Raw genomic sequence first — 258,695 nt, 5'->3', positions numbered from 1 at the left:
TGTAAAATGGAATTCAGTACAATGTAAGAAAATGTAAAATAACACTCCAAAAGAGAATTTTTTTGTTTTAAACACGATTTCAGAACTATTTTAGAAAAATGAGAAATGACACTCCAAAAGAGAATTTTGCTATTGTAAACACGATTTCAGTACAATTTAAGAAATATGCGAAATGAATGTCCAAAAGGGAATTTTGTTGTTGTTAACTCGATTTAGGTACAATGTAAGAAAATGTAAAATGACAGTCCAAAAGAGAATTTTATTGTTTTAAACACGATTTCAGTACAATGTAAGAAAAATGCGAAATGACACCCCAAAAGAGAATTTTGTTGTTGTAAACACGATTTCAGTACGATGTACGAAAATTGCGAAATGACACTCCAAAAGAGAATTTTGTTGTTTTAAACACGATTTCAGCAAAATGTATAAATATTGCGAAATGACACTCCAAAAGAGAATTTTGTTGTTGTAAACACGATTTCAGTTACATGCAAGAAAATTTCGAAATGACACTCCAAAAGAGAATTTTGTTGTTGCAAACACGATTTCAGTAAAATGTATGAATAATGCGAAATGACACTCAGAAAGAGAATTTTGTTGTTTTAAACATGATTTCAGTTAAATGCAAGAAAATTGCAAAATGACACTCCAAAACATAATTTTGTTGTTGTGAACACGATTTCAGTAAAATGTAAGAAATATGCGAAATGACACACCAAAAGAGAATTTTGTTGTTGGAAACACGATTTCAGTACAATGTAAGAAAATGTAAAATGACACTCCAAAAGAGAATTTTGTTGTAGTAAACACGATTTCAGTACAATGTAAAAAAATGTAAAATGACACTCCAAAGGGGAATTTTGTTGTTGTTAACACGATTTAAGTGCAATGTAAGAAAATGTAAAATGACACTCCAAAAGAGAATTTTCTTGTGGTTAACACGATTTCAGTAAAATGTATGAATAATGCGAAATAACACTCCAAAAGAGAATTTTGTTGTTGTTAACACGATTTCAGTTAAATGCAAGAAGGTTGCAAAATGACACTCCAAAAGAGAATTTTGTTGTTGTAAACACGCTTTCAGTAAAATGTATGAATAATGCGAAATGACACACCAAAAGAGAATTTTGTTGTTGGAAACACGATTTCAGTACAATGTAAGAAAATGTAAAATGACACTCCAAAGGAGAATTTTGTTGTTGTTAACACGATTTCAGAGTAATGTAAGAAAATGTAAAATGACACTCCAAAAGAGAATTTTTTGTTGTAAACACGATTTCAGTACAATGTAAGAAAATGTAAAATGACACTCCAAAAGAGAATTTTTTTGTGGTTAATACGATTTCAGTACAATGTAAGAAAATGTAAAATGACACTCCAAAAGAGAATTTTTTTTTTGTAAACACGATTTCAGCACAATGTAAGAAAATGTAAAATGACAATCCAAAAGAGAATTTTGTTGTTGTAAACACGATTTCCGTACAATGTAAGAAAACTGCGAAATGACACTCCAAAAGAGAATCTTGTTGTTGTAAACATGAATTCAGTACAATGTAGGAAATGTAAAATGACTCTCCAAAAGAGAATTTTGTTGTTGTAAACACGATTTCAGTAAAATGTAATACAAAATGCGAAATGACACTCCAAAAGAGAATTTTGTCTTTGAAAACACGATTTAAGTACAATGTAAGAAAACTACGAAATGACACTCCAAAAGAGAATCTTGTTGTCGTAAACAGGATTTCAGTACAATGTAAGAAAAATGTAAAATGACACTCCAAAAGAGAACTTTGTAGTTGTAAACACGATTTCAGTACAATTTAAAAAAATGCGAAATGACACTCCAAATAGAATTTTATTGCTGTAAACAGGATTTCAGTACAATGACAGAAAATGTGAAATGACATTCCAAAAGAGATTTTTGTTGTTGTAAACACAATTTCAGTAAAATAAAAGAAAAATGCGAAATGATATTGCAAAAGAATATTTTGTTGTTGTAACACAAAATTTCAGTACAATGTAAGAAAATGTAAAATGTCACTCCAAATGAGAATTTTGTGTTTGTAAAATGGATTTCAGTACAATGTAAGAAAATGTAAAATAACACTCCAAAAGAGAATTTTGTTGTTGCAAACACGATTTCAGTAAAATGTATGAATAATGCGAAATGACACTCCAAAAGAGATTTTTTTTGTTGTAAACACGATTTCAGTACAATGTAGGAAAATGTAAAATGACATTCCAAAAGAGATTTTTGTTGTTGTGAACACGATTTCAGTAATGTATAAGAAAACTGTAAAATGACACTTCAAAAGAAAATCTTGGTGTTGTAAACACGATTAAGTATACAATGTAAGAAAAATGTAAAATGACACTCCAAAAGAGAACTTTGTAGTTGTAAACACGATTTCAGTACAATTTAAAAAAATGCGAAATGACACTCCAAATAGAATTTTATTGCTGTAAACAGGATTTCAGTACAATGACAGAAAATGTGAAATGACATTCCAAAAGAGATTTTTGTTGTTGTAAACACAATTTCAGTAAAATGAAAGAAAAATGCGAAATGATATTGCAAAAGAATATTTTGTTGTTGTAACACAAAATTTCAGAACAATGTAAGAAAATGTAAAATGTCACTCCAAATGAGAATTTTGTGTTTGTAAAATGGATTTCAGTACAATGTAAGAAAATGTAAAATAACACTCCAAAAGAGAATTTTGTTCTTTTAAACGACATTTCAGTACAATATAAGAAAATGTAAAATGACACTCCAAAAAGAGAATTTTGTTGTTGTAAACACGATTTCAGTACAATGTAATTAAAATGCGAAATGACACTCCAAAAGAGAATTTTGTTGTTGGTAACACGATTTCAGTACAATGTAGGAAAATGTAAAATGACATTCCAAAATAGATTTTTGTTGTTGTGAACAAGATTTCAGTAATGTGTAAGAAAAATGTAAAATGACACTCCAAAAGAAAATCTTGTTGTTGTAAACACTCTTTCAGTACAAAGGAAAAAAAATTCGAAATGACACTCCAAAAGAGAATATTGCTGTTGTAAACACGATTTCAGTACAACGTAGGAAAAATTCGAAGTGACACTCCAAAAGAAAAATTTGTCGTTGTAAATACGATTTCAGTACAATGTGAGAAAAATGTAAATTGACACTCCAAAAGTAATTTTGTTTTTGTAAACACGATTTCAGTACAATGTAAGAATATGTAAAATGACACGCCAAAAGAGAATTTTGTTGTTGTAAACATGATTTCAGTACAATTTAAGAAAAATACGAAATGACACTGCAAATAGATTTTTGTTGCTGTACACAGGATTTCAGTACAATGTAAGAAAATGTGAAATGACACTCAAAAAGAGAATTTTTTTGTTGCAAACAAGATTTCAGTACAATGTTAGAAAATGTAAAATGACACTCCAAAAGAGAATTTTGTTGTTGTGAAATGGAATTCAGTACAATGTAAGAAAATATAAAATAACACTCCAAAAGAGAATTTTTTTGTTTTAAACACGATTTCAGTACAATTTTAGAAAAATGAGAAATGACACTCCAAAAGAGAATTTTGCTATTGTAAACACGATTTCAGTACAATTTAAGAAATATGCGAAATGAATATCCAAAAGGGAATTTTGTTGTTGTTAACTCGATTTAGGTACAATGTAAGAAAATGTAAAATGACAGTCCAAAAGAGAATTTTGTTGTTTTAAACACGATTTCAGTACAATGTAAGAAAAATGCGAAATGACACTCCAAAAGAGAATTTTGTGGTTGTAAACACGATTTCCGCACAATGAAAGAGAAATGCGAAATGACACTCTAAAAGAGAATTTTGTTGTTGGAAACACGATTTCAGTACAATGTAGGAAAAATGCGAAATGACACTCCAAAAGAGAATTTTGTTGTTGGATACACCATTTCAGTACAATGTAGGAAAATGTTAAAGGACATTGCAAAAGAGATTTTCGTTGTTGTGAACACGATTTCAGTAATGTATAAGAAAAATGTAAAATGACACTACAAAAGAAAATCTTGTTGTTGTAAACACGATTTCAGTACGATGTAAGAAAAATGTAAAATACACTCCAAAAGAGAATTTTGTTGTTGTAAACACGATTTCAGTACAATGTAAGAAATATGTAAAATGACAATTCAAAAGAGAATCTTGTTGTTGTAAACACGTTTTCAGAACATTGTAAGGAAAATGCGAAATGACATTCCAAATGAGAATTTTGTTGTTGTAAACACGATTTCAGTACAACGTAGGAAAAATTCGAAATGACACTCCAAAAGAGAATTTTGTTTTTGTAAACACGATTTCAGTACAATGGAAAAAAAATTCGAAATGACACTCCAAAAGAGAATTCTGTATTGAAAACAAGATATCAGTACAAAGTAAGAAAAGAGAGAAATGACACTCCAAAACAGAATTTTGTTGTTGTAAACACGATTTAAGTACAATGTAAGAAAAATGCGAAATGACATTCCAAATGAGTATTTTGTTGTTGTAAACACGATTTGTGTACAACGTAGGAGAAATTCAAAATGACACTCCAAAAGAGAATTTTGTTGTTGTAAATACGATTTCAGTACAATGTTAGAAAAATGTAAATTGACACTCCACAAGAGAATTTTTTGTTGTAAACACGATTTCAGTAAAATGTAAGAAAATGTAAAATGACACTCCAAAAGGTAATTTTGTTTTTGCAAGCACGATTTCAGTGAAATGTAAGAATATGTAAAATGACACGCCAAAAGAAAATTTTGTTGTTGTAAACACGATTTCAGTACAATTTAAAAAAATGCGAAATGACACTCCAAATAGAATTTTGTTGCTGTAAACAGGATTTCAGTACAATGTAAGAAAATGTGAAATGACATTCCAAAAGAGATTTTTGTTGTTGTAAAATGGATTTCGGTACAATGTAAGAAAATGTAAAATAACACTCCAAAAGAGAATTTTGTTGTTGTAAACACGATTTCAGTAGAATTTAAGAAAAATGCGAAATGATACTTCAAAAGAGAATTTTGTTGTTGTAAACAGGATTTCAGTACAATGTAAGAAAATGTAAAATGACACTCCAAAAGAGAATTTTGTTGTTGTAAACACGATTTCAGTACAATTTTAGAAAAATGAGAAATGACACTCCAAAAGAGAATTTTGTTGTTGTTAACGCGATTTCAGTACAATTTAAGAAATATGCGAAATGATTGTCGAAAAGAGAATTTTGTTGTTGTTAACTCGATTTAGGTACAATGTAAGAAAATGTAAAATGACAATCCAAAAGAGAATTGTGTTGTTGTAAACACGATTTCAGTAAAATGTAAGAAAAATGCGAAACGACACTCCAAAAGTGAATTTTGATGTTGTAAACACGATTTCAGTACAATTTTAGAAAATTGAGAAATGACACTCCAAAAGAGAATTTTGTTTTTGTAAACACGATTTCAGTACAATGTAAGAAATGAGCGAACTGACACTCCAAAAGACAATATTGCTGTTGTAAATAAGATTTTAGAACAATGCTAGAAAAATGTAAAATGACACTCCAAAAGAGAATCTTGTTGTTGTAAACACGATTTCAGTACAATGTAAGAAAAATGCGAAATGACAATCCAAATGAGAATTCTGTTGTTGTAAACACGATTTCAGTAAAACGTAGGAAAAATTCGAAATGACACTCCAAAAGAGAAATTTGTTGTTGTAAATACGATTTCAGTACAATGTTAGAAAAATGTAAATTGACACTCCACAAGAGAATTTTTTGTTGTAAACACGATTTCATTACAATGTAAGAAAATGTAAAATGACACTCCAAAAGTAATTTTGTTTTTGTAAACACGATTTCAGTTAAATGCAAGAAAATTGCGAAATGACACCCCAAAAGAGTATCTTGTTGTTGTAAAAATGGAATTCAGTACAATGTAAGAAAATGTAAAATAACACTCAATAAGAGAATTTTTTTTTGTAAACACGATTTCAGTACAATTTTAGAAAAATGAGAAATGACACTCCAAAAGAGAATTTTGTTGTTGTAAACACGATTTCAGTACAATTTAGGAAAATGTAAAACTACACTCCAAAGGAGAATTTTGCTGTTGTAAACACGATTTCAGTACTATTTAAGAAATATGCGAAATGAATGTCCAAAAGAGAATTTCGTTGTTGCAAACACGATTACAGTACAATGTAAGAAAAATGCGAAATAACACTCCAAAAGAGAATTTTGTTGTTGTAAACACGATTTCAGTAAAATGTACGAAAAATGCGAAATGACACTCCAAATGAGAATTTTGTTGATGTAAACACGATTTCAGTACAATGGAAAAAAAATTCGAATTGACACTCCAAAAGAGAATTCTGAATTGTAAACAAGATATCAGTACAATGTAAGAAAAGAGCGAACTGACACTCCAAAAGAGAATTTTGCTGTTGTAAACCCGATTTTAGTACAATGCAAGAAAAATGTAAAATGACATTCCAAAAGAGAATTTTGTTGTTGTAAACACGATTTCAGTGCAATGTAAGAAAAATGCGAAATGACAATCCAAATGAGAATTTTATTATTGTAAACACGATTTCAGTACATTGTAGGAAAAACTCGAAATGACACTCCAAAAGAGAAATTTGTTATTGTAAATACGATTTCAGTAGAATGTTAGGAAAATGTAAAATGACACTCCAAAAGTAATTTTGTATTTATAAACACGATTTCAGTACCATGTAAGAATATGTAAAATGACATGCCAAAAGAGAATTTTGTTGTTGTTAACGGGATTTCAGTACAATTTAAGAAAAATGCGAGATGACACTCTAAAAGATAATGTTGTTGTTGTAAACACGATTTCAGTACAATGTAAGAAAAATGCGAAATGACACTCCAAAAGAGAATGTTGTTTTTGTAAACACGATTTCAGTACAACGTAAGAAAAATGTAAATCTACACCCTCAAAGAGAATTTTGTTGTTGTAAACACGATTTCAGTACAATGTAAGAAAAATTCGAAATGACACTCCAAAAGAGAATTTTGTTGTTGTAAACACGATTTCAGTACAACGTAGGAAAAATTCGAAATGACACTCCAAAAGAGAATTTTGTTGTTGTAAATACGATTTCAGTACAATGTTAGAAAAATGTAAAATGACACTCCAAAAGAGAATTTTGTTGTTGTAAACACGATTTAAGTACAATGTAAGTAATATGCGAAATGAATGTCCAAAAGAGAATTTTGTTGTTGTTAACTCGATTTAGGTACAATGTAAGAAAATGTAAAATGACAATCCAAAAGAGAATTTTGTTTTTGTAAACACAATTCAGTACAATTTAAGAAAAATGCAAAATGACACTCCAAAAGAGAATTTTGTTGTTGTAAACACGATTTAAGTACAATGTAAGAAAAATGCGAAATGACACTCCAAAAGTGAATTTTGTTGTTGTAAACACGATTTCAGTACAATGTAAGAAAAATGAGAAATGACACTCCAAAAGAGAATTTTTTTGTTGTAAACACGATTTCAGTACAATGTAAGAAAAATGCGAATTGACACCCCAATAGAGAATTTTGTTGTTGTAAACACGAAAATACAATGTAAGAATAATGTGAAATGACACTCCAAAAGTGAATTTTGTTGTTGTAAACACGATTTCAGTACAATGTAAGAAAAGTGCGTAAATGACACTCCAAAAGGTAATTTTGTTGTTGTAAACACGAATTCAGTACAATGTTAGAAAAATGCGAAGTGACACTCCCAAATAGAATTTTGTTGTTGTAAACACGATTTCAGTACAACGTAAAAGAAATGCGAAATGACACCCCAAATGTGAATTTTGTTGTTATAAAAACGATTTCAGTACAATGTAAGAAAAATGCGAATTGACACCCCAAAAGAGAATTAGTTTGATGTAAACACGATTTCAGTACAATGTAAGAAAAGTGCGTAAATGACCCTCCTAAAGACAATTTTGTTGTTGTGAACACGATTTTAGTACAATGTAAGAAAAATGGGAAATGACACCCCAAAAGAGAATTTTGTTGTTGTAAACACGATTTCTGTGCAATGCAAGAAAAATGCGAATTGACACCCCAATAGAGAATTTTTTTGTTGTAAACACGATTTTGTACAAGGTAAGAAAAATGCGAAATGACTCTCAAAAAGAGAATTTTATTGTTGTAAACACGATTTCAGTACAATGTAAGAAAAATGTGAAATGACACTCCAAAAGAGAATTAAGTTGTTGTAAACACGATTTCAGTACTATGTAATAAAATGTAAAATGACACTCCAAAAGAGTATTCAGTTGTTGTAAACAGGATTTCAGTGCAATGTAAGAAAATTTAAAATGACACTCAAAAAGAGAATTTTGTTGTTGTAAACACGATTTCAGTACAATTAAGAAAATGTAAAATGACATTCCAAAATAGAATTTAGTTGTTGTAAACACGATTTCAGTACAATGTAAGAAAATGTTAAATGACACTCCAAAAGAGAATTTTGTTGTTGTAAACACGATTTCAGTACAATGTAAGAAAAATATGAAATTACACTCCAAAAGAGAATTTTTTTTGTTGTAACCACGATTTCCGTACAATGTAAGAAAAATGCGTAAATAACACTCCAAAACACAATTTTTTTGTGTGTGATTTCAGTACAATGTACGAAAAATTCGAAATGACACTCCAAAAGAGAATTTTGTTGTTGTAAACAAGATTTCAGTACAATGTAAGAAAACTGCGAAATGACACTCCCAAATAGAATTTTGTTGTTGCAAACACGATTTCAGTAAAATGTAAGAAAAATGCGATATGACACTCTAAAAGAGAATTTTTTTGTTGTAGAAAGGATTTTAGTACAATGTAAAAAAATGTAAAATGACACTCCAAAAGAGAATTTTTTTGTTATAAACACGATTTCAGTACAATGTAAGAAAAAAGCGAAATGACACTCCAAATGAGAATTTTGTTGTTGTAAACACGATTTCAGTACAATGTAAGAAAAATGCGAATTGACACTCCAAAAGAGAATTTTTTAGTTGTAAACACGATTTCAGTACAAAGTAAGAAAAATTCGAAATGACACTCCAAAAGAGAATTTTTTTGTTGTAAACACGAGATCAGTACAATGTAAGAAAAATGCGAAATGACCCTCCAAAAGAGAATTTTTTTGATGTAAACACGATTTCAGTACAATGTAAGAAAAATGCGTAAATGACACTCCAAAAGACAATTTTTTTTGTTGTAAACACGATTTCATTACAATGTAAGGAAAATTCGAAATGGCACTCCAAAAGAGAATTTTGTTGTTGTGAACACGATTTCAGGACAATGTAAGAATTTGTTGTTAATTATCACACCAAAAATGTAGATAATTTAGTAGAGAGAATTAATAAGTCATGTCTAGAAATAGTTTTAGTGATCACACACAAACTTTAAATATAAATTCGAATCAGATAAATCAAGAAAACAACTGATTTTAATTTACTATGATGAAGACCTTGTTTCAAGAAAATTAAAAATATATATTTTTATTTGTATAATATTATACAAATAAAACATCATGTTACGATCATGGTCTCACCGACATAAAGAGAAATTTAACTTTAATTAACTTTGAATTTTATTAAATATTAATCACATTAATGCATTTTTATAGCTCACACATAAAATGTTAAATTTTGTCTGGAATGAGATAAATCAAAAAATGTCTTATTGGGCATTCACTCTATCGAAAATATAATTTCATGTGAGAGGAATTACAAAATCATGTCATGTACGACATTTTAATACTTACACGAATATTGGTGAAATTATTCCTTTAATTATCTGTAAAAATCTAGTTTTTTATTCACTGTATTAAAAACAAGATAACCAACGAAAGAAAGTGAAAAATTATGTCACGAACTTGATTCAATGCTCACACAAAAATTTGAAATGATATTTTGAAAGTGATTTATAATTTTAAAAATATTTGTTTTCCAGTCACTGTAACAATGAACGTTATAACATATTGATACAAGGTATAGAAGGAAAAACTAGTATTATGAAAGTCTTTTTAATTTTCTAAAAGAAATTGGAAATTTTTTTCTCGAATGTGATAAAACAATTCATTTTTATTGACGGCAATAAATCTTGAATTAGAGTGATGGAAGTTAAAATTATGTCTAGAACATCATTTTAATGCACACACAATGAATGGTAATTTTTTTTCATTTTTTCTATAGCTAGAATACAATTCAAGTGTCAAGATCGTGTTTTCAATGCTCACACACAAAATATGAAATTTTAACTTGAATGAGATAAATGAGGAAAAAATTGGTATTACATTGAGTATAATAAGAAATCAACTATAGGTGACTACAAATTGTATTACCATTGTAATACAATGATATTACCATTGTAATACAGTCGTATTAACATTGTAAAACAATCGTATTACCGTTGTAATACAATCGTATTACCATTGAAATAAAATCGTATTACCATTGAAATACAATCGTATTTCCCTTGTAATACAGTTGCAAACACAGGATTCATCAGGTGTTGAATGGGAAACTGTTAACTATGGATCTGGAGATAACATCTGATGAATCATGTGTTTGCAACTGTATTACAAGGGAAATGCGAACAAGGCATAAAAAAATCAAAGGAAAAGACAAATAATTTTTCCACTTAGGAGTATCCTCACTTAGGTATGCCTAACCTCAGGGTTATAGTATAATAGATTCGTTTAAAATAAATTTTTAGGGTAAAGGGGGAGTCTGCATTTCCCTGAAAAAAAAAACTTGAGGAAAAAGCATGAGGAAAATTGATTGAAAAATCAGAATAGTTGACCATAAACAGAAAACATAAATAATATAAGCCAAAAATAACTAATCCAACACAAATGCAATGAAAAAAAATATTGTTGACAAATAACAGTAACACTCGCAATCAATGGTAGCCCATGACTAGCCGGCATTTTTCCTGGAAAGGGAGTCTCAGGGAACATACAACCTACCTGAAGAATGATTGAGGCTTTCCCAGCGTATAGAATCATGAAATTCCCAAGTAACCTTCCAGGATACCACATGCCTTGAGTTTCACTGAATTTAGTGCACTCCCAGCTTATTGATTCCCTCTAGTGTTATCTAAGTAGTAAAATTAAACAGATTGAGGGTAACAGGTTGAGGAGGATTTGAAAAGAGAAAATTGAAGTTCATAATTGCATTATGATTTATTCATGGTCAAAACACTTTTAAAATAAACATACTCCATTCTTGTAGCACTCTGGTACATTCAATTGATATTTCCCAGACAAAAAATTTGAATCAATCAAACAATTTAGCTTAACTTCCCGGACAAACACTTAAAATAATCATCCTGGCCCAGTGCAAATCTATTCAGGCAGTCTCCGATGTTATTTAACATGTGTCAAACTTCAGGACAAAGTAAGTAATAAGCATTTTTTTAGTTTTGTCCAAAATAATTTTTGGCCCAAGATATATTCCACCGAACATGGACCCACGGGTGTTACCTTTCACATTAGATTTCGGACAAAATACTAAAATGCTCATATCTAAGGAAGAGTTTAAGATATTTTGCTAATTTCAGTTTTATTTGAAAGATAATAATTTTCTAACGATACCTTGGGACAAAAAAAGCAGTAACACACCAACATCTGAAGAAGATGCAACGAGAACACATTGCAGAAGAGTAGGGACGGATAGAAGCTGCACGTTAAGTGCTTCACTTTGATTTTGCTGAGACCTGGTCAGTGATTCTACCACAAGAAGTTCAAGGATATCACTGGAGTAATGACCAAGTTTAAATTTATACAGGATCCTGTCCCTGATCCTGACCCAGATAGCACAAAGTAAGTGAGTTAACCGTTTCTTATGGTTTTCTTACGGAAAAAATTGATAAGCAGCTTATCGTAAGCTAAGGGACTTATATAAGGCAAGGGTAAGACGTTAGGGGCGTTTAGGTAAGGAATGCCGTCAAATATCCTCAGGCAATGTAAGTCACTTCTGTTGGAGCGCCAAAGGCGGCTGAACAGCGTACTACACATGCTACGCGGCTCATCTTGACATGAATTTAAAGGCTATTGGGGAAATTTAGCGAGTTTTTAGAAGGGCTGAACAACTGATAACAGATTTTCCCGTAAATAGAAAAAAAATAATAACTGCAAGCAACCGGCTAGTGAAGATATAAAGCATAGTACAAGTACTCTATCCATGCGGCGGAAAGAAAAAAAAATAACGTCAGGATGGACCCGAACGTGCGACCCTCGGAACCGAAGTATAAATCGCTAAACACTACACCACGGCAGTTGTTGAGAGTAGGTGGCGTAGTTACTAATTAAATATCCAATTATGTAAAAAAAACTTGTTTGGCATGTGCATGAAAAACTGAATTTATTCAAGGTCCATACATTTTAACATTTATGAATTTTAAATTATGGTTTGATAACCCGACGACTACAATACGTTTTTTAGATGTTCCTTCCGGCATTTTTATATTATTCTACGTTGGTATTCTTGTGAAATTGTGTTTTTCTTACGACCTTCGTTAAGCTATCAGTTCATAAATGTGAATGATTTTCAAATTATGGCGGTATGATGTTATTTCTCCTCATAATATAGAAGCGCCAATAAAAAAAACATTGTTTTAATGCATAAAGGCCTTGATTAACACTCTGTAACGATGGGATAATAACAGCATCTACGGAAGTGCTGAAAGTTTGGCATCCATTTTGCCATTACTCCGGATGTTTGTCGCCCTGGCCGTAAGAAACCCATAACAAGCTTACTTGAGAAGCGACTTCCTTATTTCTTCCTTTCACCTTATCTCAATGACTTATAATGTGCTAGCTGGGGAGTGACATATTTTCAGAACAAGGCCACAAGTGTAGCAGTTATAAGTGATGACAGAGGACATGAATCAGCACATGCATTGTTGGCAATTAACAAAATTCTTCAACCACTGCAATCACAGGTAGAAAATATCATAATTATTTCTGATGGTGCCGCTAGTCACTTCAAAAACCTTACCAACTATTTGAACTGGCAATGTTTAGAGATTAGAATTTTTGAGAAAAGATGTTTTTATGAAAAATTTTCAACAAGAGAATGTGGACACAAATTTTCAATTTAAATTTAATCACAAAATTATTACCTTTAAAATAAAACAGAAATTAGTATATTATCTTGAACCATTCCTGAGCATTTTAGTATTTTGCCCAAAATCACAAGTGAAAAATAGCACCCGCAGGTCCATGTTGGGTGGAATGTATCTCGGCCCACAAATGTTTTTGGACAAAACAAAAAATACTTACTACTTACTTTGTCTTGAAGTTTGACGTATGTTAAATTCAATAACATACGAGGTATGAAGGTAAGATTTTTTATTAGGCTGCCTGAATGGATATGGACTACTCCTATTACATTCTAATTCAAAAAGTTAAAAACAAAGTATATGTACTTACAAAGTATATGTAACTTAAGTTTGCAGGCACTGTAACAAAGACGTGATTACTAGTGAGAAATTTAAATTTCATGTCATTAACAGGTTTTTAATGATATACATAAATTTTAAAGATTTAGCTTGTATATTACAAATCGAAAAAATAACTGGTTTTTCATTGACTCTAAGTGAAGCATTTATCATGTGAGAGAAATGAAATGATCTTGTACCTCATGTATGTCATTTTAATGCATATAAATGCTTTCACGAGGAATGGTTAAATTCTATAAATATGTCGAATAAGGAAAAAATTATTGATTTTCATGTACCTAACTAAAAACTTGAATAAAGATTAAATATTTAAAAATTATGTAATAATTTCATCTTACCTATATACAGCCGGATGTGTGCCTCACTCACTCACTCATGGATACAAACTCTAGACCACTTCTAGACATGTTGGAGAGCTGAAATTTGGCACACGGGCGGGAAGCCCGAAATGATCCGGAGGAAAAATCCGAAAACCGGAAGTTTCCGCCATGTGTCGTCGCTAGGACGACAAAATGGCCGAAATCGCCCTTTTTCCGGGGACCGTCTTTCGGTTTTTATTTTACTGCGCGCAAACCGTGCGTGCTACATGGATCGTTGTTGTACATTTAGAAAGCCAATGAATGTTTTCACGTACTTATGAATTGTTTTAAGTTGATTGTTAAGCTAAACGTCGCAAAAATGGCGTCCATAAAATGATTTTTCGGATACATTTTCATAATTTCCGCTGCCATCGACCTAATTTTGGGTGTTGCACAACGAAAATGATTATTATATATGCTTACATGATTCTCCATTTAACCTGGGCAACAATTTGTTTTGTCCCTATTGGTTGCCGAGAAAAAAATTAAAATATGCCAAAAATCACCAAAAAGTACAATTTCGAAAAGATTAACACAAGATTTCGTCCAGTTTTACACGACCGATTTCGTTAAGACTTAGTATTTACATAAAACTATGCATTTTGTTTCAGAAAATTTAAACTTTTTTACAATATTGCCATCGATAAATCAGCAAAAAATAAAGAATGGCGGACACTTCCCATTTTTTCCCGGGAGTTTGTTTACTATTTATCGTTATACAGGCGATACATTTCCGTCACATGGACCATTGTTGTATATTGTAAAAGCCAATAAATGTCGCCATCTACTTATGTAATTTTTGAAGTTATTTACAACGTATACGCTTTCAACATGGCGTCCAAAAATCTATTTCTCGGAAAATATTTAATATTTTCCACTGCCGTCGGCCTAATTTTATGAGTTGGACAACGAAAATGATTATTATATATTTTCATAATATCGTCTACGGAATGTAGGTAACAATTTTCTTTCGTTGTCCTTGGTTACTCAGAAAAAATTAAAATATTCCGAAAATAACCGAAAATTACGATTTCCAAAAGATTAACATAGGATTTTGTCAATTTATTCCTCACCGATTTCTTTCAAACCTTGTAGTTACATACAGCTATGCATTATCTTTCAGAAAACAGAAATATTTAATAAAAAGTTTAATCGATATAACCGCGAAAAAATGAAAATGGCGGGCATTACTAATTTTTTCCGGAGAGAGATTTACTTTTTATTGTTTAACTCTCGAAATATGGATGTCATAGGGGCAACGTCTCTAAGATATGATAGTAAATGGATGTGACCATATAACATCGTCATCTTTAAACCCCCTGAAAACCCCTAAAAAATTAAAATTTGCGTATAAGTAGCCTTTTCGGGTACTTTTCGTCACAATTCCGCCACATTTCCAAGCCTTACCACTCATCGCTACGGAATTGATGTGGACGATTGATAACCCCTGGATGTAAAAACCTATAAACCTCCGGAAAACCCTCAAAAACCCCCCAAAAAAATAAAATTTTGCAAAAAAGTCTACTTTTTGAGTACTTTTCGTGACTATTCCACCGCCCCCAACGACTCATCCCCTCGGAATATATGTCAATGGATAGTGACCGCCAGGAGTACACACATATAAACCCCCGGTATCCCCTGAAATCCCCCCAAATGTAAAATGAGCAACTAAGTCTCCTATTTGGGAACTTCTCGCAAACATTACGCCGCACTACCCGTCCCCACTGAGCTATAGATCCAGAATGTTTGGTGAAGGCGGGCCACCGTAAACCATTCGGGAAAAAATACCAGAAAACCCCCGATCACCTCCTAGAACCTCGCCGAAAAAAAATAAAATTTTTAAATTCGCCTTTCCGAGTGTTTTTCGTCACAATTTAGCCGGTGCCACTACTACTTAATAAACCCCCCGATAACCCCGTGAAACCTCCCAAAAAATTTCTAATAAATCGCCTCTCCGGGTAAAAGTATCGTCAAAATTCCGCCTCTATTTCGGACCCCTAGGACTTATCAGCACGGAATTTATGAAAACGATTTGTGACCACTGTTTTAACACAAGTATAAAACCCCCGGTATTCCGTTGAAACGCCCTGCAAAAAATGAAATACTTCCCATTAAGTCTTCTTTTATGCGTACTTGTCGCAACTATTACGCCGCATTGCACTACCCTTTACAATCATCGTTACATAATCACTGTGGAAGATTGGTGACCGCATGTATAACACATTCAAACCCCAAATCCCCTGGGCACCCCTCTCGGTGGAGAAGAGCATTAATGAGGACTAAGCTGAGTAGCCGCGGTAAGGCTCTTCATCCCCATGGTGGAGAAGACGTTCCGAGGAGTAACTGGCGTAGGCTAGGGGGAGCTTCAGTAACCCCCGGGGGGGTTACTGAAGCTCCCCCTAGCCGCTGTGGGCTCCATTCACCCCTTAAACGAATAACGGTGAAAAAGTTCCGAAGTGCCCTCGCCCCCTGGACGGCTATGCCGACCCCAGAAGAGGAACGGCGAAGCCGTTCCGAGTACTTAGCGGGGTAGCCCCGGGGGGGCACACTCCACCCCTGGGCGGCGAAGCCGCCTCTCAACGAGGAACGGCGAAGCCATTCCGAGGAATGAGTAGGGCGCTTCCCTACCCCCTGGCCGGCGAAGCCGGCCCCTAGCTGAGGTGAGATTATTCAAACTAAAATTCTTCGAACGATCACAAATGTAGACGGCGAAGCCGGAACCGGGGTTTTTAAGGGGCGGAGCCCCTTAACGAGCGCGCGGAGCGCAGCGAGTTTGTGATATACACACAAAAAATGTGAAATTTTATCTTGAATTTGATTACCCAAGAAAAAATGTTTAGCATGAATGTAAAAAAAGCGAGATTTCAGGTAATATGAGAAAGAAAGTAATATCACGAACGCTTAAAAAAATAGATGTCAATAATGCTTTTTAATTTTTCACTGTCACATTTTAAGTTATGCCTCGAATGAGATAAATCAAAATTTAAAGATGGTTTGAATTAAATACAAGGAAAAGCTGACTTCTGGTATGTCAAGAATCGAAATATAGATTTAAAGTGATGCAAAGCAAAAACATGTGATACACTTAAAAAAAATCTTGTCAAAAACGCCTTAGTAATGTTCACACGCAAAAATACGACTAATGTAACCTTTGACAGTAATGACTCATGACAAAAATTGGTTTTGCATTTGGAAAAACCAACACGTGAATTCTGATGACAATTTAATAATACATTATGTCAAAACCCGTTCTAAATGTTCACACTCAAAAACTTGAGATCACACTGTTTATTTGATTACTCATTCAAAAAAACTGTTTTTTTCAGTGCAATACTGCGGATTCATGTGATAGTATTAAATAATAAAGTCATAAGTGACCAAAGAAGGCCTCTGATCCCTCCACCTTCAAGAACCCTTCCAAAGTCAAGTCACATGGCTATTAACTTCTCTCGTCTAGAATCGCATTTTTGTTACATTGAATGCGAATAGGTCAATAAGCTCATTGACCTCACCAACTCCAAAGAGGTTATTAACCTCTCCAACTCCAAAAAGGTCATTGACCTCTCCAACTCCAAGCAGGTCGTTGACCTCTCAACTACAAGCAGGTAATTGAACTCTCCAACTACAAGATGGTCATTGACCCATCAAACTTCAGTAGGCCATTGACCTCACTGGAATTTGATATTGGCAGATAATATGACCTTCTTGGAGAATGAGAGGTCAAGTACCTCTTTAGGGTTAATAATTCAATACACTTCTTGGAGCGAGAGAGGTCAATGACCTTCTCAGAGTTGGTATGGTGAATAAACGTCTTGCAATTGCAGAGGTTTTTGGCTTAATGACCTTCTTGGAGTTGGAGAGTTCAATGACATACTTGCGGTAGGAGAGGTCATAACCTTCTTGGAGTTGAAATGACCTTCTTCGAGCTTGAGAGATCAATAACCACCTTAGAGGTTGATGGGTCAATAAAATTCTTAGAGTTGGAAAGGTTAGTAAATTTTTGGAGCATAAAGGTATATGTCCTTCTTTGAGAGGAGAGATCAATGACCTCCTTTTGACCGGCACAAGATATTTCGGCCTATTCCTTGTACAAATAATCCTAAGTATCGGGGTGGGTTATAGAATATTGAATAATTTCTACATTTTCATCTCAAGCTACTACTCTCGTCAGTAATTCCTTTACTTGTTTCTTGCTTTCAGCTTCATTACCTTTACACCGATACGACCACCCATAAGTATCATTATACATATAGAGAGGATAAAAGCAGAAATGGTTTCCACAAACCATTATGTATTCCCTTCGCTGCAGGTTTTGGAGATGGGCTTTCGAGATTATTTTCCGACGGTGTATTAGGGTGTCTCTTGACGTGCACCACTACTGCCGACTGTTCTAAGGTTGGAGGGGGTATGGAGATGAAGCGAGGGGTGATAGAAAGATTTAGTCAGTCTGCTTGTAAGAACTAGGAATATTCTGCAAAAATCTGAAAATGATATAAATTTTTGCCACAATAATAGTATTTTATCATTTGGTCCATAATAATATCAATTACAGTTGACCATTCATTAATATGTATTGCTAGGAATAGATCTGCAGCATCTCTATAATATTATTACGTATCCGATTACTGAAAGCAATGATGACATTTTCTTTCTAATTACACGAGGGAGAGACTAATTTCATCGTGCCTGGAAATCTCGAGTTACTTCTTATTTATGTAAGTGCCCTAATATATTGAAAAAAGGAATCACATGCTATGAAAAAATATTGTATTTACCCAAAACAAATTCAATGCAATCGAAATGATGACCATTTTATAATTATATATGTATATACATATTATATACAATTGTGACGTTACGTCGTAAAATCTGGTTGATTTTTCACGTAAGTCCAGACAAGGGAAATACTCCAACCGTCGGTCACAAGCTGGATCAGGGAAAGACTCCACAAACAAGAAAAACAGCTCACAAGAAAAAGGTACCAAAAAACAATTTACGAGTTATTATCGTTCGATATCTATTCAAAAGTAGAGTATTCAAAATCACAAGTATTACAGAAAACAATGATAGTAATTCATGATCCCAAAGGAAACATTACCAGCTAAATACCAGCAGAAAATTGCTCTAAATATGCCATGCCTCACAAGACATGTGACTCCCAGCAGGCCACGACCAGAAAGAGGGCTCTCCTATTCAGGAAAAGCCAGGATCTGAGGGGAGGGATTCTTCCAGGGAGTGGAGGGGTAGGCAGGCGAATTCAACTACGGCGCCACTCTGCATAGAACGGCCGCTCCACAAAATCAGCATTCCCTGGTTTTGAGACAACAGCACAGCACCCAGAATTTTCCCCTCAACTTCTGGGTTGGAGACATCAGAGGAATCAGAGGGATAGTTCATTGGAACACATGGAGGGGAGGGAGATACTGGGGTGAGGTGTTGGAGGGAGAGAGAGTTGTGATAGGACAATGGTAAAACTTCTCACTCCAAGTGCAATACTAAGGCCTTAGCACCGATTTCCCCTTGCTTGCCAAGGAGTAAGTATTCCTCCGCAGTAGTCCTATATAAGTCTTGGATTGCAGGTAGGCTGGGTTCGGTGCTGGGTTCGGTGCTGGCTTCGGTGCTGGCTTCCGGTGCTGGCTGTCGGATGCTGGCTTTCGGATGCTGCTTTCCGGAGGCAGCATTTTCCGGAGACAGGATTTTGCGAGACAGGGCATTTTGCTACAGGGCCTTTTGCGCGAAAATCCTTTGCGCGAAAATCCTTTGCGCGAAAAACCTTAGCGCGAAAAATCCTTAGCGGGAGAAGTTCTGCGGATAAGTTCGGAGAAAGTTCGAGGAATTTCTGGGGGGAGGGGTACCAGAAATTTTTGGGGGGGGGGGGGACACTAAAAAATGCCACACAATTACGTACAGTCATGTATGTTTTACCAATGTACGAAATATCTCTCTCATAAATTTTACAACAATATATTTAATCTATAATGCAATATATGATAATAATTATGCCTTCCTATGAAAGGGAAAAAAGCACTCGGGACAGAGTGGAGGAGAGTTCTGACAGCCAGTGCAGATGTATGTGGTTTCTTTCGTACGCCCCAGAGTGCTTACACCGCAATAGTGCAATTCTTGCACCGTCGATACTTCTTTCTGCCACCTTCCTCTTGGATGAGTTCAGGGACGTGAGATTGAGATATTGATGGTAAAAGTGGCTTGGGATAAGGAGTGTAGGATGGAAGGATAAAGGATCTAATGACAGAAAGATGGAATTTATAAAGGGAAATCTTTACGGTGGGTTCACGATAAATGAAAAAGCATGCATAGCTTTCGGGAAGGAATTATTATGGAATCAATGGGGGTGTGAAATGAATCTAAAAGGGTCGGATTTTTTCTGGACGGAGGAAATCATCAGGCTCTGAATCATTTGGGCTGGTGTTCGGTGAAAAATGAAGGGCTTGAAGAATGCAAAAGAATCAATCACAACTCATGTATTTCCGAAAGCAAGGCAGGTCAAACAATATATCAATGTTCCATTAGTCGGATATATAGTTTATAGGAATACCTACCTTATGAAATAAAAGGCCTATGAAGGTGAAGAAAAACTCTTCATAGGTCAATTGTTTCCAATTCCTAACCTTTCCTTTCGGAGATAATAAGAAAGTATGTCTGTATACGAAAGAGGGTGTCTGGGAAGAGGAGATGCAAAATACACTTGGGTCGTTGGAAGGGGGTGGAGTGGTGAGAGCTGGGTTTTCTATGGAAGTGATATTCTGAGGGGTCACTGAACTTTGGGTCCACCGCAAAGGATGTTAGGATGGAGAAGGACTGACGGTATTGTTAGAGAGTTCAGGTAAAGAATAGGACAAAGGGGATGGGCCAGTGATTGACATAAGAGGATCGGGCGTAGGAGGAGGCAACAGAGTACCTGACTGTGAGGGTTCATCCTCCTCCCCACCCTCCTCCTCACTAGTTTCTAACTCGGAGTCTTCAGAGAATTTCGGATCCCCCTATCTTCCAGGATCTCTCAAAATTCCTCCTCCGTGTATATTTGCCTAGAGAAGGCAGAGAGCTTGGAAGGAAATGTTTGTGTCCTTGAAGAGGTTTCCTCCCTTGACATCGATGGCTGCGGGTCCTGATGTGATGGCGAAGACTGCTGATCATCAACAGAGGCTGATGAATGGGGAATTTCACCTATTTAAAGCGGCATCAACTCCCGGCCAGCATGCAAAATTTTCCGTTTTACTCCTTGCTGCCGTACCATCTGCAATAAATGCATTTTATGTTTTTGTAAAAATTCCTATAGATAACAGGATCAAAATACACTCTCTTGGTGAAATAGGCCAAAGATAAAATGCCACAAACAGGTTTACTGATGTAAAACTATCTATATGAACTAAATATTTACAATATAGTGAGACTAAGAATTGAGAGCAGCCATAAGCCATTGATTTCACAGTTATAATAATAATAATAATAATAAAATGCCTTTATTCGGGCGAGGTTGAGACTGGAAAGTCCCCTCTTCCACCTAACCCCTCGATAACGTCAATGCCAGCATATTATAAAATATTAGACAAACGTTTACAGTACCAAGAATATACAATTTACACTGTTTGTGAAATGTCAAAAAATATAAACAACTATATGTGTAATTTTTGTGTAAAAAAGATTTAAGTTGGTGGGAAAAAACATGAGGATAAGGGTGTAATATCCTTCAGCAAAAAAACCCACTGCAGGAAAACGCCCACACAAGAAGGGGGGCGTGAAAAACCTGCGAAAACCTACTGAGTGAAAGCTAATGTCATGTTACATGCAAAATACAACATAGTTCATGAGATACATAGGATACAAAAATATTACACAAGCAATTAAGATATAAAATATAACATGTATATATATATATATATATATATGTACAAGCATTCAGTGATGCATATCACTTTGTCACAGGTGCTGCTCAGTGTCATGTATACCTACTTGTTGTGAGGTGAAAAGTGCTTTGTGTAGCCTCCTCTTAAAAGATGCCAATGATGATGAGTTCCTAATTGAAAGGTTAAGATTATTCCATTCCCTACATGCAGTAACGGTAAATGATTTGTTGTAAATGACAGTTCGGTAATGAGGTATAAAAAGATTGTGATTCCCTCTTGTGTTAGTCATATGGACAGTGTCAAGACTCCTGAATTCGCATGATAGGTAAGGAGGTGTTTTTGTGTTTAGAATTTGATATAGGAGAGAAAGAGTATGCAGCCGGCGTCGAGAGTCAAGTTTCAGCCATGACAGTTTATTAATATAATCGGTTATATGGTCCGATAATTGTAAGTTAAATATGAATCTAATGCATCTGTTCATGGAACGTTGAAGCTTAAGACTAAGTTCTTGAGAAAGGTCCTGGTAGGCAATGTCAGAATAGTCAAATAAAGGTAATATTAAATTAGATACTAATTGCGCTTTAAGAGATGTAGGGATGACATATTTAAATTTTAATAGGGGATAAAGTGATTGATTAACAGAGTTAGTGATTTTATTTACATGTGATGCCCAAGAGAGATTTTGATCAATAATTAATCCTAAGTTTCTGACTTCATCGCAAAAAGAAATTGGGGAATCGGCGATACGTAAATTTGGCAATTTATCCCTCTGCACTCTCGCTAAAATTCTTGGGTAACCAATTAGTATTGCTTGAGATTTATTAGGATTTATGCATAGGAAGTTATTATTGCACCATTCTTGGAGGTATGCTAAGTCATCATTGATAGACATCAAGCTATTGCTTAAATTATTGACTGTGGAATGCAAATAGATTTGTAGATCGTCTGCATAGAGGTGATACTTGCAATTTAGTCCTGATGAGCAATCATTGATATAAAGTGAGAATAAAAGTGGACCAAGGATGGAGCCTTGTGGGGCTCCTCTAGTAAGGTGGATCCAAGAGGATTCCAAATTATTAGAAATTACTTTCTGTTTCCGATCAGAGAGATAAGAAGTAATCCATTTAACAACAGAAGGAGAAAAACCCATGCAATGGATTTTAGCTGCAAGAATGTCTTTGTCTAACGAGTCAAAGGCTTTACAAAAGTCTAGCAGTACGAGTGCTGTGATCTCTTTCTTGTCCATGGAGCGTCGCATATCATCCGTTATTTTAACTAAAGCAGTGGTGGTACTATGTCCGTGCCGAAAGCCAGATTGATAATCATTGAGTATTTTATTTTGCTTAAGAAAGGTAGTGATTTGTTTGTGAACAAGTTTTTCTAGAGCCTTAGAAATGATTGAAAGAAAAGAAATTGGGTGAAAAGTTAATTGATCTTGAGTGTTTCCCTTTTTTGGTATGGGTTTAACTAGGGCAGATTTCCATTGAATGGGAAAATGATCTTGTGATAGTGACGAGTTGAAAATGTTGGTGAGGTATTGTAGAATTAATGGGAGTAATGATTTAATGAATTCAAGGGGAATACCATCTGAGCCTTGAGCTTTAGACTTGATGCACTTAAATGCAGAGTGTACTTGCATTTGAGTCACAGGTTTCCAAGTAAGCTTCTTAGTATGGTTATGTGTCCCGGCTGATTTGATGGAGTATGTTTGTATGACTCGCTCCTTGTCCTCATTTGGAATTTCATTTGGTGGCTGTGAAAATGTTTGATTTAATCTATCAAGGGATGCATTCGTTGGGCTGGGAATGTTCTTGCTTTTACCTATGCCGATTGAGTTAAGTTGCTTCCAGAGAATGGTTGGTGAATTTTTAGATTTAGTAGCAGTTTGAAAAAATTTAATTTTTGCATTCCTTACTAGCTGCTTTGTTTTATTTCTGAGACATTTGTACCTGTTGAATGCATTGATATCATTTGTTCTCTTAAAAATTCTAAAGGCTAAGTCTCGGGCTGACATTGATTGTTTAATTTCCGCATTCAACCAAGGTGCATTTGGTTTAGAGATACGTACCAATTTCTCCGGGGCAAATTTATCCAAAAAATACGTTAGAAGATTATTTAAAATTTCAACTTTGTCCTCAACCTTTTCAACGAATTCAATAGAGGACCATGGTAGTGTACATGCTTCACTAAGCAAATCATCGTTATTTATCTCTTTTAAGTTGCGATGAGGAATTATAGTCTGCTTTGCTTTCGGCATTTTAATAGAGTAAGCAAGAAATATTAGATCATGGGATGAGATACCAGGGACAGGAAACTGACCGTGAGTGAGAATTTTTTCTTTGTTTGCAGTTACTGCCAAATCAATCCAAGTTGAAGAAGTTTTTGTCGTATTAGTTGCATTTAATGGTAGTATTTTAAGATTGTAGCCATAGAACATTCCTTGGAGATAATTTTTATCACGGGAGTTTGCATTAAAATTAGAATTGAAGTCACCTGTCAGTATTATATGTTCGAATACGGTTGTGTAATTTGATAATACATTATCCAAATCTGATAAATGCCCAGTTTTTGTTGGTCTATAGACTGAACCAATAAGAATTTTAGTTGTATTAATTTTAACTTCAAAGAAAATATATTCTGGTCTTTTAGCATAAATAGGATCACTTTTGCAAATTACCTTGCATTTCAGATCATTTCTCACGAACACTCCTACGCCTCCGCCGCCTTTATTAACACGATCATTGCGATAAAGGCTATATCCTGGGATGTCAAAGGCATTAGTGGGCATTGAAGGTTTCAGCCAGGTTTCAGCAAGAGAAATAACATGTATGTCGTTATTTTTTAGTAGTAATCTGAGCTCGCTAAGGTGAGCAGGGAGACTTTGGATGTTAAGATGAATCATTTTGAAAGAATGCGGATAATGTTTAAGACTATCTGACAACAGTTGTCCTGAGTCACATAAAGTGGTCATAACGGATTTTGGAGGAGAGGCATTTGAGCCTTTTGTCATTAACGCTGGAGTAAATTCGGTTGCATCTGGATTTAGAATGCAGTTAATACCCTTAACAGTAGGGTTCGAGAGAAAGGAAAGAAGTTATAGAGAGGATACAGGGGAAAATGAATGGAAATTGGCTTACCTTAAGATAAAAGAAAAAATTTCTCCAGATCCTCCCAGGAAAGGTTGCTTGAAACGGCATTCACAAATGCGCTGCTAGATCCCTGCTGAGCAACTTAGAGGTGCAAAAGGTCATCACAGAACTGAACCGAGCTCTTACAGAGGGCCAGAACCCTCGGGATACCCATGACGTGATATCACGCCATCAGCACCAGGGGATACCGCACCATGACGTGATATCACGTCATGGCACACTTGAGGTGTTAACGACGACCATCACACACTACCATGCCCTAATAGGGACACAACCTACCCATGTGGGAATTGAACCCATGACCTCAGATTTGGCAGGCCAGGACTTTACCCCTCCACCACTGAGGCCAGCAATTGTGGTTATCTTGTCTTTGGTGGAGAAATATAATTGGATTAGGCTGTTCACCGTATTTTTATGTGAGTGACATTGACTTCTTCCTTCTGGATACTACGCTACAACGTTCACCCGACAAGAAGTTTTAATTTATTTCAAGAAAAGGAAACACAATGTGTATTCATTAGAGCATGCTCTTATGAGTTAAAATTTTGTATTTTATTAGAAAAACATACATAAATAAATAAAATAACTGTTGTTTCCACTTGACATAAGTCATTTTCAGCATAAAGGCACAAAGGACTGACATTGTCAAATGCACTTTCCATAAATATACAAATCCATGATCCAAAAGTATCTTATGGATCATCTTTGTGAACAAATTCACTCCTTATTAAAAAAAACAGCTGTCCCATTTCGCACTATATTAGATAAAAAGTTGAGATACCATTTCATGAACACTTTACGTATCATTTTGAGTTACCTATTATTATTTTTCCATTGACCAAATTGATGTTCCATATATATAGGTTAGGTACCCAAAGATTTCATCTTTGAATGAAATTCCAAGTAAACTTGAGCCACAATGCAGCAGTTTGTATAGAGTTTCACGGAGACAATTAACTAAGTCAATATTTCAAGCAATAAATGCTTTCATTTTTGAGTCATATTTGGATGAACATAATTTTTAAAAACACTCTGATGACAAGGAATCTGTTTGCATAAAATAATGAACAGTATATATAGAACTCTTAAGAAACTATCTTCCACTGATAATGATTCAAATAAAATGCAACATGTCACCCACAATATTGGTTTCCCTGCATCCTGAATTTGTGGATATGTGATGTGCAATGTACCACAACCCAAGCAGTATCATAAGTCACTTTGAAGGATAAAAGATATCTATTTCATATTACCTATGTCTTTTCTATGTCCCTTATTATTATATGAAAGTGTTATTCTATAAATACTTATCACTATGGATATTAAAATTAAATAGCTCTAAAAATGATTAAAAAAGTGATGTCAAATTGATCTCACCCCTAATTACTGACAAGTGATACCAATGAAAAACATATTACCGTATTTAAAATAACAGTTACTGGCCTCACTTTGGTCTGTTGATGTTTTTCATAGCAGTGTGCCAAAGCAGTTTTCAAAGATTGATGGCACAACAATTTCTTTTTTTAGACAATAAAGTGGTATCACCAGGTAAAAAATGATAGAACTGCTTTATATCACTTGATTCATTTTTTTAAATTATCATTTTCCAAGTAAGGTATCTATTCCACAATAATTAGTGATAAAAAATAGTTATAAAGTGATGTTAAAAAAATAACACTAAACTGCTTATCTCTGACAAAGGCCGTGTATCACATAGCAACATAAATATGCCATTCATGGAAGCCAGGGATTGATTGATTCATGTTCGAGCGATTTACACTCATGGTTTACTTAGCACCAGGAAAATGTTTCTCTGGGCCTTTGCACTAATCATATTTTCGATAAACAGGACCATATCAACATCAACATGCATAGACTCCTGGTATATGAAGAATCAAATTTCCTACCAACAACACGTATTCCTTTATAAGCCCTCACAAAGCTTATTTCTATAAAATTTTAGCGTTATTGCTTCTCAACAGTATTGCTTTTGATTGATTACATAACTAACTAGGAAAATAGTAACTAACAAAAGAAAGGTAAAGAAAATACATATAAAAATTAAGATGATGATAATGATGATGATTAAACTCCTGTCCATAAGGTAAATAACCTTCAAAAAACTCATTTTCGGGTTGGCCACCCTTATGACCCTGCGGAGTAATCCATTAGATAGACAGACATTGATACGGTGCTGCAACCAATAGAGTCACTCAAGTGATTCAACCTATTTTCAGCAGCTGAAGGCCCAGTGCAGCAGTAAAGAAATAATGGCAAGATTTTTAATAATGAAAGGGGTTTTATATCATATATTATAATGATATCCGTGGTGATGAATATGTTGGGGTTGGATATTTGCATAATTGTGATGAGGGGAGATTGAATAAGCTCGTGTGCTCAAGCGTCATCATTCACACCTTTCAGACTTTTTGATTTTATGCCCCCAGGTGTCACACATTTTGTATGGATGTGTAAATACTAAGAATGATGAGTGAACAAATACACTTGCAGCTTTGTTACCCTGATATGAACATGCATGAAATTATCAAAAACCCATCGTGGAATGATCACGAGTGAGTTACAGTGGGTATATTGGAGGCAAACAAATTGCTTCGTCTACTATACATATTTCATATTTTATGATGCATTAAAACATGTCTTCAATGCATGTTGCATGCACTTCATGAAATAGGGAATTGAGCTGATAGTTTCAAATACATATTGAATACACAGCTACGGTGAAGTCGCCAAGGGTAGATATCCTTGGAGGGAAAAATTTTTGAGGTCTTATCAAGGGCTATTACCATTAAACAATGTATTTTCAATGTGTTACACTGTATAAGGGCTGTTCAAAACTATGAGGACTGTCTGAATCGTGAAGGATAACAGAGAGTCACAGGGGCTCGAGGGACAAAAAAAGAGTACAAAGCAGTGCAGTACGCAGAGTAAAATATGAAAACTAAACAGAAAAGGGGGTGAGGTAGGGTCTCCGTCCCTAATGTACCTGGATAATCACGGTGTTGAGAGCACTTATGACTGTGAGAAGAACGATAGGCAGGTCTTAACCACTGCAGGGGTCTTGCATGTTCTTTCATTTTACAGTTCACATATTTGCAGCGTCCAAGGAAAAGAGAAGGTGCTGACAGACCCCAGGCTTGCCAAGGTTGTCTTGGGCCTTGGGGCACCCGGCATTGACCTCCCGATTTTTAAAAGTTGTTTTGTCAATGCAGGTTAAATTTCACGAAAGAAAGGGGACACTGGGAACAGGCCACCACTTGCCAAGCATGTTGATGACCAAGCTTCACTGATTGCCTAAGTCACGCTTCGCCACTGCGTTCTTAAAATGGTGACATGAGTCAGAGGGACATACTGACTGATTTTGAAGTTAGGTAAATAAGGAATAATGCTTGGTCTTTTTGAGACCAAGTCCTGTGACATAGAACACCATCTTGAGCAAATTCATTTTGTGTGAGGCACTTTATATGAGACCCAGTTTTTAACTTTCAAATAAAGCATGTTTTGTTTCACGACGTCAGTCGACATATTTTTTTTAACAGCCCTCCAATATTTCTGTGAGGTGTATCCCAAGGAGGACATAGGTTAGTATCTAAATCATATGTAAGATATCATGCAATCCCTTGTCAATACATATTGAATATTCTTTGCATTGCATGGGGATTGCATGGGATCTATAATGATTGTTTAAATGTCATGAAATGGTCTCCTGTAGCATAAAAATTCCTATTAATAATAATATGGGTTCTTATTAAAAAATTAAAAAATTCTTTAAAAATACATACACAGATGACAGTCTTTAAAAAGTATTCCTAAAAAATCACAGTCACTGATTAAAAAATCATGTCTTGCACAAAATAGCAAATTAAATATGTTCCCCCCGAGAATCGATGATGTCAAATTCACAGGCAGCGTTATCATACTCCACACAATTGAATTTACTTTCCAGATAAACATCCTTGATTGCCACTTTCTCTCGAAGATGAGCTGGCCCCCAATCTTCAGTCGGTCTCAACAGCTCCATCCCCCTCTATGTCAAAGATACAGATAAAACATCAATAAATATTGGAACAACAAAGTATTTTAACCCCTCAAGCGTGACTTTAAATGCCCGTGGACGTTCTCTCAGCGTGTGCGACACAGCGTTTGTGTCGTCCGATTGCCATGCCTCAAGCGTGTGCGACGCACCCTATGCGTCTGAATGTTTCATTAGGCATTCCTATCTCTTAAGCTTCCATATATGTACTTTTAGTGAGTATATATGTGAGACACATCTGCCTGCTATCGTTCTGTGCCCCTGTGTGGTCTGTGTTTGCGTTCTCGTATTTTTTAGAATATTTTTTTCTAGCTGATGTCAGGAAAGAAACGCTTCCTCCAGGGTCAGCGTCTGGTGGATGCTAATGAAAGATATCCTTCCACTCAAGCTCTGGTTATGTGCTTTCTTAGCGATTGTGTGTGACGTGTCGGGATGCTGAATGCTTTTGTCTCTGGTTCATTATCATCTGCTTCTCTGCCTCATCGTTTCCTTTCTCTTTCATCGAGGCAATGATAGTGAAGGCATGGTCCGTCCAGGCATTGTCACTCAACGCCTCACGGGGCCTCGAAGACCGGCCAGCATCCCCGCATCTTGGTATCTTATTTACGACGTTTGAGGCTAAGGGTTGGGGTGTTTTCATCCCTACGCTTGCTTTGGTGATTTTTTTATTTTTTTTTCGGCCTTGAATCCACTCCATATCTGTGCCCCTCTTTAGTTGACCATGTCTTCTAGCTCGCATGAGTTGTGCGATGAGCAAGTGCTTGACGCTTTGGAAAAAGAGAGCGCAGGATGCTCAGATACTACTTCGGAAATTTCAATTGGATACTCTCTGGATTCCAGTTCCGAAGAGAGCGATGGACCTTCTCATTTTTCTGTGAATCTTCAAGAAAATATTTGGCAAGAGATCGACAGTGCTGACCCTCCTCAACCTTTTGCGTGTGAATTAGTGGGAAAACAAATATTGCCTGTTTCGTGTATAGATGATCCCTTGGCATATTTTGAGTTATTTTTTGATGATGAAATAATTTCAATTATAGTGACTGAGACAAACCGCTACGCAGCACAGTTTCTTGCTCGTGAGAAAGAGAAAATTACGAAGCAAAAAAAATCACGCTTCCAAAAGTGGGTCCCCACAACTCTGGGGGAAATAAGGGTGTATTTAGGTTTACTGATGTTGATGGGAATAATTCAGAAACCAAGCCTCAGAATGTATTTTAGCAGAAAGCATTTATTAGAGACTCCATTTTTTCCCAATCTAATGAGTGAGCAAAGATTTTTATTGCTCACCAAATTTCTCCATTTTGTAGATAATACCGATGAGGAATTTGTAAAAAAGGATCCAAAACTGTATAAAATTTTACCTATTAGTGAATATTTGAAAAATAAGTTCCAAAAAGTGTATATACCCGGTAAGGAAATCAGTGTAGATGAGTAATTGTTGTTGTGGAAAGGTAGACTGTCGTGGAAACAGTATATTTCCATGAAAGCTTCCCGGTTTGGGATAAAATTGTTTGAACTTTGTGACTCCGCAGGGTATTTATGGAATTTTATTATTTACTGTGGCTCAGAGACAAAATTGGGCTGTGAAATCACAAAGGACACAGATCTTTTTTCAACTACAGTTGTTCTAAGTTTGTGTGAGAAACTATTAGACTCTGGTAGATGTGTTTATATGGACAATTTTTACAGTAGTCCCGATCTTTTCCATAGGTTAGTTCAGAGGACAACAGATGCTGTTGGAACCGTGAAAATCACGCGTAAAGGTATGCCAGTAAACCTCAAAAAGAAACTAAAGAAAGGAGAAGTTGTTAGTGCAAAGTGTGGGGAATTGGTTGCTTTGAAGTGGAAGGATAAACGCGATGTTGCATTGCTGACTACAAAGCATTCAGACCAAATGCAACCCGTAAGTCGAAAGGGCGGGCTAGAATGTGTAAACAAACCTATGTGTGTAACAGAATATAATAAATATATGGGCGGTGTAGATTTAAAAGATCAACTTTTAGAATCGTTCCTGCTGGAAAGAAAAAGGACAAAAGTGTGGTACAAGAAATTATTCAATCACTTAGTTAATACGGCTGTGTTAAACGCGTACATTTTATACCGTAAGGCTGGTAATAACAAAGATCACCTAGCATTCAGAATGAGCTTAGTGAACAAAATGATTGCTAAGTATCACGGACAAAATTTAGAACAGCGCAAAGGACGGCCCACTGATATCGAAACGGAATGTACGCGATTGACCGGGCAGCATTTTGTTCAACAAAACCCGAAAACTGAGACATTTAAGGTTGGAAGATGAAAGTGTGTTGTGTGCACAAAAAACGGAAAGAGAAAAGAGACAAGATATAGATGCAAAAACTGCCCAGGAACACCCTCACTCTGCTTAGAACCCTGTTTTGAGCAGTATCACACACAGGTCAACTATTAACCATCGGATAAGAGGAGCAGGAAAAAGTTAATGGAACTGAAAATTGTAAGTAACGTATTCATAATTATAAAATTTAAACAATTGTTTATATAATATATTTTTTTGGATTTTTTTTGCATAGTGATAAGATTCAAAAAAATATTTTACTTCAGGTCTGCACAAAATCTGAAGTGCCTCTAAATTAAAGCACCCTGGGTGGTTTAAATGCCTTCGATTAAAGCACCGTATAGGGACGGAATAGCGAGGATGCATATGCTGTGTCGCACACGCTTGAGGGGTTAATAAAATAGCATACACACTTTCTCGTCACTCACTACAAGAGGTGCTGGGCTTGGCGTACTTCAAGACACAGGCAAAGATTACATGGGACGATGTAAGTGTATAGACTGTGGTAACATCCATAATGAGTAGAGGTCCGTGAAAGTGGTTTTATTTTTTGCTAAAATTCGTTTTAAAACCATGTGATTTCGGTGTTATAGAAAATCTTGGCGGTGTTATTATAATGTTACATTTTTGCCGGTGTATAGGCATTTTATTATTTTATGGTACTTGTTTCATTAATACCTATACTTTTATTAAGCATTTTACTTAACATTTAACACAATTTCGATAGCACAAAATTTCTGATAAAACAACATGAAAGAAGTGGTTCAATTTATATTGGTTCAAGGTATATGAATGGTTCAAGTATGTAGTCTTAGCTAATACAATCAGCAAACGGCAAAATCCCCACTACCTTATATGTGTATACTTCGAGAGCCATTCCGGGATTTTTGCATTGTCAAGTTTCTCTACACTAAATAAAGCCTTTAAAAATGCTTCTGTAGTAGCAACAACAAGCTCCTCCTTTGCTTTCTTTGACTGAGTGACTGTGTGTTCAAATGATAGCTGTCGTTTTGTGGGTCCCCTTTCTTTCACACGTTTATGAGTATCGCTACTGATGTGCTTTAACAAAGTGTCACATCTTTTGAATTAAAATCTTTTATCACAAACTTTGCACAGTAATACTCTGTCTTTCACATAACATCCTTCTCAACTAAATTCACTTACCCTGGAGTGAAGAGTATCACTAGCTTTTGGCATTTTAAAATTCCTATCCTTCGTTCAATATTGAAAGCTGGAACTACGATAAAAAAAAACAGTCTAACCCCAAAACACAACCTATCACGGTGGTGTTTTCAAACTGAGTGCTGGGTAGCTGCAGTACTGTATGACTTACAAATTGTCTGAAATGTTTCATGTCGTGGGTTCCCTTTCGATACCCCTCACCCAGGTGTTGAGGGAAGATGGGACAGCAGCTAGATACAACAAAGTCGCTTAGTTTTGATTACAGCTGTTGCCTATCAGTCAGGAAAGGCAGAGAAAGAAGCGCACATAACAAAACATAATCGGATTCAAAGAAACTTGAAAAATTATTTCCCATTTATCGATCCTGAAGCATCTAGAATGAGACGCTTTCTCACCTGAAGAATTAAGTATTAGATTTGGCCAATGTCGAAATGATTTTTTTGCATTGTAGCTCAGTGGAGAGCTGAATATTCGACGATCCGTCTGCAAATAAGGAGAATCCCCTCTCCTCCTATCCTTTCTGTTCCTTCCTTCCCAAAACTGCTAGCGCTTCGTGCTTTCAAATAACCTTACGTGTCTATATGGATGTCTTAAAACGAATCGAACCGCGCAGTTAACGCACGGTGCCGTTGACGGACGCCATGGTCACCACGGCGTCCATTTCAATCCGGACCGGCGGTGCGCCGTGTACGGCGCGAAATACAGGCAGTGCTACATTGAGGCCACTTTCTGACGAAACGACTTTTCGCCGGCCGCCGCTCGCGTCACGACGCCGTGAAATTCAGGCCGCTTTCAGACGAGACGACTATGCCACGCTGTGGGCCGTGAACGGCGGCCCGGTCCCAGCCAGCGGCCGTGTTTAAGTCAACGAAATTGTTAGATTAGACCCATACTCAAGGTATTCCTGCAACAAGTTATCCAATAACGCAGTCTAATGCGCCGGGGTGAGTCGCCGGAATTACTGCTCGGCATTGACGCGTATCGGGCGTGTGAGCTTGTATTTCCGCTCCTCCGCGGCCGCGCTAAATTTCTTTCCGCGCATTTTTAATTCATAATATCTAATTCTTCAGGTAAGAAAGAGGCAGTGATAAATTGAACGGCAAATTCTGGCGGATAAATCACCACATATTACGCGGATGCGCGAGACTAAACGAGCCTATTGACCTTGGAATCGTAATGAGATAGAGCAAATGAACGTCGGCAGCGTTAAACAATGAAGGCTTATGTTTTAATAGATTACGACTCATTACATATGATTTTTTCGCTAATCCACCTTAAATAGCAAATAACGCGAAATTTCGTTTTAAATAACAGATTTCGCGTTATTTCGTGTTATTTCGCGTTATTTCGCGATATCGCGTCTCGCGAAATTCACGGACCTCTAATAATGAGACTTTGGTTTGGGAGTAAAGTGGCTCATGGTGATGAGAAAATTTAAGAAGGCAAAGTCAACTGAGATGAATATCTGCTTTGGTAAGTTAATTTTTGTTGCATAATTACAGAAATAGTTTTACCCTATGTTATTTCAGCACTAGGTATCTTTTGTTTTGATTCAACATAAATTTTGTTCCTTTTTGCATGTTATACATATATCATAAAGCTATTTACTTCTACAAATAACTTCATATTTTATTATTGTATAAATAAACATGCACATGAACATAAATATATTTCAGTTCCCATCCTAGGGTGATGAGCAATCTAAAACTCAAGCTCACAAACTCAATTGCAAGTACATGAGATGTAGTGAGGTGCATAATTTTGGAAGGAAAGTCGTCTTCCAAAATGACAGCCAATACGACTGAATTTACCTGGTTGAGAAACCAAGAGGAATTCATCAACACGTATTATTCACCAGGTAAAATTTAAATCATTTTAATCTTGAAAAATCTTGACGTAAACCATGCATTTGTACCTGATGATAGCGATGATTCGCTGAAACGCATCGTACTTGAATAAATACTGTGGACATTCACAAAGTTTTTTCACTTTCATTTATAACTGCAATACGTTCCACAACGTCTCGCCAGACACCGCTGAATACATCTGTAACGCCAATACGGCACACCAGGCAAAGTTATTTTTCAAGTTGTTCGTCAAGTTCCGGATAGCGGGATTGAATATTTATTTCAGCACCCAATGCCTATCCTTTGGAGTTGCACCCAGATATGTCAACATTAGATGTCGCTTGTAGTCACCTGCGGCTAAGCAAGCTGTGAAAGTAGCCAAGAAAGTATGGATCCAGCAGGAGTTGAAGATCTGGTACAGGAGACGAGACGCTTTATCTCATTACCTGTACGTCCTACACTCAGAATTGGCCACCAGTCTACATCCAGTGAAATTTTCTACGCTTGATGACAGCATCAGACAACATTCCAGCATCATCACCCAGAAGAAGACGGACACCATCAACCGCAAGCGGAGCCAGGACAGAAAGCCATCCATCCCGTTCACCGCACCAGTTGTGCCAATTCCTTACGTATCCCAACCGCCTCCCCACTCCATTCCCCCATCCTTTACCTCCCTCTCCCACTTCCACCAACTCATAACCATACCCCCTCCTTTCCGCATGTACAAATATAAGACTTCTTGACGTAAACCATGCATTTGCACCTGATGATGGCGATGAGTCGCTGAAACGCATTGAATAAATACTGTGGACATTCACAAAGTTTTTTCATTTTCACTTTCATTTATAGCCCATTGCTTTTCAAAGATACAGAATTGCCTGAAAGCTATTTTTCATTATTAAATAAAGTCTTTTTCTTGTGCTCTCTGAACAGGAATTAGCTTTCCAAACCTCGCTACTTACTTGAAAAGAATGCAAAGCGACAGATTATTTGTTTTTCACTGGAGTGTTTTTATCTGTGATTAAGGCTCTCCAGCTAGGTAATATTCAGCATTTTTAGCAGGAAGGGAATCGGACCAAGGTAGGATGGATAGGACTACCTTCTCCACTAATGCGGCAATGCCAAATTCAAGACCACAGCTCATAAGCTTACGATCATTATCCTCCAATATTACAAGTTTCTTTTATATGTAAATTTTCCGCCAGCTGAACGTATAGCAATAATTTGTCATAACATATTCCGTGAGGGTCATGGCATCAATTTCAGGTGTACTACTCGAACAAGTGGCAACGTTATCATCCATTTTTCTGATAACTGAAACATACGAGGTAAAACACTTGTACTTCATCATACCGATGTCGCATTTTTAATATCCCAAGTAACACGTGGCACAATTCCAATAGGAAAACATACCTTACAATGGCAGCACATACGCAAGTGACGATGAGCGGCTAAATCCTCCCTCAAAACAATGTTTACAGAATGCGTTCAGCGTATTTCCAGACTCCCGACGGCAGTTTAGGCACATATTATATCACGCATTGCTTCAGCAGAGCTCGAGTGTCTTTTCACAGTGGTCGACTCAGAGAAATTTTTCTCGATTTTAATGTCAATTTTTTTATTCCTTTTGATGATGAATGGAGAAACTTAAGGTATTTTTGCTAGCTAATGTATCCATTTTACCTGTTCAATATAGTTTTTAAAACAATTGACAACCCATGCAAGTTCCCCATTGCGAACCAGGTTTCACAATAATTGGAGCAGATAATCACTTGAATCGACTTTGCCTTCTTAAATTTCCTTATTACCATGAGCCACTTTACTCCCTGACCAAAGTCTTACTATGGATGTACACTCGCATCATCCCCTGTAATTTTTGCCAAAGTCTTGCAGGTCACCAAGCCCTGTGCCTCTGGTGGCTGGCTAGGACTTTTTTGGCACAACGTTTGCAGTTATCCTCTTTTAATTTTTAAGATCTCATGTGGATCAGCAATTTTTCAGCAGCCATAGGAGGATATAAACACAAGACTACATAATTAAAGAGAGTGTGAACCATCTGCATCGAGTATTTGCTTAAAAATATTGACTCTTAAATTTATTATTAGATGCTGAACAAATGCCATGGCATATTATAAATCAATTAAAGCACATTACATCAAAGTATAATAATGGAGGTATACATACTCACCACTCCGAGAGCTACTGACAAATCAGAGCATAGAGGACCTCAATATGTATGTCCTGAGAGTATAGACTAGTGTTACCAGGAGAAAAATGCAAAACTTACCTCTTGTCGCTTGTATATCCTGTAAAGAGCTAATACTGGCAGTGGTATGACAGAGACTGCTCCAAGCAGCCATCCAATTCCATTGACCCACTCAGGGAAGAAGTAGGTGCCGTAATATGCAGGTGTGAACTCGTAAAGACTGAAGATTAGGATACCCTGGAATATATGAGGAAGATTAAGTTTAACAGAAGCTAGACACTATTTTAATGAATCAACTGTGGACTAGCCAAGGTCATCAGATCTGATAATAGTTGTGAGTTTGTCGATCATAAGTTTGAAGTGGGGAGGATACGTTCAAATAGTCGAATCTTCTAACACCTCGAATAATGAGATTTTTACACAATTCAATATTTGATGACACAAAGTTATTAATTATTTGAATTTCAAATACACTGCACAGATCATCCGTGATTCTTAACATGTATAGCCGTTGACTATGGTTGGGTCTTACATAAAGGTTTGAACATTAGGTTGCTTTAATTCTTTGATACTATTTTGACGAAAAATTATCAATAAAATTAAACATTAAAATATGTATAATACTGATGACTCCCTGAGAACAGCATTAAGAAGAATGTATGAATATGTTTACTTTCAAGTGCACATTAGATTGGCTTTTCATTTTTTAACATGATGAAATTGATGTTTTACATATTCTAATTTTAAAATAAATTATCTTCTTTTATTTAATTCTTTCTTTAATTTAAGGTTTGCAATAAATGTGGCAAAACATTACTAATAAACAATAATAAAAAATTTCATTTTTTAAACATTTAAGAGTTTTTGGGTGTTCCGCATATGATCATGCTCCAGACCAGAAAAGAATTAAGTAAATGATGCTAAAGGAAAAAGAGTACCAAATAAGTGCATGTTAGAGCCGCACACGTGTAAGATACGCACCTATATTTTGAGCATCAAAAGCGAAAGAAAAAATATTTTGCAGCATTTTTTTAATCATATCGTGTGGTGTTGCAAATGTATGCATGGACTTTTGACAGATCAAAATTTCCTCTTTGAATACTAAAAATTCACATGGCATTTTTTCAGTTAAATTTACACCATGTGCATGGCGCTTGCAGATATGTAGGTATTCACTTGTAGTCTTAACTTAATGATGCTTACAAGGGACGGTCGAATCAGATATCTCGGATCCAAATATCTAAAGATAATGCCCTTCACTTAATACCCTGGATCCAAATTCATCGAAGAAATTGAATCTGAATTCGAAATTTTAAATCAATGCTTTCGTGAATGCAATGTCCCATAAGAGGGAGTAGAAAGAGTTCCAATCCTCTCTTTGCATATGCCGTTGCTCTACAATGCTTGTCGTACTCACAAACAATTTTGTTTAAAAGCTCTCACAGGAGTATTGCAATAGAATTGCAGCCGTGGAAAATTTTAAGGCAAAACACAACCTTCCCAAGAGATGGAACATCAATCGGGGGAATCTCAGTGCCATAGGATTATAACCACATCATAGATTTCACGGAACCACACTCGGCCCTCAATCATCCAATGCATCTGCCATTTTTTTTTCCTTTCCACAGACCATAAATCACTTGCCTCAAAGGAAAATACGTATCAAGTTACAGTGGGGATACCTAACTGTCAAAAGTCCAGGCATACATCTGCAACACCGCACGATAGGATTAAAAAAATGCTGCAAAATGTTTTTTCTTTCGCTTCGATGCTCAAAATAGAGGTGCGTCTCTTACACGTGAGCGGCTCTTACACACGCTTATTTGGTAGCTACTCTTTTTCCTTTGGCATCCCTATAGGAATTTCATCCCTACCTCATCTCACCAACTGACCTTTTTCAGTCTACCAGGTTCAATTCTCCCAGTTTCTGGAGGCCAAATGCTAGTCACCTACTGAGCTCAAAGATATCTCAATAGCTTTCAGCAATTGTATGACATGCAAGATGTTCAAAAAAGAATTAGACCAAACGCAATGCATATCTGACAGCATTTGAGTAAAAAACGTCCAGGAACAAAGCTTTGCATCAATCAAGCTGTACTTGATTGATGCAAAGCTTTATAGTTTTACAAGGCTTTATTTTTTTAAAAAGATCGCAGAGAAAGTAATGTGAACTCGTGCAAGGGTAATCCACAACACGGATAAACCGCAGGTGGATAATCGAGAGTTTGCTGTATTAGTATAAGATATGCAACTAAAACAAAACTATTTTTTCAAGAAAATAATCTCATAAACTAATAAAGTACCTTTATAACTTTCTTAAATGTTGGTTTCATTCACCTTTTCCATGCTAAAATGTCACAACTTGGCTTGTCCCCCCCTCCCAAAACCTGGCTTGCCCATCCCCCCCCAGTTATGATCCTGGGTACACCCTTGCTTGAGTACCAGACATGATATTGGAATTCAACTGTTTCCATACGCGCTTTGATTTTGAATTTTTCTCTTGGCTTGAGGTTCAATGCAAAGATCACAATGTGTGGGCCTACATATAAAAAGTTAAGTTATAACGAAGTAATCTTCTAGTCCACTCAACTTAATTATAAATTAACAGGCTCCACTGTATACTTGTACCTTGTTGTGATTTAATGCCTCAATATTGTTGCTACTCAATCCAAGCACAATAACACTGTCTCCCTTAAAATCAAATGTTGGTACGCTCTGTCAAAAACATTCCCCCCTCAGTAATTTTTTTTTATTTTTGGGCTATTTTGTCAGACCCAAGATTTACTTTGACAGAGTCATGCTTTTCCACAATTACCATTCACAAAAAAAAGCAGCAATGAACCTCTAATACACACACTTTTTAAAATTTGATACTTCATACTAAAATGCACAGGATCTGAAGGCTAAATCTGAGATAAAATTATGTAACACACTCACCAGAAGTAAGAGAGGAGACATGACAACCCAACAGCTCTTCCAGTACCATTTCACAGCCGTGGGTAGATTCATCCCCATTTCTGATATGTTATGCAAGAAGCAGTTTGGTCCTGTACAAGGAATAAATTAAGAATGATCATCAATGTATCTATCCCAGTCAGCACGATAATGGTAATACATTTTTAATAATAGCATTACAAAGATTTTACAAAATGCATTGTGTTGTATCACAATTGTAATACAGATGTAATACAGAGTCAAATGTCCTTTAAAACAATAGGGTGGTTTCCTATCATTTTTTTATTACCTAAATCGAAAGATTATTACTCATGGAGAATGCATTTCACACTTTTAGTTTCTTAAATGACGATATCTATTTTTCACGATTAAATGAAAAATGAAAATTTTCAAGCGCGCAAAAACGCGACGACTAAGTGTGAATGCTGGGAAAACCCCATGTGACGTCGTTCTGGTTCCTGCTGCCAAAAGTGAGGTGACCTTGGGGTGAGGGTATGCGCACCACTGCGATGCAGGCTGCTAGCAGGTAGCAGAGTACCCTGATAGCAAGAAGCGCTTGGCTTAAATAAGGATTTCTAATACCTTATCAAGGGAAGGAAACTTTCTGACCATAGGCAATTTTAAAAGGTGATTATTAAGACATATATCCCTGAACTCTGTGCCTCATGCATGCATTGGTAATCTCAGACGATGTAAAACTCCTGTCTACTCGTATAGAAACTAGGTCCCTGTGACGTCACGTGGAGTGGCATCGCATTGGCGCCAATCTGGCCTTTTTCAAATGAGGTTAAAATTGACCATTGCCATTCGTCTAAACTGGTATATCTATAACTAAATGATTTGTATATTGTGAATACACTAATGGTGGGTAACGAATCACAATCAATGCCTTTAGTTTTCTTTGATGAAGGAAACTACCCTATTGTATTATGATTGAAATACAAAGCTGAATTATGAATGCATAACAAATTTTATTTCTTTTGTATTACAACTGTATTACATTTGCAAATATAAGACTCATCAGGTGTTACCTCCAGAGCCATTACGTATTTACAGTAACCCATTAACACATTCAATGCGGGGCCGATTTTCATTAAAGTCGTCAGAATCCGCCAATAAAATAAGAAAGAAAAGTAGAGAAAGGTTTTCATGCCATAACTTTTGTTCAAACAGTGCTAATTACTATTGGCACACACGGATCGAAAGAGAGAAGGTCATAAGGTCATGCACACAATCATCGGAAGACTCGGAAGTGGATATTAGTCACGTACGTACGGAGGCGGAGAAAGTCTGACCGGCAGAGTGCGTCAGTTGACGTGCTCTGTACTGAATGCCTTAACACTCAGAGTGTGGGAATGTTTTTATACATTTTGTACGCTGACTGTGGTATTTACCCAAAATGTTTATTGCTCCCTGGACATCTTGCACTTGGGCACTTTTCCTCACCATAAGCAGCGCTAAGGGGATCACTTAACTCTACGTCTGACTAGCCCTCGTGGCAGGGGGTGCCTCCTACACATGTACCAATAAAATAGATTGATATTCACCCACTTTAAATCAACTCTTTTATGCATTTTGTTTCCTGCATCCAGTTCCCAGAGTGCTTAGAGAGGATAATGGAAGGAATAATTATTACTTTGTGCCATGAGGGAATGTAATGCAACCACTAATATGCAAGGGAGGGACTAGTGTGGGCAAGACGAGACGAAAGAAATAGTTTTGGCCATGAAGGTAATGAGGGCCTGCTAGAGCAAGGAAGAAGAGATGATCAAATGTACTTGCACATTTTTCCTGCAGTAACCTGTACTACACTCGTACATATGTTTTCTGTACTTGATTGGTTGAAAAATATGTTGCCTATCCACATTCATAGCTCCCAGAGATATTTCTAGACATCTGGAAATCCAAGGAACCACCCTATTGGTGGCTGCTTGATGAGGGACTGCATGATGACCCCACACTAGTTGCCTTTATGGGAGAGGAATGCTTAATTCCTATTTGTCAGCTGACAGAGTGGGTAGCAGGACAGCGATAATTTTTCAGATTTTGGATATGTCATGTTTTCCTTGTCTCAAAATTACCAAAATGAAGTTCACATTCACACACTAAATTTTTTATTTAAAAAAATATTGGGAGCCCATGCTTCAAGGGCCCTAACTAACCGAGGACCCAACACTGGGACCACAAGGAACATTCAGTCTGCATGGAGAGGGGAGGAGGTGGAGGCTAAGTGCATCTAGCAGCATACCCAGTGTGAAATGAGTTATCGTATCATTGTCGATTCAATGTCAAAGTAGTCTTCGATATAACGTCGATGGGAACACATCGATTGATGGTCCGAAAATGACGTGTTTGCAATATCGATGTCATCATCGTCATATCGAATACTTAACTGCAATTTCTTACATTGGGAATTTCGGTTTACATATTATTATGCAACAGAAAATGAGGTCTGATAACAATTACGGAAATAACAATCTTTTTGACTAATAATGATCATCTATTGCAGACACAACGACGGATTTCAATCGACCATGCAATGTGTAAACAAATGAAGGCTGAAATAATTAGGCGGTGCTAATTTTATGTTCACAAATTGTAATCTCAAGTCCAGCATATTTATCTTCCATTTTAGCAGACACCCTTAAGAAAAAATGAGAGATCATGTTGACATCCGTGGCGCGAGTGCAAATAAGGTATCAAAATGAATTACATGTAATAACAAGGCCAAGTTGATGCATAATTTCACACAACACGCAGGAAATACTAAGAACTGTGACACAAGTACAAGGTCCGGTGTATCTGAGGCAAATGTGTAAGCATGGAAGTCTGCACAACACAATGTGCTCACACAGCACCAACGACAACCAACGCATGTTTCAACTGGCTTTCCGACTCTTTCTTCTAAGCAACTGCCTTCAAGCTTGAATGCACTTCCTGTCAAGTTACTGAATGAAAATGAATCAACGATTGTTCTCTGGGATTAGAGCTAATGATTTATACATACATTAATAAAATAATCATGTATTTAATTTTAACTTTCTTATTCGTTTCTGATATGCTTTATAGTGTCTCACAGTTAATTTTAAGACTTCAACACTACACCACTATGCCCCCCCTCCACCAATCAACTTACCTACTTATCAGAATAACACGTTGATCGTCGATTGTCGATCGAACAAATAAAATCAGCATCGACCACATAACGATCTATTGACGTTAAATCGACGAAGATTCGAGGTAGATTCGATGATCCATTTCTCACTGGGATAAGCAATTGGCACCTAGGCAATATGTCAGAGCGTGGAGCAGTGTGATAAGGGGGTGGATCAGATTGCAGGGGACCATCTCTCATTAGCACTTTGAGATACATCAAAACAAACAAAATATTGGCCCTGGAGGCCTTCCTCCTCATCTTTTTTATTGGGATAGGTTTCTTTCAGCCCCATAAAATCCAATTTTGTGGACTGGTAAGAACTAAGGGCCTTTGGGTATGCAAAGTGCCATCTCCCAAACTCCCCAACTTTCACTCAGCTAGCGGTATCCACACTCAGCCACAGCTTTTCCATTACCCTGCGAGAATGCAGACTCTTTGACTATTTCTCCACCAAAAATGTGGAATTGGAAATGACTCAGTGGCAGCAAATCAACTTTGTCTGAGCAAGGCAGCTGTTTAGCAGGACTCTGCTTGAGGCACGGGTCCCATTTTTATTAGTAAGTAATCAAATTTTAGCACATGAATATAAACTTCAATTTGGCCATTTCGAGATAGGAAAACATGATTTTATGAAAAACAAATGCCTATGTAGTGATCAGGCAAGCCACCTGATGGAAGATAAAGAAAAGAGTAGGCAAGAGCATACATATTTTAAGAGACATACCGTAGACCCATCCAACAAGGACCGTCTCTGCAATTCCAATGATGAGGATAGACCATGCGGCAGAGTTCCAGTCGAGCAGAGTGAAGAGGTAAACGCCGCCCTCAAAGCACATGGGAATGCCCGCAACAAAGCAGCACGCACACGTTCCAATACCCACCCACGCTTTGTGCGCACGTAACGATGGCCACTTGTCCATTATTGCCGTCGTAATCGACTCCAAACCAGCAATCTTAAGTGAGAAACAAGCAGAGATGGGCAAAATACACATCAAATGTATTTTAGATACAAAATACAAATTACTTTTAAAATCTGTGTTTCAAATACAAAATACAAATTACATACTTCTAAAAATTGTATTTTCGATACTAAATACAAATGTAATTTCAAAATGCATTCTTAAAATACAAAATACCTACATACCTTCACAGAAGTTCTTATCTAATAAAAATTAAAATCAATTCAAATATGAACTATTTTTAGAATGAGAGGCTCAAACATTCTTACAACTTATTTATAAGTAACTGGCAATCAGACCATTATCCAGGGCAAAATCTCTTAAATAATATGGGGAATATATGGTAATAATTTGTTTATTTCACTTGTCTCACTTACTCCTTCAATTAATGCTCCTTTCCCTTCGAAAGCAATGTAAATGTTTCAAACATAGAGACTGCTAAATTACTTCTTTTGCAATTGTGAATAAATCCTGCAAAAGAAAATAACCTTTCCACAGGAGCACTGGATGTGAGGCCAGAGTTATAATGTACAAACAACTTTTTTACAGCCGGATATGCACTTAACGTTGACAGACATTTCGATTTGTCACCTAGACATTGCAATACTTCAATTTCATTCCTATTTAAAACATTGAATGAGGAATGCCCCGGGTCATCTGAAAAGGTTTATACAGAAGTAAATTAAGGGGCAATTTATTGTCCCATAGATGGCAGGCTAATACCAATTCGGTATCCCTGCCATATCGTCGCGCACTCTTACAAATTACACACAAAAAAATTATATGTATTTTGATTTTGAATGTATTTTAAAAATACAAATTACTCTTTAGATGCATTTTCATTACATAATACAAAATACTCTCAGAAAATGTATTTACGATACAAATTACAAACTACAAATGTATCGAAAATAAGTATTTCAAATACAAGTATTTTCGATACTGCCCATCTCTGGAAACAAGAAAACAAACTAACTAAAGTAACATTTCAAGGAGTTAAAACATTTTTGCATTTCCAAAAATATTACTGCCTGCAAACTGGATTGGGTGGTGCTGACCTAAAATCTCTCTAAAATATGATGTGCGCTATATCTGCAAAATTGTTGCTCCAACGTAAAAATGGAGTGAATTTGTGCTGTGGAGGCCTTTGACTTTTACTTGCATGTACTTTGATAAAATTTACTCACTTGTTGTTCTGAAAAAAATTGATAGTTATTATATATAGTTACCTCTCATATATTAATTAAACAATCAACCTGATTTTAAAAGGGTAGGGATTCTACTCCAAGGCATATTTTAAGGGTTTTAGAACAAAAATATATAACATGTTGTTGAAGTTATTAACGACTCTGGAGCAAGATACTCTCCTGTAATTTTCAATATTTTTAATAAGAAATGAAATAAACTGAAATAATGAAATCAAAAAGAAAGAGCCAACAGTAAAGATCCACAGGAACAAAATAAGAACGAGGTGCTGATGATTAGAATAAAATAGATTAGAAGAATAGAATAGAACAAAATAAGAATGAGGTGAGATTAGCTGATGACATCCAAGCCCAGGCAGGACCAGAGAAACAGAACCTTGAGTTATACAGTAAGGATCGACCAAAAATAGCAACAAAATCGGTAATATCATCATTGTGCTCAAAATTTAAGATCACAGCCAAAGTAATCTTCAATATTCCTATTGAGGTCCAGATTATAAGTGTCTTTAGTTTTTACCCAAACAATAACAGATTAATTATCTAGGATAATTTTCAATGTACATAATACAAAATAATTTAGCCCTTTCGCTGCTGTTCAATCTCCAAAAACCTCCTCCTCACATGCTTGGAAAAGGTTAAAATGCGTTTCGTGGGCCCACGGAGCAGGTACTTCAAAAATGGGCATGGCTACAAAGGGTCGCTAATCCGGGACCCTATCCTCGACGAGCTCACCCACTCAGGACCATCTCATCGACCCTAACAGCGGGGGTCGAAAAGTGACCGCTGTGACTACAATTTGAAAATCAACCAATCAATCCAATCATCAAAAAATGATTGTTTGATTGTTTGCATTGCACTCCTGCCAATCAAGCAATCAAGTATGTCTTTGAACCGTGTTTCTCCGGTGAGAAATAACGATTTTGTTAGCTTTGCTATAAACGTGGCTGCGGATCAACCTTTGCTAAAATGGCAAAGTTAACAAAATCGTTATTTTTCATCATGGAAACACGGCTTGATTGGCAGGAGTGCTATGGAAACAATCATTTTTTGGCAATCGGATTGATTGAATGATTGATTCTGGTAGGGTCGATGAGACGGTCCTGCGTGGGTGAGCTCGTGTAGGAAAGGGTCCCTTAGGGATTAGGGACCCTTCGAAGTGCTTTTGCAAAAGCGCATGGCAGGGAGGGAGAAAAAGAAATACAAACTCAGCAGTCTGCTGTGCTAACGTACGTTCACAGCAGTGAAAGGGTTAAAATAGGCTAAAATATTCCCCCAAAGCCAATCCCTTGAATTTACATTTTTTCAGATCAAGCTGACATTTTCAGAACAATATATCATATGATCACATACACGACTTGACGAACAGAAAAAATTGATAGTTATTGTATTTTGTGCCCCATATAGTGACCTCTAATATATTAAACAATCGATCTGATTTTTACAGCACAGAGATTCTACTCCCAAAGCATACTTTAAAATTTTGAGAATGGAAATCGGGATGAAAATTAGTAACACTTAAATGCTGAGATACCTTCAGCCTGATAGATTTAATGAAAAGATGGAGGAGTACCTGGCTGCCGAGTCCGAGGCAGAATAGCATGAAGAAGAACATGACCGCCCACAGCTGTGGTTGCGGCATGTGCAGCACAGCTTCTGGGTATGCCACAAATGCCAGTCCCGGACCAGACTGGACCACGTCGGGAACAGAAACGCCCATGTGGTGGGCAAGGAATCCGAGAATGGCAAAGATTGAAAATCCAGCAAGGATGGAGGTTAAACAGTTCACTATGGTCACGATGACAGCGTCCCTGGAGAAATTAAATATACATAGGTCATTTAAGAATTAGATTTTACGGATGGTTCATCTGTTCTGATTCAGGTTCATTTCTCCACACTGGTTTTTGATATCAGTTTTGATCACGTGCTTCATTACCCTTGGTTCATTTTTGAGAGTCATGAACAATTTTTTTTGACGTACAATGATACACAAGGTTATCTCAAAAGGTCTGGTTACATAGACAAAGCATCATTTTAATTCATTGCACAATATGTACTATGCTAACAAAGTTAACAAACTGGTTTTTGCTCAAACTATTCTAGTGTCTTTTTCTGGTTCCAATTCTGGTTAGTTGCTCAGAGCCAATATAACCAAGAACAAAGAACTGAACCCTCACCATATTTAAGGTTCCACATCATTGGTTAAGACTTTCCCCACATTTTTGTGGGTAATGTTTCCCATACATGGCTAAATTGAAAATATTTTTGCTGGTGCTCCTGTTAAGGTACCCAGACAAGAATATCTAATACAATTTTTTAAATTCTATGTTTCCTTATGTAATCAGGGTATGGTATTTGGAGGAGCTGATTAACAGCTTAGGTCTTCTGCAGCATGAGGAATGGAAGGGAGGAGAGAAACCATGCATTGCCCTCGAGAGATACCCTGCTCTTCATGAAAGGCCACCGTTTAACTTGAAAATCTTCACAACTGCCAGAATTTGAACCCAGGCCCATGAGGTGGGAGGCCACCACACCAACCCAATCCCTTGCAATCGTTTGGCTTTGTGATGCTTATAAAAGAACATTAGCACATATAATAAATACATAACTTAAATAAATAATAAATACATAATAATAATTTCACTGACCTGTGGCAGTTGTTGTTGAAGTTGCTGTACGAAGAGAGGGTCACGAGGGAGCCACAGCCGAGTCCGAGCGCATAGAACACTTGCGACGCAGCGTCTCCCCAAACAGCGGCCTTGGACAGAGTCTCCCACTGAGGGTTGATGTAGTAGAAGATGCCATCGGCCGCACCTTCGAGAGTCGCTCCTGGACAATTTAGGGAATTACATAATGCAATCAACAGTCAGAGCAAAGATGTCATTATTGATGTGAAGTCAACGTTTTTAAAGGCACTATTACTGTTAATGAAAGTCTTCACCGTGATTCTCACATAAACTTCACATCATCTTTGGCCACTGGGCCTCAACAGATATTCAGTGCTCACCCTCCCTCATGCACTGATGCCAGATCAAATGAGGATAACATGATTACATTGCAGTAACACATGACATGGACAGATGAGGAATAGACAGATACCCTCTCTCCATGATATGTACCTTAGTCGCGACTAACCTCGAATAAGCAACGCAAAGAGGACCACATATGGGTAGAGGGCCGTGAAGTACATCACTTTCCCTGCAGACGCAACGCCTTTGATGAGGCAAATGGCAGCAATCGCCCATGCCGCAAACAGACACACCAGCACACGCCACTGCATCCCACCCCAGTGTTCCCAGTCAGCACCAAAACCAGCGCCCAAAACAAAGCGGCTTCATTTAAAAAAAAGGAGGAAGAGAGAAAAGAAAGAACCACGATCAGTAGATCAGAAAATATCAAGTCTCAATCCAGTTACAGCAATATTTGCGTAAGTGCATCATCTAATTATCCACCATAATTTTGTTTTACTCCAAGAAAGAAAGAACCGATGAGAGTGTGCTTGTGCATGAATTTAAGGAGAGGGATACTAAAGAGTCAGATCTGGAGTGTTGTGCATTAAAAAAGCAGAAACATGGACAGGAGGAGAATGTGAAGACTGGATGTATATGAAATGTGGGTGTGGAGGAGAGTGGAGAAGGTGAATTGGAATGATAGGAGGAGGAACGACAAAGTGCTGGACTGGGAGTGAGAGGAGACAAAGCTTCTAGATGAGATACAGAGGAGATGGAAGGTTCCGATAGAGCCAGTTCCAGGCTGGGAGGGAATATAAAAAAATCCTGGAAGAGGGAAGAATGTTGGTAGGTTGGGGAGGAAGAGATTATGATTTATATGTAGATATAGAATGAAATGGAGTTGGCTTCATTGTGAATGGAAGAGGAAATGCAATATGGGAGAGCATATAGGCAGAGACATTTGCAAAATTCTTTCATCAAATCATTCAGACATTTGCATTAAAATTTTAATTAACTGGTAAAATACTTAAATAAATGGCAGCTTAAGGTTAAAAAAAACAAGCTTCTCATTACAAAGAAGTTTACACAAGACCTTGCAAAACAACATTCTCACAGTAAGTTGTCCAAAGTACCAACCAAGTACCTAAATTGTCACACCATCGTAAGACATGCATGAACTTGGGAACTCAGCGGTATTTTGAATGTGTTTATGCATTTAAGGCAAGATTTTAATTGTGTGCCTACATATTTCATCCCATGAAAATGAGTAACATCAATGTTAAGAAGAGCATGACAGATTTATTATCTCATTCACTTTCCAATAAATTGCAGATAGCATGACAACATCACTAAATATGCAAGATAGTAACTTGCCTTAGGAAAGTATTTGATGATTAGAACTCACTTACCATTGATAGATGGTTATTTTAGCATGGCTTAGCCTCAATTATAAACTTGTTAATGTTTTATTTATCACCTATATTCAGAGTTTTTTCTGTAAGTAATATTATGGGTTGATTTTGGAATATTTTGCAAGTCTCGCATTTCTCTGATTTACCTCAAATTTTAAGGGCATAGATCCTTAAATCTACATCCTTCACAAGGACAATTTATGCACAGATGAAGTCATATAATGTACACTTACACTGAAACCAGTGCCCGCGCTCCCAATTCATAAAAGTGACATCACAATGGCTCTGGCCAATAACCGTGCATTTTCTTCTTACAAAAAATCAAAAATTTCCTTCCATTTTTTTGTGTCTTATGGCTAAAGAGAGAGCTGTGAAATTCTAGACATAGGATTCTCCATTAATAAAATATAACTAGTTTCCAACTTGAGAAAAATCCCATACAACATACGCAACAGGGTACACAATCCACAGTCAGATCAACAGAAGAGAGGCAGAGGGCTGTAAGCTAATGAAAAATCCGATCTCTCTCCCCCCATTGGCCATCTGAGTGCGTGTGTTCAGAGGAAACCAGATTCAGGAGGTGGCAGACCAAGGCAGTTTGCCCAGCATTCATACTTTTAGCCGTTGATAAGCTCTCTGCCTTAACTGCCATAAACAACCCCTTTGAAAGACACATGGCCCTGGGTGAGCTTGCAACACGGTTTTCCCAAGAACGAATACTATTCTGCCTATGGACTACTTGGCGGTGACATGATTTGCTGCCTCAGGTCCCAAGCATTCCATCTTTGAGGCTGTCAGAGACCTTTAGAAATATTCATGAAATATAGTCGGGAAAATTTGGGTCATCCACCCTCTATTTCTTGCACCCTCTCAAAGAGGTGGACACAGAGAGCTTGTTTATGCAACCACATGCAAATCTCTAGTTAGGGGCTGTACAAAAATATTAAATTAGTCAAGGATCGCAGGAGAAAAAAAAATACTGTTAATAATATTTGAAATTGTAATTCATTTGGTGCAAGAGGCTGAATGATACAGGCTGATGTGTTACTGGCTGATGATAGAGTGGGGTGACTTTGTGACAAGGGGTCTATTTTTTGTATTTTTTATCTTGCACCGCAACTGCTCGTCTCATGAAAGAGATGCACAGTATTTCATTTGTCAGACATGCCGCGACATGTTTCGGCAGCCAGATGGAGCTTCTTAGCACATACAGTTCTTTCCAGTGGCCCAGCGAGGTGATTTTTAGGGGGTTTTCGGGGTTAAAACCCCCCCCAGAGCTCACAGAAATTTTTGAGTTAAATCTATTGTACTTAATTGGATTATATACTAATAGAAGAGAGTAAGGATTAGTAAAATATCCCTCAGTAGGCCGTAAAAATCACCATTTTGAACCATTTATCTTAAATTTTTCCGGGGGAAGGCCTCCACACCTCCCGCTTACCCTCAAGGGTATGCAATACCCCCACACCCCTAAGTATTAGTTGTGCCTGAAACCCCCCCCCCCCCCCAGCCTTAATTCCTAGCTGCGCACCTGGTTCTTTCTGATGCCATTGTCAAGCAATACTATTTGTTACTCTTTCGGAAAAGGAGGAAAACTTTATATTGTGAAAACGTTTCTATTAAAGACACATCTAAAATAGGTATGCAAATTGGTTTATGAATATGTTGGGCAAATTATTCAAGAATATGAATTAAATCAAGCCATTTTTGTTGAAAATACAAGACAAAAACTGGAATCATGCACTTTGTGTGGTGACTTTGTGACACGTAATCTTGTCAAAAAGTCACCACGCCATAATTTTAGGGAAAATTTTATCATGTTTCTTTTGCCTTTGCAACACTGAGAGGAAGATGAAGATGTATAAAAAGAAGTGGGGTGCGAGGGCCTAGAGAAATTACTGCAACCACTAGATGTCACCATATTTAGAGTTATAAAATTGATTTGGCATGCAATTTTGTCGGATTGGTGGCAATCAACATCCAGTAACCGATGTATGTCCGTTCCAAAAGACGAACTGCCTAGTCTGTTAAAGATTATTATGGACAAGCTGCAGGAAAACAGTGAAAATATCTCCTGTCAGGATGCAGGAAGACTGGAATTATTCTTCTTAAAAAAAATGAAATCTTTCCGAAGATTTTTGAAGGCCGTCTTGGAGTAGAGCCTGCCGTCAGGAGCAGGAGTGGTTGGTAAGATCTTCATAGAAGAGCTAAACAAAAATAGAGAAGAGGTTTTACAGGATACCGTGCCCCCAAGAGAGAAGAGAGAGAAGCGAGGGTCTTTTGAGGTGAAAAATATCAATTAGGAAACACCCTATTCATCGATGTCAAAAATTCTATAGCTTTGCCAAAGCATAAAACACTTGTAAATTAAGTAAAAACAGTTTTTTATTTCTCAAAATTGTGACATTATTCTTTTAGCGTACTATATAACCTAAAAAATATTTGTCACAAGTCACCCCACCTGGTTGAGTGACTTAGTGACGACTTTTTCCCTTTAGATAGTTGTTCATATTAAAGATACATATTTTTTGAGGATATTATCTTTAAAATGAAGGTTGAAACTATCATATGATATCATCCATTTCAGTTTATGTTAAAAATTGATCAGCGTATGAGCGAAAATGTGCAAAACTTGTCACAAAGTCACCCCATTCTATGGTATATGGATTGTTTGTGGGTATAAGTATTGGCATAAATATTTGAATAACTGAAAGCCTTGACAAAAAAAATTGTGAACCAGGTGTCACAGGTGAAGGGTAATATAATTCATACCTGTAATACTCTTCAGAGCTGAGAACTCTGCCCAAGAGACTGTGGAGGGAGACGGCTGCTGCGTTTGGAGCCGTTGAGTTGAAGCAGTGCGTTCTGTTGTTAGGGAGAGCAAAGAGTCCCTTGGATGAGCACAGAGAAACGACGGAATGGCAGCTCTGGTTCCAGAAGGTCATGAGCGGATGGCTCTCGACCAGCGTCACAGTATCGCTTGTGTTCCATCCTAGCACCAGGGCCTCGGAAATGGGGTCCGTGGTGTCGTATCCATACCACCCACTCCTTGTGTTCTCTCCATCAATGCACTTCAAATCTTCCAATTGGCTGAAGCAGTCTGAAATGGAGATCACGACATTGACATCACATGTGCTCGGTTTCCAATATCTTCGCGAGTGAGGAGACATGGCCTATAGGCCCATTTATGCAAAATATAATACCCAGTCCGTCAACAATGGATAAATTCCATCAGAATACCAATGAGTAGACCAGCTGTACATAATTTTACTGATACACTTGTCTGTCTCTGCGATGATACTTTTGGTAAATCAACCAATCTAGCCATCCTCAATATGGTATCGCTATCTAAGGAGGAAATATCTAACGTGGATCACACTTGAGTACAATGAGGATATGGGTAGCATGAAAGTCCGCTTAAACAAGGGGTGAAGAAAGATATCGAAGTAGAAAAGGATATGCAGTGAGGATCCAGCAACTAAATTCGTCAAAGCTGATTGGCTCTCACAGCAATGACCAATCACAGCACTTTCCCGCAGACTTGTGCAGAATTACAAGAAGCTGGTATTCAATGTTGTTGCTTGATAGGTATGATAGCTTCCACCAAGATGACCAGAGAAAGAGAAGGCACCTGCAGTTTAATCTGCTGAAGCTTCATTTTTGTTTTCCACTTCTCATCCTTTTCATCAGTTTTTAAAACTGTCCACAGCTAAAATGCGAAGTGATCCATTTGTTCTTAATAATACCCATATCCATAAACCTAATACATCGTTAAAACTTTTTCGGGCGCTTGTCATTATGATTGAAAGAATACTGTATATGTCTGAATATAGTCCCCCCTTTTTTTCCAAAAATGCCCATGAGAAAAGTTAAGGGGGGGGACTATATTCAAACCCAGTCTTTAAATTTTTTCCCGAAACTCAAGCCTCAAAATTAGGGGGGGGGGGACTATATTCGGAGGAATACGGTAATTTCAACAGGGACACCGGCATTAAAATTAGGCGTACTTGGCAACCCATAGTGAGAGAAAACAAGCAGCAACCCACTCCTCCAACCTCCCGCTCCCCTCCCCCCACCACCTGACACACATACCTATATATACTACATAAGATTTTAAATTCCCAACTCTTCATAATCCCTTGAAAAAGCGACCAGCATCGGTCGAGAAACGTTGGGGCCACTCAAGAATTGACGCGGCGACATAGCCCAAAAGTTTTTAAATCACCTAAAACATATTTACAATTATGAAAAATAGCACTGAAAACTTATGAATTTGATAGATTACATAATCAGTACCTACCTAATATGAATGCAGGTTAAATATCCCCAATAGTTTATTCCTTAGTGAAATTCGGATTGCTTTGACGGTCATATAGTGACGCAATAGGGAAATTGCATACTTTTTATAAACAGTATGCTGATATACTACAGTAAACACTTAGTACCGCAATATACTTTTTTCCGCTTAAAATTCAGTTTATACCCTAGAAAATGACTCCCAAAAGTCGCCCGAGTTTCGCGGGCTAAAAAATACCGCCCCCACTAATCTTTGGCTGTGACGTCATAGTTCAGTACGAGTCCAAGATCCAAGCCCAGTAACTGCAGGTTTGGAAGAGCCACGTTGCGTTTAAAGGAGAACGTGGGTGAAATAAGGAAAAATTACAAGTGGTGCATTGTTCCTCTGTGCATGCAATAACACCCCAGAAAAAATTTTCGTCTGCATTCCCACGGAGGAAATTAGAAGAAAAGCCTCGATGCATGCCGTCTGTCGGGATGAGCGTTACGGAAAAATAAGAGTATAATAAACGGAATGATAAACCCGTGTGCTATGTGAGCGAAGATAACTTTAATATAAATAATATTTCCATATTTCATTGACTGAATAACATGAAACTGAGATTTTTTGATAATTCGGCCGCCCTAGAATAAAAACTCAACTTCACAACAAAAATCGAGATAGGTGTTTCTCGATGGTTACGATGGACTCAAATTATTAAGGCACTTGTTCAATTTCAGTTACGGAAGGACATAGAAAATTCCATGATGTTTAAAATCAAGGGAGGAAATATGAAAATATAGAGCAACGTTGATCCTCATGCATTCGAGTGCCAGCCAAGAAGACAGCGTTTTCTTCTACTGTCGGCGTCAAAATGATGTGCCGCTGTACTTTGCAAATTTATATCCTGGCTTCACTACATGCTATAAAAATGAACTATACGTCATTTTAAAGGAAATTTTATCCTAAATTCTGATTTATTTTATTACAAAAAAATTGAAAAATGTAGACACGGTCAGTGCAATAAATGACTCCGCGCACCGAAAAATTAGCCGTTTTGTCAATTTCATGAACTTTGCAACTCAACCTAAGGAAAACTACAACGTCTACAGCATTCATCTTCCACATTAATTTACACTCATCAGTGCGAATTAATAAAATGGCTTTTGGGTATTTTTAGAACTTATATTTTGTTATAAATAAATGAAAATATTTAAACATTATCTTGTCCCATAGTTTACCCCGAAACATAAAGGAAGTTGTAGATGGAAAAAGAATGGAATCCAGAGGTGGTCACAAAAAATGAATCGCAGCATTCTTTGATTTTATTCTGCGCCGTTGCTTGCTTTTCAAAAAAAAGTTGAGTCACAAGGGGAATGTTCTGCGGCCTTTGATTTGGAAATTATGGAGATAAGAATGGACATGTGTGGATCAGCAATTTCCATTTAGTTGGTTGTCAGGATAAACCAAGGATCCATTTAAAGGTTGTCAGGCCATCGTATAAAGATAGGACTGATGTGCACCACAGGGGAAATGGTGTGTTTGAGGGAAAGTCAAACCCAAAGTTGCCCAAAGAATGTGCAGTTCTATGCAACATATGTTGCTATTTCCCCAGTTAAAACCAAATAGATATTGGATTGGGATGATATTTTCACCACGGGTTCCAGTGATAGTGAGAGTGCAGGTGATCACGGTCATCGTCGAAAGTCATCCCTCTAGGATTTCCGATACGGAATTTTTAAGTGACAACCGATCGCAATGACGATGAGCTCGCCTTTCGAGAAGGTTTCAGATATATCGTGAGAAAAGCTCCCAAAATGTATTAAAGACTCTGTTTGGAAAACATGCACATTTTAATGCTAATTTAGGAAGTATTTCATTTCAAAAGTAACTTATTAACACCTGAAGACGTTGTGTTTATTATATTGATCGAAGTGCGATTGACCGATTCTTTCTGCAGAATAGGAAGTGGCTTCGAGGTTTTTAGTCACAAGATGGTAGATTGTGTTGGAAGTTCGTCTATATTATTGCTAATAATTTGAAACGTTAATAGTCTGGCTTCCTCAGAGCTTCCTGTCGCCCTCCAGGCAAGTTATTTTTAAGTTGAAAGTATCATCGACAGCTTCGAGGTGGAAATAAGACTCTACCGGACTGCCAAAAGAATACACATTTCACATGAGTATACGCTTTCGCCAATATTATACGCAAGTCTCACTTTGTTATGAACTATAAAACATTACAGATGCACATCAGCTACCTTTCCATTTCTCGGCATCGACTTTCCGAGCCGACGAAGTCTACACCCTGGTAGAAAAAATTGTGTTCTTTTGGTGTTCTTTATATGTTCATTCAGTGTTCAAGTGTTCTTTTGATGTTCTTTTGGTGTTCTTTTATGTTCACCAATTTCTTGGTGTGTTCTTTTGATGTTCAATTTATGTTCTTTTTATGTTCATCTCAGTGAACACAAAATGAACATTTTTCTTTATGTTCATTTTGTGTTCCCTTTGAGTTCATTTTATGTTCACCATGGTGAACACAATATGAACATTTTTTTATGCGTTCATTTTATGTTCACTTTGTGTTCATTTTATGTTCACCATGGTGAACACAAATTGAACATTTTTTTATATGTTCATTTTATGTTCACTATGTTGAACACAAAATGAACATTTTTCTTTGTTGTTCTTTAAAATAAACCAGTATAAAAATTCTCATTCCTTGGAGGTGATTGTGGATAACTCCCAGTGAGAAATGGATCATCGAATCTACGTCGAATCTTCGTCGATTCGACGACTATAGATCGATATGTGGTCGACGTCGATTTTATTTGTTCAATCGACGATTTTTCGACGTGTTATTCTCATTGGTCAGCGGGGTCAGCGTGTTGATTGGCTGAGGGGAGGACTTAGTGATGTAGTTTTAATGTCTTAAAAATAACGGTGAAACGCTATTACAACATATGTGTCTTAAATAAGGAATATAAAATTAAATAATTATTTTATTTATCCATAAACATTAGTTTTGATCTCCGAGAACAATCTTTGATTCCTTTTAATTCTGTAACTTGACCGTTGAAGTTCGATTGCGTATAGCAGTTGGTTCCAGTTAGTTCAGTCTGGTTCAGTCAAGCTGGTAGTTCTTCGCAGTAAACTCGGAACAGAGACATTCGGCGCCGTATAGAAAATTTATTGTCGCATTTATTTTGCGCGACAAACTTTGCTAGCTCTAAATCCTATTATTGGTATTTAAAATCCTTCTGAAACTTAATGAGCTTCCGTCGCTTAGTAAAGACAAGCTTCGCTACGTCTTTCGTACTTCGGAATCGGTCTGCTTTTGGACCACTGTATGACAGGTAGGATTAGCTTCCCCTATTGAATGTGTTCAAGATTTCCATTTTCACACATTTGCCACATACGCCGGACCTTCTATTTGCGTCCAAGTTCTTACTTCTTTCCTGCGTGGTATGCGATATGCACAAGCTTGGCTTTGTGACTACGTTTACCTCATTTCGATACCTTTATACTCACGTCATAGATGTCAACACCTCACATTTTTTCTCTAGGATTTCTGATTATTATTGAAGATGAATACGAAGGACTTAAGATTACAAATCACCATTATAAATTTATTTCAGCCTTCATTTGTTTAGACTTTACGTGCTCGATTGAAATACGTCGTTGGCGCAGCAATAGATGCTCTTTATTAGCCGAAAAGATGTATATTTCCGTAATTATTAGTAGGAATCGCAGGTAAAAAGACGATATCTCGTCGACATAGAAAACTCGTCGATGGCGTCGACGTCGAAAATACGTCGATGGCGTCGACGTCGAAAACACGTCGATGGCTTCGACGTCGAAAACACGTCGATTTTCGGACCATATAGACATCGATCGATGTGTTACCATCGACGTTTTATCGATGAGTACTTCGACGTCGAATCGACGTAGATTCGATGATCCATTTCTCACTGGGACTGCAGTTCATGTGTCATGACAAGTAGCTTTACATAAAACAAGTAATACAGATGATTTTGGAGACTTTGTCTACCAAAAATGAGTTTGAATTTCGCCATCTTGAAATCCACAAAACTGTATTTTTTAGCAGTTTTCCATAATATTTCTAGAAATTTAAAATAACGAATTTCCGGGAAAAATATCCCAAAATGAAGGCATATCATCAAAAAATGGACATTGAACGATCCGAGAATGCAATCAAGGAACACCTGAAAACACTCTAAATATGTACTTTATTGCATACTAAACAGGGATAAGGCCTGAGCATTTGGATTCAAGTAATTAGTTCGTTTCTAATAAAAAAGCTGGAAATAAAATGATTTGAAATTATTCCAAACACTGACATCTGATTCCCAAATATGTGAAAGTTTTCATGGTAATGATGGGACTTCCGTGAAAGCTTTTTCTTTGTTGTTCAACAAAATGTTCTTTTTATGTTCATTTTGTGTTCTTTTGATGTTCAAAAAAGTGTTCATTTTGTGTTCAAATAATGTTCTTTTTATGTTCACAGACGAGTGTTCATTTTGTGTTCTTTTTATGTTCTTTCTGTCACAAAACACATAAAAAGAACATAAAGTGAACATTCGGTGAACATAGAAGGAACACAATTTGAACATTAAATGAACATAAAAAGAACACTGAATGAACACACTTTTTTCTACTAGGGCAGTTTCACTAAAATACCCTGTTATCATGATGGAATCAGTAACAGGAAGCTTGCTAGGATCAGCCTAAGAATAACCATATGCCTTCATCTTTACGCAATCTATCGCTTTCAATGGAGGAGAAATAGATCAAATAATAGCCCTGAAGTCACAATGAACAACTCCGATAAGTCTGCACTTCAATAAATGAATTATAACCACGCCGTCGCATGTATTCAAGTATGCAACCTATACTATGGCCGTGCCGCCGTGCCTCGTACTGAACTATGACGTCACTTTTCTACCAGCCAATCATCGGGCGTTTTCGCTTCTCACTTGCATTTGAAAATTCTCGTGAACTTTGATGCATTAAATATCGCAAACCACGTCATAAAATAATAAAAAAAGCTTTAACCGAGGTATGCAAACATATATTTTTATATAATTTTGGGGCTATTGATTATATCTGAAATATATGCAAGTTCCCTATTGTGGCAACTCTTTGTAAACCCATTTAAATGCGCGGTGGGTGACAACACAATCAGATGCGAATTGGAGGATCTTCTATTGCAATATTTGTGGCTTCTACTCTGACTATTCGAATTATGCTATTTACGATACATTGATGTGGCAACAGACCCACTTTTACTCACTACGCGTGTTCCATATCTCCCTAAGGTACGGCCACTTAACAACTGGCACTCACACTGAAACACTTAATTTAAGCATCCGGTGATTTTCACAGAGATTTAACTAGCAGTGTCAACTTGTCAGTTCCACAGCCATTTGAATCCGCTGCACTACTGGTTGTTGCCTTGTCACCTATCGTTTTGGCGCTGTTGCCTTTCATAGTGTTACGCCTGTTGCTGGTGGCTACAGTTTTGCAAAGGAGAAGCGCAGTGGGTGTTGATAATCTTCTGTTCTTACACAATAACAATGTCCGACTGGTACTTATAAGTATATGTATATATACACACCTTTATTATGACTTAGCACACCATAATGAACGGCTTGCTCTTAATACAACAGGGGAAAAATTGCGTGTCATACTCACATAAAAAAGACGCACGCTTTTACAAAAACAATGACTGCTCTCCTACCCTATTGGAAATTTCTTATAAGTCTTACATAAATTCTTATAAAATCCTATAAGAATTTTGTAAGACTTATAGCATTCTTAAGTCTTACAGAAATTCTTATAAGAACTCTGTATTTCTTATAGAATTCTACAAGAATGTTGCGTGGGTCGCATACCTTTCAGGTTTTTATCCGGCAGGCGTGTCACCATAACTTATGTTGGCAATTGATAATTATTTAAGGAATTCTACATAAGATAATTTTTGGAAACTATGTATAACTTTTTGTTAAGAAATGTTCTGCTAATTTTTTGGTGTTTTCAGCATGGTATTTGACACAAATGGTTCCAAGAAGCGGAGGCTTCTTTAATGCGACTTGTTAGTATATATATATCCCTGAGGGCACATGAAAAAGTTTAGACTTATAAGATCTGTCTGTTTCGAGTCTACAGATAACTGATGGAAGTTCGATATGGGCCATGAATAACCACGATATATACTACGATTGCATACGTTGTAGGATACGGTTCACATGGATCCCTAGCAATCTAACAACCAAACCTTGTTTGAGCAATCCCTAGCAACCTAAGTTGTTAGGTTTGCTTTAATATGTTAACCATTCACTATTCATTCATGTCTTTGTGATAGCAGTTTAATAAAATAAGTCGTGTGCTTCTAACCAAAATAAGCCCGTTGAATTTTAAACTTTTCATCATTGATTTAGATAGATATGTATATTTTTCAGATTGTGGCATATCTAATATAAGTGGACATTTTAATGAAAACAGTGTCTCAATTGACAAAGTGAATGATTTAGTCGTCTCTTAAGAGAATGAGAATGAATTTTGTATGAGTAAACCTAAACAACATATGCACAATTATTAATTTATGGAAAATACATCAACTATTATTCTCAATCAGTGCTTCAGTGATTACAATTATTTTCCCTAAATCTTGCACTTATTGTTAGCCATTTTCTACGTATCCTTATCTCCAAATGGCATCAAATTCCATTTTACTTTGTCTATTTCTTTCGTTATCTATCCAAATTTGCATGTAGAGGTCATTCTCTCTGATATCTTAAATAAACATTGCTCATATACATTTGATTTATCAAAATTTCCTTTTCCTTCCCATATAATTTCTTGAAGTATTCCAAGTCGAACTTGAATTTTATTTCATTTGCTTCATCAATTTTCCAGGTTAAATCATATTTCATGTTGCAATTCCTGTATCTTTCATTGCGTAGTGATTGCCAAAGTCTTATTCTATTATCAGTCCATCATTGTAGGCTATCGTTGGTTTCATTGATTTTAGTTTCTTTTAGCATGTGGGGACATTAACCCTATGCAGAACCCATGACCTGAAGGACCCCTATGGTATCTTGCCTTGTCTTGCCAGTCAGGTGAACTTTACAGAGCTTGATCGTCCTTGCTTGATGTACACTAATGATAGACATTTACATTTGGTTCATGGGAAATCATTAGGTTTGCTGTATACCAGATACAGGCGTCTACATTGTATTAAATTAGACGTATAATGCTAACTTTGTACTCTCAGTAGGGATGTAAACTAGGGCGGATCGCAAAAATCGATTTTTTTCAAATCCATCTGGCCCAATGAAAAAAAGTTGTGGGACCGATCAAAAATAAGGCCTGAAAATTTTGAAACCTCTGCGTGAACCCCTGACCCTCGCTCAAATGCAATTTAGGGGGGGGAAGGGTCAAAATTCGAAAAATATCATATTTAATGGTAATTCCCTATAGATTTTGCCGAGTTACTGCCCTTTAAGAACAAAAATTAGCGGAACAACTTGAGTTCGCAGAGACGTGAAACCGGATGGTAATGCTATTCTGATCCCCCATGCCTAGTCACTCATGTGAGTGCGTGGGAGTGATGCTGCCATCAGCACCTTCCGGGAAGCCGGAGGCCACGTGTGGAAAAGGCAGAGGGCAGTCGGCAAAAAGTACTCATGTGTAAAGGCCGCAGGCCAGGTGTGCGACGCACGGTGTGTGATTGATAATAAATACCTTCACGAAATGAGTTGATTCCATAATTCCTCTGGAGTGCCAACCCAATTAGAAACCACGCGCTTACAACTGGTGTCAGAGTGCGACGTTGGCCTCCAACAAAAAGAGGAATCAAGTCTATAGTGAAGGTAAGTGAGGATGACGGGCAGGGTCAGTATATTGGGCCAAGAAATGGATCTCCAACGCGCGTTAGACACGTTGACTGCGCAGTTAAAGGACCTGCAGGAGGAGAACGCTAGAATGAGGGCTCGAGAGGCCGAGAGACCTATGCATCTCCCCGCCCCGACCGCTGAGAACTACGCGGATAGACAACCGAATTTCGCCCTCTTAGCCTCGGTTGAGAATTTCTGCGGCGGACCAGCGGAGGATGTGGATGCCTTTCTCGAACGGTTCGATAGGGCTGCCTTGCTGAGTAAGTGGACGGAGGAGGAGAAACAGCATGCGATCAGGCTGCGACTTAAGGGGGCCGCGGATACGTATTGCCGAGCCAAGGCCGAAGGGAGAGAGGCATTGACGTATCCGGAGATTACCGGACTGCTGAAGGAGAGATACAGGTCGAGTAAAAGCCGGCGGTATTACCGGGAGTTGCTGTCCACTCTGCGGATGAAGGCGGGGGAGACCATACAGGAATTCGCGGATCGGGTTCGTGAAACGAATGTACGGACCTATTCTGTCGAAGGCACTGAGGAGAGGGTGGCTGCCATCCGGGAAGAGGCCGACCAGAGGGCATTGGATGCCTTCTTAAACGGTCTCTCTGGCGAGGTGGGCAGACAAACGCGACTGAGGATGCCAGCGACGTTTGATGACGCCATTGAGAACGCCACGCGCATCGTGGAGGTGGAACGGCGTGCGAAGAGGCCAGTTGGGGAGATGGAAGTCTTTGCATCGACGGCAAAGGCGTGTTTTTCGTGCGGGAAGGAGGGTCATTTCGCACGCTCATGTCCGAGCCGCCCCCGAGGGCCCTGCTTCGCCTGCGGCCGCCAGGGGCATTTTGCGAGGGACTGTAAGAGTACTCCGCGGCTGTCGAGCGACAGGAAGCCGGATTTAAACTAGGGTGGGGCCGAGTTAATCGCCGAACGCGGCCCCCCCAGGAGGTGGCGATCACACCTGTTTGCTCGCTCCGCGAGGCAAATGGACTGGTAGTACGAGTGGAGATGGACGGACGGGTGTGGCCCGTGTTAGTGGACACAGGAGCCCAAGTTTCCCTAATAACTAGACAGTGCAGTGGCAATTTGACCCCTACTTTCTCGCCCTTGAGGATACGAGGGATTTCGGGGGGGCACATGCGAAATTACGGTGAAGTGGTGGCCCCTTTGAGAGTTGGTGGCATGTCACTGATGCTGCGTGCGCAAGTGGTGGACTCGCTGGGCGACTATGCAGGACTGTGGGGGATGGACTTTTTAAGAGAAAACGGTGCAGTGATTGATCTCGCTCGGGGAGTGTTGGTATTGAATGGAAAAATAGTTCATTTGGCCGACGCGCGAGAGAGTGCGTCGACTAGGAGGGAGGCGGCGATGGGCGCGGTGGGTTGTTATCAGCGGGCCCCGTCCGACGGGATGGAAGGAAAAGTGGGCGTGGTTTCGCCCCAGCGCAAGGAGAGTGGGGGAAGGAGGAGACCGACCGACGGGCCGTCATCGCCCCCGGCTGATGGGGCCGCCCTAGCGGCGACGAGGAGCCCGCTCTCACCGGTAGTGGACCCGGTGCTGGCGGCGACCGACCGTGATCTTCCTTTCCGCCCCGACGCGGCGAAGAGAGGGGGCGAAAAGATACCACGAGGATACCCCACGAGGACGTGCCATCGCCATGGAGCAGTTGACGTACCGGTTCGACTCCTGCGCGCTGAAATCGTTCCGGGTAGGAGCGTACGACTCCTGCCTATTTTCTTGGACACCGACGTTTGGCGGCCGGGTCAGGAGTGCCTGGTGGAATCTGCCCTGGAGGAGGAGGAGTGCTGGGTGGCCAGGTGTGTGTGCTTGGTGAGCGATGAGGGAAGCGTCACCACACACGTAAGTAATTTTGGACCTGATACACTTACGCTAAACAAGGGGACATTAATCGCGAGAGTTAGCGAGGTGCACTCGGGTGAGGACATTCAAACGGGCCGCGAAGAGGGGACTACTGGATGGGAGGAAAAGTGCGTTGGGATAATGGAAGTGAAGGAATTCGGAAGGGACATTCGGGATAAGTTGGGGCACTTGAAAGGGGAGGAACGAGAGGTTCTAGCCCCAGTGATTGAGAAATTTCAGAATTTGTTTACGCAAACGGGCGGGCCCCCTGCCACTCATCTAGTGGAGCACGAAATTCCGACGGGTGATGCCCGCCCGATTTATAAAAAACCCTATAGGACCCCGCACCACCTGAAGCCCCTGATAGAGAATTTCGTGAAAGAGCAATTAGACGGGGGGGTCATCCGGCCTAGCAATAGCCCGTGGGCGTTTCCGGTGGTGGTGGTTCCGAAAAAGTCACTGGATGGCAAGCCAAACTATCGATTCTGCATAGACTTTAGGGCCCTTAATGCTATCACTAAAGCAGATGTTTACCCCCTTCCCAATATCACAGAGACTTTGGAATATTTAGGCGGATGTAAGTACTTCACGACCCTCGACCTCACTAGCGGATATCACCAGATTCCGATGGCCGCGGACTCGTGTGAGAAGGCCGCCTTTATCGTAAACAGCGGCCATTACGAATACGTCCGTATGCCATTTGGACTTAGAAACGCGCCCGCGACATTCCAACGGATGATGGACGGAGTGCTACGGGGGATGACGCCGTCGGAATGTTTAGTTTATCTAGACGACGTCATCGTGTTTAGCGATTCGATTGACACGCACGCCTCACGGCTAAGCAAGGTATTCGAGAAGTTGGAAGCGGCCGGCCTGTCGTTGAAATTGACTAAGTGCCACTTTGCCCTCCCACAAGTAAAGTACCTTGGCCATGTTATCAGCGCCAACGGGATCAGGCCCGACCCAGAAAAAGTTGCTGCGGTGCGCGATTACCCAACCCCGAGAACGGCAAAGGAAATTCAGTCATTTTTAGGACTTACGAACTATTACCGCCGGTTCGTGGATAACTACGCCGTCCTCGCCCGACCACTGACGGCGTTGCTGCGGAAAGGGACTACTTTTAATTGGACGCCTGAGTGTGACGAGGCTGTGGAGAGTTTAAAGGAATCGTTGACGAGTAGTCCGGTATTAATTTACCCCGACTTCAACCGACCTTTCATCATCTCTACGGACGCGAGTAATTTCGCAATAGGAGCCGTGTTATCACAGGTGATCGATGGGGAGGAACACCCCGTGGCATACGCGTCTCGGCAAATGAAAAACCCCGAAATAAACTATACTACAACAGAGAAGGAACTCCTCGCTGTCGTGTGGGCAGTGCGACAGTTTAAGTGTTACGTGTTTGGCCGTAAATTCTTGATCGTAACTGACCATGCTGCTCTTAAGTGGTTGTTTGGTCTCAAGGATCCAAGCAGCAGGCTAATGCGTTGGACACTTAAGTTAAGCGAGTACGACTACGAAGTAGCGCACAAGCCCGGGAAGGCGCATTTAAATGCCGACACGCTCAGCCGGAAGGTGAGGGGCGTGGTCGCTGAGGGAGCGATAGACTTCGCGGATGCGCAAGGGAGTGATGAGGAGTGCCGAGGGTGGAGGGAAGACAAAAATTTCGCGGTAATCGACAACGTGTTGTTTAGGAAAACGAAACGGGGGAATAGGACTGTGGTGCCGAGAAGCTGTAGGGAGGAAATACTTAAGCAATGCCATGATCATATAATGGCGGGACATTTAGGTAGGGAAGCAACGGTGACTCGACTAGTATCGCAATATTGGTGGCCAGGTATCGAAAGAGCCGGGAGGGAGCACGTCAAGCACTGCATTGCGTGCAATCGAAGAAGCCCGTATGGAGGCTCTAAGGCCCCCTTGCAGGAATTGCCTTATGCCTCGCGGCCGTTTGAGTTCTTAGCGCTAGATATTGTAGGCCCTTTGCCGCGAACAGATAAAGGAAACCGGTTCATATTGACAATTGTGGATCACTTTTCACGGTATGTAGTCATGACGGCCATGGCCGACCAAACTGCGGAGACGGTGGCTGCGGCGCTTGTTAGAAATTGGATTTTGCGATTCGGAGTCCCAAAGACGATCCTCACCGATCAGGGAACCAATTTTGAATCGGAGTTGTTCCGCGAGATGTGTAGATTGCTCGAAGTGAAGCGATTACGCACGTCATCGTATCACCCGGAGGCGAACGGGAGGGTTGAGCGAGTGCATCGCACGATCGCCCAAATACTGAGCCATTACGTGAATTACAATAACAACAATTGGGATTCTTTATTAAACTATGCAGTCTCTGTGTATAATATTAAAAAACACCGTAGTACAGAGTTCTCCCCCCACGAAGTGATATTCGGATTTCCGATGGCCTCCCCCTTTGAAGTCATGGCGGCGAACGATGTCCCGTCCAAGCACCCGGCTGTGGGAGAATTGTGTGCGAGACTAACAAAGTTGTGGGAAGTTTGCAAGGAAAACAATCGGAGGGCACAAAAGAGGCAAGCAGAGGGGGTAAAAACAAAGGGAAAACAACGCAGATACGAGGTGGGCGACTACGTATATTTACGCGACCCGTGTTTGAAGCCAGGGCAAGTGAAAAAGTTTCATTGCCCCTGGGAAGGGCCGTATCGAGTGATAAGAGTTTTGTCCGATTGCAATTTAGAGTTGGAGCTTCCATTTCGAAAAATTGTGGTGCATGTGAATCGTGTGAAACCTTATTCAGGTTCTATTCCACCCCCAGATCTAGGCAGGAGACGTGCTCGCCCCCGAGGAAGACCCCGGAAGAATCCACCCCTTCCTCCCCAAACCCCAATTCTACCCTCTTGCAGTGACATAGAGTTCGAGTCAGTGGAGCCGCGGGGATACGCCGACTTTCCAGAGGCCAGCCAGCTGGGAACGGATAGCGGGGAAGGGTTTGACTCCCCTCCCTCATCCCCTCCAGACGGCGAGGCGCCAGTGAAGGGGAAAGGAGTGGTTCCCCCCCCCCCTCCCAATCAAGAGGAGAGCTCCTCTCAGCGGAACGAAGCAGCCTCCCCTCCACCGCCTTCCCCTCTCCTCCCAAGGCGGTCCCCTTACCCCCTCCGCAGCCGACAGCGAACAGCTGAGAGAATCGCAGCCCCTCCCCTGTCCCCTGCTCCAGCACCCTCACACTCCTATTCGCTCCGATCACGAGGACCCTTGTCCACGGTTCTAGAGGAAGACGAACAAGAACAATGACCTTGGTATTCGCCATTTTAGTCGCCGCTGGGATAGCGGGACTTGAAATAGCTCAAGAATTGGTGCCATTAAAAAAAAAAAAACTGTTTGGTATTTGATCGTGGACAAGATGTGGGGTTAATAGAACACGATTGGATGGGGGTAATTAATTTTGATTTGAAGGAATGAATAATGAGTATAAATTAATAGGTCAATTGTTTGACAGAGCTAAGGGGAGGATACGTGATGGGGGGCGGGGACCCCTAGATAATGGGTATGCAATGTTAGAGTTAAGGTTGTAAAAATGAAGGGTATTGCTTAACAGTGATAATGTGTAATGTGTGAAGTGCATCAGTAGTGTGGGGCGGGGTCGTGGGCAGTGAATTGCCAAGAGGGTTTTTAAAATCCAGGGATTCCCGTGCAAAGATGACGAGTGCTTGGGAGGGTGGGAATTTGTGATTCTAAAAAAGTGTAGGCCACGGCCGAAGATTGAACTCTGGACCTATTCATCCACTTGAATTGATTCATATATTTCAAATTGTACGGTTTCCTGTTAAATGCGTTAAGTTTTTTTTTCTTTCTTTTTCTTTCTATCATCTATCATTGGGTAACTTTTCATCTTTCTTTGTTTTATTGTGATTTTAATGGTTTCCATGTATTCTAGTATTGAATTGTTGTGTTTTTAGGATATTCAACAATTCACTTTGGAGGGGGTATAGTTGTAAGCGGAACAACTTGAGTTCGCAGAGACGTGAAACCGGATGGTAATGCTATTCTGATCCCCCATGCCTAGTCACTCATGTGAGTGCGTGGGAGTGATGCTGCCATCAGCACCTTCCGGGAAGCCGGAGGCCACGTGTGGAAAAGGCAGAGGGCAGTCGGCAAAAAGTACTCATGTGTAAAGGCCGCAGGCCAGGTGTGCGACGCACGGTGTGTGATTGATAATAAATACCTTCACGAAATGAGTTGATTCCATAATTCCTCTGGAGTGCCAACCCAATTAGAAACCACGCGCTTACACATTGCTCATATACATTTGATTTATCAAAATTTCCTTTTCCTTCCCATATAATTTCTTGAAGTATTCCAAGTCGAACTTGAATTTTATTTCATTTGCTTCATCAATTTTCCAGGTTAAATCATATTTCATGTTGCAATTCCTGTATCTTTCATTGCGTAGTGATTGCCAAAGTCTTATTCTATTATCAGTCCATCATTGTAGGCTATCGTTGGTTTCATTGATTTTAGTTTCTTTTAGCATGTGGGGACATTAACCCTATGCAGAACCCATGACCTGAAGGACCCCTATGGTATCTTGCCTTGTCTTGCCAGTCAGGTGAACTTTACAGAGCTTGATCGTCCTTGCTTGATGTACACTAATGATAGACATTTACATTTGGTTCATGGGAAATCATTAGGTTTGCTGTATACCAGATACAGGCGTCTACATTGTATTAAATTAGACGTATAATGCTAGCTTTGTACTCTCAGTAGGGATGTAAACTAGGGCGGATCGCAAAAATCGATTTTTTTCAAATCCATCTGGCCCAATGAAAAAAAGTTGTGGGACCGATCAAAAATAAGGCCTGAAAATTTTGAAACCTCTGCGTGAACCCCTGACCCTCGCTCAAATGCAATTTAGGGGGGGGAAGGGTCAAAATTCGAAAAATATCATATTTAATGGTAATTCCCTATAGATTTTGCCGAGTTACTGCCCTTTAAGAACAAAAATTTCGTGCATTTTGACGTGCATCTGCCACCGTTTAGCCACAAAATGCCTAATTTGAGTCCGCGCCCGCGAAGAAAATATTCCAACGCCCACGCAGCGTCGCAAGAGCAGCAAGCCGATCCCGTCCCCTCCCCGCTCGCTTCTCCCCCTCCCACGCCTCGAATGCAGCAAAATTCATCCCGCGTGTGCTGCTAGGAGGGCGTTCATCTTAAATAATATAAATCGGAAGATGGTAAAAGGTAAAAAAGGATGCGTAGTGAGACGACTTCTCCCTTATTTGGCGCCTCGTCGGCGTTAAACAAATCGATGTTACCAACTTTTAGAGAAGTGATGAAATATTTTTAGATCCACGAACGCAGGAAAGTAGCCCACGGTCTATGAAGACGCCTCTCGAGTGGCTATGAAGGTGTGCAAACTATGGTGACACGCTTCTCTTCCATTATGAATGTGACTAAATGGATTTAGCGGTACCACAGGAAGTACTAAAACTTACGGAAAATCAGAATAGGCCAAAAGTAGGATTTTATTGAAGTATAAAACTCAAACAATTTTAAAGGAAAATTTTAAATTATGCGATATTTTTGCGTGTAATTGCAAGGAGTAGCATAAGGTTCCCCCTATGAAGAAGTATTTTGAGGGACAAGCTGACGGAAAGAAAGATGATGGTTGCTGGATTGAATCCTAAAGAAACTCGACAACTGAGGAAAAAAAGGGAATCATCGGAGAGCGTTGAGTCAACATCGTCAATTCTTGAACGGGAAAATAGTATCAAAAGTTTTCTTCATCAATTCATTCGAATAACATTAAACTGGCGAGAATTTAGCCGATTTGTATCTCTTCTTTCCTCATAAAATGAACATTAAGGACTATAAACTCAAATTGGAACTTCTTCGGGGAATATGCGTCTGGTAACTGTGATAGAGGTATATGCAAGAGCCAAGAAACAGCAATGATCATTCCCGCAACTTTAGCTGAAGCAAAAGTCATAACTTCGTAAGATACATCAAAGCTAGTGTACCAGAATTACTTACGTAGACAGAAAAAGATGCCAATTACTGTGAATAAGGAAAGAGAGTTGTCTTCAAAGGGCTCCATTTTATTGGAATCAAAGACTATACTCTTGTCTGATGAAAAAAGGCAAGAGGACTTATCAATACAAGTTAAGATGAGAATGTGTGGTGTTAGTTGAAGAAACAGGGTCCCACTTTTGGAGGTTTGCCTCCCCCGTCGGAGGATTATCAAAAGTTATAAAATCTGCGATTATCGATTCGTTTCCGAGTGAAAAGTAGATACACAAAATTAAAAAGGATTTGATTATGATGGTACCAAGCGAAAACCGCCCATAAAGTAGGCATCATCCCTTTGCTATAAGCATAATTCCAGTGTGGGTAAACTCCCCCCTGAATAACCACAGGCACTCCTGAAAAACTCCCCCTTTCATGAGCCCATCCCCATTCACACTTCCTCACACAACAGTTCCTTCGACCAATGTTTTTCCCTAACTTTCATTGAAGTTCTGCCAGAGAGGGCAACTATCATCGAGGTGAAAACGAGGTAGATGGCCCAAATCTGGGTTGAAAAGGCGTTTGAAACGCCCGGGCTAAACATTGCCCATTAAGAGTCAAAGTAAACCCTACCCTCCCTTCCCCCCTCTCCCCTTCCCCTTCTTCCACCCCCACTACTTCACCAAGGAGGGCCACTGGAGGATCTGCCTTCAGCAGTTCACTTTCAACACTGAGGATAGCGGGTCAACCCGCTGAAACGTTTGCAAGATTCTTTGTGAGTGTCCTTTTCTATGTGTTTCTATGTTTTTATTAGTGTTTATTTTGTTCGTTCTCCTCGATCGGCCACATTTTAAATTATATTACTGTATAAAAAACGCGATCGTAACATTTTTATGTAAAAATATTGTATATCATTGTCATCTTTGTATTTTACATTGTTCATGTTTTCTCTTTCATAGTCCTGAGGATGATTTTATATAAATCGAAACGTTGGCTATAACTTGGTTTACATTGACCTAAACTCCAAGAAATATTATAAAATGATTATGAAAAGTATTAAAATTAGTTTAAAATCCATTACTTAGTACCCAGTTTTTCAAAAAATTTCCCCCCTGGTTTTGGACCCTCCCCCCAAAACGAAATTCCTGGCTACGCCATCGCAGGAATTAATTGTGGCTTGCCACTGTTTGTCTCCCGTTTTGTGGGCAGGCTGTTTTTGCACGTTTTTTGCCCGCGACTTTACGCAATACGACGAGCTACAGCGCAGGGGCCAAGTCTAAAATGTGCGTACAGGGATTCTACGTCGAACGCAAACTACGCGATGCAGCTATTTTCGAAAGAATGCATCGAGTCTTGCGAGGACGAATGTACTCGTCTCACGAAGAGCAACTACGGGCGAGAATTTTATGTTAGCATTGAAATGCCACTGGACCAATTCGACTCCAGCCACGGACTGCCTTCCTGACGTTGCGATGTGGTGAACGTCCGTCGCCCAATCTTCCGTCGGCGGATAGCATTTTATTTTCTCATTCAATACGAGCGGAACACTTGGACTCCAATCCACGAGTTAACTTCCTGCCCCTCTCGACACTCGCAGGTGCAAGGCAGGGGGCCATCAAGTTCACCTTCAACGCAAACAGACTGACTCCATGAATCCCACAGTAATCCTATAAGTTATTCAACGGAACTTATACTTACTGGTGAGTGTGGGGGTGCGGCATACCCGCCCGGGTAAGCGGGAGGTGCGGGGCCCCTCCCCAAGAATATATTTAAGAAAAATGATTTTAAATGGTGAGTTTTACGGCTTTCTGAGGGATATTTTATTACTTTTTACATTACTCTAAGAGTATTATTAATTCAATTAAGTAAAATAGATTAAAATTTCTCTGAGCTCTGGGGGGGTTTTATCCCCCAAAAACCCCCCTCGCAGCGCCACTGCTCATACGGACAACCTGTACCACCACTTGGGCGTAATTGAATACCGGAAAAAATGAATGCAAATCTCAATGGCCTCCAAGTGCGGCCAGTTCAGGAACTACTTCAAGACGTCCAAAACTTTGTCCACTTAATGCTCTCATACAACGGTGAATTTTCAAACAACAACATTCCCCATTTGCACCGAGGAAATTCAGACGTGGCATGAGTTGCAGTGAGACAAAACATAATATACTAAACTAGCAGGAAGTTGTGAGAATTCTCCCTTAAATTTTTCGTACTACGCTTTCGCTCACGTATCACCTAAAATGGAGTGTACTCTTGTCGGGATATTAGTGGACGCAACTGACATTTTGGGGGTATAAACCTCATACTATCAAAATCGTTCCGGCGGTGTATTGGGTAAGCATCTTAATACTGTTTTGTGGCTTGTTTTTAAAATACCCAAGTCAAAGCTATTTTGTAAAACAAATACTCCTCGACCTGTATTTTTTCCAGCCCTGCTTTTAACGTATTCAAACTAGGGGCAATGCCAAGTGCATCGGCTACGTTCGTAGACACTCCGGCAAAGCGAACCCCCAGTCCATGAAAGAGATTGGCAAAGACTTGCGTCGAAAAACTTTGGGGAAGAATTCGTGACTGGGTTCTTTGCACGTCGTCTTTGTACGGTAATGCATTTGATTGAGTTTTAGTGGCATGAAAAGTAGGTTAAAAAATTCCTCTATATTTCAAAGATAGATATGCTTATTTTAAGTGGTGTTGTGGCAGTCATTATGAAATTCAAATCTACCGAAAGACAGAAAGTCAGAGCATGGGCGTAACCATGATCAGAACTAGGGGGACTGGGGGCAAGCCATGGTCGTTCAAGCTGTAATATTTTTGCTCATTGTCAGAAAAAGTTAAGGAACCAATACTTTTAGAATATTACGACAGTGGTTCATTAAGCTTTACAATTACCAGCTCCAAAAAAATAACGATTTAATTTTAGCTCCATTCCTTATACTAATATAATTTTTCTTTAATTTTCCGCTTTTAACTTAATTAATTTTCGCTTCTAGAGGGGGGCGGCTGCTGCCCCTCTATCTCCCCGCTGGATACGGCCATGTGTCAGAGGGTGGGAGTGTGGCCACTTCTGGGGATGGGTACATCGCGGGAAGTCGCCGAAGCCCCGAGGGAAGTGTTACATAACGGTACTCTATCACAATCTAAAAACAAAAGGCGAAAGCGATAAATAACTGTCTCTCAAGTACAGTGATGCATGATTAAAATACCTTGTCGGAGTAACTAACGTAATTATTTCTTAATATTTGCCGAACGTAGTAAATATCATTACCTTTCGTTCGAATTGCATTTTTGGTATGATAAGCAGAAACTGAGAACGAAATTGAAAATCAAAAAAGGGTCATTCTATAATACAAACATTCGGAATACTGAAAATGACAACACAGCAATCTAGTTACTGATTGAAAACTTAAAGATTCGCTAATGATCTGCCGAAGCACACAGGTTCGATGGAACCAACAAAACGAGAAACCAAAAACGCGATGAGAAAAACTGATTCACATTTGCAATGTGGATTAACATTATAGAACGTTAAACAGGCAAATAAAATTAAACTTATATTGGGGTTCCCAGGATATCAACAAGGCTTTATATTCGGTAACCGTTAATTATCGATCTTTAAAACTGTGACTACTCAAAAAATTGATGCTTCCATCTGCTGAAAATAAAGCTCAAAGTTAGAGATTTTATGCACCGAAAGAGTGTAAATAATTGGAAAATCGAAAATGAATCTTCCAAGAGTGATAGCAAACGTTTTCTAATGAGTCCTTAGTCAAAATTAGCGTCCAGCTTGCGATCAAAAAAATTGTTAATTCGAAAAATCAATAATTTGAACCTCAATGTGCTGAGAAAAAGGTTGCATGTGTGTGAGGTACACTACATCCGATGGCCAGTGTAGTTTCGTAAGTCTACGGAAACCATTTAATACGAAAATGAACGACCTTTACATATGATATTTTCAACCACGCCATTGCCGTTTCATAAGCGCTTCCATTAAAATACTAGTAAACAACGCATAATGTACGCGTGAAGAAAAGGTCATTGATGGTATTTACAAGACCACAAACATTTCGTTTCGCATGACGACAGTGTACCTGCCTTTCCGACCTATCCCCACTACCCCCCAAAACCCAGTGTGCCTACTGGAGCACTCCCCCGCAAGAGAGTGCAGAACAACGACCCAATTCTGCCCCAGCGTGTGAGAACCGGGGACTCGGTTAGCCAGGCCACGCCATTGTCTGTGTGGGACGGTGTTCTGAAGTCGAAGCCCTGACCTGCCTTAAGAGTGTAAAAGGCGTGCAATGGCCAGGGGTGTGTGCTTTTGGGGCCCTCAGCCAGGCCGAACCACTGGTCGGTGGCGACTGAGGGGGTCTTTGTGTACCAGCCGAAGTCTTCTCGACTTCCGATCTCCAGATCGGAAAGCCATTCTCTCCAGGCCTTAACAGCGAGTCTTGATTCCCCGGGCGAGGAAACTCCTTCGGAAAGTGGGTGCGAATGATTGGCTACCGTGGGTCGGACCTCTCAATCGTTCCAAATCCCTGTCCCTATCACGTCGTCTGCCGTTGATTCTGCCATCACGAGTCATTGTCCTGTCTGGAACGTGAGAAACCATCGGATTTTCCGGCTTTATATAGGTCACTAGGGGGTGCCGCTGTGATTTGATTGGTCCTCCCAAGAATCTCACGTGTATCGTTTTGCATCGTCCAATCACATAGCTGAAATTTCAAAAATCGATTGCCTGGTTTATCCCAACTGATCACTTCGAAAAATATTGATGTTCTAGAACGTTCTCAATAGTACCGGACGTGAATATTGTTTCCAAATGAATGCTGTTGTATTTTTGTGTTTCATCATTTTCATTAATTTAACCGTATTGAAGGAAATATATAAAACTCATTTGCATTATCCCAGTTATTAATTCCTCAAACATTACTCATTAGTCATTTTAAACCCTCATTTTAGGTTCTTCAAGTTGTGATAATTTTTATCGCATTGGCCGCCCACAATACCGATTATTTCTGCAAAATGGCTAATAAAAGAAGTAAAAATGGATCAACCGAGTAAGTAATGAGGAAGTTCTACTGTGTGCCTTACTAGAAGAAGAAGAACCTTCTTACAGCTGATATTTACGAACACAGAAGCAAGGAAACATTTCATCGGATTCTACATATGTGGTATGTTTCTCTATTGAAGCGAGGCTTGGACGTTGACAGCTGCAGAGAAGTCAAGAGTGGAAGTATTCTAAACGTGGTGCCTCCGGAGAATGATGAAGATATAATGGATCGACCTTTTAAGTAGCGACGGTGTGCTAAGAAGAGTGGGAGAAAAGAGAAGTCTTTTAAATCCTTAAGAAGAAGACGGGACGACATACTTGGCCACATTATGCGACATGATGACCTGATGAATACAATCGTAGAAGAGCAGGTGGAAAGGAAGAAGGGCAAGGGACGGCCCCGAATGAGATACACAGGACAGGTTATGAAAGAGAAGAAATATGTCACCGGGAATACTTCTCTCCTAGACTAATAATGCAAATTATGTAAATTTCCTTCATTCCTGCATAAACTCACATTGAACACAAGGAGAGGGATGCAAGCTGTCGTGATAGTCAGAACACTTAATTCCGTTATTGTCTCTCTTCCCCGACCAACAGTCTACAGACAGGAATGGATGCACGCTGAGTCCTTTAAAACTATTAATTACTTAACAATTATTAAATTCACTTTGCTACAACTTACATACAATATATGACATTAGAAATAAGCTTACTAATAGACTGCAAAACCCTACACAAGCTTATGAAATTAAATCGAAGGCTTTCTAGCAAACATGTTGAAATCTCGTCTTTATGTTTTGCACGAAAAATACGAAATTCTAAATAGATAAGCCAACATAAATTCCTCTCTTCTCCAACTAATACATTCGGTAAACAGTCTGCTGCCAAGAATTAATACACGCTGTATGCATTAAAAATCATGACAACTCCACAAAATACCATGAAATTCATTTAGAAACAATTTTCACGTTCCGTAGAATTGACAGCGTTAAAGAGCATGAAAATTTTTAGAAGCGTTCAGTTGGGAAAAACCAGGCAATCGATTTTTGTAATTGCAGCTCTGTGATTGGACGATGCAAGACAATATGTCAGAGACTGTTGAGAGGACCAATCAAATCACAGCGGCACCCCCTAGTGACCTATATAAAGCCGCGAAATCCGATGATTTCTCACGTTGCAGACAGGACACCGACGCGTCATGGCAGAATCAACGGCAGACGACGTAATAGGGACAGGGATTTGGAACGATTGAGAGGTCCGACCCACGGCAGCCAATCATTCGCACCCACTTTCCGAAGGAGTCTCCTCGCCCGGGGAATCAAGACTCGCTGTTCCGGCCTGGAGAGAATGGCTTTCCGATCTGGAGATCGGAAGTCGAGAAGACTTCGGCTGGTACACAAAGACCCCCTCAGTCGCCACCGACCAGTCGTTCGGCCTGGCTGAGGGCCCCGAACAGCACACACCCCTGACCATTGCACGCCTTTTGCACTCTCAAGGCAGGTCAGGGCTTCGACTTCAGAACACCGTCCCACACAGACAATGGCGTGGCCTGGCTAACCGAGTCCCCGGTTCTCACACGCTGGGGCAGAATTGGGTCGTTGTTCTGCACTCTCTTGCGGGGGAGTGCTCCAGTAGGCACACCGGGATTGGGGGGTAGTGGGGATAGGTCGGAAAGGCAGGTACACTAACGTCATGCGGAACGAAATACTTGTGGTGTCATAGAAAGAGTAGCTATCCATAGAATGTATAAGAAATAGTGATAAAGACATGGAAACTTTTTCACCTCGCGTGTTATTTTTTGTTTACGTCTTCTTTTCACACTATACAGTTTGTTCAGCCTAGATCACTAGTTATAGATATAATCTTTTCCTAGCTATCTCTAACAACTTTTTTAAAAACGTTTAGAATGAGAAGTACGTTGAGTCCTAAATCGCACGATATCAATGTTTACTAGTAGTCACAGAAGAAAATAATCTACTCCTGAAATATTCAACGTTTAAATTTGTTATTTGAACAACATTTTATTCTAGTAGGCGACAACAGGTCTAATTAAACAATTAATTTATTCGATGACCAGTTTGACTACGAATTCATCTGTATATCCTAATAATTGTTGACTATCTGCTATATTAGGTCACGGTACTTAAATAATCCTTTAGAATTACGCTACGCTACGATAAGATTTCTCCGCTTTCATTTGGTCTCAAGATCCCAGCTGTTTTGGCTACTTACTTAGAGTTTCTTGGCTATTGGTAGTTTCAGTCGTTTAAAATTCTCGTTATTATCATGGCATAGTTTCTACGGCTAGCCCAAGTGGGGGAGTAAAGCTTGCTGAAAGTCAGTTATGTGGACTTTGTGGTTTGCGTTTTCTGAAGGGGATTAATTCCAAAGGGTTTTCAAATGTTCGTTCTGCGTAAGCGAAAGATTTTTAAACCGGGGAAGTTATGATTTTAGAATGGAGAAAGAGTAGTTGTCTTCAAATCGCTACTGATATTTCTGTTTGAAACGAACCAAGGTGCCCCAATAGTTCTTCTCAGGATGACGTTTTCGACGGAATGAATTCGTTTTAAGTGCGTCGCTGCAGCGTGGAGCCAGGTCGGGGATGCATAAGACAGGAGTTCATCTAGAATTAATGAAGAGGTTTTTCACGAACTCTAGTGCACTGTTGTTGAAGCGAATGGGAGTTTAGATTTAGAGATACATTATCTACGCTTACACCTTTTAATACAATAGTTTGTGGATACCATCATCACTGATTCTAAACCAATTTTTAGCTACCTCATCTTACGGAATCGATAGTCTACCATGACATCTCTTTAGTTGGCTTCATTTATATTATTTATTATCTCTTAAGATTTGAATAGAAAATACCTTGCTGTTCTCTCTTTTAGACATGGCAGCCCCACCTGTAAGACAAGGTGCCCTCTCCCCCAACAACTCCGAGGGCAAAACAAAATTATGAGTTGATGATGATAATAATCACCACGCAGAATCGATTGCAAATATAATCAGGTTTCCTCCGATATACGCGCCACAGCTTCCCGAACTCTCGCATTGCCAAATAGTAATTTTAAGTAAAATTACAGTTAAATTCATACGCTGTGTGTGATAGAAAAACGCCAAAATGAAATGCATTTACCATCCCTTCAAATGGATCACAATGCTTGGAGTAATTCCTAAAGCCTGTTTTACACCGGGACTTCGAGTCTTATCCATTGACAGAATAGAATCGATATTCTGTTTCCGCCTAGTAACGTATGGAAAATGTTGTATTGTTTTAGTTTCCAGAAATAAAAAAATGTAATCCACGCGGTAATACGTTGCACACCCTTCAATACATTCGGCACTTCAGAATCAGTATTTTACAGCGCACAGGAGCATTCGTAAATCCTAATATCCTGCAATTCACTAGTAACTAGCTACAATGATAAAACCATCGATTTGTAAAGGTAAAAATATTAGATTGGATACATTCAATTTTACCATGGCAGCATCCCGTAAAGAATTGAGAAGCCCTCATTGTTATTCGTAAAATCAATGTAATTGTTTTCTTATCGAAAACTTCACATACCCAGGTAAAAATAAGTTTTCAAATGCGATGATGAACTTGTATTTTTACCTCTGATAAGCTGCTATTTCCCACTTTCCAAAGGGAATGAAGCCATTGTCTAAGATTCTGGACCGCCGAGTTGGTTATTCCTCTTCAGTAATTCTCACGGTAGAAAGCAACACGCCATCACACCATTCGCACATGTGCTTCCACACTTATGCACCATCAAACACACTCTCAACACTAATACACGCACTGACGCAGTGATATCAACATTGATATTATTTCCAACTGCGTATAGAACAATGCACTTCTTCACGGTGCGCAACGAACAATGCGCGCGCATTACCTGTACTAATTACTATGCTTGCTTGAAAGAACATTGGAAATGCGCTGTAAAACTTCACTTTTCCCGAAAAAAAGAAACCACTCCGAAGTATCGAGATTCAACACTCTCCTCGCCTTGTCACCGAGCAACTGAGCTAACACCGGTTCCTCAGGGCTGATACAAATAATTTATCCACCCTGACTTCTGATTAGCGTCACGCCGATGAGGAAAAAAACGATCTCTCCTGGTTAGAGTATTACGTGAGCATGGACCTTGGAATGAGGATATAACGCCATTTTCAAAGTATGCGATTTTTGAATGACAGCCTATTCATGCCTCTCAACGGTCTGGTGGTGAGGTTGGGGTAGAGTTTCGGGGAAGGAGGTTGCTGGATTCGTGAGATAATGAGGTGTGGAGGGTTTTCGTAGGTACAATTGGAATGAGGGAAGTGATTCACAATGACGTAGTCCGGCGATGGATGGGAGATATTAGTTAATGTGCACTTTGGAGTGGGAACAAGGCATTTTTTAATCCCCTAAAAGCAGATGCATTTCACATGTTCGGCGGGTTCGCTCCAACTATCCAAATTCCAACCGCAGAAGTTGCATTGGATTATTCAATTGTCCCTCTTCCCAATTTGAGGTACTTGATAACTTATCTCGAACCCATAGGTGGATTTAGGTTGGAGGGACCCCCAGCCCTTCCCCCAGGCACTTATAAAATAATATTCAACATTTTAATACGGTTATTATAACATTCGTGTTGCTTTGTGAATTACGGAGTCTAAATCATTTAATTCCATTTTAATAACTTTCATATTAAAATAAATAGTATGTTCCATGCAATCATTGTTATACGATTTTTTAAATCTCAAATATAAGAAGACCGTTTGCCTGTCAAGCCCTTGCCCCTTCCACCCCAGAAAAAGTTTCTGGAACTTGCCTTGCACGTGCCCCTGTTCCGACTCTACTGTATTGTATTCTATTCTCACTTATGACGACTGAGAATTAAGTTTTAAAAGTTAGCTGAGTCAACGATGCTGAAAAACGTGTAATTACTGGAAGTAATTCCTTTTCTAGTGTGTGCAACGCATAAACTGTGGAAGTTATAATGGTGGACATAAGGAATGTTTCGTTAGTTGGATAGAAATATTCGAAAAGAATAATTTCAACGAGATAGGGCGAATACCAGCGAGTGATGATCAAGCCGCATGGAAATTCAACCCTACAGTTATTTACATACGAGTTATCGAGTGCATCTAGCTTACATATTATCGTCTTGATTTCAAGCTATGGCAGATTAAAAAAAACCGTCAAATAAATGGGAAAACATTTTGCCATTAATCTTTGAATAGAATAATAAAGTCAAATATCTTTCATAGGAACAAGGAATGCGCTCGGATGTACTTCGAGAAATAATGCTAAGCTGCAAAATTAATTTGCAGAAAATATGAAATTGATCTTACTTTAAGTCTTTTAGTGTAGTTCCTGCAATGCCCTGCTGTCTGTACGCGGTTTTTGACGAAACGCGCAGCCTTCCTTTGTATTTTACTCAGTTCATAGATTGGGCCTTCGAGTACCGGATCCCATACGCTCGCTGCATATTCAAGGTGCGGTCGGACGAGTGTGAAATGGCACCTCTCTTTTACTAGCTCATCCGAAAATGTTCCCACAACCAGCTTGACGAATTCTAATTCGCACTGTAGAGGCATCATATACAGGCGAGGTTTAAATCACTTGTCGGAAGCATCTCTACTTTTTCTCTGCGCTTATGTAAAAACCATTGGCTGAAACCAAGCTCTCGCAGTGATTAACAATATGACTAACGATTAAATAAAAACTTTCAACGATCATCCAAATGGAAGACAAAGAAATCTTGAATAAGTTAGCGAAACAATTTTGTCAATAAATGAAATCACTAAAAGAAGATAAAGTAGGCAACTTTTAAGAAATAATTGAGGGTGGTCGTTTCTCGCTAAATTTTTTCTACCTTGACCAGCTTAACTTGAGGGCAATGAAAGGAATATATTGGACAAGTTATAAAAAATGCTTTGAGAATATTTATTCGATGTTTCCACTCCCTTGTTCAAAAAATTTGTTTTTGAGGTTTTGGCATCTTTTTTCGATTTCAACCCACTGTGCGTCGGAGTGTTTTTTTCGAGCTCCTTGGTGAGCTTTCTTCCTATCTTTAGGCATATTTTGACTCATTGCTTACTAAACACCTTTTCCCTGCCACAACTTCACCGCACTAGTTGTAGTAAAGTCCTGGGGAGGTTCGAGTTCAAAGTAATCATTCTCTTTTCATTTTTTAAAAGAGGAATTTTTAACACCAACATATTCTATGCAGATGACTCAAGAAAAAGTTAATATTGATTTTTATAACTCCTAAAGTTATTAAAATGATGACCCTATCAACGTCAACATATTTATTCTCAATCGAAATGGATGACCCAATGTCATCAAACTTTTTATTCACGCTCACACGTGATTTTGCTTTTATGATTTTTTTGGATTAGAATAAGTGCTTAATAAGTAAGACTATACAATATTTCAGTCAATTAATATTTAGTAGCGTCACTCGCTGTCTCCACAACTTTCCGAAGACGTTTAGAAATTGAACCATCTAATTTCTCATGTACATACATCAGACCGAAATTCATTCTACAAGTCGTGGACATACGCCTCTCGCTCCTCCAGTGTTGAATTTCATTCAATTGGTTGGCATTCCTTTGTCATGATTCCCTATAAGTTCCCTATGGGGGTCCTTCATGGGGTTTTTTACGGGTAAATCATCCAGCAGGGTTACTTCTGTCGTGCTAATGGTGAAATCAGAAGGTGAGGCTATAAGATTTCCAAATAGAAATCGTTCGGTACGATCACTCAAAACTCATTAAATTATTGAGGAAATGGATGATATCCATTCGACGATAAATGTTTAATTATTAAAAGTCGTCAAATAATTTAAGGTGAAAAAGTTCTTGTACCAATTCATTTCAACCTGTTCCTCGGAGCTAATTGTGGTTCCCACACTTCATGGAGGGAGACCGTTGGTGATTTTAATCACGTAACTTCCCACATTTTTTTCGTTACCAAGTACTAGAAGTTAGAATACAGTATTAATCGATTTAATTACAACCATTTTTCATACTCTACGGTATTAAAAAATATTTCAAATACGAATTTATCAGGTTAGGTATTGAGTATTTTCGAATCTGAGAGTAGGAATTTTACTCAAAGGAGATTTGGCAGTAATTATCCGCAAAGAGATTAGCCGTTAACACATTCATACAACCACTGAATGAATGTATTAACGGAGATAGAGTCGTTAATACTAAAAATTTACACTTAAAAATGCAATGTCACCTTTTCTTAAGTCATCAGTATCTATTGTCTTGATGTTTAGAATGACCCTTTAACAAAATAAAAATTGGTATGATTACAACGGATTCGTACCCTCCCAGAATTCCACCGCGACAACCGCGTATGGAATAAACGTTCTCAGCAACGGAGCCTCGTCTTCGTACGACAGAAACAGTGAGTCCAAATATGAATCTACCGAGAAGAAAAGCCTTCGCCACGCAGGCCCCCCAAGGCCCAACCTATAAGTGAACGTGAGTTTCCTCAGTGCATTCCTCCGCTAGGGCTTTTGACCCTGGATTTAGACTCCTATTTTGCTGTCATATGCGTGCGACCCCTTCGGCGGGCTAAAGTAAAAGGATGCAGATTGCATTGAGTGCCAACCCTCCAAGTTTTCACTGACCCGACCCCTTCAGTTAAGCGGGAATCGTGGGTGCCCACACATTATTGAAAACGATAGTGCAAATTCAGCTTAACTTATTATTAACGAAATGAAACGTTTGTTTCCTTCTGTATTTGTTGTTTTCGGTTGTACAATACGTTCTGATTCGGCTATTGCTGCCCAACGTGGTGTGTCCTTCGTAGGTCACTTTTTCAATGGGAATAACTAAGACTTCTATGGTAGGGATCTATACCTGATGGTTTTTGGGGGGAGAGAGGTTGTAGTAGAAGGGGGAGGAGTAGTTTTCATTGTATTCATTTGAATTGTCTCCTCCATTTCCAAGGAAAATACCTCCAAGTTCAGCAGAACTCAGTGAAAGCAGAGGATTGAGTCTTACATTTTAAGTTAAATCTATTTTACTTAACTGGATGAATATTGCTTAAGGAATAATGTGAGGATTAATAAAATATGCCACAGCAGGCCGTAAAACTCACCATTTTAAACCATTTATCTGAAAATATTTCTGGGGGAGGGCCCCCGCACCTTCCGCTTACCCTGGTGGGTATGCTTTACCCCCATGCCCCCCAGTATTAGTTCCCCTGAAACCCCCCCCCTCTAGCCTTAATTCCTAGCTGCGCCCCTGGATAGGAGTACTCAAGTGGGGCTGGACAACGCGGAAGGGGTGGTCAACACTCACTCTAAATTCCACTGCCCTGATGGCAATACAAGGTAAAAGTTAAATATCTGCAAATAAAGAGGTTTTTAAGAATTAAATAGTCGTGCGACATCGTCCGGACCTCTTGCGAGGTTTTGCGATGTTTCACGGATCGGAAAAATGTTCACATTGGGTATGCATCGCTCAATAACCCGTCACCAAGATTTGATCCATTAAACCTCTGTTCCGTAGCATGATACTTTACCCACGACACCACCGGAACGATTGTGCTCTAAAGCAGTGTCAATGGCCAAAACGTCCGTTGTGTTCACAAATATCCCGACGAAAGTGAACTCCATTTTAGGTGAGACGTAAGCGAAAATATTGTTCGAAAAATGTGAGGAAGAATTCGTAGTTGAGTAGTCAATCACGAGTTGTCTTTCTGCGACGCATGTAAATTTCTTTGTATAGTTTGTGTGTAGTTTGAAAACTCTTGGTTGCATGAAAATATTAACGGCCGTACTCATAGTTTCCTTTGTAAGCTACTAACACCTAAGTAGTGTTCTAAGTAGTAGCATACTAGCAAAATGGTATTCATAGATCGTTAGTAAGTGCTATTAAGCTTAGCATGCTACCATTTTAGTAGCCGGTTCTTAGTCGCCCTCCGGCCTTGTCGAAGGGAGCTACTAAATATGGCGGACCGTTGTGGATGATCGAACTCCGGTTTTATTTGTATACTGTTATAGATTTTTTAAGCATTTGTGTAAAATGGAATACAAGTATCCATTCTTCAAGTACGGCAGGCAACGTACGTAGTGTAATTGTTGACACGAATTGAAAGTTTTTTGTAGCTGCGAGGAAGCTACGACTTGTAGTGAATTGGTGCCTCTAGTGTAAGTGAACACAATTTGTGCATTCAGTGCGCCCCTAAGTGAATTGATTGCATGTAGCCCACACGGAAAATAGATATCTAAAGATATCTACATATTGTCTTCTTTCGTCTACGAATAGATATATATCTAAAAGATGCCTATTAGACATCTATTAGATATATTTCTCTCTGTTAGATGTCTATTAGATGGACAGGTGACGAGGGGCGGTTTTGGACGCATCTCCGAAAGTGTCTTTTAAAACGCGATTCATGAGCTATGGAAGCGATTTAACATTTGCTTAAGGGACCATTTTTTTGGTTCCTTACTCGAGCGATGGCGGACTTAAAAAATTATGCCACGCGTTGAACGATGCCAACTCCATCACGTCAGCAATCATCCGTTCCCCCTAGCTGCCGTACCCCCATTAGAATTAAGGTGATTAATACTAATAACCATAATTATTTTAATAACATAGGATTGTCCCTCTGACAAGGGGAGACCACGTACCTTATTCCGCCTTATTCAATGCCGTATTTTTTATGGCATTCGGAATGGCGAACACATCTCTGAACTGATAATGGTTCCATTGAATGGGCCTTAGTTTTGCTGTAAATCATTAATTGCCGAGCGGTATTTTTAACGAGTGTTATATAATTCCAAAATAGCGCTTGGTCTTGTAGTGAGTGCATCCGGCTCTCACAAGAGGGGTCTGGGTTCGATGCTACGTTAAAGCAGTATATTTTGTAGTTTTCATTTTCATCGTACGGCGACAAGTTTTTCACTAATGTTCATTGCATCAAGCATAGGCATGGGAAAATATTTTTATAGATATAGATAAGTAGATATCTAATAGACATCTACAGTAGATTTATATTAGACTTGCTGATGTTTTGACAATAATATATCCAATAGATATCTACGAAAGATGTCTATTACATAACTATTTACCTATCTATCTGTAGATATCTAATAGATATTTATTTTCTGTGTGGGAGACGATGAAGTAAAGAGTGAAGCGACAAGTGAAGTGATTTGTTACTGTATGAGCTTCGGAAAAATTATTTATTACTTCCATACTGGTTTAATCAACCGTATACATTTCCATCAAAGGTATCTAACTGTTAAGAAGGGGAAATGTTTCATTTATGAAGTAGTTGTTCTTTTGGAAGACAGCGAGCGCGTATAAATTTTCATTCATTATTTATTATCATCAATTAACAAGTTCTGTTAGATTTTATTATTTATTCTGGTCACTTTATCGAGAGGTATCACCAATGTTTACATTTCACGCATTTCGTTGCGCTTTTGTTTTGGTTACGGTACGAGTGATTGTGAGATTGGAAGTTTGTTGCAGTTTGTTGATGTTACAATAACTGGTTTAGAATTTTTTTCCAGCCTATTCACTTCATTGTCTACGTAATGTTAATGTGAAATAACATGAAGTGATTCCAAATCGCAAAATACGAGTGGGAAGTGAGATGTGAAGGATCCTTTCGAACTTCAAGAAGTGAAAATTCTTTAAGTGTGTGCAGAGTGGTTGGAAAACTGATTATCATGCTTTAGTAGTGTTACTTTATAGTGTCTTAAATTAACTATGAGCCAAGTTTTTCTTTGAATCAGTTGAATCGGAATGTAGTGGTTATCTATAATATATACAACCCGATGTGTGCCAGATACCTCACTCACTGACCACTGACTGATTCACATATACAAATTCCCGACCACTTCCGGACGTGCTGGGAAGACGAAAATTTTCATTTTGAAGTAAATTCCTTAATTTTGGACCCGATGGACAGCGATTCCGCGCATTCCACAGAGCGACGGTCGGCTTCTGTCAACCTCCATCCGGGAGGCCAACGATAATACTTGCGATAATCAGTATTCAGCCGATGCTCCCCACATCCTTTTCTACTGCAAGAGTAATTAGGGCGACCTTTGGCAAATGCTTGCAGCAATTTCGCAATCAGATAGGGTACGTACCGGCCCCAAAGAGTCCTTGCCCACTGAATTAGGGCACCATGAAGTAATTGAAACCATGGATCATGACCTCACCGAATCAAAAACGCCGAGACTCAATCGAAAAGACACACTAACGGGTAGTCAACGCGAATTTCATGCAGATCAGAAAGACGGTCAACTGATTCTGATATGGATGGATATGGAGCACGAGTTCTCACTAATTTATCGTTAGAGAAGAAAAAATAGGGTTATCTCTGTACATGACTCGATAGGTTATACGATTGTAGCTAGGTTGGATCAAAGATTTCTGAAACGATCGCGAGCAAATGGTTCTTTTGAATGTAGTTGTATCGGGAACCCTAAAAGATACATCGGGAGTACCTCAAGGGAGTGTTACGGGATCTAATTTGTTCCTTCTGTACATGAATAACTATAACGATATCTGTTACTGCTGTGTTTGTTTCAACATTAATTTAAAATCCTTGCATTAAGTGACAACACAAAACAAAATAATCATAACAGGGTGTCCATTTTAAGTGACATGAACACATTCATTCAAAGATATTTCCAGGAGATATCGCTGCAAAACTCATGAAACCTCCAAAGTTTGCTCCTTCAGCATCAGCACACTCCTGCTTGCGGGTTTTACCACCCTTCGCACTCTTCCTGGAAGTGAAAAACCGAGACATTCTTCAGATCACTCGTGAAAGCCGCTTTGAAGGCATCCAGGGTCTCGTGTTTGGCGTCCTATGAGCGCGCTTTCAACTTTAGGGAAGAGGAAAAACAATTGAATGGAGCAAGATCACAGCCGTAGGGGGGGAGGCTGGGGAATTTTTTTGCCAGGTACCCGGTAACCATGAACCCTGGATGCAGTCATAGCGGCATGCTCGGAAGTATGTTACGGATCTTGCTCCATTCAATTGTTTTTTCCACTTCCAGGGAGCGAACCAAGTGTGAAAAACTCGCCTGCAGAAGAATGCTTGAGGTCAAGGAGACTGATAGTGTTTTTTATTGATGCCTCCAATACATTTCTTTGGATGGATTCATTCCAATTGCTTGCAATACGCATTTCGTCACGTTAAGTGACGTTTTACTCACTCTCGGTGTTGAATTCGTGAGCACAAGAGCCCCAGGGCAGCTCCGCTTTGAAGGAATCGAAGGCGTAGAGAATGGTCCACGCGATGATTATGTGGTAGTATATGGTGACTAGGATGATCACAACCAAAGTGGCGAGCCCAAGACCTGAAAAGAACACGAAGAAAATAACACATGTAGCAATCAGTGCGAAATATAAGCACATCGTTTGTCGCGGGTTACCACGAGTTAGATTGAGGTCATTCCCGAGGCAAGTTATTTCGTAAGTGAGGAGTGAGGTTTTATTTCACTTATTTTCATGGAATGAGTGAATGGTAGACGATCAAAGTAAACTTGTAACTAAGAGGTTTTAATATAAGTACATTAAATACAAACAAGCCTTTAAATTTATAGCCCACTTTATTTACACTGAGACAATATTGACTATTTTCCTTATCAAGATCCGGGTTCGAATCCCGGTCAAGGCGAATGATTTTTTCTCTGTGGATTTTTCGCACAATTGTGCATTGCGGGTGACTCCCGTAAAAGTTGTCACCGTGGCTAGTCCCGGTATACTTAAATTCGTCAAAGAGAGAACACCTATATGTGTTCAAAGTTCGGACTTTACTCTCCGGCTGTGGCGCCGTGCGCACGATTTGGACTGCTCGTCGCATAACATGCTCAGCAGTCCATACCACCTTGTCCGGTATAGTCCACAAATTTCCACAGAGAAGAATGACGTCTCGGTAGCTTAACTGGCTAAAGCACTCGGCCGGAAATCGAGGGATCCGGGTTCGAATCCCGGTCAAGGCGAATGATTTTTTTCTCTGTGGATTTTTCGCACTATTTTCCTTATATTTCAACGGATTTTGGTAATTTTTAAAGATAAAATTTTCAAGAGATTGCTTCTTCTTTTTATGCAAAAATTTATTTTTTTCATAATTTCAAGCATTATTACAAAGAGAGCAACAAAATAGGAGGCATTTGAAACTACGCTGATATTATCATGGAGCTAAGTTTATTTCTTTCGCACTTTTCAAGACTTTAATCCGTTAATTTTTTTGCCAACTCTGAAATATAAATGCGTGGCAAAATCTATCCATCAAAATAAACGGCGCCATTCAAGACGCTGACTGCGGTGGACATGGTGTGGGTACCAGCATTGTCGTGGCGGGGCTGGTCACAATGTAATTGGGGCAAAGTCAACACTCTGAGCATACAATACAAGATCAAGGCCAGGAAAAAATTAATATGACGACCCTCGTCTTTATTCGAACCAAATAAAAGACAATCAACCACCCTGCCTTGGCCCAAAATCCCACTTTTAAATTTTGCATGTGAAAAGACTACATATTTAAAACAAACAAGGTGGTTCGCAGTCGCTTTACATTTGACGCTGGAGTGATACAAATTCATCACCGTAAATACTCACAGATTAATTACTGAATGCTATATTTGCGATTTTTTATCTAGCAATGTTATCAATACACAAAGAAAGAACATATTTTAAAATGCAGACATGCTTACGCACCTCTTTTTTGGCATGGAACATTTAGTTCCTTATAATCGTAAAATTATAACGTGAGGCATTGGGCAGATGCAGGCTGGTTTTCTGACTCCTTCAAATAAAAATGTGCGGTTTTTCATTATTTTTAAATTTATTGAAATATTTTCCTCTAATTAGTTCAATATATAACGTGGGTCTTCGATCAATGATTAATCTATTGCAATTTTTTCTGTATTATACTTTACAAAACTAAGACCTATAAGGGTACCAAAGTCTTCCACATTAAAAAAAAACTAGAACGAAGGAAGGCACACAAAGCCAACTTGTAAAAAGCATTTACAAAAATATAGCGTAAGGGTAACGACCCTGAAAAAATTTGAACCTGGAACCTACTTATCCGTTTTCGAACTGATACCTTTTGCGCCACAAGAACCATGATATAATATATAATAAAGAATCAAATCTTTGAAATTTATTCTGCATCATAGCGATAAACAAATATTAATTGTCAAAAAATGTGGCTCATTCTACCTCAGAAGGCGTAGAAATAGGGTAAGAATCAATTATCATCTGCTTGGGTATAATGTATGTATCACTGAGTGTGTGATCTGTACTGAAAATTTTAAGTCGTAATCGTGAAATGCGTTACGTTTGACTTGCAATAATTCAACTGGAAGGACAAATGAACATACAGTGAAGTAAGTTAGTTCGCTAAAAAGAGAGTAAAATTCGGGGGTACGGTTTCCTTGGAGACAGTGGCGCCGACTCAATGGGGCCTGAGGGGGTCCGAGCCCCTTCAAAAAATCGAATTGGGTGTGAGGAAAAAATGTGTCAGGCTTGTCGATTTTCCCCAGAGTGCCCAGATATTGAGATTCGAGTTATCAGGGTTCGAATTTTGATCATAGTACTATTGTAAAATGCTTAAGAACCTTAAAACTACCTACTTATAAAATTTCCTGGGGCAAGATCCCTAGTTTCGGCCCCCCCAATATGTTTTGTAAGTCGGCACCCCTGCTTGGAGATGGGGTCCATAACGCGAGTGGTTTCATGCGTTTGGGGACTCCCCCTCCTTCGGATATCTCCTCCACCAAATATATCCTCAAAGGGCGATGAAGCCAAGGGAAAGTAACCCCCACCCTTCTATTATTTTTCACAAGTTTACTTTGCAAGTGCTCCGTCGCTGTAGGCTTCGCTTTTTCTTACTTTTGTAAGTAGATGTAGTTGGTAGCCTCATAGGTCATTTTAGTAACATAGAACCATATACAAGTTGAATGAAAGATAAAGAGGGCTAAGCTGTATCAAGATACCCGTACCCCTTGTCATTCATCAGGCTTGTTGAAGACAAGGGTGAATCTCCCCTTCCCAACCTCGAATGTGCAAATATCACACGGCTGTATGTGGTCGTGTCATGGCTATTTGGGGCAGGGCCTGGATGAGTGGTGAATCAGTCAGGACAAGTTGCTTTACATGAGAGCCATCTAGAATGTATCACTATAATAATAATAACTACGAAATGGAATCGACGCCACCCAGCATCGCTTGGGGCAGCCCAATAAGTAGGTATGTCTAATGCCTCTCTCTAATGGCGGACTCAGTTATGCATCGAGACTCGTGGAGTTTGTTTATATTCAGTTTTGCAATTGAAAATGGACCTCCAGTCAGAAATAAACTCAAATAACAATGAAATAACTCCATGAATGCTTTTCAAGAGGTTCACTTTATTTCCGACATTCCCATTGTTGCCACGCTTCAAATGTTTGTAGTTTGGTTCTTAGAGACTCCGGAGAACATTTAAAATATTCTTGAATGACTGTTGATCTTCCTACACTCAATAAGGCTTAAAACGTACATCATATCTGTCCATTTCAGACTAGAGGGATTTTTAGGCATAATAATCGTGGGCACCTCCATTCCCTTATTGGAAACGTATGCGAAGACTCCACTTGATGACGGAAGAGTGTGAAGATTGATATCTAGAGGACTCTGATTATATAATATGAGAAATATAGAAGATAAATCCTGAAGATGTGAATATATCGCTTCTTCTAAAAGCGGCCAAATCCTTCGTAGCCCTCATTCGTGGTCCAGTGATGAAAGTCACAGCAAAATTCGCGGAGCGATCAACACCATCATCATCTCGTGATCGAGGTCGCGTGCACCGTTATCTCAGTGGAGCCGCGGCGGGGAAATAGAGAAGCATCGCTCTCCTCTTCTCTTCATTCAGTTGAGAATTTCGTTCCCTTTCAACGATCCGTTACTACATGCGATTTGGCTCATGTTTGTTAATTTGTTCCATGGCCTCCGAGATGTAAAGCACAGGCTGGAACCCTCCACTCCAACTTTTCTTTCTGGAAGCGCGGGATGGGCGCATCCAGATATTCTAATGGCAGAGTTTGATCCAGTTTTAACATTCATATCTACTCGTATTTCTCATTCTACGTATCAATTCAAATAAATTCAGAAAATAGGGAAAGAATAAAAATTATTAAAGATGGAATTTCAGAAAATTATTACTTACCAGAAAACAATAAACGTTTCGTCATTTCTTAAAGCATTCTTACGGGTAAGTTTGATGAAGACCAGCAATCACATGCATTTTCACGGCGTACTTTTCATGAGAAGAGAAGCCTTATGAAAACCTTAACAAGAAGACGGGACAACCTAATAGGCGACATCTTGAGACATGATGGCCTGATGAAGACAATCGTCGAAGGACAAGTGGAAGGCAAGAACGGAAAAGGAAGACCCCGAACAAAATATATGGAACAAGTAAAGAGAAATGTGAAAGAGAAGAAATACGTAGGAGTGAAAAGATTAGCTGATAGGAGAACTGAGTGGAGAGCTGCGTCAAACCAATCCTAGGATTGTTGACCAGTGATGACTTTAGAGGACACTTCTCTTTCAGTAAAAAAGGCAAAAAGAATAATTCTCAGCAGAGCATTGGGTGCCATGTTCTTTCGGGTGTCAAAAAGAAAACGCTCTTGGCGTAAAAGAGTCCTAAAAATTATTTATCGCAAAAATCCTTCCTTCGAGTGCCAACGCATTACACAAGAAATATGAAGCAGCAAGAATCAGTGAGTCGGTAAGGACATATTGTTTTGTATGGCAGCCAAATGAAGCCTCTAAAATGCCTCGTAATCAGTGGCGTAACTATGGGGGGGGGAATGAGGGGGATAGATCCCCCCCCCCCAAAGCCTCAGAGAAATAAAAAAATATTCAAAACCATTGTCTAGTTTTCACTTATAATAACTGCATCTGATTAAAGTTGATTTTTAGTGCCAAAATGAGGTAAAATGTATTGCCTGGCATGTCATTTTTAAAACATTTTCCCGAACCCTCCAAGGGGGAGGGGGAGTCGCCACCCCAGGTCATCTCAATCCCCCTCCCCTAAGCATATTCCTAGTAATTATTAGTTACGCCACTGCTAGTAATAACTATGCAATGAAGTCGTCGCATTAATGTTGTCTAAGGGGAAGAGATAACTAGACAAATCGTAAGTAAAAGACTGAACAATCGACGTGTTTCTTTGACAGACGCGCTAACGTATCGGTTGAAATCACATTAAACGCATCATGAGCCATCATTACCGATTACTAGATAACTGTGGTACTTATTTTATATAAATGTAAGGTAATAACCAAATATTAGCATCTTAAATAACGTTAAATTAGATAATGTTCATAGTATCCCCTTGCGGAAATTCACAAAAACTACCTATTTAAAACTACCTAACAGATGACAATCGAAATGCAGTCGTTCCAGCCTGTGCATCTCAGAGGGCACCTATGTCCATAGAGTTCCATTCTACCACTCTATTATCAATCTGAAATTCGCGGAATTTTCCAACTTTACCGTCGCATCAAGTCTTTCTTTATTTCCGACACATTGCATCTCAGTCGTCTAATATTTCGGTTTTTCCCTAACTTTTCACTAACTGTGACGACATTTCCGTTATCAAGAGCCTTCAACTGATAGCATACTACTGGAGGAGAGAGTTCTCCGTTGGATTATTCATCACAAACCAATAGAAAAGCAGGTTCAGGAGATTTCCAACTGGGCGTCGCTCCACACTCACGCGTTTGCGAAATCATTCTGCCGAACATTCGAAGAAACATTCCTCGCAGATTTCACCTTGAGTCGCCAAAAAACACATCGGATTGAGCACTAGGGAGGAATTTTGTCATTGTGAGAGGTTTGGGCTCTGCTTTGGGAAATTGGACGTGATGCGGGAGAGAATTTTTTATACCAATGAATCCGCGAGGGAATGGATCTAGTGAGGTCCTGTACATACATGGAAATGGGTCATCGGCCGCACCAACTCGTACAGAGCTATTCGTCTACATCTACATAAAACCCCGCAAGCCGCCTAAAAGGCGTGTGGCAGGGGGTGTTAGGACACCAGCCGTTTACAGCTAAAAAAAAAAAAAAAATTAAGTGCTCAAACGAAGTTGGGACTAGCGTTTATTAAAGTCCTTTATGGTTCGGGGGAAAAACGAATTCGCATATCTATCCGTTCGGCAAAACATCTCTCTTAATTTATCGCTTCTATCGGACCTGGAAACATAGTGTGGCTCTAATATTATGTTCACTGTATCGCTCTTAAAGATATCCATTCTCAATTGTTCAAGCAATCTAAGCCTAGCGCGCAGCCTCCGAGTCTCCAACGGCTCCCAGCCTAATTCGCTTAACATCTGGGTAACACTGTCTGTACGCCCGTAGCGGTTTTTGACGAAACGCGCAGCCTTCCTTTGAATTTTATTCAGTTCGCGGATTAAGTCTTTCTGCACTGGATCCCATATGCTCGCTGCATATTCAAGGTGCGGTCGGACGAGAGCGAAATAGCACCTTTCCTTTACTTTCTCATCCGAAAATCTACCCACAATACGCTTGACGAATACTAATTTCTTCAGGGCTGTGCCGCAAATATTCTTTATATGTGATCCCCACGTGAGGTTCGAGGTTATCGTAACTCCCAGGTATTTCACTTCGTCTGTTGCCTTTACATTAATGCCATCCACTGCATAAACATGGTTAGAGTTGGACGAATTCCGCAAGAAATGTACCGCCATGCATTTGCTCAGATTAAGTTTGAGTCCCCACTCTTGGCTCCACAAATGAACGTTGTTTAAGTCAGATGATAGAATTTCATAGTCAGAGTGATCACTAATTTCGCGATAGATGACAGCGTCGCACAGTGGTCCCAAATCGAAAAAAGCTGGCCAAAATTAATAACGTCGTAATTTTAGCTAAAACAGCAACAAAAGTGGATATCTCTCACTGATTTTGATCGTCTGAATCTGATTTTGGCATTATTTTTACGATGTCTCTTCATTTTATCATTATTTGAGCTGTTACTGTTTAAACAATTTTTAGAAAATCTCAATATAGATGTCATTGCGATTGGTGATAACTTGGTGTTCATGGAGAGATTAAATTAGTATAATTTTAAGGTAAAAGATGTATAAATTGTTGTTAAAACCCATTATAGAATTTACGACATGAAATTGGTGAGATTCGAACCCGCGACCATCAGCATAGTTGGTGAGATACCAAAATCGGAAAAAAGTGCTCACACTCACTCATTTTTTGCTTCCATATATTTGATAAGTCACATAAGATGAAATAAAATGACTGATATTAAGAACATTGAGGAAAATAATGTTCGAATTGCAATAAAATGGCTTTCGTATATCACAAAGAACAAATTTAAAAATAATCGTCTCCCGATGTCACACCATCGGACTCATTGTCGTTCTGCGAATCACTTAAAATTAGCAAATTTTCACCTCACCTGATAGGCTGACCTCGTTTTTTTGTAACTCCTGATGTAATTAAAATGTATGATTCAAATATTTGCAGGAGTCTTCGAAAGATATCTTCATAATTTAACATTCTTGGGTATTTTCTTGTACAATGCTCTCGGAATTTCCTCATGTCTATGTTCCTGGCCTCCAATGCTTCCTCCGTTAAAACTTCAATTGTAAGAAAGGATTCTTTGGAAATTGCTGTTCCATTTATCAGCACTTTATTTACCATGAGCAGAATATAATACCAAGCATAATCGATGCACAGCTCAGCTATTTCAATGCAATACTGGCTGAAGGCTTCGTTATTTATCTCATAGCCGCAGGACAGAGATTTTAATATCACTGAAAGTCTATGAATAAGTCTTTCATCGATACCCGTCGTGAAAATTACAAATCACATTAATAATTACATTTCATACACATAAAGCATTTATTCGTAGATTTTTCAAAATTATAGAAACGGGTCCAATATTTCTTACTTATTGATTATAATTTTATATTTACACGTAAGTTTATCTTGTCTGAAATGAAATCCTGAATCAAAACTTCACTTTTAAAAATATGATGATTGAGATTAATAAGTGATTATTTTTATACACTGCATATATTCACCGACTGTGCATACACGGTAATCATTTGCACTCACTAGATGCGAGAAGGAGATATTGATATGCTTCTGGAGGGAATGTCATTTCCTTCTGCAACCAGCTTTTGAACATCTCTTTGCAATGCTCATCTGTCCTCGAGCTTTGATTCCACTTTCTCAGGTATTTCGAGAAAACATTCTTCGCACAAAACGCGTCAGAATATTTTTTGCATGCTTGATTTCATTCAGTCGAAATCTTGTTTTCAAATATTCAACGACATATTCCTCCTTCTTCGCTTATTAATATTCTTTTCTCTCCGTATTTTTATTGTACACCGCAAGGTACGAAAAAATTTGCGGCACCCATAATTCAAATTTAACAGGAGTATTTACGGCTGAAACGATGAATGTGATTTCTATAATTTGTCTATTTTTAACCAAAAATAAACCGGAAATTATGATTTGACATTGAATAAAAGATATAAAGCTTATATAGACTTGCCTCTGAGTTTCCGGCGTATCCTGAAATTTGAATGCCAAATATTGGCAAACCAAGTGCTTTAATTATCTGGACAGGAGAAGTTTCTCGAGTTAGCCGTGTTAACACAGTTCGGAGCACAGCACTTGTTCACATAGAAAATCATTGAGTAAAACTGAGTGGGAAATGTTCACCACATCCATGCAATGGCTATGGTGAGGGAGGCCGTCATCCTCATTCCATTATTATTAAAAAATGCACGAGCAAGATTCACGCGCCATTGGTGGGTTTAGACGAATTTTTCCCTCCGAATTCAATCCTATCTACGTCTATGGGCTGTTGAAATGATTCTGTGAATAATTCTTGGCATTAGGGAGCATTTATTTCTCTTAGCGCCAATACCTTATTTCGGAATAACGCGCTGACAACGCTGTACAGCATGCAAGGGATCTCTTCTCTATAAAAATATGAGGAAAGTTTTGCAGAGAAAAGCATCTTGTGGTTACTGTAAGGTTCTCGTATGAGGACTTGAGTAGTCACTTTTGATCACTCATAATGTTTCTCATTAAGAGCATGAAAACCGGCCCTCATTGGTTTCATGAATATTTGAAGGTGAGAGCACAAACGAGAAGTGTGCATACGATAGGCGTGAAGCACTTGATTTATGTAATCGTACAGGATGTAGAATTATGCTAAGTATACACCATGCAAGTTTGACTACCGATACAGGAATATTTGAGCGATAATGCCACTGTCTCCCGCCGGCCGCCGGCCAGCCGCCCTCAGCGGAGCGGAGCACCGCTCGACTTAAAACCCTCTAGATGTCGGATATGCAAGTATAGGCAAGATTTTTTTTCTCCATCTTGTTGTACATACTCTTCCTAAGGATTAAGCATAGGATTCTTTGAGGGGGACGGAGGGGCACGGAACTATATTGACACATTTGACTAAAAATAGGCCCAAAAATAGCTAACATTATAAATAATTAAATATAGTTATAATAAATTCTGAAACGAACAAAAAATACTATAATATTGTGAAAAAATATGCAAACTTACCGTATTAAAATTGACAGATGAATCCCATTAAAATACAATAGTCATTTATTAAGTTCAATTACCCTAAAATCGACTATTTCTACGCCTCGGGCGTTTTAGGCTGAACATGCCCATGTTTGACGGGTTACACAGGTCAAGATAATAATCACACAGACCTATCAGGTACAAAATATTATAGGCCATATCCTGCAGAATCCGAATACATAATTCAAAACTTCCTCGTAAAAAGTCGAAAAAATGACTTTTGGCCAGCTTTTTTCGATTTGGGACCACTGTGCGTCGTCAGCAAATAAACGTATTTTACTGCTAATGCGGGAGCAGAGATCATTAATGTATATAATGAACAACAGGGGGCCGATTGCGCTTCCTTGAGGAACACCTGATGTAACGTTTACAACATCGGAGCTAATTCCGTCAAGAACAACTTTTTGTTTACGATCTCTGAGAAAGTCGCGTATCCAGTTTACAACTGTCTCGTTTAATCCGCATGACTGAAATTTGTATAAAAGTTTGTTGTGAGGTACAGTGTCGAAAGCTTTCTTAAAATCTAGAAATAGTGCGTCAACTTGTCTTTTCGATTCACCAGATTTTATAACGTCGTGAAGAAAGAGCGCGAGCTGCGTTTCGCATGATCTACCTTTTCGGAATCCGTGCTGACAGTCATGGAGGAAGTTACGTCTGTCCAAGAAAGTCATGATATTGCTAACGACGATATGCTCAAGTATCTTGCCTATAATCGATGTTAATGAAATCGGACGGTAGTTGCCTGGGTCATGTCTGTTTCCCTTTTTGAATATGGGTGTAACGCTTGCAATTTTCCAGTCTGGCGGTAACTTCCCTTCGGAGAGTGACTTCTTGAATATGATCTCTAAATAAGGTGCGATCTGTGGAGCTAACTCCCTGAGGACACGCGCGGGTATTCCCTCCGGAGCCGGAGATTTACTATTCTTAATCGATTGTAGTTGTTTAGTTATCCCATCACGTTGTATAGATATTTCTTCCATCGATTCCTCAGTATATGGGATGTCTAAATTGAACTGAGTATCGTCAGTAGTGTATACACTTTCGAAGTGGGAATTTAAAGTGTTAGCTTTGTCAATATTTTCGGTGACAAGTTTACCATCTTTATCAAATAAAGAATCTACGGTTGAATGTTTTCCCTGAAGCTCTCTCGCGTACGACCAAAAGGATTTCGGATTTTCTTCGAGTAATTCACCGAGTACTTTTTTCTTAAACTTTCGCATTGCCGTTCGCATTGATTTCTTGGTCATTGAGCGTTGTGCAGCGTAACTTTCTTTAGCTTCAAGTTCCTTCGATTTATTACGTGACGTGATGGATTTTCTGTACAAGTTGTAAAGTTTTCTCTGTTTCCTAAGTTCCCTTCTGACATCGTTATTGTACCAGCGAGGTTCTTTATTATCACATTTCAGTTTTTGCGGAATATGTTCGTTGATTTCTTGGCGCAGAATTTCTAGGAAGTGTTTCCATGTCGCATCTGTGCTTTCGTCCTTTGATTTAACTACGAATTTTTTGTAGTAGTCATTAAGCATCTCGCCAAATTTAGTGAAGTTGCATTTATCGAATAAGTAAATTTTGCGTTTAGGTTTTATGGCTGACACTACTAAAGTCTTCGTCAAAAGTCTTCAGCTCGTCCTCGGCCAGCAACATCCGATTTGATACCTACAAGGCCTCTACAGAACTTGGTTAAATACAGGGGCGCAGCTAGGAATTAAGTCTTTGGGGGGGGGGGGGTTTAGGTGCAACTAATGGTAGGGATCTGGGGGTATGGAATACCCACCAGGATGAGCGGGAGGTGCGAGATTAATAAATTGCGGAATTTTGAGATAAACGGTTCAAAATGGTGAGTTTCACGACTTCCTGAGGGATATTTTATTTATCCTTACACTATTCTATAAGTATTATCAATCCAATTAAGTAAAATGGATTAAATTTGAAAATTTCCCTGAGATCTGGGATGGAGGTGTTTATCCCCCAAAACCCCCCTCGCTGCGCCAATTGTTAAATATACATTAGTTTAAATCAGTGCTGTAGTTGGGCCGGTACGGCGCACCCCCTAAAATCCAAACTCGTTATATGCGCACCGGTTAAACTACCTTTTTAAATCTGTAAAAAAATAGCCTACTGTAAATTGTTCAATGGATTTCAGAAAGCAAAATCGGAAATGATTGTGTACTCGTTCAGAGTTATCTCGTGGAACTAATATAAGAGTTTGAGTTCGACATTTCAATCGCGGCCGGATGAATAATACATGTTCAGCTGTTGCCAAATTTTGGTGTGTACCGCCTAATTTTTTTTCCAACTACAGTACTGATTTAAATGATAAAATTGAATCAGGCACCTAATTCTTACAATCTTCATTTCGTTTCAAATCTCTTCAATTTGGCAACGTGCGTGGAAATGTCTTCACTCTCATTCCAATTGAGAGCAAAGAAATCAATCAAAGAAACCAGGCATAAAGCCACATTAGTTCTGTTTTACTAAATAACTTAAATAATGTCTCTTATAGTTTAAATGATATAACATGTATTGCCATAACTGTTTGCTGGATAAATCCTTTTAATGAGAATATTTCAGTCATTTGTGAACAAAATTGATGTCCATGACAACTCATACTATTGTACTTCTTTTCTTAATTTTAACGTGCATTTAAAGGCTCTCATTATACGTCCATGTGTAAACCACACAATGATAAAAAGTCAAGAAGGAAAATGGATCGACTGACCGTTTTTCAAATGGTATAAATCTCGAATCGAAGAAGGATCAAATTGCGTGTTAATTAGAGATTGAAGAGACCCAGGTTAGCCGCTCGGAGATACACCTCTCCGATCGCGGAACCAAGTCGAGAAGTCTTCCAGTTCCGTAGCGAAACCCTATACCCCCGCAGGTGTTTCTGGGTAGTCGCTGCTCCAATTCATTCATTAAGAAAAAATATCAGATTACAAAGTTTGGGTATAGTCACACATTTCACTTGTCTGAGTTTATGATTAAGGGGTGCCACAGACGGGAAGTAGGGAAGGAAGCGATATTGGAGGGGGAAGTTACGGTCGCACAGCACAAGTATTCTCTATTTTCCCTCACACCGACCGCGATATCCTAAGTAGTTCAGTGAATGATTTTTCTCGACGAACCTACGATATCTCCGACGCCGAGTCCATATCGTCGGAGAAAAATCTACTCATAAAAACACTGAGACGAAATGGCTACAGTGGACAACTGGTCCTGAAAAGGGCCGCTGAAGCGGAACATCGAAGAAAGAAGGAGAACACCAATGAGAAGGAAGATCAGACGAAAGCAAGGGCACACGCAGTAATTCCGTTTGTATCTGGCACCTCAGAGAAGATTGCTAGGATTCTACGACAGCACAACGTCGTAACAAGATTCACTTGTGTCACCAGGACTGGCGATGTGCTACCGGGTCCAAAAGACGTTTTGCCGCACGAAATTCAAGATGGGGTCTATAAGGTGCCATTTTCATGCGGCAAAGACTACATAGGAGAGACGTGTAGATCAATGAAAGTGCGCATCCAGGAACACAGAAGAGCCACAAGAAATAAGCAATTTCAGCTCTCCGCTATTGCGGAGCATGCATGGAGCGAACCCGGACACCAGATACTGTTTGACGAAGCAACAGTTGTTGCAAAAGAAAATAGATATTATCCCAGGCTAATAACGGAGGCTATCGAAATATTCAAGACACCGGAAAACATGAATAGAGAAGACGGCTACCCTCTCCACAGCTCGTGGAAGAGGGTCATACGAGAGAAAAGAAGAGTTATAGCATTACCTCTCTACATGTTAACGGCCTGTGCCTTAACACCCTCAGTCCCTCGCCTATCGCCTTGCGGGCTACATCTACATCTACATCTACGAGATACCGTGAAAGCCACCACCAGATTGCGTTATATTATTGAGTGTTATCAATGGGTTGGTATGTACATTTAAAAGAATGAACATAAGCATCTTTCTTACGGCTCAATAGCATTTTGGTTAATGTCCCACTGTAGATTTGTCGTAAATTTAACCCATGTTGTAGATTTATCGAACGTGTGTCGAGTGAGAAATCATCGGATGCGTCATCGGGGCACACGGAATGGCGAGGAAATCCTTGCATAACAAGATCGTCCTAATGTTAAAGTCGCCCTTCGTCAACACTTCTTAAAGTGGTGGTGTTGGTAGTGCTCCCGATAGGTATGAGATGGCGCAACGATCGCTTTCGCCACCACCTTCCTTCATTACGACCGGCTTACACAGCAGCGCAGGACGCACTTCCATTGTCACCCCAACACACGACACGTGCGCGGAGGTAATTGCGAGGACATAAGAGCGCACAACAGACAAAGAGAGACGACAACGAAGCAGCGAGGCAAATCGGCGAGTTAAGTCAGTAGAAGTTAGGATAGTTGTGAACAGGGAGAAATACCCCTCGGTTGGGGCTCGTGATGGGGGCCCCCTATTACAGGGGGAATCGAGGGTTCTCCCCAGGAAAAATTTTAGGAAATTTCATGCCCAGAAATGGATTTTGACGGTATTCTGGCTCTTAAAAACCAGATACAAAATACTATGAAAAGTGAGAATGTCGCAGCTTTTATGATTTAATAATGCATTATGGTTCTAATATCTATAATTTAGTGAGTTTGTTCCTTGAAACTGCGCTTACATCTAAAAAGTCACGAAAATAACGTTTTTGAATAACCCTCTCACAAAAGCGACAGGTTCCCTTTTATATTGTTAGTTTATTGATATTGTCTTTTTATACTACGCATGCATACAGTGTTAAGCAACTCACGAAATCTTAAAATTTTACAATTGCAAGAAAACTTAAGTTAAAGGAATCAGTCAGTGTTTCACTGATGATGCATGCTTCCACGAGGAGGGGTGGTTTCCACTTCTTCTCGCGTGTGGAAATTATTTTATGGAAATAAACCCATAAATAGTTGTATGCTCAAAGTTTGAGCAAAATTTGTAATAAAAAGTTGATTTTTTTAATCAATGCTTTTTATATTATCGCTGTTGAAAACTTGAATTTTTTTATGAAAAACACTTTCCTTCGATTTTTTCCAAGTAATTCAAACCTGCTAGTATTATTTATAAATTATTATTTAAACTACTGTATTATTTAAAAATAGTCATGAACAACATTTATGTCAATGAAAATGAGAAGAACAGATTTCGAGGACTAATCAAAGCGAGATATGGTCGCTTGAAGGGAAATTTCATTTGGTGAATTCTCGAATCAATACGTTCGACTTCAAATACAGAAAAAAAGGATTGATTCTACGGGTACAATGACTGTGAAGTGTATCCCCGCAATTTCACTATGAAAACTCGACGCATCAAATCCTTACGATGATAATTTGATGACGTCACGTGCTCGTGCTGCCAAGTATCGGCTTCGCAGAACTCATTGCCCTCAGTGAAAAGTTTCACATGGACGAGAACTTCCACAGGAACTCTAATTGCGTCACCACCTCATGAAAAGACTGGGACAATTTTCGTCTGCCCTTATTTTAAATTAATTGAAGAATGGTTGAATGGGAAATATTTTTATCGCTTATTCCCTTTTTTATTACTTTTATATAATAAGTTGTCAGAGCAGGGTCACAAAAGGATTTAAAAAAGATTCTGGTCAGTAAGAGTAGGATACTGGGTCGATACTGGAAGAGGTGAGTAAATACCAGCGATGGAAGAAGCAAGGCCGAAGTGCCCAGTCGAAGAGAGCGTTCCAACAACAAGGAAGATCTGATCTCGGCGGGACATTTAAACAAAGAAGTTGGGGAACAATTTATCACAGATTATACTTGGTGTATGCTCCTCTATTGAAGCGAGGAATTGAGGATGACAGCAGCGGAGGAACATAAGAACAGAGGTTCATGGGCGTGCCCAGCGGGGGTCAGAAGGGGGCAGCACTAGAAGCAACAGTAAAGTTAGATCAAAACGAAATTTTTGAGAAAAATGTCTTTAAATCCCATAAAATTGATAGTAGTATTAAAGGTGTAATAAAAATAAAAATATTTGTTCGAGCAAATAATTTGAAAAACCAACAAAGCGCGGTTATAATTTTCTTGAAATTTTGGTTTCATAACTTTTCTGTGTTACAACTTGAACGGCCTCGCCTTCCCCCCCCCTCTAGTTTTGATCCTTGTTACGCCCTTGCGGAGGCTTTCGAAATGTGTAGCTACCGAATAATGATGACGATCAAATGGATAGAGCGAATAAATAATGAGGAAGCAGATAGGTATCGCTAAGAGTAGGAGAGAATCCCCGTGAAAACCTTAATAAGATGAGTGAGCAACTATATCAACCATATCGGTGGCTAAGTTCTAACAACACCTATCTCAAAATTTGGCTGGTTTGCAGTGCTGTGGTTGGGAAAAAATGAGGCGGTACTCACCAAAATTTCCAACAGCTGTACATGCACTATTATACATTCGGCCGCGAAGGTATTTTAACGGGTGCGCTTAATATAACGAGTTTGGATTTTTGGGTGTACGACGTGCCGGCCCAACTACAGCACTGCTGGTTTAACACAGGTATCTTAAAGAAAGTGTTGATAGCATCAAAATTATCTTCTCTAAGAAACAACGGAGCGAGGATCCGATGGCCGAACTAACTGTAATTTGGCAAAAAACCTGAAAAAACATATTTGGGTTTTTGGACCAACAAGTTGAAATTTCGTGCCATTCAATATTTTAGCTTACAACTACTAAGAATGTTGACTTACCACTAGGACTAACTTTTGCTTAACATTGTAAATGCTTTTGTCATTGTAGTATGCTTCTCCACGGAAGTGAGGCATGGACAAAGACTGCAGCCAAGAAATCAAAGAGGCATTCGAAATGTGTGTCACAGTAGAATGGTGAGGATCAAATAAATGGACCAAGTTGGTAAATACTGAGGAGGTCCTAAGAAGATTAGGAGACAAGAGAAGCCTCATAAAAACTTTGACAAAAAAATGGAACAACCTTATTGGTCATATATTGAGGCATGATGGCCGTATTAAGACAATCTTCGAGGGCCAAATACATGGCAAGAACGGAAAATGGAAACCACAAATAAAATACATGGAACAAGTAAAGATGGATGTAAAAGTGAAGAAATAAGTAAATGTGAAAAGATAGCCGAAAATAGAATTGAGTGCATGGCTTCGTGAAGCCTTGGGATTTTGGGACTGTCACTGGCCAGTGATGATGATGACGATGGCGAGGTTATTGTCTTTTCTGTTCTTGCAAATTCGCTTTACACACGAAGTTAAAGTTGAACAAATCGCGATAATAATTCCTCCTTTTATTCATTTACTCCATTTAACCGATGAAATAGACGATCCTCGCTTCCACCCCAGTAGGGCGATTCTAATTTCGATGGGAAATAAAATATAATGGGAGCGATACAACGAAATTCATAATATTCCTGTCAATATAATCCATAGGATTCAAAACTACGGGATCCTCACGAGTGGAAATACTCTATTGCATATAATCTGAATAATGTGAATAAATGTAGGTATAAGTTTTTGATTACCTCTGCGTTGCGGACATAGTTGGAAAGTGATTGAAATACTGCTTGAAAGGAATTTCTTCGAGGAAAGGTTAGAGTGAAGCCATTAAATGGGGAGGAGGAGGAAGAGCGGGAAAAGGAAACGCGATTCCAAGTGATTCATCAAGGGCTGTCTTTCCTCGATCATAATGGGTCACCTCCGATTGCCTTTCACAAAAATATCGAACGAATCGAGCCGCCGAAAATGTTTTCCTGCTTAACGCTATCATCTTGGAATTTCCAGGGTAAGCTGAGTTAACCCTAAATACACCAATGGATGAAGTTCGCCATGAAAAAATATTTGACTTAGCCGGGATTCGAACCCGGATCTCCCGATTGCCGGTCAGGTGTGTTAGCGAGTTACACTACCAAGCCATTTTTTATGGCTTAGGCCCAGTTTCACCAACACGGATAATATTCTCTATTATCTCAGTTTTCAAAAACTCGGTTAAAATCATTATCTCAGAAATGTGAGGGCCGTGTTTCACCAACGACGTTTTATCCTAGTTTTCAAAAACCGAGATAATCAGAATAAATGATTTGGCTTGTACGTTTTTCATAACTCTGACGTGGGAAAAACAAATGACGGTAAGCAACCGTATGACATGGAATCAGCTATAATAAGCCGGTAAGTGTACAATCAAGTACAGAGTGATAAAATGAACAGCAACAGTATTAATATAGACAATGAGAGTTCGAAAAGCTCAAATATTAAGTTTTCGTGTAAGGGTTTATTAATTTGCCTTACGAAATACCACGCACGGGTAGTAAAAAATAAATAAAAAACAAATAGGGGAACCGCGTTTAGCAAGAGCAAGGAATGCGAGAATATTGCGGTAAAAAAACTTGTAAGCACCTTTGTTTAATGCATCGTTATTTAAAAATGAAAATTTTTAATTTACCGAGACTCCCACATTTAAACAAACACAGTTCTTGGTTATTTTATGCTACAATAATTAATTACGTCTCACATTGGTAAAATTGCGATTTCGAAGATAACGATGCTGTTACATAGGTATTAATTCAGGAAGAGGACAGAGAGAAAAGGTTTTTGTACATATATGTAAGAAAATTCAAAGAAAGGCTTATGGCATTTATGAATACGAACATATTTTGGCAAGAGTTGTCGGAAATATTGGCTCAAGGGGAGCATAGGCATGGGAAAGCTCAAGTTTAAGAGAAAGAAACGTGAAATTTCTTTGACAAGGGGAGATCACGTACCCCATTATGATGATAAAAATTTTTCCTCATGTCTATGCTTGCTACAATTAAAATTATTCATATACTTGTCGCCGTATGATCAAAACGAAGACGAAAAAAAAAGCTATTCAACAGTTGCCTTGGCGAAGGATCGAACCCTGGTCCCCTGGGTGAGAGTCGACGACGGTACCACTACACCAACTACCCATGATATGAGTCACTGCGCTATTTTAGCAGTATAAATCATTATTGAATAAGGCTTGTTAAAAGTACCGCATGAAAATTAATTAATTACAGCCAAACAAAGGCCCATTCGATAGGATCACCACCAGTTTATAGATGTGTTCGCCATTCCGAATGCTATAAAATATACGGCATTGGAAACCTCCACTTCCCCTTGTTAGTAAAATTCGTCTTCTTCAATGAGAGCGAGAACTGCCTTTGCAGTTTCATATGCCATTTTGGGATGAGTAAATAAATGCACTTCACCATATATATTAAAATAATCTGCACGCTCATTTATCCATAATGAACGTGGTCTCCGAATAGAATGTCGATATTCTTCATCGCTGTCATTCGTATTTTCCGAGAGCTGATGAAGCTGCATGCGCGCCATGCCATCTGCCCTCAGATTAACTCGGATAATAAGCTTTGAACTGCGGAATATCGTCAGTAAAAGTATAAACCGAGATAACAGCCCAAAACCGAGTTAATGCATCTGGTGAAACACGATTGTTGTAATATCTCGGTTTTTGAGAATATTATCCGAGTTAATTCAATTATCCTCGTTGGTGAAACTGGCCCTTAGTGGTGGAACTGGTTAACACGTCTGACCGGCAATCGGGAGATCCGGGCTCGAATCCCGGCTAAGTCAAATATTTTTTCATGGCGAACTTCATCCATTGGTGTATTTAACTTTGCACCCGAGCGCGTGCGTGACTGCGTACAAAGTCACTTGTTCCGGCCGTGCTCAGAGTTAATCTTGTTCAACACTTGCCTCTACCTGAGAAAATAGTGAAAGATAAACGGTAAAATTATCACATTTGCGATGAAGCTAAATGTTGGAAACGGTTTACTGTCTGCGAGACGAAACTTTCAAGTTCATAACCACAAGGGAATCTTAAGACAGTGTTAAGGGAGTAAAACGTCAGCTCAAAAAGACAATAGTGTCGAGTGGGAGGGGAGAGGGATGCAGCCGTCTCCTTGGTCTCCGGAGGATCTCGACAATTGAACGCGGGGTAATTGCGGTGGTAAACATCCCGGGCTCCTAGCACGCCGCCCCACCTTCCCCCTCCGCTTTGATTGTAGCGGACCGCCACCACGCATGCGCAGCGCAGGGATGCTCATTTGAATTTGGCGGTCGTGCCAACGACCAATCCACTCACGGCCGGCGACCTTCGACAACGGGCCAGAACCGCTATGAAAGAAAGATGCGTCACGGCCGTCATTGTTGCGTCAGACGGCCGTTGACATTGACACGCATAGAGAGGAAGCGAGACACGCGCCAAATCGAGCGAGAGCGCACGACGAAGCGATAAACAGAGACACGCGGGAGTGATTGAAAATATGCGAGAACGTTATAATTCCAAGTCCACTAGAAGCGTGCTGTCAAATACTGCTCATTTAAATGTGTTTTCGATAACCGCTGCTCGCGACGGCAGTGGGATCCCACGGGGGAAATGGTTTAAATAAGGGCGGCAAAAAAATTATAAAAACAAAAAATGCAAAAACAAAGTGAAACAGATGAAAAAAGAAAATATCAATGCAATAAAAAAAATTATATGTTAATATTTCATTTAGTAATGTGAACCGTTCATTGGAAAGTTTCCTTCGATATGTAGTCGATTAGTTTGTAATTTTCCGAACGAAACTGTTTACAGCACGTGCTTACTATATTGTAGCCTATTCTAAACTTCTCCATAATTGCACTGTATAGTCAAAATTGGTCACTTTAACCGCTGTCCACCACTTCGTGCTCTTACTGTTAGACGCATGAAAACACTTAAGAGGTACTATTAATACCCACCGTGTCAGCATTTAAGAACGGACGGTGACATGGCCATTGCGGATTCTGTCTGCCCAATAATAAAATAATCCATCCAATTCATATATTTTCGATGCAATAGCTCGTTATCGAAAATACTCAATTATAAATATCCATAATCAAAGGATCGCTCTCTCTTCATCGCCGCACTGCGGGCATTTATTGAAACAGATCAATTGGCGAGAGATGTGGCAGCATTAATGAAGCTTTTACAGTTCGGACTTTGGGGGGGGGAGGGGGGGAGAGGGGTGGATCATGAGAGGTTTGCTTCGTACCAAATCCTATTCATTTTCTTAAAGATTCTCCTGACATCACTCCTCCGAGAAACTTTCATTTCCCTATATAAAATCGTCTCAGGTTTAATTTTGTGGAATAATGCTATACATATCCATGATTAAAGGACAAATGGTAATATCCGAACTATTTTATTGATCACTTAACCGACCATGGTTTCGAATCTTGAAAATGACACCAAGTGTCGAAACCGTGGTCGGTTAAGTGATGAATAAAATAGTGTGGCTATTACCATTTGTGCTTTAATCGTGGATTTCATATCCCTCTCTCTCCTCAACAATCTCCCCTCTCCTCCAATAAACAACTCCCTGACAACCTCAACAATTAAATATGAAACGTTGAAGTCGCCCCTATACTTAATAATCTGCAGTCTATCCCCTTGAGATGTGACTGCAATGAAACTTATTAAGATGACGCGTCACTCTTCTCGTCACGTATTTCTCTTTTCAAACTTACGACATCAAATTGAAGTTAGCAGGATATAGTTTATAGTATTCCCAGTTTAACGGGGAAATAACTTTTAATAAGGTTACATTCAATAAGGATGCTTACATATTCGATAGTTACATATTTTATGCACCTTCATTAGGCATATAAGATGCGAACCTATTGCCTACCACCCGAGAATAACACCTTAGATATACCTAAAGCATGCTCAAACGCAAGTACTTCTTCGGCGGGCACTAGCAAACCGAAACGTATCCACGTGCGACCGAAGCGCACGCACAATGATGCGGCCGTCTACGAACTATACGACATAAGCACATCACTTATTGTTCGTGCAACGCCTGCGTGTTGCTGAAGGGACATGCACATAAAAATCTATGGATATGCATAGAGTTTTAAGTGTACTTTGCGAAATATTATGGATGAAAATGCTGATTTTTAAACAGCCCACATTTTTTTTAGTATGACATAATTAAGCGTTGGTTAGAGAATTGTGGCGTCAATGGGATCGTTGGGTGAATTTAATTGGCGGCGGAATGGAAGTTGAAATGTGTCGACGAAGAGTTTCAACTTTTATGCATTGCATTACGTCAAGTACATTAGCAATACATTAAAAATCGGATATACTAAAATAATTCCACAAATACTATAATTTTGAAGCCCTACTTTAAATTATCTGATGGTCGTGTAAATATAGAAAATTCTTAAAATTCAGCTAAAGCATCAAATCTCTTTGTCGAATATTTTTGAAGATGGCGCACACACCATGTTAAGATATGGGTCAAAGATAAAGCTATCAGTTTTCTACATTAGGCGTTTAAACATAAGTAGATAAACTTTTAAAGCCGTTTTTAAATTAAAACTGTACGTATTGCAGCATAAGGGAGCGAATTTAAGTAAATTTCTTGGCCGCCAGATTTGGGCGTATATGAGCGCAAGGGGACTGCATTCATTCCATCCCGTACATCGCTTGTTACTTCGCTCGTATTTTAATAGGTTTTCAAAAATATCCCCGGCGCGGTGATGACTGCAATGCGATCCACTTTTCCCCAATTTTTGCAATAAGACGTTTGTAATTGCGTTGAGCAGCACTGAAAAGTTTTCTGAATTTGATAGGTCACGTCAGCACGTGTAAAAATTTCGGCCAACAACCCAAATCCAACATTATTTCCCCGTGAAACTCATTGAGTCAATTTGTCCGTCAGCGAAGCGAGTGGCGACTTTTGTAACCCCATTGAAATGATCTGTGCGTGAGAACACATTTCGAGGTTGACTTGAGGAGCCTCTGGTGCAGTATGCGTGGATGAGTGCATCCTTTTCCCATGATTCAAAGCGCGGGAAGCGTCTTCGTTTGGGAATAAGTCAGAATAAGTGCAACAAGTATATCAAAGAGGGAAATTATTTTGTTCATCAGTAGTGTTGATATTTTTAGACTTGTTCGAGTGTTTGATTGTTTTCCTTTATAACCACGTTCATGACGTAAATCGTTCAAAAATGAAAAAAATTTAAAAGCGTACTTAGTGAAGAGAAGGATTTAAATATTTTTAACTACTAAAAAAGAGTATTTGCTAAGCTTTTGCAACAAAATGAGCTAACACCTGCAAAAGGAACGTGGAAAAATAGAATTTGACCCTTAGCCACGAATAAAAAGTACCTACCCCAGTTTTATCTGCTACTAAATCAAAAAGGTCGACTTTTTCACTTAGAGAATGAGAAAATGTTTCTTTCCGAAATCCAAAACTCAAAATCACTTCCGCCGACACAAAATTGCTCGAGAACCTTGACAATGAGGAATGTGAAGGGTTTTGCCCATAATTTGTTCATTAAGTTTCAAATTTATCTTGTTTTTCATCAGCTTAGTGTCCAGAAGATGGTTAAACCTGCGTTAGTACGTCCCAATCCATGGGGAGAAACTTAAATTAAAGTTGGACCATCCCTGCTTTCCTACGCCTATCTCATCTTAAGTTACGGCCCAAGCCGCCCAAACTCATTCTTTCATGAATAAGACTATTGACGAACACAACTTCCTAATGCACCTCACTCATCGAATTCCGTTCCTTTGAGGTGCCTTTGACAGCCTATAAAGGCACATAAGATCTGTAACCAATGTGCGTACATTATAACCAATTTCCTTGGTTTTTTTTGTATCAAATTAAACAGGAAATTATTACCAAACTCCGTACAGTATTAGTATCATAGATTTTGGCCAATGAATGACTTTGCCAAATTTTCGAAACTCCTCGGATATGAATTCTACTTTTAGTGTGGTAAATGGGTTGGCAGGGGTCAAAGTCAAAAGTTGCCCACTTTTCATGAGTTGGTTGAGTCATCCGAGTTCTGGTTCATTGACTCGTTCAGGAAGAACATCTCACCGCGGGAAGGAATCTATCGATCGAAAGGGTTTGATCAGCGATGAACCACGCGAGTTCGATTCGCTAGCCCTCTGAGTAGCTAGAAGCGGTTACGCGCTTACACCGAGTTCGTGACGTCAACAAATTATTAGCTAAAGCATCAAGGTGGCCGACTTTTCGGTTGCCGCGAATCACTCGAGAAATAGTCGACGGATTTAAAAAATCCAGAAATTCTCTCCACTTTTCCAACTAAATTGCAATTGAAAAAACAAATGTGAAAAGAACCCATTGCACACATTGGTCCTTTCTATCAATGCCTGCAGAGAAAAAAATGGAGCAAGCTAAAAATATAAATCCTGTTTTTGCCATCCCGTTGCGCTGATGGTAATCTCACGATTAGCATTTTGCCATTCTAACAAGTTAATTTTGGTCGCTAAGCAGTCAACAAGCAGTAATCATTATGTGCTGGCGTTATACTGCGTCGTTGCAGGAAATTTTAATAGCTGGGTAAATTGTTGCTGCACATACATGGAAAGTTTTAGTGCAATAAAGACACAACTACACAACTTCTGCTTTCAAAGAAAGAAGATACTATTTCTTTTACTCCTTAGAAGAAACCGACCATAACTATACAATGATGCAGAACATAAACATACAAGAATCTAACAAATAGAGAATAAAAAAGTGTGGAATTAATAAAAATTAACCTTAAATGTGGCACAGTGATAGCTAAGTACTTTACATAAGAGTAAATAATCTACAATCATTACATCTTGTCGAGCACTCCCCTGATAAATATTACCCCGTGGAAACCACCTTGGTTCAGGCAGGACAAGGACTCAGTATATTTACTTACTCTGCGGGAATGACACTTGAGTTATATCACATTTGGAGCACATTTCATTTATTTCCAACATGGTCTCCGGGCGGAATTCCCATTACATTTTTATAGCATAATGGCGAATTCTCATACTGCCCTATCTACGGGGTGTAAAATAACAATTCTATTGCCCATACCAAAACCACAGTACTTAACAATCGATGAAAAATCTGTTACTACGTGACACTGGAGTCAATAATAAAGAATCGTGGTTAAACAATAGGAAATGGCGAGAATTGGTGAGTTGCGTGAAAGAATTGTGTTGGCGTGCAGAAGGAAAGAAGGATTGAAGTTCTTGAGGAAGAGACAATCTGACAACTAGAAGTGTGAGTGTGATTAAGGAGGAGTGAGACGGTGTTTGCTTGTTTGCGTTGCATCTTCTTCGATTTATTAAGTGGTCAAAATAAATGGAGGAAATGTAAATGCACCATTAAGTTCGAGCCAAGAGAAAATGTGAAATATTTGTTTTTATATGATGTATGGCTGATTTTGAGTTGCGGTGGGCGAAGGAAATTTTCTTCATTTCGCATATCTTGCATTAAATTCCCTGTTTAGAAGTGAACGATTGTCTGTTTGATGTTTGGTCAAATTTTAATTTCACGGGGAGAAATTTCTTCATATTTTGCATGTCTTAATTAATGCTTGTGATGTTAAGAATTTTATAAGGGTTCTCAGCGGATGTTTAAAAAAGGAAAAATACCGTTCCCTTAATATTTCAAAACCTCATTTAAACATCGGCAGTAAAATAATTTTGGGGTCAAACTTGACGAAAATAATGTGCCAATAAGAGGTCTTGGTTACGTTTTCAAGAGGAAAACTTATAAAGGTTTTTGTGCAGCGTTTGAAAACCCCGTATTACTGCTTAAGTTGAAGGCCTCTGAAAAACCTTTACGAACCCTTTTTTATGTATCAATTTACATTCATGTATGCTTTTATAAATCCTATAAAACACCTTGTGTGTAGTCAACCCAGCGAGTCCCTTGGGAACCTCAAGAAAACCCCTGTGTGCAGATAGGTTTTTATTCAGATTCACAAAACATCTTCGATCTCTGAATAAAAGTTTACAAAGCCTCTTGAAATCCACTGATTTTCGCAATGAAATCCTGACGATAAGAGACGAGAGAGAGAGAGAGAGAGCGTTCAAATAAATATCGAGAGAGAAAATCGGAGCGAGAGAGAGAGAGAGAGGGTGGCGACAAAAGACGATCGGAATGCGATTTCGTGAGTGTGGAGTGCGCAAGGCCGCCTGTGTCACAGGGCGGGAGTTGGCACCGCGCACGTTTTCCTTCACGGAGAGGTCGCGTGCGGCAGACCGTGACCTCATTCCGACCACCACCTCAAAACGAATTGCTCTTCTGCCGTTCGGAAGAACGAATTCGGGGCCGACTGCCGATTGAAAGGGATTACTTATTGGAAACGCGATACCAATGGGAAGATCGCGTTAATATTTCAATAGACTCGCTCGCCAATGTGATAAAGTTTGAAAATTCAAGGGGTCCAAATATTTCTGCATCTAGATTCGTCGTATGTTGGGACGATTGTAGGAGGACAATAATTGTTTTTTCCGAATGTTTTATTTTCTGATTTTTGCGGGAGGCATTTGGCGATAAATATAAAATAGCATCTAAAATTACAACAATGTACCTTTGGAGGCCATGCCATGTTGTTACGGAGACGTAAATTGGCGCAATTTTCAAACTTCTGAAAGGGGTATTTTTATGGGATATTTGCTCCATTTTCATGATTTAGAGTGAGACAATCCAAAACCATTTTCATCGCAGTTTTCAGACTTAGTGGTTGATATAATGTACATTCACATGATAATAAACTAAAAATAACATATTTATAAAATTTTCGTCCCATTTAAAAATCATAATCAGAAAGAGCAAATTATTTACAAGGTTTATATACAAAATTGCCTCACCAGCCTCTTATATCCATTTTAAAGTTTTGGGATCCCTTGTGTCCCTTTTAATTACAAAAAACAGCTGAGCCTCAATAATTTCGACATGAATTAAATGAACCAATGCCCTCAATCGGCTCCGCTACGGCTGACTGGGTGCTCATCACGTAGAAGATAATCACGCGCTTTCCGTGACATTCGTCTGGATAAGCCAATTTTCATTGCATTTCGAGGCAGTGTTGCAGTGCGTGAAGAGAGAGTGCCCGCAGAAAGAGTAATAAGAGGAGGACTGTGAAATTCACATCTATTCACTTTTTAACCGCTTATAAGCATATACATGAGTTATACGTGTTGCAAGAGATGAAACTATAAAAAGGAAGCATCAACACCTCCACTTCTTGATTTACTTTGAACGTTGGGCACTAAAAACTCAATAGCATCTATTTAAAGTCAATCGCATTCGATAACTTTCGAAGACTAGTAATTAAGACTAGTCATAATTGTGATTTATATAAATCGATCGCCTTCTTGCATTACCAACGCACTCATTTTTGATCAATACGTAATTCCTCCGCTGGGCGTAATTAATTAGTCTGCGAGATTGCAAATATTTTTATGCCGTGATAAGACGTAGTAATTGAGTATAATTAGTATAATTTTTTTAATATACTAATATTTTATCCTTTCTATCTCCAGTTAGTCACCAAAAAAATTAATTTATGAGAAAAAACGAGAGTGTGTTGAACAGAAATAACATACCACATTGAAAAAAGTAATTCGTAACGTTTTCATGCGGAAAAAAGGAGATAGCTGCAAGGGGATAGGTACTCGTTCTTCCTCAGCTTTGGCCACTGCCTGCAGCTATTTAATTCAAGCTCTGGCGAAATTTATACCTTTCTAGTCTTGTGAGCTCATTCTTTTCCAAAAATTATTTATTCTGAAAAAATACAACATCAGGTGAATCTACAATAAAGGGCGCATTACTACTGACAACTGTTTAAACGACCCAGAAGTGGCTTCCATAAAATTTGAGAGAGCAATCAAAAAGGAGGCAGGGAAATGAAGACCGTAAACTGTTAGCTGTCTAGCTGGAATTTCCCTACTTAAAATAAGTGAATTTAAATTCAATGTATAAGCTTTGCATGCGGCTAAATCGTAGTATGATTAGCAAAATTCATGGAGAGCCATACCATAAAAACGTTGAGTTTGATAGCCATGATGATCTGCTACATATTATATTTTTCTCCATACCGGATCCTGAATGAATTTGGATGACTGTTTGAAAGCAGGCAAGTCAAAGAGGGGAGTGCGAAAATGAATGACTCCTCCCAAATGGTTCTTTGGCTCTAAGAACCGAGTGAATTTTGGGTCAGAAGGAATGAAACGTTTCATTTTCGCATTCAATTGGAAATAATGTCACTTCGTCGGTTTGATAAAATAAATCGTTATTGGGTGTTGAGTCTAGTCTCTCTTGAGTCTTGAGCGACCTCTAAATGTTGAAAAATCGACCTGATATTTCTAAAACATATTGATACTACTCCTCAAAGCGCATTTAAAGAGATTAAAAAAAAATCTAAGGAATTCTCTGAAGAGGATGGCAGACTTAGCTGTTTAAATATTGGGACCATGCAGCTAATAATACACGTGAAGGTATACCCGTGAAATCTTCCTGCAAAATCACACTCCGGGAATAAGTCGAGTTCCAAATTCTCGCTGGAGTTTGCAGGTGATGATGCCTTGTTTTGGGAGATTTCCTCGTTTCGGTGTTGTCGAATACGTGGTCTCCCCACCCCCTTCACACCGGCCCCGAGTTGTTATTTCAGGGGGGAGGGAGCAATTTGCGAGGAGCAGAGGGAGGGGTGAGCGAATGACTGACCTTGGAAGAGAGGCGCCATCATCTTGAAGGCCTCGCTGGGCCCCAGGCTGGAATATTGGCCCACCACCAGCTCCAGGAAGAAGAGGGGAAGGCCAGCCAGGAACAGCATGATGGTATGAGGGACAAGGAACGCCCCTGCAAAAGGACAAGTACTTAATCTCAGTCCATGCACGATTCCACTACTTTCACAATTACTTCAGATTTATGTACAGTCACTTTCAAAAGTTTTAGGACAAAGTTTGTGGCGCCACTTCTGCTTCTCAAGAAAATTTAGTTTCCCTTACTCCATTTGTTTTCCTTGCTCACGCACTGCAAATATTTCGCTTCCATGTGAAGATATATGAACAAAGAGGGAGAAGTTACTTGCTAAATTTATCGTTTTGTTTCGATCTTTGATGGATTTAATGATTAATTTCGTGTGCATACTCTATGTCCTTGCTCCGGTTTTCACTGCTGGTATGATATTATGTATCGCAAAAATCTCATCGTCAGAAGCCGTGGTGGCGTAGTGGAGTTAATGCGACGTCGTCATAGTAAGGGTTGTTGGATCGATTCCCCTGCTCGGAATTAAAATTTCCACTTTTTTTTCCTTGGTAACTCCTTTTGTATTTAATAATGGGTTTCAAATAATTTAAATTCGCTGTAATCGATAAATACTTTTTTTAATGGTAAATGGTAATATACAAGTTAAGAATTGGGCAAGGCAAGGGATTGCTAGTACTCATTTTGAAAATTAGGGATTTGCAAAAGGGGTAACCGTAACCCGACGGTAAGGGGCGCATTCAAACCCAGCGTTGGTATTAACTTAGTGATTTTAGATTGGCGATGAAGGGTCATACATAGCGGTTGATTATTGCATTAATTAGTTTAGAAAGTTGTTGATTATTATGATTTTCTGCAATGAGCACCATGCTTTTTCACCCGTCCCTTGAGACGGGTGATATGTGTGTCATTATATGACGTCCAACTTGACTTACATACAGCAAATAGCCTTTATAATCATCACATAATACTTCATTTGGGTTTTGCGTAGAATGTGTTTTCCAGTTTTCAATCAATGCAAAGATCCAACTAATTTGTCAGAACGGATTCATTCAAGTAATCGGCGAGCTGTTAATGGAAACCTGTTGATGTTATACCCTATTGCGAATGCACAATCTAGAATTTTATCCAATGAATTAAGAAGAAGGCCTAAACAGCCCTAATAAATAAAAAAAATATCTTAAGAGACCTCTACGCCATCATCAGCGCAAACCAAAGTACTTCCAATCTCCTCCCTTCCCGCCCTTCTATCACCCACAGAAAGGCGCCCAACGTGCGCAAATATTCCGATCCACCCGCCCCTCTCTCCCCCGAACTGCCCCCCTATCTTCTTCCTCCTCAACATGCAACCGCCCAAGATGCAAGTGCTGCTTCTTGTTTCGCTCCACCTCCCCACCAGTCATCAACAAATCTTCCTTTTCTCCTTTTTCCTTTAAATACTTCCTTTAATTCCATCTACCGACTCTCCTACAATTTCTGCCCTGCCTACTACATTAGAGAATGCACCACGGCAGTATCCATTCGAATGAACAACCATCGCCTCTCCACCAAGTCCCTCCCATTCGTTGAACCAGTACTCCAACACAAAATAGTTCCTTCGAGCAGTGCTTTTCCCTTTCCTAAAGCGAAATACTAGCACACCTGGGTGGAAACAGCGTTCAAACCGCCAGGGTGAACGTCGCTAGTTGCTAGCCACCAGCCAATTCCTCCCCAATTCCCCCTCACCTCCACCTACCCCTTCAACCTCCCCCCCCTAAACTCCACAGAAGACATCAGCAATCCTGTCTCACTCATTGAGAATGGTGGGTAACCCCATAGAAACGTCTGAAAAACATTTTGTGAGTGTCCCTTTTTTAGTGCTTCTATGTTATTTATTTAATTAATCTAAGTATATTTATATTCATAAAAAAGTCGTAAATCGTGTTTGTTACACTATTTATAACTCGAGAACGGCTACATATATTTGAACGATTTTCTAGATGAATGGAAGTTTTTGGATTCGTATCAACCTCGAATAGCAGAATTAACATTTCAAAATAATATCAGTTCATGGAAGAAATTAATATGGGTGCTAGGGGACATTTTTAGGAGTTGGCAACACTTCAACAGCTCAATTTCAAGTCGGTCATTCTACTTACTAAACGATCTGTTTTGTTGTTACCAATTTAATGACTGAGCCTCATAAAAATTGTTGACTATCGGTAAAGGCCGTGTTCATGTCGACGAATCGAGCGGATTTATTTCATATCCTCGGCATTTTTGCAATTTCGTTTCATCGAAAGATGAACTCCTCAACAAAGTGCTCTCGAACATGACTGATGAGCAAAATAATCACAAATTTTAGAGCGAGCAAGCAATTTTGGCGGCTCAGGACAAAGATGTGGATTACTTCTTCGAAACTTCGAAATTTGCAAATAATTGGTAATTTGCATTTACTCGAATATATTGACTGTGTTACTAAAATAGATGAAGTCACCAACTATCCATCTGCATTTTTAAACTTCTTAGATGTGACTACTGGCTTACCACCGCACAATATACAGCTGAAGGTTGACTCGGTGGTCATGAACCTTTGAAACCTAAAATATGCAATGGAACATGTTAGGTGATAAAAAACCGATAATCAATGTGATTCACGCGGTTATATTAAAAGGTAAATTCAAAGATGAGGATATTCTCATTCCAAGGATTCCCATGATCCCATCTGATATGCCCTATGAGTTCAAATAAATTCAAATTACGGCTTCGTGTTTCATTCGCGATGATGATTAGCTAATTACTATGTCAACCGTTGAGTGTTTGTAGTCTGAATTTAGGAAATCCATGTTTTTCTCATGAACAATTATATGTGTCATGTTCAGTGTTGGTAAACTATCCACTTCATTTGTTCGTGCGTGTAATAACAAAGCAAAAAATGTTGTATATCAGAAGGTGCTAGAGCAGAATAAACCCAAATATGTAGTGTACACTCGGGCTCGTTTACATACGGGGCACGTTTACGGAGTGCACTTTTACCAAACCGAGTTATAAATGGCTCACCACGATTTGGGCTTTATTAACTGCTTTATAAAACCACAATGTCTACATTTTGATAAGTTAAAACATAAAAATTAGAAAATTCACAGAAAGAAATTGGTCATGTGCGCCAAATATGGCAATCGATTGGACGCCGTCCTCAGGTGTGCGAGAATTTCGTTCGTTCTATGAGCTCCAGACTGGAGGCGGTTATAGAAAATAATGGCGGTATTACTCGCTTTTAATTAGATAAAACCAACGCTTACGCCTTCCGAAGAATAATTTGCAAGCTTTGCCATTTTTGTATCATGTTTTGATTTTTTAACTTTTATTGGTCGATAAAAGATGTTACGAAAATTTACAATTATTTTTTATACGTATGTACTGAAAAAAACACGGCAATCAAATTAACAATTTTAAAGTTATCCATAAGTTTTGGGTTCGCAAGTAATTATTTTTGATTATTTATTTAATTATTATTTTCACTTTAAGTCATTTTTATTTGATCATTCGGGGAGAGATGATTGATATACACAAATTTAACTTACCTGGGATTCATTTTATAATTTGTCATGGTAATAGAATTTACTTCATTCCTTTAGTTTTCATTTTTCAATATTTAAAAGTTTATCTGTTAAACGATTCTAAGCTAAGTTAGAAAAACTTGAAATTATTTAAGAGTTGTAGTGGGTTATTGAGCTCTACTACCCTCCAGCGCTATGTGCCTGCTACGGTAAGTGTATTTCATGAGTGGGTAATTTCACGGAGACAGATTTTCGTTTTGACAGTGCATAGGTAATTCTCTCCGAGGGCTTTTTTCAATCCGGTGGTGGTGGACATTTTTCTGTTGAATGTCGTTCCCATCCTGTGTGGTGTGTGGGTAACACTGCAAGTACAAAATATCTGTCCGTCGCATGTGACGTTCAGACCCTTGGCGCCTTTCGTTAAGAACAAGAGAAAGCCGATGCCAGTTTTCTCTACTCCCTATCTTTTTTAACGTGCTCTGAACGCGCAAGTGAAGTTATTTGTCATTCGCCATAACACAGTACTTGAAAGAGGATTCAAATATTGGCGAATTCCTTATTTCCGCCATCTTTAATAATGATATAAATATGCAGGGGTGCCGACTCATTAAAAAATACTGGGGAAGCCCATACCGGGGGTCTTGCCCAGGGAATTTTTATAAATAGTGCGTTTAAAAGTTTAATTTCGAAGCTCTATTTTGAATCCCTAGACTAAGGTTTGTGGTGATGAGCACTGTGCTTTATCACCCGTCTCAAGAGACGTGTGATAAAGCATGGTGCTCATTGCAGAAAATCATAATAATCAACAGCTTTCTAACCTAATTAATACAATAATCAACCGCTATGTATGACCCTTCATCGCCAATCTAAAATCACTAAGTTAATACCAACGCTGGGTTTGAATGCGCCCCTTACCGTCGGGTTACGGTTACCCCTTTTGCAAATCCCTAATTTTCAAAATGAGTACTAGCAATCCCTTGCCTTGCCCAATTCTTAACTTGTATATTACCATTTACCATTAAAAAAAGTATTTATCGATTACAGCGAATTTAAATTATTTGAAACCCATTATTAAATACAAAAGGAGTTACCAAGGAAAAAAAAGTGGAAATTTTAATTCCGAGCAGGGGAATCGATCCAACAACCCTTACTATGACGACGTCGCATTAACTCCACTACGCCACCACGGCTTCTGACGATGAGATTTTTGCGATACATAATATCATACCAGCAGTGAAAACCGGAGCAAGGACATAGAGTATGCACACGAAATTAATCATTAAATCCATCAAAGATCGAAACAAAACGATAAATTTAGCAAGTAACTTCTCCCTCTTTGTTCATATATCTTCACATGGAAGCGAAATATTTGCAGTGCGTGAGCAAGGAAAACAAATGGAGTAAGGGAAACTAAATTTTCTTGAGAAGCAGAAGTGGCGCCACAAACTTTGTCCTAAAACTTTTGAAAGTGACTGTACGTTCACCATCATTCCGAATTCCGTTCACCACGGTCTTTCCATTACCATGGTCACATAAACATATTCTAAACTTCCTCCACTCCACACACATTATTTGGTACATCTCTACCGGTTTCAACATTCAGGCGTCATTTTCCTAAAGGAATTGACCATTTCTCTGGTGGTGAGTCATTTAACTGCGCATGTTTGTTTGACGGGAAATGCGGAGAAGGGAGGGAAGAGGGTGTTGCATGGGGATTTCTGGAATGACAATGGCGTGGAGGTCAGAGGTCATTGTGCCCGGGCTGAGGGGTGGACGTGGCCACATATTTTGTGGAAGGAGTAGTTGGTATAGTACAATGGCATTTGGCCATTTAACAGATGTTCATCGGTCTGCATGGCCAAGGCCATGATTACATACAGTCCCGTTTAGAACATTTGAAAAAAAAACATTTAAAATAAAGTTTATGGACTAGACAAAGTTAACGATATATCAATTGAACTAACACCACAAAGTCAGCTCGCATACAATTAAGGTTTCAATTATTATCAATTTGAGTTCTTTCTCTGTTTCAGCTGTAATATCGACAGATAGCTAGTCAGCATATAACACCATATTGACACTTCCTTCTCCAATACTTAAGTTTTACTTGACCTCAGGTGAATGAGGCCAAATGTCCCCTTATTCCCCCTAGACTCGACTAACACTGGCATTTGAATTCAACTTCATTTTCATTGCACTAGATGCCATAAAAGTCAGCGAGAAAAATTGACAAAATTGGGTGAAAAATATTTTGTAAAATTATTGTTTCAATTCTATCAGTGAAAAAGAAATAGCAACAACCTAGATACCAACATTTCACCACACACAAAAAATAAAAGGTGTCATAAATAAATTAAGCCATATATTAGCAATATATTAAGCAAATATATTATCATTAATATTTTATGCATATTCTTAAGTGTCCATTTGCACAGAATATCTATTGGCAGAGGTCCTCTGAAACAGACCCGACCACCCGCAACGATGGAATTGGAAAGAAAGTCATCACATTTCTAGAGTTGATATAATGTTTGTCCTGTTACACTTTCCGGGCATACAGTATTTTTCGATACTTTTTTCACAGTTTTACAGGCTAAATATTGAAAATAGATGCGAGAAGCAGAACCCTTGTCCAACGCAAATGGTATAATGAAGTGCTTCAAAAGCCTTAAGGTATCAAACACGTCCGTTTTACACCGACCCGAGTAGAGGATGAGGGGGTTGACTTGGGGAGGAATGACCTTGGAAGAGTGGGGTGGTCATCGCATTTATCACCTACGCTGTTTAAAACGGACACATTTGATATCATTTCATCACTTCAACCCTGAGTTCTTGTAATATCTTCTACTTCCAGCGTTGAAAAGGGCATCTTGAAGACCAAAATAGCGCTATTCGCACCTCACTTGTCCCAATTTACATACTTGCCTGCTCTTTTGTGCTTGTTCTCCCGGTTTTATTTTAGCCTGTACGTGTGAGTGAGAGTCAAGGCTGTGTATGCTCCCTGCGGAACGGTAAAAAACAGACGAATTTCATACGTAACAGTTTTTGAGCACTTCATTAAGGCCATATACGCGCTCAACAAAGTGAGTCTGTTATGAAAACTTATTTAATATTTTTCTAGCTTAGTTTAAACATCGGACTTATTATTACTTTATTCATTTATTTTATTATGCTTCCCGCTTCACTTTTTAAAATTCTATTCCGTGGTTAAACTTTCAGTTTTTTTTAAACTCATTGATTTATCTTCGAAAATAAATTCTGGATATTCGTATTGACGGCCGTAGAGCTCAGCTACTCATACCTACTTAGTCCTTGCCTTAACCCTCTTCTGATATGCATCTACTTCTGTTTTTTTTTTAATTACGGTTTACGCTCGCCAAAATGTACGTTGCCAGCAAACATATTTTGCAGCATTTCACGACAGGAAGATTGAAGTTCAGCTTGCATGGTCACGAGCACTGCTCTAACGCCCCCTATCTTCCATCCGCCAATTTCCCGCCAATTGCGCTCACCTCCGTCCATTGTCAATGTCTTCGCAACAATGACGAGCCGGAAATGTTTCGTCACCGTTTTAAAAATGCTTCCCGACATTTCCCGACATTTCAAAGGATGTGAAATTGCAAAGTCACCCGGTTATTTTTTATTTTTAGGGCACCAAAGGTATGAATAATCTGACTTACGCTGGGGTATTAATTCGTGGAAAATCACTGAATTCGAGTACTCGCTTTACATCGTAGGAATTTTAGCAATCGCGTAAATGAATTTTAGAGAGATTCAAGCGAAAAATAACAGACTTACTGGGTATCCAGAACCTATCTTCGAAGATAAATCAGTGAGTTTTAAAAAAATGAAAGTTTGACAAAGGAATATAAATTTTAAAAGGTAAAGCTGGAATGATAATAAAATAAAGTAATAATAAGTTCGATAATTACACAAGGAGATAAAGAAATGAATAATTTTTCATTACAGGCTAGATTTAATGATTGCATCCAAACATATGGCCTTTCAAAGGGTTACCTAGATAATCGCATATTATCCATAAAACAAAATAGGCAGGTTTTTAAGTTGTAATTACGTTGGCTACATCTTCAACGAAGTTTTCTATTTCATACAGTACCTACTCTTTCATATTCATTCGGATACATGGTCACCTAGAGTATCAGTCTAGCGTCCACCTATTTGCTGCATCTCAGCGAGAACAAAACGTACTTAACAAGTGACCGAATAGTAAATACACATACTCTACATTGAGAAAGTAAAAATTCCACAAAAAATTGTTAGCACATCGCAAAGAATATTTTAAACGCGCTTGGTAGAAAAATAAAGTAGATATTGGGCCTCGGTTAAAGTAACAAGAATTTCAGGAACCATTTTGGTCTCATTTTCTTTGAAATACGCACTTTAAATTATCCAAAGAAAAAGAGATTCTCTAGTGCCGTTTTTGATATATATTTGACGGTAACATTAGGATAATTTAACAATGGCTCTCATCGATAAATGCGGTTTTTTTCAAGCAAGCGAAGCTGTTTGTAGCAGGAAGTTATTCAGACAACACTCATTAGAAGCACACCTTTGTGATAAATCTAAATATGCACGAAACATTATAAGTCCATGATGAAATAAGAAAGGTATTTGCGAAAAGATGTCTGGAACTGGAAAGATGACCGCTGGGATGTCTGATGCCGACATTGTAACACGAAAACCACTCACCGACTTCACCTAAATTACGTAAATATATTTAGTCTCCTGGCTTTTACATGCATTCCACACATCTTTTCTTTATAAATAAATATATTTATCCAGGATTCATCACTTAAATTGCGAAAATTTATTCAAGGTGCGTCGTCAACAGGACAGTGTGCAAAAGTTCGAAGCAGTGTTGAAACTAGCCTAGTTGACTACTGTAAATATCTTTTCAAAAGAAATTATTTTTAACGTTTACATTGTACTGAGGTGAAAAATTACACCCAGATATCATTCCTTATTAGGTTTTCTTTTTTTTAATTTTTGACGGCTCTTTTGCGTAGATATATATTTGGTTGTTCGAGTAGATCACTTGACTTTAGCCGATGCCGCATATCTACAGTGAATTGCTCATTTCTTGACTGTTTTTCTCACAGAGGTTTCTGAATATGGCGTTAGCAATAGGTACATCCGATTGTTAGCAGTTGGCTCCAGGGTCAACCTTTAAGGTCTGCCTCAGGTGAAGCAGGTGTATACGTACAGAGGCTCTCATGGATAAGATATCACAATATTTTCTCCACTAAAACTACGACAACCTCATTCCTCAACTCACACATACGCGAAGAATTTTAGTTGGATGCGTAACTTTAAAATATAAATTATTTTTATTTCTTTTATTTTTTATTCACTATAACCAAACTACAGATAAAATTTATAGGTTTAACGTAATATCTGAATGCTTCGGCACCCTAGACAACCTGAAACTTAGGCGATGATTTCAATGATACTCAAGGTTACGGGAAATACGGTTAATCACTATGGCGGCGGCGCGCCATATCAATAAACAGGCTTCTGCTGACTTCACTTACCTATACGTATTATTCGAAAACGTCGTCTAGAGAAGACCCATGGAATCGCATCCACACGAAGGTTTTCCCATGAAATTGTAGACCACTCCAATTGCACCAAACTTATTTTTAAATTGCTTTCAAGGCCTCCTAATTTATTGGGCGTTACAATAAATGTGCGTTATTTTCAAATATAAATAAAGATCCAGAAATATGAAATGGCGTAATAAGTTATTCTTAGCTTATTTTTTTTGATCGATATACTTTTCCACAAAATACCTCACTGACTTTTCACCTCGTCGGACTTTCTTCTTTAGTTGAGGAAACATTGCCTGATAACAATTTGCTAAAATTAGGTGCGTTTTGCTTAACAGGATTCACTTTATACACTACCGCCATGTACAGAAACCTCCATGATTTTTTCCACGCTTTGCACAAACAATCGGCTCGCGAAAAGCGACGAGGAATCTTGGAAATTACGGGGTAATATTTTAAACCAGTTCAGACCTTAAAGTTTTAAATTTGGGAATTAATTGAATTTAGGTTTCCTTATTACGGAGTCGGCAATTTAGAGAAATGGAGAGGTGTTGGTATGCACTATTGCTTTCCATAAACAAACAGCCGAAAATGGATCGCTTAAGACCTTGGAAATTAATGCTTTGATGGAATAAGCTTTTATATCCTTGGCGATTAGGCGGTAGTCCCGTAATTGGTCCTGCTCAAACAGAGAGTGTGCAATTTAAGGCGATCAGAGGTGTGAGGCGAAACGACCGCGAATTCAGAGAAGGAAACATGGGAGTGGGGAGGGGAGTGGTAAACACAGTAATCGACGAAAAGACCACGCCTTCCTCAAACCGAGATTACCGCCGGCACGAGCCACATAAGACGTAGCGAATCGGATCCAAGAAATCAGGGAGTGTGAACTGGAGGAGTTGGGGCGCGGCGAGATGTTTATTTCTGGCGAAATATTCGTGGGGAAAATATTATGGAAGAACAAAAAGAAACCTTAAAGAGTGAACAAATGAAAAAGTAATCGGGATCAAATTTAACATCGCCAGTGGCAAATAATATTTCTCGTCATTTGTCGCTCCGCAGGCGTATTTAGAAACTCACCCGGCAAACCCATCTTGACCCCAACCGGTCAGTTGACAACACATGTTTTTTATGCGCATTTTTCTGTGTGGCGTCAGTAGTATATTTCTTGTGATAGCATAAGCTTAACAATATAACTTTGAGAACAGGAATCAAAAATATTTTTATAATAAATAGATACATAATATTATTGCCTTCGTTCTCATGTAACTAATTTTTTATTTTGCATAACATAATTTTTTGTACCATTTCTTGCTAAATTTTTAATTTTTTTGCAAGCAGTAATTTTATCATTCTTTTATTTTTCAACTATAATAAACATATGCAACAAATGACATAATTAAAGCTAGATGAGGGAAAAGGTATTCTCGAAAGACTCGTAGAAAGTAACTTAATGAGGTAGAATATATTTTGTACATTTTGTGAATAAGTCCGCGGTTCTAGCGATAAATATGTTCCCAAGAAGGATAAAAACTGCGAGTGAATACGAAGCAGGTGGACCCGTGACAAATATCAATGCGATCTGGAGCACACGCAGAGGTGAACTTTCCGCGATGGAAAACCCACGGCGCCCACTTACTTATAGTCCTCGCTTATACTCCTCGCGGTCACGTGTCTGGGAATCCCAGATGATACTTTTCCTCCTCTGACGGACGACGCGAGGGAAAGTGGTTTCGTTTCGAGGAAATCCAACGCAAGCACGCAAACATGGACCGAGGCAGACAATAAGTTCTCGGAGCAGGAAACGATAACTTTTCACTCCTCACATCAACAAAAAAAAGCGTTTAGAAATCGTCATACTTTCAAGTCGCAGAATTCTCGACGAAGGAATGAACGACGTCGATGAATTGGGTGTAAACCGTCTCGGGTTTACGTACCTCAGTGCCATTTTCCTGGTTCGAAACTTGTGACGTTTGGTATTTAATGGTAAAAAGTTGTGAGGAGAAGTTGATGACAGAATGAGGTGTGGAGGGTGAGGCATCAAGAAGTATGTTATATAGGTGATAGTAAAGACTAAGCTATCGCTTTGCAATTATTCAAGCAATGGGGATCACTGCAGCTTTAGGTAAACGCAGAATAGGGTGGTTTCCTATTCTTTTTTTATTGCCTAGATCGAAAGATTATTACTCCTGGAGTAGGCATTTCACGCTCTTTATTTTTAAATGACGATATCTATTTTTCGCGATTAAATGAATAGTGAAAAATTTCACGCGCGCGAAAACGCGACGGCTAAGTGTGAATGCTGGGAAAACACTGTGTGACGTCATTCTGGTTCCCATTTTCGGCGTGTGAGGTGACCTTGGGGCGAGGCTTTGAGCGCTGATACGATGCAGGCTGCTACCAGGTGGCAGAGTACCCTGCAAGCAGGGTACTCTGCTACCTGGTAGCTGATGACTCAGTGAGCCGAAACGCGTTGTACGCATTAAAAAATCTTGTGGAAAAGTGCTACGATCTTTTATTTATTTAAATAAATCTTTCGATTAACTTAATTCTGGGATGCTTCTTTAATACGCCAATTTATCAACTCTTTCAAAAGTATACTTTTCTTGCGAGTCATTATAAGTACAGCCCGTTTAAAAATTGATGCGAACATCGCTTTTTGGCACGGGCGAGTCTACTGAGAAGAATTACCGTCAAACGGGGTGGAGGAGGTTGAAATTGTGATTCTGCTTGGCACTTGACTCCATTCAATGTTTGTGCTTGACTCACTCGGATGCTCTTCACCTCTCTTCTACACTGTATTTCATTTGTTTGATTTTTTTCTCGTCCACTACAGATTCTCCACCTAAAACTAATCCTGTTCGCCTGTAACATATTCTCATCTTAATTTCTCACAGTCACCCTTATTCCCTTCCGAACTACAACAGGACATGTTTGGACGATAACCTGCAAAATTCTTGGGTCCTATCGATCAGGATTTCGTAGGCACCGAGCGGCAAATGCTCTTTAGCCGAGTATGCAGTTCAATGAGCAGTATTGAACTCAGCGCATTCGGACAAAGTTCTTTTTCGTGAAGAATTCAATAAGCCATAAATAAAAATAAAAAAATGTTCTAATTGATTATGAAAATGGTTACTTTTGACCATTGCTGTAGCTCTTGTGTCAAATTTCACTGAAAGAAATACATTTGTAGCTCTCTTAAAAAACCCTTCACCTTTGTCATTTTTCACGCAGGAACATAATGAAACGAAGCACATAGAAATATTTAACAAAGTAGTCACATACGGTGTTTTTTTCCACGGAATGATATAAATTTCCGCGAAATATTTCAAATCGTATAAATAGCTTCAAAAGGCGAAATAAAGGCCTGCACAGGATCCAAAAAGTTAACATTAATGATTCGTAAACAAACCTAAAAATAATAACTAGCAAAAACCGTTTCTTAATTATATGCATGCCACAATAACACATGACTTAATTATATGCATAATATGCATGACACAAGGATTATATATCCTGAAGAATTCGCAGTGCAGTAGTCTGGGCTGAGCTTTGATTATTGAGTGAATCATTCAGCACACGCGTTGCATATCGACGCGATCTTACGTTCACAGGAAGGTGAAATTTCCGCGAAGGAAAAGCCACAGCTTTTGAGGAAATTTCTTTGCAAATTAGTTATACTCTTCGCAGAATTCTTCACGGGGAATCCCTTTGGATTCTTGCTTTAGCTCCTCCAAATGACGACAACTACCAACCACAGGAGTGGTATTAATTTTGGAAAAATTTTAAGAGGGCATATCTCAGTCGACCGCATAATATTCAAATGAACATATTGCGAAAATGGCGAAAAATCCGCAAATGTTGAAATTCTTGGATTTTACAAATTTCACCAAGAGAATCAAATAATTTTTAACTATTCGTTCATTAGTGGCATGGCTCTGATACCTATTTTTTTAAATACCCATAAATTAATTCCGGGTTCATTAGGTCATCTCTCTTCTCGGGTTTTCATCCGGGTGAGTTTTGTCGTCGTATCCGACTCGTCCCGGGGAATCATCTGCACCGTATGCGCGTGGGTTTGAGTGCCTGGCAATGTGTTAGAGGGGGAAGGTGCCTTTTTTGCTTTTGAAAAGCCTTTCGCCAGCGCCACCAGAGGCCTTCCTTTGCGGTCATTCGAGTCCGACGACCTTTCTTTTGCGTCCAAAGCACGTGAAGTCACAGAGAAAGTTTATGGGTAAATCATATTTTAGGTCACATCTTCTATCTATTGCTGTTAAATATTTTTATGGCTCTGATTGGGGTGCCGAGAAGTCTTTTCAATGTTGTATTTGGGGTCATGTCAGCTCATCTTCATTTTAGTTGGTAGATATGTGGGGATACACAAATACGGAGTGGGGTGGACCAAGGGTCTCGGATTTTTAATGAAAATTGGTATTCATACATGTTGTCCTCCATTAATAAAATATAGTAACGTTCGAATCACGTTGATTATACGGAACAGACAGCTGAATACTGGGTATTTTCAAATTGGCTATTTTTCGTGAACATGATATTTGGATAAAACTCATTTTTTGTTGTTTTACATTCATAAAGCCTTTGAAAAAAATATGTTTTACTTTTTTTAAGGAAACTTTTTATAGCTGCGCCCACATGAATATCGTTGGCTGATTTCAGAACGTTTTGCGACAAGTAACTACGACTAACCACAGTTCTTTTTTTCAATTCTGATTATTGCATAAGATGCCCAACGACAAGATACCCAATGGATTTTCCATTTCTTTCTGCTTTTATCTCATCGTTCAAGGATCAATCCATTTCAAATCACCTAGGCAACGTTTCTCGGCATTTTAAATTATCCTGATGTTTTTAAAGTTAGTTCCCTACTATAACTCAATCAAAAAAACACTCATCATCATCAGTCAACAATCCTTAGATTGGTTTGACGCAGCTCTCCATTTCTCTCTCCTATCCGCTAATCTCTTCATAGCTACATATTTATTCTCTTTTACATCCTTTATAACCTGTCCGATATAACTCATTCGGGGCTGTCCCTTGCCCTTTTTGCCTTCCACTTGTCCTACTACGATTGTATTCATCAGACCATCGTGCCTCAAAATGTGGCCAACTAAGTTGTCCCTGCTGTCTTCTGCTTAATGTTTCTAGGAGGCTTCTCTTTTCTCCTACTCTCCTTAGCACTTCATGGTTACTCACATGGTCAATCCATTTTATCTTCATCATTCTTCGGTAGCACCACATTTCGAATGCTTCCACTCTTGACTTCTCTGCTGCTGTCAACGTCCAAGCCTCGCTTCCATAGAGAAACATACTCCATATGTAGCATCTGATGAATTGTTTCCTTACCTCTATGCTGGTATTTTCAGCTGTAAGAAGATTCTTCTTTTTGTAGAAAGCCCTATTCGCTTGAGCTATTCTACTGTGTATTTCTTTCTTGCTCCGTCCATCGCTGGTAATTCGGCTTCCCAGGTAAGAGAACTCGTTCACCTCTTCAAGCTTATGCTGTCCTAGGTTGATGTTTGTTTTAGCCTCCTCTCTTTTGCTGCAAACTAATATCTTAGTCTTCTTTTTGTTGATTTTCAGCTGATATCTGGCCATTGTCCTTTCCATGTTTGTCAACGTCTTCTTCAAATCCTTCTCTGTGAAAGGGGAAACCACCACATTATTATCCCGAGGAGGCGCAGCTACTCCAACTTTAAATTGTCTGACAAAAGAACACTATTTGAAAAACATACACAAGCCATTATTTTTTTTGGTAGTCACTATTAAAAGGGGCGGCACGGCAAATTTTGATGAAAAACGTGGATTGCATAAAGTTTATTTTCGAAGCTATTATAACAGATATCAGAATAATCCTAAAACCGTTGTGTTCAGCATGAAAAGAACTTTAGGAAATCTTTTTTTCTATCATAAAAGACAGTCACTCAAAATCTTTCCGTAAAAACTGGGAAAAATTTATCAATACTAACTTCTTAACACCATAAATTTTTATGAGGTGAACGAGTCTCACTAGTAAAGTAAAGAAAATACATGAGTTGAATACCTAAAGAACTACTTGCAATAAAAGTTTTAGCACTGGGAATGCACTTCTTTTTCTAGAGCTTTTCAAGCAATGCCGAAAGCCTTTTAACGTCAATTTTAGCAGTTCGATATCTAAAAAGGGACTGAATGACAACAAGTGAAAATTTTACTGAATGTTCTATACACACAAAAAAATATCTCACAAAAAATTATGACTGAGACTCAACTACATTTAAGAGTAGTAGAACAGTGAATTTCAGTAAAAGCACAGCCATTCTACACGCTCCCTCAGTGCAAACAAGGGCTTGTGCATTGTAAGTTAGCACGCAAGGGCTTGATTTATTAATTATATAAACAATGATTTTTATCTAAAACATTGAAATTACATTTAAAATAGTATTTTTTTAATTCTGGCCTGCCCTAAATTTAGAATAAAAATTTATTTAAAACCAGATATATTTTGAATCAGCAAAAAAATCAATAATGAAATATAACATAGCAAGATGTGAAACACCTATGACCTATGCCAACAAAAATTAATTATTACATCTATTGAACTTAAAATTTATGCATTTAAAAATGGAAAGAACACAAAAATATACAAGAGGAATGTAAATCAATAACCTTTTTCGGTCATGAATTATCATATGCGAACAAGTCAGTGAGAGTTTTGCGAGTGTAGTCTTGAACTTGAAAGATTTTGTCTGACTGTCTTTTATAACGTTCTTTCATCCTGAACACACTGTTTTTTTTAATATTCTGATATCTTTTATAATAGCTTCGAAATTAAACTTTACGAAACCCACATTTATCATCAAAATTTTCCCAGACACCCTTTTCAAAATGTCTGCTAAAAAAATAATGGCTCGTATATTTTTTTTCAAATAGTGTTTTGTGATTGTCTACTTGTAGGGAACCAATGATAAAAAAATTCAGGATGATTAAAAATGTCGGGCCACAAATTTTATTTAAATAGGGCGGTTTGAAATGGAATGACCCTTAGCCCCAAGTCAGTCTTCAGTCGGCCGCTAGGTGTCACTCACAGTGCAATTTTATGATTTTTTGCATAAGTCGCCAACAGCGTCGCACCGAGCAATCCGTTTTTCAAGGGATAATAAGCTGTAATTGCGAATTCTCCCCGAAATTTAAATTAGCAACAACATAATCTATCATAATTTCATAACTTTCCGAGGCGAAATAGCTCGTGATTGAAAATACTGCTAGTAGTGAAACAAATGGATCGTTCTTTGCCACGACACGGAAAGCGATCGAGCGACGCGATGCCACGTGGCCTGGTGCACTTTGGGTGAAAGGAAATACCCAACTACTCCCCTCAACCCCTGCCCGACACCTTCGAAGTGACTCGCAGGCTATCATTTTGTGGTGTGGTGCGGTGTTTCAGCAGGGGAAATTTTGGCAAGCCGGATGCGGGAGAACGACTTTGGCTTCACCGGCTCAAGAAACAAAACACTGCGCGCAAGGGAAGCCGTCAATTTGCCACGACAACAATACTCATCACAACAGAGAGGATTACCCAGCCGGCAATTAAATATGCCGGCACCCACTCCGCACCAGAGTCCTCTAGTTTGCATTCTCAACACTAATCAAACAATTTTGACGCCATTTCCATTCGTGGACCACGCAACGTTGGATTTAGCCACTTTTGGTGGTGACATCTTCAGGATTTATCATCCATACTACTCACATATAAAGCAGAGTCCTCTATATTTCTCTCCCAACATTACAAATCGCCGCTGACGCCAGAGAGAACCGAGTTTTGCGGGGAAATAAGCAATACGTTGGGGTGAACCAGAGCCGGCCTTAGGGCGGGGCGACCGCCCCGGGCCCCGCGCTTCGGGGGGCCCCGCGTTCATGAAAAAAAATAAAATATACGACAGTTTTGAAAACGCAATTTCAACTATTAATGTATTGTTAAGTCCGTGCTAGACAAAAATAGTACTATGAAAAAGGAATAATTACGGCGTAATTACGAAGTTTGAATTTGGGAGGGGAACACATACTTAGCCTGAGAGTGGTAGGGACTCAAAATGCTCGAGTTTGCAGATCGGGTATAGAGTTTAATATTTTAAGTGAAGGGCCCCGCACTGAAGGTTCGCCCCTAGCCCCGCACCTGCTAGGGCCGGTCCTGGGGTGAACAAACCAAATTTACATTGATGTGATGATTCAATGCGTCGAATGCTTCCTATCTATTCAATGCCATTTCTCTCAATTGAAAGTAACCTATTGTAAATATTGAGAAGCAATTCATCACTCTACTCTCATCGCCATCGGATGCGTTATAACCCACCACTATTTGCAGAGAGTTCACTTAAGTCGCCACTCGCGTCATAGATGGCACAGCGATGAGATATTCACCAGAGTCCTCTGGATTGTTTATAATGCACTACATATGAGGGAATGGTGTAGAGAACTGCCATCCAGAATACTCTGATATTCACTAGAAAATAGGCTAAAACTAATATTAATTAATTAAAAAATTAAAATTAATTAACTAAAATAAAAAATACTAATATACGTGGATCAGTCATTCGAGATTCAAGCTTCGAACACGATATTATTTGAAGTTTTCCTTGAAATTGCGACCGTTTCGTCCAAGAGTGGACATCATAAGAGTCGCTGTTGGACGAAATCGTGACCTTGTATTTCATTTATTTAAACATGTTCCTATTGAGAGCAAGGGATCGCGCTTCCGACATATTTGAAAACCAATTGAGAAGCGTGGAAAGTGAAATCATAGCTCCCAGCTGTTATGGATCGAACCGGGACTTCCTTAATGTAGTCCTCTTGTGCGAAAAACAAAAGACTGCAGCATAGATAGCAATGGGACGACAGCAACGGCCGCGGCAAGGAAATCGCCCGCCAGCCGGCCGTCAATGGCCGAGGGAAAAAGTGAATTCAATCCCAATCCAATGCAAAGTAAGCGACATTTTCCACAATCATTTGCACAATGCATCACAATGAGAGAAAGTCCAAACGCTCTCGACGCTCCATCGCTAAAATCTCTCCGATTTTTAGTCCCCGAGAAAAATTATTTCGCATTATTGCATCTATTATCATTGAAATTTTCGAATATAAGGTATAAAATCAATAACTACGACTGGTATTAATTTAAAATACATATCATAATTATCTTTGGTTTTATACGGGCGCAAATTTTGTGACTGCGCAGAAAGTGCGGGAATAACTGTCCTCCGTTTTTAAACATACCTTCAAAAACTAACGACAAATTTTTATATCCATCGTACAGCTCAGAATACAACTACCTTTATCTTAATGTAAATTACGTTTTAATCGAATAATATTTCACTTCTGCGCTACAGCGCTTCCAACTCGGGTATCTATACTTTTGAAATGGACAGTGTTTTTCTTTACGTGGAGGAGGGGGAGTTTATCAGGAGGAGGAAAAGAAAGAAAAAGAGGGCAAAGAGAATCGCGCCGATTCGGAGAAACGGGCTAACAGCATTTGGTTGCAAAGAGCGCCGGGAAACGCAAGCGACCACTAACGGCAGGTGACCTAAAAACCCAAAAGGAACAGAAGTCCACCACAGAATTCACACGTTGCATACGAACCTCGTGGCAGAAGCTCTAACGAGAGTACGAATCGAAGGCGACAAAATAAACGACAAAGAGGACCACCGCTGCGTTGGCCGCTGAAAATATTTCCTACGAATACCTAAAAAAAAACCCTGGGCATAAGTGTGAAGAGATAATTCTCTGTAATGAAATGTAATCAATAGAGTAGTAAAACTAGAAGGAGGCTGCTTGTTCCGTTTATTTTGACAAGCATGAAGAGATGGGAACTCAGAAATGGCGAGCACAAGAAGCAACACGCTAGTTAGTAGTGTTACATGTAAGAATAGCTCACCAATTGCTGATCGAGAAGGGTATGTTAAATACGCCGCGGCGTATTTAACATACCCTTCTCGGCGCGCCGTTGATTACAGCGAAAAATGCGATATTTTTCAGCTACAACCTTGTACTTTCCATTAATACGAAGCATGTAAGAATATCAATATAAGTGAATGGTAACGTCATCCTTTCGGCAATCCGAGGAAGAAATTCCGATCCTTTCTACGTTTGAGTGAAAGTGCTTTCAAAAAGCATAAAATTAAACCGCTGCAAAGAACCCAATTCATAGCACACGAACTATGTAGGGGAGAGGGATGTACATTCAATGACACAAATTAAATGGCATTAAAGCCTTCTCATAGAAAAAAATTGCGTAAGTTTTACGTCTTCTGGTGATCCAATGATTGTTGTAGTAATCCAATCGGACAAAGAGAGAAATATATTCGTATTTATGTACGTAAATTACATTTTTCAGTAGTTGTTTAGTTGTTCTTAAGCGAAGATTGTTTTTCAGGAAGATTTGGCAGAATAATTGGCGATTCGATGGAGAGAGGAGAGAGATAATGATGATCAAATGAAGAGGATAAGCGGAATTCGTTGTAAATCGGTCACCCAATGAGCATGCACGTGGATGAATTTGGGTGTGATGACCCATATGAGTTCCTTGAATTGCGATTTGGGGTCAGAGCAACAGACGATTATCTCGGAATGCGAGGGGAGCAGCAGAATAATAGCATTACTTGCATGTCTGGGCCTTGGAGACTTTGAGAAGACCTCGGCAGGGAAATGAGGCAAGCGTGTCAATCGAATCGTTGCGCTTTTCTCGCCTCATCTTGGCCAGCATCCATCCCGGCGAGAGGACATTCCTACGACTTCTTGGCGGGGAACGCGCGGACTGATGATTCAGGATTTGGGTCCACTCTTAATTCTTTCCTCTATACAAGTTGTCGAATCGAAAAGACTGAATTAATTTTCATACCACTACTGTGTGTAGCCTCCGAAATGTATACGCCGGAACATCCTAATTTCGATAGTCATCTGTTCGAAATTAGTATGCCTGTTCTCGAGTATGTCCTTAAAGGGGTTACTTTAAAATTTTCTCAAATATCGTCATTTGGGTTGCTAATGTTTGGCTAGTGACGTATAATTCTATTTAATAATCATCATACTATTCAAGGAATCGCTACAGACATCTCATGAAACGCTCAAAACAATTTTATCTAGTACATTAACATGTCGTTCAGAGAAACAAATCGACCGTAATATGCCTCATTTGCAATTTATCTGGTTATTTTTCCCCTTAGGATACAATTATTTTTATATAAACGAAACCCCATTAAATAAAATGAGCGAATTTATGTAATTGCACATTTTTATCGAATTGTGCCATAAGTAATTATACAGGTGGAAGAAAATGAACTTATTATTTTTTCTGGTAATGATTGCCTGAGATTCCATTTTAAATAATACTGATGCTTTCCCCGGTAAATAAATATTTTAAATGACTTGAAGTTTAAATTAATTGTTTAATAAAATGAGGCGTGCGACAATATATGAAAGTCGGACTTTATTAACGCCTGCCATAAGATAATCTACCACTGGATTAAGCGTATTTCCGCGTTTCGAGTGGGCCATAGTCTAAATAAAAGTGGAGGATGAGGTTGCGTTCCGGAGAGTATTTTACATCTCGCCTGAGGCTGCACTGTGTACTATTAAATTCTTCCTTGTTATTGCTCAAAATTTACAAAATTCTTTTCTTTCCGCAAAAAAATTTCCGCAAACAAAATATATTAACTAGACGATAGCAGTAATTACTCAACAGACAAAATCAATGCCTACGTTTGTTCAAATGTTTTATGATGCATCAAGTAAATAACACGCCATTAAAACACGCGCTGCTTAAAATATTTACGACACTTACTTCCATTTGAATATCAGAAACAGTTATTCGTTGAAGCTTTCGCGGGTGGTAGTCATGGCGATTAAACATTTTTTTTTTTTTTTTTGCTTTTCGACGACTTAGCCTTCGAGCGATGTCAACGTTTGAGACGCCAATAGCCCATATACCACAAGTTTTGACTAGCTCCCAGCATACATAACAATTTAACTTTGACCTATCAGACGGTGACCGTGATATTTCACTGGATCGGAAAGGTAGCGAGGGATGCTATGACAGGCCTTTAGCACCCCCGAAATTTATTGAACTTTCCCAAAATTATTTCCTGCGACCAACAAAACACAAAGTTTTTTTATAGGTGTATGACTGTTCGCAGAAAAATGTTCATCGCCCATGCATGCATATTTTTATGCTCATGGGTGCTCTTGTTTGGTGCTAAAGAAGGATGATGAGGATCAAATTAATCGAACTAGTAAGTAATGAGTTAGTCCTAAGAAGAGAAGAGACGCCTTGTGAAAACCATGATAAGAAGACGGAACAACCTGATAGGCCGGTATCCTGACCTGGTGAAGACAATCGTCGAGGGACTAGTAGATGGCAAGACAGTAGCGGATACAGATACAAAAAACTCAAGGGGGGGGCGCAAAAGATACCTTGAGTTACCTTTACTTTTATCGTAATAAAAATAATCAAGTCACAGGCAAATTTTCAGAAGGTTTTAGTTAAGGTGATTATGTAGAAATACAAGACAATGCCATTTTATGATATAAAACATTTACTATTGTGGTTCTGTAATGTTTGGCAATACGGGCGGCCCAACAAGGGGGGGCGCAGCCCCCATACGTATCCGCCACTGTGGCAAGAACGGAAAAGGAAGCAGAAACTCAAATTAAATATATGGAACGGGTAAAGAAGGATGTGAAAGAGAAGAAATACGTAGGAGTGAAAAAATTAGCTGATAGGAGAATTGAGTGGAGAGCTGCGTCAAACCAATCTTAGGATTGTTGACCGATAATAATAATGAGGTGATGATAATGATGTATATTTTAACTGTTGCGAGTGAATCTCAGAATAACGGGATTTATTGAAGGGGATGGTAGACTTGTCATGGTAACTCATTTCAGGGGGTGGTTAATCCCTCTCTATGGCACTGCGACTGCCTCAGTGGAATGCCATCGTTAATTACTGTTCGCACGCCCGACCTCGTCCTTTCTCACGGCACTGCACTTCCCTCTCACATCACACGGCGCAAGTGTTGCGTCACTCTAGCCGTTGTCTCTCTCTCTCGGGTCGCCTATTGAGCACCTACCGTCTCTCAGGAGATGAATCGAGGCCGCCTCCAGCGCAACCACCCATAGGATTCGATCATGAATACATGCGATCGACACTCGCGACATCGATTATTTAAAAACACTGTCGTTTTTATATAACTATCGGAAATGCAGCTGGTGATATGATGTTGAACGGCAGTTTTACGAAAGAAGGAATTCTTCGATATCACTAAATCACAGTTCTTTCAAGGTATAAGTGTTGGAAGTATCAACAGTAGTTACTTAGAAACAGTTTGTTTATTGTTTTTGTTGTCGCCATCTTGAGAGGGAAGAAAATAATGCTTTAAGCAAAATACACAGTGCATTCCATCTTTATCCTACGCAATTATAATAGGTAATGGGCCCAGCATCCAATTATTAGAGAGGTTAATAAAGAAGAAAAAGAATTTTAAAGTAAAGAAGCAGAGCGGAAGATTCATAATAATGGCGCCAGAAGCTCATGGTGAAAGATAATCGTCCAGAAGTAAAACGATAAGAATTATCAACAATGGAAAGTAAAGATGAAGAAAGTACTAATAAGAAAAGGTACATGAAAAGTATTTAATGAAGAGAAACCAGAAAAAAATCCGAGATAGGATGGAAAAAAAGCACAAAATACTATATCTCTTACGATTCAGGATGGTCAAATAAGATACATATGCAAGTACAATATTACCCGAGAAATGTGGTTGGAATTATAAAAAGTGCATTTAAGGGCTAATAGCAATAAATTACAAATAATTTGAAAAATCTAATAATGAAAAAGTCAAGCAATGTACGAATACATCCGATTGACCCTAGAATTTATCGAAATTTTGCGGGGCTTAGGATAAATTTTCAAAGATTTTCACGCAGCAGCTATTTCGCTTGGTGGTTTACCAGATGCGATTACAATACTCTTGCAACGACCCTCGATACGCGTTCGGATGACAAACTTACACTGGAATCCGTGAAAGGAAAAATAGCGGACGAATTCAAGTGTAAGGATGAAGCTATAAAGAAAGATGAATCATGTAATCTGCAATCGGAGTAATCTTTGAAGGCACGGAAACCCCAAGAATCTAGGCAACCCGAAAGAGGTATTTATGAAGAAACGGAACGCTTCGTTTGCAGGAAATAAGATGATTTGTGGAGAGTGGAAAGCAAGGATGAGGGAGTTTAATATGAGAGGAGACATGGGCGAAGCGCAATGGATGTAGTGACTGCTAGGTGCTTGCCCATCGTGTTATGCCGATTCTGGAGCTACGGGTCACATTAGAAATGAAATTGATGTCTTTATAAAAGTTAAATTGCAACAAAGGAGAATTCGTAACAGTTGCAAATGGGCAAAACATTGCTGTCGAAGGAATAGGAGAAGGATACCTGGATTGCAAGAGACATCACACAGAAATGGAAAGGATTTTGTTGAAGGACATTATGTGCCACCGTTTTTAACAATACGCGGAAAAAAAAAACATTTTCAGCAGTACAAAAATGCACGTGAATCAACTGAAATATCATAAAGTTATTTGTTTTTTGTTGCTACTTTACACTGTTACATAATAAATATTATCAGATGAAAATACAGTTCCTAGAGTTACTTATTTTATGGCAGCTATTAATGTTTTTGTAAATATAACCATTTAAAAAAAATTCTAATTAAAAGATGTTCTGTATGATGAATTCTGGTGTTTTCAAAATCGAAACTATTTTTGTTGTCAATAGCGTGATTTGTTGATGCACAACACATGAGCCTAATTTTTCATTGATCTTTTATTGGAAGTTAACATTGTTTCAATCTATTAAAATGCCATTTTCAGAGTGCAGAATTTTTCCCGACTCCCCCCACCACCGGCCAATCGCCGCCATCGACCGCACCCCTAACTGAGTCGCTGGCTTTGAGCGCCCCCCGTCCGATTGGATTTAAACCGAGCATCAGGTGTCCAATCGACTCATCGCATTGTGGAACCTCACTAGTTCTTGGGGTGGTCTGCGAATTTTTCACCGATTGCTTTACTTGATGGCCGAGATTCCTTTTAGACTTGCTTCACACAACGATCGTGATTACGATCGTAGCCACAAAACGTCCGGAGAACAAGCGAACCTACTATAGTAACTCGTGAATTTTATTGTAGGTGAATTAACTTTGCAAAAGTTATACATGATATAATAAAATTTAATGCAGTTCGCAGTCTAGCCTGAAAATGACGTAGAACACGCCGAGACCGGTCGCTAAATATTAAATTTGTGTAGAAAGTACAAAGTTATTTACTTCATTTTATTTTTATTTTAATGACTATAGTAACTCGTAGTTCTTAACGCTGCCAATTCATAATGGCTTGCGTTGCTGCGCCTAGATAAAAAGGAAAGTCATCAAGTGACGAATTTTCGACAATAATCATTTAAAATAATCGAGTTGAATCCAACTACTATCGAAAATCCTGAAACGGACGAGAGGGATATTGCGAGGAGATATGCGGAGATTTATTGAGTATAATCCCGTAGGTCCACAAAGTTATTACGTGGTCCGTATCAGGTGAGCCGAGTGTAATTATGATATTTCAATATCAATACGTATTTCCATGTCGTCGCAAGATACGAAACGATAGTTTTCACTATAATTTTGGAAGTTAATGGACTTCATAAGCTTGGAAAAAAGCACAAAGAACGTTTCACTTATGTAGAGTGGAAATGTCTCGCGGGCTATAGGGACTTGCTTCGAAACTCACGGTTATTTAAGTTTTTAATTTTACATCCCGTAGCGATTCCAGCCGCCGCCGCTGCTAATAACATATCTGAATGTTAGATAAAGGTCTAATTTAATGTTTGACCTTTAAAATTGCGTAAATAGATGAATAAATACCAATGCTTATAGGATGTTAGAATCGGTTGGAGCAGTAGGTACGAGGGAAGCGAACATCTCGCTCCCCAAGGAACCTCTTCGCACGGTAGAATAAGCGCATTAAACCTAACCATTTTATTTGAAATAAATTAGCCAAGGAGCTAAATGATTTACTTAAAACATATGAAAATTTTTCAAAAAATAGTCAAAATTTTTTACAGGAAATACAATCATAATAATCGCAACAATAATTTCCAATATTAATTTCTGTCGAAGTGATACAATAATAAATTTACCTAAAGTAGAATGTTACAAATATTATTAATGGATCAAATTGTGCCAAGTATACAGGCGATTATTGAGCCAATGATTCTTTTAGTGATTTCCAAAATCTTTTTTATACTGAATGTCTTCTTCCACGACGAATAGCATTGAAAAGCTTTAGATTCGATGTATTACACCACCACTAGATTTCGCTAACAGCCTTAATTACAGCCAATTTCCCACGAATTTCGCAACGTTTTGAAACGCGAGTGTCGACCAATAATTACCCAATCAAATCCACGTTTGATGATAACAAATGTGGAGGTCGACTGCAGAAACCCCTTACAATCCGTGGAGGAGATGGCCATTTTCTCAGGCATCAGAGAAGCCCCTTTGCCGATGAGGCATTCGGTAACAAAATAATCCTGGACCACTTTTACACAAAGCACCAATGTGAAGAAAATATGGAAAAGAAGAGGTTCAGGTTAGTGCTCCGCAATCAACTACAAGAATCACCTCATTGTGAATGATAAGAACAGATTCATCCAGACGGAAAAATTTTCGTATACAGTCTAGTTGATCGGAAAATTCATATTTCTTAAGAAAATAATAAGATCGGATGCATTGCAATGAGCTAGTGCCGATGATTTAGGAGCAAAAACTGACTGATTCGTTGCTGCACATTTACAAGTTGCGAATACATACACGTAATTGGATTCGTTGCCAGTAATTGAAGATACCAGTTGCGGTTGAACGGACAGTATTTATCTTACTCGATACCAGCTAATCTTAATTGTGAGAGCTGAGTGGGTTTGTATGAAAGTGCACGGTAAGTTAAGCGTACATGATCTCCAATCACATCGTACTGAGCACTTTCCATTTAAAATTACCCAGGCATAACCCAAGGGAAACCTCTTGTTTCAATGACACTCAATGTATTTATCTTCTCTGCGGCAATGAAGTGTAAGTCATTTCGTATTTGGTACACATCCGACTTATTCTCAAGATTGCCGCCGGATGCAATTCCCATTGCAAGATTATAGTGGTGTATTCCCACAGTGTGAGTCCTATCTGTCCACCCTCACTCCGAGATAATGCGATACGTATGAGCCGTTCTCTTGAGCCATCAAAGTGAGCCGTTACTCGCGCGCCGTAGGCGGTCACTCATTCAACTTCTAAAAAATGCCCGTATTTGGCTAAATCTATGACGTCATCTGGATTTGAGCGCAAATTAGGGAAACCAGAGTGAAACACCCCATCCCTGAGCCCCATTCCTCTCTGAACTTCCTGCAATACAGCCGCGGATCCGAACAGCAGGAATGCACATTTAAAGACTCAGTAAATATTACGCGGAAATATTCGCCGTAAAACGTGTGGTGAGTTGAGCACGCGAGGAAAGGCAGCGACGAGAAAAAAATGTGAGTATTTCCCGTCCCCCACCCCCGACCACTTATCAAAGGTTTATGCGCCAATCACTCACTATGGAAACACAACCATCAGCTGCACAAGGACACGACGCCCTCCTGAGGGGACGCATGGCTACCTGCATATCGCTCAGACCGTTATTATTTTCTCCCGGATAACTCGCTTAAACGCCATCTAGAAACTCATATCGTATTTAGAACAATCCCATGTCTACAGAAAGGAAAATACTCAAATGGCCGTATACATAATTCTCCCACGGCTCGTCCACCTTGCAAGTCAAAAATGTCACTGCGTTGGTGTGCGGGAAGGGCGGGGGGAGAAATTCACCGCACGCACCAAACACCAGCCTCTCAACCGGAAAGCCCAAAACACACATTCAATCACAAAAAAACATACACAACAAGATCCTTTGTTTGTGGGGGCTGTAGGGACCTCCACTAAGGATTCTCGCTCCACTAAAAACCGGAAATCTTCACAGGATAGGCCCGTTAGGGATATCCAGTAATTTGTGGAAACACACGCACTCAATAAGCATTCATTCACATATTCACTCACCTACAAATGGCTTCAATCTTCCGGGAGAAAAAATATATTTCTCCAAGGGAGCGTCGTCGGGGATCAGCAAGGGGACGAGGAATCACACGTATACGTATTTCGGCTAAAAAAGTACTCATCGTACTCAAGGAAAACCAAATCATTGAGTTTTTTCCTTTCTACAGTTCCGAGACCGTAGAAGCTCAACCCTCAATTTTGCACTTTGTTTACAGTTGAAAATGGCACTAAAGTGCTGAAACCGGCCGGAAAATAATAGGGTTTAGTGTAAGAGTAACGAGTGTATTTTTGCCTTAATATTGGCTTTAATTTTTGTCTATATGCATATTTTAAGGCAAAAAGAAAGCATGCATGTACACTAATATGCGAGCTCTCTTGCGAGGGCGCGTAGAGTTCGGCTACAGCACGACTTCGCTTGTTGGAGTGGGCAACTCTAATTTGAATGCGTGCCTTCGCCCGAGGATACAATCGTCATTTTTGCTCGGGACTACACTACACTTGAAGTTGACTCTCATTGTCGAGTCGTTCCGAATGGAGAAAGAGTCAACCCTCCGGTATACCCGACGGCAGCGCCAAAACGGATAATTAAATACTTACGTGCAAATATGCAGGGAAACCACACAAACAAAAATAAAGCAATGGCGGTGAATGGACGAAAGGTAGTAGTCAACCTTTTGGTAGACTACTAGATTTCATCAATTTCACAGCATGTAATCAAATCAAATCCACAGAAAGAGTCAACCTTTTGGTAGACTACTAGATTTCCTCAATTACTTTACGACTACAAGATTTCTTCAATTCCTCAGTATGTAATCAAAACTAATCGACAGAAAGAGTCAACCTTTTTGGTAGAATAAAAGATTTCATCAATTACTTCTTATTTATTGCGAAAACGGCAATTAGAAAATGGAAGCAGTACCGATATTAGTCGTACGTGGCGCTGCCGTCGGGTATACCTTGAGGTTGACTCTTTCTCCATTCTCTAATTGTAAGACTTCTCATTGTCGGTCCAAAGCTCTTCCCCTCCCCTCCCAAGTTCCCCCTCCACAGCCACTTTCCCCTCCACTCGCCGCAGTTCTGCGCTTTGAGGGGCCACGAAGTCTTGACCAGTCGGCATCTTTCGCTCGACACGTCTGTTCTGCTGAGAGGTTGCTCGTTTAAAACTTGAAACATAATCCTGAAAATTACTGGATACGTATATACAGATGTCATTTGTCAACATTTGATTGTATCAAAAAATTCACCTCAGTACTTCCGATGAAATATTTTTATGCTTAAAAAATAAGGCGATGTTAACTAAGGCGTGCTCAAAATTTCAAGACGACAGCCAAAGTTAAGAATGATTAATACTGCATCATCAAAATGAGACCGGATGAGACGGAGGTATATCAAATCATAAATTATATCGATGTACACCACGAAATACATCGCACTGCTGACAGACAAAATTCCAAAGTTTAAAAATCGCTTTCCTCAAACTGGACCCCGAATGCGATGTGTATAAGAAAAGCAAAAGAAATATATAGAAAAGAGACTTTTCGATACCAATTATTGAACAATCTACCGCCGTGTAGCAGTTGAGTGACATAATTAACCAAGGCTGTATTCGTTAGTTGGCAAGGAAAGGGAATTGTAAATAAAACAGTAGGTCTGCGCAGTTCAGTCGCTTTTTCGCATTTTCTAGCCCAATACTCAATATGAATTAGAGACTCGGATGCCTCGGAGACCTGGGGCCGTATTCTGTAACTCCAAACCGATCGGTGCGGCACCGATTCGTCGGGTGCGACGTCACACCGACTCCCGGTAAGAAGTCGTACGATTCTGTACGAACCCGATCGGTGCGGCACCGACGTGAGGGCGAGAGATCGTCGGTAGCCGTACCGACAGCAAAAAGGTGTCGGTACGGCCACCGACAAGTGGGTTTCATCAACTCCCCGGTGCGAATTGTACGTTTTATTTTGTTTTTTTTCTCATCGCCGAGTAAATAATGAGGTTTGCTGCAATGTTATCTTTTTCTGCCCCTTCGAATAGGCCTCTATAATTCACTATGTCAACATCTATATTGATTACCTTGACATAAATATAAGATATTGGTTAATAGACATTAGCTTTGCCACTATATAATGACTTTCTCTCATTTATGTTACCACTTTCACTCGCTTGTAATAGGATTTCTTTCACTCTATCATCATTTATTTGCTCCTTTGACATAAAAAAGATATTTTTGATTAAATATGAGTTTTGCCGCAATGTTATCACTTTATCTCACTCTGAATAGGCAACTATTATTTCACTCAATCATCATTTGGCGTTTCTCTCGGCATAGAAATAAGATCTTTTTATTTAAGTATGAAGTTTGCCACAACGGTATCAGTTTCTTTCATCTGTAACAGGCAACTATATTTCATTTTATCGTCAGCCATTGATTCCCTTGACGATGAAAGAAGATATTTGTTAATAAGTATGAGGTTTACCGCAATATTATCATTTTCTCTCACTTGGAATGCGCAACTTAAACATATGTATTTCACCCAATCACAATTTCTTTACTTCCTCGTCATTACACTTCTTTTAATTACACCCAGTTCCATATTTTTATAACAATTTCGTGACTTGTTCCTCTAATATGACATTTACATTTGCTTTTGAATCCTACGTTCACGTTCCATGGTATGTTACGGAACTTACTTAATGACAACTATATTACCAAATCATGAATAAATAGCAATATACGGAACCAATATTTTAAAAAAGAAACTACGATCTCAAGGATAGTTTCAATAATTCATTCCAGCAACAACAATCTCCATCACATACAAACTTTATTGTGATGTTGTAATATTGTTTCCTTCGATTCTGTATGTACAGCATTACTACCACACATTATATAAGCATTGTTAACAACTTATCCAATATCGTTTATCTTAATCTACCAATAAGTCGTAATTATTCCGCAAATAAAAAGATTGAGAATGACGACAACAAACTGTGCCAATGAGTCTTCACTTGTTTTTACCCTTCTTTCATTGGTGGAGACACGTTTAACTTCGGATATATTCGGATTTTCCCTGTTTGGGAAGGAGAAGGAACCGTACCGACTGGTTTGATACCGACGACCATACTGAATCGCTGAATTAGCCGTCGTCGGTATGGAAACCGTCGTCGGTACGGAATGATGTGCTGTCGGTGGGCTGGGAAGGGAAACCGACCGGTGCGGTACCGACGAAATACAGAATACGGCCCCTGGCTTGGATTGCCTGATAAATTTAAAGAGCAGATATCTTCCTGAGCGACAAGGAGAAAATCATCTTGGAACCTCAACATGCTTCTAGATCCGACATATACGATCAATTAAGAGAGACGTTTTGCCGAACGAATTTGTTCAGGAATTCGTTTTATCTCACAACAATAAACGACTTAATTCTAGGCGGAAATTCGTACGAAAATCTTTTTCTCTAAAAAAAAAAAGGCTAGTGACATTACACCACACGCCATTTTATAAGGGTGGCGATGAAGAGTGCACCTCTATGCCAAAGGCGATGCTGCCACCATCTGCAATTGGATTCGCGAATGAATGCAAAGCATAAACTGACAAGCGAAATTCACTCTAAAAGTCAGTATTGAGAGTGCCTCATATTCGATTAGTTGTAATTGGTGATTAGATGTAACAAAGTGAAATTAATTAAATTACTGTTAACGATGACATCTTTGGTAATTTTGACTTGTATACGAAGCAACAAAAAAAGTAGTTTTTACTTTTTTTGCTCGTGCGAGTGATAGTTAAATTTGAGTAATAGCAGGGACCTAGCCAGGAATTTCGTTCGGGGGAATGAATCAGGTGATCCCGTGGTTTGCCTTTATAAGTTTCACCTATCCAGGAAATGAAGATCGCAGCGAAATACCTAGGGAAGGTGTCGTAAAAATATTACCCAAGCCCTCTGTCGGCCGTTGAGGAAAGTTAACGCTTTGCCTATCTTTCCCGGGGTACAACTTAAAATAAACAAATAAATATTCAATTGGTTGAAGACCATGAGTTTTTCTTCATTTTGCTTTTTTATATTAATAACGTAAGTTGCATTAGAGATGCAATTCTTTGTTCATTACAATCTAGTTTGTATTCAGATTTGTTGTCATATGCAAGATTTATACTTTTTTATTGTTTTTATTTATTCAGCTTATATGCACACTAGCTATTTTAAATAAACTTTTGAATTAATGTGTAACAGTTGAATACTGTTACTATCATTAAAAAAACACATTTAACATCAATTCCATACTGTGCCATAATTAACCAAAAATCGCTAAAAATTTACGTTCATTACCTAAGATAAAAGTTAATCTCTCAAGAATGGTCAAACATAATTCGATACTTTAAAAAGCAATGTACAGCTGAATTTCTAGGCTAATCGCGCTTACCCCATGTGCCGCGTAATGTATAAATATATTGCACATCATCCATGGGACGCACTTGCCCCATGTACGGGGTAAGTGCGATCCCTCGACAAGATTGTAAGAAAAAATTTATTAAAATTACCACTTTACAGAGAGAGGATTTTCAATCTAATTATCCTTTTCAGTGATTCACATATATATTATGCATTGAGTCTCCTGTTTTTAGCTAGCCTAGAAAATTTTCCTAAGCTAGTTAAAATTGATATATGCCATTTAGGGGTCGCACTTACCCCACCTTACCTTACGAAGTAATAGGTTTTTAACTAATTTTAACACTTACCATAATCGAAAAACTTCATTTTTCAAAGAAATCTTTTGTAAAATCATGAATTTTCAATATTTTGTTTTCTTTTATGATGCGAAGTAACTGTGTTTTTATATTTCGGGGAGGGTCCGGAACCCCCGTTCCCTCCCCTGGCTACACCACTGAGTAAGAGTTACATTTTAGTAATTTATTCCCACTAAGTTTTTCTCTATGAGGGCTGTGTTCGATGGGTTAGAAAAGCACTCTGTAATATGCCAAAAGAAGACCAAAGGTACCTATGCCTTTTGTAAAACATAGAAAGCAACGAATGCGAGGCTCACGATAAAATAAGGTTCCTAAGCAAAACCTCAGGAAAAACCTGAACATTTGAGCAGCACATTAGAGGGAAACGGATACAACAGTTAGGGCATCAAGAAGAAGAATGCGTTTGCCAATGAGGCAGTCGTAAACAGGATGGAGCTTATGGTAGGATTGCAATGTAAGAGTTTAAATAAAAACTAATCAAAAGTCTGATCTGGAGTGTAGCGTTTTACAGTGCGGAAACATGGACACTTCGGAAGGCGGACGAGAAAAAACTAGAGGCGTTCGAGATGTGGGCGTGGCGAAGAATGGAGAAGGTGAAGTGAACGGAGAGGAGGAGGAACGATGAACTGCTGGACATGGTGGATGGGTGAGGAGAGGCAACTTTTAGATGAGATGCGGAGGAGACAGAAGGTACGGATGTAGGGGAAGTACTGAGCGGGGAGGGGATGTTGAAAACAGTGTTAGATTCGGGTAGAATGTTAGGTAAACGAGGGAGATAATGGGGCTTTTAGATGGAACGAAAAGGAGTAAACCTTACAGTGAATTGAAGAGGTAAGTCCATGAAGTAAGGGGAGACTGTCAGAGAGCCTGCTGCGTAAACATTCCAAGCAAATATACATCAATCGGTAGAGTACAGGAAAAAAACATAAGTCTCACCTCACAAATCGACACAACTCCACACGCGAGCTGTTCTCGAGAATTGCCTTGCAGAGAGGAATGCATGAATGTGCGCACGCGTACCGGTCTTCATTCCAACCGGTACCTTTCGCCTCTTGCGGAGCACTTGGAACACGCACTTCGTTCGTCCTCTTCCTTAACGTCAACTACGGCGACCCATTTACAGTATTTGCGACTATCGGGGATTGTGAAGTCTTGAATTACACGTCGTATTCGACTGCTGTAGCGCAAACTCATAACGATATCACGCCTCTGTTATCGTCACTTTAGTGTCCCTAGAGAGTCAATACGCTTCGTGAAGCAAAGGACGGAAAACAGAATAAATTACAAACAATTTGTCTCTTTTCGTGGGATAACTTAATTTTATTTTGGCTTACAAATGACCCCTCATCAAATGAATGACCAATGAAGTGAAAAGAAACCGAGCAGTAAATAGAATTTTTGATTGCGTGGCCAAATCAACTATTTCGGCATAACCAAAAGTTAAAGTTGAATTGCTTGAACTTGGATAATTATATCGACCCAGTACTTCGCATTCACTTTCCACGGGTGCGAGTCGAGCGGAATAGTCGCCGGATAAAGGAGTCACCTTCGACGAGTACACAAGACAAAGTATTTGCAAAAATCATAAATTAATCGCTACACCAGTGGCGGATACAGATCCCCCCCCCATTGCAGAACCAGAATTGTAACTTTTTATATCATAACATGGTATTGTCTTGTCTATGTGTATAATCAATATAATTAAAACTTTCTTAAACTTTGCATGTAACTTTGCATTTTATTATTTAATGATTGTTTTTCATCACGATAAAAGTATAGATACCACAAAATATAATTTGCGCCCCTTTGAGTTTTTTCTGTATCTGCTACTGCGCTACACGGGCAAGGACGACTGATTGCGTATCTCCTGTAGACTGTTATTTTGACACTTGCACTGCATTTTATCGATACTAACCTTGCATGGCCAATATTATTTCAATGGGTGGGAACTATTAACTAGAAAGTGGCTGGGGAATGTCTTAAACTGTCTAAGGCTTTCGCGGCGTAAGATTATGATAAATTTCTTTCGGGTTGGATTATGTATGCAGACATGTCGTAAGGATAATGTCTCAGCATCTTCAGCACTAAAGATGCGCGACTAGTCTCCCAACGAAACGTTTGCAACTGCGATGCTCGCCCTAACGCGGAGAGAAACCCGAGAAGAACTCAATGGTATGCTGGGAATGCACAACACACTATTAATTAATTAAAGCATTTGTTTTCTATATTCTTTGGTCATTTGCGCACCGTATGAGTGCAACTACCCTTACATGGATAAACTTATCACTAGGAACTCTAAATAGGATATTTTGACACAAGTTTTCACAAAAACATTGAAAATTACCACACTTTCATCAAACTTAAACCGACTTAGGTTTTGCGTAATTGTCAAGGCTCAAGGAAGATCGTTATCCGTTCAAACTTAGGTCGATGTAAGTTGGATTAAATTGCGGTAGATATTGCGTGAATTTCTACCACCATGATAGAAATACTCCACCAAATGAAACCTGAGTCTATTGCTTATAAATTAGGAATTTTCTTGGGGAAAGGAAGAAATGGAAGCCTGGAATGTAACAATTTTAGGATTTCAGTATCATAAATAAATCGAAGTCTGGAATTGATTAAAAACGAAGGAAACTAGGAAGAAGAATTCCTTCAGGTAAGTGAGGGAGAAAGGGGTTGAAGTAATATTACCAAGGCTACGATTATTGAGATACCAGGAATTAATGAAGCACAACAGGCAAGTGTAAGCATTGATGAACTATTGGAGAACGATGCGCGAGGCACAGGAAGAGGTAGGATGCGTTGACCCGCTTGTCGGGAGTTGGTGACGTCATCAACACATCTGCGAAAGGATTATTCAGGCCGCCACCTTGGGTCACAAAGAAAAGTACAGACGGAAGGAGAAAATGAGGTAATTAAAGGAACAGGGATGGCATCGGGAGAAATGGAAGGACATAGTGCATACCAATCTAAATCCTGAATCACGCGATGATTTCTTTCAGTACCTCAGAGTAATAATAACCCCAACGACAGCTTTTCAGGGACCAAAAGAGTGATCTCTCGACCAATCACATTGTCATATCGCCTCAATCCCTTTTTCCATCGCTTTCCGTATTTACACAGCCTGTTATTCCACCAAAGTTAAAGGTGACGTTACAATCGCTTTTGGCGGCCTTGCGTTCTAAAGGCCTGGTTACACGGTACATTAACACGTACAAGTTAATGTACGTTTGCATGAATGATTTTGGTGGACCCGAACGGAACATGTACGAATGCATGAACTAAATTAGAACAGGTTTTATTTTCTGTGCATGCATTCGCACAAGTTGGGTGGTTACACGGTGCATTTTGGCGTTCATTCTCGCGTTCAAACATTTAGATATTAACCCGTACGTGTTAATGTATCGTGTAACCAGGCCTTCATTGGCAGAAAGACGCGCCTGACATGGTTTCAGCGACAGAAAACGTGTCGAGAGATAGAAAAAAGGGACGGTTCATGGATCTACCGCGGAAAATGATCGCATGAAACGGTCATTATCATTCCGCCTTCGTTGGAGCTAAAGGGATGGGGAAAAAGTGATCGCGTGATTAATTGGAATTCGGAATTTAGCACCGCATAATCATAGTTCAATGAATGGTTACCTCCTCCATTCCTGTAGCACAGGTAAGGGAATCTCCAGACGTTTCCGAGTCCGACGGCGTAGCTGAGGCAGGAGAGGACGAACTCGAGGGGCGAACTCCACTTGCCCCTGTCCGCACCGCCAACCCCATCATTGATAGCAGACATGCCCTTACTTATCGCTATGCTGCTGCTCCTGCAGAACACTCGATCCGGATCAGTCAACGGAGAGAGGGGAGTCACTGCAATATCTCTGCAATACTCTTACACTCACTCACTCATTATGGTTTATCGGCGCAAAAAAAGACAGAAAATAATTCCGCACTTTGTGTCTGTTTGCTTCCAGGGCACGTTTAAGTGTGGCTCAAACAGGTCACTAACTCACTTGGGTTGATCAACGCAAAATGAATCAATTCGAACCAGTCTTGCGACGTCTCAGTCTACTCCCAGGGGCACTTGATTACAGCGTACAGATTGCACTATGTCAACTTCTGGGTCATATAATTTGCGTGAATTACTTCACAAGTGTCTTTGAAGAGTTTGTGAAGATGTCTCCAACAAAGTCTTCACGTTCTATGGAGGTGGGATTGCGTTTAATATCCTTATATTCGTTGAGGACACGACACTTTAACTAGGGTTCATCCACGCATTACTGAATTAAACTTCACTCTTTTTCTTTTGATGTGTGAGGGTGTCGGCCTGTTTCGTAGATCCGGTTGTCTTCTAGTTTTCTGGGGATGCTGTTACATCCACAAGAGCGACGGATATGACGATTTCTTTTAGGTTCGCAGAATGGTGCATTTAGCACGACTGGTGAAGTGGGAAGGTGCTTGTTGTGTTCTCCTCGGTCGGTGGTTCGCTCGCGGGGGACGCGTTCCTCCTCCGTCAGGATCGGCGGAGGCTTTGACTGCGAACGGCCGGGAAGCAGACGGACACAGCTGAGCGAGAGGAGGGGAGGGGTGTGTTGTTGCCGTGACGACGGAGGGGAGGGGGCGCTACTTGTGCTGCGGTGGGAGGGGAGGTTAGTTGTGGTTTGGAGCGATCGAGGGGAGAGGAGGGGGCAACGGTTGAATGGGGACCGCGAGCGGTGACGTCATAGTGACCTAGGTAAACACTGGGGAAGCCCCGGAGCGTTTCATTCTCAGGAATAAAGGGTTGTTTCCATGGAGATTCCCTCGACAGCCTCTAGACATTGCGTCACACGCCGCGCATTTAAATGCGTTTCCAAGAGTTGCCACTCGCGGACAGAACGAGCCGAAATTCACGAAGAAATAATCCATGATTTGGGCTCAGGGGCGTACCCAGCGAGGGGCTGGGGGGGGGGGGGGGGGCGGGGCAGTTGCCCTCCCCCTAGAAGCAAAAATCTCAAAAGTCTTTAAGCAAAATCAGTACTGAATTGAAACGAAACTATTCAAAAAAAATTCTTTAAACCCACGAAAAATTATATACATTAGTATAAGATATGTAACTAAAATAAAACTGTTTTCTCAAGGAAATAATCTCATAAATCCCATGGCTTGCCCCCCCCCCCCCTAGTTACGCTCCTGAGTGCGCCCTTGTTTGGGCTGTTCACCGAAATTAAAGTTCTCGAGGATATGTTTTAATTGATTCAAATTCATAACTTTTCAAAGCTATTCCTCGCGATGGTAAACATAATAATGCAAACATTTCTCGTAAATGGATCGATTTGCACGCAGAGGACGTTTTCGGAAACCGCGAAATTTTCGTATAATTCGTGGAATTCCGGTGACTCCGTTAAGTTATAAGCGTGGCTAGTTCCGGTATACTTAAACTATGGCATCATAAATCAAGCTTCTACAGGAATGAGCAGGGCCGGCCTTAGGGCGGGGCGACCGCCCCGGGCTCCGCGCTTTTGGGGGCCCCGCGTTTGTGAAAAATAAAAATAAAATATACGATGGTATCATAACGGCGTAATTGCGAAGTCTGAATTTGGGAGGGGAACACATACTTAGCCAGAGAGTGGTAGGGAATCAAAATGCTCGAGTTTGTAGATGGGGTATAGAGTTTAATATTTTAAGTGAAGGGCCCAGCACTGAGGGTTCGCCCCTAGCCCCGCACCTGCTAGGGCCGGCCCTGAGAAGGAGCACGGCATCCTCCATATAGTCCCCTCGTCCGATAAAATCACGGTTTGGAGAAAAGAATTCTTTCACATTATAAGACGCAGAGTATAGATACTCATTGTCTTGAAACGATGTATACTGCAGGAGTAATAATCTTTCGAATTAGGCAATAAAAAAATAGAAAACCAACCTATTGTTTGTCTGTGGGGGGATCCCCAGTGGACAAGGAACGCTTAAACAATACGCGAAGGTCGACTTCGGTGACGGCTGCGTTGGATATGCGGACCGACTAATTGGAAGTGGCTGTACCTTAAATATTGCCTCCTCCTCCATTGTTCCAGACATTAGTGGGGTGCATTTATGCATTACGGGGCGCTGGCCAACAATTGGCGGGGCGGGGGATGGGGGGGATCGCCCCCCGGGCGGCAGATTCGGCGGATGGGGGGAAAAATTTGATAAGTTTATTTTTTTAACTAAATTATTTAAGAATAATTATTGATTTTGTAAATCATAAACAATAATATTAATAAAACTTCTTAAAAGTAAACATACGGTAAGCCACTACCTCATCTCAAAAAATAACTTAGTCGTGCATTATTTTTTAGTGGTGGGAGAGGGGGGTAGGAGAGAGCGAGGGAGGGTAAGGTGGCAAAGTGTCTGTTTTTGACATATAACCACTGCATCTACTTAGGGGTGGGGTTGTTCTACGAGAATTTTGTTCTCAATTTTGGTTTACAAGGCCAATGTTTTTCATAAACTGCTGGCGTCAATTTTTTATTTTTTTATATTAGAAATACCTTAAATATGTTTACATTTTTTTCTTTTTTTGATAGCTGCCATATTGGAAGATCTTTATAAAAATCATCAAAGAGATATTCTAGGTATCCGATTCAGAGTACATTTTTTAGTGCCGAAAATGAGGTAAAATGTATTTCCAGACATGCCATTTACCAAACATTACCCCAGACCACACGTCGGCTGGAAGGGGGGGTGGCCATCCCATCCCCCCTAAGTATAATCCCCATCACGCCAAGGGTGCAGTGGATGTTAAGTATTCCACAGATTACGCCCGCCCTCTCTAAATGAACTTCCCCCTTAATTCGCCACTCTTAGGCCAGGAAATGAAAAATACCGCGTAATGGAATTTTCAGTATACTGGGGCGCATATTACTTACACATTACTCACACCATATCTTAATATAATATATAAAGGGGTGAATGTATGGCAGCAGGTGGAGAGGACCTCTTAAATTAGGATCTACTTTTCGCCCCTGTAATTGCTAACGTGCCTTTTTCCTTTGCGCTCATTGGCTCTTACCTTGCTCATCCCATCCGCCCATTTTAGCACAGCTTCGAATGAAATTTTCAAGTATTTTTCCACGCCCAAATACTTAAATCTAATATCTATGTATAATCGTCACATAGGCAACTGTGTACGTATGTAAGCCTTGTAAGTGAGTATTTAGGGTTGGGATTTGCTATCCAGCGATAAGAAATAGCACCAACGAGAAATCCAACCTTCGTCGTCAGAGAAGTCGCACTATAACGTCGCGAGCGAGGAGGATAAAGACTGAATCACACGATCATTTTTTTCGTCGCGAAAAGCGATCGCTCTGGTAATCATTTTTCTGAATCACACGGTCCTTCACGCCGTCGGCTTTCGCATCACTTTCAATATCACAGCTCGTTGTCATGGGACCCGCGTAACGAAAATATACAGCGTGTTTGTGTTTACCAATGTCGTTCCCCCGATTGTCAAACGTTGCGCTGCAATCGCTCCATACGGAAATGCGTTCTGATTGGCTGATATGGGGTTTTAGGGACGGTTTTAGCGACGGAAAAAGCGACCAGACGAGTGATGAAAAAAATGATGGGAATCCGCATCCTTAGAGTGATTGTGAAAAACAATTGCCGGCGACGATCATTGGCGAGTGATCTCTCTAGTGATCGCGATAGTGATCACTTTTCGCGACGAAAAAAATGATCGTATGATTCAGGCTTAACGGAAGGTCACTTAGAGTCGATACAATCAACTATAACCGTCAGCAAAGCACAGCACCTGTGAGGTCACAGCAACAGAAAATGGAGCTCCAGCCGTCTGCATATTTCAGCGGTTACAACATGTAGGCAGGCTGTTTCATGAATTTCAACTGAGTGTGGGCCGTTTGCTAAGAACAGAAATCATGATCCATTACAACAATTCGATACAACGGTATGTAAAGGTAAGTTAAACGAAAAGAGAATACTTTCCACGAACATTGTTGCTCACCTCACATAAGTAGTTGAAGTCGTTAGATATCAGGTTAATCGACTCGTTCAGAACCGATCAATGAGGGAAGGAGCCGCTCACGAGACTAAACAACAACGAACCACGCGAGACGAGGCGAAGCAGAGAAGCGGTGAGACGCTCGGACAGAGTCTGTGACGTCATTAACTCACCTGCAATTTGGAGAGGCTTAGTGAAATGATTACTTTTTCGTATCTTTCGAGTTATGACGATGGTGGAAAAATGACCGTTTCACATAATCATTTTCCTCTATGGTTTGTGAGATGGCAAACCTTTGCATTTTTACCCACTATGACACCAACAGTGTCGCCGTCCGTCAGCCAAATAGAACATACGGCCACTAACAGCTATTATAACCTCACAATTGGTTATCAATGGTATGGCGGTTAAAATAATAAAAGTCACGGAAGGTACTCTCAGGTAAAAACAGGATGGCGAAATGACCGTGTGATTCAGAAAATGATGGATCAATCAGGGATCACTTGTTTAACCCCTATAGAGCCATCATTCATAGAGGTGGAAAAAATGACCGCATGACTCAGGTAATACGGACGTCTAATTTCTTTCGCTGCTAATATCTTTAACAAAAGTAAGCAAAGTGTCGAAAAAATGTCTCTTTTTTAAAACTATCGAAATCCAATATTTTAAAAACTGTGAACTATTCCATAAATGCAAACTTACTTTCTGAATTCAGGCCAGTTTCTATCCTCTGCGCCGTCTAAAATCATAGAAAGGATTGCTTTGTAAAAAGACACTTTAATTAACAAACAATACCAAAGTCTTACTCACGTCAATCAGTTATTCGGTACGGACGTAGGCAGACAATCCCACAAAAGGTGACCTATGAAATTTAATTTGAAATGACGAAGTTTACGGGGCATGTCGTTAATTTTCAGTAAAGATTACAAGACCAACGCTTGAATCAAAAATTGAAAACAATGTGTTTCTGCAGGGTACAGATATAAAAAATGTAATTGGGCCTTTTAATTCACACAAAAGCAATGAACCTAGAAGAAGCTATTAAAAGCTAAACATGGGTGCATCATTCAATTCTATATACAAAAATGCAATTTATGAAAATGAAATTGAAAATACTTTCTCGCGGAAAAATATACACAAATATTTATTTCTCAAAGTAGTATTTGCACTAAGTACACATAAGACGTTGAAAAAAGCCATACGGTTTAATTTTATTGAAAAAAACAAGATCCAAACTCAAATATAAAGATGGATATGCAATGCTTTCGTCAAAAATCAAGTAACAAGAATTTAACATTTTATTTATCACAGTCTAACATGAATTGAGAAGAGAAAAATATGGATTAACTGTTCAAGTATGGTGAATATAAATGACAAACACATGCATAATAAATGTTAGTACAATGACTTTGGAAGGAGCGGATGAGAAAATTAGAATATTTAATTTATTTATAATATTAAAACATGCATGAAGTACGTACGTAAAAATATATGTGTATACCCTCTCATTTTCATTTCATAATTTATTTATATTCATATTAAATAAAAAACTCATACTACATGAAATGCTCCCATTCCAACTGAATAAAATACCTACACTTATTCATACTGCATAAAATACTACCATTCACAATATATAAAATACACTCATTCATGCCAAAGAAAATACTCCCACACAAACTGAGGAAAAAAACACTTTCATACCTAATAAAATACTCACATACACATTGAATAAAAAACACGCTTTAATACTATATAAAATAATACTCCCATGGAAACTGAAGAAAAAAAACCCATTCATATTGCATAAAATACTTCCATTCACACTAAAAAAAAACTCTCATTCATACAATATAAAATGCTCACGTGAACACGATTTCATACTATATAAAATACTCCCATTCACACTGAATAAAAACACTAATTCATACCATAGAAAATACTCCCATACGAACTGAGGAAAAACACTCAATCATACTGCATAAAATACTACCATTATCACTGAATGAAAAACACTAATTCATACCATAGAAAATACTCCCATACAAACTGAGGAAAAAAAAAACTTTCATACTAAATAAAATACTCACATACACATTGAATAAAAAACACGCTTTAATACTATATAAAATACTCCCATAGAAACTGAAGAAAAAAAACTCATTCATATTGCATAAAATACTTCCATTCACACTAAAAAAATAAAACTCTCATTCATACAATATAAAATGCTCCCATGAACACGCTTTTATACTATATAAAATACTCCCATTCACACTGAATAAAAACACTAATTCATACCATAGAAAATACTCCCATACGAACAGAGGAAAACACTCATTCATACTGCATAAAATACTACCATTATCACTGAATAAAAAACACTAATTCATGCCAAAGAAAATACTCCCATACAAACTGAGGAAAAAAAACACTTTCATACTAAATAAAATACTCACATACACATTGAATAAAAAACACGCTTTAATACTATATAAAATACTCCCATAGAAACTGAAGAAAAAAAACTCATTCATATTGCATAAAATACTTCCATTCACACTAAAAAAAAACCTCTCATTCATACAATATAAAATGCTCCCATGAACACGCTTTCATACTATATAAAATACTCCCATTCACAATGAATAAAAACACTAATTCATACCATACAAAATACTCCCATACGAACTGAGGAAAAACACTCAATCATACTGCATAAAATACTACCATTATCACTGAATGAAAAACACTAATTCATACCATAGAAAATACTCCCATACAAACTGAGGAAAAAAAAAACTTTCATACTAAATAAAATACTCACATACACATTGAATAAAAAACACGCTTTAATACTATATAAAATACTCCCATAGAAACTGAAGAAAAAAAAACTCATTCATATTGCATAAAATACTTCCATTCACACTAAAAAAATAAAACTCTCATTCATACAATATAAAATGCTCCCATGAACACGCTTTTATACTATATAAAATACTCCCATTCACACTGAATAAAAACACTAATTCATACCATACAAAATACTCCCATACGAACTGAGGAAAAACACTCATTCATACTGCATAAAATACTACCATTATCACTGAATAAAAAACACTAATTCATACCACAGAAAATACTCCCATACAAAGTGAGGAAAAAAAACCTTTCATACTAAATAAAATACTCACATACACATTGAATAAAAAACACGCTTTAATACTATATAAAATACTCCCATAGAAACTGAAGAAAAAAAAACTCATTCATATTGCATAAAATACTTCCATTCACACTAAAAAAATAAAACTCTCATTCATACAATATAAAATGCTCCCATGAACACGCTTTTATACTATATAAAATACTCCCATTCACACTGAATAAAAACACTAATTCATACCATAGAAAATACTCCCATACGAACAGAGGAAAACACTCATTCATACTGCATAAAATACTACCATTATCACTGAATAAAAAACACTAATTCATGCCAAAGAAAATACTCCCATACAAACTGAGGAAAAAAAACACTTTCATACTAAATAAAATACTCACATACACATTGAATAAAAAACACGCTTTAATACTATATAAAATACTCCCATAGAAACTGAAGAAAAAAAACTCATTCATATTGCATAAAATACTTCCATTCACACTAAAAAAAAACCTCTCATTCATACAATATAAAATGCTCCCATGAACACGCTTTCATACTATATAAAATACTCCCATTCACAATGAATAAAAACACTAATTCATACCATACAAAATACTCCCATACGAACTGAGGAAAAACACTCATTCATACTGCATAAAATACTACCATTATCACTGAATGAAAAACACTAATTCATACCACAGAAAATACTCCCATACAAAGTGAGGAAAAAAAACACTTTCATACTAAATAAAATACTCACATACACATTGAATAAAAAACACTCATTCGTGCTAGATAACATTTTCTCACTGACAATAAATAATATACTTTCGCTTAAATAATGTAAAAACGATTAATTGACTCTTACTCTCGTCATTGATCATTTGAATTTAAAAAAATACACCTAAATAAAGTGGACGATATTGCAGATGGGTTTCACAAATAAATTACTAACGGCCAATTATACAATACGAATTATCAGTGCTTGTACATAGTATGATTGGCCATAATCAAGCACATAGTGCCTACTTCTAGTCACAAAAACTGAGACATTCAAAATGTTTACAAATAGAAACCGATGCATACATATTCCGAGATACAAATTCACCAACTGCATTAGCCAGCGAAAAGTCATGCGTGGAATTTAGTTCACCAGTTTTACATTTTCAAAGTATTTACGCGGTTAGCATTATCTCTAATTTAACCGCTAATTCTTTGTGGCAAATAAGCAAAATTAATGCGGTAGTTTGTTGTATATAATTACTTCGCGAGCTAGGCGAGACATGACTGTGCGCTGTTACACTCCCTCTCCACGTTGAGGACGCAGTTGGATTTGAGGGGGACATGCACTACACTACACTACCCAAACTCTACAATATGACGAAACACACTCTCTACCATTCACAAATGCATTCCAAATCACATTCTCACATATTCATGTCATTAATAATAATGGCACATTCACTCATTCAAATTCCCTCGCTCGCACTTTTAAACATCAGATGAAATATATTCCATCACATCTGTACAAAATCCCATTCTCAGTCATACCAAATAAAGGGTAAAAAAACCACGATAGATGACACTGCTTCATTCATACTAAATCACAAGTTAACAAACTCAATCTAAAATATGCATACACTCTCCGACACAGCAAATCACATACTCTAATTCCATACTCTTCATTCACACCAAAAAAAAAACATAATTAAAAATTAATCACCTTCGCTCACCACAGTAAAATAAAAATGCTCATTCACACAAAATCGCCGTATTGGATTTAAATTTAAATGCATAAACTCCATCGCAACGTTTCAAGCATATTAATGCACGGGGAATAACATACTCTCACTCACCCAAGATAACTTATTATCATTCACACTAAATCATACACTAATATCGCACTAAATTACACAGTCTCATTCACACTTTACCACATTACAATTCAGCTAAAATTAAATTGCATAATAATAATCACAACCAATTACGTACTTCAATGAACATTGAACTGCACGCACCATTCACACAACATTAGTTACTCTCATCACTCTAATGAAAACTCGCACTCATTCATACTATTTAACGTATTTTCATTCACACATTACACCCTCGTTCACACACCCTTTAATATTATCATTCACAACGCACCTGCTCATATCACACTTACCTGCAACACACATTCACACAAAATCATCACATTATTTCGTAGCTTGGAATTAAATGTACAGTCGGATTCAAAAGTATTGCAACAAATGGAGCGGCGCCACTTTCGCCACAGTTTGGAAATCGAGTTTCGGCATTTTCTATTGTACCAGTGGGAGGGAAATTTGAAAAGCATTCCCACCTCCCGTAATATTTTTATAACAACATCGTTAAAGGGAAATGTATGCGGGATATGTGCAATGTTTAATACCAAATAATTTATGCAGCTTCTGCTAGATAATACATCTACGTTCAGAACGTCAATTTACCTTCTCTCGTAAGCTGGCCGATCCGTCGAAGTATATTGTTCTACAATGAACGCTGAAGCTTTTCGATCAGCGATAGCGAACATAACATGCATATAAAATATCCGCCGCAATATCACAGTAAATATTGCCAGTGAGTGTTTAAAATCAGCTTGATTTAGTGACACTAGAAGAGCGGTTCATTCCTTGCCTGACAAAGCTCGCAATGAATCCACAATGGAGTCAACGTGTGAGATGGACTAGTGGTTAAGGTGAAGACTTACCAAGGCAGCAATCCCAAGGCGGCAGTTCGAACCTCTGCAAATCAATATTTTTTCAGTTACATAGTATAGCAGTAACATTTTTTTCCACTTTAACTCATATTAACTTAATTAAAAACTGCTGCCGCATTAAAATTTTGAATAGAGAAAATTCTCTTTTTGCTTTCCGCGGATATAATATACGTTTTTACCGAAATATCAGTGCACCAATAATATGGAAAATATTTCTGTCAGGTAAACCGCTCCATCAAGTCCTTTTTCGTATTACCCGAATATTCTATCGTTTTCAATAATATGTAGACACTCACGAGACCCGCTTAATTGATGGGGCCGGGTCGGAGTAAACTTGGAAGGTTGGCACATGAAGCAACCTGCATTCGTTGCCTTCGCGGCGAGCCGGCGAGGACGGACACGGACGCGACTGAGCAACTGAACCTGGAGTCAAACTCCAGGAGCAAGTGCCCAATCGAAATTAAGATTAGCGGATGGAATGTATTGAGGTAATTCGCGTCCCCACAGACGTTGGGCTGTCTGTGTGTTTTCTTTCGGTCTCCGTGGCGAGGTTTTTCCTGTCTTTGGATTCATATTCGGACTCACCGTTTACCTCTCATTACTACGTGGCTCCGTGGTGGAGTGGGTCTATACTGAGTGCTGTAATTTCGTTAAAATTCTTGCGAAGGATCGAGTCGGACGTAATCATACTTTTTTTCCATTTTTATAAGATGTATTCTTAATATCAACATAATCTATGCAGGTGGCTGAAGAAAAAATCAGCAATGAATTTTTAGACGAATAAAGGTATTAAATTAATGACTCTAATTTGATATTAGTGACAGGTAGAAAAAATTAGTATTTTAACTCTTTCACTTAAATATCCTACGTCTATAAGTACTTTTCATATAATACCGAATGAATATTATCCATTTTTCCAACTTTTTAATAACTTTTAAGTTATCATACCGAAATAAAGATATCTATTGGGAAATCTATTGCCCTTGCCTTCGGATTTCATTCCTGTCAACTTAAGAGAAACACCACAGCCGGCTCATTTCTCCCACCTAATTGCATCAGATCTAATCACGGGTGAGCATTATTAATAAGTTTGAAGATATGGATGCATTAATTTTGGCCATTAGCGTATTATATTAACAGTATATCTTCATCATTTTAATACACCTCCTATTATTGCTATTAATACCCATCAAGCCGCCTTAATAGGCGAACGGCGGGAAGTATAGGAACACCAGCCGCTTCCATATAAAAATGCCTTTACCGCGCGGGTGAAAAACGAATTCTCACACCTATCCGTTCGGCAAAATACCTCTCTTAATTTGTTGTTTCGGTCGGACCCAGAAATGTAGTGGCCTTCTAATATCATGTTCTCCGTGTCACTGTTAAAGATATCCATTCTCATTCGCTCAAGCAATATAAGCTTCGCTCTTAGTCTCCGGGTCTCGTGCAGCTGCTAATCTACTGCGCTAAACATATATGTAAAGCTTCCTGAACACCCGTGGTAGTTTTTGACTAATCTCACAGCTTTTCTTAGCGTTTTATTAAGTTAAACAATTAAGTCTTCCTACACCGCATCCCATATCCTCGTTGCATATTTAAGATATGGTCGGACGATTGCGTAATAGAACCTCTCTTTTCATTTATCGTCCGAAAATCTTCTCTTATTACGCTTGACGAATGCTGACTTCTTCAGGGCTCTTAAAAAATATTTTTTTTGTGTGTTCCCAGCAATAGGTTCGAAGACATCGTAACTAGATACTTCACTTCATTTGTTGCCTTTTCGCTTACCCCAAAAAATGCCCGAAATTAAATATTCCGTTTTGGTTTTACAGATGACTCTATTCCAATTTTTAAGGCTAAAAATTTTACCCTGTGATCACATATACTGTCTATGAAATCGATCTGTTTTATCAACTTAGGACGGCTCGCTGATTAATGATCTAATTTTCATTTCCTCTAGCGAGCTTGTCAACTATTTGTGCAAGTGAGTGATTTATTAGTGCCTTTACTAAGATTTCGGATATTTATATATTCCTTGATTTAGGGTTTAGAGTGTAAAAATCCAAAATTATAGACGTGGGGTTGAAAAAGTAAATGCAGATACTTGATTTCCTAATTGGAAAATAATATTATTTCGTTGATTAATTGAGCACCAAAACTATCTAATTTAATATAAGTTAAGGCGCTGTGTATTTTAACTGCTAGAAAACTCCACAACCTATTCCATCGCATCGATCGCAATTGTAGATGTTATATACTGGAGGGAAAACTTCGCTGTCGCTTATATCCTTCGTAAGTTAATTCTCTGTTCCTATGACCATGTCTACGTCCTGAAATATTTACTCCATTTTATCACTCTTGTTTATAACGCTATGACAATAAAGTGCGACAAAGTGAATGTCATATTTTTTTGCCTTTCGGTTGGTTCTTTTGTTCGCTAATGTGTATAAATGAGTGTATCACTCTGAAAGTTCTAATTAATTTAGACATAATCGCTTTCTGTGGAGTAGGACCTTTGGAATTATCGTTATTTACTTGGAATTACTTCTCCTAAGTTTACTTCATGTGATGCAAGGATTTTCGCAATGTGGACTACTTCGGAGGCTACATTTAGTTAGATGGCTTTAATCGTTTAAAAAATTCACTACTGAATTTTTCTCGAGTCACCTGCATAGATTATTACCTGATTAGATATTAAGAATACATCTTATAAAAATGGAAAAAAAGTATGATTACGTCCGACTCGATCCTTCGCAAGAATTTTAACGAAATTACAGCACTCAGTATAGACCCACTCCACCACGGAGCCACGTAGTAATGAGAGGTAAACGGTGAGTCCGAATATGAATCCAAAGACAGGAAAAACCTCGCCACGGAGACCGAAAGAAAACACACAGACAGCCCAACGTCTGTGGGGACGCGAATTACCTCAATACATTCCATCCGCTAATCTTAATTTCGATTGGGCACTTGCTCCTGGAGTTTGACTCCAGGTTCAGTTGCTCAGTCGCGTCCGTGTCCGTCCTCGCCGGCTCGCCGCGAAGGCAACGAATGCAGGTTGCTTCATGTGCCAACCTTCCAAGTTTACTCCGACCCGGCCCCATCAATTAAGCGGGTCTCGTGAGTGTCTACATATTATTGAAAACGATAGAATATTCGGGTAATACGAAAAAGGACTTGATGGAGCGGTTTACCTGACAGAAATATTTTCCATATTATTGGTGCACTGATATTTCGGTAAAAACGTATATTATATCCGCGGAAAGCAAAAAGAGAATTTTCTCTATTCAAAATTTTAATGCGGCAGCAGTTTTTAATTAAGTTAATATGAGTTAAAGTGGAAAAAAATGTTACTGCTATACTATGTAACTGAAAAAATATTGATTTGCAGAGGTTCGAACTGCCGCCTTGGGATTGCTGCCTTGGTAAGTCTTCACCTTAACCACTAGTCCATCTCACACGTTGACTCCATTGTGGACAGGGTTGGGCACGAATCACCTAATATTGATTCTAGTCACGAATCACGAATCATGGAAGAAATTAGATTCGAAGCACGAATCACGATTCACTTCTGGAAATTTGATTCAAATCTCGGATCATGAATCATGTGATTTTTTCCTTAAAATATGATTCGTGCGGTTCACGAATCACGAATCATATTTTAAGGAAAATCATTGTGCCATTTCAGAATGACAATAACACCAAGTAATGGTAACATTATGAACATTGCTCCCATAATTGGGTACCTATACCAATTTTTTCGCCTGTTAATTAAAATTTGTGTAGATGCAGTGTGAATCAACGGGATATCATAAATTACCAGAATTTCTGTACATCAACATCCTGCAAGCCAAAATAAAGGTGTGTGGTAGGGGGTGAATTCTCACCAAACATGCACTACATATCATGCATGAAAAAGAGTTGGCAATAATGTACTAGTCTAAACCGCACAATTAAAAAAATAAATATAGCAAAGTAAGAATGCAAAAATATGCTGTTAGTTGGGTTACCTTTACATCCTTAAGCCAACATGGAGCGACCTATGATATGCATTGATTCACTCGTATTGGACATATTAACCTCTATTAATATCCCTAATTGTAAGAGGAAAAAAGGAATTTAGAATCATAGGTCGGCAATCAATTCATCTATGTTTTTATTATGGTCAGTCTTCGATAGAAAATCGGGGGAAGTAAAATATTTTTAACATCATCACTGAAAATATTATCTTGAAATTTATTTCGGAGATGAAGTCTACATTTCAACTTGCAATCTGACAATGATTCCCACTTTCATTCATTTAATAAGCTGGTTACGCTAAAATAGTCAGAGTACTGTCCCTTCAAAAACCTTGCCGATCTTCACTGCACAAGTTCGAGTTCATTATATAGACGTATTTTGTAGGGATCCCATACACTGGCAGCATATTCCAAATGAGATCTAACCAGGGAAATGTAGCTGATTTCTCGTACATGGTTGTGACATTTACCCTGTCCTTTTTTTTATGAATCTCAGTTTACGATTAGATTGACCCATTATTTCACATATGTGTTTACCCCAGGAAAGATCATGTGTCAGTCTTATTCCAGGATATTTAATGGATTCCATGTTTGCTTATTCATTATTACTTATTACTTATTAGTTATACTTATTACTTATTAGGTAAGTGCTAAGAGGAGAACAATTCTTTTCTGAAAAATTCATTACTGCACATTTTTAAACATTTAATTCTAACTACCATGTATAACACCATTTTTCAATTGCTTGTAGGTCACCATTTACATGTTTTAAATCATTTGGGCATAGAATTTCTCTGTAGTCTACTGCGTCATCGGCAAATAGTTGAAGCTTACTTTTGACCACATTATTGATATCATTTTCGTACAGATGGAACAGGAGTGAGCCCATCACACTACCTTGTAAGACACCTGATGTGACTTCAATTGCCGGGGAGGTAACACTGTCAAAAACAACTCTTTGAATCCGATCGTGCAGGAAATGATTTATGCATGATATACTATATATTAATGTTTAACTCATACGATTTTTAATTCAAAATTAGCTTGCTATGTGACACCTTATCAAAAGCTTTCTTGAAATCAAGGAATATAAAATCCACTGGAATATTATTTTTGCCACCAACTAAAATATCGTAGGAAGATAGAGTAAGTCAAGTTTCACATGATTCATTCTTTTGAAAGCCATGCTGAACATTGGAATGTTATGTTAATTCACCTTTCTTGCAATGTCCTAATGTAGCATCAATGATTTTTTCTACAGCAGTAGTATTTTAGTATCAATGACAGATGGTAAGGAAAACATTGAACACTTCAACTGTACTTTCAAGTTCTTTCAGATTAAATACAGCACTGGATTACATATAGTTAAAAATTGCTTTAAAAATGTATGTAAACAAAACAAAACTTGGATGAATATTTCTCGGGTTTCCAGCCGAATGAGAAAATTCGTGGCTAAAGTTTCAATTAATTACATCCAACAAAGATTACATTATTGCAATCCAAATGGCCAATGATATGTTAAGCAGGGCTAGTGAATGGTTCAAATGCAATGAACTATACTTAAATGAGAGTAAAACCTTAAAATCCACCTTCGCACTAAAAGAAACACACAATGAAATAGATTCAGTCAATGTCCTGGGGTTCGACCTAGACTAGAGGCTGTCTTGGGATACCCACTTGGATAAATTATGTAATAAAATCAGTAGAGTTCTGTATCTTTCAGAAAACTAAAACCTATTGTATCAAAGGCAGTATTGATGAATGTGCATTATACATTTTTTCAAAGTCACATCTGTTACGGTATTATACTGTGGGATAATGCTCCCAAGGCAAGTAAGGTGCTCTTCTTACTAAAGAAAGTCATACGGACATTATTCAATTTAAAGCATAAGGATCACTGCAAGCCTTTCTTTCTTCAATCAGGAATTATGACTGTGTCTTCACTTTATATATATGAGCTACTATAATTTGCCAAAGATAACCTGAAAATTTTTGAAAAATCTTCTCGGGATACCGCGCGGGTAAGATTATATAAGAGTGCCGACGTTTCGGCCCGGAAAATGGTTGTGTTTCCATTCCCTTCTTAGAAACCATTAATTAAAAAAATAATGGACAGATGATGACATAACTTTCGGTGAAAGAGCAATGTACATTTCCAGCAGTGTAATTAATTCGTGATTCGTCAGTGAATCGTGAGCTGCATCACAAATATTCGGCTCACGAATCACCTCAACTAGTAAAAAAAGAGTCGACTCACGGTTCACGAATCATGAAAATAAAATGATCCGAATCACGAATCACAAATCACAGTTTGTGATTCACGAATCATGATTCGTGATTCATGAAGACGAATCATGCCCATCCCTGATTGTGGATTCATTGCGAGCTTTGTCAGGCAAGGAATGAACCGCTCTTCTAGTGTCACTAAATCAAGCTGATTTTAAACACTCACTGGCAATATTTACTGTGATATTGCGGCGGATATTTTATATGCATGTTATGTTCGCTATCGCTGATCGAAAAGCTTCAGCGTTCATTGTAGAACAATATACTTCGACGGATCGGCCAGCTTACGAGAGAAGGTAAATTGACGTTCTGAACGTAGATGTATTATCTAGCAGAAGCTGCATAAATTATTTGGTATTAAACATTGCACATATCCCGCATACATTTCCCTTTAACGATGTTGTTATAAAAATATTACGGGAGGTGGGAATGCTTTTCAAATTTCCCTCCCACTGGTACAATAGAAAATGCCGAAACTCGATTTCCAAACTGTGGCGAAAGTGGCGCCGCTCCATTTGTTGCAATACTTTTGAATCCGACTGTACATTCTCAATCACACCGAATCACATACACCATTCACACTACAGTACTTATTCTCATTTACACAAATAAAAAAAAACTATCATTTATATTACATAACATTCTCTCATTCACACCATGTAGCATACTAAGATACTCACTAAATAACATACTCTCACACACTCCGCATTAAATACCATCACTCACACTTAAGTACACACCCACATCGCACTAAATTGCATTCTGCCATTCACATTACAACACATTATTACTCAGCTTAGATTAAAGTATATATTCTCAATCACACCGAATCACGTACGTCAATGCCCGTTGCAAAGGAATATACCATTCACTTTAAATAAAATTTTCTTGTGCACACTTAATAACATACTAACATTTCAAATAGGAAAACCCCTCATTCATACTTAAAACCATAATCTCATTCATACCGCATTAAATAATATCAATCACACAACATAAACATTCTTCAGCTAAAATTAAAATAAATATTCCCAATCACACACTTCACACAAAGTCATAACCTCTCACTCACGCTAAATACTATAATCTCAAACACAAAAACAAGTGACACTCATTCACACCAAAACCTTACCCACATTCACACTAGATATCATTCCCTCGTGCGTGCGTACTAGATAAATCACATAGCATCATTAATACTAAATAACCCTCTCATTCACACCGCACTAAATGCTTTTTTTCACACTAAAGCACACACTCATACCGCACTAAATCACATTCTCACATTCACACCACATAGAATTACCACCCACACATGCTGGATAAAACACTTTCATTCGCACTTAGTCACATTCTTTCATTCACACCGAATCACAATGATAGAATAAATACAAAAAAGGCAAATACAATTGACACTGACTTATAATATCGAAGGGAACATAAAATCAAGCTCTTCTATACTTCAGGCTTCAATTCTTTCGTTTCTTCTGAATGTTTCACTGAATTATTTTCTCCCGTATTCTAATATCCCATATCACTTTGCTGCAACTGTGTAGGGCATTCCACGTTTGCTTTCGTTCCTGATGCTGATGGCCCAAATTCGGTGTTTTCCGATGTATTCCTCCTATTGAAAGAACAAATTCAAATGTACTCAAAAATAGAATAGGATGGTCTCTCTGTAGGAGACTCGAAGTGTATTATTGAAACGATCTAGCGGAAAATAATGGTTTACAAAGTAAAGGACTTGATTAACGCAGTCACGCGCTAGTTGTAAAGGGAGACTTTGGATATGTGGACAATGGAAGTAAGCTGATTATGTTTCGCCGCTATTCATTGTTGAGCTAGTCCACCATTCGAATCGCCAAGAGGATTCTAATTAAGTTGACGGCTAGTGAAATAACTTTGTGGAAGTGATACAGGAGGTTTGGCTTGCAAATGACGTAGAACACGTCGAAACCGGTCGCAAAACATTAAAAATTGTGTGCAAAGTACGAAGTGATTTTATTTTATTTTATCGCCTAGAGATTATTTTGAGAGGATGAATCGGTCAAAGGTGATAACATTTTAAGGATAGAAACTTGGGACGTGATATCACCTTGAACCCACGGAAGAATGGAGAATCTGAATGTGAATATTTAGAAAGTGAACCCTTGGGAGGGAATTGGGGAAATGAAGAGGCCGTAAAGGAGAGACTTGAAATTAAGTGGAAGATACAGTGGAAGATACGCACTCGCAAACCGAGTGTAGGGATAATTCTCAGTGATAGATCGATGGAATGCGGGTGAAAAGCTTACGAAAGTATGATAATGGTTAAGGCTGAGACCAAACCGGTAGATTTCAGTGATACAGGAATACTTGCGAAAGACTGCCTATGAAGAGGTAGAATATGTTAACGAGGACATCACGGAAGTTGAAAAACAGGTAATACACGAATAAAGTACAAATGAAAATGCCTCACGACCAATCAAGGCTTCAACAATTTTTCAATTTCGTGAGAAAGCAGGAAGTAACCGATGGCAAATAAAAAAGTTGAAAGAGTTAAAAAATTATCGTGCATTTCAATACGCATTGAAAAAAATGGGAGAAAGAAAACTACTTAGAAGCCGTGAAATAAGGTGTGAAACTATTACAACTGGACGACAGGAAGAAGAAAAAATAGGTTCTGGGGAGAAAAACGTACGAAAACTGCGCAAGATGCAAGGATTAAGAAGCTGAAATAATGGCAGTATCTTTATTGAAAACGATAGCGAAGTGAATATGAAAATTAAACCAGGATGGATGATACAACGGAAGTGAAAATGGTAGATGTGGAAAGTGAAGTAGAAAAGAATGCAATGTAAGATCTGCGAAAGAATAAGCCATCAGGAATACATGTTACTCCAGGAGAGCTTATGAAATATAAGCAGGGGAGAATATCCTAACCGAGCTCCCGAAAAAACATCAGCCATAGTCACTCAATAGGTGATATTTCAAGAGACTTGGAGAAGAATATAATAATTCATATTTCAAAAAGAGGAGTAGAGATAAGTATGAAGGATTTATGACCATTGACACATGTACGTGATTATGGCGCTGAAACACGTTTAAAAATTCAAATCCAGGCGAATAGCACGCATTGAAAATTATGATTACAATGAACTTCCACGAAGTGAAGCCTGTCGACAACGAAACAGTACGATTTTCGAATGTACGAAATAGTGCCGAATTAGAGACGTGTTTAAACAAGACGGATCAATATAAAGAGGACGATTGCCAAGAGCTATAAATCAATAAAAATTAAACCGTGATATTACTATGCAGTAAATGAGAGGAGACCAGGAATATCAATCAATTAATTAGGAAAATAAAGGCTTCAAGACAAAAGGCAAAAAAGTTTTGGTTCATAGTATGCCGAGATAACAGCGATGAAAGAAGCAAGACACAAAAAACAGAACAGCTATGTCGAAAAGAGCATTCCAAAAAGGTTTTTCTTCTTCTGGAATACATGAATGACGAGAAATAAGGAAGCAATTCATATCCATAGAGAGGGTTCTTTTATAGCAGCGAGGCATAACGCAGATAACAGCATGGAAGAAATCATTTCAAATGTGGTGCAACATGAGAATAAAGACGAAAAAATTGGACCCAGAAAGTAATGGGGAAGTGCTGACGAAAGTTGAAAAATATAGGAGACGACGGGAAAACTGAATCAGCAACATGAGGTGGAGCATAATGGCCTGATGAGGGCGGTCGAATGAGGAAAAGAGGATAGTGAAGAAGGCAATGGAAATTATGGAAGTTGCTATTGGTATTGGAATGAGTTAAACAGGAAAAGTTATTAAGGATAATAACGTAATAATTACGTGACGAATTTCAGATAAGAGAGCTGCGTCAAACCAATTATAAACGGATTGATGACTCATGATAATAATAATGATGAAAATTAAAAGAATGGTGTAATTTTTAACAGACGGATTTCACTTTATCGCAGTAGATGAAGTAAGAGCCGAATAATTGCCAGCACATATTAGAAATACTGTTACTTTCGCTAAGCTGGAAAGTACTCTCGTGACTGGACTATTACTTTCTATTGATAACGAAAGGATAATGGCCACACGATCACGTGCAATATTGGTTTGTGAAAAATGATAATAAAATGGGAAAAATCGAATTGAAACATCCAAGGGAAAAAGTGAAGTACTCATGTAAACCTGATAAGCAATATTTGAAGACAATAATCCCCAAATTAAAGGAATTTATGAATACTGAGCAAATATTTTGCAGCTTAACCCATTAGTGCATAGCGTCCGATATATCGGACGCGTGTAATTAATTTTTTTTCTGGGCTCCAGTTGACATTCGCTACATTGTGATACTTAATTAAGTTCAAATGGATGTCTGTCTTCACCGTTCCGCTAATATTTTAGTTGCCTTCTTGAATTTATCGACTTGAGAAGCATTTATTTGAGGCATGGCATTGAAAAAAATTTCAGTCACTTACACGGGGTAAGTAATTAACTTTTATAGAAGTACTTTGCTCAATATGATGATAACTTTAATCTCGTTTTCGTTCTAAAGGTTCAAGTTTTTATTTTCTATGTCCTCAAGTTTTGGTATACTATTTTGTATTTTTTATCAACAATTAAAATTGACCGTCCGATATATCGGACGCCATGCACGGGGGTCAGTTGTGGTAACTTATCTATAGATGGCTGCTCTTATATTACAACCTCAAATTTTTGTTTTAGTATTGCATATATAATTATAAAATAAAACTAATTTTATTTAACGGTGCAGTACTAGCATATTGTAAGTAACTACCTATCCATAAAAAGATTATCAGCCTTGGCAATAAATAAACACCCAATGTCACCTCCGTAGGTGAATAATGATGCAAACTTACATTTGTAGACTTAGTTGCATATATACTAACTATAAAAATGTGAACCTAGCTTTGGAGGAGGAGGAATTTATGGCATTCCTCGGTGATATGGTAATGTCAGGCTAAGCTAAATCTTTTTTAAATATAAAAGAGGATGCCTGTTTGTCCGCTACCCATTTCCATATGGCTGCATGGATTGCGGCCAAAGTCGGTACAGAGGTGCATCTCATGCTCCCAAACCCTGTAGTGCTACTTTTAGTTTCGTCCCATGCGTCCTTAGTATCATTTTCTCATTACCGAACCCTGCAAGTGCGCTTAGCGCCACCTAGAACCCATTCACCACCATATGCTTACTCTCCCACCTTCCAATAATATCCCCATTCACTCTGCCATGTTTATATGACCTCCAATTCCAATACTGCCTTTTCTCGCAACTTCACCGTTCTAAGGTAAATGGCCCACGAAGATCCTTGCTGACCTTTTAACCGTGAATTCGGACAAATCGTGTTTATTCATATGGTATTTCACATTTTCCCATTGAGAGATCAATATGACCATGAATTCAAAGATTTAAGTTTCCCCGTCTCCTGCACCTCGATTATGTAAATGTGACAGCGACGACGGCGATAGATGACCATCACGTTCTCCTATAACGTTCCGCTTTATCACGCGATCATGTAAGCCACCGTCATCGCGCGTATCATACAGGTACGAGCGCGTGAGGTTGGTATCATTGAGAAGTCTGAAGAGCCAATGAAATCCTTCTGTCCGAGAATGCGTCGTCTGCGGAGAGTTTGAAATAACAATAACAAACAACTAAAACATAAAATGGATGCAGTTCAAAGCTAACTACTTCGCTTCGCCAATAGATAATATTACAATTAAGTACTCGTATTATGGTAAAGTTATGGGGAAAGTGTAGTATTACTTTTCGATGTGTGATAACGTAATCTATTATGCTAATGCTCGCCGGGAGATGCTGCAAATTATTTGCGGCATCCAATATGGCGACTCAAATCATCACTAGCGGCGCTAGTGTCGGTGACGTAATTTTCCAAAATGGCCGACACATTGGTGATAAAGTATGTTAATAGATTAAATCGCAACGAGTGTTATATGGCTATTTTGCTCCATCATCTGTTATATTTTTCCTTGATATCTATCGAGTTCATAAGTATCGTGTTTGCACGTCACAGTACGAAGGATTTTCCGTGTGTAGTGCACCTTTTCAGTCAATATATATCGTTTTTTGAACCACACTCCATTACATTGATGTACATTTATCTATTCCGTTAGTTCATTATTAACTTCATTTTAGAACTCTACCGCAATGTTTCAACTTGTAAAGCGTCTTGGAAAACACTAACGAGGCGATGGTCTCACTGAGGAAAACGACGATGAGGAGAAATTAAGCGTTTCTCAATGTCATTCGGTGGCTTTATCGAACCCTGAAATAGGAACACCGATCCATTACATTCCCTTCAGATTCCTTTTTTGAAACAGTTTTCTCCCTAAAACTTCCTGTTATTAAACCCATGGTTGAACTATGCTTTTAATGTCCTCATTTATTTTTACTTCAATGGCTTTGTATTGATGAAACTGCATGCTAACTGAAACTTAATTCATAAGCATTTTATCATTGCTCTCTCTAACAAATCACTCGTGTGAGTATTGGGCCCATGATTGAACTGTGACTTTAATGTCATCCCTTATGTTGACTTCAATGGCTTTGTTTTTATGAACCTGCATGCCAATTGAGTCTTACTTCATGAAGATTTTATCATTGCTCTTCCTAAGAAATCACTTGTCTGATGATTAGGCCCACGATTTAACTGTGACTTTAATGTCCTCACTGTTGTTGATATCAATGGCTTTGTATTTATGAGCGAGCTTGCTAACTGAACTATTGTATATTGACTTCGAAGCCCTTTATGTTATCCACCTGCCACTTTTCTATGTAGTGTACCACAATTTTTTTTTCTTTCCCCCCAAGTTTACGTCCCTCATCTGAGTAGGAAACCCAGCACTTAATTCTTCCTTAAGAGTCAACACTCATGTAATCTTCATAACCTTGGTACTCTCTACCTACCTCTTTCTTGTATCCTGTTTTTAAAATGTCCAAAAAGTATAATAAAAAAATGAATTCTCGTAAAATTTTCTTCAATGTTGCTTAAGGCCATCCTAATTTTCTGTGGTATTGCTGGTACCTTAGTTCATGGAATCTATTTTACCTGGTCACTTGTTGTTAGCTAATTTTGATGAATAATGGGAGACAGAGTCGAGAAGATTGACAGAAAGTATAGTTAGTGGGCTATGATGATGAAAAGTGGAGTGAAGTGGTGAAAAAAGTAGAGGTTAAGGTAGGTACTTGTAACCAAAGTGTTGCATTATGGAGAAGATTTAAGTCCAATTTAGTAATTGTCAGTGTATCATAGATGAAAAGAAAAACTTTGTTGTTATCCTTTATGTTAAAATAAGTTGTGTTCACAAAGTTGATCCTGAGTCAATATAGGTTATTGTCTGCATGTTGCACCTTTACTTTATTTAATCTATCCACTCCATCATCACTTGATAAGAGTCCAGTCACACTGAGTGACAGCCATCGAAGGGTATTTATAAATTAAACTCAATAATTCTGGCCTCATTGAGGTGGGACAATGGCTTCGCTTTGCAAGCTGAAGGTCATGGGTTCAAGAACTGCCTGAGATAGTTTTCCTCTCCAGTGCATGGGTGGTTGTGATTGTACATATTTTATTTTTGCAATAAGGATTGCCCACCAATAATCAGAAAATTCTGTACTTCTCAGACCTCTCTGTAACTGTAAACTCTCCCTAAATATTTTATTGCCATCCCCACTTTTAACTTGTATTCACCACCAATGATTGGAGGCATCAAGTCAAAATTGCTTAGTCAACATTAGAGAGTAGAGAGAGTTGAAAAGTTATTAATCTAATGAACTGTTTGAACTTATTTCACTGAACCACGTCTCCAATTAGGATATCAAAATACAATGAATGTGTTTTGGATCGCGATCCTCTCTCTTCACCTTAGCGCTAACAGGAACTATACCTACGCCTAACTTTGAGGACACATTCTCCCTAATTAATATTTCTTGAGGAAGAATTTCCACCAAAAAGACGCGTCCATGACTCCGAAAGACAGTCACCTTGCCGCTCATTTTCCCCTTGAATGAAATATAGGATATAAATGAAAGTGTACGACGACAGAAAAAGAAAGAAGAAGGAATGAAAGAAATGAAACTATAAATGCTCGAGACTTATTAAGAGGTTATTAAAGTTAATTCCCGAGACTAGATAATGGAAAAGACTGCAAGCAAAGTTCGAATACGTGAGAGGCTGAGCTGTGAGAAAAGGGAATTCAGTTACGTTACAGTTAAGAGTTACATAAAATATACAGTTTTGGAGGTATCACAGAAATGCGAGACAATTAGCGAAAGATCAATTTAAGAGGGATGATTGTCAGGCAAGAAGCCAACAGGCGTCAGGGATAACTATAAGGCACAACGCAGCTTATATTCGGCATATGAGTTACACGTAAACAGTCCACTCCATCACCATCGAGCTGCTTACATTTTTCGCCGGTAGTTGGCGTCTTCCGGGCTGGAATCGCGATATTCGTAGAAAATGGTCGAAAAGTCGTGACCTTGGATTGAAACTAATTAATGTTGAAATGATAATGGAAGTGTAATCGCGCTAGCGATTTGAATGTAAGTAGTTAATAGTTGATTTATGATGATTAAAAATCGAAAAGGAGTTTAACGATGTTGATATGTTGGAGAACGTACTTGGCAAATGTTGATAATTTAACCTCGATGTAAAGTAATTGACGTTTGAATCACGGATGTACTTAAATTATTCCAATTTGCTGTGTGAAAATAAAGCTGCTCAATCGAATTCACCACCATGCGCATATAACAATTGAACAACGTGGACAACTATAAAGTCAACAGAGCACTTCAGTTGAAATAATTAAGAATTATATTGGTTTTTAATCGACCATAGGGCATTTTTAAATTAAATAAACAATAAGTTTTTGCTAATATATGCATTAAGTGCACGTTTTTATTTCAGCATATGCTTGTCACCGTCGGTTTCGAACGTGATGGGCCGATGACGCTCGCAACGTGATAAAGAGAGCGATCACGGTTTCATAATCGCTGAGCTATCACCTTCCGTCGTGGGAATCGCGTTGCCCCTGGCAACGACATCGCTCTCACCCTTCTCACAGTTACATAATCAGGGTGCTGGTAATATGCTTCCCGAGCAACGCCTGGTGGCCGGCTAGTATCCTAATAAACGCGTGTATTGGTCCAAAGAGTATCATGTGCCCATGCATTTACCGGAAAGCATTTGCTGTAACCGATTAGAAACTATATTACGGCATTTACCCTTGAATGATAGCTCAAAAAGTGAAGGAAGTGATCGTGTGTTCAAAATCAGACTATTTTTGACGATGTCTGAAACTGCCTGCCAATTTTTTGGCGACCTGGAAGAAAATTGATCGATTGTTGATATCATGGTACCTTATTATAGGAAGCATTATGCAAAACAATGTATTAGGAAAAGCTAATTCATTTGGCCTTAAAAATTGGGCCTTATGTACCAGTGCTAACATTTCAAGTGTACTCCGGTAAAGATGCCCACAAATCTCGGCAATTTGGTCTAAGTGCAGCGGTCTAATGTTGTTGTACCCCTTTTAAATGCTGCAAATGTACCAAAAGATATAGGATAGGAGTATTTTTTATTATTAATTCACTTCGGTGAAACTCATTGGGCACCTTGCTTCAATAAATATTTGTGCAAGTGGTACAATTCAGGGGAATAGAGTAGAAAATTGTCCTCTCAAGATAAATTTAATGATCAAGAAGGAAGAAAGAAGTGCCTATGGCTTCAAAAGTTTTGATAATGCTCTACTTGTCAGGTGAAAAGATTATTGTGTCGTCACTATTGCATCAAACTATGCAAACTTTTCCGTCGTTGCTACAAAAAGATGGTCAAGAGAGAAGAAAAGCAAGATTACTGTAGCTCAGCCAACAGCTTTCTCATCTCATAGCCTAGGGATGGGTGGAGTTGATCAACTGGACCAGTTTATTGCTTCATATAGGTACAGAAAAAAATAGAATATATGGTGGTGGCTAAAGTTAGCCTAAATGCGTGACTTCCTAAATGCGTGGCTTCTTTATCGAAGAATAACTGAACAGAACAAAGTCTCTTTTGAAATATCGAAGGTCAATTCCCTTGATTATGCCAAAAATTTTTGAAAAATCACCTATCCAAGGAAATCAAACTCATGTTCCCATTAATTCTGTTAGATTTGATCGCCTAAAACTATGGCCACAATTTATTGTTATCTAAAGACGAAGAGTAGACTGTAAAGGGAAAGCAAAATCCTTTTGTAATAAATACAACGTTGGCCTTCATTCAAAATTTTTCTACGAATATCATTTAAAAGTGTCAAAAATGCATGATGTCTCTAGTTTATATGCTCTTTCTCTATCGTCTTTTAACATCAAATCACTGTCTTGATTGCTTTACTCATTTGATAAATAATTTTAGCAAAATTTCCGTAGGAATGCACTACAGCAACCCACACTACTGCCCCCTGTGCATGGCGTCCGATATATCGCACGCCACGTATTATTTCAACTATTGATTGTAAAAATTCAAAAATTGCATAAATTAGTTCAAATGAACCTTAATAGCCAGAATAATAACTTTTTATATAAATATTTGACAGAAATAACTTTATGCACTAATGGATTAATGAAAATTCTTCCCACTTTAACTTTGGCTTTGGAGTCTTATACACTTATTTTGGCTAGTTCGAAAAGTTTTACAGGTATTCCAAAGTTCTTTAACCTTTCCCACAATCTTTCCCTGTTTATTGAGTCATATGCTTTCCTGAAGTCTACAAACAAGACAAACAGATCCTTATTATATTCCCAGTATTTAGAGGCTAGCTCTTTCAGGATAAATATTTGATCAGTTGCAGCTCTGTTTTTCATAAATCCCGAATCAATGGAGCTTAGTAAACTATTTAAAAATTAAATCTTGTCAAAAAAACAAAACTTAGTATATATAAATCAATAGTCATGTCAATATTATTATATGGCTCTGATGCATGGGATTTTACAAAGGTATCACAAAAAAATCTCATAACTTTTCAACACAAAGTTTTAAGAAGAACATTCGGCCCAATGAAGGAAAGAGAATGGTGGAGAATTAGGAAGAACAGACAGTTGAGAGGCATTCACCAGATATCGCGGGAATAATTAAAAGCAAGAGAATAAGATGGTTGGGCCACCTCCATGGAAGAAGTGAGGACACAATGCTGAAACAATTTCTGGAAGGCAAACTCCAAGGCAAAAGACCGGTAGGAAGACGGAGAATGCGCTGGGGCGATGTGAGGAAGATGGGAGCCCAGCTGGATGTGGCAGGCGACCGTAGAATGTGGAGGCGCCCGCCGCCTAGTTGATGAGGCCAAATGCCTTCTAGGTTTCGAATGGCCACCTCGGAGTAGGAGTAAGTGATGAAAATTCTTTCTTTTCATCGTACAATGATCATTATTAGCAGGAAATTATTCAGCAGACACTAACACTACGAAGTGCTGCGGCTAACTTTATGGGAGACATTGAGTAGGACTGAATTGATAAGAGTAAGATTAACGCTCGATACGCCATAGGATTCTAGGGAAGTATTGAAGAGATTAATAATAAAAAATACCCTCTCCGATCATCATTACTTCATTGATTTTGTTCGCACTAGCATGCAATCTTTAAAAAAAACTACACTAAAAAGGCATACAAGTAAGATAACCAAATGATAACCCACTATTTTCAGCAACACTTGACTTCTCGCTCAGAAGGCAGGAACATAATCACAATATTCCCAAACCGAAGCCTCCAGCATTTGACCAAGGAGCCTGCGAAACATCCACCCATCTCCTCCACTTTATTTTTTGACGACCCATGCGAAGCGCAGAAAACGAGCTTCCAATGGTATTCTCATGGATCGATAAAATTAAGTTAGACTTGTATATCTAGTAGCACTCCTCATTGAATCCGACAATTTAACTTAAAATATTTACGCACTAGGAACATCGCTAACATAATTTAAGACGAAATTGAAATTTAAGATAATCATTAATAGAAAACGATGAAAAAACTTTGGATCGAAAAAAAAGACGATAAAATGCTTCGTGAGTCATTAGTCGTAATTCCGGCCTATAAATCTTGAAGGTATGTAAGATTTTACACTTTCCCGGCGGACAACATGCATAAACTCTCCTCGAGATTCCGCGCGGGTAAAATTATGTAAGAGCGGCGACGTTTCGGGCACCGATTCGTTACCCATTCTCAGGGCTACAACAATGAAAGTTTTGAAGTGACCGTTGAAGCCCAGCATTAGGAAGGGTCGGATTGGTCGAGTCCCGATTGTTGTCGCGGAGGACTTTGGACCAGCGAAGACTTAGCTCGGGCAATCATCATTCTTTTAAGAATTCTATTCCAAGAGCTGGCGATCGCATATACGGTGTTTCTGTTGACATTTTTTCATTTTCATTTTTTTTTTTGTTATCTTGGAGGATTCGGCAAATACCAACGTTCGAAAGAAAAAATATAACTGCCTTTAACCAAAATAAAAATATGATCCATTCATTATTTTAACCAAAACATTCTTACAAATAGCGAACGGATCAGTTGTATGGCCTCAATAAAAAGATTCACTTACCGTTCGCCGTGGTCAGCGCAGCGACGACATCTGGATTTGCGCCATTTTTTCCAACAGCATCCCGCCCACATATTTCGAGATGACTAGCGGCTGTGGAGAGAAAAATGGTGCATAAATTAGACTGGCCTCGTGGATTTACGCGTACTCCATGACACTGCACTAGGTTGAAAATCACCAGAGGCACAAGGAGTTATTTCATACTCAGCCGTGGGCAAATTTAATACTACCCAAACATAGCACTGAACTTTCAAAACGAAAAATTGTACTGGTACTTCATTTCGTAAATGACCAAGGATTCATTTATAACCAAGGTTAAGAAAAATTGGTGAAAATGGTGATTAAAGCAAAGTTAAGATAATGTAGAACAAAAAATTACTTCCTCTAAAACGCTGTGCTGACAAGACGATGACAATCTAAAAAAAAACCAAGTTGTTTTCGATCAATTGTTCTTATTATAGGTAATTGATGAGAACAATGATCGCCATGGTTCACATCCTTCCGTCCTTAAAGATTAATTATATACATTTCAATGCCTCGAGCTGATATTTAAAATTTTTGCAACAACTGAAAGATGAGTTGGATTCGGAAGAAAACCTTACGGAATATCTTCAAATAAACATTTTAATTTGTCAATTACGAAGAAATAAAGTTCTATAATATAAGTTATTGATATGATAAATTAATATATTACTTGGGTATACAGAAGAAAGAATTGTATTAATGAAAAAAGGGCCATTTACTTCTGAAAGTGTTTGATTGTTACGTGAATATAGACAGTAGACGTATAACGCTTGCTTAGCAGGGCAGAAGGAACAAGATATCATCCCAAATTGACCCAAATACGGTAAAATCCACGATAAAATATGAATGGTAAAGTATTCATTGTGGAAGTGAGTTTAATGACAGAACGTCATAAAGTTTGTGAACAAAAACCTAAGAGTAGGAACGACGGAAATTAAGGATAGTCAAATAAAACAGTTATTGCTTAAATTCAACTCCTACAGCGCAAAAAAAATTTAAAAAATCCAAATTTTGAGAAGAAACAAATCTATACAACTTTGACTGAAGGAGATAAAAATATTGATTTACAAGGCAAAATACATAAGATGAGTAGCAAGGATTTATTAGTCTTTATTTAACAAAAAATACATATTTTCCACCGATTTATGCAATGGAACATAAAATTTTAAAACTAATACTAAATTAATTAGAAAAGAAAACATAAAAATTGTTTACCAAAAGCTTGAAGAGGTAGCCTTGAAGTGATACTGTGGGTGGACACTATCCTTTACCAAATGTTTGATAAGGTATCTTGGGACCACTACCTTTCTTCGATTCTGCGGACGACAGTCTAGGGAAAGAGCGGTTCAGTACATAAAAGGAAAATAAATAACCCTTCCCCCAAGCAATTGCGTACCTACGCCCCATTACAATACACGGGAAGTCACCGTGACACAAGGAAGAAATTACCACACTTCCATCCCAGCGACGCAGTTTCATCCCCGTGCACTGCAATGGTTAACAGCTCATGAAAACCTCGGTTCGACACAAAAAATACTAAAATTAACGCGAGCTAAAAATCCTAGCCTTACTCGACGCAATGATCACGGCCCTAAGGGCCCAAAAGCTAACCTAGTTTTGAAGCCCAAAAGCTAGCCTAGTTTAGTTCTGATGACCTATAGCCTGGGGAGAGAGGGAGAGAATACATACAAGGAAAATAAATAACCCTTCCCCCAAGGAATTGCACACGCCCAATTACAATACACGGGAAGTCACCGTGACACAAGGAAGAAATTACCACACTTCCATCCCAGCGACGCAGTTTCATCCCCGTACACTGCAATGGTTAACAGCGTATGAAAACCTCGGTTCGACACAAAAAAGGGCTAAAATTAACGCGAGCTAAAAATCCTAGCCTTGCTCGACGCAATGATCACGGCCCTAAGGGCCCAAAAGCTAACCTAAACCACTCGCTTTCTTCTTGGTGTGGTCCTCTGCGCTTGGAGTCTTCTCCTCTTCATTTTAGAGAACACACGAATATTTTCGTCGTTCGCGCGATTAGAAGGAAAAGTTTCGAGTAATATCGCAATGCAAACGCAAGGCTCACACGCATATCGCTTTTTTCTTTTATTCTTCGAGCTCTCATCGTTGTCTGCAGTCATCTTCGTCACTTTATTTTCTTCCTCCTTAAATAGAATGGGTTAGTGCACCTGTGGCTAAATTCATTTTCCTTATTTACCTCATAATACAACACGCTACCATGCAAATCCTAAATCATACACAAGTCATTTTACTCCATATTATACCTCAACATCTCTATGATATGATTTTTTGTACCTAAGTATGCCTCAGTATGCATTTTTAGTTAATGTGCACATTGTGAGACCTTTGTGTTTTTTCCCGCCTTGTATAAATTTGCAAGCTTGCCCTCGTCACCATTGGTGTTTTGTGAACTGAACTTTCAGTTGACGATACCTCTCAGAACAAGACTTTTCTTCAAAAGTCCATACCATTTTACCACCTTTATTTTACCAAGAGTTGAATTCAACTTCTACCAATTGCAACCTCGCCGTCCCTCTTGACACGCAACCAATCAAAGAGAGGGAGAGAGGCCTTATTTTACCTTTATATAAATGTGTGTGTACCATGCTCACTCATGCTTCCCTTAGGATCGACCTTTCGGGGACTAGCATGTAACACTCGCATCGATGCAGAAATCATTCATTGAATCAAGAAAAATAAAAACCGTCAGCGATGTGCAGCGTCCTGCTCATCGCTGCAAACCAAAATTTGATTGGAGATCCGCCTGCGGCAAACACGCCTTTCGTGGTGCTGGATGCATCTTGTATCTCCTTCTCTGCGAATTCTTGTTTACATCAGCTTTATTCATGTTTCACGCAAGTACAACATCATTTTACTCCTAATGAACAGTTTTCTTCGTTGACCCTGAAAGAAATTAAAATGAATTTTTATGGAAATTTGTTTGGCTATTAAAAAGAGCGTAATATAGTGAAAGTAAGGAAATAAAACTTTGTCAGGTTCACTGTTATTTAATTATGGCCACGACCCGGGTTTCGTAACTTGGTTACATCGTCAGGTGACTGATCTTGCATGCATCATACATTTATATACAAAGCACACAGTGACAGTGAGGACATCTATCGGAAAGGAAAAGGACTGGTTGAAAGGGCGGGGGTGAGGGTGAAAGTCCTTATAGAATTAACTGACGGGAATGCAAGGTCTTGTTCACAAAAACTTGACTTCTACATCTACGTCTACATAGTACCCCGCAAGCAGCCTTAAAGGCGTGTGGCAGGGGGTGTTAGGACACCAGCCGTTTGAAACAAAAAAATGAAGTGCTCTAACGAGGTTGGGACTAGCATTTAATAAAGTCCTTTATGGTTCAGGGGAAAAACGAGTTCCCATATCTATCCGTTCGGCAAAACATCTATCTTAATTTATCGCTTCTATCGGACCTGGAAACATAGTGTGGCTCTAATATTATGTTCACTGTATCGCTCTTAAAGATATCCATTCTCAATTGTTCAAGCAATCTAAGCCTAGCGCGCAGCCTCCGAATCTCCAACGGCTCCCAGCCTAATTCGCTTAACATCTGGGTAACACTGTCTGTACGCCCGTAGCCGTTTTTGACGAAACGCGCAGCCTTCCTTTGTATTTTATTCAGTTCGCGGATTAAGTCTTTCTGCTTCGGATCCCATACGCTCGCTGCATATTCAAGGTGCGGTCGGACGAGAGCGAAATAGCACCTCTCTTTTCCTTTCTCATCCGAAAATATTCCCAAAATACGATTGACGAATCCTAATTTCTTCAGGGCTGTGCCGCAAATATTCTTTATATGTGATCCCCACGTGAGGTTCGAGGTTATCGTAACCCCCAGATACTTCACTTCGTCTGTTGCCCTTATGTTAATACCATTCACTGCATAAACATGGTTAGAGTTAGACGAATTCCGCAAGAAATGTGCCGCCATGCATTTGCTCAGATTAAGTTCGAGTCCCCACTCTTGGCTCCACATTCCACAAATGTACGTTGTTTAAGTCAGATGATAGAATTTCATAGTCAGAGTGATCACTAATTTCGCGATAGATGACAGCGTCGTCAGCAAATTAACGTATTTTACTGCTAATGCGGGAGCAGAGATCATTAACGTATATAATGGACAACAGGGGGCCGATTACGCTTCCTTGTGGAACACCTGATGTAACTTTTACTACATCAGAGCTAATTCCATCGAGAAGTACTTTTTGTTTACGATCTCTGAGAAAGTCGCGTATCCAGTTTACAACTGTCTCCTTTAATCCGCATGACTGTATTTTGTATAAAAGTTTGCTGTGAGGTACAGTGTCGAAAGCTTTCTTAAAATCTAGAAATAGTGCGTCAACTTGTATTTTTGATTCACCAGATTTTAAAACGTCATGAAGGAAGAGCGCGAGCTGTGTTTTGCATGATCTACCTTTTCGGAATCCGTGCTGACAGTCATGGAGGAAGTTACGTCCGTCCAAGAAAGTCATGATATTGATTACAATGATATGCTCAAGTATCTTGCCTATAATCGATGTTAAACAAATCGGACGGTAGTTGCCTGGGTCATGTCTGTTTCCCTTTTTGAATATGGGTGTAACGCTTGCAATTTTCCAGTCTGGCGGTAACTTCCCTTCGGAGAGTGACTTCTTGAATATGATCTCTAAGTAAGGTGCGATCTGTGGAGCTAACTCCTTGAGGACACGCGCGGGTATTCCCTCCGGAGCCGGAGATTTACTATTGTAAATCGATTGTAGTTGTTTAGTTATCCCATCATGTTGTATGGATATTTCTTCCATCGATTCCTCAGTACATGGGATGTCTAAATTGAATTGAGTATCGTCAGTAGTGTATACACTTTCTAAGTGGGAATTTAAAGTGTTAGCTTTGTCAATATTTTCGGTGGCAAGTTTACCATCTTTATCAAATAACGAATCTACGGTTGAATGTTTTCCCTGAAGCTCTCTCGCGTACGACCAAAATGATTTCGGATTTTCTTCGAGTAATTCACCGAATACTTTTTTCTTAAACTTTCGCATTGCAGTTCGCGTTGATTTCTTGGTTATTGAGCGTTGTGCAGCTTAACTTTCTTTAGCTTTAAGTTCCTTCGATTTATTACGTGACGTAATCGACTTTCTGTACAAGTTGTATAGCTCTCTCTGCTTCCTAAGTTCCCTTCTGATATAGTTGTTGTACCAGCGAGGTTCCTAGTTATCACATTTCAGTTTTTGGGGAATATATTCGTTGATTCCTTGGCGCAGAATTTCTTTTAAGTGTTTCCATGTTACATCTGTGCTTTGGTTCTTTGATGTAACTACGAATTTATTGTAGGAGTCATTAAGCATCTCGCCAAATTTAGTGAAGTTGCATTTATCAAATAAGTAAATATTGCGTTTTGGTTTTACGGCTGACACTACCTCAATTTTTAACGTTGCAAGGATTACTCTGTGATCGCATATACCGTCAATAATATTCACTTTTTTATCCACTTAGGATGGCTTACTGCTAAAAGGTCTAATATCTTATTTCCTCTCGTAGGCTTGTCAACTACTTGGGCGAGAGAATGATTTGCAAGTATTTTGAGTAATATGTCGCTGATTTCTCTATTCCTTGAATTCGGTTTTACAGAGTGAGTATCCCAGTTTATGGATGAAAGATTAAAATCTCCACCGATTACTATTACACTTTTACTGTCTCTCTCAGTAAATGCGGATATTTGATTTTCTAGAAGGTACATAATATCGACTTCGGAGTTTGGTGGTCTATAAAAAGAGCAAACATGAATACTCCTTTTGTTTCGTTGTTTATTTGTGCACCTTACGCTTTCTATTTTGTTGTCAATTATTTCGTGGGCGGCGCTGTGTAAATGTGATTTAACTGCTATAAAAACTCCGCCACCAGTTCTATTGCGTCGATCGCATCTGTAAATTTTATATTCTGGAGGAAAAACTTCGGTGTCGCTTAAATCTTCCGTAAGCCAGCTCTCTGTCCCCATGACCACGTCTGCGTCCTGAAAAATATGCTCGATTTCGGCGCGCTTGTTTTTTACGCTACGGCAATTAACTACAACTAGGTTAATGTCATATTTTGTATCTAGAGTTTCGGTTGGTTCTTTTCCAAGCTTTTGTATACTCAGCGGGTGAATTTTATCGAAGTAAGGTCAATACTATCAACTGATGTAATCAAAATCTCCCACACATAATTCAGACGGTTTCTCATCCCACTTTATTCATCCAGCATACAAGGCTTCCGCACATGGGCTTACCTTCAAACGGCCAAGTGCCAACTAAGGATGGAATTTCAACAGCTAAAAACTGTAATACCTTTATGCATTCAAAAATGTTATTCTTAAGAAATTTGTGACTCTACAGCTATTGGCCGTTCCTAGCGAAGGTGCGCCGCTATAAGGTATTGTGAACCGGTAGACGTTCTGCTCTAATTTTCAAAAAACGCCAAGTGAAGTATAAGCCTGGAGCGGAGGGAAGGTCATTTGTTCAGCGTTTAGATCGTCGGTTGACGGAGGAGGAGTTGTTCAATATTCAATGTTCAGTTGGATAGTTCAATAATTTGACAGATGGCACTTTCCTCAGGATTACGTATTATTTTATTACATGGATGTAATTATCATACTTTAAATATCTTTTGCGAGTAATTAGGCTCCTCTTCAAGTTTCCTCGTTTCAACGTTTCTCATTAAAAAGTCGCCAAGATACAAATGTTCTTGTCCGCTAGCAATGAGTGTTGACATGTGATTATACAGACGTTTTAGATATCAATGGAAATATCTTTCGTAATTATGCTACATTTGATATTTCCATTTAATAACTAATCCTTTGCATTGATAAGTTACCAGCTTATATTTCTCGCGAATAATATAAACTAAGTGCTTCCATGATATGCATTTCCAAGAAAAAAATTAACGTAAAATGGAATAGAAGTTGGGAAAAAGGCGTTACATACGAAGGGAAAATTGTTTTTAGTTGACGTTTTAAAACGTCCACGGGAAAAAACGTTTAATTCTAGCACTGCAATAAGCATGTATCAGAGAGATACAAGACGGTAAACGGAATGCAAGAGCCGAACTTTCTTTTCAGACAGGAGAGAACCTATTCAACGAGACATAAACTTCGCCAAACGGATTGGCATAGGAAATCGATTTCCAGCTGGAAATAAATTAGTTTTTAGAAAAAATAGACAGCAATAAAAACATTCACTTATATCACTCCTCCGGATAGGCATGAGATGTGTATTCAAATCACGCCACGTGTCTATTAAGACAATTTGGGGGTAAAATCCATACGAAGACTTTGAAACCAATATTCAATAAGATTATTCCATTCCACAAATATTAGTGGAAATACTTACATCTACATTAACACTTAGAGGAGTGAAACAGCGATGAAAACTTAGTAACAAATACTTATCGTAATCAAAAGGTGCTATCACGGTAATGCGGCTCTCCTTAAGATTACCCACCCCTCCCACTTGAATTGCCATTTGTTTTAGTTTCGAATTATTTCTCGCTTAGTGCTTATCTTCACACATTGAAATATATAAATCAGACCGCGTTCAACATTAGTCTTCATTTGGAGTTTGAAAAATGTGCCTCACTATTTTCTCGGATGCAAATTGTATTATGCTTGAGAAACGGGGAAACGTCTACATCTCCACCCCCTCCACTTCCGCCTCCTTTGCTCCCGCCATTATACGTATGATTGAAACCATACGTATAATATCACCTGAAGATGATGCTAACTATCGAAATCCACATTGTGTGATAATTGAAATTCATTGGTGAAATTTACGGGTTTTGGTTTGCCTCCATCTAAATTCTCTGAATATCGTATTTCAAGATTATCGGTTGAAGTTTAAATGAGTATATGCCACTACAAAATAATAAATGGGATAGGTGTATAAGCGACCGAATATGCATTTAAGAGAATAGCATGCTTCTTCCCAAATGCATAAGTCAGAAATGTCCACCACTGTACTGCACTGGAGATTGTCAACCAGCGGAAGAGAGAGAGGGCGTATAATGGATGGGAGAAGAAATCGAACGTTTAAGCCAAGGACTCCTCATGCCCAGATATCAAAAGGCTGTCCAAACCACGCCAGCAGTCCAACAACTCAGGCACACGTGGCATTAATGAAAAAGAGGAGTTACTAAACAGCTAGATTCTTGAATATAAGCGTTAGATTAATTTCAATAGGGCTCACATTTGGATCATACTTGATTACTAGAAGATAATGAGACATTAAACATATCAGCAGCAGAGTAAGTAGCAGAGTATCAGCAGGTTTAGCGTGGTAGAAGCAGTATGTGTAGTTGTTTTTAGGTGTAGATGGAGCGCGCGTATTCACTGAATACGCCTACACCTTCAACTAATATTATACACCGCATTCAACATATAACAATCTGAGAACAAGATAACAAGCAGAGCAGATAATTTTGCCGGCAGTGAATTGGAGAGTGTTTAGTGTTTGATCAATTGTTCTGCAACGAGATTATTTATTGTAGCTTAATATGGACCTGCAGATTCAAGCCTAACTCGGTGTAGGAGTTTGATAGATAGGCGTTCAGACAGTCAGGCGTTTTACTTCCCAAAAAATCGTAATAGTTTCATAATTGACGGTGATTTCAATGTTCCATCGATCGATTGGAAAAATATATATATTTTCAAAACTTGAGGTAAAGATAAGTTTCTATTGAGGCCAAGACAACTTTGCTTCTCACGTTCTATTCCAATTAGCTGACTAAGCTAGTAGGTACACCAACCACAAGCAACAATACAATAGATCACAGAGTAATTTCTCTTCCCTTAAGTACAAGGTAATCGTTTGTATTTTGTTTATTTTTGTTATTTCGATGTGTTTATCTTTTTTCTTAACGTATTGTTGAAGCTGTTGATTGATGTCTTCCTTTAAGAAGGACGTTCTACATCTTATTTCTGATTAAGTATTATTAAAATTGATCAACTTGAATATTCTGTCATCCCAACCCAAGAAAACCAAGAAAATCAAGAAAGCGTCATCAGAACTGATTCGGTGGCTGATATAAGAGATCGCTAGGCAGTGAACGGAAAATTTTAAATCATCTCTGATAGAAAACATAACCTACGTCGAGAAGGAGGGTTTATTTATTCCATGAGGCAGATTTCGAATGGTTAAATCAGCATTTGTCGACCTTTTTCACTTATTTCAAAAATACCATCCTCAACCATGGGACTAATGATCCAGGGAACAAGTTTTCTAAATAAAAATGGCCGTGGAAAATACGATACCCAGTAAATTTAGACTCTTGAATTCTAAACCGAGGTGGAACAACGCGTAAGTCTGTAAAACCATAAACCGACATAGTAAAGCACGATAAAATCAAATAGGCGCATTCGAGTAATAGCTTGGATATCTTAAACTATAGCTATCAGAAGGTTGTTTTGTATTATATAGCTATATATATATTTTTTTTTTTGTGTCTCTGTGTGTAACGACATTAACTTGAACTATTTATAGTACGTGCCACGTGCATTTCGTATTTTCCAATACATTGTGTATATATATATATATTAATTGCCTCAACCCACTTCTTTTCCCCCCCTCTTTGGACCCTACCTCCCCTCTATTTCCCCTTCCCTCAGCTATCCTTTACCCTCTACCTACAGTCTTTTACCTAACTCCGAGGAAGGTGGTAATGCCACCGAAAATTTAGTTATTTAGTGAGTGTGAGTTTCTATTCTTTATTGTGTGTTCTGATACTGCCCACCCTAGGGTTTTTTATGATATATATATATTGCTATATAATTTACCTCGTAGGTACCTTAAGGAAGTGTCATAGGACCTACTATGATTCATCTTTCCATTAATGATATTACCGACGCGGTAACGAGCAAAATCCGCCTCTTCGCAGAAAATGTATTTTAGTGCAGAGAAATTGTTGTTTATTGCGTTTGAATGGTATTAGAAAAAAACTTCGCAGCCAAAAATGAAATATGTAGTACTTAGGAGTTAGAATTGACTTTTGAAAAGTTTGTGGTTATGAATATTTGTACCTTTCGTGAATATTACGACGGGTACACACAACCATGAAGTACGTGGCAAATCCAACCGCAAAAACTAAGGTTTCTTGAAAAAATTCTCGGTAAATGCCAAAGAAAGACGAAAGTCTAGATAAGCAAGTAAGACCTCACTGGGAGTACGCTGCTAGCGTCTGAAACCCTTATGGACTGATAGCTACAATTTATGGAGTACAGCGTAGGGCTGTCAGATTTCCAATGAGTATATTCCATAGAAAGTGAAGCGTTTCTAATATATTAGGAGAGTTAGGATGGAAATCTTTACTGGAGTGTAGAGCAAAGTAAGGCTAAAAGTACTAAGCTAATTCGGAGAAAATGTTATCTCAGACATAGAGTAAAATATCCTTTGCTTGCCCTCGTCCTTGATACTTCTAATGCTAAAACTTTCGCAAATGTTCCCGTCTCTCATTAATGACACCTTCTTAAAAAAAAATTTAAGAGCATGCATAATATGAATACAATTCAATGCGTATCTTGTTGTATCGACACATTTTAAGGGTAGCCGTACCATTTTAATGTAGTAGTTTGGCATCAATTAGAGAGCACATCTGATATCTCGACGACGTGAATCCCATCCTTCGTTTACCATCGTACTAAAGTAGACGTGATCATGAGAATAAAATAAAAGAAATAGACTGAAAAACAGAGAGATTTAAAATGTCATTCTTCCCACGAACAATTAAGGATAGCAACGTTGTCCCATATGATAGGATTAATGGCGTCGCTCGCTAGGATCACTCAATGCATGTCTTTTCATAGTTCTAACCTTGCATGTATTTGCACTAGGAATTACTAACCATTAGCAATTTTTTAATGAATAAGCATGTATATTTTTCTAGTGTGCGTAATACTTCTATGACAGTGCGGTGTGCATGTGGCGGTCCTCTTGCATGCTGCATGTTGGTGAATTGTAACCCCCTGCCAAACACCCTAGAGGTGGCTCGCAGGCTATTATGTAGATGTAGATATACTATGCGTGCGAAAATAAAATAATAGAAAAACACTGCAAAACAGAGAGCTTTAAATTTCATTCTTCTGTCACACTATCATGTATGATTAAGTCTAGATTAATACAAATTAATGGCGTCATTCGCTATGACCACTCATAGCACACTAATCTTTTTCCTTTGATCTAATCTTGCATGCATTTCCCATTGGAATAAATATCCGTGGGCAAGTCTCGCCTTTGCTTGAAAGCGCCCATTTTTGGTCTCTATGTGTTCTGTTTTTCCGACCCTGAGTTGTGTATGCTGGTGATTGGTCACCCCCTGCCAAACACTCCTGAGGTGGCTCGCACTGCATTATGTAGATGCATAAAACCATGGGATGAAGAGATGAGAAGTTCAGCCGCATCAGGAGACAGGTTGATCTCGTGAAAATTATCCCTGAATATCAGGTTTAAGGGAAGAATGGTACAGGGGGTGGTCAGATGAGATACGAAGAGCAGGTATCTAAGGATGTATAACCGAATAATAATGCAAGTGCTAAAAGAATAGCTGACAACAGATTTTAGTGTGGATCTGCGTCAAACCAACATTCAGATTGACGCCTGATGATAATGACATTGAGGACGCCTTCGCGGCAGCTGAAGACATTTTTCCCCCAGAGATACCATCAACCTTTCCTGCAAAAACCGCGTCTCTGGGCTACAGTCAAAATCTATAAACTCAATTAACCGATGAGACCAATTTCGTGAGGCATCCGAGTCCCAATGCACTGGGCCACCAAGGCATTCACTAAAAGTTATTAAATCACCACTCCACTTTCTAAGCTAAAATGAACATTCGTTTGAACTCGCACATAAGATGAAAGATATGCAGGTCCCGATGAAATCAAGATTAGTTTCATAATATAGCTTATTTTTCCCACATTACAATCGTTTTCAATAATATTTAGCTGGGTCGGTGAATACTTGGAATTCTCTATAATGAGGCAACTCGATTCCTTCGCTTATAGTACGATGAGCCGAGTGGGTAACTATTAATACATACAACTGAAAACGATATTCCAGTCATTTTAAAAATTTGATGGTCATGGACAAGGTAATGAATTTGATTCGGTAATGTTTTTAAGGTGTAAGGTAATTTACACAACGGATGGAATTTTCTTTAATCATAAAAATTGACGGTTTGATAACAATTATGATATTCAGACTTTCAATAAAAAATTAAGATTTGAGTAAACTAGATGCTTATCGCAGGTATTTGTTAAGTATTTACTATTAATTTTTGTTAGTGAATTAATGGTTTTACCACTGGAGTAAATATTGTGCCAAGGTGAGGTTAGTTAATTAACGTGCAAAAATAGTTTAATTTCTCCTGTGTCGAGGGCAATAGAAAACTGTGGTATGATAATCATCCCGAGCAACTACTTTGGGAACTATGCGGCCGACAGAGCGTCTTTTAAAAGGGTAATATACAGAGTTGGATGGAACGATTTGGTATTCAGGTGTAAAAGGCATTACATAGATGATTATTATGCAGGCAACCTAAGGAATCCTCTATCAAACGGGAATCCCGAACTTCGTTCCTCTCTTAAATGTTCGCTGCGACGCCGATACGACTACTTATGTTACGTAGATTGTAAGATGTGCCCAACGACTTATCAGGGAGAGATTCGCCATGTTTGCCTCGTACGCTAGCCTAGAGTGTTGGGGAAAATGGCGAGGAATTGGGGGAAGATGAATAAATTAACTAACAACTTCAGGCTTGACTTTGTGAAATTTATTAATATTGGATATAAAGAAAGAAAACTTTGTAAGGTTCACTATTATTTAATTATTAGCACGACCCGGGTTGGTAACATCTTTACAGGTGATATTATACGATGTAACCAACTTCGATACGAGGTTTACCTGACGATGTAACCAACTTACGAAACCCGGGTCGTGGCCATAATTAAATAATAGTGAACCTTACAAAGTTATATTTCTTTATTTCCAAGATGAATAACAGCCTCGGTGAGACTTACATGTTTGGTGGGAGTGATTCGGATTGGCCTTTTCAACGCGCAGAGGGCGTAATTGGCAAATAAACGAAGTTCGTGCTGAGCGGAGGTTGCTCGCGCTTGACGTGGGGACCGACTTTTGAAAGTGCCACGGCAAAATATGAATAAAAATGGTATTTTCCACAATGTATTTCTAACCTAACTACTGACCATGGTTTCGACATGTTATGCCCTTTTCACGCCAAAAACATTGTCGGTAATGGATTTATTTATTTAAGTGTGGAAAACACCATTTCTCGTTTATATTTTATCATAGATACATCGAATTTCCACCACGACAAGCCTGAAATGATTTCATATGACTGTAGCACCGGGCAGGACAACGGATCTAGCGTTCAATTGATCGAAGACAGGATTCGAAAGTATTGCAACGAATGAAGCGGCGCCACTTTCGCCGCAGTTTGGAAACCGAGTTTCGGTATTTTCTATTGCACCTGTGGGAGGGAAATTTGAACAGGATTCCCATCTTCCGCAATATTTTTATTAAAACATCATTAAAGGGATTTTTACGTGGGATATTTGCAATGTTTAATACCACATAAATTGTGCAGCTGACGTTAGATAATAAATAAACCTCCAGAACTTCAATTCACTTTCTCTCGTAAATTATCCGATCCGCCGAAGTATAATTACCTAAAATTATGCTACGCTGACTTTTTCGATGGTAGATAGCAAACATAACATGTATAAAAAATACCCGCCGCAATATCACAGCAAATAATGCCACTGCGTGTTAAAATTCAGTTTGATTGAGTGACACTTAGAAGACTGGTTCGTTCCCTTGCATGACCTAGGAAAGCTCGCAAGGAAACACCAATGGAATCAGTGAGTGAGTTGGTCTAGCGGTAAAGCAGATGATTTGCCGCGGGGTAAATATGGCTACGCTGGTTCGAATCTCTCCGAAATAATTTTTATTCAGATGGCTTAGAGGGATCAAGTCCGAAGTAATTACACTTTTTTTTCAATTTTTAAAAGACTCACTCTTGACGTCAACATAATCTACGCGGGTTATACAATAAAAAGGCAATACTAAATACTTTAATCGAGTAAAGTTATCCGACTAAACATATCCTCCGAGGTAATTCGCACTGAGAAAATCTTCACATCATATAGAGTAAATTTAGGAGTGGTAATACCGGAAAATAACAAAAATTCCTAAACAACACCCCAGGGAAAGCAATTATATCAAATTTAAATAAGCACTTCCAATTTAATTCGCCCACTTTCGATACTTAAGCGTAGAAAAGAAACAACCAAAACTCAACCTTCGAAATATGCCATTAACTTTGTCGAAGTATATGCCATAGCGTTCTAAACAAAAGCGCCAAAGTCGAGTGGAAATTTCAGGACTCAGATACGGTCATAGGAACGGAGGGGGGGCTTACAAAGGATATAAGCGACAGCGATGTTTTTCCTCCAGTATTTAAAACCTACAATTTCGATCGACACGATGGGAAAGATGGTGGAGTTTTTATAAAAGTGAAATCACATACATACAACGCCTCCCATGAATTAGCTGACGTTGAATTCGAAAGTGTATGGTGTACAATTAAACGACGAAATGATATTATTTACCAATTAGTAAATCGAATATCCGCATTTTCTTTGAAAGAAATCAGAATAATAATTATTCTGGGAGATTTCAATCTTCCATCCATAAATTGGAATTATAAACACTCTAAAACCGAATACCGGGGCTAGAGGAATCTGCGGGATCTTAATAAACGCACTAGCAATCTAATAGTGTCATAGGCCCACTCCTATTCCTTATGCATAGTAAGTTACGATTATTTGCAGACGACGCTGTAGTTTACAGTGAAATTCGTTCCAGCAAAGATATAGATGAACTAACGAATGACCCTGCTGCTATCCAAGCGTGGTGCAGTGCTTGTCAGTTAGAATTAAATTTGAAAAAATGCGTCGTAATGAATTTCTGGAAGAAGAATAACTCCCTACAACGTAACTATTGAATTCGGGGTACCCAATTACAGACTGTTGAATCTGTGAAATATCTAGGAGTTAGACTTAATAATGATCTATCGTGGAATAAACATATTCGAGAAATAACCGGTTAAGCTAATCGTAAAATGGGTTTTGTTAAAAGAATATTAGGAAAGTGCACCGACAAAGTGAGAGAAATTAGCTACTTTTCCCTTGTTAGACCACATTTGGAATACGCTGCCAGTGTTTGGGACCCTCACGAAAAAGGCTTAATAACAGAGTTAGAACGCGTGCAAAGAAGAGCTGCCAGGTAAGTGAAAGGTCGTTAAGATAATCTTGTTAGTCTAACTGACCTCTTAGATAAACTCGGATGGGAATCTCCGTCGGACCGTAGATTGAAAAATAGACTAAACCTTTTAGATAAATTCAAGAGCAGTGTCTTTTCTAACGAAGTTAACCATATCCTACGGACGCCAACATACTACGGAAGATCAGATCATATAAATAAAATAAGAGAGATAGATTGCAGAACAGACAGATTGCGAGTGTCATTTCTTCCACGTTCAATAAGAGATCATAACGGCAGCGATAGAACTCGTCAAAAGATTGCATGACTTGTAGTGGAGCCTACTTACCTATGTAAAACTTAATGCATGTTTCTTAATTCTATTATTATTTCTAACAGCATATAGTAGCATAATTTGTTAGTAATCGGGACGTTTTTTGGACAATGTGGTGTGCTTGTGGGAGTCCAATTGCATGCTGCATGCTGGTGATTGATGATCCCCTGCCAAACACCCTAGAGGTGGCTCGCAGGGTATTATGTAGATGTAGATGTATTGCGCCTGGAGTTTGACTCCTTTTTCGCTAGCCCGGTCGCCCACGCGTCAGTGAAACAAGTCCCCGTTCTCGTCGGCTCTTGGTGGCGTGCGAGTGAGATATGCAGGTTACCTCACGTGCCGATCTCAAAAGATTGCACCGAGCCGGCCCCATTAGATACGTGGGGCTCGTGGGTGTCTACATATTATTGGAAAGTGCCTTTAACGGAGTGAGGCAGTGACGAAGACGACAGCAGATATGTGGGGATGCCGAAGAACGCTCAAGATAAGCTAGATCGCATGTGTAAGTGACGAGGAAGTGCTGACAAAAGAGGGAAATGGAGAATTCTTTCAAAATTTCTAAGAAGAAGACGGGGCAACATAATGAGACACATAGTAAGTAAGGCATGACAGGCTAAGGAAGACCATGGATAAATTACCGAATGAAAAGTTATCAAGGACGTAAAAGATAATAAATGCTTGAATGTGAGAAGGTTCGGTGATTGGAAAGGAAGGCTGCGTCTAAACCAATCTTCACATTGTTGACTCCAGTTCATGATGGCGATTATACCGAATAGAAGGGCGATAAGAATTTTGACAGCCAATCAAGCCTAGAAACAGAGTTTGCTTGTTAATAAAAGGGTCCGTTTCCCTACTTTAAGCACACGATTTAAGTCCATTCTCCGTTTTTAAAAAATAACACGAAGATGGCAATATTCCACAGGTTTATTTTCCGTACAACGCGTTTCGACCGTTAGGTCATTGTCAAGTACAATAATGAATGGTTGGTTTTGGGGTTGTATTTATATAGGATGGGTGACAGGTGAAGGGGAAGTTGGGGAAGGGTATGTGTCATTGGGTGGAGCGCTTCGGGAATGGTATGGCCAGGAGTGGGGAATGTCCAAAAAATAGTTGCTCATTCATCAGTGAAATGCCTCCGTCTTGCACAATTTCCAATTTCTCCAAAGTGTCAAATCTTCGGCCTTTCGACTCCACGTGGACGATCTCCGGGTCAAACTAGCAAGAATGTTTTTCCTCCAGGAGATGTTTCGCCACGAGAGAGGTGGTATGTAGTGGTGGTAAACCTGTGGAATATTGCCATCTTCGTGTTATTTTTTAAAAACTTAGAATGTCATACCACTATATAACGCCTGCTTCTGTTACTTCCATTCTCCGTAGTAGTATATGGAATGCACTCAAAGAAAGAAACCTTTCTTGCAGAGCCCAGCGATTGCATAATAAGAGTCATTCGTAGCAATATTAATTAATTTTACTTTCTGGTGATTATTTTCTATCACTATTATATCTATTATCCGCATATAAAAGTGAATGAGACCATATTGCATCCACACGGTACCCGCGTCGCCGCACTCTCCGCCGCCGCCGGCCAGAACCGGAGTCCACCGCATGCTCGAAAAAACGATTTAAAATTCGGGGTTGCAAGTTGGTGCAAGGTTTTACTTTAGGTTCACAATGCAGAAGCTTCTTAGATCGACGTGGTATCAGTCACTATGCGGAATCCCGTGGCAATATCTACTTTTTCTCTACGTTTATGTAAAAAAATGGGCTAAAAACAGACTCCGCCAGTTTGTTATATATCTATGGTTATTGATGAAGCAAAACTTCAAAAACCCTTCAAATGTAAGAAAAAGAAGTGTCAATTAAGATGGTATAACAGTTTTGTCGATAAAACTATTCATGAAACCACCGCACGAGGATAAAATTGGACATTTTCAGAAAAAATCGAGGCTGGTCGTTTTTCGCTAAATTTGTTCAACTTTGACCTCACATATATTGTTAACGTGAAAACACAGGAAAGAAATAATGTGGAAAGTGACGCACAATTTAATTGAAAATATGTATGCGAATTTTCAACTTCCTAGCTCAAAAAAATCGTTTTTTAGGTTTTGGCCAGCTATTTTCGATTCTAGCCCACTGCGCGACGTTATAAAATCTGGTGAATCGAAAAGACAAGTTCACGCACTATTTCTAGATTTTAAGAAAGCTTTCGACACGGTACCTCACATCAAACTTTTGTACAAATTGCAATCATGCGGATTACATGAAACAGTTGTAAACTGGATACGCGACTTTCTCAGTGATCGTAAACAAAAAGTAGTTCTTGACGGAATTAGCTCTGATGTGTTAAAAGTTACCCCTTTTTTTCATTATATACATTAACGATCTCTGTTCCCGCATTAGCAGTAAAATACGTTAATTAGCTAACGACGCTGTCATCTATCGCGAAATTAGTGATCACTCTGACTATGAAATTCTATCATCGTACTTAAACAACGTTCATTTGTGGAGCCATGAGAGGGGTCTCGAAATTAATCTGAGCAAATTCATGACCGTACATTTCTTGCGGAATTAGTCCAACTCTAACCATGTTTATGCAGTGGATGGTATTAACATAAGGGCAACAGACGAATTGAAGTACCTGGGAGTTACGATAACCTCGAACCTCACGTAGGAAACACATATAAAGAATATTTGCTGCAGAGCCCTGAAGAAATTAGGATTCGTCAAGCGTATTGTGGGAAGATTTTCGGATAAGAAATCAAAATAAAGGTGCTATTTCGCTCTCGTCCGACCGCACCTTGAATATGCAGCGATCGTATGGGATCAGAAAGACTTAATCCGCGAACTGAATAAAATTCAAAGGAAGGCTGCGCGTTTCGTCAAAAACTGCTACGGGCGTACAGACAGTGTTACCCAGATGTTAAGCGAATTAGGCTGGAAGCCGTTGGAGACTCGGAGGCTGCGCGCTAGGCTTAGATAGCTTGAACAATTGAGAATGGTTATCTTTAAGAGCGACTCGAAGAACATAATGGTAGAGCCCCACTATATTTCCAGGTCCAATAGAAGCGATGAATTAAGGGAGATGTTTTGCCGAACGGATAGATTTGGGAATTCGTTTTTCCCCCGAACCATAAAGGACTTTAATAAACGCTAGTCCCAACTTCGTAAGAGCACTTCATTTTTTTTGCTGTAAACGGCTGGTGTCATAGCACCTCCTGCCACACTCCTTTTAGGCGGTTTGCGGGGTATTATGTAGATGTATATGAATCGGCCACATAGTGATGAGGCATGATGGCCTGATGAAAGCAACCGACAAAAGGCAAGTGGATGGGAGGTTTTGCTGAGGGAGGCCCAGAAAGCGTTACTATGGACTCATGTTTAAGAATATAAAAAAGAAGAAAGCGTAAATACGATAAGGTTACCAGACAGGAGAGCTGCGTAAAATATAGGAGTCTTCGGATTACTGACCCTTGTTGATGATTATTCAAACACGTTTTCATCCAATAAACCTATATAGGGATGTTTCTTACTATACATGACACCAGAGCCGAAATTTTGAACAAAATCTGACACCTCAAAGTATATTTTAACCTAGCGCATTGAACTGGAATCACCCGTGCAGTGAAAAGTGCATTTAAAGTAGAAATGCCGCCACAGTGATCAAAGTATAGCGGCCGCGAAAGTAGGTGACATCCGAATGAAGAAATAAAATTCAACGACATTTACCGAGTTGATAGCGAACAAAATGGTGGACAATAAGATTACGTATTGAAAAGTTATCGTATGTCTCAACACCAAACGTTTTGGTTGCAAAGGCAATACAAGTGATTGTTACATTTGAATAGAAGGACACGCAGTATTAAACGTCCTTCAAAGTCGTTAACTGGAGATCAATTTGAAGGAATGCCCTGTGACAGCCGTCATTGTAGTGTAGAAATTGCAAATAATTCAACGGTAAAGAAAGCGATTTTTTCCTAAAAACCACGGGAACTGACAATGGAAAATTTTTCTCATCATTGAAAAGATTAAAGCTCACTATTAAACTTCCAAGGCTACAACAGGTGGCGTTAAAATGCAGGCAACTGGTACTTAGCATGAGTAAATAATTTACTGTAATACTATATTAAAATGAACATTAACTTTTTTATCCTCCAGCCAATATTTTTATCGAATAAACTAATAGTTCTTCCACAGCGAAAGGCGTTTAATAATTTAATAGTGTCTACGGGAATTACTATACTTAACTACACAAAAAAATGTTGTAATTGATTGAGGGTCAATGCATTTGCTTTGAGAAAGAAAACAAATTCAGACCCAGCAATTGCAGGCACTTTCCGGAGTCGACTTTTGAAAATTACATCAGACGAGGTAAGAAGTACGATAAGTAGTGAAAGAATTACGCGAGTCGAATATTGAAAGGGAGGACAAAACACTTAGCAATAGTTGTGAAATGACCTCTGGTCTTTGCCCAGTTTGAATTGACTCCGAGAAAAAAATTCCCTCTATAACCTTAGAAAAATGGCAAAAAGTCGATTTACGCATGTCGTACCTGCAACAGCGCACTCAGAGAAGCTATTAAGTCGAGTTCTTGAAATTCTAAATAATATTTTGATGGAACCGAAACTTAAAATAAATACAAAAAATAACTATGGCGGTAGAAAGAAAGAAGAGTGGAATGTAATGTATAAACACGATTGGCCGGAATGGGATTGGAAGAAGTGACAATTCTGCTGCTTGGTTAGCATACGAGAAAACAATCCTCTATATTATTTCTACGGTATAGATACCTTTTTCTCAACTTATACGCAACCAAACTCTACAAATTAGGTACCAAAATGCACAGAATTTATCAGGGAACATGCGACGGCATATTTTACTTCCTAAATATTGCTATTGTTCCCTGAAATTGGTTTTTAAAAATTAAAAAAAAATAATCGATAAAAAAATAATCGATTCCGGCAAGACTGTCCTCATCCCAAGAATACAGTTAACGCCGTCGGATCCCACCATGCCTTTCAATTTGACTCGCAGACGATTTCCCATTAAGGTTTCCTATGCGATGACAATTAACAAGGCTCAGGGTCAGACTTTGCAAAGAGCTGGCTTATTCCTGCCTTACCCTGTATTCTTTCATGGCCAACTTTATGTAGCATTCTCTAGGGTAAGATCTTTTCAAAAATTTTTTGTTAATATTAAGGAAAACGCTAAACAAATATTGACAGAGGATAGTGTAATTACTTACAATGTTGTGTTTAAGAAGGTCCTCCGACCTCAATTTGAACATGAACATTCCCATTAAATTTGTACATAAGACCCTGCCTTTTTTTACTACATTTAAAAATTAGAAACGCGCCTATCCCTCTGTGGACCTGCATTGAAAAGACGGGGGGAAGCCCGCTGGGAGCGGTCTCATCACGCTCGTCTTCTATATTATTTCTACTGTATAGATACCTTTTTCTCAACTAATACGCAACCAAACTCTACAAATGAGGTACCAAAATGCACAGAATTTATCAGAGAACATGCAACGGCATATCTTACTTCATAAATATTGCTATTCTTTCCTAAAATTGGTTTTAAATAAAACAAATTAAAAAATAAGAATAAATAAAATATAAAACCAAAAACCGGTAAATATTCCTGACGTTAACGGCGCACAAACTGATACATTTGTTCATTTGCAACAATATCTCGCATTCTTGAAATGACTTTTATCAAAATGCGGCTGATTCCACATTCAAGTCTCCCGTTGATACGTAAGTATGAGTCATCATGTGCGTTTAACAGAGGATAATGTAATTACTTCCAATGTTGTGTTTAAAGAGGCCCTCTGACCTCAATTTGTACATGAACATTCGAATTTAATTTGTACATAAGACCCTGCCTTTTTTTCTACATTTTAAAATTAGAAACGCGCCTATCCCTCCGTGGACCTGCATTGAAAAGAGCGGGGGAAGCCAGCTGGGAGCGGGCACATCACGCTCGTACAACCATTTCCTCTTGGCCAAAAGAAGAATGGCGCAAGCCAAGAAAAGCTTTCGTTTAAAGGAAAGCATCCGAATAAATATCAGCATTATTTTTCAGGAATAGGAGGAATTCCAGATAAGTTATGTATGGTGAGAGCTGACAGACGAATGTTCGATGCGGACACAAAGGAAGAATGAAAAAAGCTACAGAGATTAAACGACAACCAGGTGTACCGACAGGAAACTAATTGTACTAGTACCAAATGAAGTTCATGCAAAAGAAAACATTAAAAATTGAAATAAGAACGCAAAGCTCTTCGGGTACCACTTAGGCAACACAACTTCGTATAGATTAATGTATAGGGAAAATGTCTTGGCAAAAGACAAGGATGATGACCGAGAGCTTCATATCTAGAAGTATTGGCGAAGGAAATAGGAGGCATTGGTTATTTAGATGATACGCGCGCAAGTCTGCAGCAAGGATCTACCAATTTCACGGCGTCCTTCACTTACTTTAGAAATAAAAGTACTCGCAGGACATGAACGAATAAGTTCAGAGAGTTTGCAAAGATGAAAGCAAGAGTTATATCAAACGTTCATGGCACTGCAAAGAGAGGACCCCATTCAAGGATGATACAGAGTTCCAGTAAATTTCCAAAAGAGTGGACTTTAATGATTATTTCATCAGGTTAAAATAATACAGAAAAATAGGCGGTGACTCAATAATAAGTAACGTAGGCAAAAAAAATTGGGGAGTCCCGTAGCAGCTAATCCGGTACCCCTAAAAAATAACAGCAGCGACACGAAAAAGGTAAAACATTCCACGAAAGCCAGACACAAAAAAAGACTAATGCAAATAATCTTAGAATATTGCTGCCATGCACGAATCGAGAGCACAAAATGCATGAAGGCAAAATTGTGAAATACTTCCGCAGAAAAGTTCGGCTACTAAAACGTTGTAAAGGTTTAAATAAGTACACCCGTCAAGCGCATTCAGAAGACTCTGTTATTCACAATGAATACTCTAGTTGTTGCAAATACGTTGTTGTAGCAACTAAGAGGTCTAGTATTGAACGTTGAACAAGCAAATTATGCAAGGAAAATTTTGAAAAAAAAGTCACTTCCATCTTGATATCTGAATCAGAATAACCTATATGCACCCATTTCCATACACCATATGACATTTCCCCATGCATTTGATATTTTTAGGAATTCTATTCACGGAGTACATCGCCAGAGAGACAAAAAGACTAACGCTAATAACCTTATTCATGTAAAAAAATGTTTCAACGTCATTTGAAGGCAGAGGATTAGCGTAAAAATGGCAACGTTTTGGCATATAACATAATAAAAGGATAAACCATATGGATAAAATGAAATTGGCTTACCATTTATTCCGAAGGACCTCTCTCCGGTGTATAAGAATTTCAAGAAATTTAACTCCTTCAACAGATGCACCACTGCTTTTGCACGCACTCGTATAGCTGGAAATAATTTAAAAAAGCATATTAGAATAAGGCTGATATACTACCCGAGAGTGCAAAATACATGAAAGCCACGCTATTATTGTAGACAAAAATCAGGCCACTACGAAGTCGTAAACGTTGACAAATGAAATAAGTTAAATAAAGGATAATTATTCCACTAATTTATTCAATCGCGTATCCTATTTTTTGTAAAGTTCGTGAAATTCGACAGCCAAGAAATGAAAATCTCCATTGAAAGGCATTTGTCGGTTGAATCCAGAAGACATTCTCGAATAATTGGGGTTAAGTTACAATTGAGTCAAAGTCATGGTTATTTATCGACAACACAAATGAAAGGCACCAATTACAACTCTCAAAACGAAATATGAAGATATAAGTCCAGTAAGTTATCGGCATAATACCATGACACTGATAATATCGGCGGTAAAATACCACAATCTTACAATAACCAATTATCTAACAATAAGTGACGAGACACCGAAAACTCTTTCCGAAAAGAACTTTCTTGAGGGAAGAGCAAAGAAGACGTGAAAACTCAATCACAATCGCAATCAGCCAACGTTGGGGGACAAATCATTGCGCGTTAGCTATTCTCAAAACCCTTAAGAAATCACTAGAGTAGTACGAATCAACGACCTTGAGGAAATCACTTCGTCAGAGATTTATGAATTCTCTAAATCAGGTCTACTTAATCAGAATCCGCCTTCAAGACGATACGATCACAACATAACCAATGGATCGTCAAAAGGAGCAATTTCACCATCATATGATATGCAGGTAACATCAGTGAATCTAGATAAGTCTACTTATCTTAATGCATGATGAACAATTTTGGCGTATCTCGCTACGCAATGGTAATCGGAGCCGTCATCGCGAATTCGCGTAGCAGTAAAGGAATAAAATATATCCACACTATCCACGAAATCATTGGCAGGAACAAAATATCCACACAAATCACGGGTGAAGATATCAGGGGAACACACTATTTAAACCTTGAGGTTATTTTCAGAGGGAAGAATACGATTGTTGGCGGAACAAATTTTAATAGAGATTATATTTCACGAATTATTATCGACATGTATTGATATCTAAAAAACTAAAATGAAACAGCAATGGCGTAGGCATGGAAGGGGGAGCAGATAAACATGGCTCACTTACTTACTTCTTCACTCCAAGACGGTCGCCGCTATACTGAGAAAGATCGCAGGTCCCGAGCGTGAATAGACACGTGATCGAATAATGGCTCTGACGTCATGAAAAAATACTTCCTGTAAATTTCGTAAAATCGACGAAAAAATAATTTAGCCTCAAATAAATGAGCGTGATAGCATAGAAATTAATTTTAAAATGCAATAATCAATATCACTTCATTTAATATAATTTAATTTTTCAAATACTTGTTTCAAAAGGCCTACCATTTTCGAAAATCGATAGTCATTTGTTTTCCTGTCATTTCGTACTCTTTCGGGACCCTTTTGACTCGCCGACGGGCTTCACTGCTCTATTCAACCACGTGCCGTTGCATCCCATTGTTAATCCGCCCCACCCCCAAACTCAACCGTCACCTGACAGTGATTCATTCCCTCGTGCCATTTCAAACAACTAAGTTGCGACCACCGCCCACCAATTCCGATGTCTCGCCCAACTGATACACAGACGCATTGACGTGTCTACTTGGTGCACGCATTAGGGTGTACATCATCGAGTACATTAGGGGATAGCGAGGGAAGATGACAAGGGACGAACAGCGGTTTTCTGGGACGAATTTCGCGAGACCGTTCGTGTTCATCAGGTAAGTGATAAATGTTGTTGGTGAGGATTTTCTTTCCCATCGTATTGTGCGTCCCGTGAATTTATAGAATTGGACTGACGGCTGTTGGAAATTTTCCGTCAAAATACGAAAACAAAACGGTCGATTTTTGATGCAAATTTATTACTGTGCAATCCGTGTAGTGGCGATGAGTGTAAAAACTGATATTCCTTTGAACTTAAGGATTCCCCGAAAGATCCTCAAGAATACAAAGAAACGTCGGTCACATAAGAGCATTTTTCACAAAACGTTTCCATCGAAGTGTTGATGGGCAATTATGCGAAGGTAACAACGCTGTGGCTGCTTTATTGCTGATAGAGAACGCGAGAAAGGAATGAGATGAATATTGGTTCGGATGTAAGTGTGAAGCAGAAATTCACGGGAGTGATAACGTGAGTATTGAAGTCCTTTGCATTTAGTGCCTCCATCATCATGTTAGTAGCGAAGGGAATTGTGAGGATTGGCTTGAGTCAGCTCTAAATTCCGCTATCCTATCAGCTATCCTTTCCATTTGTAAGTGCCTCAATATTATCATTCGCCTTGAGACATTTTGTGAGTCATTACCCCGATTATGTTTTTGTAAACACCTTCCAATTTAGTTCTACGCCCCACCACGAATTTTAATGTCGCACTTTGCGCCGTCACCTTGCTGAGCACCCCTGATCAATATTCACTGAACTTATCGGGTTGCATTGCATGAATTATCAGCCTTTTTATTCACTGTTCTCTAACATAAAATTTTTACGAGAATTCCTTCAATTTCTTGTGCTATCTCTGTATGTTTTCAGCAAAATTCAATTAACAAACAAAATATGCAGTCATTCACAGAAATTTGCTGGTGCCATTTGGTTATTTTGTCCTAACAAGAAATATAAATTTAGTAATCAATTAATTCCAAAGAATTGACGTAGACAACGATAACATTTAACATTTCTTCCATCCTATGGATTCTCTAAATGATACTCAGGGTTACTTACTTCCAAATACCTTTCTAATATCGTACTCTTTTGCGTAACTTCCAGGAATGTCCACATAAGCGTTTTGCTGTCCATTGATCCTAAGGTTCGTCGGGGATGATGCCACGTGTCATGAGAAATGACGCAAAAGAAGATTTGGTGCCGACTCCTGATATGAGCGCGCCTGTGGAACAGAAGTTCCCGGGAATAATCATGTCAAGGTGAGTGTGAGTATTAATTTTCACATGCATTCCAGTGAAATTGCAATTAATTCAGGAGTACCTAACAACCCTTTCCCTCGCTCTGCATCCGGTCATCCTCACACAAATGACGAGTATATGCTCCAAAAACAGATGACACTCACCTCCAACCTCCCTCACCTTTAAGTGTACTTCAATAGGCCGACTATTTCTCACAAGAGACACTCTACGCACAATGCAAGTTATATTTTTTAGCTATATATCACATCACCCAGGAATTCATCGGGACCCCTATCTAATTCATCTTATAATCATTAATCTGAATGTGATGACGGAGAAATCGGGTAATTTTGTATGAACATGTCTGAGGAATGCATCCGTTAGGGGAGAGAATTTATCTAGGAATAAATTCTATAAACGGCTATTTCCCATATAAAATCGTTTCCGGCTTAATTTTGCGGAGCCTTGCTATATCCGTGATTAAAACATAAATGGTACTTTCCACACTATTTAACACTTAATGACCTATCATGGTTTCGACACTTTGTGTCATTATCAAGACACAAAGTGTCGAAACCATGGTCGGTCGGTCGTTAAGTGTTAAATTAAATAGTGTGGAAATTACCACTTTTGTTTCAATCATGGCTATATCCCTCGCTAACTTTCTCCATGTCCCATAATAATACCGTGTCAATGCTTGCTAATTCTAATAAGGCTGGCGTTCCAATGTTGACCTCAACTTTTGGTAATTGCGCGTAGTGACCCTAACGTGGAGAACTCTTGTTTACATCGTAAGAAAAATACCGAATGATAAATTTGTTTGGCATTTGTCCTCCGCCGTTGCAATCCATGGAAAATGAGCAAAAGCAAACAAACACAACGGTCTTCTTCCTTCCACGGCCTTCACTTCTCCTTGTATTCATGAGGAACCGTTCGACCCCCCCGCCCCCCACCTCCAAGTTGTGGACTCGAACGGAACTCCCTCCCTCCCTCACGCCTACCTCAACCGACGACCGCAACTTTGAATGGATGACCTAGTCTTCGCCTAAAAATCCCCAATCTCTCGTTTATTTCCATCTGATTCCATTCTTCCATGAAACAGTTCAAATTGGCTGATGTGAATTGTTTCGGGACCAAGTCCGCATTATCAAAAAGTCTGTATTTTAGTATATTATCCGAAGAGGTCGTTCGAGGCATAGAATATGAAAAGATTTGATAAAAAATTCGATTCACTATGGCAATGTACGTATAAAGTACGTTACTTATTTCGTTCTATTTGAACTAAATATGTATTACTAAAAACGAATGTCTTTACTCTGTGGTAACTTTATCTTTTTTTTCGTTGGAAAAGTATCCCCAGTATCAACTGTCTAGTGTTTTGACATTCTGGTTATTGATGCCCTACTGTGCTTCATATTCCCATCAAATATCCTCCAAATTTGATTGGGAAGAGTGGAAAGGTACGAAATTAGACAGCAAAATAGGTCAATTTCTGTATTTCAGACTTCTAAGGTTGTTACATATACAATATGTTATGGTTAGGTATGTAATCAACAATATAAACCTGATTAGGATGTTTACGGCTTCCAGCTACTCACTACAGGGGCTGTCTATAATCGATTTGTGTACATCATAGGCATCAATATTCATTAGATAACATGAAATTATCACACAGAGTTTTATTTAAACTTTAATTTCCTTTCGTGCATGTCAATTTTATTCGCTTCACCCTGTCTTTCGCCAAATACGAATCCGGATTTTCAACATCCGTATTAATGAAGCTCTGCTGTATTGCAATACTAAAGACTTGTTCACCAAATATTTGAATCACTTGATTAATTCTGATGAGAACATTCGATCGTATATTTTTTCAATCACAGAAAAAAAACATATTCAATCGTGAAATTGGTGTTACTGAAGGACTAAAGATTTTTCGCGTTAGGCTAAGCCTTTTGGTGTCTCTACGTAGACACAACTACTAACCATGCTAATTTCAAGAGAAATTTGAGATATCATTAACTAATAATTATCCTAAGTGAATGTATGCATTTTCAAGTTGTATTGAACCAGCAGACCCTATTTCAGAATCCCATTCCATATTTATTTAAATGTGGGATGGACCAGGATATCAAATGCAAACTATCCCGAGAAAACCTGTCTCAACCGGTAACCCTAACCACTACCACTAATGCAGTCCGGAAAAGTCTCTTTCAATTTGTGGACCTCCGCTAAACATATATTCAAACCGACCCCTATGTTGTTGCAATGCTAAGGTCGTACAATGAAGAAAACCCTTCTGTTTTTGCTATAATTTCCATGGATGGCATTGGCGAATGCCAAAACAAATTTAAATTTCGATTATTTCCTTCCATTGTACACCAGAGCACTCTAGGTTGTGTCTCATGAATCACCAAAAGCCGAGGTCGAATTTGAACCAATCCCCAACCCTATTAGGGGACCATTTCGCTTCTTCGCATGCAAGACACCGAAACTAAAATCATCGTGGTTTTAATGATTTCAGTTCTTTCATTTTTTTTAAATATATCATCAATTCCTTCAAAGAGCATTCGAGTAGAATATGCTAAGAAGTATTACTTTTCTGAACAATTCTGCGTATTGAAGCGGGCATTGAGTTCTAACTACATCTTCTCTTATAGTAATCCACCAATTACTTATTTAAAACTGTTCAAAGGGAACAGAAATAGATATTGATTGAGTGCACTCCTGTGACTACTATTCGCATGCTCTCATTTCACGTTTCGCCGCTATTTCTTCGTGGGTATTAGCGATGAATTGCTTGGCTTAGTATGCCGTGGAAAGAGAAATATTGACGAAAGCGCAGATACCGTTTTACACAATGCACCTAATTGAACGACCGGATGCATCTGCACTTGAAAATATATCCAGTAAATCCGTTAAACGTATGACCGCACACGCAAATGCATGACATCAAGGTAACAGAATAGCTCCGCTCTAATTATAAAATGATCACAAGACCGATTGAGCAAAACACTGCTTTCAGATGTACACTAGGGTGGGCCGAAAAAAGGCTTTTTTTCCTGATCAAATTTGCCCTGTGCGGGAAAGTTGCGAAATGATATAAGGATCTCGCACGCAAAATTTTTTTCAAATCGGATAATATTAACCACTGCCGCCCGAGCTCTAAAGTTTAAAATTTTGCGAAAAATCAGGCGGATTTCAGAATCAAACGGCTATGAAGACGAATTTTATGAAAATATGGGATAATGAATAATATCAAAGAGTGGATACACGTTTATAGTTTATTAGAATGAAATTTGAAGTATTTTTGACGAAATCTGTGGTTAAAAAAATGTCTATGAATTAACAACAAAATTAGAATATAGACCACCCGCACAACACAACTCATTTTTGCCTACATTTCTAAAACTCCACTTTGGGGGCTAAATTGCGGGTAAAATAATACTTATTTCGATTGAATTTCATTTCTTATCAAATAAGTCATCATATGGTAGCAAATAATTCGACCACGTTTTAATAAATTCGCTGTTTTGTCTCCGCGTCAGTCCTTCAGGGAAAAATCTAGTGATTCAAATGTAACCCCTAATATCGATTTGATATCGACTTAAAATATTCGCTAGAGCTCAGGACCAGAATAAAATGCATTTCTACGATATTTATAATTCTACAGGGGGAGTAAGAACCGCCATGCTTGACAATAAGCATTGCTATTAATCGCTCAGCTACAGCATCAATTTTAATGAGTAAATTCTTCGTGACTACAACAGGTGCCCTGTGGAGAAATGAATTACGTGCCTGGTTTCGGAAAGGAGGTTTGAAACAAAGGCAGGGTTGTAACCCTTACCTAGTAAGTTTTTCACGCGTTGGTTTTACAAGTCGTCCGTTGCTTTAGGCTTTCCTATTTGGGACTATTTACATAGACGTTTTTGGTAGCCTAATAGGCTCACTTTTATAAAATAAAATTGAGAAAATAATATTATAGTAAATAATAAGGTCAATGTAAAACCACTTTTTCATTTAAATCAAAAAATGAAGAAAAAAGTAAAATAGTAATAGCAAAACCCACGTTTCTGTTCGAATGAATCATGAACAATGAAGCATGTATTGGCCTAATGTCCCACGCTTACATGTCCCACGTAACAGATATAAGACACATTTGTTCAAAAACAAACGCGTGGTGCGCATTCCCTTAACATTAGAAATTGGAGTGGTATATATTCATCATAATATATTTGAGATTTTAGTTGTTGTATGAATATAGAGAGAGAAAGAGTTTGACTTAGGTACGATGCTGAGATTTATGGCCGAGGCTCATTTTCTTCTTCTTAGTTAAAAAAACGTGGGCTTTTTAACTATTTTTTAATTTTTGAAACACACAATCCTCTATCCTACCACTGAGAAGTAAGCTGTCGCAGCGGCTCAAAAGCCGAGATATTATACTGCACTCATCATCATCATCATTAGTAGGCCGGCCCTTATTTTTCAGAATTGCGAAAAGTTATGTTTTCCTGGTCTCAAAATGATCCAAATGAGGTCTATATTCACGTGTTAAAATTTGGTTACTTTAAAATAACGGCAACCCGTGCCCCAAGGGCCCTAAGTACTAAGGACCCTCAATTGAGTTTTTTGGGGTCACAAAGTGCTATTCCTATGTAAAACGTAAAAGTAAAGGTCTTTAGGGCCAATTTTCTGTTTGTTTTGATCTATCTCTAAGCGTTTAGGAGATATCGTCCGTCGTAATGTAATCCCCCCAGGGCGCCTCCCCGCACCGCGGCAACGCTGAGGTACGGCACGCACCACTTACTACAGACTTCCCCTCAACCCCCTCCCCTCCCTCGGAAAAGACTTTGCTCCTGATGACAAGATTTACATGCTAGTGGTGCAGTATTGAATAGGTTGTTCCTCTGGTATCATGATTAATGTTGTTAAAGCCTATAATGTCAATTTTAACCCTTCAACGCCGTCCTATGTACTAGGTACCGACCCCTTAAACCTTGATTTTTTGCCGCCATACGGCTGCGAACCATTCCAGCAGGCTTTGTTCCAAAGTGCTCTGTTATGCACAAAATATTATAAGCATGTGATACAATTGTGTCTATGAATTATAAAGGAATGAAGGGAATGAGCTCCAATAGTAGATACACATATTCAAGGAAGACGAAACGAGATAGTCAGTTCACGGATGCAGATCACTGTAGAGAGATAGTTCTGGTGTATAGTGTGCAAGGGATAGAAGGTGCTAAGTTTTTTAGGATGTAAGGAGAAAAGTGGTGAAATAAATACTTTATCATGAACGTGATGTTCATTTTAAGAATAGACCAACAAGGAAAGAGTGTAATCAAGACTAAATCCAGGCATTGAACTGGCAGGAAAAGAAAGTGAAGAAATACTCGACTCAAATTTACCTACAGTGAGAGAAGTACTGTGTGTTTTCTCTATCACCTAATGGGTTCGAAATTTGTAAGACTTAGTGCGAGAAAAACCGTGAGAAATGCGTCTCATCCATGGTACAAAACTAGAATTCCTGTTATTACGGTAAATAAGGCGATTTAAAAGTTAGAAAAATGACGCAAAGAATGGATGAACGTGCAACGACATAAAGAGACCGCGAACTACAGTAGAGATGAAGAGAAGAGAATCTTTCGTAAGAAAACTTGATGACTTGTTTGAAATTGCAAGGAGCGGTACCATTGAATTTTTGACGCACGACGGGGAAAGTGCAGTTAATGTCTCGGATAAATGTGCTTGGGCTGAAGAAATAAGCTCTTACGCAAATAAAGAGAGGAGAACGAAATGTAGTTAGTGGTGGAATAGATTTCAATATATTCAAGAAGAAAGTAAAAGGTGTGGTTCTCCGCTCCTAACAGTGTCAGAAGAATAAGAAATACAATGAAAATGTATTTTATTTTGGTTAATGTACCGAAATTCATGGAGAGAGTGAAAATAAATTGATCTCTTGGATTGGAAGTATTGTTATTGCAATTAAATTCTTTCTAAGGTAAGCAAATTTCTTCAGAGGCTAGATCTTGCCAGTGTGAGCAAAGTCTTTGCCGAGGGAGGGGAGGGGGTGGAGGGGAAGTCTATAGTAAGTGGTGCGGGCCGTACCTCAGCGGTGCCGCGGTGCGGGGAGGCGCCCTGGGGGTTTACATTACGACGGACGATATCTCCTAAACGCTTAGAGATAGATCAAAACAAACAGAAAATTGGCCCTGAAGGGCTTTACTTTTACGTTTTAAATAGAAATAGCACTTTTTCGGCCCCAAAAAACTCAATTGAGGGTCCTTAGTACTTAGGGCCCTAGGGGCACGGGTTGCCGTTATTTTAAAGTAACCAAATTTTAACACGTGAATATGAACACCGTTTGGATCATTTTGAGACCAGGAAAACATAACTTTTCGCAATTCTGAAAAATAAGGGCCGGCCTAATCATTTGTCAACAATCCTAAGATTGATTTGATGCAGCTCTCCATTTCTCTCTCCTATCCGCTAATCTCTTCATAGCTGCATATTTATTCTCTTTTACATCCTTTATAACCTGTCCTATATAACTCATTCGGGGCCGTCCCTTGCCCTTTTTCCCTTCCACTTGTCCCTCTACGATTGTCTTCATCAGACCATCGTGCCTCAAAATGTGGCCAACTAAGTTGTCCCTTCTTCTGCTTAATGTTTCTAGGAGGCTTCTCTTTTCTCCTACTCTCCTTAGCACTTCCTGGTTACTCACACAGTCAGTCCATTTTATCTTCATCATTCTTCGGTAGCACCACATTTCGAATTCTTCCAATCTTGACTTCTCTGCTGCTGTCAACGTCCAAGCCTCGCTTCCATAGAGAAACATACTCCATATGTAGCATCTGATGAATTGTTTCCTTACTTCTATGCTGGTATTTTCAGCTGTAAGAAGATTCTTCTTTTTGTAGAAAGCCCTCTTCGCCTGCGCTATTCTACTGTGTATTTCTTTCTTGCTCTGTCCATCGCTGGTAATTCGGCTTCCCAGGTAAGAGAACTCGTTCACCTCTTCAAGCTTATGCTGTCCTAGGTTGATGTTTGTTTTAGCCTCCTCTCTTTTGCTGCAAACTAATATCTTAGTCTTCTTTTTGTTGATTTTCAGCTGATATCTAGCCATTTTCCTTTCCATGTTTGTCAACGTCTTCTTCAAATCCTTCTCTGTCTCGGCTATGACTGCTATGTCGTCAGCAAATCGCAGCATACTAATTTTTTCTCCGTGGATATTGACACCCGAAGCTTTCTGCTTGATTTCGTTGATGGTTTTCTCTATGTAAACATTAAAAATTAAGGGGGAAAGCGCACAACCTTGTCTCACCCCTTTTCTTATTCTCGCTTCTGCACCGTTTGGTCCACATTTGATCACAGCTACTTGGTTTTTATACAAACTATGAATAATTCTACGATCATTGTAGAGTACGCCGATTTCTTTCAAAATTCTAAGCATTGAATTCCATTCCACGTTATCACAGGCCTTCTCTAAATCGACAAATGCTATGAAGGTTGGTTTGTTTTTCTCCATTCTCTTCTCTATGTTCATCCTAAGAGCCAAAATTGCTTCCCTTGTGCCCCTGCTTTTCCTAAATCCGAATTGGTCCTCATCCAGGAATTCTTCTGCTCTTCGTTCAATTCTCCTGTAAATGATTCTTGTCAGAATCTTCGACGCATGTGTCGTCAGGCTTATGGTCCTAAATTCTTCGCACTTCTCAGCTCTCTTCTTTTTGGGTATGGGAATGATGATGTTCTTCTCGAAGTCACTAGGTAAATCTCCTGTTGAGTACATATCGCAGATAGTTTTATACAGTTGAGTTAAGACCTATTCTCCTGCATTTTTTATTAACTCTGCTGGAATGTCATCTATTCCTGGGGCCTTATTCTTTCGCAGGTCTCTTACTGCAGCGTCGAATTCCGATCTTAAGATGCTTGCTCCAATGTCATCCTTTTCAACTTCACTTTCCTCTTCGAGAACTTTTGGGCTAAGTTTGCTCCCGTTGTATAATTTCTCCAGGTATTCCTTCCATCTCTCGGTTTTGTCTTCGTTATCAATTAGAACGTTTCCATTCCTGTCCCTTATGCTATTACATTTTGTGTTTCGTTCCTTGAAATGGTTCCTAACTATTCTATAGGCCGCTTCCACTTTCCCTTTTACGAGGTTATTTTGTACGTCCTCACATATGTTCCTCATCCACGCTTCTCTGGCTTTCCTCGCTTGGCGGCAAATCTCGTTCCTTATTCTCTTGTAGCAAGCCTGTCCTTCCTCAGTATTCGTATTCTTATACTTTCTCCTTTCTTCAATGAGGTCTAGGATTTCATCCGTGATCCATGGCTTTTTCTTAACACATTTTCTTATCCCTAGAACTTCTCTAGCGGCCTCCTGAAGTCCACTTCTTAAGGTAGTCCAGTTATTCTCAACTGAGTTTTCAGACTGATCTAGTCCTATCTTGCGCTCCACTACTTCTTGAAAGGCCTGTTGATTTATTGGCTCCTTAAGTTTCTCTAATTTCCAGGTGTTCTTTGCTGATTTCTTCAATTTCTTGAATTTCAGATGGCATTTCATCATCACTAGATTATGATCACTGTTGATATCTGCCCCCGGGTAGCTTTTACAGTCCTTTATCTGGTTCCTAAACCTCTGCTTCACTAAAATGTAGTCTAGTTGAAATCTTCTTTTGTCTCCTGGCATTTTCCATGTGTATCTTCTTCGCATGTGATTCTTAAATAGAGTGTTGGCAACCACTAATTTGTGTTCTGTGCAGAACTCTAACAGCCTTTCTCCTCTTTCATTTCTATTTCCTAATCCATATTTTCCGGTTATTCTTCCATCCTGGCCTTCGCCGACAACAGCGTTCCAATCACCTAAAACAATTAGGTTTTCTTCACCCCTTACCTTTTTGATTACTTCCTTTATATCATCGTAGACGTCTTCGACTTCTTCATCCTCGTAGTCTGTCGTGGGCATGTAGACTTGTACCACTACGGTATCTACTGGCTTAGTCTCTATCTTCACCATAACTATCCTTTCATTGTACTTTAGGAAGCTTTTCACACGCATTCCGGCGCTCTTTCTGAGCATTATCCCAACCCCAGCATTACCGTTCAGGGATCCTGTGTGTATAATCCTATAGCTTCCACTCCAAAAGTCTCCCTCCTCAGGCCATTTCATTTCGCTGATTCCTAGCACGTCGATATCCAATCTTTCCATTTCCACTTTAAGGTTTTCTAGCTTACCGCAAGTCCTGAGTGATCTCACGTCCCATGTACCTATCCTCATAACTTTATCACAATTGACCGATGTACCCTCTCGGGTAGTCCCCGCCCGGAGATCCGAATGGGGGACTAGTTTACCTCCGGAATTTTTTACCTGAGAGAATTCCATCATGTCAGACAATTTAAAGTTGGAGTAGCTGCGCCTCCTCGGGATAATAATGTGGTGGTTTCCCCTTGCCTTCCACATCGCAGTACTACAGCCGTTAAAGTAAATGTTACCACGCCTGAAGTGCAATGAGTGTCGCTGTACTGACCATCGTGATCTCCACCTTCACTCATATGAAGAAGAGCTGCTGCCCTCTCCTCCGGGTGATGTGAGGCATAATTGTTGGCGGCCTCTCATCGCCAAGTCACGGTATCTTCACAGGTTTAGTGTATCATTTAGATGGCCTATCTCACCCAGGGATAGACCCATACCACCTCGGATAACCGCCGCTTTTTGTCCACGACTGCTTATTCGACAAGTAAACTTGCTTATATCGCAGCTAACCTCTATATCTAGATATTTTAAAAAATAACACGAAGATGGCAATATTCCACAAGTTTATTGTCTGTACTACGCGTTTCGACCGTTAGGTCATTATCAAGTACAAGTTGGTATGGGGTTGTATTTATATGGAACGGATGGGTAACAGGCGAAGGGGAAGTTGGGGAAGGGTATGCGTCATTGGGTGGAGCGCTTCGGGAATGGTATGGCCAGGAGTGGGGAATGTCCAAAAAATAGTTGCTCATTCATTAGTGAAATGCCTCCTTCTTGCACAATTTCCAATTTCTCCAAAGTGTCCAATCTCCGGCCTTTCGACTCCACGTGGACGATCTCCGGGCCAGATACACGCATGAAGGAGCACAGGAAATGCTGGGAGAAAGGAGATACCACCTCTCTCGTGGCGAAACATCTCCTGGAGGAAAAACATTCTTGTGAGTTTGACCCGGAGATCGTCCACGTGGAGTCGAAAGGCCGAAGATTGGACACTTTGGAGAAATTGGAAATTGTGCAAGAAGGAGGCATTTCACTAATGAATGAGCAACTATTTTTTGGACATTCCCCACTCCTGGCCATACCATTCCCGAAGCGCTCCACCCAATGACGCATACCCTTCCCCAACTTCCCCTTCGCCTGTTACCCATCCGTTCCATATAAATACAACCCCATACCAACCATTCTTGTACTTGATAATGACCTAACGGTCGAAACGCGTAGTACAGACAATAAACTTGTGGAATATTGCCATCTTCGTGTTATTTTTTAAAATACTTAGAATGTCATTCCACTACATAACGCCTGCTTCTGTTACATCTATATCTAGAGGTTGACCCACCATCCGCAACCCGGTGGACGCACTCGGTGGCTTAAAGCTCAGCCGCGAGTATACTGCACTAGTTAACGTTTATAAGTTTAGCACTAAAGTATTTTTTGCGGCCATCGACTCGGGTGAGAGAAGGATAAATTGCGTTTTTTTATAATATATAAGATTGAAAATCGTGCCTGTGAGAGCAACAAGCCCTGGGAGAGGTTTCATCATACTTAGATCGCGATCGTACAGCAAGTAGCGAGTATTTAGCATGGAACCTTAAGTAAGTAACATGGAGTTCACAATTGATAAACTGAATGGTTCATCTGCGAAGAGAAGTTATCAACATGCTAATAATAGTAGCCCTACATAAGATAGAACTAATTGAGAAAATAATGAATACCCGTTTTGTTTCACGAATTTGTTTTATAAAGAATTCCCAAGAGCAAAGGGTGCAAATCAAAGTGGACTGAGGCAGGGATTTGGGAGATTTGGAGTGAAAATCCAAAATGAGTATGCAACACCATCTATTAGCCACATTTAAAGAAGAATAATCGTGTTTTTTCACATCAGAATACTATTTTTAATTGCATTATCTATTTAAACAAATGGTTTTTGGCATGCTTTGCAATGTTTTACGTTTGACGCAAAATCTCTTCCAATTCAAAATAGATTTTAATACTTCTTCATCCAGTTTACTGAGAATATATTTTCACACAAAACAGAGTAATTTTTGCTTCGTCTCATTATAGTAATACGGCAGTTTTAGGCAATTTTAAAACAATACAAAATATTTATCTGTTTTACGCAAGTTTCCCCCAACTGTCGCAAAGAAAGAATAATTTTGGGCCTTATTACCTACTCCACCGAAATTTCCAATGAAAATATTCGTAAAACTTCATCTTTTAAATCTTGTTTCGAGATCGGTGACTACTTTTTAAGGACTTGGAATGAATTTCAGTTTCAAGGTGAGACGAAGGCGGTGCGGTATTACTTCAGTTTTCGAGGTGATTGTTGTTCTTCCGATGCTAGTTCATTGGCGCACTTACGCAGACTGCCGCATGGCCCATTTTAATGGCATAGGTAGAAATCATTAAATCAAGGAATACTAGTTCATCAAAAAACTCCATGCTCAATTTCTGCTCAAATTTTGATTCTCTATCGATTTTCGCGGTCATTCCTAGAAATAATAATGTCCACCCCCGAGAAAGAATGAAGAAAAGGCAACCCACAAGAGGCAGAGGAAGCATCCATCTCTCTCCCTATTTCACTAATTCGTTGAAACAAAAATATCTAACTATGCATACAAATTCAAGTGTATTGTTTTCGTTTCGAAGAATTCGGAGGTTACTGCCGATTTTCAACTTCGATGACTGGACTGCTGTGATGCGTGTGAAGGCTTTAATCGCTAGGTCAACACGATGACAGTGGAAAGTTTCGTTGACATTGAGAGAGGAAATGAGTGGTGACAGCAGTGAAATCTACAGGAGGACGAAAATAAAAAATGCACGGAAAGAGAGGATTGAATCACGGAGCCAATGCTTGCGAGGATCGCACGTTGCGCCACACCGAACAGCCTCTTCGAGTCGCACAAAAAGATGATCTTAAGGCCGTTTTACACGAGGCACGTACTTGCACAATCTGACGCGTGTACGAAGGCGCAATGAAAAATACATCGTGTAAAGCGACGAATTGCTAGAACACATGCGAGAATGCGTGGGCGTGAGATGGCAAAATAGCCCCTGTTCTAATTTCGTTCATGCAATTCCACGCCATTTTAAAAATTAATGAAGCTCTAACCTGCGCAATTCCGTGACCCGTGTAAAACGGCCTTTAATCATTTACGAACACCTAGTGATATTAATTCTCAGCCCATACATAAATAAATTAATATTTTCTTATAGAGAAACTTTTTTTTTAATTACGACGAATTTTACACTCGATAGGGTGGGGAAGATGGACCAGGAGCACACGATCTTAAATTAAATCCATGGATACGACGACTCGTAATAAGGATTCAATGATGGAAAAGAGAAAAATAAAACACTTTGCGCATTTCGCGAGGTAAAAAAATATATTGCGACCCGGGTTTAACCACATGGAGTCATTATTCTCAGGAAACTTCTCAGAGATTTCAAATAATAAGTTCCGCTTGGTTGCTAAACAATGGACATGGAAATTTGAAGGGGAGGGGGGTGAGGTGTTGATGGGAATGATGGCGAAAAGGAGGAGGAAAGAGAAGAAGGGGGATTAGGGCTGGGAGTTTGTTTTACATTAATTTATCGCTTTAAACAGCAAACAATGCTTAATTTCCCCTATCTATTGTTCACTTTTGCGCATTTGTAAAGTGTTTGCAAGTGTATGAGTTGATTTCGCTCCTCGAGGGGGAAGATAATGAGATCATAATGGACCACATTTATGCACATACTAGCCATCCCAATCCAAACATCAGATCCGATAAAACATAGTAATTGAGACGCTTATTCAATAATTTTGGAAAGCGCAGCTAAGCAGTAATTTTCATAGAGGGAAAATGTTATAACTAATCTCGGAGGTCCATAATTAGTCAAAATACATGATTCGTTACAAATTGAAGATTGAAGGATATATGAAAACATTCATCATGGATTATATTTCCGGGAAAATAGTTTATTTTACTAATATGAAAGTCGACTAAGGCAAAAATACCGCACTAAGTCAAAATCAGTTCACGACGATAAAAATAAATTCCTTTGGGCAACCAACCTGCATCGCCTACATCCAACACCACTCTCAAAAATGGCAAAGAAGGCTAAAATTATAATCCCCCAGTAATTTTCTGCTCAATGTTCTCACTAAATCGAAATCTACTATAATCTGAATCCGCTTAATACATATATCGTTCATTAAAAACGAATCATTTTTCGGCGTATTCGGCCACCAGCTGCATCACTCGCATACCTAGCAACACAACCAACCATAACTGGATTTGGATTCATTGTTCATTACCAATGACATCGTTCATTTTGTACGATTTCACCAAAGACTCGTGATTAAACTCGTTCCGTTCATTACAAGGAATGGGTCTTTTTGAACAATTCGCTCATGAACGACACAGCTCTACTAAGGTGGTGGATGTATTGGAATTCGGATTGTACCACCTGGGACGCCTCTCTCGTGCGACAATCGAATGAGTTTCCTTCACTTGCAGTCCGCGATCACCGTTACCATGGAGAGGCAAAAAACAACAGCTGAATAACTGTATTTCGCCCTCGGCTGAGAAAGTTGCCGTCTCCTTTGCAGCCCTGGGGCGCGATGACTCCCATCCAAAACGATCACCTTCCACACTGAAAACTTATCCCTACACACTTCTTGCAATTGCATATGAATGCTTAGGTTCCAAAGTATTTCCATCGACGAGTCAATATAAATAACGGAGTTGTAACATGTTTTACATCTATTCAGCATTAGCTTAAATAAAAGTTTTAAATTGTAATTCCAGTTTACCTTCCAGTGCAGAGCACGAACAACATATCCAATCGTTTTAAGTAAGTAAATTCCAGCGTAGCTACGAGCCTTAAATCATAATTTAAAAAAATATATAACTTCAACTTTACAAATTCGTGTATTCGCATCACTTGAAAAAATTCCGTGTATTCTTTTGATAAATGATAAGTTATTTCTGAATCCTTTCCGTTCTCACAGGGCCGTTCATTCTTTGTTATATCAAGGTCGAATATGCTCGAAAATTGAAAGTTTATGTTAAACCTTCATTAGGGCATAAAATTTAAAAAATAATTTAAAACCCTACATCTCCATTTCAATTAAAAAAGGAAACAAACTACAATGCCATGGCCCAAGGTCCCATGCATACATTTTGCAGATAAAAGATTACATGTTCAACACCCAATATGCATTGCGCATTCCATTTACATTTGACACTGGAGTGACACAAATTCATCATCATATTTTTGAGGTTTTCGCTGTAGTATTGCAACAATAATTGAAAAAGATATTGAAATTGATGCGCAACACGTTCTAGATTTTGAAAATGTAGTATATTATGTATAAAATGTAAACGTGGTACAAAGGGCCTATGAAGGGTGATTAGTCTTCCGTTTAGTTAGAATGGAGAGGCGGGGTTTTAAATAATTTGTTTGTTAATTACTTTAATTTAATTATTTTTTGGAATATATTCTTATTTTCAGTTAAAATGGTAAGGTGGTTTTTTATATTGATTTGAAAAATTTTCTATGATTATTTTATCACTTTTATTTTACGAAGGCTATTAAGGCTATCAAAAATTTTTCCATACAAAAGCTCGAAATAGCAGAAACGAAAATGATTGTAAACTCGCATACCCAACTAGTAGAAAGTATTTAAAAATATACGGGAGAAGTAACGACCCATGTAGGAATCGAACCTGACATCTCCGGATTTACAGCCGGTTGCGTTGATCGTAACGCCACGAACCACTTGCGTTGACGTAGATTAAAAATTTAAGTAGCAGCAGAGCTAAGCTGAGCGAATACTTCGTATGCTTTTTTGATGAAAAATGCGTCTCGTTCAGACTCTGAAGAACTAGGAATTATGCAAGAATACAGAGCTAGTTTTGATCTGAAAATTTCAAGTCGATAGCAAATCGGGAAGTGGGTTAAATTTGAGTTTCTGGATTTTTCCCGGAAGGACAAACTAACAGAGAAGAAAGTTGCTATGGAGACGCGGTGCAAATGTCCCAAACAAATCATCCAAAATAACGCACCACTGCGAGTCGACGAGACTAAGCCGACACTAGCATTTCCTCTCCACGCCTCGCTTCTCAGTCAAACGACGCGCTCTCTTCTCCCCTTGACCTCCGAAATGCTGTGCGTGCTCGCATTATTTTCCCATCCACAACAAGAAAATGCGATTGCGATACTCAACTTCTTTTCCACTCGGATCATTACACAGAGCAAAGATAAACAATGGCGATTCGATGCGTTGGTGACCACGAACGAAATGGCAAAATCTCAGCTCGCGTAACGAGTCCAAAGTTCTATTGGATAATGTAATCGATAGTGTTTGTTTACTTTGGTATCCGATACGTGTGAACCATTGTGTACAGTATATTTCAGTGACGTCATAGACACCGAATTTTCCGAACACCCCCACAAAACGAATCGGTTTCATGCGACATATATCCGAAAGGCGTTAATTGAGAATGGCTATCTTTAGGAGCGACACAGAGAACATATTATTAGAGCCACACTATATTTCCTGGACCGATAAATTAAGAGAGATGTTTTGCCGAGCGGATAGATATGGTAATTCGTTTTTCCCCCGAACCATAAAGGACTTTAATAAACGCCAGTCCCAACTTCGTTAGAGCACTTCTTTTTTTTATCTGTATACGGCTGGTGTCCTAACACCCCCTACCACACGCCTTTTAGGCGGCTTGCGTGGTATTATGTACATGTATGTTAAAATATTTCTTTGAGTGTAGGTCAACGTATGTTAAGCAAAAAAGAAAAAAAAACAGTTGTAATAAAAAAACAGACATTGAAAACCTCAGTAAAATTTATTTTTATTTAATCAATCAAAAATAATGGTAACTAGGTGTAGTAATACCTTAGTAACATAATATCAGAAATATGTACAAAGTTAAGGTATGCCAAAATTTTTTGTGCATTCTTTTTTATACATATATATATTTTATTATATTATTGTAAAAAACGCTATCCTAATGTGTATTTATGTGAAAATATTGTTTTTATTTGTTATCTATGTATTTCATATTGTTCTTCTGTTTTTTCTTTCATAGCCCTGATGATGGTTTAAAATGAACAGAAACGTTGGCTATAACTTTTTTGCATAACATACGTTGACCTACACTCCAATAAATATTTTAACATGATTTAAACGAGATAAAGATAAGGAAAAAAAAATAATTATGTAGATGTAGATGAATTCGCGTCCAGAGCACACAATAATAGCGTCGCGTGCAAAGGTTCAGTTGTGTGAGATATAGGTACCTACCCATTGATTCCCATAGTTTGAAACAAAAATCTGTTCCATTAATACAGAAAACTCTGCGTTGATATGCAAATGAACAATATGAAGTCATTACAAGATTTCCTTGATACGCACCACAGGAAAACATCTCCAAAAACACTGGTATACAATATGTCCAGTTTCATAGATAAGAATAAGCTATTTAAAATGTTAGTCTTGTAATTGGAAAATAATAATAAAAACGCAAATAAAATTGCAAAATAAGTCACTAAACCTGACGTACACACTGCATAGCGTATGCGTGCATTCGTTTTCGACGGCAAATGAATCGAAAACGTTCCGTGCTGAATGGAGCCGTATGCGTGTGATAGGTAGGGTTGCCTACCGCTGTAGCCAACCGCAGTCACTTCTTCATCAACATCAAAGCCCATTAATTCGAGAATCTCGATTACGCCCCCCGAAAAACTAAGCATGGGTTCTTATAGGATGCATTTCTTCCCCGGAAGACCAATTAGATGAAATCTGCTCGGGTTTTCAACCGTGTTAGTTCTTGTGCTGCCGACGTTTCAATTTCTAACTCTCCCATCTTACTCAGGACGTTGATGCCGGTCTGCTCTGCGAGAAAATCCAACCCCAGAAAATCAACAATGCCACAGTCATTGAAACGTCGGCAGCTGACGACTCGAATCGGTTGAAAAGTCGAGAAGCAATCGTCTCATAAGCTTGGGTTTCTCAGCATCAGTTTGATCGCTACAAGTTTCTCCGAATGTGGCAATGCGGCGACCACTGGAACTTTGTGTTGTCTCGGGTATGAAAAGGTGGACGCGATCTTCCAAGTGGGTCATCGTCATTCGGAAACAAGGACACTGGGTCTCGGAAATCAATGGATATTAGGCACTCTGCAAAAAACGGCTGAAAATCTATGGCTTCTTTACTTTTGCTGCGACAAAAAATGGTACGCTTCCGAATATGGCCACGAAATGATTCAATAGTGCAGTGCTCTCTCGATATTCTCGTCTTATCTCGAGGAAAACCACAGCCATAAAAAATACCATCATTAGATAATAGGCCAAGTAGTCTACTGGATGTTCAATGAAAGTGTCTCTGACGAGGAAATAACGAAGACGAAATAACTGTGCCGTACGGAATGGAACCATATGTGTTTGAAACGAGCCATACTTACAGCTATACACTAACCGCCTCAATAGATGTAAGTGTTGCGACAGCAGCCGCTTACAGAAGAAAAGAAGTTCAGCATTGGATTGCTTTGATAACCGAGTTTCACCTAGCAAGTACTCAAGTTCCTTATTGGGCGGGGAATACAAGAATTCCTTATCGCATCCGCTCGGAAAAATATCGGTTTATGTCAGACCTGGAAATATAGTGAGGTTCTGATAAGATGTTCTCTGTGTCGCTCTTAAAAGAATCTTTTCTTAATAACTCAAGCAATCTAAGTCTAGGGCGTAGCCTCCGAGTCTATAGCCGCACCTATCCTATTCTGTGCGAATGCTTTACAACGATTTCGGTTCGCTCGCAGCATTTATTTACGAATCGAACAGCTTTCCTTAGATCTTGTTTTATTTAGTTCACCATTAAGTTATGAAAATTGAAGTTACCACTACTGAAATCGCAAACTCTGTCGTAAGTGACGCCTTTCTTCAATGATCGGTCCTCCCTGAGTAAGTTCGTGAACTGAAACATTAATGACGTCACCAATTCATGAAATTTTCGCGGCAAATTTCGCGATATTTTATTTTATATTAAAGCGAAAATGGCTCAATGAACATTTTTAGCCGTAACTGCTCTGTCCCTACTATTATTTTGATTTTTTTTATTGAAATGCGTTATCTTGTGCGAGTGAACAATCTCATCAATTGGAAAACAATTTTCCGTGACGGCAGGCCGAGTGAACAGAACAGTGAGGAACAACTGATGACGTGGACGCTAACAGAAAAACTCGTTTAGTCGTGACGTCACGCTAATCACCTGTTTATTTTTCTAATCAAACCTTTCCGGCAAATCCCAAAGCTTCGAGTGAAAGTTTGGTCATTTTCCCTACATCGCCAGTGAAGTTCTCAGCATTATAGTTAATCTAAATGACATCAGTAAGCGCGAAATTAATTATTTCTGTAATCATGTAACACTGTTAGTTAATATTGAACCCGAACATATCGTTCGAATAATGAAATCTTCGCAGGGCGGCAATATTACTCAAATGTTTAATTCATTATTCAGAACATAATCCCTGTACTTATAAACCTTAAATAAAATAATAAAACTTTGTAAGGTTCACTTGTGTACAAAGTTTTATTCTTTCATTTCCAATATGGAGAGGTTTCACATAGTCAAGCCTGAAGTTATGAATTATAAAGATATTAAGTTGTTCTCATATAGACAGTATTTGGTCCAACAGATTACACATTCGTTTCGTGAATACTATTGAGAAGACTTTGGATCATAGTAGCTAAGGGTTCCATGTTTTGTTTTAAGGCACAATATTAACGCATGTAGCCCCCTTTATTCATTTAACCGAATCAGCCCTCGCCAATATAGCTATAGAGCGTTCCACATTTAGTTGACAGTATGGGCTCTTATGGAGCCCATACTGTCAACTAAATCGTTTCCCATGTTAATCTCCATAAGGCCAGGAGCGCGGTGTTGTCAATAACAACACGAACATTAATGTTGCGTTATGCACTGATTAAAAATTGCATTCTAATGTAGAAATAGATGCTGCATTCATTGGTGCCAATATTTTTTCGATAAAAATTATAACAAAAGCTATAAAAAACATTTCCTTAAATTTCCGTCAGAATCGTGTATTTTTTTACTTTATCTTCTTCTCGCAATTTCTGCCTGACCGTTGTCTGTATTGAATTGAATCTTCTGCAAATAATTCTTCACACTATTTTCTCTTTGAAGGTTGTCACCAATTGTACAAATATTGAGTTATATACGCTGTTATGCCGACGCAGCACCCTTTAGGACTAGAAAATTTTGATTTTTGCAAGGTAAAAAGTAGTCGCTTACTAACTTAATTTTCTTACGTCGTAGGTCCCTATATGCTGCGTACCAAATATGAAGAAAACTACAAAGTTATTTTTGGTGAAAAAATAATTAACTTACATCAATTCTGAAGCGAGTTACAATGTTTTGATCTTAAGAAAAAATATTACGGCGCCGCTGGGCCGGGCTTCTTGCTTTTTCTGGCGCGCAGAGGGAAAAAACTCGGGCGGAAAAGGAGTTTTTTGTCAATGTATACTATGAAATGTATTAATCTATTCGTTTGATATCCTAAACAGAGAATACTCATACGTCGTAACAGCAGTGTTTTTATCTGAATATATTGATACACGAAAGTAAGCAAGCGGCTTGGAAATAAGACGCTTTCGCCTTGGGTGTTTCGGTCCCATCGCGGAAACCAAGAAAGAGAATATCTCATAATCTGTGCGAAACACTACCCCATCCAGTGCACGCCTTTTACAAAAGGGGGCTTGGGTTTTTTCCGAGTTCCTTTCATAGGGTACCATAAAACCTGCACCAGAATCGACCCTAGCCGAAGGGGCTGTGGGAAGAATTTACGAAGGCGTTCAGTTTGTCATTGCATTTTTTTGGAGTGAACAATTGTTGTGTGGTCTGCTGAATTTGAGAATTGTGAAGTGTGTTTTACACTAATCTCTGCTGTAACACGCCCAATCAATATGTCCGATACAAAGAAGAGGAGAAAAGGTAAGAAGCTCGTAAGCCGCGAAAGACAGTTGGTGCTCAAAGTTAAGGAAATCTCTCGGTATAAGTGAGGCCCATCGAGAAGCTTCAAAGGCTACTGGGTACTCGGAGCCCACAGTTGACAGAGTGAGAAAGGAAAGCTCCCGTGGTGCATTGGTATATCCTTCAAAAACTAAAGAAATTAGACAGCCTTACAAAAATTCGAGAGCAGTGTTTTTCGACGATTTTGTGAGATCGGGAATTAGAAGGAAGGTACATGAATCCTTCGTGAAAAATATTCCTCCGACTTTAAAATCCATCTTAAACTCGGTAAATATGGATAGTATTCTCCCAGATTACAAAAGGACAACACTATATCGTCTTCTTTTGGACATAGGCTTCGTGTACGAACGCAGGGGAAAAGAATCATCCTTATCGAAAGGGATGATATTATTCGTTGGTGGCACAATTCGTTATTTAAGACAGCTAAAAAAAGGTCGCGAACACAGGACAAGTGTATTCACAGGCGAAAGTTGGATTAATTTTGGACAAATAGTGAACATTAGTTTGCGAAACAAACAATTAGAATATCCGCGTCAAGCTTTCCTTGCTGGACTAAATACTGGGCTTGGCACTCCCTTCCCGAGGATGTCGATTTGCAATTATACACACAGGAACGGAAAATGGGTTCATAAAAGGAGCAGAGTATGTGTTTCTGTATAAAAAAACCTCAATGGATGAGCATGAAGAAGTGGGTGGGTGAGTGTTACGAGAGATGGTTTGAGCACTCACTTTTTGCAAACTTACCCGAAGGATCAATTATAGTGGTAGATAATGCCTCTTATTAGGAAATTGGAATCCTTGCCTACTACAAGGTGGAGGAAAAAGAACATTAAGGAAATTAGCTTTGAAGATGTCAGCTTGAAAAGAGATCTTTAATTTACAATAAACCAAGTACGGGAAAATTTTGAAAAATTAAAGATTGATGATGTCTTATACAACACCGCCTTTCATGTAATACTAGCCATAGCCAAAAAATATTGCATAATAGGGAAGGAACAGACATTTTGTCTCATTCAGGAGTGGCGATAATTTTTACTATCCTTCATTTTATAGTTATTTTTTTACATTACAGATTATTCATTATTCAGCTTGTGCATTGAATAAGTACATACATAAAATAACAAAATACTTTTCCTTTTATATCGCAGCAAAGGTATTGTAATTTACGCTAAAAAATTCCTTAATTTACGCCGTCTTTCGTGCGATCCCTAACTCCTTTGTGAACTAAACAGTTTTGGCGCCATGTTATGTGCGGTTGCATAAGCTGTTAGGATGCCTGCCGGCTGAGCGGAAGCTTGGCAACACTGTTATCCATAAGGCCAGTACTGTCAACTAAATGTGGAACGCTCATGATGATACCGTCGAAGTGCCTCACGTATGCCAATATCGACTGCCCCGGTTGAAAAAAGAATTTGCATAAGTCAACAGTTCACATCAAGCTCAGAATAAAAATAAGTAGAGTTTGGGGCACCCTAGTGCAACTTTCAGTAGCGACGATATGACTAAAAGGTACTGTAGAACTCATAAATTCACTGTTTAAATATTTTTTGCGGCATAAACTTTTTAACTCGATTTTGTTTAGAAAAAAGTTATCGATCTCCACGGCAACCGGTTGTCGTGACGTCAGACTTCACCAGTCCATTGAGGCCTCTGACGTCTCATACCCATTCACAACGCTCGCTTAATAGGACGGACGAGAGTGTGGTGGTGCCCGGAATATGCACTACGTATTCGCGAACTCAATGGCATCTACCTACTCTTCCTTTCGCGAGGGCTTCCCTCGGATGATGTGAACAGATGTCCATCACTTACCGACGTATACATTACGGTAGAAGGGAATAAGAGAAGAAAAGAAAAGAAACAGAGATTACCTTAATTTCCTCGTTCACTCTGGGATGGCAAAGATTCCTTCTTTTATAAATGTAATGGCAGCACTCGCTAGGACGACTCATTCAATGTTTATCCATTTCCTATTTGCATTATTTTTTTGCTGTTTTACCACAGTTTATCTTATCATACCAGCTTTGCGCATTCTTTCGCCTCCATTTATTCGCGGTTAATCCTTTTAATCCTCTTTAATTATTACCTTGTGTGGATAACCTTATTTACTTGCTAACCGTGGGCAGATTTTAGCTTTCACGCCATTAAATGTTCCACTCACTAGGGCGACCATTAGGGTGGTTCGCTATAATTTTGTTATTGCCAAAATCAATATATTATTACCCCTGGAGTACATATTTCGCGCTTTTAGATTTTCAAATGACGATATCTATTTTTCGCGATTAAATGAAAAGTGAAAATTTTCAAGGGCGCGAAAACGTGATGTCTAAGTATGAATGCTGGGAATTGCCCGTGTGACGTCTGGCCGTTGCTGTGTGAGGTCACCTGGGTGCGAGGCTATGAACGCCTCTACGATGCAGGTCGCTTGCTGCCGAGCATGGCGGTAGCGTAGAGTACCCTGCAAGCAGGTAGCGCTTGGCTTAAATAAGGATTATTAATACCCTATCAAACGAAGGAAACTTTCCGACCATAGGCAGTTTTAATTGGTGATTATTAAGAGATGTTTCCCTGAGCTCTGTGTCTCATGTATACATTGGTAATCTCAGACCATGTAAAACTCCTATCTACTCGTATAGAAACTAGGTCCCTGTGGCGTCACATGGAGTGGCATCGCATGGGCGCTAATCTGGCCTTTTTCAAATGAGGATAAAACTGACCATTGCAATTCGTCTAAACTGGGATTTGTAAAACCAAATAATTTGTATATAATGAATACACTAATGGTGGGTAACGAATCGCAATCAATGCCTTTCGTTTTCTTTGATGAAGGAAACTACCCTATTGCAAGAGTTTATTGATTTTTCCATTCGCAGTTTTTTTCTTGCAGATGCACTGCATCATTTCTCAAACGGTTATTGTCGAACATTATTTCACTTTCATTTCTTAGCGGAAAACCCATAATTTGACTCTACCTAGAACGGATAGAATTTTTTCAATTACTAAATGTTAGCATGTTTTATCTATTCATTTAAGAATTTTTGTGTGACAGTATTGTGTTGTATAAAGCGATGCATGCTTGACGGGAGTTTCGCGTACGAAACAACACCCGCAGGAAGGTTTGCGTATGACTTCAAATACAAATGTCATCAAATACAAATTTTTGATAAAAATGCTGTTCGTGTGAGGGGTACATATTGTATGCTGTTCTTTAGTCACCTCTGCCAAACACCCTAGAGGTGGCCTGCAAGGTATGTTGTAGATGTATCTCAAAAAATGACAACACTAATAAGGCAACCCTCCATATCGTTCAAACAAAGGAGACAAACTAACGAAGTTTCTCCCGTATTTAATACGATCCCTCGTCTATTCCCTAGGTATGAGGGAATCTGAAACGGTATTGAAGCCCTTGGGCTCCCGAAAATCATTCGTACACTTATTGAGGCGTGCACTTATTGGGGCGGTGCAAAATATTTCAATTCTGCCGATTTCATGACCATTACTAACCATTACCATTGCCTTTCTGGGCCGCCACTTAGGCCGCTACGGCATCCAGGTCGCATCCAAGGGAATATGGGATTCCAAAAAGCTACGACCTGCGCTAAGACACGGCCGTCGTCATAGAAATCAGGAGTACTGAAATCTGGCAACGTAGCCTGCCGCCCGCCGTGAATGAATTTCCAGTGCGCGGTTTAAAAAATATCTGCAGTTCGGCGGTAAGCGCACAGCGATACATTAATTCTCTATATTTGCGAAAGTTATTGCAATCACGAGGAGTGGCATTGAAAAGTTATCAACTCGAGAAATTATATGAACACCGGTGGTGGATCCAGAAAGGGTCTCTAGCTCCCCCATACCCATTAGATAAAATGGTAATTTTTTCGGACCCCCAGCACTGCCGGGAGGTTACCACCCAGCCCCCCGCCCCCTTTTGTCCCTATCCTGGAGCCGGGGCTGATTAACTCTAATATGAATTTCGGTAACAGACTCACCTTAATTAAGCTGTCGTGAAATTCGGAGCGCTCCACAGTGGGCTGAAATCGAAAAAAGCTGAACAAAACCTCGAAAACGATTTTTTTGAGTGCAGGATTTGAAACTTTGCACAGTTGTTGTCAAGACATTACTTCATTTGTTGACGTAAACCGTTTTTCATGGGTTACTTTTTTAGGCAAAATACTTGGCCTCAAAATTAAATAAATTTCGTAAAAATCGCCCGAATTGAATTTTTTTCGGAATTCAGCATGTTAAAACTAATGCCACACCTTATGTATTAATTCAATAGAAACAAAAATTTACATTATTACTATGCGGTTTGTTATTATTAATTCTTGGCAACTTTCACGACTCAGTTGTATTATTTGTGGCCGGTACGATACAAAATGGCAGACCCTATTTTTCGTCGAAATTTTGTGTTCGTGTAGGATTATAAAAAAAGGATCACCAAGTTACCTCGAGATATTTACACCACATATTTGTTTGTTTAAATTTTTTAAATTATTTGATTAAAAAATTTAAACAAGCAAATTTTGATTAATTTGTTTAAAAAATTAACCTATGAAAAACGGTTTGCGTCAAAAAATGCACTAATGTATTGGCAACGACTGCGCAAAGTTTCAAATCCCGCACTCAAAAAAATCGTTTCCGAGGTTTTATCGAGTTTTTTTCGATTTCAGCCCACTATGCGTTCTGCCAGTGAGCGGCGATTCGATAAATACGAGGGTGGTGGCAACGCATGAAGAGGCAGGCTGCTGATTCATCCTACTTTAATGTTCGTCGTAAAACGTTTCGCTGCCGCATGATGCGGTCTTCTGGAGAAATCCGACAAATTAGCCTAAATATGCATCCATTGACAATTGACCGAGGCAACGACATCCAGTCGTGAAAATACCTTATATCTTCTCAAGCCCATCTTCTTTCGATCAATTTAGGGGAAAACAGAAAAACAACGCAAGGCGTGGATGCGGTTGCTAAGGGGATACTAAGCTCTATTCTTCGACAAAAAATGCCGCTACGGCCTAGTTTATTTTATCTAATTATTTGTCGAAACAGAGGTGGAAATACACGGAGTCAACACCACCAAGAATTTGGTGCGCGGCAGAAGATAAGGAAGATTGGGGCGTATTATGTGTGGAATAGGAAGCGTTTCCCGTTGTTTGCCATGATATCAGTGTTTGCCGTTACCTCACGCGCACGCGGAGTTAGTTGTAAGCGCGGAGAATATGGAGCAGAAATCGGAGGTGAGGTGGAAGTCACGTAGCGCTACAGAGAGCGCCGATTGCATACTTATGGAGACTACCTTAGCCCATATTAACCATATACACACAGTAATTTATATGGTCGATGGTGACTACGGCCTCAGTCTGTACCGTTGAACGTCATTCCTGTTGCCAGATAAAGGATGTTTTAATCAGTTTTCAAAAAATTCCCGCAACGCAGCGTTGAGTGTAGGGCGATCCATTTAATCTCACTCACACCCAGGGCCACTTATATCCCAGTGGAGCCGAATCAAAAATTTCCCTCCATCTCTCCTCGTTTTTTATTCCTTAACATTTTATTAATTTATCTATTCATCGTTTGGTAATACTGCCTGTCTTCTGAGTTGTTGCTGTTAATCCAGGATGTTTTTCTTTCGGTTCGTCCTTCTACTGTCTGCTAACAATCTTCGTCAAACCAAGGTTTATTGCTTTTTTCTTTCCGCAAACGTCCTCTGCTATCTCTAAGCTTGCTTCTTTGAATGTTTGCCATATACCGTTTACATTATTGTAATTTGTATCCATGCCATGTAGCATCTTTTCATGGCGGAATTAATTCTGATGTAGTTAAAGTGACATCAGGTGTCCCACATGGAAGCGTAATCGGCCCCCTTTTGTTCATTGTATACATCAACGACCTCTGCTCCCGAATTAGCAGTACAACGCGTTTATGTGTTGAGGATGCTGTCATCTATCGCGATATAAGCGATCGCTCTGACTTTGAAATAGTATCAACCGATTAAACAATATTCATTTGTGGAGCCTAGAGCAGAGACTCGAACTTAATCTGAGAAAATGCACGGTGGTACATTTCTTGCGGAATTCGTCCAACTTAACTATGTTTATGCTGCGGATGGTATTAACATAAAGACAAAAGACGAAGTGAAGTACTTGGCAGTTACGATAACCTCGCACCTCTCGTGGAGAACACATATAAGGAATATTTGCGGCATAGCCCTGAAGAAATTAGGATTCGTCAAGCGTATCGTGGGAAGCTTTTCCGTTGAGAACGTAAAAGAAAGAAAGGTGCAATTTCGCACTCACCCGATCACCCTTTGATTATGAAGCTAGCACAAGGGATCCGGTGCATAAAGGCTCAATCTATGAACTTAATAAAATATAAAGGAAAGCTGCGCGATTCGTCAAAACCAATGCGGGCGTGCCAACAGACAGCATTACGCACATGTTAAGCGAATTACAATAGGAGCCGCTAGAGACACACACAGCGGCTGCGCGAGCAATTGAGAATAGTAGCGACAAGGAGAAAATCATTTTAGAACCCCACTACATTTCCAAACTCACCAATAATTCTTTATTTATAAACTTAATTTACTTCCAGGTCCAAAAGAAACGATAAATTAAAAGAGATATTTTGCTGAACAGATAGATATCGGAATGAAATTTTCTCCCGAATCACAAAGGACTTTAATAAATGCCACTCGTAATTTTCTTTGAGCTTTTTCTAAATATATGTAAAAGGCTGGTGTCCTGACTCCCCCTGCCACACGCATTTTTAGGCGGCTCGTGGGGTATTATGTAGATGTGGATGAATCTGGAATCTGTTTGCAAGTTTCTGCTAAAATTCTTCAGCTATACAATTATCTGCGAAGTTTTCTGTTGCATTTCCCTTTCTTACTTTTCTGAATTTCAATTCTTTGGATCATATTAACCAAAACTAAGGCGTGGAAAGCCCCGCATTCTGCTCCTCTAATGCTTTTTACATTATTTATAGGGTACAACTTTTGTATCTTTGCTTTGCGAGTACTATCGTTTACAAAAATATTTGGACACCCACGAGTCCCACTTTACTAATGGGGCACTGTAGGTTAAAACTTGTAAAGTTGGCACATGAAGCAACCTGCATCCTTTGCCTTTACGTGGCCAACAGCCGACTAGGACCTATGGGGATGCGACCGGGCTAGTGAAATTGGAGTAATAGATACTCCAGGGGAAAAATCGGATGCAATGCACTAAGGAAACTCACGTCCACGCACACGTTCCTCTCAGGCTCCGTGGCGAGGTTTTTCCTATCTTTAGATTCGTTTTTGTACTCGCCTTTCATGGTGTGTGAAAGCGTGGCTATACGTAGCCGAGTAGGCCTATTCTGCGAGTGGTAGTTGCGGTGGTGTTTTGGGAGGTTGAATGCGAAGTAATTATATTCTTTATTCATTTTTTAAAAGATGCATTCTTAACATCAACATAATTTATGCAAATGAATCAAGAAAAAGTTATTACTGAATTATTTAAACGACCAATGTTATTAAAATGATGGTGAAATAATAATAATAATAATAATAATTGTTATTATGATTACTATACTCTTATGACTAAAATAGATGTCACTCATATCTTTAAAAATTTTAATCAGGCTCACCCGTGATTTTTCTGTGATGTATTTAGGCCGAGTGAATAAGCCGGCTATGATGTTTTCCTTAATTTGCCAGGGGTGATATGAGAAGGAGGGGGAAAAAGATTTCCACATAGACATTTTTCGGCATGATAACACAAAAGTTATTCAATAGTTGAAGAAATGGATTATATACATTGGGTCACATGTGTTTAATTATAAACAGTTGCCGAATTATTTAGGTTGAAGTAGTTCATATGCCAATTTATTTCCGCCTGGCTCTTAGAACTAGTTGTGGTTTGCACTCCTACTGAAAGGAAAGCCCTGGTGCTTTTAATCAAGAAATTTTCCGAATTTTTTCGTGATCAAATACTAGAAATTTGAAAACTATGCTTATCTATCGAATTACAACTTTTTTTATTACTCTAGGATTATCAAAAACGAGTTTATCTGGTAGTTATCCAGAGAATTACTCAACGGAGATTTGACAGTAATTAGCTGTAGGGACACGAAAAAGCAACGATGCCACCTCACCTGCTTCCACTCTCTTCGTGAATAAATAATCTGTTTAGAAACAAAGGTGTTCAAGTAGATGGAGCCATCATTTCAATAACTTAAATCGTTTAAAAAAATCAAAGTTTTTCTTGAGTCATCTGCATAGATTATGTTGATACTAAGGATGAAAGTAATCTCTTGAAGCACCAATCACGTGTTAACGCATAAAAAGAGAGTGAGGTAAAAATACTCTCATAAAAATGAAAAAATATTACTACTTCGGACTCGAATTTTCTCAGAATTTCATAAAAACTGCCACGCACAGAAGAGACCTAATCGGCTTCCGAGCCACGTAAGACTTAATTTGTGAGTCCAAATATGAATCTAAAGACAGGAAAAAGCTCTCCACGGAGCCAGAAGGAAAAGACTCCGAGGGCCCAACGCGTGCGTGGAGGGGAGTCTCCTCAGTGCATTCCATCCGCTAATACGAAATCCGCTAGGCCTTCGGCTCGTGGAGTTCGACTCCAGCTTCGGCAGCTCAGTCGCGTCCTCGTCCGCCCTCGTGGGCTCTTGGTGCCGTGAAAGCAAAGGATGCAGGTTGCTTCAAGTGCCAACCTTCCAAGTTATCGCCGATCAGCCCCCATCAGTCCAGTGGGACTCGTGGGTGTCTGTACATATGTCTGTAATATCGAAAACGATAGCGCGTGATCAATCCCGTTTTATGTGACACCGTTTGTGGATATCCTTACATATTTGTGGATGTGCTTCATTTAACAATGCGAAGCTTGCCAGTCTGGTCCCATTGCTATTTGTCTCATGCAGGGGCGCAGTTAGGAATTAAGGTTTGGGGGGGGGGGGGGGGTTTAGGTGCAACTAATATCGGGGTGTGTGGCGGTATGGAATACCCACCAAGTAGGTGCGAGATTAATAAATTGCGGAATTTTAAGATAGACGGTTCAAATGGTGAGTTTTACGGCTTTCTGAGGGATATTTTATTAATCCTTACCACTATTTTATAAATAACATTAATTCAATTAAGTAAAATGGATTAAACTTCAAAATTTCTCTCAGCTCTGGAGGGGGGGTTTATCCCCCAAACCCCCCCCTCGCTGCGCCAGTGGTCTCATGGTCTAGACTTTCCTTCCCCACAGCTGGTTTCAACTTTTCTTCCCTACCGACTTCGGCATTTGCATCGCCTTGAATAATTTTTATGCCTTAGCTTGGCATTTTTCAAACTTATCCTCCACACGTTCATGGAGGATGTCTTTTTCTTCATCATCCGAGTCTTCGGTCGGTGCGAAGAAACTGACCATGGATATGTTTTTGTAACTTCCTTTTATTCTGAGTCGTATGAGCCGTGTGTAGGAGTCAATGTGTGCGCCCAAGGAAAGGCAGATTTATCTTGTTACTTCGGTCGCATTTTAATAGTTTCAAAAATGTCCGCGGCGCGGTGATGAGTGCAATGCGATTCACTTTTTTTTCGATATTTTGCAGTATTGTGTTTGTGATTGCGAGGAATAGCATTAAAAAGTTATTCATTTGATAGATCACAATCATTATGTGCATACACTTTTAGTTGTAGCTTTAATTAGACTTTATTTCCCCTTCAAACTCGGATTTACTTGTCCGTCAGTGACGCGAGTGGCGACTTTTGTAAACCCATTTAAATGCGCGGTGGGTGACAACAGATTTAGAAGCTAACTTGAGGATCCTCTTTTGCAGTATTCGTGGATCGGGTATTAGCCATCCTCTCCATTGAAATCATCCGGCCTTTACGCTATTTCTAACGCTTCGTATCACTCGCGGCAAATAATCAAAACTCTTTTTCGTTTTCTCGTACGTGACTTTAACACTTTGAGTGCCGGCTGCCCTACTAAACTAAATTTAAAGCCCTACTGAAAAATCCAGCCATTTTTACTATATTCGTACATTTTTTTAACATTAGCATTAAAAATATATTTATATCGATGTGCATTTCAATAAAAATGGACTTTGTTTGCTCTTTTTTATGAATGAGTTGATTAACATTTTTTGCTAATTTTTAAATATAAAACTTAACAATGAAAACCTACTGTTTTTGAAAAATAAAATAGTTGCAACATATGCTGTACCGCCATAACATGCATAATAATTTTTTTAATACGCTCAATTTGAACTATTCTACATCTACATCTACAAATTACCCTGCGAGCCACCTCTAGGGTGTTTGTCAGGGGGTGATCAATCACCAGCATGCAGCATGCATTTGGACTCCCACATGCACACCACACCGTCCAAAGAACGTCCCGTATAATAACAAACTATACTACTATATGCTGTTAGATATAGAATATAGAATAGAAATTCAGAAACATGCTTTCAGTTTTACATAGGTTAGTAGGCTACACTACAAGTCATGCAATCTATTTACGCGTTCTATTGCTGCCGTTATAATCTCTTATTGATCGTGGAAAAAATGACATTCGGAATCTGTCTGTTCTGCAATCTATCTCTCTTATTTTATTTATATGATCTGATCTTCCGTAGTACGTTGGCGTCCGCAAGATATGGTTAACTTCGTCAGAAAAGACACTGCTCTTGAATTTATCTAAAAGGTTTAGTCTATTTTTCAATCTACGGTCCGACAGAGATTCCCATCCAAGTTTATCTAAGAGGTCAGTTACACTAACAAGACTATCGTTACGACCTTTCACATACCTGGCAGCTCTTCTTTGCACGCGTTCTAACTCTGTTATTAAGCCTTTTTCATGAGGGTCCCAAACACTGGCAGCGTATTCCAAATGTGGTCTAACGAGGGAAAAGTAGCTAATTTCTCTCACTTTGTCGTCGCACTTTCCTAATATTCTTTTAACAAAACCCATTTTACGATTAGCTTGACCGGTTATTTCTCGAATATGTTTATTCCACGATAGATCATTATTGAGTCTAACCCCTAGATATTTCACAGATTCAACTGCCTTTAACTGCGTGCCCCGAATGACATAGTTACGATGCAGGGAGTTATTCTTCTTCCAGAAATTCATTACGACGCATTTTTCCAAATTTAATTCTAACTGCCAAGCATCGCACCAAGCTTGGATAGCAGCAAGGTCATTCGTTAGTTCATCTATATCTTTGCTGGAACGAATTTCTCTGTAAACTACAGCGTCGTCTGCAAATAATCGTAACTTACTCTGCACTACTTCGCCAATGTCGTTTATATAAAGAAGGAATAGGAGTGGGCCAATGACACTACCCTGAGGAACGCCAGAAGTGACTCTAACCTCATTGGAGACTGCACCGTCTAATACTACTCTTTGGACGCGGTCGCTCAAAAATTCTCTAATCCAGGAAATGACATCTTCGTCTAGACCATAAGATTTCAGTTTTATTATTAACTTTCCGTGGGGTACTTTATCAAATGCCTTTTTGAAATCAAGAAAAATCGCGTCTACTGGAATGTTGTCTTCCCCGGAGACTAAAATATCGTGGGCGAAAAGCGCTAACTGAGTTACGCACGATCTGCTTTTCCTGAATCCATGTTGATTTCCCATTAATAAGTTTTGCGCGTCTAGGTGTTTCATTACCGAGCTGACTACGATGTGTTCAAGGACTTTGCAAGAGATGGACGTTAAAGATATCGGCCTGTAATTAGATGGCTGTTCCTTGTCTCCACTTTTAAATATAGGCGTTACATTAGCGATTTTCCAGTCATTAGGTACTTCGTGTTGCTTGATGGATTTACTGAATATTAACTGCAAGTAGGGGGCAAGTTCTGAGGCTAGTTCTTTATATACGCGAGAAGGGATTTCGTCTGGACCAGGTGATTTATTTGGACTGAGCGATTTCAATATATTTTCTATTCCGAGCGTACTAATGTCAATAGCTGGCATCTTATGTAGACAGGGATTGTCATCGGTCTCGGGTGAGTTTTCGGAAGGCTCCGTGAACACGCTTTTAAAGTAGGAATTTAATAAATTGGCTTTATCGTAACTGCTTGTCAACACATCTCCATTGTCGTTTCTCAGCGAACATACGGTAGATCGTTTACCTTGAACTTCCCTAACATATGACCAAAATGCTTTTGGGTTATCCTGTAACTGCTCTACTAGTGTTTTTCTTTTAAAATTCGTGAACGCATTCCTGAACGCTTCCTTCGTGGCGGCTTTAGTCATCCTATATTTTTTAATTATTAGCTCGCGTTCATTAGCGGATAAATCCGTGCTGACTTTTTTCATTTTAGCATGACACGCTCTCTGTCGCCTCAATGATTTTCTCACTTCCGCGTCGTACCATCTCGGTTCGCTGCCTTCTTTTACTATCTTTAAAGCATGGAAATCATAAAAAAGCATTGTTCCAAGCAAAGCATTATAAATCCTGGATAACAAAAAGGGTCAATGCGCCCTCAACGAACGGTCCATTGGCCCAAAGAATTTTCACACTAAGTGGCCCAAGATGAGGATGCCGGTAGCTGCAGAGGACTTTTCGTCCTCAAGACATAAAGTGAACTCTTTTTCCATCGAGCAGTTGATTTTTGAAAAAACAGAACCCCTAAGCAGTAAACTGGAAAAGAAACACGGGCGAAATATTACGGCTTCACGCATACAAAGCCAATTAAATGGAAAGACGTAATATTACGTCCATGGTAATCCTCAGAATGACTTGCAGGACGTAATATTACGTCCATGGCACGCAAAGTGCTTAACGCCGCGCTAGAGGCATGATGCTCGGCGGCGCGTCCCATTTCTGAAATTCCCTCGGCTCTTAAATCTTTGGGAGATTTGGCTCGCTTGGTCTGTCCCTCGAAGCTTCCACTGCAGCGGCGGGGAAGTTCATTCATTCACTAAATGTATACATGGACCCGGGTGCGTAACTAGGAGCATGCTTTGGGGGGATGGAGGGGGGTTAGTGGGGGCTGCCCCCCCAGAAAACGGAAGGTAAGGAAAATATTTGGAAAATAACTTGCCTGAAAATGCATTTTACATCATTTAGAATCTTGAAATTTAAATTTAGGCAGGTGCAGTTATTATCCATCAAATCCAGACAAGATTTTAAAAATAATGTTTTGATTTCTCAGAGGCTATGGGGAGGGGGGGATACATCCCCTCTCCCCCTCCATAGTTACATGCATGGATCAAGTGTGAGAAAAGCTATTCTTCGTCCATGCGACGGTATTTTGGATTTTTTTCACCGTACAATATCTCGGATATAGGTAGCAATTGGAAGTGAGAAGAAAACTCCGAAAAAGAGCTGTATGCGTCTAAGGAACAGCTCACCTCAATTTGAGTACTTACACAAAATGAGCGGCAGTTCGCTGCCATAGTTCATCAGAGGTAAAAAAGATGGGCTCCAGTGCACACTACTTTTTTTCTCTCAGCGCCCCGAAGCTGGGAAGCAAATTTTTTCTTTAAGCGTAATTTATAATTAATGATTTTTTAAATCGGCGTAAGAAGGCACTCTTCAGTCCTAATCTCGAAAATTTATTGCGAGGCAACTTAATTTTTAATTTAACACCCTGACCGAATGCAATTTTGCGTTACAAAAGCTTCAAAATATCACTACGTCGAAATGTTTCAACGAAATTTGGCAATTATCATTATTGAAAAAATATAATCTGAAAAAGTAGAGTGAAATAGGTTGGCTTCCACTGTTGATTCATACGGTTTGCCCCGTCGGGTAGAGCTTGTTGCTTCTCTGAAAGATTTCTAATTCGATGCCGTCGATGACTCCGGAGACGTTTCACGCAGGCCAAAGGCTTCTTCATCTGCAGCGGTGTTTTTATAGCCAGCACAGCCGCAGTGGCGGAACAAGGACTATACTTTGGGGGAGATGTGATGACCTGGGGGGTGACTCCCCCTCCCCCTTGGCGGGTTCGGGAATATGTTTCAAAAATTACATGCCAGGAAATACATTTTACATAATTTTGAAACTAAAAATTTAACTTTAAGCAGACGCAGTTATTATATGTCAAAACTAGACAATGGTTTTGAGTATTTTTTTATTTCTCTGAGGCTTTGGGGGGGATCTATCCCCCTCACCCCCCCTCGTAGTTACGCCACTATGAGCACAGGTGTTCAGGGCCCTTATAAAAGGGGAGGCCTCGAGCGAGGTTTCGTCGTCCCGGACGGCATGCGGAGCTTTCCGGCAAGGGCGCCCTCTGATTGGTTGAAGACGAAGAGGAGGAAAATCCGCGAACACTCGTGACCTCGGAGTGAAAGGAAAGGAGACTTGGAAAAAGCTCTGCAAAAGCGAGCAACTCCGCTTGGGAAACAACAACACGAATGCAGGCTGCGCATCTTCTGCGGAGGGTTTGAAGTTGGGAGTGGGCGAGTTGGACCGCATGAAACGAGTTCGCGTTCCCCGGAGTGACGACAGAAGTGGGAAATGTCACCATAACAAAATTACTGAAAATTGTGAAAAAATATTTATAATTTAGAAAGTGCGGAAATGGATAAAGGACTAATAAACGCCGAAAAAAGAAAACATAAATTATGATACAATAAAAAAAACGGGTAAATAAAATAAAAATAAACAGAGCTTTAAAAAATGAGAAAGATCGATATAGTACACAAAGCCTATGCTAATAATGTTAAGTGAGCGGTTCATAGGCCACTTTCTGGCGGCATGCAGTCGTTCAGTTTGAAGTTCTTTTGACTTTAATGCGCGTCGCACGTGTCATATCGCTCCAATTCTCCTTCATTCCCACTCTTAAGGTAAAAAAAAACGCTTTGTCCCTTCGCACACCTTGGCCGCCATCCACCACTGTGAGTGCAGAAATAGAAAACTGAGATGCAATTATGTCGTCTCTTTGCACATTTCCAAGAAATTATTTACATGCTTAAACCAGAAGAACTCGCGCCATCAATTGCATAATTTATTTAAGGCACAAATATGTTCGTCGTTTATTTTTGGCGAAGCGCAGGCACATAACTCGAAACCATAATTATAACTAATGTCTTCGTGACATTCGGATTGCTGCACTCAGTGGAAATGCCAGGAATTTCGTTCGGGGGGGGGTCCAAAGTCAGGGGGAACATTTTTGAAAAACAGGGTACTAAGTAGAGGGTTTTTAACTAATTTAAACGCTTTTCATTATCGAAAAAACTTCATTTATTAAAAAAATATTTTGTAAATTCATGATTTTCCAATATTTTGTTATCTTTCACGGTGAAAATTAATTGTGCTTTTATATTTCCGGGGGGTCCGGACCCCCCGGACCTCCCCCCCTGGCTAAACCAATGGCTGCACTATTGGCAACTTTTGTAAATCCATTATAACGCATACAAAGGCATTCAACACAAGTATAGATGGGGACAGAAGAACCCTCCACTATTTTCATGTTCACTAATGGATTCATAAAAATTGCGGACATTCGCCAGCATTACCTTCGATCCTCCATCTGCAGAACATAATAGATCGAATAAACCTTATGAATCAAGAGCGAAAGCGAATTCCTTTCTTTCTAATTTTCCCGAAAATAGCTTTTCTGCTATTTAAAAAAAATACGAAATTCCGTTGAGAACTAAATCCGAAGCTTTTGTAACGCAAAATTGCAATCCAGTGAGGGGATTAAATTAAAAATTAAGTTGCGTCTTAATAATTTTGCGAAATTAGGACTGAAAAGTCCTCTCTTACGTCAATTTACAGAATATTATACAATCTGTCACATTAGTATCAAATACAAATTACGCTCAACTAAAAAATAAGCTTCACAGCTTCGAGGCGTTTATAGAAAAATATTTGCAAGGACTGGACGCCATCTATCATTCCTCCGTAGAACAGTAACAGCAAAGCGTCGCATGTATTCGGTATTGAAAATGAGGAGAGCAGCTTCTATAATCAACGCATCTATTTCTTATGCGGAGTTTACATCCCAATCCAATGCTATATCCTCGATATTTTTCATTCTGAGGTGTCTTCTTCCACGAGTCACGGTTAGAAGTAACAACACGGTAAGCACGGTTGTAAGACTCGCAAAAAAATTAATACCACACTGTGCGATCCAAATTCTCAAGGCATTTTCCCATTAATAACACACAACATCCCACGCTTAAGCCCCGTGCTCATTTTTTTCTATGAACACTGTCATTGACGCGTAAGCATTGCAATCTCACGCTAAGCGCTCCGGGCGGCTAATATATTGCTAATTCCTCTAAAAACCGGCTATTTCAATCGACTGGTTGAAAATTCGTCCACATCCGACGTATATTTCGTATTCTCGTGACACAAACACCGCAGTCAACTCTTTCCAACGTTCGATTTGCCCCTCTCTCGTTTCTCTTGTCGACACACTTCCCAGTTTCCTCGCTAGGTGTCAGCAGCTACCGAACGTAGATAGCGCCACTTTCGAAGAAACGTCGCAGCTCCTGCTGATATCAGTCGTGCATGGTCGTGCATCCGTAATCGTCGTTATTGTTCGTAGGATTGGAATAGGATGGATAAGGATCAACACTAATACATCACTTTCGTAATCAGACATTACCAGCCATTAGGTCCGGCGGAATCTAGAATTGTTCGCAAGAGTCGCCCGATGACTGTGAACTTGGCCGGGCGTGTAACGGATTGTAGTTGCGTGCTAAGATAAACCATAATATCATGGCGATGCAACTTTCAGAGTCCACGGAACCAAGGGAAGTGCGTATTCCCGTGCCATGGGGATTCATAGCAGGTGAGTGAATTCGGTACAGATACATTGTCTATTAGTACTCGATTTTGTAAATGTAATATGTCCTTCCATACCGCAATTAAGATGATTCTGTCAATGCATTTCCGTCGCGGTGGTTGAAGCCATTCTTCGAAAGACTTCAATGACAATTGAATCCCCCCTCCTCGGTCACTTGTTTACACTGCCGGAACTACAAAAAAAGCCAGTGAAAGCTAATTGTTAGTCTCGGCAATGCATCTCGTAGTTAAGTGATGAATTAGAATATTTAATACTCGTAAATAATACTCGTACATCACTTGAATATTATGAATGAATTTTACTAACAAAAAATTCGGTAAATTATGCGCACATAATGATGATTTAAAGTTTTTAATTATTCACGTGAACTTGGCCCACGGATACGACTTCGAAAAAAAGATAACCAACGGTAACATATCTATCCCACGATAACGATCCCGAGGACATTAGTGAATGGAATTAATTACAAGGAGGCATCGCCCATTGGGATGTTGGGTAATCGAGTGACAATGTCAATTTCCAAAAGTACGGAGGAAGGGTAGAAAATTTATCACAGCTTTCTTTCCCTTTGGCTCATAAGGTTGGAGAGAGAAAAGACAAGCATTTCGGTGTAGATTTACTTCCATTGCGCATTGTCCCCTCAGTCAATCAATTAGCCGTGGCGATATCAAGGGGTCGAAATACTCCACAAGTCACTATTGCCTTGGGCGACCTTGGTTCTAGTCGTACTGATAACAATTGTTCCCTACAGAGAACCATGAGAGCTCAAGGGGAGCTCTTCGAGGATACAACCACCGGGGCCGGGAACCCAAGGCCGAGCCTTATACGCCCGATCACCCGGGGAGGGGCTGGATGGGAAGGAAAAAGGATAGAGGCGCCGTCGCGATCGGAGCCCGCCGACGCCTCCGGGGAAAGGATAGGAACGGAAGGGAGGGGAATAGGGATAAAACACTCCAGCGCTATAGAAGCGAAGGGGGCCCTACCTTTGTTCCCTACATTCAGCTGAATCCAAACTCATTTTTTTAGTCAGTTACAATAGTATTTTTGTACTTACAGCCCATTTTATGGATTTTCCATGGACCGCCGAATCGAGACTTACGACACGATTATGGGGGATTTTATTTTCCCATTGCAGGCTTACATGCCACCCGACTCATAAGGTTTAGGTTTCGTCGATAGAGGTACTTTTCCATTGCTTATAACGACATCAGTACGGTACCTAACTAAAGTCAATGTATGTACCAGGAGGAAATTTGGTCCAGGAAAATCGTTTCTCATGGCAATTCATGCGAATTCATCGCAGTAATTCTCATGGGAATCAACTGATAGCTTGGAGCCAATTATAAACCTCAATAAGACCCGCCGTATCATTGATACGTGCTTACAGAATCGCTCGCACACACATGCCGTCAACAGGAAAACGTACCTACGCATGCTCCACAGGACTTTATAAGAAGCCGAAAGAGGTTTTGACAAATTATGTCATTTTCAAGGTGGAACTACGAACTAGTTACTAACGTTTTTTTCTGTCATTATGTCACCATTTAGACGGTTCGAAAAAAATACCGCCATCTACTCTTTTAGTTCGTCTCTTGAAGTCAATTCTCCATCGTGATATAACTAGCATACTTATTTATTTTCCACTTCCCCGTAAACAGCACAGAACGGCCTTTATAAAGGGGGTTTCAAAATCAGCAAAGCATCCATGCCCTGGATAGGGATCACCTTCCCAGCCGGCATTCGAACCCACGGCCTACGGTTTGGCAGGCGAGGACTTAAACCCCACCGCCACCGAAACATGTGACATTTATCGAATCGAGATACTGCACTTTCTTCAAATTCTCATACAGAGCATGTAATGTAAATGAAATGAACGATTTTGCTCTTTCGATTACTCACGCAGCCAAGTCCTGGGGGAAGAGAGACGGCTATCCCATAATCGCCGTGCACGGCACAATGGACAATGCTGCTAGCTTCGATGGCTTGGCTCCGCTGATCCCAAACAAGTTCCACTTCTTAGCCATCGATCTACCCGGCTGCGGCCGATCCTCGCACTACCCCGACGGTCTACCCTACCACTTCGTCGAAATGGTGTCGGCGATCAGGCGCGTCGTTCGATATTACGAGTGGGAAACGTGCCACTACGTCGGGCACAGCTTCGGCGGAATGCTCGGCTCCTTCTTCGCGGCGATGTACCCGGAAACCGTGAAGAAACTGGTGATGATAGACATAGTGCAGATCAGAGTGAGCCCTATAGCATTTCACTCGATGGCGTTCAGAGCTAATTACGAAAGACTCTTCGCGGTCGAGAGCAAGACCAGCGGCAATCAACGGCCCACGTACACCAAGGACGAGTTACTGAAGAGGATGATAGCCAGCAGGACGACGAGGATCGGCGATAGATCAGCCGCAGCCCTGATGTCTCGTTGCATAAATAACGACAGTGGCGAACCAGGCGGTTATTACCTGAGCATCGATCAGAAGGGCAAAGCCAGCGTGCACGTCCCTCTGAGCAGCGAGCTGATGTGTGCCGTCATGCAAAGCATTCGCTGTGAACTTCTGATGGTGCGCGCCAGTGAGTCCAGGGGGACATTCCAGTTGAATGGAACGCCAGAACTGGTGGAAGTGTTCAGAAAGTGCTGTTCCAGATTCGAAAGTGTCACTGTTGAAGGGTATCACGATGTTCACATGGACCACCCAGAACGAGTGGCGCCAATTGTATCAAAATTCCTGTTGGGAAATAGTTCTTTATGAATTGAGTTGGACTTAGGAACTACAATTTATACATCTATGCAAATAAATTATTGATACCATTGAAAATTCCAGTATTTTCGTATGCCTAGTGATAGGATTTCATGTACACAATATATATATGAGTTTTCTGTGTATAAACCCCCGCCGAAATCATGGTAAATCTAAGCGTCCTGGTAGCGCAACTGGTAGAGTACCAGGCCGGCAACCAGGAGGTTCTGGGTTCGAGTCCCAGTCATGCCGCATTTTTACCCTCTGATTTCTGGCTTTTTTCCACCTACCACAGCACGAAATTTTAACCCTGGATAGTCGATGCCAGTAATAGCCAAAATTACCACTGGTGTTTGGGTGGAAATTGCACAACGCTTTTTTAAAGTGCAGAAACCATGAGCCAAGCCGATTTGCAGCGAGTTTGCCCTGTTGCCGGATGCTCTGGACACCTCATGAATTTCGCCAGATGGAATGCCGGTCAGGCATGCTAGCCAATTACTCCACCAAGCCACCTTCCTTCTAGATGAATTTCTGAGTGGGTTAAACGAGCAAGGTGTTAACATCTCCAGCCCATATTGCGCTACAGGTGACGGAGGTCGTGATTATTAAGCAGCGGTGTGATGTTACGAAGTAAAAGTAATTGAATAGCAGGTAACGATTACATCTTTGGTAATTTTCTTACTGTAATCGATGCATTTTTAAAAGTAATTTTTACTTTTTAGCTACTCCAAATCTCAATACATTTGAGTTATCATTATATTTTAGTGTTAAAGGGAAAATTTGATTTCCACCCGCGTTTATCGGAAGGTAGTTGCAGCTGCGTCCTACAACCTCACCCACAGGTGTAAAGGGCATAGCCGGATAAGAAGGTGAAAAGTCCCCCCTCCCGAATTTTTCCCGTACTTGGGGTATGCGATTTGGGATCAAATAGGACAAACCTCCCCACATTTCCAGCCCGCTATGTGCCCACCAGGGCCGGCTAGATCGAAAATACGATTTTCACTCTTTTTTAAATATCTCGGACAAGAAAGCATATTTTTTAATGCGGTTTGCGGCATTTGAAACTTTATTTAATGGCACATATTTTCAATTTTTTTCAAGAACTTCAGGTGGGGCAAGAAGATATGGCGTCGATTTGAAAATTTCTAATGCAAGTTTTCATAAAATTTTCTTGAGAGGGCCAAAAAGAAAAAACGTTTTCTGGAAGTGTTTTTTAATACCTTTCGTCTGGCGTATTGAAAACATAACTTTTAGGTGGTGGAACATCGCGAAAAATGCGATTGAAAATATGCAATTTTGGCCATTTGGCTCTATGCTCTGGCCCTCCATAACACCCCTTTTTAGTTATTATAGTATTGTACCGATTAAGGTGCTCACCACAGGGACAGAATGTATTGATACTGGTACCAAAAATGTCTTCAGGGCCCTTGAAAACGCCCGAGTAAGCTAAAAAGAATTTCCCTGCTTCCAACCCCCTCCGTCATTCCTTTCAATGAGAATTTATTGAACTTCCTCAATGTCCTTATCAGATGTAAATTCATTGAAATTACCTCACCTATGCTAAACTATGTGGATATCATTATAACTTTATGATAGCTGTTTGCTGATATGAAAAAACTTATGGGTTTCAACTTTTTCCCAGTTGGCATACAAATAAAAAAAATCTTGTGAACAATAACTAGCCGAAAAGATGAATTTTCACCATACAATTTTATATTGACTCCAGGATGTCAATAAAAATCGCTCTTGAAAGGTTATTCGTCATCCTCTGAATATTCATTTATGCATGTTACTACGTTGTCCGTCAAAACAAATTCTAGTTAAAACCTTATTTAATATTACTTAATAAAATCAAGGTCTTGCGATTTTATCTTGGTACTGCCCGTAGGATAAATAATAAATTGTTGCTGCTATAGGAGCGCAACACCCTATTCTTCTATTCCATTACCACAGTCACAGAAATATCTCAATATGCTGCCCCATACGATGCCATTCGCTGTAATTATATTCTAAATAAAAATTATAGTTCGTTATATTTTAATGATATTTTTCCTTAATACTAACAATACCTACCCGTCTTAATTTAGCCACGAAATCACAATTTATTCAATTCTTTAGTCGTTATCTGAGCTCGCATGCCTTTCAGCGTCGGCATCGGCACGCATAACTCTAAATTATCTTCTAAATATGACACAACATCCCGAAATCCTCTATCCAGAATCAAAATGTCACCTTTTTTCATGAAATTATTACTGGATATACCGATTGCAAGATTGATTTTAGAGAATCGGCATCATTTTGAATGGCCAAAAAGGGTCCGGGCATAACAATCAAAACCCATCAAGGGTAAAAATAGGAAATGGTTTACAAAGAGGAGCTAGTACTGTTCATGTTTCCGGTTTGGAGCTTAAAAAGAAAAACTATCAGCCCTTGAGTGACTGACCTAATATTCGAATATCTCGCCGACGTTAACACACTAAGTAACTCTGTTACTTGGTCCCATGACAAAACAGTAAAAGTTCGCGGACAATCAGTTCTTTAGAAAAAGGAAGCCACTAAGTTTCGCCGTCAAACTGCGGTTAGATAAATATTCGACTTTGTCCACAAATAGACGAATTTTAGAAACATGCAAGGAAATACTTAAGCAGTAGATACGGAAAGTGGGAATTTCATTGGTAAAAACCGCTTATCATGTAGATAACCTTTACAGACCACATTTTTGAAAGAAATGATCAACCTCCACCCCCTTCAATCTAGCTTATACGGGAACAGGATGGAGGTAATTTGTAGCGGTATATCCACAAATGAAACTACACTTGCGCGTAGATACAACGCGGGGAAAACTCAAATCGAGCTCATTTTCTTAATCTAAATTCTTACATTCCGGCAGTTTTCGGAGGCCCTTAATCCATTTTCGGCACCATTATCAATACAATTCTGTCCCTGTGGTGAGCACCTTAATCGGTACAATACTATAATAACTAAAAATGGGTGTTATGGAGGGCCAGAGCATAGAGCCAAATGGCCAAAATCGCATATTTTCAATCGCATTTTTCGCGATGTTCCACCACCTAAAAGTTATGTTTTCAATACGCCAGACGAAAGGTATTAAAAAACACTTCCAGAAAACGTTTTTTCTTTTTGGCCCTCTCAAGAAAATTTTATGAAAATTTGCATTAGAAATTTTCAAATCGACGCCATATCTTCTTGCCCCACCTGAAGTTCTTGAAAAAAATTGAAAATATGTGCCATTAAATAAAGTTTCAAATGCCGCAAACCGCATTAAAAAATATGCTTTCTTGACCGAGATATTTAAAAAAGAGTGAAAATCGTATTTTCGATCTAGCCGGCCCTGGTGGGCACATAGCGGGCTGGAAATATGGGGATGTTTGTCCTATTTGATCCCCAATCGCATACCCCAAGTACGGGAAAAATCCGGGAGGGGGGACTTTTCACCTTCTCATCCGGCTATGCCCTTTTAGGTAGAACATATATTATTGATATACGACATAGATTATTGATATAGAACATATTGATATATGCCTAAATTGAACACTTTAATTATTTTGTGCAATGGCATAAAGTGATACTTAAAATGCTGGTTTGTATATTGATACTCCAAATAAACTAACCGACCCACCATTACCCCTAGTTTGTAGCGAACCGACATTCACGTTTGAGAACATATTGACAGCGATCGCATCAAGTACGGGGGCAGAATTAAAAAAAATTGACATCGTAATTATAATCCCACTAATTGCACTTTCAAAGAGTAATTTTAATTGTAGTCAATTACAAATATGAAACAATTATAAATTTTAGAATATTTGTATTATGAATAATTACAAATTCAGATCAACTGCATTAAGGCGAATGAAAAATAAAACAGGAAATTAATGATAATTTGTGATGACGTATAATTCGGTCGTTGTTACGTTAGTCGAAACGGAGGTATACTCCATCAACAACTGCCGCGAACCGAAGCACCTTGCTTGAAGCATTTCAAACACTCATATCACTCATATCTTCCTCGAATTTTCTTATTACGACGCACTTCTACGTTTCCTCGCTAGGCGTCGGTAGGTACTAACCGCACACAGCGCCACTTTATCGGAATGTCCAACATTTGAAATCGGGGATCGTTCTCGAGTTTGTTCAAGGATCTTTGTTGCGTTATTTTCATAACCCAAAGAGAGCGCACGAAAATTCCAAGGAGAAGCTTGAATTGCTATTGCAATTAGTAGTGATGGGCAAAGTCGATCATTTTAGTGATTCAATCATTTTGACTCGAGTCACATAAGTGATTCAATCAATTGATTCAATCACTATGATCGAAAAGACTCAAATCAAGATTCAATCACTATGATCGAAAAGACTCAAATCAAGATTCAATCACTATGATCGAAAAGACTCAAAGGAGTCATGATTGAAAAGACTCAAAAGGAATCATGATCGAAAAGACTCAAAAGGAATCAAGATCGAAAAGGGGGGGGGGGAGAGGAAGGGGTTAGGTGCAACTAATACCGGGGTGTGTGGGGGTATGGTATACACACCAGGATAAGCGGTAGGTGCGAGATTAATTAATTGCGGAATTTTAAGATGAATGGTTAAAAATGGTGAGTATTAAACTTAAAATTTCTCTGAGCTCTGGGGTGGGGGGGGGGGGGGTTTATCCCCCAAAACCCCCCCTCACTGTGCCACTGACTCACAGCTAAGTCCTGGAGGAAAACCGATCCCATAATTGCCTTGCATGGTGCAGTGGACAATGCTTCTAGCATCAATAGCTTGGCTCCTCTACTTCCTAGCAAGTTCCACTTAATAGCCATCAACCTGCCTGGTCATGGACGATCTTCGCACTACCCCGATGGCTTTCCCTACCATTTCTGTGAAATGGTGGCTGTAGTAAAACATGTCATTCATTATTTCAAGTGGGAAACATGTCACTACTTTGGGCATAGTTTTGGTGGAATGCTTGGTTCAATTTTCGCTGCCATGTACCCAGAAATTGTCAAGAAATTAGCGATGATAGATATAGTGCAGATACAGGTGAATCCTATATTTTTTCATCCCATGACATTCAGTGCGAACTACGATATTCTCTTTGTGATCGAGAGGAAACTCAAGGGTAAACGAATGCCCACCGTCTGCAAAGATTTCTGGTTGCGGAGAATGACAGCCAGCAGGGTGAAAAGGATCAGCAATGAGTCGGCGACAGCTCTACTTTCACACTGAATAGAGAATGATAGCAGGGAATCTGACGGTCACTATGCAAGCATGGACCCAAAAGGAAAATCCAGCATTCACGAACCATTGAGTAGCAAGCAGATAAGTGGGCTTATACTAAGTATCCGCTGTGAGCATTTGATGGTGCGAGCCAGTGAATCTATAGGGATATTGGTGAATCTGGTGAGGCATTAATGGTTTGCAATAAGCTTACCAAGGAGTTCAAACATTTCAACATCAAAAGTTGATGGTGTAAATTCCATAAAATTGGTTTTATTATCTCCAGAATTAAGAAGTTGGAATGAAAAGATCTCTTTTAAAAGTCCATTTTTAAGTTGTGTCCGCCAGCTGAGGCATGCTTACAAAAAATGATGAATGATGCCAATAAGTGATTAAAATGTTGACAAGCTAAATATTCCACGGTGCCAAATGTGTCCTTTTAGGCATTGAAAAGTACTGAAGTTCTTTAGCAAAGAAGACAAAACTCACTCAAAAATCACTACAGGTGTATTCTCTCGGTGAGTTCTCAAGAGTTTCAAACAGAATCTATGAAATTATGAAAGTTATGAAAATCTATCTCTGAAGTGCACAAAAGAAAATGATAGCTTGACTGCCACCATTAATTTTTTTCTTGGTTCAACAATCATGCAAAATCTCCAAAATAAATGTTTTCTCCCAAGTTATATAATAATTATGTAACAATTATAAAACAGTAATTAATTCTATATTCGCTGCCTAATTGCTGTCAGACAAAAGAAAATATCTCAAGACATATAGGTGGGTGCACGATTATTATTCTCCATGTGGCATGATTTGTATTTATTGGTTATCATAGTGAAACTCAAGTGGGGTGTGCATTCTCAGAATCTGACTACGTGAATCTCATATTGTGTGTATGGCAGTTATGTGCTAGGCATCCCATTATTAGTTCCATTTGAGTACCTACTTGAATTTGAGCTGACAGGTTTTGAACAATCCCTGCAGTAGAGTGCAAAGTCAGGCTCATTTACTGAATTTTGAAGGAACTAGGGTTATTCGTTAGTTGCCAGTACTGGTAATAGGGTGGTTTCCCATTATTTTTTTATTGCCTAAATCAAAAGATTATTACTCCTGTAGTACGCATTTCACGCTTCTAGATTTTTAAAGGACAATATCTATTTTTTGCGATTAAATGAAAAGTGAAAATTTCCAAGCTCGCGAAAACGCGACACATGAATACTGGGAAAAGCTCATGTGACATCATTCTGATTCCTGCTGCTGCCGTGTTAGGTGACCTTGGAGCGAGGACATGAGCGCTGCTATGATGCAGGCTGCTCGCAGGTAGCAGTGTACCATGCTAGTTTGATAGGGTATTAATAATGATTGTTAATACCCAGGGGCGCCGACTTATAAAAAATATTGGGGAGGCCCATATCGGAGGTCTTGCCCGTGGAAGAGGTTAAATTCAAAGTGTGTCGCAGCACCGAAACACTACCATGATTCACACCACTTGTTTTCAGCTAACCTGCTTAACCTTATAATTATTTGTTTCAACACACATTGTTGAATTTATTTAAAAGATAACTATCGTCAAACATGGGAAATAAAAATTACCAATATATTTTTGTGATTTCACTAAGCATAACATAACTTAATTATTTTCTTGAATTATTGAGGGGGCTCCGCCCCCCCAAACGAATCTTTGAGGGGGCTCAGGCCCCCTCAGGCCCCATGGAGTCGGCGCCACTGTTAATACCCTATCAAACGAAGGAAACTTTCCGACCTGAGCCAGTTTTAATAGGTGGTTATTAAGACATGTTTCCCTGAGCTCTGTGCCTCATGCGTACATTGGTAATCTCAGACGATGTAAAACTCCTGACTACTGGTACAGCATCTGCGTCCCTGTGACGTCACATTGAGTGGCACCGCATGGGCGCCAATCTGGCCTTTTTCGAATGCGGTTAAAATTGACCATTGCCGTTCGTCTAAACTGGGGTTTCTAAAACCAAATAATTTGTATATTATGAATACAATAATGGTGGGTAACGAATCGCAATCAATGCCTTTCGTTTTCTTTGATGAAGGAAACTACCGTATTTGCTGTCAAGTCACAAGCATTGTAAATTCATTTAATTTTTTAAATAAGTTGTAAAATTGAAAGTTAAGTCATCATACTTCACTACTGAAGTGGCCATTATTGTTACAGTTCGATATCAATGGGCATTTGATCCCTAAATCTTACTCATTAGCATTGAACTGCTTGAAACAGATAATTCATTTTTTCATGTCTGCTCTTTGGTGCAATTTGAAATTGTTTTCCCATTTCAAAACCATAGTACAAGAGTGGTTATCGACCTTTTGCTACCTTCCCACTCCTAATCTCTCCCACCATATCTGTTTGACTTCCGGCACTTCACGCCAGTTTTTGAGAGCCCCTGAAACAGTCGTCCGCTACTCTTTTAACCCCCTCCCTCAGTTTTGTAACACCCCCTCCCACCTACAAAAATAAAAAATTGTACACGTTAGCTTGCATCGTGTGTTGCACTACCTTGAAAATGACTTAATCTGTCGAAACCTGGGTTAGTTAAAAGAAATTTTTACAAACTGGTTTGTGATTATGTTACCGCTCTTTCACAATTCCAGAAATTATGCACCTCCAATCACACTGAAGTTAGGATAACGGGTGTTTATCCATTGAGGGCTAGGCTAATACTTATGGCTTCAGTACCAGAGACATCATGGAAAAATTAGCAGTGCCGGAACACACTCTCCTTAAAGTTTTTTGGAAGTGAAATGTTACTCTGTTTCTCTTTTTTTATTACAAGTTATATTTGACATTTTATTCACAAACTTTTTTTTTGGTTATGACTGTAAATATATAAGAAATTTGGAGACAACAAAATTGATAAAAAACCACTGTTCAATATCCTTCCAGCCATTGTGTGATGACCTCGTGATACACAGAAGCCGTGTGTATTTGAAGTTTTGAAGTATTTTGGGTGTGCTGCAGTCAGAAGTCAGTTGGGGGAAAGATCTCATAAGTTATTGACTCACCTTAAGAGGAAAATTACCAGAATATAGTGATTTTCTGTCCACCGATGTGCGTTTCGTTAAGTTTTTCACCAATGGTGGTAGGATACCTGATAGACAATTGGGAGATATGGGCTTGAATCAGTCTAGCTAAATGACTTTCTCATGTTGTATTTCACCTTATGCATAAAAAATCAAAATCTACCCTATCAGCAAAGAATATGCACATGTCTCGTCACTGTGTGGCTTTTAAAATCCAAAATGTTAAGCTATCACCAGTCTGCTTTGATGACATACCTCACTTAAACATTGTGAAAATATCACAGATATTTAGCCCCACTGAATGACATCTGTACCAATAAATAGCAGAAGATGTAAGCTAATTCTTTAATTTGATTCTTTCCTTGGAAGTTTGTTCCAAATATGCAGCTGGCCTTAATATCTGGCGACCTAAATAACCAAAGCAGAAACAACTGCATGAAACGAATTACTTAGTATGCAGTCAATCATGACTAGTTTAGACTAAACTTTAAGTTCAAACTTTAGGCTAAGGGTGAAGTATACCATGAAAAAAATAATTAGAATAGGCCAGGATTCAAACCCAAATCTGCCAAATACCCATCAGGCATGCTGCCAAGGACACCGAAAATCCATCTCCACCCAAGGAGCTTAGTAATCATGGCCTCCATCTCTTGAGCAATAAGGTGGACTTGAGATGCTAATATGTAGGTAGTATGTTTGGGAAACCTGATCTTAAACTCTCACTGCAGGAAAATTGCTTGGCGATGCAGTATTAATAATAATACCTATGCACTTTTATTCAACATGAAATACAATCAGCGTCATAGTCTTTGTCATGTTGAAAACTTACTCGAAAAGATAGAATTCATTGTGTTGCTATCCAAAAATTCATTCAGTGAGTAGAATGCTTTTCTCAAAAGCCAAAAGTGGAGAGCCTTGTAAACTTTGATAAATGTGATATCTCTGGCCTCTTGGGGAAAAAGATTAAAAAAGGCTAAGCTCAACTGTGTCAGATAATCTTGCTGTAGCTTACATTGACGTCTTGTCAAATTATATATACAACCATATACCTCTTATTGCCTATATTGGTTGACATCAGCACCAGTTTTAAGGCTGTTGCGTATCACTTCAACATTAAATAAACATTTAAATATACATTGATCGTACAACATCATACTCTCTTAAAGATTGGTTTTCAATGTTCTTCAGAGTTGGAATTGGAAATAATCCAAACAGATTTTTTCTGTAGCATAAAGAACTCTTTTGTGGAGGAAGAATGATCACAAATTGGTTCTGGTTGACAATTTTTTTCCAACGGGGAATCCAACAATTGGTGTATTTTATCTAAATCTACTTTATCCTTAGGCATTATCCAAGCCAGGAGATTACTAGGTGAGTGTGAACTTTAGTGCCAGTTGTGCCATGAAAACATAGCACTCAAAAATATTTACCTATGCTTTTACTTAGTATTAATTAGTTTTATTTACTAGAAAAATATAAATCAACAATATGTGGCCTGCTAAATGACTTTCTATCACAATTAATGAGAGAAAACTCAAGGTACAGTCAAACCACTTAATAATAACTTAACGGGATTAGAAAAAAAAATTATCTAGTGGATGTTTGTTGAATAGAGGTTAACCAGTTACATATAATGCAATACATAAAAACTCATCACTGAATGAATGAAAATTGTTTTGCTATTCGCTCAGTGGGTGTCATAGCTCAAATTAAGGATCTCTTAAGATAATTCATGAATTTTAACTTTATATGTATCAGCTGATCACTGGTATCCTGTCATGCATTGTTGCTATGTCACAAGATGATTGATCCTCGCCAGATACAGCTAGAGCAATCAATTGACCCCAACAACAACCAATAATGGATTGCCATTTTGGCAAAATTCCCTTCCCAAAAATTTTCCAAATTCAAATGCATTATCTTCAATATATGTATTTTTAAGGTTTCCAAACAATGAAACAGAAATCGTTTCATTTGCTCTCATAGGCACTTGTCATGAATAGTAATTTTGGGTCTGAATGAACAACCACATTGGGTGATCCAAGTTTGAATCCTGGATAGGCAAAATGATTTTCTTGTAGAAAATTTTGTCCTTGCAATACACATACAGCAAGTGTATATGATCTGGTGCAGAAAGACTATAAACTTAATAGATTACATAGGAAAGCGGTGAAAATCCAGAAAAAACTACTGGGAGCCAAGAGAGAGCATTACACAACTTGTAAGCAAATTAGGCTGATAGCCACTGGAGACTAGGAGCCTAGGCTGCTTGAGCAATGAATAATGCATTGATAAATTTAAAGTGGTGACATAGAGAACAAATTTTTAGAACATCACACAACATATCTAAGTGTGATAAAAACTATAAATTAACAGAGATATTTTGTTGAACAGGTAGGTGTAGGTAGATATTTTCCCCCCCGAACAATAAAGGACATTAATAAATCCTAGATGGGACTCAGTATGCACATCTCTTGCATTTTACTGTGTTGTTTCGTTAATGGCTCGTGTCCTAGCACGACACGCCTACTGAGATTGTTTTCAGGGAAGTATGTATATGTAACTAAACTCTGCTGTATCAGTAGGCACAATACGTGTAGCACATTACTGAGTGTAAGGCAAATGCCAAACTTAAACTCCATTTAGAACGGGGGAGGTGTCTTTGGTGGCTTGGATTGGACTCTACCAACCTAAATCAAACTGAAATAAGAACCAAAATTCTTGTTGAACCCCTTGGCATAGAGGTCTCTTGCTCTATAACAAGCTCGCCTTGACGATTTAGTGGAATACCCCAAGGCAGTGGCACAGCGAGGGGGTTTTTAGGGGATAAACCTCCCCCCCCCCCCCCCCAGAGCTCAGAGAAACTTTTAACCCATTCAATCCATTTTACTTCATTTGATTAATAGAAGAGTGTAAGGATTAATAAAATATATCTCAGAAAGCCATAAAACTCACAATATTGAACCATTTATCTGAAAAAAAAATTCTGGGGGAGGGCCGCCGCACCTCCCGCTTATCCTGGCGGGTATACCACACACCCCAGGTCTAGTTGCACCTAACCACCCCCCCCTAGCCTTAATTCCTAGTTGCGCCCCTGCCTCAAGGTAAGGGAATGCGATCTTTTACAAGCAAGGGAATTGAGTTTATTCATTCTTAACTATTGAATTTGTATTGTATAACATTATTGTCCTGAAGTGGCCTATATTTTTACAATCAAATGTATGAACAAATAAAAAACTTATTATGACTGGTGTGCATTTGTGACGGGTAAACTATGGAGAAGAGGAGAGTGGTCACTGTGTGCATCACCTTAAATATACGGATCAACCCATCAAAATGATCTGTAACTTTGACAATGTTTTGACCCAATAGATGCAGTAGCTGGATTGACTGTCTTCCATTCTGAGCACAAAAATTTACAGTGGAGAGCACCTAACCCACTTAGGGACAAACAGGTGGAAAATGGCATTATTTTGGTGACATTTTTTCATCGTCCAGAATCTACAAAACATACAATACACTAAGTTTTTTTTAGTAACTTTCTGTTCAATTTGGTACATACCAAACACCAACGCAATTGGTTGATATGAATTGCTCACATTTTATAAACTCTTTTATTAATAATTTACATACTTACTTAGTAACTCAAGGGAACGGAATGCGACCTATGAAAAGTTGTGGAGGGAATTGATTGGGTGAGATGGGAAGATGGTTGCCAATTCATGAAAGAAAGTGTTGCTTGTTTGTCAAGAGAAAAAGTGGTTGGGAAAGGCGGGAGGAAGAGATGGTCAAATGCTCTTGCACATTTTTCCCCCAATAACCTGTAATCTTGTTCAGGCATGTTTCCTACAGCTTAAGTCTTGAACTTATGAGAGATGAGCTGACAGAGGAGTGTATTGTGTAAAGTACCAGTGAAGCAAAAACCGAGGGAGTGACTAGTAAGAAGGAAGGGTTGCCAATTGTCCCATTAATGAAAGAAAGAGTTTGGGCCGTAGATATTATGGGATTGCAGAGAAGACAAGATGATGATGTTTGCTTTTACCACAGTCAGTGGTACACTCGTGCACGTACGTTTCCCTCAGCTCAAGGGTTAAGCATTGTGATCGTTAGAGTTAAACTTTTCGCATCGCATTTTAACTCTTTCACAAGTTTGCCTTGCTTGCATAGCTCACCTGTTCATCTTTCCGCTCTCTTCAGGCAAGCTGTGGGGGGACCCAACGCAGGAGACGATCCTGGCTGTCCATGGTCTCCAGGACAACGCCAACACTTTTGACCGCCTCGTGCCCCTCCTGCTTGCCGGCAGCGCCTCCCATGCGCTCCTCAGCATCGACCTCCCGGGCCACGGACTCTCGTCACACTTTCCCGTTGGACGGCCCATATACTTCATGGACGTGCTCTCCTCGGTGCACAGGGTCATCCAGTGGTTGGTGAGCAAGCGCCAGGGCATCAACTCAGTGCTGTACGTGGGACACAGTTTCGGGGGGCAGTTGGGCCTCTACTTGGCAGCCGTGTTCCCTGAGTGCGTTCGGAAGCTCGTTGTGTTGGATGCCATGGTGCCTGGTCCCACTCACATCACCAAGTTCCTCGATAAATTCAAATCTGCCGTCGGGAGGATGGAGGAAATGGAGGACAAAATCGTTGGTCAGTTCACTCTAAACTTAATCTCAACAAAAATTGGGAATCTTTGGGCATGATCGAGGTGCCGACTTACAAAAAATATTGGGGGGCCCAAACCGGGGATCTTGCCCCAGTAAATTTTATAAGTAGTGAATTTTAGGTTTTTAAGCATTTTAGAATAGTCATATGATCAACATTAGAACCCTGATCACTCGAATCTCGATATGTATCTGGACACTTCGGGGAATATCGACAAGCCTGAAACATTTTTTCCTCACATCTGTAATGAACTTTCGGGGGGGCTTGGGCCCCCTCAGGCCCCATGGAGTCGGCACCACTGAGCATGATGTTGTGCAAGCATATAAGCATAACCACAGAATTATAAATTAAAACGATCAATGGTTTTTGTGGAAAGACTGTTTTTCAGTAAACTTTGAAAATTTTAAATGAGACATAGCCTGGAAGTTAGCCAAGAATCTTTTTTTTTGGCAAATTCACCATTATTTTTGCTATTTCATCGGAATACTTCATAGTGGCCATCATGATCAGTGGGCAATCCAAAGATTCGTTTGATGCAGCTCTCCACACAAGTTAATGAATTCCCAATTGAACATTAGTAATTAAGTTTTTTTCATATTTTGTCAAGCTTAAGGGCCCATGCAAACATGAAGATGTCAACTAATTCTGATGATTTCTT

At 38.9% G+C, this 258,695-nt stretch overlaps 2 protein-coding genes and 1 long non-coding RNA gene across 6 annotated transcripts in view; 1 reads left to right on the top strand and 2 right to left on the bottom strand.

The window, feature by feature from the left end:
• Positions 1–25,393: 25,393 nt before the first annotated feature.
• Positions 25,394–150,946, bottom strand: LOC124156998 (sodium- and chloride-dependent neutral and basic amino acid transporter B(0+)-like). Its single transcript, XM_046531450.1, has 11 exons — positions 150,063–150,946; positions 114,357–114,491; positions 86,396–86,539; positions 51,894–52,221; positions 47,894–48,090; positions 47,407–47,587; positions 46,332–46,569; positions 43,322–43,550; positions 39,423–39,532; positions 36,567–36,722; positions 25,394–28,927 (listed from the first exon to the last, which is right to left on the bottom strand). The coding sequence occupies exons 1-11, from the start codon at positions 150,205–150,207 to the stop codon at positions 28,763–28,765; spliced, it is 2,028 nt and encodes a 675-aa protein (XP_046387406.1). The 5' UTR covers positions 150,208–150,946; the 3' UTR covers positions 25,394–28,762.
• Positions 150,947–167,921: 16,975 nt separating this feature from the next.
• LOC124158276 lies at positions 167,922–202,339 on the bottom strand. 2 transcript variants are annotated; one of them, XR_006864743.1, is made up of 4 exons: positions 202,248–202,339; positions 180,452–180,566; positions 179,216–179,305; positions 167,922–168,230 (listed from the first exon to the last, which is right to left on the bottom strand). It is a non-coding gene; the product is annotated as an uncharacterized LOC124158276 (long non-coding RNA). The 2 variants fall into 2 exon arrangements; XR_006864744.1 differs by lacking the exon at positions 180,452–180,566.
• Positions 202,340–242,044: 39,705 nt separating this feature from the next.
• The window catches only part of LOC124156997 (serine hydrolase-like protein), a 17,942-nt gene continuing 1,291 nt past the window's right edge, over positions 242,045–258,695 (top strand). For 2 of the 3 annotated variants that reach the window (XR_006864504.1, XM_046531448.1), the window contains exons 1-2: positions 242,045–242,350; positions 257,579–258,022. Coding sequence is in view for 2 of the 3 variants with exons in the window: in XM_046531448.1 (XP_046387404.1) it covers positions 242,278–242,350; positions 257,579–258,022 (517 nt within the window). In the remaining variant the exon portion in view is untranslated. Of the gene's footprint in view, positions 242,351–244,268; positions 245,186–257,578; positions 258,023–258,695 lie in introns of those variants that run through there. The other variant, XM_046531449.1, reaches the window with a different exon arrangement.

This window comes from Ischnura elegans, chromosome 4 (genome assembly GCF_921293095.1).
Source record: "Ischnura elegans chromosome 4, ioIscEleg1.1, whole genome shotgun sequence".
Taxonomy (NCBI): domain Eukaryota; kingdom Metazoa; phylum Arthropoda; class Insecta; order Odonata; family Coenagrionidae; genus Ischnura; species Ischnura elegans.
Note: the sequence above shows the minus strand (reverse complement) of the source record. Positions and strands in the feature narration are given on the sequence as shown.

Coding starts and splice junctions, on each gene's coding strand:
- LOC124156998 (XM_046531450.1), bottom strand. CDS start 150,207: ATGTCTGCTATCAATGATGGGGTTGGCGGTGCGGACAGGGGCAAGTGG. Junction 86,540..114,356: donor GATGGCGCCTCTCTTCCAAG/GTCAGTCATTCG, acceptor TGTTCTTTTCAG/GTCTTGGGCTCGCCACTTTG. Junction 43,551..46,331: donor GCCTCGGACTCGGCAGCCAG/GTACTCCTCCAT, acceptor TTCTCACTTAAG/ATTGCTGGTTTGGAGTCGAT.